Below are 222,317 nucleotides of genomic sequence, written 5' to 3'. Positions count from 1 at the left end.
CACTCTCTCTGTCTCTCTCTCTCTCTCTCTCTCTCTCTCTCTCTCTCTCACACACACACACACACACACACACACATATTCCTGGACTAGTGAAAGTACAAACTTTCCCAGCCTCCCAAGACAGGAGCCTCACCCAGGCACAACAAATGCCTTGAGCCACTGTGCTCAGGACTCTGGGAGACCCTGCTCAGGACCCTTCCACTGGCCCTTACTAAAGCTAAGGTTGTGAGGCATTTTCTATTAAAGCCCCTTGGCCAGCCGCTCTAGGCCCCTTCCAGGAAGGTCTCAATGCACAAGTCCTTCTCCCTGGCTCCCTTGTTCTTGTAGGCACTCTCCACTAATCCAGAGACTCAGTTTCACCTTTAAGCCTGGGCTTGGCTCAGAGTTCAGCTCACTACCTTCCCAACAGGTCTGACCAAGCACATTGGCCTCCTCAGCCTCTGCCTACACCCACAGATGGACTTCAACACACGCGCGCACACACACACACACACACACACACACACACACACACACACACAGGTGTGCTCACCCTGCAAGTTCCCCAAGTCTCTTAAGCCCCTGAGGCTCTGCTACTTCATAGTTTTCCAAACAAAAAGGCAAATTCCCTAGCCAGTCTTCCCTCTGCTTTCCTGCTCTCTCCCTATGTTCCAGCTGCTGGCCCCAACAATAGGGCTCCTGCAGGATACTAGCGTGGCTCCTGCCCCAGGGCCTTTGCACTCTATCTTCTTCCCTAGAAAGTAGTAGCTACACTCATCATCATGTTTCTCCAGGTCTGAGCTTGGTCAGTCAGCCTGTGTCCTGTCGTTGGGTCACTTTAAGGTTCTTCACAGCACTTACATTTTTATGAATTTTCATATCGCTCCCCCTTGTGTGTTCATTTTCAGAAGAGAAGCATGCACACGAGGTGCATGAATCAACCTTTCGTTGCTGTGACAAAGTGCCAGAGATGACTTTTTAAAAGAGTTTACTCTGGCTCATGGCTGCAGGTTTTATGGTCCTGGTCAACTTGTCCTGTTGCTTGAGCCTACGGAGAGGCAGAGCATCACAGTGGTGGCAGGGAACAGGGGAGGCTGCGGTTCTCACAGCAGAGGAAGAAAGGCAGGGAGACACACCTGGCTGGGGACAAGACACACTTTGAAAAGCATGCTGAGGTCTACTCCCAACCAGGTTCTGCTTCCTTCAGCTGTGAACCCATCGATGAAACAGCTAAGTCACTAATGAAGTTACCACACACATAATGCAATCTTTTCTCAATAGTGCCACCAGCTGGAGACTATACCTTCAACACACGAGCCTTTTGGGATGACACTTCATATCCAAATCATAAAAAAAAAAAATGTGCAGAAATTTTGTGTACAGGTCAGCGAACTCTTGTATCCATGTACATGTGTGTAATCTCTGCCCCCATCAGCCAAAACCACGCTCGGCATGCCAGCATGGCTCCTCTCAAGCCCACACCCACCGATGGGCATCTTTGCTTCTGGTGCTGGGACATATACTGCCCTAAGAGTGTGTCTCAGAGCATCCGTAGTAATCAGGATGTTTCCAGACTGGGGTTCTTACAAATATAGCTTCCATGTTCTTGCACATCCTCCCTTGTGGATGCCAGTGTCTCTTGGCTATGTGTCTGGAAATGAACCTTCTGGGTCCAAGTGCAGGCAAGTGTTCAGGTTCGCACTGTCTGAAAACAGTTTGAGGTTCATGGCGCTTCATGTCCTCACAGACACTTACTTTAGTAGACTTTAAAAATTCTTTTTGAATGTATATGTGATGAACATCTATCTATCTATCTATCTATCTATCTATCTATCTATCTATCTATCTACAAATCTATCTATCTATCTATCTATCTATCTATCTATCTATCTATCTATCTATCTATCTATCATCTATCTATCGATCTATCTGTCCAGACATACATGTTCACATGTATGTGGGCACACGTGCCCTTGTATACATGCCTATGGAAGGCAGAGACTTCAGCTGGTATCTTCCTCAATCACTCGCCACATTATTTACTGAGGCAGGATCTCTCTGAACCCCAAGCTTGCTGACCAAACTATTTCAGTCAGCTTGCTTCGGGGGATGTTTTCTGTCTCCCGAGGTCTGGGATTACAACCAGGCCACCCTGCTCACCTTGTCTTTCATGTGGGTGCTAAACATCCAACTTTGGTCCTCACACTGGGGTGGCAAGCACTTTATCCACCATGCGGCCTCACAGCCTTGCCTTTCATCAGTGCCCGCCCAGGTCGTTAGAGTATCTGCCTTCCCGAGACAAAGGCGGGTCTGCTTAGATTTGGTTGGGTTTTTTTTTTTTTCTTATTTATCCAAGTACTCTAATACTTTACAAATCATTTTTAGGATATTGTTGTATCTTCCAGATAAAAATCCTTTGTTGTATGCACATATAGAACAGTTCTTTTAGATGAAGTGAATGCTGGCTCCCCTATGACTATAAATCGCCAAACAGCAGGGGCTTGTTTTTGATAAAAGGAGTTTCCCTTCCTTGTTATTAGACGCGTTCTCACGACCGGCCAGGAAGAACACAACAACCAGAATCTTCTACGGCAAAGCTTTATTGCTTACATCTTATGGGGCCAGAGTGTAAGAAGCAAGAGAGAGAAGCAAGAGAGAGAGAAAACGAAACCCCTTCTATTTTAAAGAGAACAACCATTGCCTAGGGCGCATCACTCCCTGATTGGCTGCAGCCCATGGCCGAGCTGACGTTCACGGGCAAAACAGAGTACAAGTAGTCGTAAATACCCTTGGCTCATGCGCAGATTATTTGTTTACCAACTTAGAACACAGGATGTCAGCGCCATCTTGTGACGGCGAATGTGGGGGCGGCTTCCCACAGTTCCCCCTTTTTCTTTTAATAAGAGCAAATAGGCCACCCATATTAATGAGAGTGGAGATAGAGGTCAAATCCCCAGTGTGTAGGTAAAGGAGCCATGTACAGGATTAGCTCTTAGGCTTACAGGCTTTTACCCAGAGCAACCCTGACCTGCTCCCGTGTCGTTTTGCCTGGGGGAAGGGAACTAGGACACTGAACCTTCATGAAAGATGACATGTCTCCCTAGAATAGGCTCATATATGCCGCAGAGCCTTTCCATTGCAGTGCTTAGCCTTGCAACTCTCTCGGGCTGCTGAAGCACACTCACTCTATCTCGTGCAATGAGACTAGCCTCGTGAGATATAAGAGCTGAGTGGCCAGCGACCTATTGCCTAAGCATAGATATATCAGGGGAAGCTCCATGTTCTAGTCCTGCAAGCGCCTGGGCAATAACCACCTTGTCTCTCTTAGTTTGGGCCTTAAGCTTACAGACCAATCAAAGAAGCAACACTAATCCACAGCAAAGTGTATCTCCAAATAATATTAATCCCACCCAATTTTTTAAAGAAAGAAAATGCTGAGGAGATCCAATTGGGTAATCCTTTGGTCAGGGACAGGTCCAAGCGCGTGGAGTTGACCTGAAGTCTCAATTCTCGAAGGATCTGTTCAAATTCAGCCATCCAATTCTGTAACATATACTGAAAAAGACTTTTTGACAAATTAGCTGCCCTAGTAAATTTAACATACTGAATGGAAATAACACACAATCCCGGAAACTTTTGTTCACATCCCTGCTGAGTTATTTGTCATAATACATCTAGTTGTTTCTGGACAAGATCTATGAGTTGATTAACCAGCATGAGACCTCTCTGTATCTTGACATTAGCTGAGGCCTGTTCATCTATGACTGTAGTCACTGAGGCTGACAAAGTGTTAATGGTGTCAGTCATCTGGACCTGTCCAGACAGAGCCAAGGCTGTCTGAATTAAGGCCAAACCCAGTTCCCAGTTAGTGGTAAAAAAGCAAGAGAATACTTGAGCATTATACATCACCGTCATTGGGAGTGGAAATGTCGACATTATCCCCCAACGCTGCTCTCTCTTTATTATTGACGCCCTGGACATCACCAAGACGAGGGACATTAGTATTCCCTTGGTCAGTCTGGATTTTTCGGGTGAGTCTTTCTGGTACCCAAAATGGGTTGTCTTCATTCTGTGGGAAAACACAGATAGCTCCCCTGGATCTTATCAAGATAGGATCCGGGCCATACCATTTATTATCAAGGACATTTTTCCATTTAACCATCTCATTGGGCCTATCTGGCTCTGAACAATGACGTTCAGCCGCAGTATGGCCATGAGCATCAATATTTAAAAAATTGAGTGTAAAGAGTGCCAAAGACACCGACACTCTTGGTGCTCGGGGTACAGTCTCCTCAAAAGTTCCCCTCTTCTGTTTTATAAGATAGGCTTTGAGGGTGCGATGCGCACGCTCAACAATACCCTGTCCTTGAGGGTTGTACGGAAGTCCAGTCAGGTGGGTTACGTCCATCTGACGGCAGAACTGCTGAAATTTTTGGGACGTATAAGCTGGTCCATTATCAGTCTTAAGGAGTCTGGGTTTCCCCCAAGCACTCCATGCCTCAAGACAATGTTGAATCACATGTGAGGCTTTTTCTCCGGTTAACGGAGAGGCAAACATGATGCCAGAACATGTGTCAATGGACACATGGAGATATTGAAGTTTTCCAAAGGAAGAAACATGTGTAACATCCATTTGCCAGACCTGTAGAGGTCGAATACCGCGTGGGTTAATTCCCACATGAGGAACTGGCAAGAACTCACAGCAGCTTTGACATTGAGTAACAATGTCACGGGCTTCTTTTCTTGTCAAGGAGAAACGACTGCGTAATGTTTCAGCCGTCACATGAAAATTATTATGAAAATTTCTTGCAGCCTCTACCGGGGATGATAGGGCAGCAGCCACCACTTTAGTGGCCTTATCTGCCAAATCATTTCCCAGAGCCATGGGGCCAGGTAGGCCTGAATGGGCTCTAACATGAGTAATATAAACAGGAGATCTTCTAGATAACAAAACTAATTGTATCTGCTGAAAAATATTGGCAACTCTACTGGAAGGCTTAATCACTCCAGCCACTTCTAAAAGATTTACTGCATTTACCACATAACAGGAATCTGACACAATATTAAGGGGTTCTAAAAAGGTTTTTAAAACTTCTAAGACCACTAAACATTCTACCACTTGAGGTGAATTTTCATTATATTGTTTGGATACCACTTTACCATTAGCCACATAGGCACCTATGCCAGTTTTTGATCCATCAGTATATACCACAATCCCATTTTTAAGTGGGTTTCTTACTGTTATTTGTGGAAACACAACAGATTGATTTTGGGCAAACTGTAAGATTGGATGTTTTGGATAATGGTTATCTATTTTTCCTGAAAAGGAGGTAACTAAAACTGCCCAATCATTAGATGCGGCTGCCAAGGTTTGAACCTGTGCAGCGGTATAAGGTACAATTAAAAGATATGGACTTTGCCCAAAGTGGGTGATTGCTGCTTTTAGGCCTTTAAGGGCAAGCTGTGCAATTGCATCAGGATACCAATCTATTATTTTAGCTGGGGATACGTTTGGATGGATCCACAACAATGGCCCATTCTGCCACAAAACTGCAGTTGGCAATTGTGCTGTCTTAAAGACACACAAACTGAAAGGCTGCGAATCCTCAATACGTTGTAATTGTGCATTCTGTAAGGCCTTTTCTACCTTTTGTAAGGCCTGGTTAGCAGCTAGAGTAAGAGTCCTAGGGGAGGAGATATGAGGATCTCCTTCTAAAATACTAAACAAAGGCCTTAACTCAGCGGAAGGAATCTTTAAAAAAGGTCTGAGCCAATTAATATCTCCCAACAGCTTTTGAAAATCATTTAAGGTATGGAGGTGATCTCTTCTTATCTCTACCTTTTGGGGCACAATCTTATCTGGGGACACCACAGAGCCCAAGAATTGTCCTGTATCAGAAATTTGGACCTTTTCTGTGGCTATCTGTAGACCCCACTGACTTAAAGTTTTAAGTAGAAAAGGATATGCCTTTTGTAGCATGGTAAGGTCTTTATGGCACAGGAGGATGTCATCCATGTAAAGGAGCAAAATTAAAGAGGGGAATTGTTTCCTCACTGGCAAAAGAGCTTCTTGTACATAAAGTTGACACATAGTAGGACTATTGGACATTCCCTGTGGTAAGACCTTCCATTGATACCTCTTATCAGGTTCCATGTGATTAATAGAGGGGATGGTAAAGGCAAATCTGGGCCTATCCCTTGGACACAAAGGTATAGAAAAGAAACAATCTTTAATATCTATAATGATTAAATTCCAGCCACGTGGTAAGGCGGAAAGTACAGGGAGACCCCTCTGTACTGGGCCAAATAAGTTCATTTGCTCATTAATGGCTCTGAGGTCATGGAGCAGTCTCCACTTTCCTGACTTTTTCTTAATTACAAAAATTGGAGTATTCCAAGGTGAGGTAGAGGGTTCAATATGGCCTAATTTTAATTGTTCCTCTACCAGTTGAATCACAGCTTCTAGTTTTTCAGAGGATAGGTGCCATTGAGGAACCCACACTGGGTCCCCTGTTTTCCATGGTATGGGTCGTGCTGCCCCAATGGCCGCTAAGGAAAACCCAGACCCTGTCTGTCTTGGTTTCCATTAGGTGAGATGGGCTCTATCCTTCCCTGTTCTTGATGTCCTAACCCTTTTCCTTCTTTATAACCCATCTTTGCCATGATATTTTTTGCTTTAGCTGAATACCCTCCTGATGGGGTGTTTTCATTGGACAAAATAAGGCCCAAATGCTGCATAATATCCCTTCCCCAGAGGTTAACCGGGAGTGGGAGCACATAAGGTATGAATTTCCCTTGCTGCCCTTCAGAGGATTCCCACGTCAAGGCAACGGAGCTTATAGTGGGACATGATTGATATCCTAGGCCCTGTAATGAATGAGATGACTCTGTGGTGGGCCATGCTTTGGGCCACCAATGTGTAGAAATTATACTTTTATCTGCTCCGGTATCAAGGATGCCTTCAAACTCTTTTCCATTAATCTTAAGGCGGAGCTTAGGTCTATCATTTAAAGATACAACCAAATAGGCAGAATCATTTCCTGAGGAGCCCATTTTCTTTATCTCAGGTCCTGCAGATTTCTCCCTGGTATTATCAGGGAGGAGCAGCAGCTGAGCTATCCTATCTCCTTTACTAATAGAAAAAACGCCTTTAGGGCTTGAGCACAGGACCTGTATTTCAGGGGAATGTTGACAATCCATAATTCCAGGGTGGACTACTAAGCCCTGCAAGGTGAGTGAACCTCGGCCGAGAATAAGGCCCATGGTTCCCGGGGGCAAGGATGGTATAGGCTCCACCGGCACCGGCTGAATACTCATTTGAGGCATTAATAGGAAGTCGGAGGCGGCACGCAGGTCCACCCTTGTGGGTCTTCCTGGGTCGCCTCTCTGACTGCTTCCTGGGTCCTGACAAACCGGTTCCCATATCTTTGAGGGCCCTGGGACCGAGGGCCCGATGACCCGTTTTTTGGCACATCAGTTGATTGACTATCAGGTGGGGGAAGAATTCTGCCCTTTATATCCCTCACAGAGCGACACTGGTCAGCTCTATGATAACCCTTGCCACACTTAGAGCAAAGAGTGAGAGTCCCTCCCTGTTTATCTGGAGCTCTGCAATCTTTCTTAAAATGCCCAGGCTTTCCGCAATTAAAACATGTCCTCTGATTATTTCTGCCCATGGAGCGGTTCTGAGATTGAAGGATGGCAGCCGCTAAACCTGCATTGCTGAGAGGTCCCCCAAGCTCTCGACAGACCCTGAGCCAGTCTTGTAAGCCTTTGTTCTTTCTTGGGGCTATGGCCGCTCGGCACTCCTTTGTGGCTTGCTCGTAGATTAGCTGTTCTATGAGAGGCGCAGCTTGCTCTGACTCTCCAAAAATACGCTCTGCTGCCTCTGTCATTCTGGCCACAAAATCTGAGAAGGATTCCTGAGGTCCCTGGATTATTTTTGTTAACTGACCAGTGGTTTCACCTGCTCGAGAGAGCGCCTTCCAGGCCCTAATAGCCGTGGAAGAAATCTGGGCATAAGCTCCCCAATGGTAGTTTGTCTGATCAGCAGAATAAGCTCCCTGACCCGTTAACAAGTCAAAAGTCCAATCTCTCTGCTCTGGAGTCAAAGCAGCTGCGTTTGCTCGGGCCTGCGCCTGTGCAGCTTCGTGCCAAAGCGCTTTCCATTCCATATATTTGCCCATACTAGGGAGAGCGGCTTTTACAACCGTCTGCCAATCAGCAGGCGTTAGTGCCATACCAGCGAGCCTGTCTAACTGCGCCAAGGTAAAATTAGCATTGGTTCCGTATTTACGAACCGACTCGGCAATTTCCTTAATCTGTACGTATTCTACCGGAGCGTGGACACGCCCACCCTCGGCTCCTTCAAAGACCGGAAATGCCTGTTGTATTTTCTTTTGTTCCTCTCGGGGAATGAATGAGTCTGCGCACTGCCTCTCTGCGCACTGCCTCTCTGCGCACCTCTCTGCGCACTGCCTCTCTGCGCACCTCTCTGCGCATTGCCCCTCTGCGCATTGCTGACGCACTACGCAGGGCGGGGGCTCCGCATAGGGCGGACCTTGAAACCGACTGCCGGGAGGTTGAACAGTACGCTGACTTTCGCCAGCCGCTTTTGGCTTTTTTCTTGACCAATTAGCTGGCTGGTAATGGGCTGCTTCTTCCTCCCAGTCTGTTTCCTCAGAGGAGGATTCTTCACTTGCTTCAGAGCTACTAAGAGCTGGCTTCCTGAGCTCATCTAGTGACGAGTATCTCCTAGAGACCTCCGCTAATCGATCTTTTTTCTTCTCCCTTTTTCCTCTTTTTCTTCTAATCTCTCTCCAGGTATTCCTACCTAACCTTAACTTTTCCTCGGGTTCAAGACCCTTGGAAAGGCCTGTATACTTATTTTGTGTACCATACTTCCTCTTTGTTCCTACTCTCTCTCCCCGCTTTACTTCTGATAGATTGTCCTGAATTTCCTCTAGAATTTTCAGCCCTATCTTAATCACTTGATAGCATGTGAAAAAGAACAAAAGGGCTCCTAACACCAGAAAAAATTCAAGGCCAAACATACTCACTGGTACTCTCGTTCCCCAGCTGAAAAGTTCTGAATTCATACAGTTGAATCCTTCTTAACAGTCTGCTTTACGGGAACCTTTATCACCGTCGTTCCCCAGCTGATGAGTTCTGAATTCGGCAGTTGAATCCTTCTCAACAGTCTGTGTTACGGGAACCTTTATAAACGTGATCCGCAGTTCTGGTTCCGGAATGAGGGATCTTCCCTGCGCCAGTCCCGAGTTTTTTTTCTCGTCCCGGAATTCGGCACCAATTGTTATTCGACGCGTTCTCACGACCGGCCAGGAAGAACACAACAACCAGAATCTTCTACGGCAAAGCTTTATTGCTTACATCTTATGGGGCCAGAGTGTAAGAAGCAAGAGAGAGAAGCAAGAGAGAGAGAAAACGAAACCCCTTCTATTTTAAAGAGAACAACCATTGCCTAGGGCGCATCACTCCCTGATTGGCTGCAGCCCATGGCCGAGCTGACGTTCACGGGCAAAACAGAGTACAAGTAGTCGTAAATACCCTTGGCTCATGCGCAGATTATTTGTTTACCAACTTAGAACACAGGATGTCAGCGCCATCTTGTGACGGCGAATGTGGGGGCGGCTTCCCACACTTCCTGTGCCCTGCAGTGTGAGCTTCCTGTTGAGTTTCCCAGTGGGGAAGCAGCACCAGAGGGGATGGGGGAGCAACAGTTCTGCTTCAGATTTCTGAGAGCATCTTGTGTGGCACCAGTGACAGACTCGTTTGAGCAGCCCCAGGAGGCTGGATGTCAGGCTTCTGGATCTGCTTGGGGGAACTGGAACACCAGGGGCTGTGGTATGTTAGTTATTCTTCTCATTGCTGTGGTAAAACACCTAAAAGCAGCAACTTCAGGGAGGGGAGGTTTTATTTTAGCTCACAGTTTGGGGGTGGGTGGGGACAGTCCATCATGGGGGAAACACATGGTGACAGACACAGCTCATGTTGGCAGAAGCTGCTAGCTAGCATACAGATCAGAAAGAAGAGACAAGACAGGAAGCTGAGCTACAAACCCGAAGTCCCCTCCCTCTCTCCTGAGATGGACCTTAAACGTTAAAGCAAACTTCCAGCTGAATCATTTCTGCTTGGGATACCCAGAGTAGTCTGTTTCCTAGTCAAAGTCTGACCAAGACAGATATATCTGGTAGGGTTCCAGGAAAAAGGCCCCTAGAGGTCTATTTCTGACTTGCCCTATTGATTTGCTTGCCCTTTGACTTCAAGTGGTATGAAGACCTTATTGCCAGTGGAAGTGAGAAACCGATGACATAACATGCCATACCAGGGCTGGTGAGATGGCTCAGCGGTTAAGAGCGCCGACTGCTCTTCCAAAGGTCCTGAGTTCAAATCCCAGCAACCACATGGTGGCTCACAACCATCCGTAATGAAATCTGATGCCCTCTTCTGGAGTGTCTGAAGACAACTACAGTGTACTTACATATAATAAATAAATAAATAAATATTAAAAAACATGCCATACCATATGAAGACTTATGGTCTATTATAAAGAGCTATCAAGTATAAGGATTATGGAGTGTGTGTGTATGTATGTCTGTGTGTGTGTGTGTGAGAGAGAGAGACAGACAGACAGACAGAGAGGAGAGAGAGAGAGAGAGAGAGAAACAGAGACAAAGAGACAGAGAGGTGATCACACTACATAGCCCAGGCCTGGCCTCAAACTCATGGCAATCCTCCTGCCTCATCCAAGTGCTGGGATTAGAGACATGAGCCAGTAGAATCATAGAAGATTATTTAAAAGCCATACAGACTTTTATGGTGGTATGATCAGGACGAGGCCATAAACTGGTTACTCTTGTGGGCTTATAGTCTTCAATGCTCACTGAAAGAGATAAGCTCAGGGCTTAGATTCTAAGCACACCAATCAGAGAACTAGAGATTTGGTACAAGCACTTCTTATTTCTTATAGCTTCCTTGGCTGCAAATCAGGCCCCAAATTTAACTGCACAGACTGCAGATTGCAATGTTGAGCTAGGTTACAGCGTTGTCAGGTTCTCATATGTGACCTTCAACTCATCGAGACCTTGAGATTTGAGTGAGGACCCCTGGGCAGAACAGACAAACCTAAGAGTGTCCCACCAAGTGTGCAGACCTCCCTGGCCTATTCTTGTTTATGTAACAGTCTCATCTGCTACGTTCCCCCCTCACAAGGATGCCTGTTTTCAAGTCCACCGTGGTAACTCTTCCTTTTCCTGTCCACATGAGCCAGACGCCAGCATTCCCGTAGCACAGAGCCTGACCTAGGAAGACTCCAGTACAGCCACTCTGCTTATGTGCACTTAGCAGTGAATGAGCAAGTACTCTTCAGGAAGATTTTGCTGACTTCTCTAAGCCTGGAGAAGGGGCAAGAGTTCTCGGATGGCAGACTAAGTGGACAGGCTGTGACTAAGACAAGACCCAGCTACAACGCATTGACAGGGTGCTTAGCAACATTCAGATCCCAGGGCATCAACAGTTGCTCCAGTGGTCTGGTGGGTTGAATGGCTGAAGGCCAAACTCCAAACTCATTACTAGGCCAGATGCATTGAAACTGAGAAAACTAAATAGACGCCACAGACTTGCCAAAAGAAAAAAAAAGCCTGAGGGCATGTTTGTGAGGGATCCAGATTAGGTTAATTGATGGCGAAGATCCACCCTGCCAACAAATAAAAAGAAGAAGGGGGAGATGTGTTATCATTCATCTCCCCTGCTTCCTGACTGTGGCGGTTTGAATAGGTTTGGTCCCCATAGATTCATATGTTTGAATGCTTGGCCCATAAGGAGTGGCACTATTAGAAGGTATGGCCTTGTTGGAGGAAAGATGTCACTGTGGAGGTGGGCTTCGAGGCTGCCTATGCTCAAGCTCCGCCCAGTGTGGAATTCCAGTCTCCTCCTGGCTACCTTTGGATCAAGATGTAGAACTCTTGGCTCCTCCAGCACCACGCCTGCCTGGGTGCTGCCATGCTTCCCATCATGGCGATAATGGACTGAACCTCTGAAATTGCTATGTTGTCCTTGCATAAGAATTGCCTTGGTCATGGTGTCTCTTCCCAGCGATGAAACTCTAAGACAGTGACTATGCAGGCAGCGTGGCAACGTGAGGCATGATCTGTTTCAAGATCATGATGCTACTATGACTTACTTCCTGGCCATGGTGAGCTTGAATTGTGAGCAAAATAAAACCTTTATTCCCTTAAATTAGTTTTGTCAGAGTATTTCATCACAGCAGAAGTAAATTGGTTCTGAAACATGGGGCTATGGGTCTTCAGCCTTTGGAACTGGCTTGCAGAAGGAATATGAATGTTTAGGGCTTTGGGTTTGAAAAGCCCTCAATGCTGTAAACAGGGTTTAATGGCCCATTGTATAGGCTTACTAATTTGTGTGAGTGCTGGAGGGAAAGCCAACTGAGCTCTGCAGAGTCTATTCTGATCTTGCTCCGTTTGGTAAGGAGCAAGAACCGATGTAGCTTGCTGTTCAAGCTGAATTTGGACACTTGGGGCCTTCTGTTTTCTTCTGATTTTTGGTTCCTTTTGGGGGAGGCAAATGGGCCAAGTGTCTTTCTCCCTCTCACCGTGACTAAGTTGACTAAGTGTCACAGTGTGACTGCTGCCATTACTTTTCAAATCCACTTGCCTCTGCCCTGAGAATCATCCAGAGGACATCACCATGCTATAGTCCTATAGCAGTGCATATCCATGCTGTGCCTGATAGTCCCACTCTGCTGAGAAAGGCATATATGGACACTTTTAATCTCTAATGATCTCACTATGGGCACATGTCCATACTGGCCTCCCCCAATATGTTTTAAGATAACCCCCTGGAGATGTCCAGGCCCCTGTCTCAGAATCCTGGATCAGTAATGCTCTGGTTAACTGAGTATCGTGAGATACTGACTCTTCTTCCATGGCAACATCCTCAACAAAGAGCCAAACAGATGTTTGGGCTCTTGAAATCTTAACAGGTGCCCATTGCTGTTTCTGAGTTTCAGATGGTCCCATAAAGGAAGATGTAGCTGACCAGGTTAAAGTGGAGGCTGAGCAGCCACTGGGACCAGGAAACCACCTCTTGTTGCTACTCCAGCAGCTGCGATGCTTTAGCTGTGGGTCCAGGCCCACATTCATCCTCCATGCTGAAGGCTAATACCCACCCATCTCCTCATCCTACCCTCACAACAGAGCTGCCACATCTCACTGGCCTGCAGAAAGGAACCCTCTGCTAACCAGGGCATAACTGATCTATCCTGAGATAGGGTCCACACCTCATCTGGTTAAATTCACTTACCCATTCTCCCATTTTCCAAAACCACTCCCGCCCTCCCCGCCACTTACCACTGCTACTCACTTCAGAGTTATTTCTGTAAGTACAGCAATTCATCACTCAACAATAGCATACCATTAGAAATACTCACTAGGCAATTTCACCGTTGTACAAAATACGAGAGAATGCAACATAAGATGGCTGCCATATCACTAGGCTGAGTGACCTAACGGGACCACAGTCCTTTAATGATCAAAGCACTGCTAGGCAGCATGAATCTATTGAGTTCTAGCTGCAAAGCTGTCTCTCACAATGACGTGGATTAGCAATTACAAGACTATTTGGTGTGTTGTAGAGCTGAGCAATTGAGAATTGACTCTTCAACAATACTGAAGTTAGCACTACCCATCCTTTTGTTTCCCCCAAACATTACTACTAGTGGCCTGCTATTAATCTGAAGGCAAACTGTAACAAACAGTCTGGTGACATTTTTTTTTTGTGTGTGTGTGTGTTACAGTCAGTAGAGAATACAAGAGAATGGTGAGAGATTATTTTATTGGTATCTGCAACTACTAGAGAGTGAACTGCTCTATGGGGACGATTAGTGTCACACCGTGCTTTTAATGGATGCTCCCAGCACTTGAGCATGTTGCAAGCCATGTGAGGTGGCTACAAAATTGGCACCAAGGTACTGTGGTTATGATTTAATATCGCATCTTTACATTTGTTTGCATTTTTCTTGATTACAAAACACCATGTACAGTCTGTGAAAGTTGATACATTTTTATAATAGGCTGGGCATCATTTGTAGAAGAATTTAAAAAGTTTATTCTCGATTCATTATCTCCTTTTTCTTCTTTTCTGAAATTTTAGGCTATATGGTTTACAAGGTTTTGTTTTCAAATCCTCAGAAATCTACCCTCCATCCATACATGCTCAAAGGGGGACAACGGAGTTCTGTCCCATGCTGTTCATCCATACATGCTCAAAGGGGGACAACGGAGTTCTGTCCCATGCTGTTCAAGAATGAACCATAAAATGAAGATGATGGAAGCCAGATTTCTCATGGTGAAGAAAATTGTAGATATAGAGGGAGAAAGAATAGGGTGATTCTATGGTGGCACACTGGAGTGAGTGATGCCAAGAACACTAAATATAGAGGGAACATGTAGATATGTGAAAACAGCTAATTCCACAGAAAGAAGCCACCTGCAAATGGAAAATTCCTGAATCAAAACCAATACCAGATTGCAGTCTGTTTAGGATGTGTGCAATGTGTCAAAAGTTCAGGGTACAGTGCTAACTCTAAGTGTTAAAGTACTGTCAGCAACATAATTATTATTTGAGCAGGGGGTATAGTGGTACTAAAACCAGTAGACAGATGTTTGATGAGGAACTAGGCTTTGATTGGCTACCAAAAAGATGGCAAGCAGCTCAGAGTGGAGACTCAGCACAGAACTAACACAGAGACCAACAGCTAGACGATGCATAGCCTACCCCACAGAGACCAACAGCTAGACGATGCACAGCCTATCCCACAGAGACCAACAGCTAGACGATGCACAGCCTACCCCACAGAGACCAACAGCTAGACGATGCACAGCCTACCTCCAAACAGTCTGACAGTGAGACAAGGCAGGAAGAACAGTTAACAATGAAGCTAAGCACTAACATGGAGCCTCTGGAAGCCATAATATACTGCCTTGGAGATAAGACTTTACTGATCCAACTGGAAGACATTTAAGACAGCGGTTATCTCCCACTTGAGATGAAGTACTTTACCTACTTCCTATGTACTGTCACTTGTAAACATGGTTCCCCATACAGATGCTGGGATTCTACTCTTTAACTAGACTTTAAGTCACTGGTCATAACTCGGATCTTCTGAGGACACAGACATGGGAACAAATACAAACAGTTGCCATAGCTACCACTCTAGCAGGTGATAGGACCAACATCCAAATCACAGGCTCCTAACACAGGATATCCAAACAAACTCGACTGTATGCAGAACTGGGTACTCAGTTGAGTCACTTGGAAACTACCTGGGTCACAACCAACCCTGTACAAGAACAGAAAGCAGAAATTCAGATTCGGAATCTTCTCATTGGAAGGGCCTTGTTCCTTCCACTGGCCAACCTGATGAAGCACTCTGCAGGTCTCTTAAGGTCAATTTGCACAAATGTAAGCACTTCACACAGCTATCTTGCTTCCAGAGGAAGAGATAACTGTGTGGAAGAGACAACTGTGGGAGCTACCAATGTTAACACCCATGCTTCCTATTTCTTAGTGCCAGAATCCCAATGGCATTTGGGACTGCAAATACTCAGATAAAATTCCAAATTTTATTCCCAGTCTTTCTTACAACTAGCTATCTGGCATGCATGTGTACTTGGTAAGGTGTGAAACACTGAACAGGGCTCCCAAGCAAGTTCCTTTAAACTTTTGCCTAAACTTTTGCCTTATCCACACTTTCTTCCTGCTTCATATACAGGAATGTAGGCTGGGACTCCAACAATCATCTTAGACCAGAAATGACCTTAAGGATGAAAGCCATAGTCATGTTGATAAAGTGGAAAGAATCCAGGTCCTGGAGTCTCCATGAGCCTTAGACTGATGACCTCCAATTCCACTTGAGAAATAAACCACCATTAGAAAATGTTGTTTGACCTTTCCTGTTACATGCAACTAAACCCACTATCGACCCACTGACCACTTTAAGGACCATTTATTTCTAATAGTAACAAAGGAATCAAATCTAGAAAAATCAGTGGGGAGGAGCACTAATTCCTATATTGGGGGGAAGAGTAAATAATCCTTAGAGTCTTGTCTGTTTTCTAAGGTCAACAAGGGAACCCTGTGCCCAGATCATCATATGAAGCCCATCTCCAGAATGCCAGCCCTGCAGCAAGAAGAGCTTTTAGGTAGCAGGAGGGCAGCTGTGGGGAAGGAACCATCCCATGTCCTCAGAGTCAACATGCTGTTTGTCTCATTGGGAAAACTCTAGTTTCACTGACAAACTTATAGCTGAAATCTCCACCTAGTGGATCTTAGCCTCTCTCAGGAACTAGCATTACCAAAAGTTGTATATGATCACCAATCCTAGGGAATCAAATATCTGAAAATGAGCATTACACATCTGATTGTGTCAATGCTCTCTGATGATAATCCAGGAACCCCAGTGAGTACTGCAGTCCCAGAGACAAGACAGGAAGAAATGGTTACTAGAAGACGTAAAAATGGAGCCGGAGATTGCCTTGGAGATTGCTACATTTCCCTACATCAATTTAAAGCCATCAAAACAGTGGCTGTCCCCAGCTTGTGATGCTGTGCCTTAACTATATACTCAAGCCTACCACTTGTAAAGTGGCCTGTAGGTCACACTAGAGTTTTGTTGACTCAATACAAGCCTGAGTCATTTGGGAAGACAAAACATGATTGAGAGGATGCCTGCCTCTATCATATTGACCCATAGGCAAGTCTATATATCTATGGGCCACTTTCTCAATTAGAGATTGATGAGCTCACTGTGGGCAGTGCCAGCCCCGGACTTGGGGTCCTGGATGGTGTAAGAAAGGTAGCTGAGCAAGCCATGGCAAACAAGGCAGCTTGCTTGTCCTCTATGTCCTCTGCTCCATCACCCACCTCCAGGTTCCTTCCCTGACTTTCCTTAATGAACTGTACCTGGGACTAAGATGAATAACCACCTCTTTCCTCAAGTTGGTTTTGGTTTTTATCATAGCAACAGAGAAGCAAACTAGGAAACCAAGAACTAACTGGACAAGTCCCACCAGAGACACTGTTAGTTAGGCTTTCACTGGGGTCCTGTGAGGGATGTACATGGCTGTCTGTCTGCACGGTACGGCAGCTGCTCTTTTGATGAAGCTCTACTTCACAAACCTTACAAGGATATTCATCTCAAAGCATCACTTGCCTCGTCAGATTCACACATGGGCTTTTTACCTTGAATAACACTCATCAAGTTTATCACTACCATGTCCATTTAAAACAGGGTAATATTATGTATACATACATAAATAAAATGGCTGCACTAAAAATTTTGGGGGTGGCAAGATATCTTAGCTGAGGTGTCTGTTGCCAAGGCCTGAGGACCAAAGTATCAGACCTCTACAAATATATCAGTTTTAAGAATTAAAAAAAAGTAAGTATCATTATCCTGAGATTTAAAGCACAACTCTTCCTCTCAACAGGAAAGCAGTCCTTGACGGAGACAGGAACTCACTTTCTGCTGGTCCTTCCCTGAACACTCTTTGGCAACATGTCATTGCCACTCTTTCCAGGAAGGTTAGCAGGACAGTAGTCATACTCCTACCATGGAATCAAATCCAGTATCACAGCAAGGAACCTAAGGGAAGGGGACCCACCATCACCTGCCAAGCCCATTCTCCCCCCCAACTCCCCGCCCCCAGTGAAGCCAACCTTAACAGCTCCTGCAAACATCAGCTGAGTTCTAGCCTACCACCACGAGATGTCCCTTACTTGAGAGGCAGTCCTGAAAAATCCATCTCACTAAACTTTCAGAAGGCAAGCAGTTCCACTTGACAGTTGACTCATAAGACTACAGGATAATCCCTTCCTTAACTCACAACCAAAAAAAAAATTACCAATATAACAAAGTCCCTGCAACAATTTGTTGAAATTTTTCTATAGAGCAACAGTGACCAGAACAGAAGCTATTTTGGAAACAGTCTCTATCAAGCTGGTTTGCTTTAAAACAAACAAACAAAACTCTAAAACCCAGTACACAAAACACAAACTGTTGGTTCTCAGCACCCAAAGGTTCTACAATGCCAAGTTAAACCTAGGATGCAAAATATCCTGGGGAAATCACAGCAGTACTGAACATAGTTTTCAAGTCATTATTTTCTTACATAACATTTACACAAACTGGGGCATTTCAAATAATCTACAGGTGATTTTAAAGTATACTGGAAGATGTAGATTATATGCAAAAAAGTACACCTCTTTGAATTAGACAGTTAAGATTTTGTTATGTGCAAGGGTTCTGACCCAATCCTCTAGAATACCCAGTAGCAGAATGTAAGCTTAGCATGTGCCATGCCCAGAGTACTATCCCCAGCAACTCCTTGACAGCCCCTCCACAAAAGAACCCCTGCAGGAAATAATGAAGGAAACAACTGAAAAGGAGTATGAAAATGCGTAATCAAGAGATGAGAAATGTTCCCAGAAAAAAAAAGTTCACTAACTGGGAAGTAAGTGGGGAAAAAAGAAAAAGGCTCTTGGTTAAACAAAGGGCACACTCCATGACTAAGATGGCTCTGTTCTCCTAATATGTCCACTCTACCCCAGCTTGTTTTTACATTTATTTTTATCTTGCTGGAACAGAGAGAGTTTGAGAGAAGAGCTGGGCAAGTTCAGGGAAGGACATTCTGAGGATCTGTGGTTCAAAGGCAGTCTCCAGTCTCCAGCTCAGCACACTGGCCGTAGCCGTGCAGGAAGGCTTCCCAACCTTCAGCCGGACTCCACCTTCCCAAACACAGGCCTAGTCACCGCTCCTCCCAGAGTGGCCCAAACTGCTTCTCATCTCCAAAGCCTGTGGTGCCACGGCTGCTCCATGCCATCAAGAGGGAGAGTTTCATGCCAAGCTCAGCCTCAAGAGAGGCGAGTACAAGACACTCAGAGAGACCACAACACATTTTATTTAATTTTTTTTTATTTTCCTCCACACTGGCAAAAGTTCCGAGGGAGCTTAAAGTTTTGTAAACATTTTAACTATCCCTCTTCCCCACCCCCCCTTTTGAATTTACAAAGCAAAGGAGAGGAGTCTCACATTTTAATGGTTCCTATCTCCTTATGCTATTTGATCCAAAAACTATTTACAAGTTTGTAGCAGTCTCTGTATAGTTATTGTACACATTTAGGAGGGAGAGAGGCAAGAAAGGATAGGGAGAATGGTGATGCAAAATAATAAAAATAGAAACCAAATATAATCTTCCAATACCAAACTGCTCTGAGAGCAACTCCAGCCTTGTCCAGGCACAGATGCCGAGCTGCCCACCACAGCACCTCTTGCACAGGCCCAGCTGACCCACAGCTGCCGCCGAGGTGTTCGACTATCCCAGGTGATGTTCACTAGGCGAGGAGCAGAAGCAGTCAGAGTCTGTCTGTACAGAGCTTGAGTACACTTGGCCTTGCTATGGAGCAGGCCTCCCACTCCTGTGCCTGCCATCCCCATACCCCATTGCATCCTCCTGCATAGTGGTTTCCACGGATGAAGGTCTTAAAGATGGTCAGGCTTTGTATGTTCTCTTTTCAGAAAAGGCAAACAACTTGCCATCCCAGAATCTTTTCACAAGACCTTTTCAGGGCCATGGCAAAACATGCACACGGTGCTCTGAGGAACAGATGAAATTCCCAGCTTTTATCAGAAGCAAAAGTTTATCCCTATCCGAGTTGAAATTACACAAATTCATACATATGGTAAAGATGCCTCTTAAACGAGACAAATTTTCACATAAGGGCCCAAAACAAACTGGTCCTAGTCCTTGAAGTAAAAATATTTATGGGAGGAGGGGAGATCAGTTTTTATATGAAAGGAAAATTAAGTCCCTGTCCCAGGCCATAGGGTTTCTTTTGTCCAGTAGTAACGTTGGAATATGTTAGGGAGAACACAGCTTGCTTAGAAAGTTACTATCTAATGAAGAACACACGCATCCTTTCTTCAGAAAGAACAGCGAGGGTGTGCAACATCAAACAAGCCAATCTACACCCCTCTCAGGCCTCTGATGCAATCCCCACGTTAACAATGGTCATGCAACCTACAGACAGAGTTATGCCTGCCTGTGGCAATAGAGAAGTTACTGTCCAGGGGGTGATTTGTTGCTGGCCAATGTCTATTAACCATTAACTCTCTTCATGACTGCACCAGTTAAGGCCCTTTGCCGGTATGGGGTGGAATAGAGGGGTGGGGAGAAAGAACAAAACAGAACAAGAAAAGTGATAAGAGAAAGTGATCTGCTATTGGCAGATTCCAACACACTTCCAGGAGACAGTAGATGAAATCAACGCACAGTGAATGTGTGCTGGCAACATTAGCTCTGCTGGGGAGCAGCCCCAACTGCCACCCTGAGACAAGGGCTGGTCCACTAGGTACAGTCTGAGATGCTCACCAACAGTGATCTAAAGTAATCTTGGACACAAAGGGCTAGGAAAAAAAAAAGCCTGAGATGATTGGTTCTGTGATTTGTTGCAGAGTGACAGAGAAAATGGTGAACGTATGTTGTGTCCAATGAGGAGAAACCATGGTCACTAGGCGGGAGTGGGAAGGCTGGCACAGCGGCAGGAACTCAGTAGTCATCCAGAGTCTCAATCTCACCCATGTTCAGTCGCTCTGACGAGGCGTTGACTGAAAACCCTACAAGAGACAAAATAAGTTTATGAGCGACTGTTCTGACTGCCAAGTGGTTCAATTTCAAGCAGCTGGCTGGAATTTAAGTCTCTTATGCTTAAGATTTACACTAAACTGGGTACAGAAGAAAGACAAGAAGAAAGATGCAAGCATACCTATGCAGAAAAGGATCTCTGGTCAGTCAGACTGGAATGGAATCAGCTTAGGAGAGGCATAACCGACAGTAATCACAAGCACTGTGACATTAGAATACCTAACGCTACTGGTCACATGAAGGGACTTTTACAATAAAATCCATAACCACAAGTTGATTAGAATTTTAGTGATGGGCCTCTTGAGAGGGAGCAGCTCCAAGAAAGCTCCCCAGTTCCTCAGCCCTGGATGAATCCTCAACTGTTTCAGCTGTTATTTGGACGCCAAAAGCAAACAGTCAACGCCCTCCACTCTGCTGCGGTTGCTGGTACTGGGTGGGTTTTTCACACCTTCATTTTGTACCTCAATGTTTAAATTTTCAAATAAATACGCATTTGAAATGTTCTAATAACAAATAAAGTCTTGCATAATAAGATGGCTTAATTAACAGGATCAAAAATAAGATTTAAAAAAATAAAGAAGCCTGTTTACTAACTAAGAAGCTATGGAGAAAGCTGCTGTGTGACAAGGCACACACACGGAGAAGTGAGTACACCAAACTCCATACACAGGCCCAACCAGAAACTCCACCCACAACCCACCTGAGAACCCGTTTTTCCCTTGGAAATACTGAAGGCTTAGTGTTTGTATCTGTCAGGTGATGGTTTTACTTGGTAAGTCTAAAAACCTAAAGCCCAGCAGTCTATGAAATGAGCTATTGCCTTTATTATTCTGAAGCAGGTTTGATTTCAGTTCAAAAACAAATTAAGTGAGATAGAAACAACAAGTTGCATAGCACAGAAGAAATGTAATTTAAAAATCAACTAATATTAATCAAGATAGGAAAAGAGAAAGCTATTGAGAAATAAAGATTATTTGATGTTTTAATGTGCTGATTACAAGGTGAGGCTTTTTAGCAGACATGCTCTGACTTAACTGATTTAGGAGCTCAGTCAGGCATAAACTTAGCCTTCCAACTTCAAAAAGCAACAGCCTGTGAGTGCCATGAAAGGCAGGGCATCACAAAAGGGGATTTCCTCACTCTGCTGCTCCACAGACCACTTTCTACTAGGTCTACAACACTCACCTTCATGCTTCCTTTTAGGATTATGACAATGTCTTTGTGTTTCTACAAAGGGGAGTCTGACTGAGAGGAAGCTATATATTTTATCACCCCCAAATGGTTTACACGGGCCCCCTGGGAACCCTTACAATCAGTATGACCAGAGAAGAGTGAAGGGCGCCTAGAAGTGAAGTGAGGCTGGGGCGCCCTCTGCTGGTTCCTTTGCAGTCTGCTCTCTGTGGTCACTTTAGATCAAATTGGAACCTATTTTTCCAGTATGTGCATGGAAAAAAATTCTCAACCTATAAATTTGCAGGGAATACACCCATTGGAAAGTAATATATGAAAATGAATAAGCAGAAAAACTGAAAGAAAATTAAAAACTTTCAGAGGCATTTCCAGAAAGAGGGGTAAGTAGGCAGTGACTTGGCTTCAGTGGGAAGCTCTGCTCCTGCGCTGACTGCCCTTCCAAGCCTGAGAGAACTGACCCACCTCCCATGTCCTGAGAGATGCTGACATCCCTGCTGGGGTCTCTGGCAGAAGACCAAGACCACACTGCAAGGACAAACATCCGTGGAGCAGCCTCTCACACCTGTAAGCTACATCACAAGGGCTTCTCAGCTGCAAGTAGTTAGAAATCTGCTCAGCTCTGTCTGAATTTTATAGTTTCTGACCCATGTTTAATATTAACACTCCAGAGAAGAAGAAAATCGACTATGACAGCCAAGTTTCCATTAACTTCATGTTCAAAAGCAGTGAAGGATTTCATTTATCACTATTTATTTATTTATTTATTTATTTATTTATTTATTTATTTATTTATTTATTTATTTATGGGTTTGTTGGGCCAATTTAAGATACAAAGCAACTTACATTCATTACTTATGAAATACTGTTCCCTACCATCCCTGGAGTCATTTAAAGCCCTAATTTAGGCATCTGCTTTTTTTAGGAAGCTGCTGCATATGAGGACAACAGCTCTCAGTACTAGATATGGAGGCATCTACCACAGAAGAGTGGAGAAGGCCTGCAGCTCACTGGCCAAGACAAGTGGGTGTCCTGGCAGTGCAGTTGCCCAGGACCTACAGAAAGTGGACGTAACAAGCACTGCTTAGTTGAACATCTGCTTCCAGCAGAAATAAGCACCTGAACTTCTCAACTAGCTCTACTGTTGTTGTCCACTTTCGTTATTTTTGCATGAAATTCTAAGTAAGGCTTTAAAGTTTGAAGGACCAGAATCATACTGCTAGTTTGTCTATACTAGCACATGGGCAAATCTCCTACACTTACACACCCAGGAAATATTGCCTATTCTTAAAACCAGATAGTAAAATGAATCTTTACATGAAGACTGCAGCGATGTATCTGGTTACTGTCAGCACCCAAAACCTTCCTCTCACCCCACCTGAGAGTCCAGGCCTAGTCTTACCTAATAAACTGGGATCTGCTCGAACCATCTTCTGCTTTTTCTTCTTCTTGCCACTTTGCACAGCCTCAAAATTTGATTGTTGGTTGTTGCTTTGATTGGTCTGAAATACCGAATGGAGTGTACTATGGTTCATCCCCCAGACAGAGTCCTATGAAACAAGACACAACACAACTACAATTATGCAGTGCACGTGGATATGGACTGCTCTAAGAAAATGGCTGGCTTGCCTTTGCCTTGTCAAGTTTGAGTCTGTTAACAAAAATCCTCTGGCTGAGGAGATGGCTCAGTGGTTAAGGGTGCATACTATTCTTGCAGAGGACCGGAGTCTGCTTCCCTGTTAGGCAGTTTATAACTGCCTGTAACTGCAGCTTCAGGGGTATCGCATGTTTGATCATGTGGGTACTCATGTGTATATACTCACTGACCCACAACATACAATTTAAAACAATTTTAAACTATTTTAAAAATAAATCTAAAAAAAAAACAAAACAAAAAACCCTACCCCAGTCCCAGCAGTAAGTGTGGGCCACTGAGCTACCAGCCCTCACTCTCAACACTCTACTTGATGCCTGCTATCTCTACAAAGTCTCTCCTAGACCTTCAGGCTTTCACTTCAGCTCTATCAGAGAAGCCCTAAGTTTTCCATCGGATACAGTTATCTATGTCATCAATTAAGAAATGCAATATAGTCGGGCAGTAGTGGCTCACACCTTTAATCCCAGCACTCAGGAGGCAGACGCAGGTAAATCTCTGTGAGTTCAAGGCCAGCCTGGTCTACAGAGCAAGTTCCAGGACAGCCAGGGTTACACAGAGAAACCCTGTTGTGGAAAAAACAAAACAACCAAACAACAACAAAAAAAACCCCAAAAACCAAACAAACAAAAACAAGGGAACAAACAAAAGAAATGCAATTCACAGCATATAGTTATCAACACTATGGTAATACACACATCTGACTCACAGCAAAAAATGGTTGTTCTCTAGTACACAAGTCAAAGAACCAGTTGGCCATACACTAAAGGCCAAAGCCATGTTACTTATACAGGCAATCCCAGAATGTATTTGTTACCTGAATACTGCCCACACACTGGCTAACTGGTTAAACTATAAGACAGCTCACTAATCCTTTGTTCTTGCTGTTCTTAGATTCCAGTTCAAAGATCAGGGGCAGTGCCACGGAAGGAGCAGAGAAAGCACTGTAGACTAAATAGGCACACAGGAGAGCATCCCACAGGTGCAGTGTTTTCTGCACTACTTCATACCTCATGCTCCCGCAATGTCCCAAGACATCTGTTCTACTGTGTTCTGGTATTGGAGACCTGACACTGCCTCTTAATTTAGCCCTAAGTCTGCTTCACACAGATCTAAAATGCCTTGTGCTACAGTGTATTTTCCCACATCTTGGATCTACAACACTGTTATCATGTCTAATAGAATAATGAGGTTCAAGGATATGAGTATTTTTAGCCTTGCCAATCATGAACCTTGCCAATTTGTCTTTCAGAAAACATATATTACCAGCCCTTAAAGATCCCACATTTGTAAAGTCACTAAAGTTTATTTTTTATTGCCATTATGAGCATACTTGCTCAGAGAGGCAAAACAATATTTAACCCCCAAGGCACGTGTTCTCAGCTGACAAAGGGCAAGGGAGTATCCACCTTCCTACTTCAGTCACACCCTATAAGCATGTGTCTCTTTCTGTCAGTCATCTAGTACAATGCTTTCACATCTCTGTTTTGGCTTCCAAGTCTAAGGCTTAGATGCTATGGAGTACTTCTGAGCCCAGAAAGACTGTGCTGCATCCAAGGGAGAAGATGTGCAGTGGAGTCTGTACAAGTGAGAATGACAGCCGCACTGTGGGGGTGGGGAATCAGTATTAAGGAATCAACAATGTCAACAATGCCTCAAACGAAATCTTGAGACACATTATGCACCAATTAGACACTGTGTTAATGAGACTTGAAGAACTTAACCCTGTGTAATTCGTAAAGACAATGCCAGTACTCCAATTTCCTAGTCACTCAGACTTTATAGAGCAGTGGTTCTAAACCAGAGAAGGGTCATGACACCCTTTTTTTTTGGGGGGGGGGCCGCGGGAATGTCAAACAACCGTTTTACAGGGGCTGTATATCCGATATCCTGTATTTCAGATATTTACAACATGATTCAAAACAGCAACAAAATTATAGTTATGAAGTAGCAATGAAAATAACTATATGGCTGGAGGTCACCACAACCATATTAAAAGGCTGCAACATTAGGAAGGCTGAGAAGCACTGGTTTAGAACAAAGCTACAAGGAACAAAGATCAATTGTGTCTTCACATCTCCTTTTAACAGTACAGGAAATACCTGTCATAGCCCATATACAGTGACACTGCTGTCAGGATTGAATATAGCAATACATGAGTTATGATCTGCAGCCCAACTAAAACATATATGAATAAAAAAAAAACCCACTCAGGTACTTTTTTGCTATCTGGAACATTTACACAGACATGTACTGTGAAGGACACACAGATTTTGAAAAGTTTTAGATGCATAAAAATAATTTTTTTAAAACTTCTCTGTCTTCTCAACATTTATAGACATTCCTATTCACAGGTACTGTACACACTGTTAACTTTATACCTGCTGCTGCTGCTGCTGCTGCTGCTGCTGACGCTGCTGGTTGACTTTCTGTTTGGCACGGCGTTCAAGGAACTGCTTGGCAAACTCCTTGGCCTCGGAAGTATCTCCTAAATAGGCCCTGGTATAGTCATGGACTTCATAAGGAGACTCCACTTCTTTCAAGAAAGAAACAAACGTGGGAACTGCAGTAAAAGAGGGAAGAAGACGTGAGACGGGACAATAAAACAAACCCATGTACAGAGACACAACCTCTGTGTTAATATGTCACCATACTACCACAGGCAGGAGCGTGAAGGCTCTGCAGCTGCTGTGGGAGAGACTCTCATCTGTCTAATACAAATCAAAGAGACCCATCAGTGTTGAGCACTCCACAACAGCAGCATCAAACACATACCACACACAACGGACTTCACTAAACATGATGTTGGTTGAACTACATGTTACAATGACTGACAGGCATTTGTCTAAAACTAAAGTAATTTGAGGATTCTTCCCGTTTTTCCTTTAATTCAACTTATTAAATGTGATGATGGACGCCAGCTACCATGAGTTACTTAAGATCCAGATATACATCTTCTGAAACTTGTAATTAATTGGGGCATTATGTGTTTTAAGTGGAAAATGGAAAATGTGTGGTTTCAGAAAAAAACACAAACACCAGAGTTAGACAGACATGGGTTTAAAACTTGATTCTGAAGTCTGCTGGCTGTGTGACCTTGATGAGTTACTTAACCATTCTGAGCCTCTGTTTCCTAATTTATAAAATGGGGATAATATCACCTACCTTGTAAAGGTATCTTCACAATTTACTGCAAAAAAAAAAAAAAAAAAAAAAAGTGTCTGGGATAACAATGGGTTAGCCCAGCTAGTGCCCAGCACATGGTAGGTGCTTAATGGATGGCAGGCATCACTACTATGCAAATCTGTTTTCTCTCAAGACCTTCAGAGTCTTAGCTAATGTGGCAATGAGGCAAAGGAGCCGGCCAATTCTTCACTGTTCAGTGTTAAAGATTGCTGGCTTTAGGGCAGCTATCACGTTGGTCTGTCAGCTAAGACAATCCCTTCTACGATACAACCAACAGTCACTGTTGATCATCTAGGGGTGGGAATGGGACTTACTTCCATCTAAAGAGCTAGCTCTCTTTTTACAAATATGCTTTTCTTGAAATTGTACCTTTATTTCTGCAGTTTCTGCCCATACAAAGCAAATCTACTGACTCTTCCACAATTTCCATCACCTCCCAAAGCAAAGAGGAAATGATGTCACACTGCTTTGGTCCTCTATTGGGCAGGCTGACTTTGGTTCCCAACTATGACATGTAACTTTCTCTTACACATGACAGTGTAGCTGCAAATATTTCCCAGGAAATGGGTGATGGGGAACAATGGCTTCCTTTGTCCTGCACTTCATCAAGGCAGCCTCAGCTGGCAGGTAATCCTTGGTAACTGCTCACAATTTATTTGAGCATCATTTTATCGGACTTTTTTTTTTTCCATAGCAATTCAAGTAATGCTACAAGAGTCAAGTTTTTAGTGGACAGTGCAGATTGGCCCCCACAGAATTCATCGTCTACATTCTGGCTTACTGCTCCAACCTGCTGACCTCATTGTAGGCCCTGCTCTCTGAATCCACATGCTGGGATTCCCTCCCCAATTCTTACCATCCAAGTTATTTGCCGTATTAAGGGCATGAAGCATCTGTTCACACCACTGGGTAAATCCATCTTGGGCTTTATTTACTCCCTGAAAGAGCTTCAGCAACTTTTCTTCTTCTTCTACTTTCTTATTCTGCCGGTTAGACACACCTACAGATTTACTAAAGCAAAACAATAGGGCGATATTATATTCCCAGAAACTGTTACTACGTGATGATACTATAATACCATAAAAACTGTATAGGCAACATGGACAGCTGCCCAGTAAGCCAATTCTTAGTTCTATACAAGAAAAAAAAATTCAATTATTTTGATTGGATACCTCCTTAAAAACTAACCTCTGCTAATATCCTAGTCTACAGGGCTTCTATTTTGAGAAGATAATGAAGTTCTTCCTCCATGTCCTTAGGTAAGCTGTTAAATTTACTAAGCCTCAGTTTCCTCATATGCAAAATGGCACCAATACTTCCTTGGGTTATAATAAGGAATGAAGACACTCGAGCAAAGGCCTGGAACATAACAGTGCCTGGCAAAGAAGCTCAATAAACGAATGTGTTTACCTTAAGTCTTCAATCAAAACGGATCCGACACCACCACCATTTATTAAGTACTTACTATATGCCAGGCACTTTATTACTTCATGTGTGTTTGTTGACTCCTTACAACTACACTCATAAAGTTATTATCTTCATTTTACCCATGAGGGAACTGAGGCCCAAAAGAGGTTCTCTCTTGCCCAAGGTCACACAGCTACTAAGTGTCAGTGCTGGGATCTGAGTTCATGAATGTAACAGACCCATGCTCATTCAATAGCACTGGCTACCAAGGAAAGAAAGATGAAGATGAAATACTATTAATTTGCCATATAGTAAGTTTAGGGCCATTACAGAAGTATTTGGAATGTTCATTCTAGTACAGCTTAAACATACAAATTAGAAAAAAAAAACAAAAAACAAAAAAACCCACCAAGGTTACCTAGAGAAAACATTGTTAACAACAAAAAGTGTTTCCTTATTATTATTATCAGACAGTTACCATGTAGTAGGCAAAGAATTAAGTGTTGAGCAGTAGGAAAAGCCCAGGGAACAATCAAGTGTGTCTCACTGGGTAGAAAACAATCACCAAAATTATGAGTTCCATGCTTGGGCATAGATGAAACGTAAGCAGAAACTGTATCTAATATCCCTTCTACCACCCTCCCTCTTCTCCCACCCATCAAGGTACATGGGTGTACCATTATGAGCCCTACCTGAGACTGGCGTTGTTTTTATTTTTATTTGTTGAATTTCTAGGTCCCACCTCTTTCACTGCATCATCCCAAAACCCCATGTTGGAGTTTTTGGTGTCTGCATTACTCCAGATACTACTGACTAGCTCAGACGCCCACTGGTTAGAAGGACCTGTGTTTATAGAGCCCCATACAGAATTCCCAAGGCTGGTATGCAGGTTGGAATGCTGTTAAAAAGAAAAAAAGACTTTGGTTAACAATATCAAAAAGACAGTTTGAAAAGATAACCAAGAAGCAGTCGATGAGCATGTGCTCAGGAAAAGAAACCCACTGTGCTGTTCCGGGCTCTGTTTGATTGCTGGTGTTGCTGTTGTTGTTGTTGTTGCTGCTGCTGCTGCTTCTGCATCTGCCTGGCCTCTTCCTGCTGGATCTCTAGTAGAGACTTGGTGGTACCTGCAGGTTTGCTGACATTCCCCCAACCTGAGAGTTTTTGTTGTTGCTGCTGCTGCTGCTGCTGCTGGAGAGCTTTCATCAATTCCCTCTGCTGACGTCTTTGCTGTTGGAAAAGGGCAGCCACCTCAGGACTTGTTTTTACACAAGTTAAAAGCATCTGGACACAACAGGTGTTTAAAACCCAAATGGGGTTAATTCTTTTGGCTAAACTAAGACCGAAATGCCAAGTGGTACTGAGGGGAAAAACCAAAAGACTGAATATAGAATCCTTACAAATAAAGAAGGCTTTTCTGGTTAAGTGCAGAAATAAAATAAATGTTCTCAAAGTTCCACCAAAATGAAAGTAGATATATACTTTTTGTTCATTTGTTTGTGTGGCTGTGAGATGGGATTTCACTATACAGAGCCCACCTAAGTCTGGAATTGAAACTCTTCCTGCCAGTTTCCCAAGCACTGAGAGTTCTGGTGTTTACCAGATGCCCAGCTACATAGACTTCATCAAAGCATAAACCAGTGAAGGACAACAGACACAGACAAGATGTTTTAATCAGAAAGTAGGGCTAGGGAAGACAGCTAAGTGAGTGAAGTACTTGCTCTGCAAGCTTGGGGACCTGAGGCTAGGTCCCTGAAGCCCATATAACAAAGTAAGTGTGGATGACTGGGCGTGGTGGCGCACGCCTTTAATCCCAGCACTCGGGAGGCAGAGGCAGGTGGATTTCTGAGTTCAAGGCCAGCCTGGTCTACAGAGTGAGTTCCAGAACAGCCTGGGCTACACAGAGAAACCCTGTCTCAAAAAACAAAAAACAAAACAAAGAAAAGGAAAGGAGAGAAGGGAAGAGGAGTGAAGGGAAGGGGGAAGGGGGAAGGGGGAAGGGGGAAGGGGGGAGGGGGGAGGGGGGAGGGGGAGGGGGGAGGGGGGAGGGGGAAGGGGGAGGGGAAGGGAAGGGAAGGGAAGAAAACTGGTATATGCTCTGCTCACCAATTTAGCACCGCAGAGGTAGAGACAGACAGATGCCTGGGTTTCATGGACTAACCAGCATAGCCTACTTAGTGAAAGTTGCAGGGGAGTGAGATATTGTCTCCAAAACAAAATAAAAACCAAAGAAAGCAAACAAAGCACCTGATGTCTTTCATTTGTATGTGCAGATACACAAATAAATATCTAGGTAGAAATGTATAAAGATGGAAAGCACATTATCAATAACCAGTGTAGCACATCAAATAAGCTGAAGCACAAATGAAAGAGGGTGCTCCCAACAAACAGCCCACAGAAAACCTAACAGTACCAACATGACATGTATAGCAGAACGTCTGATAAGCTCTGAGACCCTTAACAAATAGCTCAGAACCACTGAACATTTAGCATATGCTTTTGAGCTAAAAGGAAGGGACCAAAATAAATGCATAAATTCAATAAAATAGGAATTGCCTTTAACAAATTCATGTGTATGAGAAGAGTATTTTGCCCGCAGGCATGCATGCGCACCATGTTCATACGCACCAGGACTGAGGAGCACTGAAGTTACAGATCGAGGCGAACCTCCATGTGGGTGCCAGGAATCAAACTTCAAGAGCAGCCAAGCACTCTTAATTGCTGAGCCATCTCTGTACCTCTGAATTGGCTTTTTAAAAGCTATCAGCAAATAATATCCCTAGAGCAGCAGGTCTCAACCTATAGGTCTCCACACCTTTGAAGGGGTTAAATGACCCTTTCACAGGGATTACATATCAAGATATCCTGAATACCAGATACTATTCATAACAGTAGCAAAATTACAGTTAAGAAGTTGCAACAAAATAATTTTATGGCTGGGGGTCACCACAACATGAAGAACTTTAATAACAGGTAGCAGCATCAGGAAGGCAGAAAAATACTGCCCTAAGTGGATGGTGCATTCACTAAAATAATAAAAAGCTAAGCACTGTAATTCAGAAATTTAAAACAAGATAGTATAAGCTAAAAGCACAACAGAAAACCTAAAAGATTAAACTAAGGAAATGTGCCCACCAATAATGGTACAAAGATAGGCAGAAAAAAGTAGAAACCAAAATCTATCTAGGGCGATCATGCAACTGACTGCAACTGCAGGGGGGGGGGGGGGAGCAAATAAAATCAAGCGATGTATAGCACTGAGCATTTCCAAACTGGACAGGTTAGAGAGCCACAGACAGGGTGCTCCAAAGAAGAGAAAGCAAGCAATACTATCTTGTGTTTCTCCATGTGACAAATAAGCATGGAAAAGCATTTCATGCTTGTAAGATACAGGACAATAAAAGGTTCCAAGAAGGGGCTGGTGAGATGGCTCAGTAGGTTAGAGCACCCGACTGCTCTTCCGAAGGTCCAGAGTTCAAATCCTAGCAACCACATGGTGGCTCACAACCATCCGTAACGAGATCTGACTCCCTCTTCTGGAGTGTCTGAAGACAGCTACAATGTACTTACATATAATAATAAATAAATCTTTAAAAAAAAAAAGATTTTGCCAAATTAAAAAAAAAAAAAAAGGTTCCAAGAATATACTCAAATAAACAGTGAGATGCTAACTTTTGAGAAGTGGGGCTGAGGGCAAAACACTAGCTGGAACATTGCTCAGCAACAGAATGCCTACTGAGCATGAGTGGGGAGCCTGGATGGACTCTGATTCTTGTTCACATTAACTTTTCAATGAACAGAGACTAAAATCATTACAACAATTTCTAGCCTTGAAAACAGAAATACTCTGCTCTGAAACACCCTTTTTGAGAAGGTTATTCCAAAAGTAAAGTTTAATCCTTTGTTTTTACATTAAAGTGAGAAGGCAATTTTAAGGTAGAGAAATGCTTTGACCTACTGGGTGACACACACACACTCTCTCTCTCTCTCTCTCTCTCTCTCTCTCTCTCTCTATATATATATATATATATATATATATACACACACACACACACACACACACACATATATATATATATATGTATATATATATATATATATATATACACACACACACACATGTATATCCTGAATATACACATATACACACACACATATATATATTATAGTATTTATTATTCATATATATGGATTTTGGAAATGTCTGCCTCCCACCCTAACTCCAACTCCCCTCTCAAATCTCATATCTGCTTCTTTTTATTTATTTTAAAAAACAACCCACTGAGTTCATTATTGCTCTCTGAATGGACATAGGTGTAAGGCTATCTACTTTTATTTATGAAGTAAATAAAAGCTGAAAAGCTACATTAGAAAGTTCTAGGACTGTTTGGAACTTTCAGTGGTTAAGAGCACTTGTTGTTGTTGCAAAGGACCTGGGTTCGAGTCCCAGATCCACATGGAAGCAAGCAACCTCCTCAAGTAGCATCACATGTGATGCACAGACACACACATGGGCATAGCACTCAGACACATAAAATAAACTTCCAGAAAACGGTTAGATTACCCAATCTTTTGTTATTCCTACTAAAATCTTCATATATGCCAAAGGGCCCAAACCACACTGAGCTAAATTCTGGCATACAGCAATTCTGACAGTAACCATCAAAAGCTGTTAGTCCACAGTGCACACTAAGCTGCCTGGAACCAGGATGCTGTTACTGCTTACCTCTTCACGAAGCTGGCGTTCTCGTTCTTCTTCCAGCTTCTGGATCTCAGCCAATGACAGCGTGGCCTGGGACTGACATGTTGCTGTGTTAGACTGCTGACCCCACGTTGACGAAGAGGGAAGCTAAAAACAACAAGCACATGACAAAGCAGGTGAGGGTCAGGAGATAAGGGTGACAACACTATGCTCAGATCTTCTACTTTCCTCAACTTAACAATATTCATTTCAAAACTCCTTTTCCACATTATTCTAAGTTGGCTTGCTTCTTGTGCTCCCAACCTATGTTTATTTTAAAATAACTAAAAACACACATATGTGTTAATGCCTGCATGTTCCTCCCATTTGGGTGGAAGTCTGTTACATCTAGCAACAGAGTCAAAATCAAAAGGAATGACAAAGTGTGACTAAATTAGTTCAAGATTTTTTTAATACATAAAACACCATTATCTAAGGATCTAATGAGAGGGTTGAAACCCAGGATTTCCAAACAGAATGCTGTGGCAGAAAGCGAATTAAAGGCCGGGCAGTTTCTAGCCTATCTCTCACAAAGGGAGTTGCTGCTAACACAACCAGGCTACTATATAGCTCTAGTCATGAAAACTAACCTTGTTTTAAACATCAAATGTCCTACTTTATCCTTTACATTAAATAGCAAAACAAAATATAAACACGTGGTCCTAAAAACCTAAATTTTCAAAGTCTGGTTTTCTTAAGAGAATTCTGTGTTCTTCTTTGGCCAATAAAATGGTAAACTTGAATTTAGAAACACCTTACAATGCTTAAACAAAAGCAACAGCAAAGACCCCAGTGCTAGCCTGGTTTTTCTGATTTTTATATGTATGAAATGTATGCACGGATAAAAACACTAAGCAGCACCCCAGGAAAATGGGTCTATAAATAGCAGAGACAGCTGAGGACAGAAGTGACAGTGCCAGGTATAGGTATGAATGTTAGCAATATGAATGTCCTCAACAGATCAACAAGCTCAGCCATTCTGGTCCAATATAGTAACCGTATGGCAGTTTTCTCAAAGCAGTCCTTTGATGAGGCAAAGAAGGGTCAGAGAAGCTAACAGACGAAAGGAGGATGGGGACTATCTTTGTCTTCACTTAGAATGCTTATATGTAAACTGTCTCAAATCATAAAGAAAGGAAACAGGCATACATGTAAGAACTACTCAGAACTTTGTCTCCCCTTACCTCAGTTACTACAGCCTGCGATACAGAATCTTAAAAAGGTCTTTTGCAGCCGTCAAGATGGCTCCCACCAAAGCCTCAGGACTTGAGCTCAGTCCTCAAGAAACACATGGGAAAGTGAAGACCAGCTCCAGGAGCAATTGTTCCCTTCACGCCATAGGCACATGTCTGGGAGCTTTGTAATGTGGTCAATGGGAATAGAACTTAGATCCTTAGGGAAAGTAGCTAGCAAGAATTTTTAATCACTGAGCCATCTCTCCAGCTCTAGTAATTTGCTTTCAAGATCTCTCCTAGAGTGTTTCTAACTTTCAAGACTTAATACCGCTCTCATAAACCTCACCCCCAAAATAAACGACTCAACTTGAAAGTTCTTTCTATTCCTAAAATGACTGTTCCAAAGCTGCCTTAGGTCAGGAAGGAGTCTGAATAATGGTGACTCTCATATTTTACCAATATCACAGCCCTTGAAAGAGTTTATATTTAAACACAAGTTTGCTGAGTTCTCATAATTTCCTTGTCTTACAAGATCCAGGGGATAGATCTGAGAAGCACTGCCTTATTAATGTTCTCCTCTTCTCTGCTCACTACACTGGATTCCAAATCCCTCTTTATGTCTTTATCCTGTGAGTTCCTTTTAAGACAGGGGGGACTAAAGCTAATTTCAAGTTCAACATGAAGTTAGCAGAGCATACCTGCTAAGATCCTCTTAACTTTCCCCTCCACTCAACTCTGAGCAGTCCTCACTCCATGCTCTGCCGTACTCCAACCGACACCCTTCAGATCTAGGTAGTTAACAATGGGCTTGCCAACTGGGTCAGGGCAGCTCTTTCCCGCTGGCTCTTCCTACTCAGCCTCACCACCACACCCTTTCTAGCAGACTTGTAGTATTCATTTTCAACATCAATAGTACTTACTTTCAGACTTTACTCCCTGACACTTAAAAAAAAGAAAAAGAAAAAGAAAAAGAGAGAGAGGAAGAGAGAGGAAGAGAGAGGAAGAGAGAGAGAGAGAGAGAGAGAGAGAGAGAGAGAGAGAGAGAGAAAGAAAGAAAGAGAGAGAGGGAGGGAGGGAGGGAGGGAAGAGAAAGAAAGAAAAGAAAGAAAGAAAGAAAGAAAGAAAGAAAGAAAGAAAGAAAGAAAGAAAGAAAGAAAAAGAAAGAAAGAAAGAAAGAAGGAAAGGGAAAGGGAAAGGGAAAGGGAAAGGGAAAGGGAAAGGGAAAGGGAAAGGGAAAGGGAAAGGGAAAGGGAAAGGGAAAGGGAAAGGAAGCAGGAGCAAGGAGGCAGTATTGTGTAGATAAGGCTGGCCAAGAATTTGCTATGTAAACCACACTCACCTCTAACTCAAGACATCTATCTGTCTGCCTCTGTGACCTGAGTTCTGAGATTAAAGATCTGTGCTACCACATCCTTGGCCTGATTTTTACCCAGTTTTTAACAAGTCCCCAAAGGTACCTGTTTTGAGCCTGTCATGGTTCCCACTAGAAGAGTAGGGTGGTATTGTTCCTGCTGCTCTCCCAGCATCTAATGTTCTTTTCAATTTGGTTTTTCTGTCAGTGGTGTTGAAATGGTAAAGAGGAGTGACTTCAACTGCCACAGAACCCTACTGAGAAGAACCAAGCCAACTTGTTTGTACCAGACCGCTGCTTGTCCCATCCTCATATATGTATGGTTTTCATTTAAACACTTAACAATATGTATGCATCACATTCTGTTTTGTTGATAACCAAATAGCCAACAAAATATTTAACCCAAGTGGTTCCTCTTGTATCTAGAATTATACCTTCATTTGTGCAAGCTGTTGCTGCTGCTGTTGCTGCTGCAGCCTTCGGAGAGCCTCTTGCTGCTGCTGTCTCTGACGCATCAGATCCTTCTGCCTCTGCAGCTCCAATTCCTTCCGTTTTCTTTCTTCTTCTTCATGCCGAAGTCTGGCAGCCTCCTCCTCCATGCGCAGCCGGTTCTCTTCCAGTCGGCGCTGGGCTTCTTCCTCTTCCCGGGCCCATTTGGCAGCCTCCTCTTCCTTTGCAGAAGGAAAAATCAAAGAGGAAAAATATGTTTTATTAATTGTAGAGGGATAAACCATACTGCTTTTAAAGGTGTCAATCATGATGGGATACACAAATGATAAAGCAAAATCGTGCTTAGTATGACTCTAGGAAGAAGCAAGTTTTACAGGGGTCACAAAGGTCTGTGTGTTCCAGGATAGGACTTTAACAGGTTATAGAACTGCCACTTAGAAGGCCTGTGGTGGAAGTTCTGATCTCAAATGTAGCTCACCACATGCTGGGACAAAGTCTCCTGGAAATGTCATTTCAGTACTATGGGCTGAGCAAGCTTTCTAGGGTGCTCTGCAAGAAGCCACTAAGACCTCAGTTGGGCCTAGAGACAGTGACTCCTCAAAAATCCACTGTTGACTCTCAGTCTTTATGACGCACAGGCCCTAGAGTCCTCACAACATCTCTCCTTAACTGATTCTTTAACATCTACTGCTTTCCCCTCACCTGCACTCATTTTCTTTCAGCTTGCCTCCCTCAAAACAAGCTCACTATGTTGCCTGGTTCATTTGCCTCAGTGCTGAGTGTCCTCCCCTGGCAGAAAGGCTTTGCTATACCTGGAATGCCCTTTGTCCAGACAACTCATTCTCCTAAGTGGCGATTAGCTATGAGCCTTTGGTAAGTAGATTTATTTCCTTTCAAATACACCTGGCCTAGACTATCGTTGCCACTGCTCTCCCCCCCCCCCCCCCGGCCCCAAGAAGGACATCTCCATTACAAACAAAACCATTTTTAACCTATAGCCTAACTCTGCCACCTCAGAGACTTAAAATGCTAAATTTTGTTTCAAAGGTTCCAAATGTAACTAGGAAAAGTAAAGATTTAGGTCAAGGTGACATCTGCTTGGAGAATTCTATTAAAGACACCTTTAATGAACAACAAAAGAACATAGAGAAAACTAATTCCCTTTTGGGGCAGAGGTTAAACAAGAGGGTCCCATGCAAAAGTCCCAACCTGAGGTAAAGAACACAAAAGTGTCAGCCCATCAAGATCTGGAATAGAGATGTCCAAGTGACCTGAGCCCTGACAATGTCGCTGAGTTAGAGCAGAATGTTCAGTGGACTTACAGCCACATCTCCTTGGCACGTGGGGTGATTTTAGTGTTTGTACTTTAAAGTCTACTAACTCTAGCATTTATTCCTCTGTCCACAAATTCTGTTGAAGACGGACTGCTTCCTAAAACCTTCTAATAAAACTTGGTGGTTATGGTGACATAGACCTATCTATAATCCCAGCACTTGGGAGGCTGAGTCAGACATTTCAAATTCCTGGCCAAAGTAGACTACACAGTAATACACACCCTGCCTCAAAACCTTACCCCACAACCCTGAAAAAAAAGGGGGGAGAGCAAGGAGGGTAACACTGCATCAGAAAATGAGCATGATAACCAGTACCAGGCACTGACTAACACACACGTTGTTTTTCTAATATAATTTTGGCTTTTAAAGGAATTTTTGTTTAGAACCAGCTAAGTGATTAAGGTTAGCAGTTATAGGCATGTTAATATATTACATGTATCCTTCATAAAATGTATTGCAAACACCCCATTGAATTTGGGGTTATAGCTCAGGGGTTGATGGTTTGCTTAGCATTCTCAAGGTCCTGCGTTCAGTCTCTGGCACTGAAGAAACAACACAACACAACACTTTGCCTCTGTGATCTTTCTGCCCAACACCTAAAACCCGATTCTGTTCATAAGAAAACTTCAAGTGAATTCAGTAAAGGGATAGCCTAATAGACTGAAACGTATTTCTTAAAATTACCAAGTTCATCAAAAATCAAAGAAGCACACATACTAAGCAAGACTGAGCTAGGTTCAATACTCAGAAGTACATTGTGTAACAGTTACCAGTATTGGCAAGGTATGCAAAAAGGCAAAATGAATAGCACTCATATGGCAGTGGCAACCAACAGCTGTCTAAATGGATGTAATATCCACTCAATAGAGGGGAAATCATGCCTAAAAATGGAAACCCAGCCTAATTCTAGGGGCTTGCAAGGTCATGGACCTTAAAAAAGAATCTACTACCACTAGGTTGCTAGACCCAAATAATTCCTTACTACAAATTTTAAATTTTACCCTAATACCCATAAGTAAAGCTACCATTCCTCATTATAGAAGCCTCTCTTCACAGCAAATGGAGACTACCACAAAAACAAAACACAACAAAAAATCCATACATGGACACAACAATGCAGAGATCAGTAGACCATGGGAAGCCCAGGTCTGATGGATACATCTGCATCACAGCTCTTGCATCCATAGGTTAGAGAATATCACAAAAGATGCGACTGTAAGAGCCAGAACACCAGGAAGATATTAACAACAGAGGAAACCATATGCAGGATACATATGAGTGCTTTCTTTTTCTCTCAAGTTAGTTGAAAATCTAAAACTATTCTACAGATAAAATTTATCTTAAATATTAGAATGCAATGCTTTGGGGGTCTGGCTTCCCTCCATGTCAGAATACCATGAATGGACTGAAATCCCATATGTAACTTAAAAGCATTTAACAAATTTAAAGAATCAAAAACAAACAGAAAACCCAATCTAACCAAATTAACAGTAACAACAAACACAACACCAGTGTGAAACAAGAGTCTTATCTGTGGTTGGAGACTTAGCTCAGTGGAAGAGCACTTGCCTAGTACATACAGGGGTCCAGATTTAATCCCTAGCACTGCAAAACAAATACCCAAAAATGTAATATTTGCAAATTTCCAGCTTTTTTCCTGAAGGTACTATCTAGTTTCACAGAGTCTAAGTACCATGAGGTGCCAAAAGTGTGAGTTCTGGGACAAAGGAGTGGCTGCAGTTGAAAAGCAGACCTACAAGGAGGGATGGTGGAAGGAATCACGTAAGAAACGGGTGAGCTCTCAATGCTGTTGAAACTAGCGGCTGACCTAAGCTACATAGGGACTCAACCAAAATGGAGCAGCTGAAAGAACTGAGAAGTGTTCAGTTGTCTACTACAGGCTAATAGTAGGGAAGACAGTTCCACAGACTGCCATCATCCAATACAGAGAGATACTATTCCTACTGCCCAGGAGCCACAGACAACCTAACAAAAATCCAAGTGCCAGGCAAGGAACACTTCCCTTCCAGTTGTTGGTCAGGGGACGAAGAGACCCCAAAAGCAACAGAGGTTATTATCATCATTTTTGGTTGCCTCCTAGAACTTGAAGGTGAGAGCCTGTTGCTAGAGACAAGACTCACTCTGATCATAGCCATGGAGAGATCAAGCCGGTGCTAACCTAGAAGCCTCCTCCCTAACTTTCACAGTGTCAAAGGTGCTCTGCGGCTGCCAGATGAGAAAAGTAATCAATAGCCCTACCCAGCTATAAAACCTATAAATTACAACAATGGCAACTGGCAGAGATATTTCCAATACTGCTATAGTGGCACTTACATCTTGGCAGTAACCAAGAGATGTCTAAATGGACTTAAGGCTGCTAAACAGGAGAGAATTCATGCCTGACACTATAAGCTTAGCAAAGAACCTGTGGCTAGAATGGTCTGTCACAGGTCCTGGTGGAGAACATACTACTGCCAGGTTCCTAAATGTAGTAGCTTCTAATTGTATGCTTATACACAGATTAAGTACAGCTCTCACCCCTTATCAAAGCAATTTCTTTTACAGTAGATGTAGTCTACTACAGATCCACAACTGCTCAAAATCTAGAGAATTAATGACTGTAATATGACCAGTTCTGAGAGGGACAATATGACGCCTGCACCTAAGGCTCAAGGAACATTATGTAAGATCAGAAGAACCAAAGGATCAGGACAACTGCTACAAGACAGTGCCTTAGAGACGTGGCACAGATGCTATACCAACTTTCAATAATAGTATGGCTGACTGCATGAGTCTTGTAAAGACCACATCAACATATCAACATAAATCCAGAAAACTTTTACAGAGAAAAGTTTCCTCCTATATAAAGAGCTACAAGGAGTCAAAGGCTCTCAAAAGAAGGAAAATCCGTTTTCTCCAGAGGCAAGCTCCCCTGATAGGTTTCCCAATCCCAAGTGGTCAGGTCTAAACAACAGGTGGACAAAAATAGGTTGGTTGTATAGGTATAAGATATAAGTAGGTGGATTCAATAGGTATTTTGTGTAGGAATACAGATATAAATAGCTATAGAACAAGAAGGCATGCGTACAAAAGGGTTAGAGAATGACAAAGAAAGAGTCGGAGAGGAAGAGGCAGGGTAGTAATAATGTAAAAATATGATATACTTGTGTAGGAATTCTCAAAAAACTACAAAATTCTGTAATTGTAAAAAGATGCTACTAAGGACTAAGGAAACAGACAAATCACAGTCTAAGAAGAACAAAGATGTAAACCATCTACTTAACAAAGGATGTTTTTTCAGAATATAAAGATTCTATACCTAAGAAAGCTAAAACTAAATTAGTGGGGAAGTCTAAACATTACTAAAAATAAAAAAACTTAAGTGTTTTAAAACATGCCACAAAAAAAAAATCATATAAAGAATACAAAGCCTAGAAATCCATGCTATTATGGATTTTTATTTTAATGGTGGTGCATACCTTTAATTCAGCACTTGGAAAACAGAGATGGGCAGATCTCTGTGACACTGGGGCTAGTCTAATCTACATAATGAGTTCCAAGTCACACAAGGCTACATAGAGCAACACCATCTCAAAATGAAAAGATACATTTTAAAAATCCCACACCATAGTGTGCTTTTACCATAGAGATGAAGAAAATCAGAGAGATATATTTCTTTTTCCCTCAGAAAACATGTTTCATTTGAAGAGATAAAGAACACAGACAGAAGTAACAAGTCTGAGTCAATCAGTTCTTTTGGTGACTGTGAGCACCTTGAGAAGGTGTCAGTAGCTGCCCCTGCCCCAGCTTTAAGAAACAGAGCACAGTGTCTGGCCACCTGCTTGCGCAGCAGTTCTTCCTGCTTCCGCCTTTCCTCCTCTTCTCTCCTCCGCTCCTCCAATCGTCTAAGAGCTTCTTCCTGCTGCTGTCTTTCCTCCTCTTCTCGCTGCCGCCTTAGCGCAATCTCTTGCTCCCGTTGGCGCCGCAGAGCCTCCTCCTAAGGGAAAGGAGAGTGAAGTGTGTGTGAAACTCACTTACCAGTAATTGAAGAGGAGTAGGTGATGAACTACTAAGTTTCCTAAGTACAGAACGGATCCGGAGTGAAAAGTACCTTGTTAAGTTGAAAAGGCATGTATATTAAGATTAAAAACAATAAACAAAAAACAAAAAAACAACAAGCCAGGTATGGTGGCACACTTTAATCCCAGCTCTCAGGTCACAGGGCAGAGGGTGGATCTCTGAGTTCCAGGCCAGCCTGTGCTACAGGGCAAGTTGGACAGCCAACACTACACAGACAAACTCTTATCTTAGGGAAAATGAATAAACAAACGAACGAAGCTAGGCGCAGATATGGAACTCTCATATGAAGGTGGGAGGCTCATTTTAGTTCCATGGCCAGCCTGATCTACACGATCTCGAGACCCTGTCTCCACAAGAAATAAGATGAATAAAACCTAACTATTTAAAATACTAGTACACCGTAATATAGTAAGAAGTTTATCCTCTATTTCTTTTTTCCTATTTCTTTTTTTAGTAGTCACAGTCTACTAGTGACCCTAAAGAGGATACTAGAACACAGGCTTTGCTTTCTCTGTTGGTATCTTCAGCTCTTTTTTAAAAAAATTACCTAAAAATGTACATCCTAAGGATGTCAAGTACATCAAAACCTAGTGAAGTGAGAAAAGCCATGCACCCCAAAACATCTTCAAGTCCCACCACTAAGTACCACACAGTATCACTCAGGGAACTCTTCATACTATAGAATTAAATGTGTATTATTTAATCTCCCCCACCTCCCAGGGATTGTCTATGTAGACCAGGCTGCTTCTGTGCACCATATCTGTGTCTGGTGGCCTCAGAGGGCACTGTATCCCCCAGAGCAGTCGTTCTGACCTGTGGGTCATGCCGGGGGTGGGGGTGGGGGTGTATCAGATATCCTACATATCAGATATTTACATTTTGATTATAATAGAAGCAAAATAATTTGATGGTTGGGGGTGAGGAACTCTATTAAAGGATCAGAGCATTAGGAAACTTGAGAACCACTGCCATAGAACTTGAGTTATAAGTAGTTATGAACCACAGCAGTGCTTGGAATTGCTCTTAACTGCTGTGCCATGTCTCCAGTCTTTTGCCATTATCCTACACTGATGCATAGTGTAACTCTAAGAAATTTGTTTTGGTCTTATCCTGCATCCTTTTCTTTTTCACAGAACATCTTACAGCCAACAAGCACAAACGTGCTAACTAAAGCTTCGGACCACCAGTGGAAAACTCCACTCGAGTCTATAAAACTCAAGCAGAAAAGCAGACTAAGCAAGTTAAGAACAGATTCCACAAAATGAAACAGTAAAAATAAAACATAAAAAAACTAGTTAGCCTCACTGATTAAGAACAAAAGCACTGCAAAGACTTTCAGACATCCTAGGAAACAGTAGTACATTGGGACTAAGTCTTGAATCTCACAATAGTGGGCTGGCTAAACTATAAATTTTGTACAGTCACTGTGATGATGTAGATCTGTGCATATAAGTAATATTTGGCATGAATGATGACATAATTCATTAACGTCAAAATGACCTATTTCTTAAGTAATCACCCAATTGCCTTTTTTTTTTTTTTTTTTTTTAAATCTACTAGCAGTTCAATCAAAGATTGAAAATATTTGCCGGGCAGTAGTGGTACAGGCCTTGCAATCCCAGCACTTAGAAGGCAGAGGCAGGCAGATTTCTGAGTTTGAGGCCAGCCTGGTCTACAGAGTGAGTTCCAGGACAGCCAGAGTACACAGAGAAACCCTGTCTAAAAAGCCAAGATTGAAAATATTTGAGAAGGAAAAACTGCATTGATACTGGGTCACTGTTCTCTAATAGGACAGCACAACAATTCCCACAGAAGTTACACCGCTGGTTAGTAATCTAGGTTACTCACGGGGTGTCATGGCTGTACACACAGTCTTTATCAGAGACTGAAGTATCTGTGTACTTCATGTCTGTAACAGGTCCTGACGCCAAACCCTGTATCTAGGGATAACTACACAGTTCTGTGTAGAGAGGGTTTTTCCTCTCAGTTTTTGTTGTTGTTGTTTTTGGGGTTTTTTGTTTTTTCGAGACAGGATTTTTCTGTATAGCCCTGGTTGTCCTGGAACTCACTTTGTAGACCAGGCTGGCCTCGAACTCAGAAATCCGCCTGCCTCTGCCTCCCAAGAGCTGGGATTAAAGTCGTGCGCCACCACTGCCTGGCTTCTTCTCAATTTTTGAAATACTAATCACCAGCAGAGAGCTGAAAGGTTTATTCAAATTGACTAACGGGGCAAGGACTTAGTCAAAGATAAATATATTTTTTTCAAAGTATAGCTGAATGACTTGAGCATGTGAAAAGATGCTCAATCCCACTATCACTTGGGAAATGTAAACCGAAACCCTAGGAAGACTATACCACCTGGAAAAAGTAAACAAGCAGAAATAACACGTGTTGGGAAAGACAAAAAGACACTCAAACCCTCATGTTCGGAAAATGAGCACATAAAAAGTTTTTAATAGAATTCATCTTTCATGTGGTAAATATACTTCTGGTACATATATACGTAGAGCTGAAAGTGATGGCTCAATTATCTATATGCTCATGTTTATAGCAACATTATTTATATACTCAAAATATGCATATGAAATCCTCCAAATGTCCACATGCAGGTAAATCAAAATGTGCTATCTAAATATAACAAATTTATTTAGCCTTAAGAAAAAAATTCTGATCATATGCTATGACAATGACACAAATTTAAGTCAGTCATCAAGTGACAAATGCTATTTGATTAAATGAGGTACCCAGAGTAGTCAAAATTATAGAGACAGCAAGAAAAATGTGGACACCAGGGACCAAGAAGAAGACACAGAATCGATGTTTCGTGGGTTAAGAATGTTCAGTTTGGGAAGACAAGGCAATCCTGCACCTGGACAAGAGCGCGGCCTCAGTAACGGTGAAAACATAGGACGCCACTGAGTGCACTCAAAAACTGTATGTCATCACATAGTTTTTTGAAAGCATATTTGACTTTATAAAACAGCAATGCTGTGTACCAAAATTACTTCATGTTTTATCAGTGAGGCTAGAATGTCTAAAACCTGATTAGGTTATGAGTAAACTATGAAAAATTAAAAGACTCATGATTAGCGCTTCAGTGGGTGCTGTTTCTGATGGTGAGTAAAGTAAGTCTTCTAACCCTGCTATTACTGCCTTTTCTCCCCATTCATCTGCATATGGAAGGGAGCACATAACCCAAGGACCTCCCTCACCAAGGAGCAGAGCTTCTCCTATGTGTGTTACAATGCCCAGTAATATACCTGCTTCCTTCGAGCAAGTTCCTCTTCTTCCCGTCTTTTCCTTTCTTCCTCCTGCTGCCTCCGAAGGATTTCCTCCTGTTGTCTTCGGAGTTCTTCTTGCCTCTTTCGCTCCTCCTCTTCCCTTTTTGCCCTCATTTCTGCCTCTCTTCTCTCCTGTTCTAACTGGATGGTGAAAGAGAATTTTCGTCAGCTTGAGAGCAGGCATGGGGTGCCCAGAAGCACTGAGTAACTGCAGAGGTGAGAGGTCCATCTCCCATTCACTCAGCAGCACCCTTCTATGCTGCAATTTGGGGAGAAAACCCCTGACTGACTCTAAGCTCCAACAGGGCATTTTAATCACTTTTCTGCTCTTCTAAGTTACATGCATGTTCCTCCCACTTTGACCACCTCTTCATTTGACATGACAGTACGCCACATCTCTTAAGATATGGGACACAAAGTGGTCAACATAAGAGTAACATCAGGAGTGTCCTAGAGTGTGTGTCTGGTATTTCTTTACTGGTCCCTACAAAACACTCCTTACTGGGATCTAACTGTGTCTCTAAGATTTCCACAGCTACCAGCAGGGATACTAGGAATGAACACAAGGTTTACTAATCTCACCACTGTCAATTACACTTTAGGTCTTCTCTTTTCTCACATATATTCTAAGAGTCTTACCCAGCCTTCCTACCCCTAATTCTCTATCTACATCCTCAGCTTAAAACCTTAAGGGGGGGAGGTATGGGGAAGACAGGGTGATCTGGCAGCATTCCTTGCCATGAAAATAAATTCTATCACAGAATGTGCAAGGTACTCAAGACAGCTCTGCTCATCTTCTTCCTCAGATTGTACCCTGGCACCCAGTCAGATGAAATTACTTAGCTGCTCCCTAAATCCTCAATGTTCTTGAATCTAGCCAGAACTATTTTCTTTAACTGCAACTTAATATTCCTATCTTAAAACCTATGCTGGGACATAGTGGATACATGTATAACCCCAGTACTTGAGAAGCAGAGGCAGTAGGTCCACCTCAAGTTTGAGGCCAATTTGGTCTACGGAACAACTCCCAAGACAGAGTTGCAATAATGTGATCATGTCACAAATAAAACCAAACCCCTACTAATCCTGAAGTACAAATTAATTTAGGAATTGCTGACTATCCAAAGTGTTACCACCTCTCTAAGATGGGCAGTAGTTCGTATACTCTTGAACACCCTGTAAGTGAACCTGCTCCTTATCTACATCTGCCTACCCACCACAGGACTACCTGAAAGACCTTATTCCTACTCACATGTCCTCAGCTCATAGCACTGAGTGAGTCTAAAGTCAAAAATTGTAAAGAACTACAGTCTCCCATTCGTTTATGGAAACAGATCTCACTGTGGTCCTTTCCACACTCCAGGTTCTATGAAGAGAACAGTACCCTCTCGGAATATAACATGCATCATATGTGACTCTACTGGGGTGTGAGAATCAAGAAATCATTAGACTCACACCATGTACTACGGGTAGAGCACCCTCTTCTGCCAAGTTCTAAATTAAACTTGCCTGTTAGCATCTCCAGGATCTAATGATCATGCTGAACATTTGAATTTCATACCTGAAGATACTAAAAAAATGACTATCAAGATTCAATGTTGGAATGAAGAATCTAATAAACATAGTGGATATTTTCTAACAGTATTTGTGACAGATAATCATCCCATGAATAATGTAAGTAAAATACACACATGACCATCATCATTAAGTACCTCAATAACTAACCAATTTTAATTGAGGTCTTTAGGTTATTTTAGAAGAGGACACAAAAAGATAGAATACAAATGTACTTATCCCAGCTACGCAGAAGTAAACTAAAAAGATAGAACAGGTAGCTAGAGGAAAGGAAAGAAATGAAATAAACAAAGCCGTGCATTCTGTAGCTAGAAGGCAGGTACACAGCGGTTAAGAGTAACTTTCAGACCTTTGCAGCTTTGGCCTTCTCTAGCTGCTGAAGCTGTTCCAGGGAAGGACCTGGTGCTGTGGTGTCCAGGGGAAGATCCCATACACTACCACCTTCCCAAACTGTAAGACAAAGACAAAAACCAAGAAAGGTCCAAGAGTGTAGCACAGCCACACAGCCACAGGCATAAGGAAGAGCTGCTCCCAGAACCTGAACATGCTCCATCATACACAACTGCTTATCTCTGGGAGGAGTACACGGGGTTGTCTTGCTACATAGTCCAAAACAGCCTAGAATGTGAGTTCTTCCTGCCTCAGCCTTCCAAATGCTGAGATTAATAGTATGTGCCACCATGTACCCAGCTGTTTGCTTTAAAAGAAACTAAGCCAGAAGGTTTTCACCAAAACTCATTAATACACCATAAAGAAAATATAGTATGAGACATTTACTAAGGAACCAATTTCATCCGTGTGCCATTCCATACAGGTACCTGGTATGTCTCCGTCTTTAAAGATGAACTAGTTTTAAAACTTCAAAAGGAACATGATAAAAATGTGACACTACAACAATTCAAATGCCAGAGGGTTTCTAATAGCCATACAAGTGGAGAACCAGGTGTTTGCACACTATAAATTATTAAATGTTACTCAAGTCTTCACCATCTGGTTTTAAGTTACAACTCTTGGGAAAGAGACTGTGCAGGTCTTACAAATTACCTTTGATCTGTCAAACCTAAAAGACAGTACAGGACCATATGTAGATGTAAACATTAAGGGTTCCAAGTCAAGTGTAGTAATAAATTTCTGTAATCCCAGCACTCTGAAAGTAGAACTCAAAGGAGGATCTTGAGTTCAAAGCCAGCCTTAGCTACACATTAGATCAAGGCTACATGAAACCTTCTCTCAAAACAAAAAACAAAACACAACAATAAAAGTTTCTGAGTCTATTTTCTTATTGTTAGTTAAATTTGTTGACACTAATTCTCTTTCCTTTTTTGTTGTACTAGAGAAATTTAACAGTCTTGCAAATGTTAGACAAGTATTTTACCACTAAATTTATAGCCCCAGACATTACTCTATTTCTCTGCATGCCTATTACTATCTATCTACGCAAATTAAATACTGTATACATAAAACCAATGCAGTATTTAAAATGATTACTATAAACTGTTTTAAATACTTAAAAGCTTCAAAACACTGAAGAATATTTTAGCATTCTAATATAAATAATATTAAGAAAAGAATAACATGGGCTGGCACACGAGTGTGACCCCCTAGGACTCACAGGGTAGTTGTCTTAACCTCCATTGATGAATGTACTGTGTCACCTATGCCCACACACACATCCAAAAATTCTACATTATTTAGAGCAACAAAACAAAAACTTAACTCACATAATTCAAACATTCAAAAATTTTTTTTTTTTTTTTTTTTTTTGGTCTTTTGAGGCAGGGTTTCTCTGCGTAGCTCTGGCTGTCCTGGAACTCACTTTGTAGACCAGGCTGGCCTCAAACTCAGAAATCGACCTGCCTCTGCCTCCCAAGTGCTGAGATTAAAGGCGTGCGCCACCACACCCGGCTTTTCAAAAATTCTTAAAATTCAATAATAATAATGGTTCAATACTTCTAGGACAGTTTTTTTAAAATGAACTACAAATGATCATTACATTCTAAATCCATTCAACTGTAACATAAGCAAAGTTAAGTTTTTACCTGCAGGCTGTGAGGCTGCTGGCTGAAGCTCCCAGATAGAGCCAGTATCTGGCACTGACACAGACCTAGTTACTGAGGGAATGATGTTCTGATCAGACATTCTGCAAAAGGGAAATAAAAAGTCAATGTGTTCCTGTCACTTGGAAAATAAGATACAGAGGGACTCCTAGACTATGGGTAGGTTTCTGGGTTATGCCAACACTTTGCTGCTGTTGCCTTGGGTTTTTGTTTGTTTTTTTGTTTTTTAGATAGGGTTCCACTATATAGCCCTGGTGACCTGGAACTCATGATATAGATCAAGCTGGCCTCAAATTCATAGAGATCTACCTGCTTCTATTTCGCTAGTATTAGACTCTGTTTTGAAATTGATGAAAGCTAGGTGTGGTGGTGCAATCAAGGTTAGGTTTAATCGCTTCTCGGCCTTTTGGCTAAGATCAAGTGTAAGGTTAGGTTTAGTGTGTACATAGTGAGACTATGTCTTAAAACAACAATGACACCCAAGAATTGCATTTCATCTCTGTGTCTGAGGTCTTCCATATATCAGGTTAATCAAGGGTCCAGTTTACTTATCTTTATAATAGAGACCAAGCTGGGCATGATGGCACCTGCTTTTAAGCCCAGCACTTGGGAAGCAGAGGCAGGCAGATCTCTTGAGTTTGAGGCTAACCTGATCTACAGAAAGAGTTCCAGAGCTATATAAATAGAGAAACCCTGACCTTGAAAAAAAAAATGAAGAAGGGAGAAGGAGAGGGAGAGGGAGAGGGAGAGGGAGAGGGAGAGGGAGAGGGGAGAGGGGAGAGGGGAGAGGGGAAGGGAGAGGGAGAGGGAGAGGGAGAGGGAGAGGGAGAGGGGGAAGGGATTCAACCATTAATCTGCTTGCCTCGTAGCATAGGCTAAAACCCACATGAGAAATGTGAAGCACTTTGATCAAGACACAGCTTTGGAACAGTAACTGCTGATATAACTTCAGGAGCTGAGACAAATGCCCTGAATGAAAATCTGAAGTAGGAGGAATTAAAAGAATGTCTCCATAATTGCTTGGCCCACGAACTTACATTAATGGTTAGGGAATCTCAGTGAACCACGACCCTGTGTGCCTTATCAATCTTTTTATCAGGTATCACGGGTAAAAGTAAAATTACCCCCACACATGCACACGTGTGTACACAGAAATGTGAAATAATGGAATGACCACCAACCTCATCTTCAGAGCCTGGAACTGCTGCAGAAGAAGAGCCAATTGTTGTTGCTGCTGAGATGACAAAGCTGCTTTCTGCTGTTGAGCCAAAACCTGTGCATACTGTTGTCTTCAAAAGTTTAAAAAAAAAAAAAGTATAACCTATCTACTCACATACAGTTCACATGATTGAAAGAAAAAACAAAACCCAACTTCTTCCCTCCTCCAACCACCAAACTCAGAAATATCAAATATATTTTATAATTCTATAAAGTCACAAAAATTTTTGATTCACATCATATATGATGTTCCTGAAGGACAGATATAAAATTGTGTGTGTGCACATATACATATGAAATAAATGACATGTGTGATATATACATCCTGCATATTGCAGAATGTCAAAAAATGTCAAATACCCATAAAATTTTCTAGATTATAAATGACAATAAGCAAATTTGAACACCTATTTCTTAATGAAGAACTCTGCAAAACTAAAATCACTTCTACAAAATTTTCTCAGATTTTTTGTTTCAGCGTGGAAATTTCTGGGCAACATTTTCTGGTGGCTGTGAAAGTTGCAAACAGAAAATGTCTTTAGGTTTACAGATGCAACTGCTCAGTTCTTCCCCTGTAATTTAACAGCAGTCACAGACAGCTAAGTCATATGATCCAATAATGTTTTGCTTAAAACAGGCAGCAGGCTACCAACACTTGACAGTGTCAATCCATCTACCTGCACAAATAATACTTCTTTTTCATGAGCCTAGTGCTCAGGAGACTAAGGCTGCAGAACATGAATTTTACGGCAGTCGGGGCTATACGGTTAAATATCTCAACACACACACACACACACACACACACACACGTAAGATAACAACCTTAGTGAGCTGGTCGTTGTTCTACACCATTCCTAACAACAAACTCTTTAACTTCTTCCTACCTTCTCCTCTGTTTTTTCTCTGTGCCCCTCAAAAAGTACTTAGTCAATAAAATGATTGTCTGGCTCTTTCTTCAGCAACTAAAGACCCTGAAAACCTAATTAGATGCCATTCTCTGGAATCTAGAATTAAAAGGCAAGCTACAATGAGATGGACAGTGGCACACACGTCACTAGTAGGCTACTCAAGAATCACAGAAGCCTTGAGTTCTCACTCTAACAGGTGAGACTTGAAGCAGATTCTATGTCAGGTTCTTTTGATGCTGCAGTGCATCCTACTGCATCACTCTCTTACTGGATTAAGAACTGCTGGTACTGGAGGTGCTGCATCTGGTATAAGGCAGTGAGTTCCTGCTGTCTGGTCAGGCGTTCCTGGTCCAATTCTCCCTGAGGGAAAAGAGGTACAAGAAGAAGCACCATGAGATAGACAGCAATGAGCATACATAGCATCGAGTATACACACCTACACACATGCACACGCACACACATAGCACACCACACGCAAGACCTTTGCTTCCTACTCCAAACTTGTGCCCTTCAAACCCTTAACTAAAAACCCCATTACCTTAAAAAACCAAGCAATGCCACCTAGTGGTATGAGGTGGCATTACCAACATAAGTCACAAGCAGTCCTTACTCAGCACTGTCATCCACTACTTCAAACTGAAAGCTGAACTGTGATCTACCAATCTGTTACTGTAATTGAGAAATTACCCAGCACTCTAAATCTTGGTGGCTTGTTTTAAAGATCACATAAAAATCACAGAAACAGGACAACATGAAAAAGAGTAAAGTGACCTAACAGCTGATAGGATGAGAACTCCTCCCTCAAATTAGGGATTTCTAACGCTAGTTATACACTGGAAGGTGGAAACACAGGCTAATAGTATTTTCATTGTATTTCAAAATAATTCAAAGAAGATGGCTGAAATTTTAGTTTTGTAAAGTTAAAATAGAGGCAAAGAAAATATAAGGTTTATAGTAATAAAAATAAAAACCTAAGATAACAGACTAACCCCTAGGCAAACCATATATGAACTTGTATTTTTCTGGCTTACTGATTATAGCTTGGAATAAAGCATCTGACATACAATGGGTTAGGGCAGGAAGAATCCTAAATTCAGAGATATCAGGAGTAAGGTCTAGTCAACACTTCACACGAGTAGCTGGGTTTTAAGAGTTCTGCTTGTGAAAGTCAGCTCTCTTATCAGTGCTTTGAGGAAGGAGGTAGCAGGTAACAAGCAACCTGAGCTTCCCAAAAGTTTCCCCTTGAAGGGTACAGACCGAGGCTTAGGTACAGCTTCAACTAAAGAGATGCAGACTGTGACTGGAGAAAACAAGGGGTGAGAACATGCCAAAAACCAAGCGAGCAGCTTTTAGCTCCTGACACATCAAAGTCACATTTCAACTTTAAGACAGGAAATAAGGCTCAAACTTGTCAGGTAAATTCAAGTAATGATTCACTATAATTGTTCTTGTGATTGAAAAGAAACAATTCTCAAAAATAATGTATGAATCATGGAAGAGAAAGTATGATGGCCAGCAAGCCAGTGAGTCTCATCCTTTAATAACAGAGGATACAGCACATTCACTGCCACCTATCAAACAATTACCGTGAAAATAACACTGGTAGCCTCAGTATAGCTGTGTAAGTCAACATCAGGTTACTGCAGAAATCCAGTATTCATGGTAAATTAAATAGTATCACTTTTATCAATGGACAACCACTACTTGCTTCAATTTAATAAAAACATAGACAGACACACACATAGCAACCTCTACTAGCAACTCAACTGAGAAAGGCCAGCCTCAAGAGAAAATTTTCCCAGCCAAAGGATTAGGCCTTCAAAATATCCTAACACAGTAAGTGGCACTTATATTTGGATAAGCCTCAAGTTCAAGAAATTTTATGAGCCAGAAAATAAGAAGGAGATAGAGGTGAGAGGAAAAGTGTACATTCTAAGTAAAAGTAATAAGAACTTTTCAGAGGCCAGCCATTTTGAAACACAGAAGATAAAAGCTTTGACATGAGCTATGAAAGGGAGAGAGTCAGACCATAAAGGACCTACAGGTTAGGTCAGGATAAGATATTGGTCTCATTCTTTATTGGTTAGAAAACCACCGACAGATTTTATACAGTATATATAGATGAATGCACAGTAAGTTCTGAAAAGGTCATTAGTGTTCAGTATACAATTCTCCCATTCAAAAATGCCCATTATCATTTCAATTTACTTCTATGAAACTACCAGGTTGGGTATGGTAGTTCATGCCTATGATCCCAGCAACTTAGGTAGGAGCAAGAGAACCACCACAAGTTTGAGGTCAACCTGGTCTGCAGAGCAAGTTCCAGGCCAAAACCCTGTATCAAAGAAAAAGAAAGAGAAACTACCATTCTTTCTTCCTTCACTGCAACCCTGGTTGTCATTCAAAGAGAAACAAGTACTCCTGTGTCTACTGTGAATCTCAGGCAAGTGGGAAGATACTCACCATATGAGGAGGGGGAGCTGGGCCTGGAGAGAAAGGAACCCTTCCCCACATTTTCATGATATCACCAAGGGGCTGGAAGCTTTCATCACATGCTCTCTTCACCAGCAAAGACATAGTAAAATAGCCCGCCTGAAACCACTCGGCCATCTCCTGATTGTTAAAGGGACCTAAACACAAGGGGAGTGAGAATGCTGTCAGGCTCAAAAATAAGTATATTCCCTGAGTCTCATGTTCATTCAAAATTTTATAGAATACCAGCTTACCTCAAAAAGTAACAAATAAGATTTTTTAAAATTAGATACAAAGGGAATTAAATTTTGAAATGCACAATGTTGTGTCCCCAAGCTGGGAGTTTAAGCCAGGACATTACTCATTTTCAGCAAGTACCCTGCTGCTGAGTCTCACCCCCGAGCAAGCTCCAGCCTGACGCGTCTCAAATTTGTCACCAATGCTTTAATGACTATACGCAGAATAACCGTCTCGCCCTCTGCAACAACTCACATCAGGAGCGTAAAATACACTGACGAGCTGATAGCATGTGCTGGATATGATCACTAAATTCTCAGGGCTACATTTGTTATGTTCTGTTGGAGATTAGTGATTTGTAAAAAGCAATCATCAACTGAACTAAGGCAAACTGCAATGAATGTACCCAACTAGACCAAATCTGGCCTTGAGAAAAAAATAGCATTCTTTAGTTGAGCACTTTAAACATAAAAACTTACAGAACAGAGACAAATTTTCAGTATTTTTTTAGCATTAAAAATTTTTTTTAGGTATGAATGGGTGTTTTGCCTATAGGAATGTCTCTGTACCACATATGTGGCTGGTCACAGAGGCCAGAGTGGGTGTGGGATCCCCAGAACCTGAGTTACAGATGGGTCTGACTATATAACTATGTAGATCCTGGGAGTAAGCCTGGGTCCTCTGGAAGAGCAGCACTTTTTTAACTGTTAAGTCATTTATCCAGTAATCCCATTTTTGTTTCTTCTTTCTTTTTTTTTTTTTTTTTTTGTTTTTTTTTTGTTTTTTCTGGACAGGTTTGGTCTGTGTAATAGCCCTGGCTGTACTGAATTTGTTTTACAGACCAGGCTTGTCTCAAACTCACAGAGATCTACCAGTTTCTGGCCTCTGCCTCCAGAGTGCTGGGATTAAAGGCATGCACAACCACAACTGATCCCCTCCAAATTTTTAATTAAAATAAAACACCGCATCACCACAGAATATGTGTGTATATATGCGCTGATACACGCACACACTGTCTGTCTGTCTGTCTGTCTGTCTGTCTGTCTGTCTGTCTGTCTTTCTCTCTCTCTCACACACACACACACACACACACACTCACACACCAGAATACTAACAGGAAAATCCCTAGCTTAGAAGCTAAAACCACTTCCAAATAATTTATGGCTAAAAGAATGTGTATGTCTCTATGTGTACTTGTACACTCCACATACACTAAATAAACAATGATAAAGTTAAACTTACTCTTGGAATAAGATGCTTCATTCAACTTATAAAAATGTATGAGTAAGCTGACTATAATGGTGGGGAAGGAAGGGTTACCAATATTTTATATGGTACATTACATATGGTGCAGAAATATTTACACCACCTTTTTTATCCTAAGGATGAGAGCTTACTTTGGTAGCACATATACTAAAAAAACTGGAATAGCATGGTCCCTATGCAAGGATGACACCCAAATCTGTGAAGCATTTTATATATTATATATGCAAAAGAGTTGAACTAAAAAACATTAGGAAATAAAAAAGATGAAAGATGAGAAGTCGGTTAAAATGGTTACCACTAAGCCTGACAACTAACTTGAGAAAGATCTCTGGGAACCACACAGTGAAGAGAATCAACACTTGCAAGTTGTCCTCTGACTTCCACACCATGTGTGCACCTGCCCACCACCATCGCACACACAGATGGTTCCCAGTTAAAACACCCATTGCTCTGGCAAAAGATGCAGGTTTGGGTTCCAGCATCATATGTCAGCTTACAAACACCTGATACACATGTACATATAACCCCCCACACACACACACACACACAAAATTTAAAATGGAAAAAAAAAAGTAAACACCTGTAAGAAGACAAAGATCTGGGCCAGCAAGATGGCTCAGTAAGTATGAGCACTTAAACCCAGTGACCCCAGTTCCACCCTTGAAACTCAAGGAAAGGTGAAAATGCAGAACCAATTCCATAGAATTGTCCTCTGGCTTCACACAACATGCAAATACATAAATAGTGATAATAAATAATAATCTTTAGAAACAAAAAAAGGACCTACCACCAGGTACACACAAACATGCCTAGTAGAATAATTGTGTCTGTTGGCTTTATTATTTCTAGCTACTACGGAGGGCTGGGGCAGGGGCCTTCAGCCCAGAAGTGTGAAATCAGTGTAAGTAATACAAGATATCATCTCAAAAAGGGAGATAGAGGCTGAGAAAGGGAAAAACTCCTTTAGACATAAACACAGGTAAAGATGCTCAACACAGCAATCAGAGCCAGACACCACAGCACTCTAGGTTTGGGAGAAGGCATCCGTAATCCCAGCGCCCTTGAGGCCAAGTCAGGAGAATTAGAGCTGGAGCTCACCAGGGGCTAAACTCCCTCCGCTCAAACAAACGGTACATACAATGGGATATCCCAACAACTACAAAATAAACCAAAAGTGAGCACGGATGTAGACAAATGAGAATCCTGTGTACCTTTGGCAAGAACATAAAACAGCACAGCAGCTATAGAGACAGTTACAAATATGATAGAGAAGCAGGTAGGTCTGAGCATGTCTGTTGCAGGATATGTGGTCACACTGTGAACCCCAAGATTGTGTTATTTACTGAAAAAACTGTTTCTAGTTGTGGTATGGCTTAGCCCTTAGATTACACCTTTAATCCCTCTGGCTGGAATGTAAACACACCCTTAGTACACACACCTTTAATCCCAAACAATGAATGTAAAGTTAGTTTGCAGAAAGAAACACCCATGTTTGAAAGTGGTGTCGAACTGAGTGGCAGACAAGCTGATTTGACAAAATAGGATATGCCAAACTCTCATGAGAAGAAAAAGGAGGGCTGGAGAGATGGCTCAGTGGGTAAGAGCACTGACTGCTCTTCCGAAGGTCCTTAGTTCAAATCCCAGCAACCACATGGTGGCTCACAACCACACCTGACACCCTCTTCTGGCGTGTCTGAAAACAGCTACAGTGTACTTATGTATAATTTATTATTATAATTATTATTATTATAATAATTATTATTATGTATAATAATAAATAAAATCTTAAAAAGAGAGAGAGAGAGAGAGAGAGAGAGAGAGAGAGAAGAGAAAGGCTACTCAAGAGCAGTGCAGAGAGAAAAAAAAAGAGGAAGGAGAAAGAGGCACTTTTACTGTGAGAGTTTTACAGAGGGGGGTTAAAGAGAGAGCAAGCTAGACAAGCATAAAGATAGAACAAGCCAGAGAAAGAAAAGGAGCCAGAAGATTAGAACAGAATGTCAATGTTTGAGGCCAAGCAGAGTAATTCAGTAAGAAACTGAGAAGATAGATTGAATCAATTAGAATGGAGAGGAGATTTAGCCAGATCAGCTGAGTTGAGTGAGCCAACTAGAGAGGGGTGAGCTTATTCAATAGTAAGTCTCAGAGGCTGAAAACACTCTGGGCCTAGATTAGATTGTACAGAGGTTAGCAGATGGAAGTAAGCCTCAGAGATGACAAATCAGGAGACTAAAAGATACACATATTTATAGTGCTAGCATTCAGGAGGCTGAGAGACAAGACACTGCTCAAAGTTCAAAATGGATGGAGATCCTGAGCCACAGTAAAGTATCATTACACACTTCCTAGAATGATTTTAAAAAACAAAAACAATGAAACACAAAACCTATCATCATCAACTTCTGGTAAAGAGAAGTAGTAATGTGCATATTGTCAGAGGGCATATAGGATGGTTCAAACACTCTGGAAAGCAGTTCTAAAAACGAAAGATTCGACTGCCACTTGACCTAGTACTTGCACTCCTGGGCTTTATTCTGAAAGAATGACATACTTTCACATACCGCTCATAAATGTTTACAGCAGTTTCATTTCTAGCAGTCAAAAAATTTGAAGCACTCAAATGTCCTTCATCAGAAGAATGGTTAAACATGCTATAACACACCAGCATGGTCGAGTATGACTCAGCAGTACAAGGAAAGAAAGTAATTACATATGAAGCCACCTGGATGAATCTCGGGGATTATACCAAGTGGACAGAACCACCCCAACCAAACATTGTAAACTGTGTGAGTCTATTTACATAACATTCCTAAAATGGTAAAATATAAAACTGTTAACAGATTGATGTTTACCACAGATTAACAAAGAAGTGTGAAAGGAAATGCATGTTGCTATAAAAGGACAACAGTGCTGCTAAAACCGCAAAAAAATCTAGTTAACCTTCTACTTGGATGTCAATAATGAACAAGACCAGGCAGTGGTGCAGTAGGTAACTCCTGCAAAGTAGAGCAAGGCAGGGTAGGCTAAGAGAACTGGAAGTGGAAGACACTAACATTCTGGTGCCCTCACAAGATATATTCCCTAAGTATTGTGCTAAAACTGACACTAATATACCAATAAGCAACTCAGGAGTTAAACATTTTTTAAAGCAGAAATGAATCTACACATGCTTTACAATTTCTCTCCTCTAATCTAGTTTATTCAAATCTTTTAAGGGATGCATTCGTAATACTATAGTCTTTTCTTAGTCATTTCAGTAATTCTTTGTTCTTTATAGCAAGCCTACCTCAGCAAATCATGTCAGGCTCTCCAACACTTGCTGCTAGCACCTTCTGTTGGTGTGGATGCTGAAGCAGAGATGTGAGTGATGTAGCATCTCTTACCTAGCTGGGATGTATGGAGCTCAGGGAGTGCACAGAGCATTCTGCTGACCCCGCTGCCAGTTTAGCCATCACTCTACCTGTGTTTGTTTCCTAGGTTTCTTCTTTGTACTTATAGAGCAAGTCTGTTGACTTTGTTTTCCATTATGCACACTGACATTAAACAAACAGGAGGCTCTGAAAGGAGCACCAATACTTCAATATTTAAAGTACAAATGGACCACTGACCTTGAATCTCCCCCTGAGGGTCTTTGTAATACCACTTCTGCATTGCTTCATGCATCAGTGGGATTGACACTCCTTTAGCTCGGTGCTCTTGCAGTTTTGATGTCAATCTTTCGTCGTCTAGTGCACTGTCTTGGAGATAAGCCACCATCTTCTCAGCTTGCTAATAACAGAAGACAAAAGTATAATAGGAAACAAATACTCCTGAATTAATATTATAAGGCTAATAACAATCACTATTTTTTGACTACTTGATTTATGAAAGGAACACAAACTGTTAACAACCTGATCCCATTTTATGGGAGAAAAATTATGAATCAAAGACTCAAAGTAAACCAACTAGATTGGACTACAAACTGGTACAGATCAAAGCCCAGGCTTGAAATAAGGTTTTAAAATATGATGTTGGCCCATTCTAGATTGTTTTCACAAACCTGCATGTTTGAGGAGAGATGTTAATAGAACAGAAGACTCAATTAATACAATTGTAAATAAGTTATTTTACAAGTTCCACTAAGATATAACTAACCTTTCCTTCTATGTTTCCTGTCTCTAACCATGCCACCCCAAGGAGAGAGGAATTATTCTGTGGAAAATCAACTCATCATTTACATGTGACATTACACACAATTTTAGGGAAACACAGACATGAATAAGAATGTTAACATCCTGAAGTTTTTAACCATCGTCCCCACTGTACTTAAGAAGCACAGAAGACACAGGGATCGTCCACAGCTGCTTGTGTTCACCATTTTTAGCATTCCATTAAGATCCAAAAAGAAAAGAAAGGAAAACAGCTGAGGGCAATCTCAAAAAAGCAAAACATAACCTGACATAATGACTACTACATAGCAGAAACTTAAAAGCATGAAATGATCTGAAAGACAATTACTCACACAAACATTAATAACCAAACAATTTTTCCAGTACTTAAAATCTAGTGCATAAAACTTCCTTACTGGGTTGTTCATGTAAGGGCTTGATAGAAGATATAAGAGAAACATGATTCTACCTGTTCCAAGTGTTTGAGGCCCTCTTCATCATCTGGCTCTGTGGAAACACTGCTCATACCAGGAGCTTCGACGGCTGCTGTCTCAACTGGCCGAGAGGCAGAACTAGGAGTAGGAACAGGAGGCGACAGGATGAGGAGAGGAGAGGCTGTGTCTGGAGGAAGCGGTGTGGAGGGTTGCTGGGAGGCAGGCACCGTTTCTAAAGGGAAAGAATGTAGCGTAATGAAAGTTCTTAGAAATCTGGAGACTTCTCAAGGTTAACTCTACATTATTAAATTGAACAGTCATAAACACCAATCCTGAAGCTCCTTTCTATGGAGAAATGTAGTCTTTTTCCCTAGAATGACAAAAAAGTCCCTAAAGAGTCTTTCCACCTATGTCACTACAGTATCTATCCAATCAGTAGCAGCATTGGCCAGTAGTATAGAGTTTATTTAGGGCATGGGAAGGGGAGCTGAGGGAGAGAAGTGGAGATTGGTCATGAACACATGGAGGGCTGAGGGGAAGAAGAGAAGGAGAAGAGAGCAAGGGCAACAGGAGACGAGAGGAAGGGCTAATTTATTCTTTACAATGCCTCTAAATACTAAAAACATTAAGATACTGAAAATTTCTCAAACACACGTCATCTCATCCAAACACTTATGGGAAACACCTGATAATCTCAGTACCTATTTCAAATGCTACTTTAGTACATGTTTTAATTTGAAGAGTCTCAACAGTCCAGGGTATTTATAAGACTAGAAACTGTAAAAATAGTTTCTGCCTTGATTCCTTTTTTGGTTTGTTTGTTTGGTTTGGTTTTTTTGTAATTCACTCTGTAGACCAGGTAGGCCCCAAACTCAGAGATTTACCTGTCTCTGCCTTCCAGTGCTGGGCTTAAAAGTGTAAGCCACCATGACCTGGCTTAAACATATTTTTAATTAATTTTTCTTTTTAAAATTTTATGTGCATTGGTGTTTTGTCTGCATTCATGTCTGTGTGAGAGTGTTAAATCCCCTCGAACTGGAGTTGTGGACAGCTGTGAGAGGCCATGAGGATGCTGGGAATTAAGCCCAGGTCCTCTGGAAGAGCAGCCAGCCTGTGCTTAAACTAATGAGCTATTGCTCCACCCTCACCTTGGCTCCTAGTTCTAACCTCTCCGTATGTAGGCTCCTAAAGTAAGTGTGGAAAACCATGTAACTAAATCAAATTGAAGTTTCTCCTTTAAAGCCTCTATTGTTCAATCCTAACAAGCCACTTCAAATGTTTGCTCCTCTTCAAGTGCTCCCTAACTGTTCTAAAGTTCAGTCTCTACACGCTTCTGTGTCGTCACCCCCTGCCTGTCCACTCTATGGACAGGACCTCTCAAAGATACCCAGTGACAGCCACCTGCCAGGTGCAACACCTTCCCCTTGCAGAGCTCCACGGCAGCTGATGTTCTCAAGCCAGAATTGCTCTCCTCCCTGCACTCTACTCTTCTAGGCTCTACTTTGGGCTCTCTCTGGTTTCTCCCCTAAACTAAAAATCACCCAAGGTTCTCTTTCTTTTCCTCATCCCTACCAATTGTATCGTTTTGTTATTATGCTCTTTATTTTGTTTTTGAGGCAGCCTTACTCCTTGGCCCATGTTGGCCTCTAACTCTCCATCCTCCTGCCTCCACTTCCCAATTGCTAGGGTTACAGGCCTGTGCTATCACAAAAGACAAAGCTCGTTGGATTTATTATCTCCATGGTCCTAAACTACACCCATTCAACTAGAGTCCCCTCACTTACGAGTTTTTTTTCTAGTCAACTCTCATTCTTCTTCATGGTTCACAGCCAATGTTCAAAACTGAATTTAATCATTCCTTCTCAAACGGACTCAACTGCCACTCGTTCTCAAGTACCTAATCTTCTGAACTACTTTGACTATCTCTACCTCTGTTCCACCCTGATGTACCTAAAGTCTGTCAATTTCTAACTAAAATCTCATCTGCCACTACCTCATTTTACATGGGCTTTGCCTGCCTCATTGTGTCTACTCAGAAGTTCAGCAGGTCACGTGTGTCATAAGATACCATACACAGCTATCAAATCTAAGTTCCAACATTTTCTACCAATCTGCTTAGCACACGTAGTACCTATGTTTTATAAGGGTTGAAGGTGGCCCGAGGGAACCCCAAGATGGCTTAGTGTTTTGTGGGTGCTAACTAAATAAACTTAACAGTCTAAGCTCAATTTCTGGAACCTACATGGTTGAATGAGAAAAGTGATCCTTGGAAGCTAGCTTCTAATTTCTACCTGTAGGTACATTACAACCTTTTCTCAATGGACCCAGCTGTATCTATACCTCTAAATTCTACTTCCTATTTCAAGGTTTTCCTGAAACATCCCAAGGGCCTACTAATAGTAAGTCTTATTTACAGCTGAACTAGGAGGGATTGTAGAGAAGCATAACACAAAAAACAGGGCACAAATCAAGGCCTACAACATTTTCAGGATGGTGAGTCCATCGTGGGGGAATAAAAGTGGCTCATGCTGAAACTGCAAAGGGGCCACTTGTGAGATCCCACCAAGAAGGCAGGCTGTGTTACCAAGGGCAGACTATTATGGTGACTGAGTCCAACAGTCCTTCAACATTGTATTATAATGCAATTTTAACTCTTTTCAAAAATAATCACATAAATATACAACAATGGTGCTCTTAAGGTGTATGAGCCATTCAAACAAATATAGTTAATACTAGAGAAGATCTGTAAAGCCTTGCTATCTAGCAAAGGTGATAAAGGGCTTCCAGACTGTCCCAAGTGCTCCTTCTATTCCCCTGGGACAGTGGCATTTTGGTGTGAGCTTAAATATATGATACTAGAAGAAGGAAGGCAACTTCTGCTATGGGCTTCCAAACAATGATCCTAAACAAACGTGTAAGTGCAGTCGAGACAGCTCTAGTGCCTTAGGAAGTAAAGCTCTTATTCTCACTCCTGCAGATTTTAACCCTTCTCTCATGAATTTTGATCTGGAGACATGGGGAAAACATTTGCTTGCATTTTCTGGTACTGGTACTTATTCTAATAATTCATTTCCTGGAAACAGTTCCATGGTGTTAAGTAAAAGCAGTCACATTAGTGACTACTGGTCTCAGAAAATCCCACGTTAGTGTCCACTCTCACAAACACATACCATCCCCTCTGCTGGGGACCTTGGCTGAGAGACTATTTTCTGACCGATTCTCTTCTTCAGCCTTTTCCACTTGTTCAGCTTTGGGTTCATCTTTCCTCTCAAACTGTGTGGCTTCTTGAGGCTGATGATCTGAAGGGGTACCTGGTCTAGCAGATGACAATGACGTCTGAGGTACTTCCTCACTAGCTTCTGGAACACAAAGTAATCATAAATGAATTCAGGAAGGTTTTTGTTTAAGGTTGTGCGGGAAGACAAAAATGGCTCTCACCAGCCCCTGCTCTGTCTGTTTTCTCCCCCTCTCTTCGGTTTGTCTTATCCGGTTCTTTGGCCTCTTCGTTATGGCTGCTGTCAGAGTCAGAGCGCTCCTCTCCCTCCTCCACAGGCCTAAAGTCCATTTCCTGCTCTTCAGGAATAGGTTCTTTCTGCACTTTCTGTAGCAAGGAAATAAAACCAAAGTTTATCAGCATATTTGGTTTTGGTGTGAGGTCAGGGCTATCACGGTATTTAAAACAGTCTTCTTACTTTTAGAGAGAGGAATGCCCCAGAAGAGTCAAACGTGCCCATTTCTTCCTCAGCATCCTCTAAGCACCACTCCGGCAAGCTATCCCTGTCGTCATCTATGCTCCCACTGCCAGAGCGCACCCTTCGGTAACCACGCTCATCATCTCGGTCTCGAAAATCAAACTCAAACCTCCGACGGCGTTCCATGTGTTCCCGCCAGCCTGTAGAACGAGGGCCATCTGAGTTGAGGAGGAAGACAGAAACCTTAGGAAAGGGTTATGACAGTATTGGGAAAAGAAAATTATAGGGGGAAAAAAAAAAAGATGGCTATGAGCTGTAATGGTCAATCTCCTGAAGAGAAACAGGGTGAACTGAGCTCAGAGCTCAGAGCACTCACAGTATTTACCTTCACAGTATCGTGGCATGTTACTAAGTTGAGCTTTACAAGATAAATTTGGAACAAAGCACACTGAAAGGATACTTGGAATAATTAGGCAATCAATGAGCATTGATTAATTGTGTGGTCTACTCGTACCCAAAGTGCACTCCCTGGCTGTTACTTATGCTTTCTCTTTGGTATTAAAGCAGTTCCTTTCTTACCACAAAAGCATCATTCTATAAAGTATATCAGTTCCCTGTGTTAACTAACATCAAACTTACTGTGCCTAATTACTAGTGCTGAGTTTTCACTTATAATTCTGATTATAAACAACAACAAAAAATTCATGAAATTACATGACAGATAGAGTATGATGTAAGAGGTTTGATGTGGCAAAGCAGAGTGTTCAGTCCTGCATCCTGTGCTGCTTGCCCACAGGAGTAAGTTTCCTCCCCTTCCACCTTCTTCCTCAGCTCTTACTTCTTCCTAACATCCCCAGGGGCATTCCTAAATCCACCCCAGCATACTATTTACCAAATCTACTTTCCCAACAGAAAAGGACTGCCCTGCTCATTTTTCAGAAGTACTCTTCTGAAAGGAAAAGGGAAGTTCTTGCTACATCTGCCCAACCCACATCTAAAAGAGTCATAAAAAGAAAAATGGTTTTTAACCTATGAGTTTTCTAGTTTTGACTCTTACTCTGTTAAAGGATACAAGAAAGAAATGAGGCCAAAGTGAAATGCTCTCATTCCTGAGGTCAAATTTGCTAAAACTATCAATCTTAAAAAAAAAAAAAATACTGTGGAAAACATTAAGGTGCCAAATACAGACAAAAACATAGGATGTTCAAAAAGACAACGCCTGATATGTAAAACATTTACTACCTGAGAACTCAGAATTTTACATACACATTGTTTAAATGTAAGCCTAGAGCCATCAAAAGAAGTCTTGATGATCAAATGTTGGATCCCACTGCTATCGTTTCTAAGCAGTCTAAGTATGCACACAGATAGGAATCTATCCTTCTAGGCACTCAGCTCCTGTTTCCCTCTTACTGAGTTTCCTAAGTTCATCTCCCAGAGTGGAGGCTTCCCTGTTCTCTGAGCCCTATCTCTAGCTATATCCAGCTGTGAGCCCTGCTTTAGTAAAACTACATCTCGGAAGCCGTTTTACCAAGAGTTAGCAAAATCTTGCTCAGGAAACTAAATGTAGCAAGTGAGGCAGACGACTCATCACGGGTAACCTCAGCTTTATGGGCTTTTTGATCTAGAATAAAGTGAGGGTATCTCATTGGATAAATCAGTCTAAAATATTGTATTTAAAATTTTTATTCCAATTCGAATAAAAGATTTACTATAACCTAAAAGGTAGATGTTAGCCTATCACACCTAAGTGATTAGACAAAACACGCCAGACTTAAAAGCAAAATGTATTCTTTAAAACAAACAAAAAACAGCACAAATCTTTGGTTTTTTGTTTGTTTGTTTGTTTCCTCTAGATCGATTTTATCTTTATCCCCTAAAGCATCTTTTAAAAATACATGGACGGGGGAGCAGGAATGGATTGTGAAGCTGACAGCAAAACTAATATGAAAGACAAAACTGAAGGAGAAAGATTTAGGAAAGATGAGGAAAACACTATGTGAAATTCTAAGCTGTTGGGAGTACAACAGCAGAAAATGGCACTAAAAGCTGACCTAACTCCCTTCAACAGAATCAACATCACACACATGGGCCCAGAAGCACCAGTCACCTTCCAAAACATTCACCTTGTTTGTTTTTGACTAGCTGGAATTTCTCTTCTCCTTCAGCCCAGATTCTGTCCATTCTTCACTGAATGCTTGTTGGGAACATAAGTCTACAACACTTCTCCCTACAGACAAACTCAGCACAAGATGCTGCAATGCCTTGAAGAGAATTATGACGTGTAGTTGCCTAGATACAGACTAAGGATAACTGCCTAGATCCTATGATATAAACAATGCCCACTCATGACAAAAAAATCTGCCTCCTAAGATGCATCTCTGAAGAACTGGTATAATCATCAGGTTTTTGGTTAATTGCATAATGCCTCTATCTACATACCTCTTGATAACAAACTAAAAGCTTGCTACTGTATGTTGACTAGGTTAGAGGTTTGACTAACAACTTGACTCTTAAAAGAGGAAAATACTTACATTGATTTATAGTACTCACTACCACCTACTACCAAGGTAAGCTTCTCTGGCATATAGCTAATATTATGCTTCATAGGGCAGACACACTTTTCTGTCTGTGTGACCCCACAACTCAAGCTGCAGACATCTGAGCATCATGAGGATGGAAGCAGCAGGTCAGCAGAAAAGGAGCTTCACAAAGCATCAGTGTCTTCAATGATTGGCATAGCTAATGCCCAAGAATGGTTTGAAACATTGAGTCCAAAACAACTTAGAAATTTACTAATCATTACTATTCTTGTTCTCTTTTCTAAGGTCAAAAAGACAAAAGAATAAACTTGTGATTATTTCTGACCTGAGTTTAAAGTTTATTTTTCAAATAACCCCCCCCCCCCCCAAACCCTCACATGTTTAAGTTGGGAAAATGAAAGAATAATCCTTTCTTGTTGAAGAAAAATACCTATGAGGACAACACACATATAATTATACATTTATACGTTTATTTTTAAATGTCCTATTAAGTTTTAAAGAATGCTACAGATAGATTAAAAGATTAAGAGGTAGACAAACTGAATGAAATCTTCCCTCGTGTTTGCAGATGCAGGCAGGTGCTTCCTATTAAACCGTACTATTTGCCCCAGGAAAATAGAAAAGTGATTTCAATCAACTGGATAGATGTGTTGGAGAACTGTTCTGTTGAAATGTTTTTGTAGTAATAAGACTGGGCTGTGACAGGACAAATGATTTCTTTTTTAAAACTAGTTTCCTTTTCCATTAAATCCCATGCATTTTAGCAAGCTCTCATATCAGCCTCTTTGTGCTTTATACAACACAACTCTTACCAGGACTGTGAGGCCGCCATCTCTCTCCATCCCTTCTTGATCCAGCTAACCGCCAACCTCCATCTTCATCTTCTCCATTCTGTTCCTCTCTAAAGATTCGCCAGTTTTCACTTTCTGACCGTATAAATTCATGCTTTCTCCCCACAGACGTTGGTCCACTTTCCTCAAAATTTGGTCTCCCTATAAACAAGATAAGAAAATATGGTAAGAAGCACTTATAAGTGAAGATTTTGAAAAAACAATTAATACTTCAAGTCAAACTCCCACTCTATCTGTTCCTTTCAATATTCAAAAAGTAGTATTAATTGACTATATATATACAAATATTACACATTTCTTATAACTGAATGGTCAAAGATTGGGAAATTTATTTTTTAAACAAAAATAGTTATGAGCAATTTTAAAAGGCATACAATGAAGAGCTAGAGACGTGGCTTACAGGTTAGAGCACTTTCTGCTCTTGCAGAGAATCCTAGTTCTGCTGCCAAACCCATACAGCAGCTCAAAACCCTCTTCTGATCAATGAGGGCACCAGGTATACATGTGATGCACATACATACACATAAAATAAAAAAATAAATCCTTTACCCAAAAAGTCATATAAATATTCAACCAGTCTTCATTCTACATAAGAACTCTAAGAGACTCCCAGAACTAAGAAGAACCATCATTAGTTTCTTATAAAATCTTCCAAAAACTGCCCATGCGTACACTTGAATATGTACATATAACTACTACACACATATACCCTGAAGATGTTATACTGTTTTGAACTATTACTATTTTCAGACAATGGCACATCTTGCCAATCTTTCCCTATCAGTATATACCTTTTTAAAATGACATTTTTTATTATATGACTACCTTATTTAACCAACTAGCATGTATGACTTCCCAAATTGTGTAATGTATATTATGTGACTACCTTAATTTATTTAACCAATTAACATGAATTACTCTCCCAAATCGTGGAATTATACATTTCAATCAACCATTTATTTAAAAAAAAAAATGGAAATTCAAAAGTGAAAGCTGTGCATTGTAAAGTTGAATTTACCAAGCAATATAGGAATATGACAAATTGAATTTTGGACAGAAATCAAAGCTATCTTGTCTAAAAATGTCTTAAGAGCTATATAACTGGTTTGAAAAACTGTAGGCAAAGAAAAATAAACTGGCACTTTATGTGTTAACATATAACTCCTAACATCGTAGCAAATCTCACTATTAGATAAAAATGAAGAACACTGATACTCTCAGTCTACAACAGTTACAGTTACATGTTCTCGTGGTGACAAATCATTTCAATTAAACCATAATAATAGTTTTAAAGGAAAAGAAAAGATTCTCATGAGGAAAACCTTGTTTATAGTTATATTACATATTATACATACTAAGATTTAACATACTGTTTGTCCACCCAGTTTTTAGAATGTTAGAAGGTATCATCCTAACTAAATAATAAAATACCTTAGGATCAGTGTGGCTAGATGGCTCAGTGGATAAAGGCATTTCTTATCAAACCTGACAACCTGAGTTTGACTCCGCAGACCCAAATGGTAGAAAAGCAGAGAAAGGACTTCCACAAGTTGTCATTTGACTTCCACACACATGCACCCTACTAAAGACACACATACACACACAGAGACAAACACACACACACACACACACACACACACACACACACACACACAGGGGTGGGGGTTGGAGGCTGAAAGACAAAAACAGACAGACAGACCTGAAATGTAATTTCAAAAAACTTAGAAAAGACATCATCTACTAGGAAAATCACTCCTCTCTTTTTGCTGTGGTCAACAACTTCCAGGAGCCCCCCACACCCAGTAATCCCTAGCTGCTGCTATCCATGAAATACTTTTCTGTTAAAGGTGATCTGAACTTACTGATAAAAAATAGGATATACCTGAAATAATAAGCCATTACATTCTGAATCTAAAGTTGGTTTTAGCTGTTTTATTTTATTTTATTTTGTGTTTTTGGAGATAGGATCTCACTATGTAAACCCTGGGTGGTCTGGAAGTCACTATGTAGACCAGGCTAGCCAGCCTCTGCTTTTTTGAGTATAGAGATTAAAGCTATGTATCACCGTGCCTAGATAGGAATCTAAAATTTAAAAGGCCTCTGTCATCAAGCATCTTGGAATCATTCTCTGAAGGAAGCCAGCTACCACATGGTACAGTGAGGATCAAATGACAAAGCCTTGAGGCTCTTCATTTCCACACTTAAGATTGAAAGTGGTTCCAATCCCAAAAGAACTTTAAAATGACCAAAATGTAGGCAGACAATTTTACTGAGGTTCCATGAGACACTAGAGCCCAAGCCATGTAGCCAATAAATGAAGTTACTTCTTGCCTCCAGAAGCAGAGAAGTAAACATCTGTCATTCATTCAGGGCATGGTGGCACAAACCAGTCTATCATCCCAGCTTTCAGGAGGTAGTGGAAGGTGGACCAGGAGCTCACATGAGAGTCTGAAACCAGCCTGGGGTTAAGACCTTCATTCACAAGTCATTCAGCTAAGTTCTGGGGTACACAGACTCAAAATATAACTGATTTAATCTTCCAATCTCAGAAACTGAGGCTTAATACATAACCTATGGGAACTGTCTAGAATCACATAACATTATTAAATAGCATAGCAGAACTCAAATGTTAATCTCCTGATCACTCAACACTGAGTCAAAGTTATAGATTCAAGTGTGGACACACTTTTTCCTTGTATTATAAGAGATCCCAGGCTCTCCTGCTTAGAGGTCAATACTCTACAAAGCACTCTGTTTGCTTCATGAAAAGTCTAGCTACTCTTACAAAAGAAAACCTTTACTGTATTCAAATATGAAAACAATGAGGGATGAACATACCATGTCACAAATGCTATAGGGCTGTGAGAACAGTGCTAATCACAATTGGTAAACTAACAGAGCCACATTCACAGCACTGCTTTCTACAGGGAGCCTGAGCAGTGAATACGTCAAAGTAAGTAATAGAACACTGACAGCAAAATGCAGAACTCATTGAACACCAATTAGAACTTTTCCTAATAGAATAAAATATTGGATCGACTTTATTAAATAAAAATTAAATTTATTAAAATACTAATAATTCACAGTTGGCCTCAAGTAACCCTCCTGCTTTTGCTTTACAAATGGCTGGGTTCAGACCATCACCACACAGCATGGATGTGATGAAACACACAACACTGTCACTGAAATCTATATTTCAACTACTTTAAAGCACCAGTTTTTACTTCTGTGATTATGCATCTCTTAGTAATGTCAACATGTCAGTTCTATCTTGAAATTTCTCATTTGGGGGAAGTGGGTTCAACATGAAGCTGCCTGAATGTACATGAACAGAAGCAAATCAGTAACAGAGTTCAAATAAATTTTAGATACTAGGTGGTTATTACTACGAAACTATTTCTAAGAACTACCATGTACTTTTCACATATCAAATATTCATATGAACAGCAGCAGTAGAAATTTTCAATTATGAATTATTGGTAAACCAAGAAAACCCAGAATGACAAACATTTTCAGGGGTAAAAAGACTAAAGGACGTGTAAATCGACTTCACTTTCTTCTGATCTCCTCTTCAAAAACAAAACAAAACAAAACTTTGTAATTAAAGTCCAACATCCTTAGGAGGACACATAACAAACATAACAAGTGTGTAATTCAGTAAGTTTTTATCAGCAATTGTATAAAATCAACACCTTAGTTAAAAACAACAACAAAAATAGCTCTCAAAAATCTTCACATATGCCCTCCCATCACCTCTTTCAAATCTATATAATTCTCCTGCTTTCTTAATTCTGCCATTTTGAATTTTCTTTGAAACTTTTGAGTAACGGGGTACATATACATCAAAACCCACATGTGGAGGTCCAAGGACAACTTGGTGAAGTCACTACTCTCCTTCTATCTTCACTGGGTTCTGGGGATTCCACTTGAGTCATCAGGCTTGCACAGCAAGAACCATTATCCACTGAGCTCTATTGCTAGCCCTGACCTTCATACACATGGAGTATTTACCTCTGAAAAATAGCTTTTTATTTTACACTGATGAACAAGATCTCACTCTATGAACAGTTGTGGTGTATTGCTCTTAAACTGTTGACATTTAGGTTGTTTTTTTGCTTTTTGCTATTATGAACTGTACATTTATGAGCTTTTTTTTTTTAAAGATTTATTTACTGTTTAAGTACACTGTAGCTGTCTTCAGACACACCAGAAGAGGGCGTCAGATCTCATTATGGGTGGTTGTGAGCCAATATGTGGTTGCTGGGATTTGAACTCGGGACCTTTGGAAGAGCAGTCAGTGCTCTTACCTGCCAAGCCATCTCACCAGCCCATGAGCACTCTTACACACAAAATTTGCTGAGCAAATAAATGCTTCTTTAGGAACGCATAATATTCAGCTTTTGTGATTACTAGCAAACATTTTCCCAAAGAAATCATACTTGTCATCTGACTGTCTTATTCAAACCTGGGGTACAAGTTAACATGACACTTCTTCCATAAACAAACATAATTAGGCACACAGGATTATAAAGGCAGGCTTGAACATAGCACCTGCCCTCTAGGCCACAGACCAGAGATACACATGGAAATAAAGGACCTGATACAGTATAGTTGATACAATGCACTGATATCCTTCACCTGATCGTCTTAATAACCACAGGAGATTAAGTTAAACCTCACCATCTCTATTGTTCCTGTGTGGAAAGGGATACCTGTGGGGTGGCTTCACAAGATCACATAGCTGAGTCATGAATCAGAAATAGAACCTAGGCCTGCAGCCTCCTAACCCATCTCTACTACATTACTCTCAGTGGTTTACTCACAACTAAGCCCTCTAGAAGCTGCCAGAAATTCTAGTAAAACTGAAGTGGGAAGAGGAAGATCTAGGATTTAAGCCTGCCAAGCTCCAGAAAGACTAAAGATGGTACAATTTAGGGGCAGCTTGTCAGCAGCTATAGGCAAAATTAAGCTTATTTCAATATTTCCTGCAAAATAATTTTAAAATGGTTATTAAAAAAGAAATTGGTTAGAACTTTTTTAATAGAAAAGCTTTGTTCTAGAAATTAATTTAAAAAGAAAATATGGCTTCAAATAAATATCAAAATTATATTTACAATTGCTACTAAAACTAAAATAAAACTGACACTAAATGAAGAACTGCACTAACAGTTTGGACTCCTTTCTAATCTAATTACAGTAGGCATCTTGTATCAATTCAGGTAAGTGGTGGAAATATCAAAGAGGTTCACTTGTATAACCTTATTTTAAAATAGTTATAGACTTGTGTTCTAGTTTTCATTTGTTTTTAGTTTTCAGGACAGGGTTTTTCTGTGTATCCCAGGCTGTCCTGGAACTCAAGAGATTCACCTGCCTGTGCCTCTCTGCCTCTGCCTTTAGAATGCTGGGATTGAAGGCATGAGCCACCATGCCTGGTAGATTTGTGTATTCCTGATGAACTTTTGATGACAAACATCAAAGTTATTCACAAGCAATTTAAAAGATGCTATCTCATGTTCTTTTCGTGCCTAATAACTGTAGTGTTCTCTGATGACCAGGGCCACAATGAGGGCCACCCACATGGGCCCTTCTCAGCACTCAAACTCAAGACTCCTCTCTGTAATGTATCAGCACGATGACAGCTGAGTAAAGAAGCACTGTGCTTAACTTCTTTTTAAAACATAATTTATAGAAAAGATGACTTAAAATAAAAGTGAGTCTAAATCTAATGGAAACAGTGCAGTTCCTGGCCAGAGAGAGACTGGGAAGACTTGTCAGAATTGTCTTTGGAAAGCTATCTCAAGCAATAGGAATATGCCCCCAACCCCTAAGCCCTCATGCTTGCTGTCTGCTGGTACACACCTAGAATATCTGGGGAAGGCAGTCCCTGAGGAGGCTTAAACACACCAACCTGGAAAGAGAGACTAGATAAGGCAGCTATTCCCAAGTTACAGTCAAGGGTGAGCTCAGGGCTGAGAGTCCTAAAGCATGCTGTGACCAAGGATGCTCTGTTTTTTAGGGCAAACAGTCTAAGGCTTACAGAATCTTAATGGCGTCTATAATCTTCAAAAAGTAAAAAAGATAAAGAAACCAATTAAAAAATTTTCTGCTCAATATAGCAAATAAGACATTTTATCAAGAAACTATATTACCTATAGAATATTTTACATTTTTACATCATAGTCACTTAAGTCATGTAAAGTTGTTAAAATGCATTTGTAGCATACTATGTACAAGTAGTATCCCCCAATGACAGTATATACTTGTTTCTCGCTTAATGTATTAAGATAGAATTTGTTTTCTACAAATGAAATGAAAACTGAGTGCTGGCTTCTGCCTAGTCTGACTGGGTGGACTTCCTAAGGAGAAGGAGCGGTAAAAGGGCACCTGTGTGCATGTTTGACTCGCAGCCAAAAATAGTGTTTATGGAAAACTTCAGATGGAGCTCAGAGGCACTCAGCCAACAAAATCTACAGCTGTGAAACTTGGAGCTTGCAAGGACCCAATCTCCAAAAGCAAAAGCGGAATTATGGGATAGACTTTGAAGCTTGTTTATGTGCAAATTTTTGTAGCAAGTAACTTTATATTTCTCTATTAAATAGTGAAAGGAAACCCCATCCAAGTGTGGCCGATTAGTTCCCCTTGCTCTCAATAGTTACTTGTAAATACAATTCCAGAGTGGTGGAAATAGCAGTTGAAAGCCTACCCTTAGGAGTCTCTAAACTTCTGCAGCCTAACCTCTGCTCAGCTGGTGAGCAGCCGTGAAAACACAGCCGCTTCTGGCTGGACAACAACTAGGGAAGCTGCAGCATGTAAGAATGTCTCTGAAAAAGTACCTCAAGCAATGGGTACATGTCCTTGACCCCACAGCCCTTGTCTTCACAGTGTACTGACAGCACACCAAGAAGCTGCCTGTCATCTCACAACACAAACTAGAAAGGGTCTAGGTATCTTTAACACAACTAAGAATACTGGCAGCCAGTCAGGCAGACTTAATTGGAGAGTAGGCAAGACACCAACAAATCCTTTGTCATTTTAAAGGAAACTATAGTATTTCTAGATTGTGTACTGGATTACTTAAGCTAAAATAGTAATCAATAACTTTAGGTACAGAGGATCTAATAAAGACTAATTTACTTGTATATGGCACCTAGCATGACCATTAAATTTTTAATAAAAAGCAAATCACCAATGGAACAGTAGCATTTATGTTCATACACAGAAGAGATGCTTTAGATCCAACTCCAACTACCTTACTATGACATACCTACTGTGTATTTCAGGATGATGGTGGTGTATCTTCTATGCCATTATCAATGTCACCTCAGCCAAGCTGATAGAACCAACTTACAATAATTTACATACTCAAATGGCTGTCATAGGATGCTGAGCTCCAGAGTCAAAGTATAACATCCACAGACAACCATCAGTGATCATCACTGCCCATGACAGGCCTTCAAGTTGGAAGCATCCCAGAATTAGAAATACCACACATAAGCCATTGTGTGGGTGCATGTTTGGGTCCATGTAGGTAAACTTAACAGTATCATTAACTTACTCTATCATTTTTGTGTAGAAACAGTCTGAAATAAGAGTACGTTATTGAAAAAGTCTGGTCTATAAGCTGAGTACTAGGAAGGCTGATGCAGGGGGATTTATGTACAAGGCCACAGTCAAAATGCCTTTTTATAAGGGGGGTGGGGAGGGGAGATGTCCTAAGTTGAATGACAAGCTTTTGTTTTACCTACTATCCATGACAGTGGAAGATACACTAACGTGCTGGGTTTTTTTGGGAAGAATATCCCACTACTTGCTCTAGTGTCTTAGCTATTTTCAGTTAGATGTTTTCCTCAATCAGCTAGCTAGAAAATGATAAAAATTCCTACTTGCACATGGCAGGGAATAAGTCTTAAATGTGAATTCACCTTGATTACCCTCCCTGGTTCTGACGGGCAAAGTTACTAGCGCTCTGTCTAAACTTGTATTGAAATGTCTGGCATTAATAAAACAAAGAAGGAATTAATGTATTTTTTAACTTGTGAAGGAAAGGAGAGGAATCCACAAAGTCGGATTTCCCTTCCTAAGTAGCATTAGATTGGTCTACATTCATAACTTTCCCAGCAGGCCTTTCCAAGCTCTTACTTCAAACAAACAGTGTCTTTGTTTTTCAGATCCTCTTATGTGTAACATTTGATCAAAGTTTTTAAATTGGCAGCTAACAGAGGAGAAGAAAATACTGTTCACTAGGTATCACACAAGGCCATACTTTTCAGCTCAAGTGGAAGCTGCTACAAGCTGGACTGCTGACATCTTCCAGGTAAATACAATTTCAGTACTGAGTTACAGATCATGTACTCTGAATATTGTTTTATTCCACTTCATCACACATACAAGACCCCTACAGATCACTAAAGCAAGCCTTAAGAAAATTCTTTCCTTCTTTCACCTTAAAGAGACGTACAAGGCATCAAGCAATCATATTCCTAGTCAAGCCTACTACACAGCTTTAAAACCAAACAAAGACCAAAGTTCTTCCTCTGCAATAAAGAAGGGCAGAGGTATTGTTTCAGGTAAATAAATGACCTATACCTACTATCATAGCCATACTGATGAGGTGGGATCTGATAAGAAAACCAGAAAAAAATCAACTCATCAATTATGCCTAAACATCCTTATCCAACTAAATCCCCCCTCAAGAAATGGTGGAAAAAAGATTAGTGAAAGAGATATCTCACACTTTAACACGCAATATAAGGAGAGAGGGCTGAAAGGAAATCTTGCAGGGAATTTTATCCCTTTGAACTTTCAAATAAACTCTTAAATAAGATTATGCAAACTTACTAAAAACCGGTCCTGATTAGAGGGAAAAAATGCACCCCTTCTCCACGTCAGTTCTAGAGGCTTTCTCCAGAGTTGTTAAGGTTTGTGTTGGGTAAAGAAAGACCTCCTAACAAACCAGCATTCTTTTCCACATGATCAGAGCTAATTGGCCCCCCTGCAGACTAAGTGACCAATCACATCAGCTTCAGCTGAAACCAGCCCTCACGGACATTATAAACACAGGAATGTAAGCTGCAAAGCCAGTCCAAGAGGAGAACCTACAAACGACACTACAGGTTAAAACCACCGGGTCAAAAAGACAAGAGGCTGCTAGCTTCCTTAAGACCTTCTTTGGTAGGCTGGCCCCACAAAGGAACCGGTGAGTACTTAAATAACCTTCACCATTATTCTTTCCTTCAGGGGAACAAGTAAGGAAGCTGACAGCAGATAGGGGCAGAACTAGATTGCTTACAGTAGAGCTTTAAACAGACATTACCTAGATAGTCAGAACTAAGGTTTGTTCTTTTCCTTAAATTTTAGAATTGGCAAAGAGCCATGCTGAAAGCATTAGTAAAAGGTTAGCTCTTAGTTGTTTTAGTAAATCCATACTAATGTTATACTGTGTAAATGGGTAGGAAAAGATCCTAGATAAAAATTCAGTGGTTTTATAAAAGAATGTGTGGGGTTTTGTTGTTGTTGTTTGGATGGAATTAGGAACACCTGAAAATAAGCATATGGAAATAAATGCCAAAAAATGAACTATTATGATTTTAATTTTCTTAATCTTCAAAAAGCTGCATATCCTAATTTAAAATTTCTTTTTAAGCAGGAGATTATTAATAACATAGATTCTATATATAAGAAAATAAAATATGAACTACTCTCTAAGCTTACATAATAGGGTTAATACATTGTTTGCCCTAATTATAGAGGCCAGGAAAGGTGCTTATGAGACTTTCAACACAGCCTTTAAAATGTTTGCATAAGGCATGAACAAACACTGTATTCATTTAGCGTTTCTAAGTGCAGCCTCTATCTTAACTGTAGGAACAGGAATTACAGCACTCCTCTAGAAGCACAGCAACAGAAAACTAAGTTTAAGAGCTACCACCTAATGAACAGAGCAACATTGTCATTTTGATGATTAATGAAGCTATCAAACTACCATTTTTAAAATAAGTACTTTTCCCATCAAACAATTTATAAATTTATACATATTTTACAGCCCCCACATTGATACACACATATATTTTCCAGTTGTCTATTCTACTTCCTGCTATGACTAGTTCATGAAAATCACAGAAAAATCTAAGTCTAGATAAATACCTTCCACATGCACTCCTAGTTAAGTATACAGCACAAACCCATAACCCTAGGACTTGGGAGATAACAAGTAGCAACATCAGTTCAAAGACATCTGGTTATAAAAGCCGAGTTTGAGACCAGCTTGGACTGTAATAATACCAATCTCAAAAAGAGAGGGGGTGGAAGAAAGGGAGGAGGAAAAGAGGTAGTTACGCATTTGTGTGCTTGTGATGATGTAAAAATTATTTGAAAATATGTCTACCCATTAGACACTTACATTTGAAGAGGAAGGGGGGGAAATCCTATAAACATCCAGCAGCAGCAATAAAAAAACTTAAGGCCAGGTAAGCAGATATAAAATCATACAGAAACCATCCTATAGAAAACAGTTGAGAAACTAGATATAAACTTACAAACTGGCAGGTAGACTTTAAGAAATCATATTATTTAATCTCCCTTTTAACCACATTCTTTGTCTTAATCTAATGATATCTGGCCAAGGGGACATGGTGGCTTGCCCAAAAAAACGAGAGAGCTATGTACATAAGAGTCAGCGCCTTCAGGCCATGCTCCCTACCCTGAATTTACTACACGGCAGTGACTGACTATATGAATGCACAGGGTAATTCACTAAGGATCAAAATTTTACTTCTCTCAACTTCTTGCCAAAATGATCCCATCAAAAGTCAACATTGTTTCGTGGGGGAAAAACAAAACCAAAAATGTTTCACTGTTTTGATACTAGCCTTTTGACTTCCCTGCCAATGGTTTTTTCCATGTTATTCAGTTGCTGGAGGGGGGGAAAGAATGAAATTGTAGAGAGCCTAATGTCGCTACAAAAACCATAGATAACCAACAGCAATCATAAAAAGACCCAAGTGAAATAACTACTGTTGAAGGCACAGTGTGTGTACAGAAAGACTCCTCTCCCACTGTGCTTTCCACAGCAGTGAGACTTAAGAGTGAGCTGGTTCTGCTTTGCTTCTGTGAGTAGGGAACCCTTAGTATATTCCAATAGAACAATGGCTCCTGGTTCTGATTGTTTTGCTTTTGCTTTTTGAGACCTGGTCTCACCCGTAGCCTTGCCTGGCCTACAGTTTAAAGTGCGGTGCAGATGAGGCTGGGAGATCCTCCTGTCTCAGCCTCCGGAGTTCAGGAATTAAAGTCACGTGCTGCCACCCCTAGTCTCTGTTCTCTGTTCTTGAACACAGACTCTGGCTAACCAGAGTCAAATACTTTGGGTTTTAGCACTAATTCTAGACTTAGTATGCTTGGGAATAATACTTGGAAACTGCTAATTTTATGATCTCAGAAAATTTATTGTCTCACTTTCTTTATGAAATGGGAATGGCATAAGTAGGTATTTACTATAAAAGTAAAGCATTATCAGCAACGAACGACAAAGCAAAACTATTTACCCTACTCAAGGTACTGCCTTTTAGCCTCCCTTGAATTTGGAATGATACTTTGCACAGGAAAAACATATATCAGCTATTATTACAAATCATTTCCACCATAACAACCATGTATATAAAGCTGGGATGGTTTAAGTTAGTTACCTGAGTTACAGGAGTAAAAAGAACACCTACAGCCAGGTAGTGGTGGCGCACGCCTTTAATCCCAGCACTTGGGAGGCAGAGGCAGGCAGATCTCTGAGTTCGAGGTCAGCCTGATCTACAAGAGTGAGTTCCAGGACAGCCAGGACTATACAGAGAAACCGTCTCAAAAACAAAACAAAACAAAACAAAACAAAACAAAACAAAACAAAACAAAACAAGCAAAGCAAAGCAAAGCAAAGCAAAGCAAAGCAAAGCAAAGCAAGCAAAGCAAAGCAAGCACCTAATTAAAGTGCTAGAAACTGTCAAAGACCAGCTTTGGAGTAGAGGACAGTGTAAAGGCTGAATATACAGCTTCTTCTAAAAAAATAAATAAATAAATAAAAGTATATTAACTGATTTTGTCGTGGTTAGCCAGACAATAATAATCCAAAAAATTCCAAGCCCTCATGTGGTATGTAGAACGTCTTGCCTTTCTACACACTTCAGTGGTTCCATATGAAAAATGGAGGTAGTCATGTCTATCTTCTGAGCACAAGGAAAGATGGGTGAAGAGTATCAAAGTATCTTCACAGTGTCTACAAAGGCTCTGTGGTTGTTTCTAAGAGGAAAGAGGTCTTTTAAAATATTTTAAGAATCTAACAAAATAAGGAGCATTAAATATGGGCTGAGGAGTGGCTCACTTGTCAGCACTTGCCAAACAACAAAAAATACACCCGATGACTATGACAACTCAGTAGGGCAGTAAGTGATACAACATGAAATTTTTGTTTTTTAAAATCTATCACATGAAACTGAAATGCTCATCTGATCTAAATTGAAGAACTATCCAGTATTCAATTGGCTCTAGCTCAAATCTGAGAAAAATATGAAAGAAGAATGCCCCGGGTACCATCAAAAAAGATTGCAACAGCCTCAGAACAAAAGAGAAAGTCATACATACCTAGCTATCCAATGTCCAAATCCAGTAACGCTGAAAAACAGTCTACAAAACCCCAGAGTCCCAGAAAAACTAACTCTTCAAACCCAAGCAACCTCACACCACCTTTGTAAGTATCATACAAAAGGAAGGAAGCAGCAAGGCATGATAGCACTTAATTGTATTCCAGTCTTCTAGAGAGGATTGAGGCAGAAAATCCAGAGTTCAACAGCCTGAACTACCTAAGAAAACAAAACAGGGGAGTGGGGATGAGAGAGAGAAGCACAAGTGGGTATGCAGCACTATCACAGTATCTACTTTGGAAGAAGCACCCTTAATGAAAGCAAGGTCATCGAGTTATGATACAAAAGTCTTTATATGTATAAATATATATTTATCATGTCCAAGGTTGGTCATACAGTAGATGTCTATTAATAACAAAAAGAAATGCCTAGCCCTTTATGAAAACTAGTCACAAGATCTGATTACACTAATATCTTTTCAAATTCGTCATCTGATCTCTTAATGTTTATTTTTGCTTATTAAGTTCTTAAAATTACGTCTTTTGGTTTACTTATTCTTAAAGCTACTGTCTTTCAAAGCTGGAAGGAGGGCTCAGTGAGAGAGTACTCACCTAGCACGCACAAAGTCCCAGGGTCCATTCCTAGCACCGGGGTAAGAGGTATTATCTAGATATATCTAGTTGGAATGTCTTTCTTTGGTGTGCAGGAGTTATAGTAGGGTTATACAAAGGATACACACACACACACACACACACATATAATGTTAGGGAGGTACTTTACAAGGAATTTCTTACTTTGTCAAGATTTAATATGAACTAAGAATGTGTGTGCCCCACAGCTATCCATTCAGCAGCCAGGACAGAAATAATATATTAATATATCCATGATAGCAAATTTATAAACATTTTTGCAAGGTTTTAAATAGGCTAATTCTAAGACATACATTAAAATTGTGTATCTTGGGTCAGTGAGATATGGCCTAGTGGGTATGGGTGATTGGTATTAACCTGATGACTGGAGTTCAAAACACGAGGCGGAAGAATGCTGATTCCCAGGTTGCCCTCTATCCTTCAAAAGCATGCTGTGGGACACATGTAATGCCCCTACACACACACAGAATGAATGAATGAAACAATGAATGAATCAATGAATGAGGAAAATAAAAACTTATGAATCTCTAAAAGCTTAGTATAATATAAGTCTTAACCTACTACAAAGTTTAACTTCAAAATATGCAGAGATGGGGACCTAGATCAATGCAGAGTGCTTGCCTAGCATGCTTAAGGCCCAGAGTTCTGGGTTCAAACACCAACAACTGCAGGAAAACAAAGTATTTGTAGACAGTTAATGCTAACTTTCCAAATGACTTTTACTTATTTATAGAGTAAAACACTTATGTTTTTAAAACTAGTCTCTTTAATTATCATATTTAATTTACTCATAATTATCAGCAAATTTTAAAAATTTGTTATTTAGAAATAATATACTTAGTTAACTCAATAAATACTTAAGGCCTAAATTTTTACAAAGACAACAAGTAGGTTGTTTTAGAAAGCACAAATTATAAGCCTCACCCTCTGGTATTCTAAAATATATTTAGAAAACAAAGTATCAAATGGTACAGTCAATCAAGGAAAGTATAAAAAATATCCTAAACTAATATATAATTGGTTAACAAATGACTTGAGCAGTAACTGCTCTCATGTAGACACTGAGAAAGTGTCATAACTCATGAATGTAACTCTAAATCAGCTACGGGCTAACACTTCCCTCTTGTTTCAGAGAAACACAGCCTGCGATGGACAGCAGTAATTGTAAAGTGAATGCTCCTCTCCTGAGTCAAAGACACCGGAGGATGGTCACAAAAGACGGCCACAGCACACTTCAGATGGATGGTGCTCAAAGGGGCCTTGTGTATCTCCGAGATGCATGGGGAATCCTAATGGACATGCGCTGGCGCTGGATGATGCTGGTCTTTTCTGCTTCTTTTGTTGTCCACTGGCTTGTCTTTGCAGTCCTCTGGTATGCTGTAGCTGAGATGAATGGTGATCTGGAAATAGACCACGACGTCCCACCTGAAAACCACACTATCTGTGTGAAGCACATCACCAGCTTCACAGCTGCATTCTCCTTCTCTCTGGAGACACAACTTACAATTGGTTATGGTACCATGTTTCCCAGTGGTGACTGTCCAAGTGCAATCGCCTTACTTGCCATACAAATGCTCCTAGGCCTCATGCTAGAGGCTTTTATCACAGGTAATTATTTTTGTTTTTGTTTTTTTTAATACTACAAGCCTTTTATAAAGTATATAGTTGGTTAAGACAAGTCTGTTATATTGTTATAAGTAATTTATTTGCATCACTATAAGCAGGTGATGTCAAAGAAGAATGAAACAATCTAGGGATAAACAATAGTAATATATATAAAGAATTTTGGAACTACATTAGAAAAAAGATCATATACCATTAACTTGCAGAAATATAATATGCAAAAATAAATATCAAAATGCGTAAAAGTAAATTCACACAGAAGTTATTCTGAGTAAGGAAATTAAATGTAAATTTTAAGTCATGTTACCTGACATACACCTGGCTTTTTTGTTTATAATTTATCTTATGTGAATTGATGTTTTGCCTACATATATGACTGTGTGAGAATGTCAGATCTGGAGTTACAGACAGTTGTGAGCTGACAAGTAGGTACTGGGAATGAACTCAGGTCCTCTGGAAAATCAGTCAATGCTCCCAACGCTGAGCCATTTCACTAGCCCCATAGCTTACTTTTTATCTTTCTTATGATACATCCTTCTCCTCCAAGATCACCTATTCTACATGGACTCAATAAAAGGAAGCTGACAACACCACATTCAACGCCATCCTTTAAAGTTACAGATACACAAAAAAGGCAGTGTGACTGTGGCCATAAATAGTCACTTATGTGTCTGGTAACATAAGACTACACCATAGGATTGCTTCTTTCTATGTAACACACAATTTAAAAAATACACACTAATACTCTAATAAAAGATAAGCACTGAGCATCATGGAAGATGACCCAGTGTGCTACCAACTGGCTCTGCATCCTGTAACAAATCACTTAACTTCTTTAAGAATATCTGCATTGGCTCAGCTCTTAGATAAATTTAAGATAACCTATGTATTTAGATGGGAAGATGCTTAAATTTTTGTGCTAACCCCTAACTAAATTTGTCATTTCCTTCAATTATGAAGTTATATACAAATATGCATATGATATGCATGATATGCATATTAAATTATATAGATTAAATAGATGGATTTACTGATGGACAGATGATGAATAAAGTGATGGGAGGATAGACTGCTATCCTCACAGTCCCTGTAACATAAGCACTTACAATTGGGTCTGTGAAAATGATTCAGTGGGTAAGAATACTTGTTGCTCTTTTATAGAGGACCTAGGTTCAGTTCCCAAAACACATGTGGCAGCTTACAACAACGCCTTCTTCTGGCCTCCTCAGGCACTGGAAACACATTTGGTGAATATATATACATTCAAGCAAAACATCATACACTTAAAATAATAATTTAAAAAGAGCTACAATTGTTATAATGATTACCATATGCCTCACCAGCCAGCCAACAGGCTCTGTGCCACAAGAATGCTTAGGAACTCCTCACCTATAGCTGGGGTGGGACACAACAGATACTTAAAAGATAGACTGAATCACTTTATGGCCAGTTTCCCCCAAAACCTTCTAGAAGGTTTTCTACAAGTTTCAAGGTTAAAAATTCTTTAGTGCATCTCTCCTCCCTTCAGCCTTTCCTCCTAATACCACCCTCCTCTCATACACTCTTCATTTCCACCTGAGTTACACAGCAGGAACCACGCTCAGTTCTTGAACTTTTGTAACTTACAAGATAAAGTTTTTCATTTCTTCATGACAAATCAAATTTTTCTTACCCATTTTGAAATCATGGAGTTTTTGTTGTTGTTGGCTCTTAATTCTTTTAAAGTATGATTACCCTAAATTATAATGGGATGAATTTCTTTCTCAGTGGATGTGAGAAATATGTAACTACTTGACATACTCAGAAAATGTATTGAGATTTAAAGTTTTCTGTTCCAAAAAATAGAACAAAAACATTTCAATGGTTTTTAATTTAGGTGCCTTTGTGGCGAAGATTGCACGGCCAAAAAATAGAGCTTTCTCAATTCGATTCACTGACTTAGCAGTTGTAGCTCACAAAGATGGCAAACCTAATCTTATCTTCCAAGTGGCCAACACCCGGCCCAGCCCTCTGACCAACGTTCGTGTCTCTGCTGTACTCTATCAGGAAAGAGAAAATGGTGAACTTTACCAGACCAGTGTGGACTTCCACCTTGATGGCATCAGTTCTGAGGAATGTCCATTCTTCATCTTCCCGCTAACCTATTACCATACTATCTCACCATCAAGTCCTCTAGCTACCCTGCTCCAACATGAGACTCCTCCACACTTTGAATTAGTTGTGTTCCTCTCAGCAATGCAAGAAGGCACTGGGGAAATCTGCCAAAGGAGGACATCCTACCTGCCCTCTGAGATCATGTTACATCACCGATTTGCAGCTCTAATGACTCGAGGTTCCAAAGGTGAGTATCAAGTCAAGATGGAGAATTTTGACAAGACTGTTCCTGAACATCCAACACCTGTGGTCTCTAAGAGTCCACACAGGACTGACCTAGATATTCATATCAATGGACAAAGCATTGACAATTTCCAGATTGCTGAAACAGGGCTGACAGAATAAGACTCATCTACACCGTCCTACTTCTTAATGTATTAAATATATGCAGCCAGCTATGCAGCTATTTTCCTTCACTGTATCTCATGTTTCCTTGTTCTCAGTGCTGATTATATCATAGTAATGATGTCTATGCCCACAAAAAAAAAAAGAAAAAAGAAAAAAAGGCTAACTATACACATCCCTCAAAACAAAACCGCCTAGTTACCTATTCATATCAGTGGTAATCTGCTCTTATCAAGGCAACTCAATCTGATAGGTATCCATGCTAGCAAATCTGCAAAGATGTAGGCATGGTATCAGAAACAATGATAAAATGGACAGTTATGGCGCACACAGTTGAACTCTTAAGAAAATCACCTCTCATTTACATCTGTAAACTGAAACAACAAACTAGTTTCAAACCTAGCTCCCTGGGTAGAAAGCTGATTTCACAGTATTTGGTGAACATCCTTGTACAACTTTTATTTTTCAACATAGCAAACATCATTCCTTTAATTCTTTAAACTACAAAACTGGGATAAGCATCTCAATTTCTAACAGCTAGAAACAAAAGTACAAAAGAAAAGTAACAATATGGATTTATAGAGAATCCCAAAAGCATTTGAATACAACACCCAAATACATGTATGTATATTCATGTATTTGTGGTAGAAAATTCAGAACAAATAAGAAAAGCTCTGCCCAGACAGAGCTTACAGGGTGGCATTTCTGGCAAAGAGATGCAAAACTTTGTTCTAACTATTTTTAAATCTTACTTGCATAACATTAAGTAGTAATCTAAAAGTTAATCACCTCAGGACTTGAGCTGCTTCTAACGCAAGTAAAAGATTATCTTCGTACTTATGACCCATTCAATGACATAAAAGAGTCCTACAAACTTTCTAAATACAAATATGTATTTAAGTTTTTATAAAACAAGGCCTTAGTTAAATATATAACTCAACCAGGAAAAAAATCTCCAATCGATAAAGCAAAAAATTAGGTAACAAAGTATTTTCAAACCCAAATTCCTGTTTCCAACATCAAATAGTTTTTTCTATAAACAGAAAATGAGTGTTTATTCACCAGTAGGAGGCTGGACTAGATGATCCCTATTATTTCATTCCAAGTCTAATATTCCATGAAAATTATGCTTTCTCTGCCTGTTTTTATTTCATATATACTAAGATGAACCCCTTTTTATATATCCAGCTTAAAATATTTCTTTAAACAATTTTCATTTCAATTAAAAACTGAGCTGAGCTGTTCTTTACCAAACAAAAACAAAAACAAAGTTATACTATCAAGTTTCAAAGAGATCTGCATGGCTTCTCTTCCTTCCCTTATTCGGAATTAAATGGGAAAAGTAACAGATTAAGTTTCACTGCAGTGGACGAGCCAGCACAATCATCTTGAAATATAGACTATGTAACAGTAAATGTTACAGACAGCAGCAGGTCACATTTTTCTACTCTTTGACAGAAAGATAAGAAAAACAACAACAACAACAAATTGGAGTGCCCTAAGAATGGTAATAGCAGAAGACTATTAAGAACAGAGAACTTATTTATTATAAAGTTTGACTATAAAAATGGAGGCATATACGCTTCCATGGCTTGCAGACCAACCTAAGGCTGCTGATAAAGAGCAGAAATTCCTATTAACAAGATTATCCTGACCTGTGAAAATAAACTGTATGTAAGACTCCTCTGAATGTTCCTTCCTAAAGAACACTTACACAGATTTCAAATTTATCAAGCTGTCTAAGGAGACTGTAAATACTGTGAATACATTAAGAGACTTGAAACCCAAATCTCTCTAGAGGCTTCATGTTGTCCAATTAAATCGGATAAATATGTTTCTATAGTTACTAGTCAGACAAAATGTAACATCTGAAAATTAAGTGCAAATTCCGCACCATACGCCGAAAACAACTGTTTGGTTGGTAGGGGCTGGAGAGAGAGCACTGTGGTTAAGAGCTGCTCTTTCAAAGTGCCCTAGTTTGATTCCCAGTATCCACGTGGCAGTTCATAACCAGCTCTTTAATTTCAGTTTCAGGAGAGCTTCAGGAGATCTGATGCCCTCTCTAGCCTCCGCAGGCACTAGGCACATATATGGTGAACAGACATTCATGCAGGCAAAACATTCATATACATGAAATAAAAACTTTTACAAAAAATATAATCCAAATCACTGTTCAAAAACCAGAAAGAATCTGGGAGCATTGTCTATAATTCTTTCATCCTTTTCAAAGAATCATAGTTTCTAGGATTAAGTTTTCTGCAGAGAGACCATTTATTAACTCCTCAGGAATATGGAATAGAAATGGAAGAAAGGAGATCATTAAGAACTAATACACTCAACAATGAAAACCACTCAACAACCAAAGTTACTATTGAAAGCCATTAACAAAACATTTTAACAAACTGAAAACAAGCAGTTACCAAAAATCTTCAACTTAGATTTATGCTTGAAAATTATATACTACTAGATTCGAGGGAAAAAAACTGTAACAACAACATCATCAATGTCTATTTCCAAGTACTTATTGTATATGCATATTGCATATTGTACCTTGCAATTCAACCTGACAGGTATCCATGTTGGTGGATTTACAAGGAGGACTGTGCTATTTCCAGATATTTCACATAAAGATTCGCAATGTATCATGCTTGGTTAGCTGAGCCTACTGATGTCAGGAGGATTGTTTTTAACGATGAAGTTCATTGCACTCTCACAAAAGCATACTACAAGATGATCACAGGAACTAATCTCTCCTCTGCAGCAATCAATTCCTTTTGAATAGGACTTATAAATCTAAGGATACAGGCCTTTTCCCACCTATTTATTCTCTCACCAATGTTCACAGGGTAAGCCATGACTCTTACTCAGAAGTTGGTATTCTACCCATCTATCTTCACAAAGAAAGCCAACACATGTGCTAGGTAACAGAGCACTTTCCTAGTCTTCGAAAGATCCTGAGGTCTGAACTCATCCCACCCCCCACCCAACCACCATCACAACTAGATAGATAGATAGATAGATAGATAGATAGATAGACAGACAGACAGACAGATAAAATAGCATAGCCTTTCTCTAATTTTAAAAGGAGCAGGTTGAGGCTGGGAAGATGACTCTGTGGGTAAGAGCACCTGCTATCAAGGACCTACGTTCAAATCCTACAATCTATGTAAAAAAGCAAGAGATATACCTGTACCTGTAACCCCAGAACCAGGCATGACAGGAAACAGGACAAGAAGACTCTAGGAACTTGCTGGCTAGCCAGCCTGACCACAACAACTGCAGGCTCAGTGACAAAGTCTGTCTCAGAGTTCTTATGAATTCACCTTTTATCTTTTGTTGTTTTATTGGTGGGGGAAGACCAGGCTAGCGCTGGACTTAAAGGTGATCTGTCAGCCTCTTTCTCCTCAACTGCTATGATTAAACACATCAACATCATACCTAATTGGGACTCACCTTATCAAAGACATGCATAGTACTACAAAATATCTTTACTGTTTAAAATAGAGGTTAGTTAGAAAAAGTAATTAGATTTATATGATAATGCCCAAGAAAATAGTGAGACTCTGCACAAACAGCAACAACAAAGCTAATCTCACCAAGAGAACACATTACTTCCCCAAAGCTTCCCAACAATTTCAGAAACTGTTACATCATTTTAAGAATGTGTTTAGCCAGCCAGTGGTGGCACACACCTTTAATTCCAATGCTTGGGAGGCAGAAGCAGGCAGATCTCCGTGAGTTCAAGGCTAGCCTCGTCTACAAAGTGAGTGCCAAGACAGTCAGGGCTACAAAAAGAAACCCTGTCTTGAAAAAACAATAACTAATTAATTAGTTAGTTAGTTAATTTAAAAAGAATGTGTTTAACACATCCTTGAGCCCATTATTCAGACTCTGAAACTCAAGCAGGTCAAGCCTTCTTTCTTGGTCATATCTGTAAGCCAGTATTTGTAGTGATCTTGCAAACCTCCAAACTGCCCAGCCCACAGTTTAGTCTTTCCTATCTGAACACCCATCTCTTTTAATGCAATCACCACCAGCACAAAGGCTTCAAGTGCCTTGGCCTTCAATGGTAAACCATGACCCTTTACTTTCATTCAAGATGTGACCCCAGGCTGGAGAGATGGCTCAGTGGTTAAGAGCACTGACTGCTCTTCCAGAGGTACTGAGTTCAATTCCCAGCAACTACATAATGGCTCACAACCATCTATAATAAGATCTGATGCCCTCTTCTGGTGTGTCTGAAGACAGCTACAGTGTAACTTATATATAATAAATAAATCTTTTTTTTTTAAGATGTGACCTCAAAAAGGCTATGTAGGCTGTGGGGAGCTAGGTTGTTTGCTGGAGAGATGACTCACTTGCTACTCTTGCAGCAGACCACTTTTCCAGCACCCACATCACACTGCTTAGAGTTGCCTGCAACTACAGCTCTATGGGATCTGACCACCTCTTCTGGCTGCTACAGTATGCACAAATGCATACTACACTCACACTTACATACACATAAATAAATTTTTTAAAATCTTAAACAAATAAAAGGCAATGAGCTTACCCTCTTTTGGCTCACTGGGGTAATTTAGATCTAGTAATTCCTGCCCTGAGGTGTAAGGTAATTGCTGACTAACATGAAGCCGAGGTCATCTGAAAGAAGCCTGAGTCGTTCCCCATACTTTCAACTCTTTAATATATTTATATAAAGCTGCATTTTCTACTGTTAAGTTTTCATTTCATTAGACTTGGCTTTTTGTTACACCTTAAATCTGATCTTAAGTTAAAATTTCCCTACTCTACAGACTACTTCCCTCTGAGCAATGAGTGATCAGCAGCTAACAATATCCTCCAAAGAAAACATTAGCACCTGCACAAGGCCTATGACATAATTAGGGCCTCGATATTTGTTGAAGGAATAAATGAGTTCAAAGACTTTAAGATATTATCTTCTCATTATATTTGGGGAACTATGGAATATGAAAGATTAGAATAAACATGACCTTCTGATTTTGAATTCTGTACTAACTACCCTTATTACCTCTCCACAATCAAAGGCAAAAGTGCTGAGTCACTGCCTTGAAGAGATACTCAGCAGTAAGTACCGCTTGCTGCTCTTCCAAGGATCCTAAGTCCAGTTCCCAGCACCCACACAGAGTAACTCAACAACCACCTGTAATGCAAGGTCCAAGGGATCCAACCACCCCTTCTGGCCACAGTGGGGGGCACGTGTGCATGCATGCACACACACATTATACACACAAAGAGAACCAAATACACATAAAAATGTTTTTAAAGTACTGAATCAGATCGGGATGGGAACAAAGGTCCTAACAAATTCTCTCCATGAAGCCCTCACAAAAATGGGTAAAGTATGTTAATAAATTACCTAACCAAATCCACATTTCTTCATGCAACACTCATTTAATGTCATTTCAATGAGAACCAAGATTTTCCAATGGTATGTTAATAGACTTTAAATAACAAATATGTTTCAGTGAGGTTTACATGTTTCATGAGGAAACAATGAAATCAAGCTGATTATTCTAACTTCCTTGTTTTCAAAACCATGTACATTCAATTTAGTCTGTGATCAGTGTTTGTAGAGTCAGCATGTTTATGAGACACGTTAATCACTATCAGATATTACCATACTCTGTAGGACATTTTTGTTTTTTGAAGAAATTTAGAAACTGAAAATTTTCAAACTTATACCAATACTGTTAACTGGTACTTTTTATTTTTTTCACCAAATATCAATGTAGACTGCCAATTTATCAGTCAGAAAGCCCATCATAACATTACAAATTGACTAAATTATCATAAATACTCACAAGGAAAATATATCTACAGAAAGAAGACAGCTAGGCTGGTGAGATGGCTTGCAAGTAAAGGTGCTGCTGAGTTTGAACCCCAGAACCCACATGAAGGTTTGACAGAACCAACTCCACAGCCTTCCCAGGCATTGCGAGGTGTGTGTCCCTACCTCCATATACATAGCCTGCACACATACACAATAAAAGAAATAGTCCAATCATTGATTAAGGAAAGAATATTCAGTCTCAGCCTTTGCCTCCTCAGACAAAAGCCACATCTTCCCTATTCTAACCTACATACTCTCCATGATAATAAACAAGTGATCAAATTACTTCCTAATTTAGAATTTCAATCCCACAAAGAGCCTTACTGAAAAAGGCATGCCTTAAAGAAACACAACCCTAAAACATTGAGTATGTCTTAATGGTTGTATCCATCACTCCAGGTCTCACCACAGGACTCTGAATCAGTGTTACAGCTCCATCTACTGGATCCATGCATGTAACAGTTAATCTGTACTGCTAATGATCCTTCCCAATGGGCCTTGTTAGCACCAATACCAGGAGAGTGCAGGAGGTATTTCAAAACAGTAAGATCCTTACCTACATCTTTTCTTCCTGGTTTTTCAAAGCGCCTGTCACCCCTAAAAAGACAAAATAAATTTCAAAAACACCTTAAAAACAACATAGATTTCCTATCATGATACTCCTTTCCTGCAGTCCCTTTAGCAGCAGATCTGCCAGTTAGTATTTAGAAAATATAGGAAAGCAATGATGAGAACAAAAATTCCACCTGGCCACCTACCAAACCTTAGCTCCCAATGACTAGAATATTATTATTTTACCTGGAAACATTACAGACCATGTTATATATACTACCTTGGCAATATTTTCCCACATTTGTGGTTCTGAGTACTAAACCTCAGGGTGCTGAGCAAGACAGCCACCACTGTTACAACCTTAACCCTTCTACCCTTATTTTGAGATCAAGGCTCATCCTTAACTGTAAGAATTATATATTATGTTTTATTGTACAGAAATTTCAGGAAAAGCAGAAAAGGGATAAGTTCTGTGTTTTCAAAATGTTCTTTCTTGAGGGAAGGCCAGGGGCTAGAGAGGAGACAACACTCCCACCCAACTTCTGTGATTCTCTAGGTCACACCATGCAGCCCATTTTGGTCTGGAACTCATGATTCTTCTGTCTTGGCCTCCCAAGTGTTAGGATCACAGGAACACGCAACCCTGTACCACTCATGAAAGGAACGCGGTGTGCTTTGTTTTGTTTGGAGTACTGAGGGCTGAACCTCCCTAGAGAGCTACCAATGGGTTAGAATCCTAGCCATTTTTTTCCATTTTTATTTTGAGTTCAGAAGTTTGCTAAATTGTGCAGGATAGCCAGTACTCCAGAATCTCCTTCCTCAGCCTGTCAAATAACTGGCACACAGGCAAGTCCTATAGAATACCACTAGGGTGAGTTTTATAGACCAGCAAATGCTTAATTACATTACAATCTCAACACTTTAGTTACCTTTCTTCCCAGCTCTGTGATCTATGCATTTCCCTGCCACCTCCTCGCCCAAACACACCCTCTACTTCATCAAAACTTCTTTGGTAGAAACCACATTCACCTCTACCTCTGCCTGAAAATAAGAAAACAGGGGGAGGGGAAATAGTTAGAAACCAACATCCAACAAGTATGTTCAACACTGAAGGTTAATCTCTATGAAGTTCTATCTCTCTGTACACTTCAAGACGGCCACATTTAAGTATTTAGCAAGACATAATGGCTCTGATAGAACTGAACTGGGGTATGAAAAAAATAAACCAACCACTCGTGAAGGAATCCCAGTCCTGAACAATACACAGCACCAACAGGAAACTCATCAGTGACGAGGTCCACAGTGGCGTCTACCAAGGCTAGTACACCATTATAAATTGAATGTTTTCATGGATTGTTTTCAATAACTACTGGGGAAATCTTACTATGGGGAACTTCTAGAGAGAAACTCTAGTAGGAAGTGTCAATCACGATAAAATTCCTTTATCCAATTCCAGAAAAAAGATAGCAGAAGTGAACTGAACAACTGTAGGACTGCGAACTATATTCTTACAGGATAAAAAGAATCCTTCACTGAGGTAAGGAAAATTAGCAACACTAAAGTCATTCCGCAGAGTAGTTGGAGTATAGGGACTTAAAAGCTTTGCAAATCAAATGTTAGCAGGCTTCTAATGAAGGCCATCTGGTTAACTATCAACCTGTGACTCTGCTCAGAATCTATCCCAGTAGAAACATTTTTACAGAGTCAAGTGGGGTGGAACATGCCTATAATCTCAGCATTTGGGGCTGAAACAGAGAACTGACAGCTCAAAGCCAGCTTGTGTTACATCAAGAATGACTCAAAAAGCCTAAGAAAGATGAAAAGGACCGAAAGGGAAAGAAGAAAAAAAGAACAAAAGGGAAGGAGAGGGAGGCACTCACAAGTATGTAAACCATCATGCAATGCATACAGTTTCAACCAGTGATAAGACTTACTATAACCACTCACTGTTCAACCACATTATAATGGAGTTGAAAACTCTGAAGTAACTAGAGACTTATTTGTGATGGTGCTGGTCTAAAGAAATCTACTGAACTGCCAGTCACTTAAAAACATGGCATATTTGCCAGCATGTAGTACACAGTATGTGATTGTGACAATGAAAAGTTATTTATTTGAGGATATATTATATTTTCAAGTGTACTTATTTTAAATTTACTATAAAACAATATCCCATTTATACCACAAGCAACAGCATATATCTTGTAATCATTGTCTTTTAACTGTATCTGGAGGCCAAACCAAGTAAATAACCTAAACCATATAAGCCTGTGTAAATTATAATGTTCATATATCAATGAAAATAAAATAACCTAATGAGGCTCGCGTCTTGTTAAATAAGGCATGACACATATTTGTATGAAAACGAACACTTGAATTTCAAAACACTAGAAACAACCTAATAATAGTTGGCTAAATAAATTCTGATGAAACATCCCAGAACAATACAAATCCACATAACTAAGGCACTAATGTTAACTCAGACCTGTGCTACTGAATGACAAAAGCATACTCAAGTGGGGGGGGGGGGTGATATTGTGATGTTGTCCATACTGCTGCACAGCTAAGAGTGACTGAGACACATGCAGATATGTATGTAGCACGCACTTTCAGCTTTGGACATTCTGTAGTTTACTCAATGAACATGTGAACAGTACTGACACAAATGAAGAAACTAGAGGAGGCATGGGAGTTTGGGGTGCATTTATAACAAAAAATACCTTAGCAGCTATCCCAAACTTAACTTCTCCCATAGATCAAAATGATCAGAAGAAAATGATAAAGCTTTATTTTGTGTATGGTGCTAGGTACCAAACAGAGCACAATGCAAATGCTAGGCAAAAGCTCTACCACAAAAAATACACCTCTAACCCGAAAATAATATATTCTGAATGAAACATCCAATGAAGCAAGTGAATTCAAGTACCCATGCACTTCATCATAACCTATCAGGAACTGACTCAGATTACAGGAATACTTCCATGACTCTTACAAAATACTGAAAAAAATTATATAATATATATTAGGATATTCTCTTGACTAGACTAGTATCCACTTTGTCTATAAAATAAAAGTGAAAACTACAGTTTAACTCTAACAATCACAAAGTTATCTTCCAGGTTCATTACTTTTAAGTCAACCTAAAGTCAACTTACAGTTTAAGTAGCTTTCTCCCTCTGCCCTACATTCAGAATATGTATACATTTTATTTAAAATCCTAAAATAATTTAATAGTAACTACTCTAACGCGAAAATATTCCTCCACAACAGTGACTTTAGGATAAGGAACAAATCCTCTCCTTTTTCAAGATTAATTTTGTCCAGACTAGATAGATGGTCCAGCAGTTAACTGAATGGACTGAGTTTGGCACCCAGTATCCACACCACGTGGCTACAACTGTTTAATTCCAACTACAGAGGATCCAGTACCTTCTTCTGGTCTCTTACACCACCTGAACACAAATACACATTCCCACACATAAATGTAATTTTTAAAAATAGTATTTATTCCAGCACTTGGGAAGCAGAGGCAAGTGAACTTCTTGAGGTTCAGTCAGCCCAGTCTACAGAGTAAGTTCCAGGACAGCCACAGAGGCTACACAGAGAAACCCTTGGGGGGGGGGGGGGTAAACTCCAGAAAACCTATTCTGTAGAACCACTTTGAGAAAAACATTTTAGTCTTGACCAAAACCATTAAGTCTTGGAAGACTGGGGGGTGGGGGGTGGGGGGAGAGATCAAGAAAAATACATATAATGGATTTTGGGTTTTGCAATTCTGACTACCTCCAGCCCTGCTTGTGTGGTGGAAGCTTTACTGCTAAGTCAGCATTAGAGAAACCAGATTCTAGATTTTTCCACATTTAAGTCATCTATAAATGTGGTTCACATGCACAAGAACAAGCAGAAAAACATGTAATCAGCCTATTCAACTTGAAGAATTGTACTATTACCTGAAAGCTTACCCTATTCTTTAAGGAGAAAATATGCTTCCTAACAATGCCACTGGTACAATTGACAGTATATGTATTCTTTCTAACATCCAGACGACATAAAAAAGAAAGATAATGCAATAGTACATAGCCCCTTGTTCTCTTAAACATTACGAGGTCAGGATATCTTTAAGTCTAGAAACCAATAGATTTGCATATGAGTTTTTCCTTGAGTTGGAAAGAGATTCTACAATCCAAAGAAAAGTCACAGTAATCAATATTTAACCTGAGAGGTAAAATTAAGTAAAAACCCAAAGACACAAGTATTACAGGCCATTGTGACTATGGCATTCCAAGTATTTTCACAAAGGTAAGAGCATCCATTTGACAAGTTCTGTACCCTTCAACATTAGCACACTAATTTACTTGTATGTCACAACATATGGGCTTTATGCAAGCTCTGGTTACAAAAACTCTAACTTCAAAGAAACAAACAAACAAAAAGACAACTCATCGACCCCTCACTTGTTCCTTCTACCTGTTGTTGCTCTGGGGTACTGTATTTGTTAGGCGGGGGCCACAGGTTAGTTGTTGTTGCTCTAGAGGGTGCCTAATGTAGCTCAGGCTAGCCTTAAACTGTCAATATAACTAAAATTTGGGCCTGAACTACTGAGCCTCCTGACAGCAATCACCAAATGCTGGGATTGCAGGCGTACATTACCACACCCAGATCTGCTCCCTTCTAAATACGTAAGGTTTTTTTAAGGCCTACAGAGAACAGGTGGAGGATGTGTGTGGTCTGCACTCTTAATTAAGGAAACTTTTCTCTGGCTTGACCTGAAGAGCACAGGAAACAAAGCTTTCAGAATTAAATTTCTTCTCACCGCCTCCCACAAGAGGAAGCAAGGGAAATGTCCACAGGGAGACCAGACCCATGACCAGTCAGTCCCATTTCCAAAACACTGCCATATACCAATATGCACATCTCCCAGACAATGAGCATGTTGGCATGGCTTGTGATGAAGACATGCCTAGCTCTCACCAACTCAATGTCTGTGGCAATGTGGTTTCTTTGACGTCTACAACAATATTCAGGTTAAACAATATTCAGGTTAAAAACTACTGCTCTAGAAGCTGGAGAGATGGCTCAGCAGTTAAGAGCACTAACTGCTCTTCCAGAGGTCTTGAGTTCAATTCCCAGCAACCGTATGGTAGCCCACAACCATCTGTAATGGGATAAGGTGCCCTCTTCTGGTGTGTCTGAAGACAGCAACAGTGTACTCACATACGTAAAATAAATAATTATTTTAAAAAATATTTATGTTATGATTCAACCCACATACAGTTTAATGCTGAAGGAAGAATATCTATTACAAACATCAAGAATTATTTTTAACAGAAAGACAATGAATGCAAACTAGGGAATGATAAAAAACAAGCAAATCAGAAACTCTTTCTAAGAAAAGGCATAAATTCATAAAACCACACATTACACCAGTGGATGCTCCCTGCTTATATTTTGCTCTGTCTGCTAAGAGGCCTAGCCCCCGAGGTATTTCTCAATATATTCCTCCAGCTATGGTGATATGTAATGTGGCTCTTGGGAAGAAATGCTATACTGCTGAGAGCCCCACAGGGACACTTGTGCCTCAAGCAACCATAACCTTCAGGATGTTCAAGCCTCAACGTGCAAAACTTCAGGGATAAAGAATAGGAAAAATAATTACTCTTTAGAAGTTAACTGGGACTATCTCACTCCTTCTTGCTTCAGTCTATACAGCTAGAAACAAATTCCTCTCCAAAGCAGGGGCAGTAGAGAGGCGTCTCAGAAATATTGCAGAAAATAAACGTTCAGGCATTTGCAGTCAACATCAAAGAGCAGTTGGTTTCATGTTTCAATTAGGCACTGAAGTATTTACTGATTCCCTAGCCTCCTGCTCCTATTCCAGGGTTATTTTTGCACATAGCTCACCTCGCCCTCTTGAAGAACTTCGACCTCTAGGAGCCCCCACCACTGTTCCTCCTCCTCCTCCTCGTCCTGTCAATCGCAGGACAGCGGCACTATTTACAGACATGGAAAAGTTTCTCTGCCAAAAAATAAAAATAAAAATAAAAATAAAGGAAACAAAAGAAAATGGATAAAACACACAAAACTACATATTGTTTCTCCCCACCTCCCACTGCACCTATAAATGTAATGGTATCTAATTTCTATAAGCAATGGGAAACTGTAACTTTACAACACATAAAGATCATTCAAATCTAGTTATCTGACAATTTCTTTCTTTCTATCTTTGACAGAGTCTCACAATGTAGTACTGCCTGCCTTAGAACTTGTCATGTAGACCAAGCTGGCCTTAAGACGATTTCAAATTGACCTTTCAGACCAGCCAAGTTGACACCCACGTGTTACACAAAGCTAGGCTTGTTGAGGAGATACTATACAAAAAAACAAACTAAATGTACTCTACATATCTAGATGCAGACAAAATAAACAGAGCAGAGAAAGTTCTGTAAAGGGGACTAGGTTAAATTGGCACTTTTTAAGAGTATCCATTCTAACTGTATAGAGATCTGTGGAGTTTGAGACTGGACAAGTTTGGGTGACTATCATAATCTAGCTGTGGGAGGATTTTGTGAGTTCATTATAATAAAGTGCTTACATTTCATTTTTGAATGGCACTTAAGTCGCTTTAACTTACAAGGAGAAAAGACTGTCATTAAAAGGTAATATAAAAAGGAAAGATGTCCTTTCTGCCTGACTGTACTCAGCAATGTGGATTAATAACCCCAAGAAGTATTTACTAGAATGGGAAAATGTCAAGTAGAAATCTCTATGAGGTCAATCATCTGAAATTTGTGCATGTGTGCGTGTACGTGTGTGCGTATGTGTGTGAATGATGTGCTTAATGAGTGCTTAGGTGTGTGCACATGTGTACATGGTCACAATCATTTGGTACAAACCTGCAATGCACCCAGAGCCAATCTGGAATATAATCAAGTACAATTAGAGTAGGAAGTGGGTAGCCACTTGGGAAAGGGGATGGACAGGGGTTTTAAAGTATGTCTGTTAATACACCTGAATAAATTAAGAGGCTTAGGAAAAAGTAACAACAAGTATTGAACATCTCCAGATGAACTATTAAATATAAAATTCTGGATATGTAATAGAGAATTCTGCAAGAAGATTTAAACAAATTATTGTTAACAGATTAACTTAGCCTTGTACACCTAGAACCTAGTTCCCATTTGCACAGATGTGCACAGGTATAATACAATGAAGAAAGGAACCTTGGATACAGCGGCAGTCACTAGCCCTCCAGGCAAGGGAGTACATGCAAGTGATCCCAGACCTCAGGAGGATTCCGAGGTTGAGGCCTGCACAGGCAGCCTTAAATTCCAGGTCAGTTTGATCAACTTGGTAAATTCCTATCTCAAGCTTAAAAAAAAAAAAAAAAAGGCTGGGATGTGCATCAGCGGTGGTACAGTGTGTGGCCACCATGCATAAGCCCCCTGGGTTCAATTCCCAATACTATCCAAGGTTATAAAACTCAATTCTACTATAGTCCTAGGTATTCTTAAATTCCAATCAATGAAAACCATACCTATATTATCCTCTTTTAAAGAACATGCAACTGATTAAAACTGTCTTCATTACTGAGTTTTTAATATGTGGATCATTTTCTCCTTATCATTTATCTTTCTCTCAATTTTGTTAACTGTAATTTGTTCAAGTAACTTTTAGAAACTATTGATGTAACATTGTTTTATCATATAGTCAGGTAACTTCAAAAAACACACAATAAAATAGAAAACTAAAAGTTAAGAGAAAATACCTATCTCAAAAATCATCAATTTCAAGCTGTATTTTAGTAAAATTTAATAAAAAGTGAAACATACACACATTAACTTAACCAAATATGCCTCTTGGCATTACAAAAATTAAGACTGTAAAGTCCCCAAATCTCAATCAATATATTGTAATACTTAAAGAAGTGAGGGGGTCGAGGCTAAGAGGTGGTTCAGTGGTCAAGAGTACATGCTGCTCTTTGCAGAGGATCTAGATTCCCAGAAACCAAATGGCAGCACACCAGTTTCAGGGGAATCAGGTACCCTCTTCTGGCGGCTATGGATACTAGGCGTACATATGATATACAGACATATATGCAATCCAAAACACACACACACATAAAAATAATATTTTTAAAAAAGATCAATACTAACAGCATTTTGTATACCAGAATTCCATGCAACATATGTATAAAATCCAACTGCATCATGTATAAAAATAGAGAAACATGTATTTTCATCTTTTGTTGCTAAGATACAAACAAGGTTTAATCTCTTTAAAAGGCAAATAAAACATGCTCATGTATTTTTTTAAATGCTCATCCATTTTTAACACAAAATTGCTACTACATATATACATAAGATAAGTAAATAGACTGCTAAAGGCAAAACATGGAAGCTACCTAAATATTAACCAATAATAGCTACCTTAAATAGCATAGGCTTGGAAGTCTTCTCTACTAGTTCCTTAAGAGATGATGAGATATTAATTTAAAAAAGTGAAGTCAGGATTCAATCACTTCCAGTTACTGGTTCACTACTACTAACCAACAGTTTTCAAGCATATTTAAACAATCTTTTAAAATTTCCCAAAGATTCATCTAGCCAATTACAAAACTCTGATTTCTTAAGAAATATTACGGAGCCAGGAATGGTGGCACACCCCTTTAATCCTAGCACTCAGGAGGCAGAGGCGGAGGCAGAGGAGGCAGAGGAAGGCAGATTTCTGTGAGTTAAAGCCACCCTGCTCTAACAAGGCAAGTTGCAGTACAGCCAGGCTATACAGAGAAACTCTTGTCTTGGAAAAAAATGTTATGGGAGATTTCCCAACTCATTCTTTTGATTCAAAGTCCAGCAGGATTTTCAACAAGGAGTAAAACATCCCTCCAATCTGACTTTTCCTGCTTCTGTTATCTCAAAAAACCTAAAAATACTTTTAAGGAGAAAAATTGTAATTTCAATAAGTATAAACACCCCCCCCAACATGGGAAGTTCACAAAATAATACCAGTAAACTCTATCAGGAATATAAAATTAGTGCAACAGGCTAGAACACAAGTTAGTGGTCAAGGGCTTGGCTAGCACACAGACGGCCATAGGCTCACTGCCTAAACTATATATTTTTTTCTTTATGGCTTATTTACTTTTTTATTTCATGGGTTCTTCCTGCTTCTATGTGTGTGAGAGGCTGTCAGATCCACTGGAACTGGAGTTACAAGTGTGAGCTTGCCATGTGAGTGCTTGGAACTGAACCCGGGTCTTTTGGAAGCGCAGCCACTGCTCTTACCACTGAGCCATCTCTCCAGCCCCCTTTAGCTACATTTAAAAATCACAAATGTAGTAAGAATTTTCAAAAATTTCTCCAACAGACTTGAAAATATAAGGAATTCATATAAATAATAAAAGCCAGTAAAGACTACCTCTATGAAAGAAAAATTCTGAGACAAGAACAGTAAAAGAAATATGAGTGGTAAGGACCTGCAATTTCAAACTGGACAGAAAGCAAACTCAAACCAACAGAAACCTTTTTTCTCCTAATGATCAAAGAAGCTGGCGGTGGTGGCGCACTCCCAGCACTCGGGAGGCAGAGGCAGGCGGATTTCTGAGTTCGAGGCCAGCCTGGTCTACAGAGTGAGTTCTAGGACAGCCAGGAACATACAGGAAACCCTGACTCAAGGAAAAAAAAAAAAAAAAGAATTCTTTCAATAAAACCAGCTTTTGTCAGAAAGGCAAAATAATAATCGATATATATAGTAGTACCATTTGCATAAAAAGAAAAATACATATTTACTTGGAAAAATATACAATAACTAGGTACAGTGATGCCCACAAGTAATCCTTGCACAGAAAAAAACTCACTTGAGTGCACAAGGTGGAAACTAACTTAAGCAATATGGAGACCTAGTCTCAATACACACACACACACACACACACACACACACACACACATATATATATCTAGAGAGAGACAGAGACAGAGAGAGCTAACACTGCTTCCTGTGAAGAAAAAGGGTACAAGGGGGACAAGACTGAAGACTTTTCTTCTATTATTATTATTATTATTATATTATATACTGTTTTCTATGTTTTTATTCTATTTTTAAGCATCTCTTACAGATTTATATTTTTATTATTTATCTACTTATTTGATGGGGCAGGGAAAGCATGTGTTATAGTGCATGTATAGAGTCAAAGGCCAACTTTAGGAAGTCAATTCTTACATTCTACTTCGTTAAGAATTATTTTGATAATACGTCTTATTATATATTTTTAGTTTCATGTGTGTGTTCATGCGCACATGCATATGCAAGGTACACCTGCGTACACACACACACACATATATGTATGTGCACACATATACATGCATGGGTGAAGTATGTGTGCCCAGACAAAAACTAAGTCAACATGAGGCAAATTTTTTTATTTCCTTTTCTCTTCTCATTACTGTGGGGGATGGGTGGGGAGGAGAGAGAAACAGAGAGGGGGAGAGAGAGACAGAGAAGGACTGAGTGCACACATGTAAGTAAACAAGTGCTATGTGTGTGTGGTATATGCACACATGTATGTTCAGGTACACACTTGTATATAGGAGGCAGTCAACGACATTGTGCTCCATCATCTCCACTTACTCCTTAAGATGGGTCTCTTGCTAAAACTAGAACTGTCAGTCAGCAAGCTTGAGACAACCTCCTGGCTCTATCTTCAAAATTCACTGAAATTATAGGCATGCATAGCTAACTTCTGTATGGCTACTAGGATCCAAATTCAGACCCCAAGTGCTTGCTGTGCACTCATGGTTAAACCATGGAGCCAGCTCCCCTTCCTCAATCACTGAACACAGATATTTTCACCTAGGCTGACCTGGCTGGCCAGCAGGTCCCCACAAGGTTCTTGTGTATGCATCCAAAAGCTGAGCTTGCAGCATGTGCAATTTTACACAGCTTCCATGTGGGTGCTGGGAAATCATTTTCCCTACTGAGCTATCTCTCCACAGCCCTATACATTTTTTCTATTAAAGACATTTGATTTCTTGCTCATTAATGAAATATGTATTTCTTTAAATGATGAAGAGTTCTCATCAAAATATCTGAAACTTAACCAGAAACATATTAAGAAGACCATTCTTCGTGATCAAGTGGGCTTCATCCCAAAGATGCAAGGTTGGTTCAACATTCTCAAAATAGTAAGTGTAATATACTATATAAATAAACTTAAGAATAGCAATCATATCATCTCAACTGATGCAGAAAGGATAATTAACAAAGTCCAACATACCTTCACAATAAAAATCCTAGAGACCTTAACGACAGATGGAACATATCTCAAAATACAAGGCTACGTATAACAAACCTACAGCCAACCTTAAACTACATGGAAAGAAACAACTGTCAAACACACACAAACACACACAGAGAGAGAGAGAGAGAGAGAGAGAGAGAGAGAGAGAGAGAGAAAATGTGAACGAACACCATTGAAACTACTTACTCTAGACAAAACTTAAAAAACAAGAACTAGAAAATCTATACCCAATCATACCGTCATAGATCCTATAGATAATATCCAAAAGAGCTTTAAAAACCTGCCAAGAACTAAATCCCAATAGTTCCACTATTCTAGGACACCCCACTTACTACAAGAATGACACAGCAGGAGCAGCATGATAAGTGTTTGCCCAGCATACCACAAGGCCCTAGGTTAACTCCAGCAACATCACCATAGAACACAAAAGTATTATTGGAGCACAACCTACAATGAAAAAACAATCACAATACCTAAACATCCTACAGCACACACTGGGAGAACTATGAGGAGAGATAGAAGGACAGAAGCAAGAGCGAGGGAGATAGAAAGGGCAGGTTCATGAGAATGCTCTTCAATTAGACACCATTATTAGTTATAGGACTCTAGTGAATATACTAAATGCCAATGATGCATTGTGATGGCTATTAGCTGTCAACTTGACTATATCTGGAATGAACTACAATCCAGAATTGGAGGGCTCACCTGTGATCCAAATCTTAAGGCTGGAAGACACAAATTTATGACCTGGATCTTGGCATGGAGATCTTAAAGCATAGTAGCCATGAAAAGCTTGGGCCTAAACAAGGTAGTACGTGCCTTTAATCCCAGGACACTACGGCAAGGAGATCTCTGAGTTCAAGGTCAGCCTGGGACAAAGCAAGTCCCAGTTCAAGGCATGGTGGTACACACCTTTAATCTGGGCCACATCTTCTGCTGGAGACCTACACAGGACACTGGAAGAAGGAAGATTCGCTCTTCTTTGCCTGCTTGCATTTACTTGCCAGCAGATCTGTTGGAATTTACTGCTACTGAAGACCAGGTGAAACAACTAACATCATGGAACTAAGCAACTACTAGATCCTTGGACTTCCATTCACAGCTGACCATTGTTAGAGAGTTGGACTACAGACTGTAAGTCATCACAACAAATTCCCTTAATATATAGAGACTATCCATAAATTCTATGACTCAAGAGAACCCTGACTAATACAAGTACATACTCATTAAAATAGTAAATTTGGGGCTAGAAGTAATAGCTCAGTTGGTAAAGTGCTTGCCCAAGCCCTAGAAACTGAGTTCAGTTGCCAAAAAACTACATAAAAATTGTCAAACTGGGGTTGGAAAGGTGGCTCAGTGGTTGAGAGTATGTATTGATGTAGAGAAATTCAGTTTGGTTCCCAGCACCCATGTTTGCAATTCACAACTCCTACTCCCAGAGATCTGACCTTTGGCTTCTAGGGGTACACAAGCACCCTAGAGGTCAGTTCCAATTTAGAGGGACCTTGTCTCAAACAGACAAACAAACAAACAGGTAGTGGGAGTTTGCCCAAAACTCAGAAATTAAGTCACAAATATGGGCTAGCGCTAATCAAGCCATTAATATCAGCCTCTCTAAGTCTCACCTAGAAGAGGGGTTATCCAGTACAAAAGAGTATGAAGGGCCAACCATTGCCATTCCCTAGACTAGTAAAACTACTGTAATCATTACCTCAAGTAAAGGGGAGTGACTCACAGGGCCCTATTCTTTATCTCTCAACTATTATCTTTAATAACATCTGGGAGAGGGGTTTGAAACTACTGTCTTCAGTTGTGTCTCTAACCCATACAGCGTCAATGGATAGCTCAAAACCCATGATGACACAGGTGTCCCTGGTTGGTCACCAACATGATGAGTCAAGAGTGATGTGTGAGATGGGGCAGGGTGGAGGAGATGGGGAGACGGGAGGTCAGAATGGTCAATTTGCAAAGCATTTATTAATATGATTAATTGGAAAAACACAATAAAAGTATAAATAAAAAAGTATAAATAAACAAAAAGAAAATGCATAGCACATGAAGAATGATAACTTTGTCCTCTAGTCTCCACATGTCCCTGAACATGTGTGTATATTTGTACACTCAAAATGGTGGGTTTTACATATCTATAATTCCAACACTTGAGAGATGAAGGCAGGATCGGAAGAAGTCCAAGGTTATTATGCAGTGAGTTCAAGGCAGTCTCAAGATCTAAAAAGGTCAATTTTATGATGGGGATTTTTGTATCAAAGCTATTTCTTTTTAAAAAGGGGTCAAATGCCTACAGCACTTCCTTATCATACACAAAGCCCAGGGTATGATCCTCAGTAATGCATAAAATAAAACATACTGCTCAATATATATAATCTCAGCACTTGGTGGTACAGATGGAAGGATAGAGTTCAAGGTCATCCTTGGATAGATTTCAAATTCAAGGCCAGTCTGTGCTACCTCAAGAAAATAGCAAAGCTGAGGGGATTCTTCATTTAACATGGAATACAAAATTCCAACAAAATCTCACTTTCTCCATTGTAATGTAGCATCTACAAGCTCCTTTAAATAAATCTTTCATCAAAAAACAAAGTCACTACATAAAACTGCTTTTTTTAGACCAAAATCTTACTTTCTTATATTGCCACAACACCTATAAAAAAAGAACCACCAAGCACAGTGCTGACAGAGAGTTTCAGGTACGTTCTAAGCTGAAGATTTAATTAATTAATATGTGCAATTGAAAAATAATAATAAAATAGTTAAATGAATTGTTGAGAATTCAGGTAGGGAGTGAGAGGGGAACATTTCCCCTCAACTTGAATATTTAATAAGGTATAAATGTTTGTTTTTTTTTTTTTTTTTTTTTTTTTTGACAGGGTTTCTCTGTATCACCCTGGCTGTCCTGGAACTCACTTTGTAGACCAGGCTGACCTCGAACTCAGAAATCCGCCTGCCTCTGCCTCCCCAGTGCTGGGATTAAAGGCATGCGCCACCGCGCCCAGCTGGGATAATTCTTATAATGCCCTTAAAAGATCTAGAAACAAAGCTTCAGAGACAGGTTAGCAGTAAAGAGCACTAACTGCTCTTCCAGAGGAAAAGGGTCCAATTCCCAGCACCTACATGGTGGCTCACAAGTATCTGTAACTCTGATGCACTCTTCTGGCCTCCTTGGGGTCCAGGCACACATGTGGTAAAGATATATAGAAAAGGCAAAACACCCATATACATGTATATGTTAAAAAGTGTAGAAAGATTTCCTGATCGTTGCATTACACTCAACAGCTTCAGAATAAAAAACAAAACCTTGACAAGTCAGAGCCTTTCACAAGCCAAGCATCAGTAAAGATGCCAACCTGTGCCAACTTGTGTTTCTTATAGTTTCCTCTAAGTATCCTGTAGTATCTGGCTCAGAGCGAAGTACAAACCTGCTCTTCTTCTGTAAAGGGTACTAGAGCCAATGGTGGCAAGGGCTCCTCCTGTAGGATAGGCAGGAATTCTTTCTCCAGAAGATCAAAGGGTATCTGTGTGATAAACATAAGGCCAGAGATTGCTATTTCTCCAATTGCAAGAAGATAAACTCAAGAAAAGGCACTGTTTTCTAACCATGAACTTATTTGATTACAATTAATTTCTGTTAATTATGCAGTACTTACATTAAAAACTCCAGTCATAGCCAGGCATAGTGCCATGCGTCTTTACGCTCAGCAGAGGGAGGCAGAGGCAAAGCAGATCTCTTTTAGGTCAGCCTGACCTACAGGGACTTTTTGGCCAGCAGGATCTTTTTAAGACCCGATCTCAAAAATAAAATACTCCAGCCGCCTACCCTCTCCTCCCATAAAGCTACTTCCTTTGGATTTGACATTGAATCTGGTATTCCAAAGTACAGATCGAAGGAATAATATCTCCACATTTAACTTAAAGCAGATACTAAGGAAATTTCAAAGCAATTTTGTCTGTCCTAAATATGAGATTCTCTACCCATTAATAAATTAAAAACAAGTATATTGAAAAAAACAGAAGCTATTATCTGCCGTAGTCAAATAAGAAAGTCTCACATTGTTTCAGTTTGTTCTTTTGTTTTGTTTTGTTATTTTTAAGTGAAGCAGGTGTTAAGATTTCAAGATGTCTCCCCACTAAACCTTTAATTTTACTTAAAAATTGCAGAAGAGGAAAGCTGCTCCTTCCCCATCCCTAGATCCTGACTGGGAAGGAAGGTAAGAGACACACCAGGGTGAACGGGAGGAAGAGGAGATTATCCACAGCGCTGACTGTACTGCTGCCACAAGTCACCTGTTCCATACCGACATCACGCGTCTTCTCTGAGGCCAGCATCCCTCAGTCACTATTACCCATAGTGTACTCCAATGTAGAAAAGGAGTGAGATGGAAAAAGAGGAAGCCATCAAACGCTGACTAGGTACACCGTTCATCCCTAGCCCAGTGGCAATTCAACTCGTTTTGTATTTTCTTACCTTGTAGTCTTTAAGGAAAAGTGCTAACATTTCTTCTCGGCCATATCGATAATCTGCTAATTTATACTTTGGCAGGGCCGGAGAAAGAGGAGGGGACGTGATACTCCCACCACTGGACAGAGCACGGAGCCTAAAATAGGAAAAACAGAGAATATAAAATGAAGCGATAGATATTCTGACACTATCAGCTTTTTGCAGTTCTTTTAAAAAAGCAAAAACTGTTATCTTAAGCAGCAAAGATTTTTACCATTCACACAAATCTCTGCCACAGCACACTGAGAAGTTCACTAAGTGCTAAACACTAAGTGCTAACTAGATAGGGATAACTGAGCAGTTCCAGTACCTACAGGCTGCTACCATTGTCTCTAAGAAGCTTCAAGTTTAGAAATAAGACACTTTTTTTTTTAAACCAAAATATAAAACCAGGGAGAGCATTGGACTTCGAGTCAGTAAGTATTGGTGAGGATATGAAACAACAGAAATTCAGCAAGTAAGGGCACTTGCTCAAAAGCCTACAAGCAAGAATGCAGCCCCTGGAAGGCAACAAAAAGGTGAGAAAAGAACCAACTCTGAAGCTGTTCTCTGACCTCCATATGGGCTAAAGCACACATGTGCATATATATATATATATATATATATATATATATATATATATATATACACACACACACACACATATATATATATATACATATATATACACACACACCCCATACATACATACACACTCATGTGCTCACAAACAGTAATTTTTAATTCTTTAAAAGATCAGGACTAGAGAGATGGCTTAGCAATTAAGAGTACAAACTGCTGTTGCATAGTACCTGAGTTTGGTTCCCGGCACCAACATCAGGCATCTCACAAGGGCCTATAACTAGCTCCAGAAGATCTAAAGCCTGTACTCACATGCATATGCACAAAATTAAAAATACTGGAAAGGATTATAAGGCATATGATATGAATTCATGAAACTGTCCTTGGACTTTCTGACTGACAGCCAAGACTAAAAAGAAATACAGAAGGTGATCAGGATTATAAATTATAATAGCCACTTCCAAGAAAGATTTTGTGAGAGTTAAGCATTTAAAAGTTCTTTGGCTACTTGATAATAACTAAAATATTTAATAAAGTATGGAACATATAAAAGAGAAAGCTAAATACAAAAACCCACAATAAAAAGTAATTTTAAAAGTCTCTTGAATGATCAGCAGCTCCTAGGTTTGAATCACAATACTACCAAAATAAATAACAACAATAACAACTTGGGATTTGGTTTTGGGGGTTGGTTGTTTTTGAGACAAGGTCTCACACAGGTTAGGGTGACTTGCACTCACCACTATGGAGCCAAGGTTGACCATAAACTGCCAAGCCTCCCGCCTCTACCTCCTATATAAAGGCCTAAATGCAGGCCCAGTTTTAGGCAGTGCCTGGGATTCACACTAGCAGCTAGGTAGTTTCTTTAACTAAGCTGTGAAGGAACCTACTCAGTAGTAGTAGTAACCTACACAACCCAAAGTCGTATCATAAAGATAGATCAACCTGGGGCAGGAAAGGGACTAGCAAAACTAGCAAAAAAAAAAAAAAGCTATTACTACCTAGCCATGGTGGCACATTTAATCCCAGCTCTTGGGAGGCCAAGATTTTAAGGCCAGCAGGGTCTACTACCAAGACAGTCAGGATTACACAGAGAGACTTTGTCTCAAAAAAAAAGGAAAGGAAAGGGAAAGGGAAAGGGAAAGGGAAAGGCTAGGATGAGATGAATAGATGAATGGTTTGCACTACACTACAAACAGCTGACTGTTTGGAGCTACCCAAAGTTCTGTTCAGTAACAGATAACAGATACCCAAAATAGACTAAGTTACTTTAATTCAGCAGGTATACCCTAAAGGAAAATTCAACAGATATTCTAAAATATATCCTCTAAAGTGCTAAATAGTAAAAATTAACATGAAGACTAGTTAAAGTGGAGTAAATATTTGCTTATTATTCAAAAATGGTATATCCATTGCAAACATGTTTACACAGATGAATAATACTGAAAAGGAATAGACTCTAGTACAGTGAGAATGGTTCTATCTTCTTATCCTGTTTAAAAACAGACAATTCTGAACACATAAGAATTACAAAGCATATAACAAACTTAAATGTACCAATCACTCTCATCCAAAATCAGCAATCCATGGCCAACTTGGCTCTGTATCACTCCACTAAGCCTTTGAAGTAATTCTGAAGGAAAAACTTGTCCTATCATTTTATATGTAGATTATCTCAGAATTTATGGTCTTATCTATGATGTGGTTTTTAAAGCTTCTCTCTTCTCCATTTAAATTGGCAATTGAGTGTAAAGATGAGTAAGATGTGTTCTTATTTTTGGAAATCCCTCCCGTGTGGTAGTATATTATCCATCATGAGGCACACGATGCCTTGTTAGTGTTCTGTACAGCTAACATGTATTGATAATCAATGCCTGGATCCCTAACTTCACTACAGTTGCTACCAAGTGGTTCTATTCTATACTGTACCTTCTCTTCTCTTGTACCACTTTTCTGCAAAGAGAAACTTGTCTCTTGTACCATTCGGCACAGTGACTCAATGTTATAGTTTACAAAATAAAAAAACCCTGTCTCATTAAAAAAAAAAAAATCAAACATTAACATATTACTTCTCAATATATTTAAATTCACTGAAACTACTCTTAAAAATGCTCCCACTATCTCATGACTAACTAGTAAACTCTTCCAATAGCTCCTGCTGGGCCCTTTGGACATGACCCTATTAAGTCTTTTAACAGTTTATTTTCTATCTAGTACCAAGAGTTCCAGGGTCATCTTATATCATTTCTTGCTATGAATCCCCCATTTCCCCAAAGGAAGTACTAGGACCACTCACTACTACTAAAAATACTTTCAAGTTAATATTGACAGCGATGTGGTTGAGTGTCCAAAGAACATACTAAAGACAGAAAAACACTCCACAAAAGAGTAAGCCAACCAAAAAACAAAGATCTTCAAGAAATTGCTTCCCATCAGAATCTTAAGAGTTGGGCTCTGACTGGGCGTGGTGACGCACGCCTTTAATCCCAGCACTTGGAAGGCAGAAGCAGGCGGATTTCTGAGTTTGAGGCCAGCCTGGTCTACAGATTGAGTTCCAAGACAGCCAGGGCTACACAGAGAAACCCTGTCTCAGAAAAAACAAACAAACAAACAAACAAAGAGTTGGGCTCTGTCTGCTGGGGATAGCTCAGTGGGCAAAGCACTTACTAGGTCATGCGTTCAGATTCCCACACACCCAATTTTTAAAAAGACAGGTGTGATGGCAGATGTTTACATTCACAGCTCAGAGAGGTGGACACAGAAGGGTGGAGAAAGTAGAAGCTGTCTTACTGGGCAGCCAATCTATTCGGTCAAATTTCAAGTTCAATGAGAGAATCAGAAAGAAAAGAGAGGAGAGGGGAGGGGAGGGGAGGGGAGGGGAGGGGAGGGGAGGGGAGGGGAGGGGAGGGGAAGGGAGGGGGAGGGTGGGAGGGGAGGGGGAGGGTGGGAGGGGAGGGGGAGGGTGGGAGGGAGGGAAGGAGAAAGAAGAGAAGAGAAGAGAAGAGAAGAGAAGAGAAGAGAAGAGAAGAGAAGAGAAGAGAAGAGAAGAGAAGAGAAGAGAAGAGAAGAGAAAAAGAGTAAGTAAATAAGCAAGCAAGCAAGCTAGCTAAAGTGCAAAGAACAACTTCAATGTTGACCTCTGGTCTCTGTGTGCACTCCTCAATCTCCATAAACGTGCACTTGGACTGCCCTGAAAAAGTTAGGCAGGTTGCCTCTCTAAGAACAAAAGCTGGGAAATGTATATATGTTGGGATATTTGCTCTAACTTAAGCTTTGTAAGAACCTCAATACAAAAGAGAAGTATGAAATGTAATGACAGGGCTTTGGCTAAGCATACAGAGATTCTGTCCCCAGTACTGGGGAAAAAAAAAAAAAAAAAAAAAAAAGGCCAGAGAGGGAGGGGGGTTTAGGGAGGGAGGGAGGGAGAGAGAGGGACTGAGACTATTACATCTGAGCAGTCACACAGAACTAAGATTCAAGCCCAGGATTTCTGATTTAAATGACTATGTTATACTAATGAGATTCCAATTTTTCTTTTGAATAGCCAATTTATTTGCCAGACACTAACTTTAAAATATTAGAAATTAATTTTATTATCTTCCACATCATACTAAGACAATATTCTTCCCAGTAGTTTCTAACACCAGAGGGCACACCAAAGCTAATTCATGTGAAAATCCTGGAGACTCCCTCATAACCTAAGATCCCTAATTCTAAAAAAGCTCCTCATATCAAGTTTCCCAATTCATTTAACTACCCTGTCCCTTCCTATGAACCCCAATGACTTCCCAAAAAGGACCAAGAACTTCTTACAGGCACCATATTCACTAAAAGTAACACTATCAGAGCTCCCTCTACAGTATCTGTGAAGAGATTAAAGCAATTTTAAAAAGAAAAGGGGAGAAAAAAAGGTGGTTTATCGAGCTGGAATAAGCAGTGTGATCTGACTCAAAGTCAATTCCCAGGGCTCCCGACTCAGATACATGGAAAAGCTAAGCGCATGAGAATACCCCTCCCCAACGCGCACCATGACTTCTAACCACTGCCATTCGATCCTCTTTTCTAGAATCTCATCTCCTACGTTCTTCCTTAGTCTTTAAATATACATATAGCAGTGACTTTTTAGTATAGCACCTTACTTGTAGCTCTGAACTATTCATCTTTCATTCTACAAATATGAATCCCCGCTTCATTATTTCCTTATAATTTCAAAACCCAATACAACCTGGCTTATCTTACCACTGTATTATTCTACAAAGTGCTTTAACACTGCAAAAACAAAAAACAAAAACCAAGACAATGGTTCTAAATCCTATGGACTTTACCTCCCACCTTTCAAGAGTCCAGTCCTACCATATGTAATAAGAGATAGGGACCAAAGAGATGGGTCTTTGTTGGAGCACAATGGCCATATAAAATGCCAAGTCACAGAGAAGTGTGCCTCCAGGCTCACCTCTCCCACACTTCACATTACAGTAAAGACAAATGTCTTTAAGTTTATGTCTTAAATCTGCAATCTTTTGCATTCTTGTCTTTTAGCATGCCCCTTCTTCAGTCAGAATTACTTAAATATTGTTCTGAACCTTTATCAGGAAAAGAGAAAAGGAAAGACACTAAGGACAGCAAAGGTTAACTTGCAAATATATTAAAGAGAAGCTGAATGTAACTCCAAGCTAGAAAGGCTGGGGAGGGAGGTTGGGGCCTACCATAACAGGCACTTGTCAATTGGGTTTTGTTTGTTTTTTTTTAACAAATCTTAATATTCTCTTCTAAAACACAGCTCCTTTGGCTAGCAGCTCACTCATCATCCCTTTAGCCCTTTTTTAGAGGGCCACCTGACAGAACTTCTCTTTTTTTCACTGAGTATGGACAGTAATCTAGCAGCCTCGTGATTATATTCTCTTGCCCCTACCTACCTTTGCCAATCAAGCCTGAAAACCTTCTTTCAAGGAAAGTTTGAGGACTGCCTAACTAATAACTCTGGTGGACTGACCAAAACTGAGAAATAACAGTCTTTAATAGAGAAATTGGTTCTTTCTTAAGACAATCGAATTGAAAAAAAGAGATATTAACTATTTTAACAAAGATATAAATGAAAGTGCTGGGTGAGTGGGAGGGAAGGGGTTGCTCCCTTTTGTAAGCAAAGACCTGAGACTTTTTTGAGGGAGGTGGGGTGAGAGAAACCCCAGGGGAGTTTCCTGTGTCTTCCTCAGAAAACAAGGTGTCTATAATTATTCTCCTTATAATAAAGTCATCTGAATAGGAAAAAAAAAAAAAAAAAGGTCATCTGGAATTATCTAAGTAGCTATCTGATCCTTAAATTTTTCTCAAGTAAAATTTGATTTTGAGGTGTCTTGAAATACACATTAGCAAAGAAAGTATTGTAGGATATAAACTCACATGTCAGCAAAGACTCTGGGAGGTAGGACTACAGGTAATTTAGACCTTTTCTATTTTTTCCCCCCTCTGTACTACCATTTCCTCCAGATTTTCTGGTTACTACAATAAAAAACCAAAAAAACCCAAAAACCTAGAAGACCTAAATCAGAAGTATTTAAAAACAAAACCTTTTCAATATAGTATTTTAAGTACTCAGGAGGCAGGTGGAACTCTCTGAGTTCAAGGCCAGCTTGGTCTACAGAGTTCCAGGACAGCCAGAGCAACACAGAGAAATCCTGTCTCAAATAAACAACAAAAAGGTTTGTCAAAGACAACATAAACACAGAGGAAGTGCATTAAGTTCACACTATCCTTCTGGTGGTTAATCTGTAAAGTATTATCTAAACCTTAAATTAAAAATCCAACTTTTGATTTAATAGTTCTACTTCAAGGAAATTAATCCGAGGAAATGATCAGAATATAAACAAAATCATTCATAAGTGTACATGTATCGTTTACAATAACAAACACTGAAAACATCTTTACTTTCCAGCAATTCACTCATTCATTTAATAAACATTTATTGAGTGCCTATGAGACAGGCACTGGAACTACAGCAGTAACAAGCTATACAACAATCCAGATCAAATGCCTGCTCACAATGGAGCTCACAGTCTAGTGAGAGCTAGAGGTTATGTTATGAGCAAGAAAGTACTTAGCAAATCACATTCTGATATAGAGCACTAAAGGACTTAGGGAGTTAAGTGAGGGGGAAAGTTATACAGTCAGGAATTCTAAAGTGGTAATATTTGGAGAAAGGCATTTAAAAATTGAATATTGTTTTAATACCTAGAAATTATTTTCTTCATTAAATTTGTCATATCCTTTTACACTATTTTGGTGAATCTGTAATGTGTTTCCTTATCCTAAATAAACAATCTACAACCCAGTGATTCTGTTGGCTTTAGTAAGGCTACACAGGTGTGGTCCTTCCCTACAATTTTTAAGGTTCTTCTATCAACACAACTGCCCCAGACAGGACTAGAGGGAGAAATGGGAAGATAAAATTTTCAATTACAAGTAAATTTTTAAAATTTCATTTTAGGGCTGGAGAGATGGCTCAGTGGTTAAGAGCACCAAGTGCTCTTCCGAAGATCCTGAATTCAAATCCCAGCAACCACATGGTGGCTCACAACCATCAGTAACAAAAATCTGATACCCTCTTCTGGTGCATCTGAAGACAGCTACAATGTACTTAGATATAATAATAAAGAAATCTTAAAAAAAAAAAAAAAAAAGATTGTGAACCAGAATTCTCTAGCATCCTTTTAAAAATAAAATTTCATTTTATGCACTGCTTATTAAGCATTGATAACTTCAATATAAAAATTTCATTAAGTGTTTCAATATGGTTCAGAGTTACAAAATGACTCAACATAAACACTCTATTTGTTGATTCTCAACTATACTGAATACAATTCCTCACATCAATATTTGAAATGAACATGTTACAATAAGAAAATGTGCCAGCAGTCTCGAATCACATGGCAGCTTTCTAGCTCAGAAGTACTTCAGTTGTTTAAGGACCTCATAAACTATCTTGTCTTGGCTAGAAGGAATTCATGGACGGTACAATTAAGGCTGTGCCTACTCAGCTCTCCAAGCCTCAGATTATCTGCACTTCAGGCGACTCAGTAAAGGCTCCTGGCTACCATTGCTTACAGGCTTAGCCTAAGTAACAACTCTGTTTAGGAATGGAATTGATGACTATCCTCAGCTAAAGTTATCTCAGTTAAAATTAAACACTATACAATACTTCAGGGTAACAATAAGGAGGACATGTAAGGCACTACAGACAGATTGAACCAATGGCAAAGAGACACCTGGAAATGATTTAATGTTTGGTAACACATGTTGTAGGACAGCAAACTTTCTGCAAAGGACCAAAAAGGAAATGTACAAGCTCTGAGAACTAGGCAACCCCTGATAGAACCAGAGTAGCACAAAGGCATCAAGGTAACATGGAAACAAAAAAGAACATGCTGTCTTACAATAAAACTTTATTTACAAAAACTTTACTTACACTCCAACAGGATTCCACATGCCAACCAGTGATGGAAGATGTTAAACAAATTCAAGAATATCACCAGTTTGGTTGTTTTTGTTTTGTTTTGAATTCTTTCGTTTTGGCTAAATTTTCTGGTGCTTTTCCACTACATATTATTATCAAGTGCTTTAAGAAGAAAACTCTTTAAAATTACTTAACAATTTTAATCATGGTTTTACAAAGAAAAATGTATAGGATATATAAATACAAAAGAAAATGATGGCAGAACAGCTGTACAAACCATGGTTTACAAAGTGAACTATGTGCATTTAAATCCACCTGGTTAAAGGAGTTACTAAGATATGAATAAAGACTGAGCTATACGAATGTTAAAATGTTTCTATAATACTAATAGCTGAGAACAGCCTCCACATGCTCCATCTGGAGAATTGGTTAAATGATAGTACATTCATACAATGAAACTATTAAATAGAACCAAAAACCATTTATTAAGTTTTTTCTTTACTTAGTTTTTTTAAAGGTTACAAGATTTAATGCACAGTATGATCAGATTTTGTGAAAATAAAATATACATATATACAAACAAGATACATAAAACCACTTGGAAAGATATACCAAGATATGTACAGTGTGTACTAGGGATCAAATTACCTAATAGTATCTTTTCCTTGCTTACTTATAACTTCTGATTTTTCTAGAAACAAAGTGATTTAATAATAAGAAAAGTATTTTTTAAATATAAAATAACTAAAACAGGTGCAGCATTGTTTAGATCAACATTTCAAAATAAACTCCAACTATAGGCAGTGTGTTGGTTCTCAGAATTTCAAATGCTTTCTCATAGTTTCTGAATGCTAACTATGAAGGCTAAGAATATCTAGGAATTACATATCAAAAGAAGTATGTATGAGCAAATAAGTTTGTAAGACTCCTCACACAAGGACCTCTTACAGAAATCTTACAAACTACTACCTAAACATAAAGAATGTTGAGACTATTCCAATTCCTGGTTTAGGTACTGCCTTTGACATTACCAAAGGGGTTTGTTCCAAGTATGAATGGAAAGTTAACTATCATTATTCACGCCACTGAAGAGAGGATCTTCAATCACCAACATTGGGGGGGTAAAGAAGAAGAGGGGGGAAAAGCCACACTATAATGTGATGGATCTCAAAATTCCATGAGAATTCCATATTCGGGGTCCAAACATATCTGTAAGAGACTCAAAGGTCAATTAATTGTTATTATGGCAAACGCTAACTCAGCTCTAGATGGGCTACTGCTAATAGCCAGTATTAATTCTGGACCACCTGCCTAGCCCATCAATAAAAAAATTTCAAATGCTTTATTAAAACTTTTTAATAGGTATATTTATAGCAGAAAACATTGTAGCAGAAAATATAGATAATATTACTATTATAGTTTATAAATATTTAGGTATATACAAAAGCTCAAAAATAATGTTCTAGGGTAGTAAATTACAGTTTTAGTTTTGTTATCAACACCTAACCAAACCATGAAAAATTTCAATTAAAGAATGCAGTCCTTTACCAAATTTAAGTTACTAGAAGCCAGTCACATTTTTTAGCTATATACATGAAACCAAGTCTCAGAAATATGCGTATTTATATGCCACCCAGCACCTGTATGTGTCATACTAGTAAACATGTCATCCAATACCAAATAGGACGAGACTGAAAACTCACCATTCAGGCCCAAAGTTTAGTGTCTGTGTTTCTGCTGCCATTCTTCTCCGTATTTTTGAAAAGATTTTTATGTGTAGAGAAACCTGTTAAACAGAAGCATATCTTTGTCAAACAATGTCAAGAAAAAGAATACCAGGACAGAACATATAGCCAGACAACGTGTGATCTGCTTATAATCTCCTAAGAATAAGATTGTTTGGCGACTGTTTATAGCAATGCAGCTGGCCAAGGGGAATGAGTCCATCCATCCTTCTCTTTCAACTCCGTGCTGCATGTATCTGGGAAAGGAGGCATGGAGTACAATGAAATGTGTGACACGGTGAAAAACAGATGCAGGGACCTGGAGCCACATTATAGGTATTCTACTTTAGCCTTAGCAGGGAAGAGTAAATAAATGGTAGCAAAACTTACATCTCAGCTTCTGTCATTCTCTTGCAATAGGTCCACCATCAATCACCATGTGGTGTTAGGGGTTGAACCCAGCCCCCACGAATACTACATAAGCACTCTACCACTCAACAACCCCAGCCTTCTTTTCCATTTTTAATTTCTTTAAAATTAAAATAGATTTTAAAATAAATAAAATACATTATAATTAAAATATATCTGAGATGTAACTGTATCTACTATCCCAACATGACCCAATTTTGGTCCTAACTACCACTAAAAATGTCTTCAAACTGATTTTAATATAATACAAAGGAAACAAAACAATGGAACAATAGTGAAGTAACTATCATTGGGGAAACAAGAACTTGTGCTTTATAGGAAACAGAACGGACAGAAAAGTAAAATGAAAAAAGGGAAGAAGTTGAAGAAGGGATAAAGATAAAGGGAAGGAGGTCAGGGATAAAGGGAGGAGGCAGAAAGCAGAGACGAGAAAAAGCAAACCCAAGCCAAACAAGGCTGTTATAGTTTGCTGCTCACATAGAAAACGGCATTATCCAAATGCTCACACACAGCAGCCTTTACATAGTTAATAGGGGTACCTGAGCCTCATACCCAGATACTTATGATACTGTGGCAAGGATAGCAACTGAGTTCAGTGACAAAATAATTGCCTTGCATGCACAAGGACCTGAGTTCAATTCCCATTTAAAAACAAAAAACAAAACAAAACAAAAAAAAAGGACTGGAGAGATGGCTCAGTGGTTAAGGGCACTGACTGTTCTTCTAGAGGACCTGAGTTTAAATCCCAACAACCACATGGTGGCTCACAACCATCTGTAATGAGATCTGACACCCTCTTCTGGTGTGTCTGAAGATAGCTACAGTGTACTCATATATAATAAATAAATCTTTAAAAAAAAAAAAAAACAAGTTTAAAATAAAAAAATTGCTGGGGATAGGGGTGGCACACACCTTTAAACCCAGCACTTGGGAGGCAGAGAAAAGGGCTGATCTCAGAGTTCTAGACCAGCCTGGTCACATAATGAGTTCCAGAACAATCAGGGCTATGTAAAGAAAACCTGTCCAAAAAAAAAAAAAAGGTGGAGGAGGAGAAGAAAGGAAGGACAGATGGATGGACAAAAGACAATACAACAATAATAAGTTTAAGGGGAATAACAGATGGGAGTGGAGGGCCAGAGAGATGCCTCAGTGGTTAAAACCAATTCCCAGCAACTACATGGTGGCTCACAACTACTTGTAATGGGATCTGTTGCCTTCTTCTGGCACGCAGGAGTGCATGCAAATAGGGCATATACATTAAATAAATAAGTAAATAAATCTTGAAGAAAAAGAAAAAGATTGGAGTGGAGGGTGATGACGAAAACAAAGGATATGTGGGAAATGCTTATAGAAACCCACTACTTGGAAAGTTAAAACACAATTTTTTTGTTTCTTTCTTCCTTCCTTCCCCTGCCTCCCTCCCTCTCCCCCACCCCTCTCTCTTTTAAGATTTATTTTATTTATATGAGCACACTGTAGCTGTCTTCAGACACACCAGAAAGGGCCATAGGATCCCATTACAGATGGTTGTGAGCCACCATGTGGTTGCTGGGAATTGAACTCAGGACCTCTTGAAGAGCAGTCAGTGCTCTTAACCGCTGAGCCATCTCTCCAGCCCTTTCTTTTTTTAAAGGCAGGGGCTTTAAACCCAGATACTCTGAGTGAGTAGACAATGTTTCCCTCAGAAGACATGAGTTATTAAATGAAACCATCAGTGGTCAGGGATGCCCCCAAATCCCAAAATAACAGAAGCAATTGTCATTGCTCTTGGTGATCTACTAGAACAGCATGGTAAGACCCTATTAGTGATGTTACAACACTTTGGTTGTAGGACATAAAAAAATCAAGGTGGAACCAACCTGAAATTTGCCTTCCTGGTGGCTAGTTTTCATAGTGCCAGAAAATGCTATGCAGGAGAAGAAAAGCCATCAAAAGTATTACCATTGATAGCAAATGTGTTCACTCATACAGTAGTGGAGTGAAAGTGATGGAGGTAAACTGGACACTCTGACTAGAGGCCTGCTCCAAAGGGAATCTATGCCTAGGACTATGAGCATGGTCAGAAGCCCATGGCTCTCAGAATGCCATAAGCCCTAGAGAGGAACCTACTACTATTGTTTTGCTAAATGGATGTTATAAAAGTGCAGAGACAGGAAGATCCCTAGGACTTGCTGGACAGGCAGTCAATCCAAACCAGTGCACTCCAGGGTCAGTGAGATCTGTCTCTGATGATGATGAAACTATGATGACAATGATGACGATAAGTTGATGATGTGGAAATCAACTAAGGAAAACACCAAATATCCTCCTCTGGCCTTCATACTCATATGCACACACATGCACATAAAACACACAAATATACACAGTACTCACATAGTATACATCAAATATGTCAAAAAAAAAAAAAAACCTAAGACTAAACTGCTTATATTGTCTTTAAAGTTGTCACATATACTAAATCACTGAATTTTACACTGATAATACTGGAGCCAGGTGTGCACATACCTATGATTCCAGGCCATTTGTAAACCTAGCACACATGTAATCCCAACACTTGGGGACTAAGGCAGAAGGCTCTGAGTTCAAGGTCAACCTGAATTACAAGAGTGAGCCTAAATAAAACTGCTTCATCATCACTCTGACATACTACTACTGCACAGCTGGGAAAGGAGAGAAAGTGGGAAACTATGTTCTTACATGTTGTATGTGAAGACCAGAGGTGGCTCTCAGGTACACTCTTCAATCACTATCTACTTTTTGAGGTGGGGTTTCTTACTGAAGCTGGCCAATTTGCTTAAATTAGCCAACCAGCAAGACTCAGGGACCCTCCTGTTTCTGCCTCCCCGGAGTGCTCAAATCATAGGCACGTACCACTGTACCCAGGTTTTGGATGATGGTTCTAAGGAATCAAGCCAGGGCACAATGCTTGCATGGCAAGTACTTTACCAACTTTTCCTTATAACAGGTACACAAAAATAATACACTGTATAATTAAAATCTACTAAAACTCCCTTAATTAAAAGGGGTTTTTTCCCTTTTCCAACTTTCCTATAGTGTATGCCTTAAGCCTGCATGTTTGTATGTGCCAGAGGCATGGGTGCCTATGCAAGTAGAGGCCCAAAGTTAGTTTTAGGAATCATTCTTGATGGTATCCTTGAGGCAGTCTCTCTCAATCAAACCCAGAGCTCACCAGCATCAATCACTAAGTCTCATCTGGTGAGTCCTTATCTCGGACTTCTGAGGCTAGAATTACTGGCAAGCGGCCATTCCCACCTGGCATTTATCTGGGTTCAGAGGAGCCAAACTCCAGTTGTTGTTGTTTTCTATGTAGATCTACCATGCAGCCCTGGCTGTCCTAGAACTTGCTCTGTAGACCAGGCTGGCCTCAAACTCAGAGATCCACCTGCCTCTGCTTCCTAAGCACTTGCATTAAAGGCATGCTTTTTTTTTTTTTAAATCTTAAGGTTTTTTTGAACCACTATTTCAAGTAAATTTTTTCAAATGAACTTTGAGGGTATGTCTAGCTATTGCAAAGAGGATCTAAATTTCTAAACCAAGTTAGGGTTTGACCTAGACTGGATTTAAAGATCAAGCAGATTCTGACCAAAATAAAACTACTTAGCATTTATGAAAATACTTTAAAAAAATCACTTAACTATTTATTTATTTTCCTGTTTAACTTACTACAAGGCATGTATTGATCACACAGGCTTTCAAAGCACCAAACCCCACCACCAGTGCTAATAACAAAGAAGATACAAACAGAACCTCTGAGACTGGGTATGGAATCAACTCCTGACAGAAGTCTTAAACTGTAAGAGACACCCCTAGACACAGGAGCATCTAGGGAACAAATGAATGAACAAGGAAATCCTGTTCTAGCACACTTGACCATCCTGACTGCAGCAAAACCTCACAAACATCAAATGCTCCAAAACTTGAATTCAGCTATCAATTATAACATGGTTCCCTAGAATTATTTCCTGATGTAAACACTTCTGGAGAACTCTAAGAACGATGAAAGCAATTAATTCTCAAGAGAGCAAACGGAAGTGTTCCACTACTTTCCCTTTATGAATTTTAAAGGAGGGATTAAGGACTGTACTCAATTCTGAGTTCCATACCCTAGGATTCTTCATCCCAATCAATTTAATACAGCGAGTTTATAGATTTCTATGTTCTGAAGGGACTGTCTTACATAGTTCCTCTGAATTATAAATTAAATGAAATAAAACTTACACCTTATCTCTAAAAAGAATTTTCTAAAGCTATAGCTAAGTGCTGAAGTGAGAATAGTCTTCCTTTTTTATCTTTTATTTTTGGACAGGGTCTCACTGTGTACTCTTGGCTGCCCTGAGGAATTTATTCTGCAGATTAGGGTACCCTCGAATCTGTAAGCACCACTACACCCAAGGGGATCACTTCAAACCCCACCTAATCAAAGGTGTTCAACTCAAACCTCTACAAGCCTCCTGACCACTGGGAAATAGCTCTGAATTTGTAAAACTTGGGATGTGAAGCTGACTCTGGACTCTGCTTTGCCATGGTCCTATGTCTCTCTAGATAGCCTTCTCTTAAAACCAGTTCTTCAAGCCAGGTGTAATGGCACACACCTTTAATATCCCCCAACACTCAGGAGGCAGAGGCAGTCGGATCTCTGTTAGGGCCAACCTGTTCCAGGATAGCCAGGGCAGTTAATACAGAGAAACGCTGTCTCCAAAAAAAAAAGGTTCATTTTTTTTTTTACCTATGACTAGTACTGTCTGGCTATTTTTGGCTCAAACTTTTCTATTCCTCCTTTTCTAATTTCCCCCCAGAATATCCATAGCTTATTTATTTAACTGTGAGCTCAAGTGCTGTCTTCTACTAAGTCCCTGTGGATAGAACTCTGCTCACTTAAAGTGCAAAAGGGCACACAGCAAATGAGGACAAGTCTCAAAATGGCCTGGATTAAGGAAATGTGAGAAGAAGGACCGGCCCACCATTCCCCAAATTACAAACTTGGGTTTTTTTCCCCTGTATTACTACTTTTATTTATTTTATTTTTTATTCTTTGTGTATCATTCTAAAGCAATTGAACTAGCCTACCTCAAAGCAAGCAGCAACTGATATGGTACCATGGCTTTTGGAAATTTTACTGGACAATCACACTGAAAAAGCCAATCATGTGAAACTCCTCCCATTTCTCAATCCTTCACCTAGTCATTTTCTCTCAACTACTGCTAAATCTTAGAGCCTTCTAACTTCATTTTGATAGTCTACATTCTTTTAACTCATATCTAATTACAACAAAATTCCTATGCTAGATAATGCATAAACACTACAAAGGCAAAGGAAGAAATGTGTTCAAGGATAGTTAGTCTGTGCTATAGCCAGATCCTATCTCCAAAATAATTAAATTTTTTAGAAATCCAATTTGCAAAGCTAGAGGAATGGTACAGCAATTAGGAGACATACTGCTCTTGCAGAGGACCAAAGTTTAATTCCCAGCACCCACAGAGAGCAGCACACCACTTCCTGTAACTCCAGTTCCAGGAACTTAGACACTCTTTTGTTCCCCCAGGGAAATGGAGGTGGAAGGTTCTAGGTCAGGCAGCCTCGGCTAACAGTGAATTAGAGGCCAGCTTAAGCTACACAAGCTCTATCTTAAGGAAGGGGGGGGTGGGGGGACCAACCTGGGTGAGCACAGGAGACATGCAGCCTCTGTGCTAGACGTTACAGGTAGAGAAAGGCCACACGGTTAGACATCTGCAGCAATTTCATCCCAAGCCTTCTCTGTCACCGTGCTTTTCCATATTCGTGACATAATAATTTTAATAAGTCAATGATTACTCTTGCCTTCCCTTAAGTTCTAACTTTGAAAGTGAACATGATAAAAACTTACGAAGTGTCTCTACATACCTCTTTATACGTTCACCTATACAAAGTAGAAAGAGAGATTAGCTATTAATTTCCACAAACTAAAATTACACTATAAATCAAGGATACCTAACATGGAAAATGCCCTGGGTTCTATCCTTAAGATTCATAACAGGGCATAATGGAATATGCCTGTTATCCCTAAAACTGGAGAGATGGAGGAAGATCAGAAGTTCAAGGTAATTCTCAGCTACATATCAAGATGGAGGATACCCCAGGATACATGAGACCTTGTACCCAAAGAAAATCCCATTATATCCTCTATTCTGAAACATGCATTCTCAGTATAGCTGAGCAGACAAATTTCTAACATGTATACAATTAAGTCATAATTTTGTATTTAATCCTTTAAAAACTGAGATGTAATTAATGTATGTAGGTCCTGGGAACCGAATCTGGGTCTTGTGCAAAAGCAACAAGTGTTCTTAGCCACTGAGCCATCTCTAAAGCCCCAAATCACAGTTTTTAAAAATTATATGATGTTTATAGAAACGGGTACTTCATGTTTTTTGCCATTGTGAATGAACACTACTTTACACAACCAATAGTTATGTTATTAATACTGAACAAATTCCCAAAATCAGTTGTTTCTTAAAATGATACACACAATGATTTCCCCGTTTTGAGACTAGATTTTACCAAGTAAACTAGACTGGTCCAGAACTCATTATCCTCTATTCTCTGTCAAGTACTAGAATTACAGGGGTGTGTACCATCAAGATCAGCAAGTACAGTGACTTTAGAGAAATGCATTTCAAGTTCATTATAGGAGTTTAACATTGCATATACACTGTACACTCTATATAATTGTCTATAAAGATTCCAAACTGTCATTTTTGTGTCTTTCGGAGGATGGGACAGTGTTCAGCAAAGCCCAAAGGGCATGGTCCATGCTAAGCTGGTGCTTACTACCAGTCTTACCCTGTTACCTTTAACTTTTCACTTATACCTTTAAATCAGATAAAGTCTGTAAGAGATAAGAGTAAAGGAGATGGCTCAGTCAGTAAAATGCCTTATAAGCAGTAGAACCTCATTTCAAACCTTAGAATCCACATTTTAAAACCCAGGCATAGTGGTGTACATTGGTGATCCCAGTGCTAGGGAGGCAGAGGCAAATGGATCTCTTAGGTTCAATGGCCAGACAATTTAGCCTAGTCAGTGAGTTCTGGCATATGAGAGGACTTGTCTTTAAAAAAAGGAAAACAAAAAACAAAAAAACAAAAAAAAACAGTGGGACTAACAAAATGGCTCAGCTTGTAAAGATAATTGCCATTAAGCCCAGGGGCCTGATTTTTGATCCCCGGAACCCACAGTAAAAAATTCCTGTAAAGCCAGGCGTGGTGGCGCACGCCTTTAATCCCAGCACTCGGGGAGCAGAGGCAGGCAGATTTCTGAGTTCGAGGCCAGCCTGGTCTACAAAGTGAGTTCCAGGACAGCCAGGGCTACACAGAGAAACCCTGTCTCAAAAAAACAAAACAACAACAACAACAACAAAAAGATTCCTCTAAGGTGTCCTCTAACTTCCATATGTATGCTATAACACATATACACACATGGATACATGCACACACAGAGGAACAAATAAATAAATAAATAAATGTTATTCTTTTAATTAAAAAAAAAAGTGACTGATTCCTAAGGAGCAACAGCTAATGTTGTCTTCTGGGAACTACATTTAAGCACAAACATGTACAAACACACCTGGCCCACAAATATGCACATGCACACAATAGACACAAAGACAGGGACTCCATACTATATTTAGACTCATAACAGCAATTACACATAGGCAAGCGTTAAAACATATTAGGGTATAGAAAGATATCTTTGGGTAAAGTGCTTGCTAAGCAACAAACATGAGAATCAGACTGGCAGCATCCACATAAAAGCTGGTCATAGCAGCATCTAGCTGTAACAGCATTCCTAGGGGAAATAAAGGCTGAGAAAGAAGAATTTGGGGGTACCTAATAGCCACTTAACTGAAATTTAGCTTTAAGCTCAATGAGGACTTGTCTCACCAAATAAGGTGGAAACCAGTACAGTGAAACACTAGATATTAATCTCTAGTAGGTGTGCTCACTCTCACTGTTCTTTCATACCCACACAAAAACATAGTAAGCCCAAACATAGATTATATGGATATATTAAATATAGCAAATATATTAAGATTGTAAAGTTGGTGGAAGTGTGCCTATCTAGCATGTGTTAGGTGTAAGTTAATTCCCAGCAAAAAAACAAAAACAAAAACAAAAAAAACAAGGTGAGGACCATTACTGATCAAAATTACTATGACATCCTAAAAACTAGCTAAACAAATACTAAGTCAACATGAACAAATCCGTTTCCAAAAAGTAAGACTGCCAGTGCTGCTCATCTGCAAGAGTGTCCAAAGTCTTAAGTGGGCTAATACAGCTTAAAGATGGAAACTTTGTCAAGTCTAAAGCAAAGGCACTTATATTACAATATAACAACAGTGTTCTTCCAAAACTATTTGTCAGATGCCAACCAACACTGGTTAGGTGTTAGGTTAACTGTTAAGTTCTGGGCTATGGAGGAGCACTGCATTCAAGAAACTAAAGGGGCTGGAGAGATGGCTCAAGAGTAAAGAGTACTGATTGCTCTTCTAGAAAACCTGGGTTGGCTTTCCAACACTCACATGCTGGCTCACAACCATCTACAATTCTTAGTTCCAAGAGATCCAATGCCTCCATGTGCACCAGATACATACATACATAGTACACAGACACACATGAAGGCAAAACACTAATCCACATCAAACAAAAATAGATTTTTTTTAAAGAGCATCCAAGCTCTCAAGAAGAAAACAAGATTTTAAAAGAACACAAAACTGAGTGGATGTTTAAGGAAGTCCAGGGAAGACTTAAACAGGTTAAGTGACAAAAGAAACAGGAAAGTCCCAGCAGCAAGAGAACCCTGTGTGTGGGTTCATCTGCAGCTGCTACATAAAGGACAAGCTACAGAGGGCTGTAATGTGACAGCTAAGCCTTGAACTGTTCTTGACAATTTATATTGAGATGTTTGTTACCAAATGTCCTACTTTGTATTAAAGAGATTTAAACCTTAATATACATGAGGCACTGTAAGTCTTGTTAATCAGAATCAATCAATTATCTTACAACTAAGAACTTTTAAAAGACTAGGAGGACCTCAGTGGTTAAGAGCACCGGCTGCTCTTCCAGAGGACCAGGCTTCAACTCCCAACACCCATATGGCAGCTCACAATTGTCTGTTACTCCACTTCCAGGGGATCTGACACACAGACATACAATCAGACAAAACACCAACACACATAAAATAAAAATAAATCATTAAATAAAAGACTAATCTCACAGATCAATTTTAACTTTAAAAAAATTAAGTTTTTCTGAACAGCACTATTCATGTTCTTTTTCCTTTCTTTTCTTTTCTTTTCTTTTTTTGAGACAGAGTTTCTCTGTGTAGTCCTGCCTCCCAAGTGCTGGGAGTAAAGGCTTGTACCACCACTGCCCGGCTCATGTTCTTACATATACAAAACAAGTAAAGCAAATGCATGCACACGACAAAGCGACAGACCTCACAAGAAACACAGACCCTAGTTCTCAGAGAGTGACTGGCTGGCTGCAGGAAATGCCCAACACTATTTTTCCTACTCCAGCTCAGAAGGCCAATACAGGAGGAACATGAGTTTTGGGCCAGCCTGGGATAACAACAAAACCTTTCTTTGTTCCAAAAAATTAAACATTGCATTTGCTATTAGTCTCTTGTACTATCTTGTCAAATATTTTCAAATGATTTTTAACCTCATGAAACCCCATCTAATCACTAATAAAAGCAAATGCAAATATTCCAGGTGTTTTCCTACTGGAAAAGTTTATGAAATTTAAATGTTCCTGATGAGCAACGTTTATGGGACTACTATGTTTTTCTTTTACCTTGCACTCCTAATTTCCAATAAAAAGGTGTCTATTTTGGGAGAAAAGAATATCTTGACTGATTATTTTTTTAAAACTCCAAACTGCAAAATGGCAAAAGCCATTCCTCCTACTAGAAGAAACTTTATTACTAACTGACAAGGCAGAACACCCCTCTCCCAAGCTCTTCTACTCTCTCTCTCTCTTTTTTTAATATTTATTTATTTTTGTAGCTGTACAGATGGTTGTGAGCCTTCATGTGGCTGTTGGGAATTGTATTTAGGATCTCTGCTCGCTCTGGTCCACACCGCTCGCTCCAGCCTAAAGATTTATTTATTATAAGTACATTATAGTACACTGTAGCTGTCTTCAGACACACCAGAAGAGGGCGTCAGATCTCATTATGGGTGGTTGTGAGCCACCATGTGGTTGCTGAGATTTGAACCCAGGACCTTCAGAAGAGCTGTCAGTGCTCTTACCCGCTGAGCCATCTCGCCATCCCGCTCTTCTACTTGCCATCCCGCTCTTCTACTCTCTTAACCACTTTCCCAGTAAGCCCAACTTCTAGAGAGTAATATTCAAGTACAGAAGTATTTAAGGGTAAGTTTTCGAAAAGAAATGTACAATATTTCCTTTGGCCCAATATAAAAATCTAACAGATTCAGATACTATTTTGTAACACATAACCAGATTACCTGACTGTATTAAAATGAGGAATACAATGACAATCTAGTAAAGACACCAGCCTAGTAAAAGTAACTGAGTAAAAGCAGGCATAAGGACTCTATAGAAAGTTACAGAGACTACACCCAACACAAATGAAAAGACCACACATGTGTGTATCCAAAACAATTAATGTTTACTTTCATTCTGAAATTACATCTGTTTACCTGTTGGGGGAAGAGGGACAGCTTGCCAGTCCCAGGAACTGAATTCAGGTTATCAGGCTTGGTAGTAATCACCCTTACCTGTTAAGACCTCTGGCCAGCTCATGGGTTTTAGATGTGTTTTGTTTTTAAACACAAATAAATGGGAAGGGTTGGAGGAAGGAGGGAGAAGAGGGAAAACAAAGTAACTATAGCTTAATTTATAATAGAAGAATTTATCAAGATGACTATCAAGAGTAATATGATAAACCACACTATCAGAGTGTTCCCCCCACCCCTTTTCTTGAGACAGGGCCTCACTTTGCCTCAACTAGCCTGGAATTCACTAGACCAGGCTAGCCTTGAATTCAAGAGATCCATCTGCCTCTTCTACCTCCTTAGTGTTCTCTTGGTATGATATACATGGCACTCTCTACCACAGTCTTCTAAAAACCTACAAACCCCATCAAATCATAAAGAAAAAACCAGACCGACTCTAATGAAGTTCTACAGAAACACCTGACCAGTATTAAACTCATCAAGGATGTTAAAACAAAGGAAGCAGTCAGAGCCAAAGGGTAAGGATAAAAACTAAATGTCATATGGTGTCCTGCACATATCTGCCAACAAAAAGTACCAGGTAAAACTAAACAAACAGGGAAAGAACAAGTGACACATTTTAACAACAAGGTGCCACTTTTGGCTTACTAACTATAATAATGTGTCACAGAAACAATGTCATCAACAGTGGGAAAAATTTCTATAGTATCCTCTCAATTTTCTATGGCTCTACAACTGTTCTTAAAACTAAAGCCTATGAGGGTAGGGGGGCTGGCGAGATGGCTCACTGGGTAAGAGCACTTGACTGCTCTTCTAAAGGTCCTAAGTTCAAATCCCAGCAACCACATGGTGGCTCACAACCATCCTTAATGAGATCTGACGCCCTCTTCTGGTGTGTCTGAAGACAGCTATAGTGTACTTACATATAATAATAAATAAATCTTAAAAAAAAAAAACCTAAAGCCTATCATAAAAAAAGAAACTAAGACTATAACTACAAATTTTAACTTTTTTGCATTTAACTTTTTTTTTTAATTTGGTGGTATTTTTTCGGTAGTGCTTGGGATGGAATCCAATTTTGTGCATGCCAGATTCTACTACTGAACTACATATTTTGTAACATTTAAAAATAAAGTGTGATTAACACATTCCCTCCAAAAGTCTTCGCACTCAAGACAGACACAAGAAGATTGCTCTAAATTTCAGGTCAGCCCAGACGACACAATGTTCCAGACCAGCCTGAACTACTAATTTCTATTAAGTGAATAAATAAAAGTTCCTCAATCACACTGGCCCGAGTGCATTAAACATATTTATGCATAGCTACTGCACAGGTCAACAGTGCCTGACAGAACAGCCCATCACAGCATAAATCCTGTTTAACAATGCTGGAGATTACTATCTCTACAAATCTGTATCTACTCAGCCCTAAAAACCTTCAATGAAGGCTCTAGGTTGAAAATTGTGGAAACAACATGTTTTGCTTACACAAAGCCCTGGATTCAATCCCTAGCAACAACAAAATTTAACCCTCAATGATATGTGATTATACAATTCAAACAAATTTTAAACTGATTTTAAGAACTCAATGTACAAACCAGAGATGTAGTTTAGATAGTAGAGTGTTTACCTTTCATGTATGAAGCCCTGGGTTCAATCCCAAGCACTACACAGAACTAATCTATACGTGTAAAGCTGGCACTCAGAAGGTAGAAACACGTGCTTGCTTCAGCAGCACATATTCCAAAATTGGAATGATACAGAGAAGATTAGCATGGCCCCCGTGCAAGGATGACACACAAATTCATGAAGCGTTCCATATTTTTGGGGAACCAATTAAAGAAAAATGTAAGATCAGTGTGCCATTGTGAATGCAACATTTATTAATCTTCTGATAAAATGTCTCTTATAATCATCAAGGAATATAGTATAATAAAAATCATTCTCAGGGGAAAAAAAGGGTAGAAACACAGGTTCAGAAGTTCAAGACCAGCTGGGCATGGTGGCGCACACCTTTGATCCCAGCACTTGGGAGGCAGAGGCAGGCGGATTTCGGAGTTTGAGGCCAGCCTGGTCTACAAAGTGAGTTCCAGGACAGCCGGGGCTACACAGAGAAACCCTGTCTCGAAAAACAAAAACAAAAAGCAAAAACAAAGACAAAAAAATTTAAAAAAAGAAGTAGTAGTAGTTCAAGACCAACCTGAAATACCTGTGGCCCTGTCTCAAAATGAGGGTGTCAACAAAATCAAAATTCAGTGTAAATAACATGGTACTGTTAAAATATTTTTTTTTACTCTGAGTCAGCACTGTACTAACCATACAATGAGGGGGTACTATTACTGACACTATAATAACATTCAAGTTATTAAGAACAAACTACACTAGAAGCCAGTCTATTTTTTTATTGCTAGCAGCATACACCACAAAAGAGGAAAATAGTACCTTTTTTAAAGAATGCCTTGCTGGGGGGGGGGGGGGGGGAATGCCTCTTTGACAAGTAAGAAAAAAGCTACTGTTATGTGATTTGATAATCTGTTTGATGAAACAGGAAATAAACTAAAACACTTTTTCCCCCTAAGGGGGATTGTTCTGGAAGAAACAAAACAAACAAACAAAAACAGGTGAAACAGGTGACAGATAAATGGTTATCAGAGTTAGGTCTTTTTTTTTTCCAAAAGAAAGAGACTATTACCACAAAAATTAAAATTTTTTTGTTGGTTGGGTCTTCAGTAACTTTTTAGAAGTAAACAGATCCTACTACAGTTTGACTACATCCCCCAAAGTTCATGTGCTGGAAATTTCCCCAACATAACAGTCACAAGAGATGATTTAGTAAAGAAGGCTCTGCTCTCATTGATGGATTAATGCTATTAACCAGAGATGGGATGTGGTTAGTCATCACTAATATGAGTCATTATAAAAGCAAGTTCAAACCCCTCCTCATTCCCCTTGCTCGCTCGCGCGCTCTCTCGCTCTCTCTTGCTCTCTCTCTCTCTCTCTCTCTCTCTCTCACTTCTTGCCTTCTTGTCATGGGATGATATAACCGAAATATAAGTCTATGCAGATGCTGCTACCATGCTTCCATTGTGGTTCACATCTGTGTAGCAGAAATCAGACTAATGCAGGTCCTAATATCAAAATGGAATGGAGGTAATGATAAAGTGTTTGCCAGCACATTCAATCCCCAGCAACTGCAAATCAGCATATATCTCAAGAGAAAGAAGAAAACATAATAAAAGAAACACAATAATTTTAAAACAAACAGCCAAGTATGATGACACACATTTGTAATCTCAGTACTCAAGGAGGCAGGAGGAACTCAGCAGGTTCAAGGACAGTCTGGTCCACACAGTGAGTTCCAGGCCTGCTGGGGTTACACAGCATGAACCTGCCATAAAATATCAAATTATAATGCACAAATTCATGCATACACCCTGGAAAGCTTATCAAGGGGCATAAAAGATCACCTGGCCATCACCAAGATCTAAAATGTGACAATGCAGTTTTTTTTCCTCAGGCTGGAAAGTTGCCTTAGCAGTTAAGAGTACTGGCTGTTCTTCCAAAAGTTTTAATTCCCAGAACCCACATGGCTGATCAAAAACCATCCAATTCCAGAGGATTTCCAACAGCCTCTTCTGGCCACTTTGGGCACACTGCATGAAGAAATACATGCAGTGGGATATAGTGAGACCTAGTTTTCAAAAACAAGAACAGAAAAGATACTTTAAATGGTAGTACCTTAAGAAATGGCTCAATGATTTAAAAGTACTTTTTAACTCTTGTAGAGGACCCGGGCTCTATTCCCAACACCTACACAGCAGCTTACAACAATCTCTACGTCTTGTTCCAAGGGCTCCAATGCCCTCTTCTGGCTTCCTCATTCACTAGGCAAGGTAATCCTCTGATACATAGACAGCGGACTAATCTTAACTGTATCTGTAATCAACTAAAACCAATGATGCTGGGCGTACCTGTGAGGGATTTTTCTTGATCAGATTATTTGAAGCAGGAAGGCCCACTCTGAATGTGTGTGGCACCTTCTGGTGACCATCCACATAAGCACAGGGAAGAAGGAAAGGCTGTCCTTTGCCTGCCTGCTTTCACTCTCACAGGTGAGTTCTTCTACCCTGCTGCTGCAGCATCCCTTCACTGATACTAGACTCACTCCTTCAGGATTCCAGCGCAGCCTGAAGATCAGCAGCTCTCCAGGGATCCTTCCAACCTTCAGGGCCAGATTGAGACTGAGACATCCAGCCTCGTGGAGTGAACTACTGGGTTCTCAGCCTCTCCAGTGTGAGAAAGTCATTGTTGGACTTCCTGGATTTAATCCTGTAGGCCAATCTAATAAATTCCCTTTTATCTCCCTGAAACTTTTTCAATAATTTGCTTCTTTCTGTCCTCAATCTTCCTCATTCTGTTCCATTACTAACTCCCACCTCTTTCGATCATCATTGTAAGTCCCCTTTTAAAAAAAGAGCATGTTCTTATACCCAGAAACAGGTATGGAATGAGCTTGGACATCTTCCAAAAAGTTGTCAAGTTTCCAAAGCACAAATTAAGGCTCTCTGGCCACTGCTGTTACAGCAAAGCTTTGCATCCAGTTACACAAGAGCCATGGTTTGCACAGTGTTCCATCAACTCCCAAGCAGATGATCCTGAGAGCCCTTGCATATGGCTACCTCCTTCACAGCTATGCCATGATGTACATATTATCAAGACAGTACTGCCATCAGTTAACCTAAAAACTAAGTCCTGAAGAGACTGAAACTAAAACTCCAAAGACTTCCTCCAAGCCCAGAACAACTTGAACACAAAATTTTGTCTCAAAAGAACATGCTAACTATTAAAGATGACTTTAATAAAATGTAATATTGTTATCAACATTTTCTCTACTTCTTTAAATATGCAAGTATTTCTTTTAGTCCTCCTTTTAATGAAAAAATAAAAATGTATCAGTCTAGGGCTGGAGAGATGGCTCAGTGGTTAAGAGCACCAACTGCTCTTCCGAAGGTCCTGAGTTCAATTCCCAGCAACCACATGGTGGCTCACAACCATCCGTAATGAGATCTGACGCCCTCTTCTGGTGCATCTGAAGACAGCTACAGTGTACTTAGACATAATAATAAATAAATCTTTAAAAAAATGTATCAGTCTAGAGCTGGTTGTGAAGGCACATACCTATAATCCCAGCTGAGGGAGGCAGAGGCCAACCTGGTATGCATAGCAAGTTCTAAGCTAGCTAAAGCTATATAGCCAGACCTTGTCTCAAAATAAATTAATTAATTAACAGAACCCCATCCCACCCCCCCCAAAAAAGAAAAAAACCTACCTCATCCAAGGAAAAACTACAGTGCCATCAACATGGCTATGTTGCATGATAATCTCACTCTTGAGCCCATGTTTTCAAAAAAGGAATGACTACACAGGGCCGATCAAAAATTGTACACAGAACACATGGAAATCTTTGTAAAACTCACCAAATCTGAATATGTCTTACCTCAATGTCCAGAGTTAAGAGAACAGATCATTTGAGACAACTCTTCCACTACCATCTGCTAACTGAAAGAGACTCTGGCCAGGGGAGATGGCTATGTCAGTAACACATTTGCTATGCAGCATTAAGACCTGACTCTGGATCTTCAGCATCCACATAAAGTCAGGTACAAGGAGACACTTGTAATCTAGCCAATCTGGACAAATGGTGAGTTTTAGGTTTACTAAGATCCTGTCTCAAACCTGTCTCAAACAATTCTGGAAGCTATCTAATCTCAACCTCTGACCTTCACATGCACATAAACACATGTAAAAATGAATCTATACCTATGTACATGGCACATACCAAAACATCTCCAGCCAGTAAAAGAAGTATAATAAGTAAAACCTGTGGCTATTGTTACATAAATGTACTACTTTAGTCGGGCGTGGTTGCGCACGCCTTTAATCCCAGCACTCGGGAGGCAGAGGCAGGCGAATTTCTGAGTTCAAGGCCAGCCTGGTCTACAAAGTGAGTTCTACAAAGTGAGTTCCAGGACAGCCAGGGCTATACAGAGAAACCCTGTCTCAAAAAAGAAAAAAAAAAAATGTACTACTTTTATTAGTAATTCCTAGGCTTTACATTTTAAAAAACCTAGGTATGTGAACTGGAGAGATGGCTCAGCAGATAAAAGCACCTGTTACCATGCTCACAAACTTGACTTCAAACATAGTGGGAAAAGTATTTCCTTCCTCTGACCTACACACACTCATTTTAGTACACACACATACACACAGACTAAATGTTAAAAGGGTTTAATATATCTATCTATGGAAGGGAGCTATAATGATTTGTTTGTTTTTGCGATAGTGTCTCATTGTGCAGCTCTAGCTGTCCTAGAACTCACTTTGTAGACCAGGTTGGCCTCAATCTCTGAGATCTGACAGCTTCTGCCTCCCAAGTGCTGGGATTTAAGGCAAAGTATCACTACACCTAGCTATAAAATATTTTAATTGAAAACTGTAAGTCAACAAACATATAACGTTAGAAAAAATTGTTCCACTAAGAAAAATTGCCATAAACTGGGCACATGCTTCTTAACTCCAGCAGTTATGGAGCAAAGGCAAGAATCTCACTCATGAGCACCAGGCCACTGGGCAATTCTACATAGTAGTTCAAGGCCATGCGAGCTTATCTTAAAAAAAAAAAAAAAAAAAAAAACACAGGAAGGGATCAGTAACTATGAAGTCTCTAATGGCACATATCTGTAACCACAGCATTTGGAACAGAGTCAGGAGGACTAGAAGTTCAAAGCCAGTCTCAGCTGCATAACAAATTTGAAGCCAGCCTACATGAGACCTGTCTCCCAAAATAAGTTTAAAGCCAAGTATGGTAGTACACACCTATAATTCCAATACTCAGGTCAAGAAGCAGAGAAAGGATTGTAAATTCAAAGGTTATACAGTTAAGACCCTGTTTCACACATATACATAAACAGACATATACACACAATTTACTTAAGGAGCAAAGGATGTAGTTCAATAATAAATCATGGGGCTGGAGAGATGGTTCAGCAGTTAAGAGCACTGACTGCTCTTCCGAAGGTGCTGAGTTCAAATCTCAGCAAACACATGGTGGCTCACAACCATCCATAATGAGATCTGACACCCTTTTCTGGTGTGTCTGAAGACAGCTACAGTGTACTTACATATAATAATAAATAAATCTATGGGTTGGAGCAAACGGGGGTTCTAGGTTCAACTCCCAGCAACTACATGATGGCTCACAACCATCTGTACAGCTACAGTGTACTAATATACATTAAATAAATAAATAAATCTTTAAAAAATATATAATAATAAATCATGTGCTTAGACATACCCAATGCCCTGGGTTAGACCCCTAACACCATACTAAAAACACTAAGTTCACTTCTAAATTTCCTAATAATTTAGATATATGTAATTTCTAAAATCTATACGATGTCACTCATCTTCCCCAACAGCTAAGTACTATTACTCTTTATTCTTGCTTCTTTTGTTTTTTGGAGGGGTAAGGGGTGGGAGGGGAGTGGGGGGGGGGGGGGCGGGCGGCAATAAGGGGTATCTCACTACAATGTCTTGGTTGGCTCTGCAATAATGTGAATATCATCTATAAATTCTGAATACAGCTTCATGAGCTTAATACTGTTAGAAGTATCAACAATTAAAATGTATAAAAGCAATAACAATTTTTCCACAAACCAAAGTCACCTGTTTATGTAACTTTGCTAAATTTCTAGCCTGGGCTTTTCCACCCCCAAATCTAGAACTTTTGTTAAAAGACTCAACTGGGGCTAACAAAAACGGCTCATCCAGAAAAGGTGCTTGTTGCCTAGCCTGACAACCTATGTTCAATAATCCCTGGACATAGTATGGTTGACGAAGAGAACCAATCCCCGAAAGTCATCCTCTGACCTCTACACAAGCGGCATGGCATTTACTCACACTCACACACACTCTCTCTCTCTCTCACATACATATACAACGTAATAAATGTAATTTTAAAAAAAAGGAAAGAAAGAATGTGAACTGGGAGGTTCCAACACTGACGCAAGGTAAGAATTACTAGGCCTCAATCTCCAAAATAAAATGCATAAGGTACATCTTCAGGACATTTAAGTTTAGCAAGACATATAAAAATTATACTGGAATGCTAGAACAGAAAAATATCTAGAAGTTTCTACTGGATCTACCTTAGAAGAACTACCACTATACACTCTGAGATCTGCCAGTCTTGGAGGCAAACACAGAATGTCAGCTCACTGTACTTGTGCTTCTAGAGCCCAACCTTTGCCACAACTGGATGAAACAAAGATGGAAACCAAAGGAAATGCAATCCATCCTACCTCCTTCATAGAAGCTGGGACGCTGAGCTAGTCATCAGTGTGCTCAAGTTTATCTGCAACCCCAGGGGTGAAGCAGCCATTTTCTTCTACATGTTTATTAAAGCACGAAAGTCCTGACTACAGAAACACTACTACAGAAAAAGAAAAGGAGGATGCTTACAACCAGTTGGGGTAAAGTACATGCTAGACATCATGACTCCTGGTCCAAGTCCCTGATGAAGCAACATCTCTTGAAAATACCTTGGCCTCTCAGAACATGTGCCCTCAAAATATTGTTCATCCTGCTCTTTGTCACCAAAAACACTACAGCAGTTTATAACACAAAGTCACACTTCAACCATTCCAGAAAGGGTATGTTATTCTGATTCATAAAGGATTTGAAAGGTACCAGAAATTTCCTTTCACTATCTGTAACCTCAGAAAAAATAATGGAACAAATAAAAAATTGAACCCTAAAAGCGAAAGTGAACTGTACTATTTGGGACTAGATAAAATTCACTTACCTAGCACCCACAAGGCACTGGCCTGGATCCTTAGGGCACAGGGGACTACTGTCATAGACATACATTCTGTGCTTCAACCTTACCTGCTCAAAAGTTCTGCTATCTCACAGCAAGAGGTTTCAGCAAATGTGTTCAGGTCTTTTTAACACTGTGAATAATAAAAAATATCAATGTAAATCATCTAGCAGTCTCAGTAAACTTTACAAGAAAAAATTTTTCTCATGAATGTATTTTATAGGAAATAGTTTCCAAGCCTGATTAAAATACTAGAAACATCCGGTATGTTTGTGGATCAGATCCTCTGCCCACAATGTGCCTGTAGTACTTACGAGACTAAGAAAGAGAGGATTCCTAGACAGTATAGCAAGACTGTCTCAGAAAACAACTAAAGTCAACAACAAACTAGTCTCTGTCACATCTAGAGGATCTCACTAATTCTACAAAAAGATGGAAAAAGTACAGAACTTAAACTAAAGTCCTAAGTGGTTTCGGTGACTATGACGAACACAACTTCCAAACTCAAAAAAGTGATGACTTGAGGTTTCCCTTCAAAAACTGCTTTATAGGGTTCTGGTACTAACCTTTAAAGCATATCTGATGGCAGGAAGGGAAAAACAACATCACAACAATGTGAGTTCTATGCAAATAATATCCAAGCCCCCAGAATCTTTCTGGTGTAAAATGTCTAACAAAAAAAGCCTTCAGATGTGGCTTCAGGGGCTAAATCACAACCTGCTTCTTGTTTTTGAGACAGGGTCTCAACTACATAGTCCTGGCAACTCATAGAAATCCACCTACCTCTGCCTCCTAAATAACTGATATTAAATGCACCTATCACTTCGGCCTGGACTATAGCTGCTTAGAACCTCAATGACCCACAAGTGAATCTGTGGTTACACAAAGTGTTCTGCAGCACAACATCAAGTAGTTTCTTGGCTAAAATGATGACAAGAACACTGTCTAAGAAAGAGCAAGCATGGTGGCACATACCTGTAATCCCAGCACGGAAGAGGCAGAGAGGCAGGAGGGCCATGCACTGAGGCTTGCCTGGACTACACAGCAAAAGCTTGTCTCAAAGGGTTAGAAAAAGGGGCTCAGTGGTTAAGAGCACTGGCTGCTTTTCCAGACAGAGGACCCAGATTCAATTCCCAGCACCCACATGTCTCCAGGGCCCGTTTCTAGCCTCTACAGGCACCAGGCATACACATGATATACAGAAATACATGCAAACAGGGCACCAATACACACATAAAATAAACAGTAAATTTTTAGTCAGAAAAATAAGTTCACAATTTTATGAACTGTAAGGAAACAACTTGAGAAACCCCACTTCACTTTAATTCTGCAAAAAAAACATATTACAATGTCATAAAATTCACCAGATAGCCTTAGAAAGCTACATTTAAGACTTTATTAAAATGTAGGTGGGGCAGGGTGGTGGTGGTGTGCATGCACCTTCAGAAGTGGGGAATGCCTAAGGAGACCAGAAGAACATCTGCTAGAGCTGACAGTTGTGAACCAATGGGTGTGGGAACTGACTGAACCCAGGACCTCCTGAAAAAGAGTAAGTGCTCTTAGCTGCCAAGCCATTATTCCAGCTCCATAAACTCTACCTTTTTTAAAAAGAGGGAGAATAGGGGGTAGAATTAGACAATACAACGCTCCCACAGAATTTAAGTTCCAAGGTATCTTCTAATCTCAAGTTAATAAAACCTTTCCAAAAAAGGTGTTTCCTAGTATAGAGAGCTAACCTTGAAAACTTGCTTTCTTGTCTTTTGAAACAGTTTCTCTTGTAGCCCAGGCCGGCCTCCAACTCACTACTTAGAAGGTGACCTTGAACTCCTGATCCTCTAGCCTCCACCTCCCAAGTACTGAGTTACTAGGTTGTACACAATGGCTGTTGAGAAAACATTTTTATAAAATTAAGTTTGGTAACTTACAGGAATATTCTTTTCAGCCAGGCGTGGTGGCGCACGCCTTTAATCCCAGCACTCGGGAGGCAGAGGCAGGTGGATCTCTGAGTTCGAGGCCAGCCTGGTCTACAAAGTGAGTTCCAGGACAGCCAGGGCTATACAGAGAAACCCTGTCTCGAAAAAACAAAAACCAAAAACAAAAAAAAAGGAATATTCTTTTCTTTTCAGATTTCTTCCCTGTTTTCCTGACCTCACACAATGAGGTCAGAGAAAACTTATGGTATATATATATATATATACACATATACATACATACACACACACACACACACACACACACACACACACACATATATATATATATATATATATAGTCAAAAATACTCAGATCTAGGCTGGAGATGTATATAATTCCATGAAGAATATTTGCTTGGCAAAAATGAAGCTCTCAGTTTGATTCCCCAGCATAAGGGAGCCAGGAAGCATAGGCTGGTATCCCTGGGAAGCAAGAGGATCATCAGGTTCAAGGTCATCCTCCGCTACATAGTTCAAGGCTGGCTAAGACTACAGGACCTCCTGTTCTCAGGGCGGAGGGTAGGGGAGGAAACAACTGAGAGACAGTTTAGTGGTAAAGGTACTCGCCCTTAAGCCTGATGCCTGTGTTCCAACTCCGGGAGCCTGTATGTCAGAAGGGAAGAGCCAGTTTCACAAAGTTGTCCTCTAACCTCCACAGACAAAACACACAAGCTCTTTTTAAACAAAGGAGGAGGAGGAAGAGGAAGAAGAGGAGGAGGAAGAGGAGGAGGAGGAAGAGGAGGAGGAGGAGGTGATAATAATAAACTTGTAAGATAAAAAATCTATTTTAGAGATACAATTCTCTAGGGCATCAAAATCCAATGGCAACTCTACATCTACCAGAAAACACTAACAAGGAAGCCACCACGAAGGCTCAGGGAGTAAAAGCATTTGCTGCCAAGCCTGATAACCTGAGTTCAGTCCTTGGAAATCACATAATGAAAGGAGAAAACCAACTTCCACCAAGTTTCCACTAACCTCCACAGGCACACAATGGCATAGATACATTCATATACCCACATACATACACATATACACACAGGTACACACCCTAAATAATGTAATTTTAAAATAATACTAATAAGGGTTAAGGGGAAATTGGGATTTTTACAAGAATTAACAAACAATCTTACGAAAAACTCAGCCAGTTTTGGTAGCACACAGTGGTAGGATTTGCTAAAGAAGGTGAAGGCAAGAGGATCATGAATTCCAGGCCAGCCTTGGCTACATATTTTTCAAGGCTGGCGGGTGATGGCATTCTTTTAATCCCAGCTCTTGGAAGACAGAGGCAGGTGGATCTCTGAGTTCAAGGTTAGTCTGGTCTACAGAATGATTTCAGGACTACACAGAGAAACCCTGTCTCAAATAAAAAATGCCAAAAGAGAGAGACATATCAAACTGTTGAAGAAAATGGGACATTTAACTTGCCTAAAATACGTAGATTAATTAACACCAACATAAATTGTAGACTCAACCTATGAGACTGGCCCAACTATAGAATAAAACAGAAAGTATAGAAAATTTAATAAACTAAAGGAGAACTGAAAAAAAATCTTTTTTTTTAAATGACACAAATCATAGATCTTTGAGGGGGGCTAGGGATAAAACATTTTACTTTTCTACCTACAGACGTCTTCCTAGACAGCAATTACCACCAATACATCTTCCACTGTGAAGGTCAACATAAAGATACATGTACAGAGTATTAAAATGCAGAGTCATGAGAACAAATAAATGGTATGACATCAGAGTATAATTTAAAAATGTCATTTCAAAAATGGAGCAAGGGAACAGGCTGTAGATATAATGAGTTAGAACACTACCTCAGCACCACCATAACTATGTCCTCTAGCTGCAAAGCTCCAATCACACTCTGCCTTGGAATTCCTATCTTCACATGACTTTGAAGCAAGTCTACTATTATTTTTCATACAGTCAATCTATCAGCAAAATAAAGCTCCGAAAGTCAAAATACTAAAATTTATCAGGTAAGTTAAAATAAAAAGTTATTAAATTGTCCATTTATGAATATGAAAATACGCTGGAAGGCCCTCAGAAAAAAGTCCCCAGCCTACTAAGCAACAAATTAATTTGAAATCTAGCTTATAAGGTAAAAAAAGAAAAATAGAAAACATTCTACACAAGCAAAATGATAAAAGGGATCTCCACAGAAATTAGGAGAGCCCATTAGAACTAGGCTGGACTGTATAGAAGTAAAAGAAACTCTTCACTAACCAACTGTGGATAACCTGGGTTAATATACTGATTCATTTGATTATACTCCTTAATCACCAGTGCCTGAGAACAGTTCCTCACTTCCAAATATTCTGAAATTTCTATTCTTTTTTTTGTTTAGGCAGTACTGGGGATTCAACCTGGTCATCAGGCATGCTAGGCAAGTGATCTAAGCCTAAGCTATATTCCTAGCTCTTCTGAATCTTAGTTACCACGTTACCAGGTAGTCCCTGAGTTTGCAAAATGTCCTAGTCAATCATGAAGCTGGGATATCCTTCTTTAAAAGCCATTTCTTGCCAGGCAGTGTTGGTAAACATCTTTAATCACAGTGCTCAGGAGGAAGAGGCTAGCCTGGTCTAGAACAAGTTCCAGGACAGCCAAGGCTACATCAAGAAGCCCTGTCTGGAAAAATCAAAAACAAAAAAACAAAACCAACAAAACAAAAAGCCATTCCTTTTAAAAAGCATTTCCAGGCAGTCTAACACCAATCACATCTAAAAACTTACTTTTAAGAAATCCATTATAATTCCTGAAATAGATGAACATCCCGAGTTTTCCAAATGAACGGGAAAGGAGGGATCTTGGCTCAAGTCTATAAAACCTGATTTTCTTAAGACTTTTCCATAGATCTCAGAAACTGGGGAGACTGAGGTAAGAGAAGGGCAATTTCAGGTCAGCCTGGATTGCTCGCACACACACTCCAGCTGGGCATGGTAGTGCACGCCTTTGATCCCAGCACTTGGGAGGCAGAGGCAGGCAGATTTCTGAGTTCAAGGCCAGCCTGGTCTACAGAGTGAGTTCCAGGACAGCCAGGACTACACAGAGAAACCCTGTCTTGGAAACACCCCACCCCATCCCACCCAAAAAAAAAAAAAGACTCCAGAGCAGTGAATGGTCCACCTCATCTTCCTGCCAAAGAGGTGGGTAAATACATCTGATCAGTTTCTTTCAGTCTCCCCAGACTAGTTAGCCTCAGTCCTCTTCCTAGCAAGCCTTAGATAGGTCCCACCTAAGTTTTATCTTCTCATCTCAGGATCTTTGCCCTCTTTTCCTCTTGGTGAAGGACCCTGCCCTCTACCTATCAGGTGTTTCCTCAAATTTTAGCTTACCTGTAAAGTCTCCTCACAGGACTAAATTTAAAAATTAACCCTTCCCACAATTGTTATCCAGTCCCCCTATCTCTCTTCTTTTTCTTTTTCCCGTTACTCCTACATAAACAGATGGTCCCTACACAGAAATGTTCAACTTAACAAGAGTTTGCACTCTACTATGAGGTAAAAACAATATGGACTCAGTAGAAATCATTCTTCATATTTCTAATTATGATTTCTTCCTGAGTTAACAATATGTATGTAGTACAATACTCCCTGGCATTGCTGGCTAGGACCAGAGAGTCACAAAATCACATAAAATCTAACCATACAAGCGGGAGATGATCAAGATTCTATAGGAGGCTTTGCTGTTATTAATGGGCAGCAGACTGATAGCTTTAAATGCAATTTCAGCTTACATACTTCAACTTTCAATCAATTTAAGGGACACAGCCCAATCATCACATCAAGAAGTATTTGTATATTTTTACTTAAGTATTTAGATGTCCAGAAGTGAGCGCAACACAAACAGAAATGTTTGTCCCTCAGCATTCACACTACATACTGTAGTACTTGTAGTCAAACAGAAAAGAAAGGAAAAGACAAGAATGGCAGCATACAGTACATAATCTCTTCTTCCCCAGCCACAAAACTCTAAATCCTTTGTCAAGTACCAAAAAAGGTATGGTCTTTTTCTTTCTAGCAAATCACCAACATCTTCAACGTTGGTATTTTTCCAGACATATGTCACTTCTAAATGTTTTCCTAGTGTCTTCTTATGTGACAGTGAAGTACATATCCCAGTCTAGGCAATCTAAAAGCTGCTACATTAGGGAAATATCATTAAATGAAGACAAAGTATATGTTCTAACCAAAAGGAAAAATTCTGCCAGTCAGAGCCACAAAAAAGGATGAAAACTCATGTACAAAAAGTAGGATAATAGTTTTTGTAATTTAGGAAGTCATTTGTTACTAAAGAGGAGTAACTACATAAGGAAGACTACAATCCCTGTATACAACACTCTGAAACATAATTACCTATAATTCAAGGTAGATGGGACTAGGTGGGAAGCCATCACTGATTGAGTCCCTTCATTTCTTAAGTTATGTTGGAATACTTACCTTCCTAATAGAACCACTAGGTGTGTTTAAGTGCTTTGACTTTCGAGAAAACTGGAGGTGAGGGGAGACCGTACTAGATAAATGCAAAGCAACGTTACTGCTTCCCAAACGCGGTCACACAATCAGCTCCTTTCACACCCTTCCTTACTTGCTGGCTTGATTTATATTTCAGCTACAAAACCAAAGTGTTCAAGAGTGCTTCGTGGGAAACTGCTTGCCCATTTCAAGCCGGTATGAACATTCGGGTCCCCGGGGCTGCCCGGGGCTCTACTTTCCCAAGCCTCTCAGTCCCAGGATCAGATCATGACTCCACCTTGCCTGGGGCCTGCTCAAGACCAGTCCTCCAGCCCTAGAAGCAGTCTTCCCCAGTCCAGATGCTCGGTGGAGAAGGCAAGGGCGCACCTCCCTGGGGCAGGTGCGGGCAGGAGCGCCGGCAGGAGCAGCTGTCGGCTCGCAGCAGCTGTTAGCCGGGGTACCCCGAGGCTGTGCGGGCGACCAGCCCCGAGGAGCGGGCAGCGGAAGGCGAACCCTCCGGCCTGACACTGCCCACCCCGCCTCCCGCCTCCTCTCCTCGGCTTCCCCCGCGATGCCACGGGGGCGAAAGCAGGGGGCTGCCCTCGGCCGGGACGCTCCCTGGACTGCCGGGACCCTCGCACGGGAGGAGGCTCCTGCTGACCTCGCACCTGCCCTGTCCCCAGGTCTGACGCCCCCAGCCGGCAGCGGCCGTGGCCGCTGCCGGGCAGCCTGAGTGTGTCCATGCGGCCGGCTCGGGCCGGAGCGGCGGGGACGCGACGGTGGGCGCCGGGCCACGGCAGCTCGGGGCGCTATGGCGGGGACTGGGCGCGGGATGGCCGCGGGCAGGGGAGACACACACCGAGCCACTGGTTACCTGCGGTCCGGGACAGGAGTCTCTCAGAACCCAAGTCAATCCTCAGCCTCAACAACACAAGATGGCCGACACGTCGCCACGCACGTCACGTGACCCCGCGCGCCGCGCCGCCCCCCGCCCCGCCTACATCCCCGCCTCACTCCCTCCCTGCTCTCCAGCTTCCCACGACATCGTTCCCTTCCTCGACGGCCTGCCCCTCCCCTCGGACACGCCCCTCCCTGAGACCCGGATGCAGGGCCGGGCGAGGACGGAGCCTGAGTAGCGCAGGCGCACAGTGGGGCCTTTGGCTGCATCTCCTATGGCCCTAGAGTTGAACTGGTGTCCCTAATTGGAGCCTGGCCAGAGGCCCTATGACTCACCGTCCGATGCACCCAATCCAGTGCCCGGTTGCAGTACAAAAATCTCCACATCATTTATGAGCTGGTTTTCCAAGCTAGAACTTTTCCACAGCATTTGGTCTAGCATTTTCCTGCCAGTTGGTCCATCATGGGGCAAATGGTAAAGCTGAAATTCAAAGCAGTTTCCTTTCTTATAGAACTGGAAATTCATCCTGGAGTACTGGAATGTGACAGCTGGGAAGGTTTTAAAAGTTCCTACACCTAGCCAGGCAGTGGTGGCTCACACCTTTAATCCCAGCACTTGGGAGGCAGAGGCAGATCGATTTCTGAGTTCAAGGTCAGCCTGATCTACAGAGTTCCAGGACAGCCAGGGCTATACAGAGAAACCGTGTCTCGAAAAACTAAAAAAAAGTTACTACACCCTTCCACTACATGTGGACCTACAACCCCCTTATATATACTGCCTTCCCATTTTAGGGTTGCGAGATAACGAATAGTAAACCCGGCAATACAGAATACAGGAAATTAATCTGCTGTCTTTCTGAAACTCATGTTTAGCTGGACATACTATATACTTTGATTTGCTAAACCTGGTACATCTACCATTTCAAGTCACCCGGGTCTTTCTGGGACCATTAGTCTTTTCCTGCCTTTCTACTACCTTTGGTGTTTGGGATCCACTCAGTTTCACACAATCACTGCAAAATATCCTCCAGCATTTATCATAGGTCTTCCCATCAACATAAACTTAAGTTTCAGAACACAGTGGCAGACTCCCAACCTAGTCGTTTGGGAGCCCTGGATTCAACACTTGGAAAAAAAATACACACACACACACACACATACATACATACATATATATATATATATATATATATATATACCAACTTCCTCCTCTGCCTCCCTTCCTGAGTCTTGATTCCCTTTCAAAGAGAGACTGTATAAAAGAGCATTAAATTCAGAGAATGATCATTAATCTTGACTGTGATCATTAATCTTGACTGTCAACATGATGGGATTTGGATTCATCATGGAAACAAATATCTGAGCAAATTTATGAGAGATTATCTAGATTATGTTATTTGATGTGGGGAAACCCGAGAGTAGGTAAAGTGGAAAATACCATTCCATTCCATAAGCTAGAATTCTATAGTGTATAAGACCTAAGTGAAAAAGCTACACAGAAACATTCAAAGGTTCCATCAGTCTCAACTTCCTGACCTTGGAAGCAATGTGACTACTCCCAAGGTGGACCATACTCTTGAATTGTGAACCAAAATAAGGCCTTTGCCTCTTAAGCAAATTCTTTTGGGGTATTTTATTACAGCAACAGGAAAGGTAGCTAATACATGGGGAGAGAACAAAGGAAAAGGAAAATATGGATGACACCAGATAAGTTCAGCAGCATGAAAGTCTGAAGGGCCCATTGAAGAGCTGTATTACTGCCAGCTTCCGGTGTTGCTGACCCTGATGAGCAAGGATATGCTCTCAAGAAAAGGTGTCTTTAATTTGGTTTGGTTTGGTTGGTTGGTTGATTTTTCAAAACAGGGTTTCTCCACAAAGCTCTGGCTGTCCTGAACTCATTCTGTAGACTAGGCTGCCCTTGAACTCACATTGCTCTGTCTGCCTCTATCTCCTATGTACTGGGGCTGAGACATGTACCGCCATTACCTGGCTCACAATGAAAATTTAAGCAGGAACTCAAAGCAGAAAACATGGAAAGGGTTGCTTACAAACTTGTTCCTAGGCCCACTTCTTACAAGTATTCTTAGACAACCCAGGACTGCCTGCCCAGGGATTTTGCTGCCTGCAGTGGGCCAGGCCCTTCTACATTAGTTAACAACCTGGGCAATCCCCTATCAACAAGCCCACAGGCCAATCTAATTTAGGCAGTTCCTCAATGGGAAACCCATTCCTCTCAGATGACTCTGGGCTGTGTCAAATTGACAATTAGGGTTAATTAGAATACTGCCTTGAGTTTAAACCACAAGAAGAGGCCCATGTGTGTGGCTTTTTCATCAACAGTCCCAACTGAAGCCTCAGCCAACAGCTAGCATCAACAGCCAGAAGAGTGAGTGGAAAAAACCACTAGAGGAATCTGGCCCTGCCAGTCCGGTCATCCCAGGGCACCAAAGCCCAAGACATCATGAAGGAGAGACAAGTACCTTCATGGCACTTTGTCTGAATTCCTGATCTATTGACTCCTTCAGCATAATAAAATGGACATTTGAAGCCATTATGTCTTGCAGTAATTTGTTTACAGCAACAGAGTCTGGAACATCATGATTATGGATTAAATTGTGTCTCCCAAAAAGGTAAGCTAAGACATCCTAACCCCCAAGTACCTCAGAAAGTGACCTTATCTGAAGACCGGTCTTCATAGGCTACTCAAGATAAAATAAGATGAGTTAGGGTAGGCACTAATTTAACATGCCTGGTGCCCTGAAGAAAATAGGGAAATAAAGCCAGGCCTATAATCTCTGTGCTCAGGAAGATGAAGCAGGAGGATCACTATGAGTTCAAGGTCACTCTGAACTATATAGTAAGACTGTCTTTCAAAACTCGTGGTGGTAGGGGAGCATTGGACAAAAATACACACAAGGAGATTATCATTTGAAGATGAGGGCAGAAGTAAGGGTGATGTTTCTACAAGCTAGTAACACCAAAAATTGCTGGCAACCAGTGAGAGAGGCATGGGACAGAGTTTCTTTCACCGCCACCGAAGTCAACCTACAAACAATTTGACATCCAACTTCCAAAACAGACTTGTCTTAGTTGCTTTTCTATTGCTGTGAAAAAAAAAAAACACACACACACACACACCATGAACAAGGCAACTTACTAAAAGAAAGCTTTTAACTGGACTTACAGTTTCAGAAGGTTATAGTCGATGATGGCAGAGCAAAGGCATGGCACTACGAAATGTTAGAGCTCACATCCCAATCCACAAACAAGAAGTTGAGAGAGGATGATAGAGAATATTTGAACCTGTTCCTAGTTGTGTTGTGGCTCAGTCCTTAGCATACTCCTTTAATCCCTCTGGCTGGAATACAGACACACCCTTAGTACTCACCTTTAATTCCAAACAATGAAGTTAAAGTGAGTTTGTAGAAAAAAACATGGGAAGCACCCATGTTTGAAAGTCATGTCTAATTGAGTAGCAGAAAAAGTGATGAATTGGAGAAAGAGTAGACAGAATAGGATCTGCCCAAGGAAAGAGAAGCTACTTAAGGGAGAGACAGACAGGACAGGAAAAAGAGTATAGTCCAGGAAACAGTAGAGTTCTTGGAGAGCAATGCAGTAGAGTTGAGAGGGAAAGTAGAGTAGCACAGAGAGGGAGAGGGAGGCAGTGTTACCAGGAGAGTTTTGGGTTGTTGGTTTTTTGTTTTTTTGTTTTGTTTTGTTTTGTTTTGTTTTGTTTTTGAGACAGGGTTTTTCTGTGTAGCCCTGGCTGTCCTGGAACTCACTCTGTAGACCAGGCTGGCCTCAAACTCAGGAATTTGCCTGCCTCTGCCTCCCAAGTGCTGGGATCAAAGGCGTGCACCACCAGGCCCAGCTACCAGGAGAGTTTTACAGAGACAGATTGAAGAGAGAACATGCTAGACACAGGTAAAGACAGAGAATGAGGAAGATTAGAAAAGATTGATAGTTAGTCTGAAACCAAGTCGAACAATTCAGAGGCAGAGAGAAAAGCCGATTGACTAAATCGACTGGGAGAGGAGGTTGAGTCAGAACAGCTGAGTTGAAAAAGCCAGCTAGAATTCAGAAAGAACAAGAAAAGGTGAGTGCTTTCAGTTGTAAGTTTCAGAGGCTGCAAACATTCTAGGCATAGAATAGATTGTACTTGAACAGAGGCTAGGAGTTTCCAGAACTATGCCTAGGTTAGCAGACAAAGGCAGTAAGCCTTGGAGATGACAATCATTCAGACAAATAAAAACCACTTTTACACAAGGACACACTGGGAATGGCCAAGTCTTTTGAAACCTCAAAGCCTGCTCTCAGTGACACACCTCCTCCAACAAGACCATATCCTTAATCCTTCCTGTGATGGCTAGTCTTGGTTGTCAACTTGGCTACTTCTGGAATTGACTAGAAACCCTACTCACCGGGCACTGTGAGAGATTTTTAGTTAATTGGCTTATTTAACATGATGTCTCAGTTACTTTTATATGGCCTATTTGAAGTAGGAAGACACACCCTAAATCTGTGCCACACCTCCTTGTGGAAAAGGAAGAAAGGTTTTTTGCTCTTTGCCTGCTTGCCCTAAATCTCACTTCACTGGCATTGGGGCCTATTTCTTTGGGATTTCCACATATACTGAAGACCAACTGAGACATCCAGCCTTATGGACTAAGCAGCTACTGAATTCTCAGACTTGGTGTTGGGAGACAGGCGTTGTTGGACTATTACAGGGACACAGCCTGTAAGCCATTGCAATAAACCCTTTTTAACTATATGAACTTATACATGTATATATTATATTTATATAATATATTATATATTTAAGTATATTTATATATAATATTTAAATTAAATATGTGTTTGCATTTTATTTCTTCTGTTTGTTTAGGTAACTCTGACTAATACACTCCCTAAACCATCCCACCAACTAGATACCATGTATTAAAATATATGAGCCTTTAGGGGCCATCCTCATTCAAACTCCACACATGATTAATTTAAAATATCTGTTTTAGGGCTGGAGAGATGGCTCAGCAGTTGACTCACTGACTGCTCTGCTGAAGGTCTTGAGTTCAAATCCACGCAACCACATGGTGGCTCACAACCATCTGTAATGAGATCTGCCACCCTCTTCTGGGGTGCCTGAAAACAGCTACAGTGTACTTGTATATAATAAATAAATAAACCTAAAAAAATATATTTGTTTAAGCCACTTTGGTTATAACAGCCCTAGTAAGCTAATGCAATCATTATAAGGGTGAAAAAGACAGGGTCAGAGGTAATGTGAGCTGAGGCTCTGAGTGTTTGGAACCCCAGGTAACTGTCTGTACTCAGCAGGGAAGTAAGAAGCTCATACCTTTGGGAGGAAAGGATATTGTTGATAGAGAGAGATGTCTGGTACATTAGACTAGAAGTAGCTCATCAGAATCAGGAAAGGACCAGTTAGTAGTGCCAACTAGAGGTGGGTCAAGAGGTATGGAGCTGATGAAATTGTCTTGGATTTAGTACCTAGAAATGTCCAGACAAGAGGAACAGAAAGTTAGAAAAGAGATGATAAGATGAGGTCTGGAAAGTTTAAAAGTGGAAGCAAAGGGAAGCGAACTGTTGGTGCAGAGGCCAGTAGCCACTCAGATTGGGACCTGCTAGGATTACAGTTTGCATGAAGTTTGTCCCCTTGCATTTGATTTGAAAGAAAATGGCCCCCACAGACTCAGAGAGTGGCATTGTTAGAGGTATGGCCTTATTGGAGTAGGTGTGGCTTTGTTGGAGGAAGTGTATCACAGGGGGTGGGCTTTGAGGTTTCAGAAACTCCAACACGACCTAGAAAGCCTCACTATCTCTTCCTGCTGCCTGCTGACAGTTGTAGAACTGTCAGCTCCTCCTCCAGCACCATGTCTGCCTGCATGCTGCCATGTTCCCCTCCATGATGATAATGGACTGAACCTCTAAACTGTGAGCCAGCCCCAATTAAATGTTTCCTTTATAAGTGTTGCTGTAATCATGATGTCTCTTTTCAGTAAAAGTAATACCACTAATGACTCATATGTTGAAAGGTTGACCTTCACTGGGTAAGGTTAAGAAGTAGCGGTAAACCAGGCATGGTGGCGCATGCCTTTAATCCCAGCACTCGGGAGGCAGAGGCAGGCAGATTTCTGAGTTCGAGGCCAGCCTGGTCTACAGAGTGAGTTCCAGAACAGCCAGGGCTATACAGAGAAACCCTGTCTCGAAAAACCAAAAAAAAAAAAAAAAAAAAAAAAAAAAAAAAGTAGCGGTATCATCAATAATTGAGCCCTCATGAGAATTCATTGAGGTGTTAAGGTATTTTCCTGGAACACATTCAGGTGGTTATTATGGGATTCTGATTGTTCCCGTGAGAGGGTGTTGTGAAAGAGCTTCTCCTCACATTCTGACTTCCTATCTCATTAGAGGTACTCTCCTTTTCACACATACTCCCATCGTGATGCCATTGCCATTATGTGGCTCACCATGAAGACCTTACTAGAGCTTGTGCTATGCTTGCTGGATTACTAACCTCTAAAACTATGAAGCCTCTTTACTTAAAAAGTTACCAAGCTTCAGTATTTTATTATAGTAATTGGAAATGGGCCAACACAGAACTCTAAGAGGGTTGGCCTAGAAAACAAAGGGAAAATACAAGGAAGATTGAAGATACCAAACCAGAGAGCTGAGGAAACATGCTCAGGAAAGGCCATAGAGATGATAGCTGTGGAGATAAGTCCATTTTTACACTTTACCAAAACAGACTTTTACTATAAAACTTCTTGGACATTTTCAATTCTTTTCAAACCTTTGGATGACTAAGAAAATTAAGCCATAAAAAAAAATCTTAAAAACATATGCATTCTTTCACCTAGTGATCCATGGCATGTCCGAAAACATTATCTGTTTTCTCAATCTTTTTCATATTCAGGTTCATATTTCTGCTGCCCTAGAGAGTTATCTGGGGCACTATTGAACTGTTTCTCTCATTTTATTTCTGGTTCTCCATTCCAATATGTGATAATTTAGTGTTAGCTGTCAAATGGAGTTACAGAGAAGACAGGGCCTTATAGGAGATACCCATAGGGGATTATTAGAATAACATTGGTTGAGATGGAAAGACCTGCTCACTTTGGGCAGCAACCTGCCCACTGTGGGCAGCACCATCCAGTGACCAGAATCCTGGACATATAATGGACAGAGGGAACTAAGGAGCAGTGTGCCTTCATCCCGGTCTCCTCACTGTGGATGAGACATGACCAGCTGCTTTAAACTGCTGCTGCCTTGACTTCCTAGCCATGACAGTCTATTTTGAACATGGGAGTAAACCAAGTCCCCTGGAAGTTGTTTTCCTTGAGATATTTGATCACAGCAAGAGAAAAAGAAACTGAGACACCATCTCTTTCTTATCTGTGTATTTGTTAGGAGGGAGGTTGAGAAAGGGTCTTCCTATGTGACCTACACTGGCTTAAAACTCTTGTCACTCAGTGTGGCCTCTGACTCAAGATCTTTCTACCTCAGCTGAAATGCTAGAATTACAAGTATATATTACCACTTCCAGACTCTGTTTATTTCTTTTTATTTCTTAAAAAAAAAATAGTACAGCCGGGCTGTGGTGGCACACACCTTTAATCCCAGCACTTGGGAGGAAGAGGAAGGTGGATTTCTGAGTTCGAGGCCAGCCTGGTTTACAGAGTGAGTTCAAGGACAGCCAGGGCTACACAGTCTTGAAAAACCAAAAAAATTAAAAAATAAAAATAGTACAATGACTTTGTGTGTGTGTGCTTATATGTGCATGCCACAACACAAGTGTGGAGATCATAGGACAACTTTCAGGAGTTGGTTCTCTCCTTCTATCATGTAGAACTCAGGTCATCAGGCTTGGTGGCAATTCATCTACAGAATCATCTCACGGGTCCATTTCCCCCTGTTGTGGGGAGGCAAAAGGTTGAAATATGGTTTCATATAGTCTAGGTATTCTGCTGCAGTTTCCTCCAATGTTGAAACATTCTGTCTCCCAGAGAAGTAAACAGTGCAAACTAATTTCAGGAAGTCCCTGAAACTTACTAGATTCACTAGGTCCTTCCCTTCCAAGAGTAAACACTGAGGCCGACTAAGAATCACTCTCAGACCAGACCAGACTAGTCTTCTGGAAGAAGCAGATACTAACAAAGCTGCCTGGAAGAGGTTTAGATCAATTGAGCACCTGGAAAGGACACTCTCCAATCCTGATGAGGTGCCTGCAGGCTCCCAGCTTTCATGAGCTGTCACCCATGCTGGGGCATGCTTAAAAATGCATGTTTAAGTCATTTCTGCTCCTATAAGTAATCTCCACCCATACTTCTGTAAGTAACACCAATAAAACTCATTGGTTCACCAAATTGCACTATAGTAATATCTGTATTTTGTAGTGGGGCCCCTATCTGAAGTGAGTAGGCATGTATATGTTATGTCTCCTCAGTAAAAGTCGGTTATGCATTAGATAGGCTGATAGGCTAGCCAGTTTGATGTCAACATGATAAAAGGTAAAGTTATCTGGAAAGAAGGAATTTTTTTTTATTACATATTTTCCTCAATTACATTTCGAAGGAATCATTTTTATTTTTGTATTACAACATATATGTAGTTACTGAGAATGCTGGGGGAGGGAGTCCATCTCACGATGCACATAGAGGTCAGAGGATACATTCTGGGAACTGGTTCTCTCCAGACAAAGGAATCTTAGTGGCTCCTTAAGATTGCCTCCATAATTGGACCCCCAGTACCTCATAAACAAAGCTTGAGAGCACAAGTCTGTAAGTCTAGCATTTGAGATGTGGAGGCAGGAGAATCACAAGTTGAAAATCATCCTTGGCTATCTGTCAAACTCATGACCAGACTGAAATACAAAAAAAGCCTTCTACCTTGAAAAATAAAAATAGTGGTGATGGTGGTGGCAGTTATTATAGTTTGAGAGCAATATCTTACAGTTACATATATTTTTTAAGATTTATTTATTTATTTATTTAATGTAAGTACACTGTAGCTGTCTTCAGATACTCCAGAAGAGGGCATCAGATTTCATTACGGGTGGTTGTGAGCCACCATGTGGTTGCTGGGATTTGAACTCGGGACCTTCAGAAGAGCAGTCGGCGCTCTTAACCACTGAGCCATCTCACCACATATTTTTTTTAAGAATTAAAAACATAAAGGGCGCCAGACGGTGGTGGTGCACGCCTTTAATCCCAGCACTTGGGAGGCAGAGGCAGGTGGATTTCTAAGTTCGAGGCCAGCCTGGTCTACAAAGCGAGTCCCAGGACGGCCAGGGCTATACAGAGAAACCCTGTCTCGAAAAAACAAAAAACAAACAAACAAACAAACAAAACCACCATAAAGGGGAAAACCTGTATATCCTCATTCTGGCCAATGGGACTATGGGGTCTCCTTCCCTCAGTTTCATGTGCACAAAATTTTGCATATAACATCACTGTGCCTATTGCTGTAACCCTGGCTTTTCCCCCAACAAACAATCTCTTTTGTTTTCAATGCCCATTTGTGGGGATGCATGATCCACCTGTAGACAGACTGCCTCTTTGCTGTCAAGGGTTTTATCATTAGAAAGAACACTGACTGGGGAGAAGTCAGGGGTGGGCAGAAGGGCAGTGGATATGATCAAAATACATCGTATACATGTATGACCTCAAAGAATAAATAAAAATAACATACTTTTTAAAAAGAAACAAAGAATACTGTATATGCGCCCTTAAATATACTTTCTTTTCTACTTTGACCTTTTTAACTACAGGAAATATTCCAGGGTCCAAAGTCATGAAGAAAGGCGGGAGCAGCCATGCACACTCTTATCTTAGCACTCAGAAGGCTGGGGCAGGAAGACCGTGAGTTCCAGGATAGCCTTGGCTACACAGAGACGCTGTCTAAAAACAAACAAAAAACCCATAGGTGCCTCTGCAGTAGGCACCTACCATTTTCTAGTGACTTCTGCGCTTGGAAGACTTTCCCATGTTTGGGCAAAGTAAGATTGTTAATGGGAAGCAGGACCTGGCAGCACCTGCTTTCCTTTACAGAAGACAGAAAAAAAAAAAAAAATTTCAAATGCTACCCCTCAACCCCAGCTCCTGGGCACGTGACTGAGCTTAGCTTTGGAGTCTGGAGCTGAAGTAAATGACCCGAAGAAGCTCAGCACCTCAGAGTTCTGAGCAGCTAGGGCAGCAGCACTCTCCCTGGCTGGTTCCCAGGCTGTACTCTTGGCCCGTGTCCCAGTTGTTTGGCCTCATGCCCATTTTTTTAGTTTGATACCCACCCCCTACCTCTGCTAGTCTTTCTGGGAGCTCATCAATGTCTTCTCAGTTGATTCTTTTCCTATTTCCATCAGTCTGGCTTAGATCCTGTTACTGGTGATTAAGAACTCTGATTCTGTAATGGTTAGCTCTAAGATGGCTCCTGCCATTTCTTCTCAATAAAGCCAACCTCTGAAATCAGTGGGCTACCTGGGAAATGACAGTATGCATTCTTGAAGCTAAAGTCCATAACGACTTACACTTTACTCTCTTGAAGTACTTGTGCTAGGTTGAAATCCACCCCACTTGGAGTTCTTTCTAACAATAAAATCCTTAGCTGGGCATGGTGGCACATGCCTTTAATCCCAGCACTTAGGAGGCAGAGGCAGTCGGATTTCTGAGTTCGAGGCCAGCCTGGTCTACAGAGTGAGTTCCAGGACAGCCAGGGCTACACAGAGAAACCCTGTCTCAAAAAACAAAAAAAATCAAAAATAAAAATAAAAAAATAACAATAAAATCCTTGACCACAATCAGGTAGTCTGTTCACAGGTGGATTACACATCCACACAAATGAGCACTGAAAACAAAAGACATCTTGCTTTTTGGGAAAGGGCCAGGGGTGCAGCAAGTGCTTCTCCAGGTTGGGAAGACACTGAAAAAACTCAGAGACGTTTCCATGGCTGACAACTGAGGCCTTCTGCCAACAGCTAGCACCAACCTTTAAACCACAGGAGTGAGTCACATTATAAACAGCTTCCCCAGCCCAAGTACAGCCTTAGATGACAGTACTCTACCTGCCATTTTAACTGCAGCCACACGAGAGACCCTGAGTCAGACTCACCCCATTAAACTGCTTCTGAATCCCTAGCCCTCAGATGCTTGGTGAGCTGATAAATGTTAGCTATTATTTTAAGTCATGAAGTCATCAGACGGTTTGTTAGTGCAGAAATAAGTAGCTAACACAGACAGAAATTTCAATGTTAAAAAAAAAGAATCGCTAAATTATCTGTCAAAAAGATGATGAGGCATCAGCTAAGAGGAGATGCTGCTCTTCCAGAGGACCTGAGTTTAGTTCCCATCATCCATATTGAATGGCTCAAACCACCTGCATCACATCCCCAGCTCCAAGGGATCTGATGCCCTCTTCTGGATTCTGTGGGTACCTAAACTCACTAATGCTCATACACAAACGTACATGCATACACATAATTTAAGAATAATAAAAATAGAGGCAGAGGCAGGCAGATCTCTGGGAGTTTGGACCAGCCTGGTCCATATGCTTAGTTACAGGAGAACCAAGACTACATAGACAGACTCTGTCTCAAAATAATAAAAGGAATAATATGAAAAATAAAAATAAATCTTTAAAAAAGACAATAGCTGACCAAGTACTCTGGTTTCTAAGTGTTAACCCCAATTATCTTTGGGAGACTGACAAGGAAAGATGAATTCCAGGCTGGCCTAGGCTATATAAGGAGACCCTATCTCAAACAGATGAGCAAAGGAGACAAGAGTAATGTACTCTCTGTGCAATCCCCTCATAATGCTGTGCTCTCAGTGACCTAAGGATCTCTCTCTCTCTCTCTCTCTCTCTCTCTCTCTCTCTGAGAGAGGATCTTTGATAATTCAGGTTGGCCTTTAACTTTCTATGTAGCTAAAGATGACATTGAACTTCTGTTCTTCCCGACTCTTATTTTATAAGTGCTTAGATTACAGGCATGTGCTACTACATCTGGTTTATGCAATGATCGTGATCAAATCCAGGTCCACGAGTATTCAAGGCAAGCACTCTACCCACTGACCCATATCTTCACCATATGCTCTGCAATTATATCTATAATGTATGAATGTTTTCCCTGTATGTATGTTGTTGTGGTAAACTTTATTTGGGGGTTTCTATCTCATCTTAGATCTTTTAGTTCCTAAATAAAGGACGCAAAAACCTTTATATTTATAATAAGCCTTAAAGCACTAGAGCTGGGCAGATATTAACCCTCTATACTAGTTTGTCTATTTCTCTGTCAATAACCCTGAGATATCATTTGCCTTGTTCCACCTGGGCTGCTCCTACTCCAACAGGCCAGCCCCTCATGGCCTTGGGCTCACAATTGACCTACCTCACGATGCCTTCTTCCTCCTTCCTCCTCTCTCTCTCCTCTTGGTCTCTGCATCAGACTCCAGGCCTAGAAGCCAAAGCACCACCTGCCTGCCTGTAATCCAAGAATTTATGAAATAAGAATCTGGAAGAGAGCCAGGCGGTGGTGGCGCATGCCTTTAATCCCAGCACTTGGGAGGCAGAGGCAGGTGGATTTCTGAGTTCGAGGCCAGCCTGGTCTACAAAATGAGTTCCAGAGTCGGGAAGAACAGAAGTTCAATGTCATCCATCCTTAGTTACATAGAAAGTTTGAGGCCAGCCTGAACTACCAGAGACCCTGTCTCAGAGAGCAGGGGAGGGTCCTTAGGTCACCGAGAGAACAGCCTTCTAAGGGGATTCACATTTTCCTCCAGAGGCCCACAAATTGGTTCTGAGAGAACTATTGTAAAAACGATAAGCATATCTTTCTCCTCACTCTGAAAGTCCTATCTGACCCATGATAGGACTAACCCACACCGGATCCTGCTATGCTGATGGTCTCCTGTGAGTGCCCTCAACTGGATGAACTGATGCCAGCACCATTCTCTTGGCTTTGGGTATTTCATTATTATAACAATAGGTGCTTGGATGTTCTCTGACAAAGAGCATCCTGCCTTGTCTATCCATCTATTCAACAAACTTGGCCTAGCTTCATGGTATTTGCATACACATTTGCATATGCAATTTACATACAAAGCTGCTGGTTGGTTACTGGTTAGGCCTAGAGCAGCAGAGGACAGGGGAGACTTCCTTCAAAGTCCTGTGCCTTCAAGCCCGACAACCTGAGTTCAATCCCAGGGACCCACATGGTGGGAAAAGAGAACAGAGATTGTGTGTGACTTCTGACATCTATACATGCAGACAGACAGACAGACAGACACACACACACACACACACACACATACACGGTTTTTTTTGTTTGTTGGATGGTTGGTTGGTTGGTTGGTTTTATTTTTGTTTTTTAGAAATTAGTAGCCCTAACAGGAGGGCGGAGAGAGGAATCCTTCGGAATGTAGGATTACAACAGAGAAAGCCTGAAGGTAAAACGGGATCCCTGGAGTGTTCCTTGCCCTCCTAGGTGCATTGAAAATGTTTCTTGAAGCTGCTCTGGCCTGAGTCAAGGAAAAGTAGATGACTAGTGAGATGTGGGAGGGAGAGCAAGCCATCAGAGGAAAGAGCTTGTGCAAGAGTGGAGGTGTGGCACTTTCAAGAACCATTCGCCATTTCAGTCCCAGGCCTTGAGGTTCCAAAGGAAAGGCTGGAGGATAGTATGCTGGCCTGATGAGCAGGGGTCAAGGCTCAAAGGAAGATGCTAGGAACAGATTTGCATTTCAGAGACTGTTCCCAGCTAAACAGTGGGCAAAAGGAGAGTAGAAAAACCAGTCAGGTCACTGCAGAGCCCCAGGGAAGAGCCAGAAAAGGGTTGGGGTTTGGCCTTGGCCCTGGAGATGGAGGCTGGGAAGAAAGATGGAGGTGACAGTATAAAAGGGAACGGCTTCTGCAGGACATGGAGTGTGGACTGAGAGGACACAAAGACATGGTACCTCTGCTCTTTGTAGTCACCTGGACCAAGACAGGGGGTTTCTATCTCATCCTAGACCTTTTAGTTCCTAAATATAGGACGCAAAAACCTTTATATTTATAATAAGCCTTAAAGCACTAGAGCTGGGCAGATATCAACCTTCTATGCTAGTCTGTCTATTTCTCTGTCAATAACCCTGAGATATCACTTGCCATGTTCCACCTTGGCTGCTCCTACTCCAACAGGCCAGCCCTCATGGCTGCGTGCTCACAATACACCTACCCCACAATGCCTTCTTCCTCCCTCCTCCTCTCTCTCTCCTCATGGTCTCTGTGACAGACTCCATTTTTTGTCTTAAGAACTCTTGTGGGACATTTTGTATCACTTGAGAGTTTTAGCTCTTACTTTAGCTGTTTGTACAGAAAGACTTTTTTTTTTCTCCTGTTTGGCTTTTGTTCTTATCTTTTGTTGTTGTTGGTGGCTTGTTTTTGTTTTTGTCCCCTCTTCTACCCCCCCAACGCCCCCCCCCAAAAAAAAAACAAAAAACAAAACCAGTGTCTCCTGTAGCCCAGGAGACCTCAAACTGGCAGTCTCAGGGTTTCTTTCTTCCTTTCTTTCTTTTTTTTTTCCCTTGGTTTTTCGAGACAGGGTTTCTCTGTGTAGCCTTGGCTGTCCTGGAACTTACTCACTTTGTAGACCAGGCTGGCCTCGAACTCAGAAATCCACCTGCCTCTGCCTCCCAAGTGCTGGGATCTAAGGCATGCGCCACCACGCCTGCCCGGCTTAGTCTTAACGTTTCTATTGTTGCGATAAAATACCATGGTCAAAAACAATTTTGTTTTAGCTTACAAGTCCAAACACTGCCATGAAGGGAAGTCATGGCAGGAATTTAAGCAGAAGCCATGGAGGAGTGCTGTTTACTGACTTCTTAAACACCCGATTTCTTAAAACACCTCAAGACCACCTGCCCATTGGTGGGTGGCAGCAGGACCTGGGCCCTCCCACATTAAACACAAATAAAGAAAATGCTTGCCTAGATAAATCTTATGGAAGTATTTGTTCCAAGACTTTTTTCCTCAGCCAGGCGTGGTGGGCACACCTTTAATCCCAGCACTCTGGAGGCAGAGGCAGGCGGATTTCTGAGTTCGAGGCCAGCCTGGTCTACAAAGTGAGTTCCAGGACAGCCAGGGCTATACAGAGAAACCCTGTCTCAGAAAAAAAAATTTTTTTTTCCTCTCAGTTATGTCTAGAAAAACTTTTGGGAGTTGTTTCTCACCTTACACCGTGTGGGACCCAGGGATCAAACTCAGCTCATCAGGTTTGGCAGATTTTGGCACCTTTAACAGCCGAGTGCCACCAGTCCTGCTTTTTTTTTTTTTTTTTTTTTTTTTTTTTAATGTGGGGTGAGGCTTGGACATACATTTGCTAAGGAAAATATAGGGAGTCCAGAGGACAACCTATGGGAGTTGGTTCTCTCCCTCTCATGGTGACGCCTGGGAATCAAACTCAAGTGGTCAGACTTGGTAGCCAGCATCTGTACCTGCTGGGCCATCTTGCTGGTCATTATTAGTAGAGGGTTTTAAAGAGATCAGGTTTACAAAGAAACTGAACAACAACAGACATTTAGGATCTTACATACCTCTTCACCTCTGGTCCTGAATACAAATAATTTTCTTTCATTAGTGTGAGATATTTGTTATAGTTAATACACCAAGGTCAATAAATTATTAAGCCATGCTCTAGTAAGTGTCAATAGATTGAGCCAGGCGTGGTGGTGCACGCCTTTAATCCCAGCACCCGGGAGGCAGAGGCAGGTGGATTTCTGAGTTCGAGGACAGCCTGGTCTACAAAGTGAGTTCCAGGACAGCCAGGGCTATACAGAGAAACCCTGTCTCGAAAAAAAAAAAAAAACAAACAAAAAGAAGAAAACAAAACAAAACAAAACAAAACAAACCAAGGCTCATGTAACCTAGCCTGGCCTCAAACTCATTCTACAGCCAAGGACAACCATGAACTTGGCTTCTGCATTTATCTCCTAAAATGCTGAGAATGCAGGAATCCACTGCCCATAATTGGTTGTACGGTGCTTGAACTCAAGCAAGCCAGGCAAGTAATCTACCCTCTGAGCTACATCTCCAGCGCTACCCACTGAGCTATATGTCTGGCACTACCCGTCCTGTTCCTATGTCTACCCATTCTTCAGGAACTCAGTGTTATCAGAAGCCCAATCCTGAACTGGCCCCGTAGAAAACACATTCTTACATCCCCAAGTCAAAGAAGACCAAAAAGGCACACTGGTATGAAGGCAAAGATCATTTGCATGTTTTATTTAAAAGTAAACAGCTGTTAAGATAGAAGGGCAGATGTTTTCTTTATTGTAAAGACAGCAGTTACAAAAGAGTTACAAGTTACAAGTCAAATAAATATGACATTAAGAATTTTTGGTTTTGGTTTTGTTAAAAAATACATAACCCCCCTCCCCAGGTATTTGTGAGAAGTCCCAAGAAACTCAAGATACAAAAATCTGTCTCATGGGCGAGAATACATTTCTTTCAGTTCTCTGGAACTGTTGTCAGACACGGGAATTTGGTCATGATTTCAAAAGACCTTGGATGTCACTTGAGAGTTTCACAGGTCCACTCTGATTTGAATGGGGTCGGGTGACAGCTATCCTTCTACTCACTAATATTACTTCTGACGATTCTCTCATTCTTAACAGTAAAGAACTTAGGAGTGGGAAAATGGCTGGACTGGGAAATGAACGAGGGGGAACAAGAGGGTAGGCATTGTTAAGAGCCAAGAGACAGGCAAAGATAGCATCAAACTAGTCCCTGGTTGGTGAGGGGATATTGGTATTGATCCACAAGTGCTCCTTCAAATCCCATCATCACACTAGCGTGGAAGACGGTGAAAAAGAAGTCAATGGAATCTGGGTAATAACAAGAAGGCAGACAGACGCTGACCAGGAAACAATACAAGGAACACAAAGGAAAAACTACCCGGGGCCGACAGGCAACATGTCCTCTGAGAACCGTAGATGAACAGGAGTTGACATAGGACTCCGCAGGGATAAATAAGGTTTCCAAGAAGAAACGAATCTACAGATAACAGCAGAGGGGTGAAGGCTGGAAAGGCTGGCTGGCAAACCGTTTGGAAGGGACCAGGACCCTGGGAAGGACGAAAGCAAGTTACTGGTTATCCAGAAGCACTAAGAAACAGGCCTGGGCCGTGAAGGGGAGGTCATCTGAGCAGAGGGCTGCAGGGATAAAAATGTGAAAAATCCTGGTCATCACCTCCAGGGTGTTAGTAAGGCACAGCCGCGGTCAAAGGTCAGGTCAGCAGGACTACGCGCTGAAAGCTGCCTTGAGCTCCCGGAAGGCTGCCTGGCGGAGCCTCCGGGCCTCCTCCTCCCGTTTCCGCTCTTCTTGCTCAGCTTTTAACTCAGCTTCGAACTTACTGGAACATGACAAGGCCTGGGCCTGCGAAGAAATAGCAAACAGACGACACCGGTAAGGGCAGGGAAGGATATGGGGGTACTGGCACCCAAACCCTTGCAGCAGCCATGCAAAGCTTGGACCAAGAGTGTTGGCACTGCTAAGGACACCTCTTCCTTTGGTCCATAATCTGCCGTTGAGTCGTTTACCTGTGGCTGGCTTCTACCTGCTTCTATTTCAGGGTTGTTCTTTCTCGATTCTTTTTTCAGGGTGCTAAATGCACACCCACTAGCTCTTGGTGGTAGGCAAGCTCTACGGTGAAGCCACTTCCCCAGGTTCCCACATTTACGTTTCTTTGGTTTCACAGCGGTATCACTACATTCTTGTGGACCAGTCCTTGAACTGGGCCGAGTGGTATCCTCAGACCTCAAGAGAGAAGGTTCTCTGTTCATCAGTTGACTCAGAAACTCATGACTGATCAAGATACAGAGATAATCCACTCACTATGGAATGCTCAGACACACATGGGACACACACCCTTCCCAAGGCTCCTGGAAGGGTGGGTGGAAACCCTACAAGAGCCAAAGGTCAGGGAGTACTGGAGTTGAAGGAGTGGAGCCAGCTGTACTCAGGAACGCCCAGCAGGTGAGGTTGCCCACTCTAGACCTGCACACCATCAAGCCAGTCAGCATTCTAGCATGGGGTGGGAAGTGGCTCATGAGCCCCCACCCTTGAGAGTTTATGGGAAGTTGATGGCTTCTGGGAGAGAGTTTTCTTTAATTGTGTGACTCCTGATAGGTCATGCTCCAGTCTCACATCCAGAAATATATGGGCCACACAAAGCAGAGTCAATAGGTTTTTTTGTTTTGTTTTGTTGTGGGATGGAGGGGAAAAGGTGGATTTGGGAAGAGTTAGGGGGAGGAGTTGGGAGCAAATAGGATCAAAATTCATTGTGTAAAATTCTCAAAGAATAAAAAATATTTTTTAAAAAAAAACATTGCTATATTCTAGGTGGAAGAACAAAAGCAAATGCCTTGGGAGTCTTTGGCTGGGGTGGTATCCTAATATGGACTTCAAAGGGAAATCTTTTCTAAGATTTCATTTACTTATTTAATAATGTATATGAGCACACTGTCGCTCTCTTCAGACACACCAGAAGAGGACATCGGATTACATTACAGATGGCTGTGAGTCACCATGTAGTTGCTGGGATTTGAACTGACCTCCAGAAGATCATTCAGTGCTCTTAACCGCTGAGCCATTTCCACAGCCCACAAGGAAAACCTTTACAATAGCTTTCTGAATGATGTGGATGCTGGGGGTGGGGGTGGGGGATAAACTTAGGTCCTTTGGGAGAACAATACATGTGCATAACCACGGAAGCATCTCTCCAGCTCCAATGCATCAGCTCCCACCCCCCACCCCCACCCCCGTGTGGACTTTACCTTTCCATCAACATTGTAGTTCTTGGCTGAAATAGAATTCAGTGGCCGATGAACATGTTTATGTTGTGAGTGGGATTTCATGTTTGTTTTTTTTAACTTAATGATTTATCGTCAATGATACCATTTCAGGTGCAGGAGGATATAGCTCTGTTGGTAGAGTGTAGACTAGCATGTAAGAAACCGAGTGTATTTGTCCCCAGTACTGCATAAAGCTGTACTTATACCTGTAATCCCAGAACTCAGGAGGTAGATACAGAGAATCACAAGTGTGTTTGTGGATTGCCCTGGTGTTGTTTGTATTTTGATGCTAATTTTGCCTCCTCAAGAGGGATTGCTCCAAAGGAGGAGTGGAGTTCGTGTGAACCTTCTTCCCATTTTAACTAGTCAAAGGCTAGAGCCTGGATTGGGAAGGGAAAGATTGGCTGGAGGGTTTAGAGAGGAAGAGAGAGGAAGGAGGGAGACGGAGGAGACAGAGGAAGACGGAGGAAGAAGAGGTGGAAGAAGGACAGAACAAAGCCATGTGGCCTGAAGAAGGTAAGTGAAGAGGTTCTCTCTCTGACCAATCTAGGCATGCGGCTTATAAATACAATAACTGAGTTATGTGTTCTTATTGGGGTTGGAAGTTTACTGCAACTCAAGTGTGTGATCATCTTTGGCTGCATAGCCAGCTTGAAGAGAACCTGGGACACCCGAGACATGTCTCAATAATAATCATACCTTATCAGATAAAACTATTTCAAAATCCTCCCTCCTAGAAATGACTTTCTTTTTTCATGGTTTACCCATTTGTACCACCTCTCAGTGGCACGCTGAGTGTATAGGTGATGTTAACGCAGGCTATGAGATGGCCCTTGACCACAGCTGTTCTGACTTATACCTGCACCATCCCGAAGCAGATACACACTGACACATACCCTTGGCCGAAGCTTATCATGATTAGCCTCACTTTTTTGCCAATCTGTAGACAAAAACACATTGTCATCTTCTCTCATTTCCCTCTTGGTGAGTTACCCACTTGGATCCTTTGCCCACTTTCATGTCCAGCTGCTTTTCCCTTCCAATAGGCAGCTCTCTACGGAATATCAGTCCCTTGCTGCTAATCTTCCCTCTGTCTCTTCCTATCTGTGGGTCTCCAAAGTACTTAAAATCTTGATGTAATGTATCAACCATTAGCTCTTGTCTTTTATAGCACATTGAAAAAAGCCTCCAATGCTCTAAATCCATTTTTCTGTATTTCCTTCTAATACTCTTATTGCATCTTCTGTATTTTGCTCATGTAGTCCAGGCTAGCCTCAAACTTACTCTATATTCCAAATTGGCTTCAACTTTTGGCCCTTCTGCCACTACCTCACAAACATTGGTTTGACAGGTATGTGACATACCTGATTTATTTGGTTCACACACACACACACACACACACACACACAGAGCCTATTTTGGAACTGAGCCTTTTAGAAAAGACCTCCCAAAGACTGGGCATCTCCCCTTGTCTGTCTCAGATCTCACTTCAACTTTTTGAGACAGGGTTGGGCTGGCAACATGTGATCCTGCTGCCTCAGCTTCCCAAGTGGCTAAGCTTAAAAGCTGTTCTCAGAATCTTCTGTTGACAGTTCACTATTGTTCCTCTATTTCCTGTCACTCAACTCCTTCGTGGAAGACATCCATTCCTCGTTTGACATGCTACCTCCATAGCTGCTGAGCTTGCCCTCACACCCCCGCACAGGATTTAATACACTTCATACTCTGTTTAAGCATCGTTTTGGGAAGAAGAGGTAGGATCCAGTGGTCGCTTGTGTGCTTAGCATGCAGGAGGCCATGAATTCAAACCTGAGAATCAGAAAAATGGGCATAAATTTCTTTTTAACTAAAATTTGTTTGGAGACAAAGGCAGGAAGATTACAGACTTGAGGCCAACCTGGGCTACATATGAGACTCTATTTCAAAAACTACTAAAATGAAATTAAACATAAAAAGTCTCTAAATTCCTCAACACTTAACTGTATTAAAATATATGAGGGGGATGCACATAGGTTTGTGCAAACATAAGCCACTCCATCTGTGTGCATAGATGAGCATGCACATGTGTACACACACATGCAGAGGCCAGAAGGCCCTTGTCTGTAGTTCCTCGGGTGCTCACCTCATTTTAGCCTGGAGCAGCTTGCTAAGTAAGCAGGCTGGCTGGCTGGCTAGGGAACCCCAAGGATCAGGATATACCATCATGTCTGGCTTCTTTTTCGGGAAGGTTCAGGGGCTTGAACTTGGGTCCTCATGCGTGTAAGGGAAGTGCTTTGCCAAGTACACACTCTCTCTCCAACCCTACACACCCCTTTATATTGGGGGGAGGGTGCCTGAGCATATAAAAGTGTTTACATCTCAGGTTTCTACAACCAATCCCTTCATGTACACAAAGGGCCGACTATACCTTCACTCCCCAGCTGCACTTTTGCCTGGCACACCATCATGTCTGCCCAACTCCCTCACCAACGTCCACCCTCACTGCCACGATCTAGAATTGCATGCTTCCAAGCTGAGGTCACACTTAAAAAACAATCTCTTCAGTATGGAGAGGGAGCTTAGCGATTAAGAAAGAGCACTTACAGAGGACCAAGGTTTAGTTCCCAGCACCTACGTGACAGTCCAAAGCCTTGGAACCTCCAGTTCCAAGGACTCTGGACATATTATTCTGGCCTCTGTAGACATGTGGTGCACATACATGTATGCAGGCAAAACACTCTTATACATAAAAACAAAAACCTCTTATTAGGATAGTGGCTAGAACCACTGGGACTTGGGATTTCCAGCCAGGGCTGGGTCTTCACTGGATTTCTCTCTCCTCACAGTGGTCCTTCCATCTCTGCCTCCTTCAGCTGGAAGAAAGCAGATGTAGTCTTTCCACTACCTCAAGGAATGCTAGGCCTACAGGCAACTGGTTTGTAACTGCTCAAAAACCAACGTCCTCATCCCTAGAATGTCTGTGAGCCCCATTTATAAAATTAGTCATTACAACATTTTAAATCAAACGAATCTGTAATCAATTGCACCAATAGGAAAAGGGTTGAGTACTGAAGGGCCATCATATTACATGTTACTCTTATCTGCTGGGGCTGTGTCTCCACAGTGGGAAAGCTGGGTGGTGATTTTAAGACTGTGGCTTCACCTGCATCCACATTCCACCAAGAGCTCGAACTCAACCTCAGTGTGGAATATTTACACCACGGGAAACAGCCAACACCACACAGTTGGCCTTCATTGTCTGTCTACCCAATCCGGTCATAATGGGCTGGGGAAATGTTAAAAATGCAGGTGAAACCTTACATTGTCTGTGGCCTTTGCGTCATGAAATGTCTCGAGACTGAGAGGATGACCTCTTGGAACTTGAAATAATCAACAAGAAATTGCTTAGTACATCAAGTTGAAGTTTTTTTCTCCCCCTCCCCCCCATGGTATGTGTGTGTGTGTGTACTTGTGTGTGTGCATGCGCTTTTCTGGGGGCAGTGAGGTATGTGGGGGGGGGTACAGGGGGCATGTGTGTACATGTGTAGGTGTCAGCAGACCACCTCAAGTGTTGTTTCTTCACCCTCACCTTTTTTGAGACAAGGTAGCTTTTTTTTTCCCCCAGGCTAGCTGGTTTGCTAGTTTCTGGGGACTGCTTCTCTCTACCTCCCTTTTTGCCACAAGAGAACTGAGATTATAGACATGTTAACATGCCCTGCTTCACAAGGGGTCTGGCAGTAAGCCTGTGTCTTGCTCAGTTCCCTGTTGCTTCTCCCCTGAAACACTCTCTTTGTCTCCCAGTAAATCTCTCGTGGACTATTTCTTGTATGGTGTGACTTAGTGGTGTTCCTTGGCTCCTTGACTGCCTTGGTACCTTTCTCCTCAGAGCTGTAACACTCAGCCCCCTAGAGAATCAGACACCAAGGAGCTCTGACAGTCCTGGTGCTTGCTATGCAGCCCAGGCTAGCCTCAAACGTGCTGCAAACCTTCTGCCTTGGCTCCCTAAGGATTGGGATTACAGGAATGCACCATCACACCCAGCCCGAGGCTCCAGAAGCCTGTCTGCCTTTCTTTCTATCTTGCTTTGCTTTGCTTTGCTTTGCTTTGCTTTGCTTTGCTTTGCTTTGCTTTGCTTTGCTTTGCTTTGCTTTGCTTTGCTTTCTTCCTTCCTTCCTTTCTTTCTTTCTTTCTTTCTTTCTTTCTTTCTTTTTCTTTCTAAATTACCTCAAACTATGAACTAACCTTCATACTGGAACTGATTTTTTTAAATTCTATTTTAACGTGTTTAGATATTTTTGCCTTCATGTAAGTCTGTACTCCACGTGCATGTGTGGTACCCACAAAGGCCAGAAGAGGACTTTGGAAGTCCTGGGACTGGAGTTACAAACAATTATAAACAGTCATGCGGGTGCTGGGAATCAAACCCAGGTCCTCTGGAAGAGTGGCCAATGCTCTTAACCATTGAGCCATCTCTCCAGTCCTAGAAACTTTGTGTGTGTGTGTCCATTGCAATCACAATTTGACAACAAATACAAGATCTGGGGGGTGGGGGGTAAGCACCTTCTCTGTGGATCGATCTCTGTGAATCAATAGCTACTTGGAGTATGACAAAGGCTATAAAGTATGTTATCTATAGAATTTAAAACAAACTTGGTGTTTAGAACACAGGGCCTGGCAAGATGGCTCAGTGGGTGAGACTGTTCTTCCAAAGGTCCTGAGTTCAAATCCCAGCAACCACGTGGTGGCTCTCAACCACCCATAATGAGATCTGATGCCCTCTTCTGGTGTGTCTGAAGACAGCTACAGTGTACTTAAAATAATAAATAAATCTTTGGACCTGAGCGAGTGGGGTTGGCCAGAGCAAGAGAGGTCCTAAAAATTAAATTCCCGGGGCTGGCGAGATGGCTCAGTGGTTAAGAGCGCCGACTGCTCTTCCAAAGGTCCCGAGTTCAAATCCCAGCAACCACATGGTGGCTCACAACCATCCATAACAAAATCTGATGCCCTCTTATGGAGTATCTAAGGACAGCTACAGTGTACTTACATATAATAAATAAATAAATCTTTAAAAAAAAAATTAAATTCCCAACAACCACATGAAAAGCTCACAACCATCTGTACAGCTGCAGTATACTCATATACATAAAATAAAATAAAATAAAATAAAATAAATGTTATAACGCAGGACCTCCTGTAGTTCAGACAGCTGTGAACTTGTTATGTAGAACTCTGTATGTAGTGGACCTGGTCCTTGAACTCTTAAACTTACTATCTCTGCCTCCTGAATGCTAGGATTACAGGATGATAGTTTGTTGCTAAATGTTTACCCAGGAAACACTGTCTAAGCTTCAACATCCTTATCTTGAACATGGTACAATTGTTGGGTCTGTTGATAAATGCCTGGTTTTTCCAGCACTGGGGTGGTGATAGCAGGAAGATTGCAAGCTCAAGGTCAGCCTACACTATGGAGACTTTTTCTCAAGTCTCTCTCTCTCTCTCTCTCTCTCTCACACACACACACACACACACACACACACACACACACACACTCACGACAATAACACCTACCTCCAGGGAGTTGGTGTATGAATTTGAAGTATTCAAAGAGGTCTGACCCAGCACCAACTCTCCCTGCCCCTCACCATTCCTAGCTAGGACAACAGGAGAGAGATTTGCCATCTATTCACCCAGGAATCTTTTGTCTCCTGCAACACAAAAGTCCATCTCGCCTCTGGGTTCTATAGCCTACCCCTGACCATCTAGCTTCTGGGTTCTATAGACCACCCCTGACCCTAACCCCCTATCCCATGTCCTATCTTCTCGACCATCTCACTTTTTATTTCTTCCTTTCCTAGACAATTTCCCCCTGATAGGAACACATGCTGACCTCTCTCAGAGGCTGCAAAGTAAACATTTTTTTTTTTTTTTTTTTTTTTACCTAACCCCAAGCTACTGTCTCACCTGCCCAGGCATCTGCAATAGAGACTTGGCTCTCAGGGCTCCTCCTACCAGGTCCATTCTAGTCCTATTCCAACACAATCAGTCCAACAGGATGAGTCTGATCCCTTAAGCATCTCTACTGAGGGCTGGCCAGATGGCTTGCTGCCAAATCTGACAACCTGAGTTCCATCTGTAGGACTCACATATTGGAAGGAAGGAATTGCTAGGGATGGAGAGATGGCTCAGAGGTTAGGAGCACACACTGCTCTTCCCGACGGACCTAAGTTCAATTCCCAGCACCCACACCAAGAGCCTCAAAGCCACCTCTCAATCCAGAGACATCTGACAACTCTTACTTCTTTGGGCACCTGCAGTCATAGTCCCATACCCCTGACACAGACATAGCCGTACACTAACTAACAAAAAATAAAAATGAAAATTTAAAAACCCAAACCACTCTTGTCCTGCAAAGTAGCATTTTTCTCTGGCATTCCCTTGGGCCCCTGATGACCTGTCTTCCCTGAAAACTTAAATACAAGTCTTCCCCACAGTCCAGTTGCCACTAAGATCTACTCTCCTGCGGGTTCAGCATGTGCCTGGGATGATGGCTCTCATCCTCTGTGTTCCTGGGTGCCTGTAAATCAGATTTCCTCCTCCATCTTTCCGATAGGAAGCTCACCTGGTATGTGGAGTCTGGGCCCACCCCTGGCCCCAGGAGTGGGCTATGAGGACAGCTATGTTCCAGCCACTGCTAAAGGTGGGTACAGAAAATGTTAGAACTGCTTCATGATCCATCCTTACAGCAAGACACACAGACGTCCAAGACAAACAGAGAGACATTTTTATAGCCTCCATGTGGCCATGATTGGAGGACCACCTGCAGCCATCACCATATCCACCAAATCCGTGCATACCTTGGACTTCCCACCAAAGCCCAGTTTATCACTTCCTCTCCTCAAACCACTCCCGCTTGGGGGAGGGGCTTTCTTGATAGAAAACAAAACAAAACAAAACAAAACAAAACAAAAACAAAACAAAAAAAACCCTCAGCTCTCCTCCTCAGGGCACACCTCCTATTTGGTCTTCCTAAATTTCCCAGTAAGGTAGTCACGAGCACTGAGTTCCAAACTTGTCCCTTTTTGTCCCTGGTCCCCTGTCACAATGCTTGGCAACCGGTATCCCTCCCCATGCACCTGTTAGAAACCTCTCCTTGCGCAACTGTCCTAGGTCAGCCCTGCACAAATGCCTCTGAGGGCTCTCCAGCCCCTGCAGCTGTGTGTGCTATCCCAGCCTGGCTGCACATGAAGCCACCTGCAGCACTGGATCAGCCACAGCTTTCCTGACAACTCACCCTCCCCACACACACCCAAAAAGTTTTACAGAGACTTGGGTTGGGCCTGAGAGGCCAGTCTATAGGTGTCCTCTCAGCCTGGGGGTTCCATCCAGGGATCATCTGCTCTCCAGAGTCACCTACCTCGTGACAAAGGGGGAGAAGTGTGGCCCCATCCCTAGGTCTGCATACTTGCACCTTGGCTTGCTTTCCCAGCTATGGCGCCAGCCCTGCCTGCTCACACGCTCCCGTGTCCTCCCCAGCCTCCAGGACTCCTGGCCCTCTGTGCCTTGGAGCCTGCACTTGCAGTTCCCATGACCAGAATGCCTCCCTTCCTTGATTACAAGGTGAATCCCCATTCATCTTGGACCATCTGTCACCAGTGTCATCTCCTTTATGGCCTCTCCCAGGTCCAAGCAGTGCTTCCCTCCATTCGTCATTCATGCAAAACGTTTATTGAGAGCCATTACACACCGGGCACTGTAATTACAAAGATAACACGCCTACTCTGCCTTTGAGTCTCGCTGTGGAGGCAGACATATAAACACGGATAGTAGGAAAGTTTATTGTTTTTTTTTCTCGTTTCATCTTTTCTCCTTATAAAAACAAAGCACACTAATTCTATGACACTCTGAAAATATAAAATGAGTCCCTTGACGTAACTATTACTAATACTTTCATACATAATTACCTGGGCTGCATTCCATATTTAAAACCAAGTGTCACATGCATTGCTTTGCTTGCTTTATTTTGGACGTCTGTCTACACATACTGTGCAGCCTCATCTCAATCTTTGATGGCTAAACGCACGGTCACACCACGACAGCTTTGTCTCTGAAAACGGAAGTTTAGGTTGTGTCCAGTTTCTTTCTACCTCAGCAGGGTTATAGGAAAATCCCTGCTAGGAGCCCAAGCACATCGGAAGGGAGACAGTCCAGAGGCAGAATAGTAACTGCTCTACAGACAGATCAACGGATACCCTTCCCACAAGTGTCCGAGAGCACTCTGAACAGATATAAAACAGTGGCACTTACACAAGGAATACAGGTACTTGGGAGAGATGGGCCTTTCCAGGCCTGGTTAGCCAGCAGTAGGCTGCCCTAGAAGGTGGTCCCAAAGGAAGCAGAGTTTTCCAAACAGAGGCCTTGGGGTAGCGCTCTGGGCAAAAGGAGCTACAGGTTCTGAGAATTGCTTGTGAACATTTCCAGTAACATCTCAAGGATTGGATGAGGCTGGAGTGGGAATCACAGGCAAGTCATGACTGGTCCTGCACGCCTAGATGACACAGTCACAGGGAGTCATGCACTTTACCTGCAGCACTTGGCCCAGTGTGCACCACAGCAGTGATGTGTTCTGCTGCTCAACCCTAGGCCCCTTCCCAAGAAGTCTCAAGAGATCGAAAACGTGATGGATCTGATTGATGGCCAGAGAGGCTCCGTCACAGTAGTAGGAACTCCTTCCTTATCTCTACACCCTGTGTCAATGAGTCATGGGCTTTCCTCCCTGTACTGCATAGGCCCCCTGAGGAAGGCAAATGTTCTGTCCCCTCTTTCTGGGTTTCAGAAGCTTCATTGAAAGATCACTGACTGATCTTTGCCAAGAGAGTCCATCCCTGCTCAGCATCATAGACAAGTGAGAATTGAGTCCTGTTTTGAGCTCTAAGCAGGCCAGGATGTCACCAAGGTCACTCTGGCCTTGGATAAGCTCCTGGAAGAAACTCAAAGTCCCCCAGAGGCTGGAAACTGAAGAAGCATGCAGTCCCAAAAGCTAGGACGACATGCTGGCTGCTCCCCCACGAGCCAGGCAATTGCTTAACACTATATGTGTAAGCTCATTTAATCCTGTTGCTGCCTGTGTGGTACAAATGGAAACAGCTCTAGAGTGACAATGTGAGCCCAGGAGGCAGATCTGCTCTTGGGCGACTAACCCGGTGTGGAGCATGTAACCGTCCACTGTACCCTGCCCTGCTTGGCAGCAAGTGTGGAGGGCTCTCCCAGGTATGCTCTGCAGAGACAAGGATGCAGCAGCTAACTTTGGGGAGGTGCCTCGGTGTTCAGTGACTGTGAACTCCCAGGGCTGTGGGGCCTTCCCACCTCTGGACCACTTTCAATGAAGCAAACATTGATGTGGGGCAGGCCACTTTGGCATCTTTCTCTGAACCGTCTCCTGCTTGTCTCCAAGCCATATATTACTTTTTTAAAGATTTATTTATTTATTTTTATTTTTTGGTTTTTTGAGGCAGGGTTTCTCTGTGTAGCCCTGGCTGTCCTGGAACTCACTCTTAGACCAGGCTGGCCTTGAACTCAGAAATCCACCTGCTTCTGCCTCCCAAGTGCTGGGATTAAAGGCCACCACACCTTTAAGATTTATTTTTAATGATAGCTATTTTAAAGTAAGTGTGTATGTGTGTGTGTGTGTGTGTGTGTGTCTCCATGGAGGCCAGAAGAGGGTGTCAGATTCCCTGGATCTGGAGTTAGAGGAGTTGGGAGCTGCTTAGTATAGGTCTTGGGAACCAACATCCAGTCCACTGCAAGAGCAGTGTCTTCCAGCCCTCCACCGAAGATGTTTAAGATGTAAAAACTAGGCTGGAGGGATGGCTCAGTGGGTAAGAGCACTGACCCTTCTTCTGAAGGTCCCGGGTTCAAGTCCCAGCAACCACATGGTGGCTCACAAGTTCACTGACAGCTACAGTGTACTTAGGTATAATAATAAATAAATCTTTGGGCCTGAACGAGCTGGGCCAACAGGAGTGAGTGGGATTGAGCAAGCAGAGCTCAATTGTAGAGCAAGCTACAATTACAATTCCCAACAACCACACGAAGGCTCACAACCATCTGTACAGCTACAGTGTACTCATATACATAGAATTAAACAAATAAATAAATATTTTTTAAAAGAATAAAAGCAGGGGACAGGGTGGGAAGGAGCTGTTAAAGCAACTCAAGTGATTGTGGAGATAGAGAGGAGCCCTTAGGCACAGCCCAGATGGAGGGTATGTCTTGGAGCCTGGAACCTACAAACCCTCTGGAGCCAGTGAGCAGGTGTCTTCTCTACTGTGTCTGTTTTCCAGATGGTGTGAGGATACACTCTCTCACTCCCAAGTACCCGCACAGGTTATACAGCTTTCCTTGTCCTGAGGGAGCTAATGGGTCCCTGGATAGGAAGTGGCTGTCACAAGGGCAGGGTCAAGGAAGAGTGGTGGCTGCATAGGAAAGGGAACAGATGCTCACCTTGGCTTCGAAGAAGTTCTTGGCACCTCTGACACCTTCCAGGGCGACATCAATCTCGGAAAACTTGGCCAGTGCCAGCAACCCACTGTCCTCCTGCAGCTCACCAGCAGCAGCCTTGTGGAAAATGAGCAGGAACTGTGGGAGGGAGAGGGACAAAAGGGTTCTGACTGCTCTGCTATTCTGGTCCGAAACATCCATAACAATCCCTCTAGCCTGAGCAAGAGACATTCTGCCCAAGCATTTGAAAAGGGTGGGTTTCTGCAGGGCGGCGGCTGCGGTGGTGGTGGTGCACGCCTTTAATCCCAGCACTAGGGAGGCAGAGGCAGGAGGATCTCTGCAAGTTCTTAGGCCATCCTGGTCTACAGAGCGAGTTCCAGGACAGCCAGGGCTGTCTCAGAGAAACCCCATCTCAAAAAAAACAAAAAAACAAAAAAAACAAAGCAAACAAATAAAAACAAAAACAAACAAAAGAAGGAAGAAAAGAAAAAAAAGATGAGTTTTTAAAAATTTTTAATTTTTAACTAAGTGTGTATGGGGGATGTGTATGTGGGGGGGGGGTGTGCAGGTGTCCACGGACTTCAGAAGAGGGCGTTGGAACCCCTTAAGCGGAGTTACTGGCAGTTAAAGGCTGCCTGATATGGGTACCAGGAACCAACTTGGATCCCCTGCTAGAGCATCAAGCACTCTTAGTCATCTCTCCAGCCTGGAAAAGATGCCATGTCTGTGCCTATGTAGAGAATTGTTTTGTCTGATACCAGGTCATCACAACCAAAAACATGGAGTTAAGGTGGGACGGCACATGCTTACTATGTGTAAGGGCCTGAGTCCAATCCCCAACACCAAATAAATTCATTGAATTAAATATAAATCCTCTCCTCCATCCATTAATGCCACTGTTGGAAATCTAGCCCTCAAAAAATCCACACAGTAGGGTTGCAGAGTAGCCTGGTTGGTAGAAAGTCCTGGGTTCAATCCCAAGAAAGTACTGCATATGCTAGATATAATGGGGTAGGCTTATAATCTAACATGTACTTATTTGCTTGTATTTATTTCTTTGAGACAAGGTCTCACTGTGTAGCCTTGGCTGGGCTAGATAGACCTGGCTATATAGACCAGAAAGGCCTTGAAGTTAAAAAATCCACCTGCCTGTCTCTGTCTCCTGTCTCTGTCTCCAAAATGCTGGGATTGAAGGCATATGTCTACCTCACATTAGTTAATTAATTAATTAATTAGTGCAATTATTTATTTATTGGGTCTGTGAGTATAGGCGTGCACATTCCACAGCACGTGTGGAGGGCAGAGGGCAACTCTTTCTTTCTTTTCTGGCCTCAGCTCTTGCCCTTCCACCTCACTGAGGCAGGGTCTGTCTTATTTCTGTTGCTACTGTCTGCTCAAGGCTACCTGGCCCTCCACCTCCCCACGTGCTTTCCTGGCTCTGACTCCCAGCTCCCCGTAGGCATGTGCTAACACACCCAGCTTTCTACGTGTGTTCTGGGGATTAAACAGCTAGGACAGCTAGAGCCTCAATCCCAGCCACTCTCAACTTTCCTAACGCTGCGACCCGTTGATATAGGTCCTCATGCGGTGGTGACCCCCAACCATAAAATTATCCTCCTTGCTACTTCATAACTGTAATTTTGCTACTGTTGTGGACTGTAATGTAAACACCTGATATACAAGATACTGATATGTGACCCCGCAAGGTGTTGCGACCCCCCAGGTTGAGAACCACTGTTATATTCAACTATTTCCCCAACCCTGATACACTATTTTTTAAGTAAATAATTTAATTATATTTTAATTATATTTGTTTATAAGTACATTTATGGTCTTTTAGGGGTGTGTAAATTGGTCTTGAGTCTTGAGCTCACAAAGATCCACCTGCTTCTGCCTCCCAAGTGCTGGGATTATAGACTTTTACCAGCCCCAACCTAAGTTTTTACATGAAAAATTTATTTATTTACTTTGTGCGTGTGTGTGTTTGTGTGTGTATGTGTATATATGTATATGTGTACGATAGCAGTATGTGTGTGTGTGTGTGTGTGTGTGTGTGTGTGTGTGTATGTGTACCATGGCACACATGTGGTGGTCAGAGGACAACTGTAAAGTTGATTTTTTTTTTTTTTTTTTTTGGTTTTTCGAGACAGTGTTTCTCTGTGTAGCCCTGGCTGTCCTGGAACTCACTTTGTAGACCAGGCTGGCCTCGAACTCAGAAATCCGCCCGCCTCTGCCTCCAGAGTGCTGGGATTAAAGGCGTGTGCCACCACACCCGGCTGTAAAGTTGATTCTTTTCTTCATGTGAGTCCCTGAGATTAGACTCAGGCTGTCAGGTTTGTCCTTTACACACTGAGCCATCTCACTGCCCCCCACCCCTGGCCCCCCTTTTTCATATCTCTTAGCCATTTCTATTTTTTTCTCATGTGTTCTGTATCCACATAAGACTGCTTACCTTTCTTGTGGTTTACTAAGAGATCTTTGTAGGCCTTAGTAAGTTTCAAACAGGTTAGCTCTGCTGCGTGTCATTTGAGTGTGCTGGGGCTGTGGCTGTTTTGTTGGTTTGCACACATGCCAGAACACACATGTGGAGGTCAGAGGGCAGCTTGCAGACTCAGTTCTCTCCTTCTGCCCTGTGGGCCCCTGGGATCAAACTCACCCGGGCAGGCTTTACATCAACTGTCTTTATACACTGAGCTGCCTCATCGACCCTGTTTATTATTTTTGTTTCTTGTTCCTCAGTGTTCTGGCTGTCCTGGAACCCACTCTGTAAACTAGGCTGGCCTCAAACTCACAGAGATCTACCTATCTCGGACTCCTGAGTGCTAGCATTAAAGATGTTTGACACCCCACTGGCTCTGTTTATTAACTTTTGAGACGGGAGGGTCTTGCTATGTCGCTGGTCTCAGTTGATGCTCCTGTGTTGGTCTCTGGAACGAGTTGAGACTACCACTGTGTGCCACGAATTCTTGGCTTCTGTATGGTATCTTTTGACTCCAGACATTTTTACATAAAGTCTGTCAAATCTTTCTTTCCTCTTACCAGAGAGACGGCCTTAGAAAAATGTCCCCCAACATCAAGGTTACATAAACAGTCAGGTTTGTTTCTGTCTAGCATTTTTATAGCTTTACAAGAAATACCACGTAAATATTTAATCTCTGAAATGTATTCTGTTCTATTGGTAGGGTAATCATTAACCTTATTTCTCTTCCAAATAGTTACTCAGTAAGCCCCACATTTATTGTGTAACACACTTCTTCTTCCACATTCAAAATGTGTAACCTAAACGAAGTAGTCTTTGAGGGCAGCTGTGTTAGGGCCTCTGCAGAATAAATTCTTAAATTGCAGTCCCCCCTCTCCTAGCCTCCTCTCCCAGGGTTACTTTCCAGTTACTTGGTTCCCTTCTCTGTAATTTTTATAAAGCTAGCATGGTGGCTCACAGGTAACATCAGCATCAGAAGGCTGAGGTAGGAAGATTGCCAACAGCTTCAGGCCAGTGTTGGCTATGGTGTGAAACAAAACAAAACACCCTATGAATTAATTATTCACCTTGTATACGTGCATGCCATGGTGTGTGTATGGAGGTCAGAGGACAACTCTGTTGGTTCTCTTCTACCATGTGGGTCCCAGAGAATTGACAGATTGTCAGGGTTTGCCCCACAAAAGCCTACAAGCTGGGGGGACGGGGCAATGGAGGGATGGATCTGTGGTTAAGGGCACTTGCAGGGGACTCGGATTCCTCCCCAGCATCCACACCGTGGCTCACAACCATCCCTACCTCTACTTCTAGGGGATCCATCACAGTCTTCTGGCCTCTGTGAGCACCGGGCATGCATGTGGTATGCAGACATAAATGGAGGCAAGACTTTTATACACACAAAATGGACACATTTTTTTAAATTACAAATTTGGGCCGGAGAGATGGCTCAGCATTGAAGATTGCTCTTCCAGAGGTCCTGACTTCAATTACCAGCAACCACATGGGGGCTCACAACCATCTGTAATAAGGACCCGATGCCCTCTTCTGACGTGTCTGAAGATAGTACAGTGTATTCACATACATGAAATGAATGAATAAATCTTTTTTTAAAAAAAAGTTTTTAAAAAAAAATTACAAATTTATTGGCCTAAAGAGCATTGTGCAGTTTCTATAAACACCACCATTCCCCACTTATAAACAGATGGACCAAACCACCAGAAGAGGTTTCTCCAGGTTTTCAGGTGGCACCAAAAGCACATACATAGGAAGAATGTGCCGGACAGTGGTGGTGCACTCCTTTGATCCCAGCACTTGGGAGGAAGAGGCAGGCGGATTTCTGAGTTCGAGGCCAGCCTGGTCTACAGAGTGAGTTCCAGGACAGCCAGGACTACACAGAGAAATCCTGTCTCGAAAAACCAAAATAAGAAAGAAAAAAAAAAAAAAAAAAAAAAAGAAGAGTGTTAGACAGACAGGCACCACTTTAACAGGCTTCCCAAATCCCAACTGCAGGGTCTTAGCTCCCAAGGCTGGAATGCCCTGCTTTCTGCTTCTTACTCAGACCTCGCTCTGCCTTGGACAGTGGGGAGTTTGGGGGTGGGAGGGACTAATCAAAGAGATGGAGTGATGTGTGCAGGGTCTTGTGGCTTCTCTGAGGTCCCTGGAGCTGTCTGGATTAAAAGGAATACTCCGGTCTCCCACCTGCAGCTTCCAACTCTCTCACTAGAGGCCGGCAAAGACTCAGTTTGCAGCAGTTCTTAGAGAGCTAGCACATTGGTTGAAAGCAAGTAGGTCAAAAGAAACCAGGCCCCCAGCAACAGGACAGAGGCCAGGAGGGTAGGGACACTGGTGGCTGCTGCATTTCTCTTGGTTCTCTCTTCTCTTGTGAAAGATGTGGGGTGCGGTAGAGACTTCAGCATTGCAGATGGGGGCTGTGGGATGCAGGGAATGCCTGCCGCTCGGTACCTGGCTCCTATGATGCTTGGTCCTTAGTAAAAACGTGGTGGTTGGCTGCTTTAAGAAGGCAAATAGGCCACTGAGGGGGAGGATGTTTTTTCAAGGGTTGCGTGTTATGAAGGGAGTTTCGTTGTCTCCTGTTCTTCTCTCATCGTGAGGCTCTCACGTCCGCCCTTACCCTGTGCTTTCCACCCTGAGCTCAACAAGCACGTAGCCTGCAGAGCTTTGCAGAGGCCTTGCCCTTGAACTCCCAGGCCAAGACAAACTTCTTTCCTTTCTAAACTATCCAGGCTGGGACTGGGACATTCTGTTATCGCAAAAGAAACCAGGCTGAACATGTAGCCACCCTTAAAGCACGTCATCTACCAGAAGTCCCCACGAGGAGCTGCCTTCCACAGTAACACTTCTGAGGGGCCCCAGGAGCCCACTCAGAAAAGAGGGAGTGTTGCTCCAGCTGAGCATCCAGGGGCTCTCCATTCCTCAAGACCTCTTCCTGACCTCTAAAGAGGAGGGCTGGCTAACGGGATGGTTCAGAGTGTTTGTCATCAAGCCTGACAGCCTGAGTTTGATCCCCCAGGGTCCATGTGATGGGAGTTAACCTCTGACCTTCATAGGTGTACCCCTTCCCTCCATGCAAAATAAATAAGTACAACATAATTTTAAATAGGTGTAGGTGGAGATGACAGTGTTCACAGTCATAGAAGGTCCTGGTGTGCCTGAACCATTAGCGAATCCCCTCTGCTCTCTCCTGGCAATGTTTGTTCTGAGGTCCAAGGCTATACAAGCTTGCTCTGTCAGTTCAACAGATGACCAACGGCATCCCCATCATAACTCAGGGGTCTCCCAACCCCAGCCAGCCAGCTAAAGAAGGAGGAGGAAGAGGAGGAAAAGGGAAGGAAGGAAGGAAACAAGGAAGGGAGGGAGGGAGGGAGGGAGGAAGAAAGAAAGAAAGGAAAGAAAGAAAGAAAGGAAAGAAAGAAAGAAAGACAGAAAGACAGACAGAAAGACAGAAAGAAAGACAGAAAGACAGAAAGAAAGACAGACAGACCAGTTCAACCCAAGTACATCCAGTATACCAGGCACTCCCGGTTCACCCATTATAGTCCCTTACTGCCCGACAACCTTATTTGTTTTCCTATTTATAGTCCACAAAGACTGGCATGGTGTCGAGTTGGAAAAGGTCCGAGCTGTGACTCTGGGGACTGGGAGGGAAGGAGAGGTAGAGAACAAAGACAGAGGGTGGGGGGGAGCTCAGAAGCTTATTCCCCCACAGGCCCCGAGATGCTCGCTCGTCCCGAGGGAAGGGATTCTTAACTTCACAACTGTGGCTAGAGGTGTCCACACACCACTGTGTTAGAGCTCTTCATTTGTAAATGGCAGAAATAAAATTTCTCAGTAGGACAAAGGAGGCAAAGGATGTGTCAAGAACCCCTGGCTGACAAGATGGCTCAAAAGGTAGAGATGCCTGCTGCCAAGATGGACAGCCAGAGTTCAAGCCCTGGACTGACACAGGAGGACATCTAAGTCACCCTCTGACCTCCACACATGCATGGATGTATATATGTCCTATACAATAAATAAGGTAAAAAAAAAAAAAAGTAAAAAAAGAATGCCCAGGGGCTAAAGCTAGGTGTGATGGTGCGTATCTGCAATCCCAGCCCTTAGGAGGGAGGGGCACGGGCATGAGGAGTTCAAGGTCATCCTCAGATACATAGGGAGTTAGAAGCCAAGCCAGCCTGCACTCTGTAAAACCGTCAGCTTCCACAGTTAACAGCATTTGCTGCTCTTAGAGAGGGCCCAGGTTTGATTCTCAGCTCCCATATGGCAGCTCACTACCATTTATAACTCCAGTTCCAGATCTGATGCTCTCTTCTGGCCTCCAAGGTACCAGGAACCCAGGTCACAGACGTACACACAGACAAAACATTCATACACATAAAATAAATTTTAACGATGGTCTTGGTAAGATCCATCTTAACTCTCCCCACCCCAAACACACACACACACACACACACACACACACACACACACACACACAGAGAGAGAGAGAGAGAGAGAGAGAGAGAGAGAGAGAGAGAACAACAGACTATGTAGTACATGCCTATAATTTCCAGCTAAGACAGGAAGATCTCTGTGTTCAAAGCCAGACTGGGCTACATAGTGAGGTCAAGGCTATTATATATAAAAGAATGATACTCTGTCTCAAAAGAACAGAAAGAACTCCAGGGTGGCTAGGCATGCTGGTACAAGCCTACAGTTCCAGCACTTTGGAAAGCTAAAGCAGAGAGCCTATAGCTGAAGCCAGCCTGAGAGAGACTCTTCTGTCTCCAGAAAGGAAGAACTTGCTCAAGTGGGCACAGCACTGCTCTGTCAGCTTGAGATCTGACTGCAAGCCCAGGTGGCCATGGGTGGATGCAGCAACATAAAGGTGTGGCCTGTGAGGTCTAGATGGCCACATGTCTTTATACATCCAAGCCCACATACCTGGGATAACCTAGAAACGGGACCAAGACAAGGCTTGGAGCTCACAAAGGACTGATGTCAATGTCACTGGAACCTCTTAAAGGGGCCAAGAACTGACAAAACTGCTTTGGAGGTCTCCAAGCCTTGGATGTCCACTTGTGTGAGAAAAGGTCACAGTGGAAGCTAACCAAAAGATAACCAAGTAGCTTAGATTCAGTTGGGTCACCTATGGGTGGCCCTTGAATAAAACAAGAGAAAGCATGCTGAAGAGATGGCTCAGTGGTTAGTAGTACTGCTCTTGATCCCAAGGGCTCAGCTGAGTCAGAACATACAACAGGACAACAGAAGATGGTCCAGTGCTACCATCCAAGTTATATGACACCATGACTGAAACATCCTGAAGCCTTCCAATAAAACCCCTGTACACACACACACAAAAAGTAAGAATTTAGGCACAGTGGCCCATAGCAATCCACCTGCCCCAGCCTTAATATACTTGGATTACAGACATAAACTATCATGAAAGGTCTCATGTAATTCACAATGTAATGAATGCCAACCTTGAACTCATGTTCCTCGTATAGCTCTCAAGAGTTGGGATTATAGGAATATGCCACCCACACAGTTTACAAAAGATATGTCTAAAAGCTAAGTTGAACATTAAATATCCAACCAGGGAGCATTCTCAATCGGCAGATCCATTTGCACTTGGGAGCTGTGGGCAAGGGATCTTCTCAGGCTCAGTGAGCCATAGGTACCTCCCGGAAGCTGAGCTTCCCGTCGAAGTCCTCATCCACCTCCTTGATCATGCTCTTCAGGCCCAGGTGGGTCTGAGGGGCCCCCAGTTTCTCCATCATGAGTTTCAGCTCCATCAGGTCAATAAAGCCGTCCCTTCCAGCATCATACCTGCATGGTCCAAGGAGGTAAGGTCAGAACAAAATGGTGCACGTTACTTTCCCAGATGTATAACACTTTTGGTTTCACCTACTTAAGAGTAAAACTCTATTGCCTCCTGCTTTGCAAGCCTCCGCAGGCCACTTCACAGTAAGGCACCTCCGGAGGCTACCTCATCAAAAGAGACTCTTCTTTTAGTTTAAATTAAAAAAAAAAAAGTTTGTGCTGTGTACACTCAAAGTCCCAAAATGGACCTCGCTCAACATGTTGATTTTCACGTCTTTTATTGCCTTCATTTTCAGTCAACTAACCCGGACCCAACACCTCCAAATGTTGTTGGACTTTGGGCATACATCGTGTTCTGAAACCCAACAAAAGCTATACTCAATGATGAACCTTTCCAGAGGTCACCGTCCTGGTGTCTCTGCCACACACAGTCCTGTTGACCCCCGTACCCTCCTGCTTGTCCTGTGTCTATCTTTGAAAGCTGCTTTCTACCCAAGGTGTGGCTGTGAAGTGGGCGTGGTCTCGCCTCAAGCTTCTACATCCAGGTCACCCATTTTAAATCCAGGTCTGAGTAGTCACAGCTGTGTGGGTGGTTGTCCTCCCACAGTGGTTGGCCCCTCAGCTGACTGTCACTCTAGCCCTACACCCCTGCCTGGAAAGAAGGCCAGCTTCGTGAAGTGAGAGGACCACTGTTAGCCTTTTGCCTTGGGCCAGCCATCTTCAGGTGCCTGCTCTGGACCTCCTCCCAGCCACTTCCAACCCAGGTCTCTTTTCTACACATGTGACCTCACGGGACACCTTTTCTCCCTTCCCAAGTCCTTTTTATACTTCCTGCTGCCCAGAGACCCCTTATTGCTTAGGTCTAAATATCCTGTTTTAAAGAAGAAATTAAGAGGTCCTGCAATTCCAGAAGCAGAGGCAGACAGATCTCTGTGAATTCCAGAACAGCCAGGCCCATATAGAGAAAGACCCTGACTCAAAAAAATAAATAACAAGAACAAATAAGAGACTTCGGGTGAAGCTCAGTAAAAAAACCTCTTGCTTGGCATTAGGCAGGAGGCCCCGGCTCCAGCACCACATACACAGAAAAAAGAATGAACCATTCAGGTCTCCACAGCCAAGAAATGGGAACCAAGAGCCCAGGGCAGAAGGGCTGGTAAGCACATGAACTCACCCACACCGTGTAGTGTAGCATCGTCACAGAATGGAATAGTTTCCAGAAATAAAGGCCAAAGAGAACTTTGATATGGGCTGCAATGCAGGTGACCCTCAGGGATGCCACAATAATGGAATTAAATCAGTCACAAAAGGACAGTAGTCAAACTGATATAGACAGACAGCTGAAGGTTTTTTCCTGGGGTTGGAGGGATGGCTTAATAGGTAAAGATTCAGTCTGGGATCAGGAAATGGTTGAGGCGCCAGTGCAATGCTGTCTATACATTTAATGCCCCTTAACTGTGTTCGCTTAAATGCTTGAAATGGTCATTTTTCTTTCCTGCGGTTTTTAAAATTTTTTTTTATTATTTTTAACTATGTGCATGTGTGTGAATCTGCATGTAGGGATGTGCATACGAGTGCTGGTGGCCACAGGAGCCAGAGGCACCAGGAGCTGGAGTTACAGGAGGTGGTGAACTACCTGATGTGGGTGTTGGGAATCAGATGTGGGTCCTCTACACGTCGAGTGCTCACTCTCAATCACTGTACAATACATGGCTCCAGCCCCTCTGTGTGTCTCCCTCATTCCTGTGTGTGTATGTGTGTGTGTGTGTGCTTAGACAGGGTTTCACTCTGTAGCTCAGACCAGCCTCAAATTCACTCTGAAACCTCCTAAGAGCTGGATTACACTTGCATGCAACTATACCAGCCCAAAGTGGTCATTTCTGTTATGCACATTTTACCATATTTTTAAAAAAAGATATATTCTGTCTTTTTCACTATCCACCGCCCCCAACACCATAAAGAAAAAAGCACCTCTGTTGAGAGCCATCACTAGTCACAAGAAATGTAGCCTGTGGGCAACTGGAAATCTAAGCTGTGGGCAGTGGTATTTAAGGTCTACATTATCATGTGGGGCCCAGGACTCTCTGACACCCTGACACACTCCATCCCAGCCACAGTGGCTGATTCACACTGCTCCACCCATCGTACACCCCTCCCTCCCTCCTCTCCTCTGTGGGATTCCTATTCTCCAATAGCATCCATTGTATGTCCTTGTCTGGTGCCAGAATTCACCACCCTCTTCTGTTGGCTATTCATTTTTTCCCCTCAAGCCCTCTGAGCTCCCACTGGGCACAGCCAGTGCTGGAAGAATTTCTCTACAAAGGAGACAAGCAAGATCTCTGTGTGACCGGTGACAGACCTCTGAGAATCCCTTAGTAAGAGTGTACCAGGTCTGGAAATTAACAGGGTGCCTCCAGGTTTCCAGAGAGGCCAGCCCGGGATCTTGAGGAATCCAAGGATGACATGTGGGTGCTTATTAATGTGAGTACCCAGGTGACCCATGACTGCAACCCCAAACATTCAAGAAACTGAGGCAGGAATATCTCAGCGAGTTTAAGGCAAAACTGGGCTACATCACTTGAGACCCTATCTCAGAAATAAATAAATAAGCAATGGTTTCCATTGGATTTGACAAACCTGACTTGGTGTAGACTTCTTTTGCCTACATCCAACTGTCATTCTAGTTCCGGGGGACCCAATACCTTCTTCTGACCACTGTGGATATGAGCATGCACATGGCATGTGGCAGACATGCACGTACAAAAGAAAAAAAAACCCAAACTATAAAAACATAAATCTTTAAATGGAAACTCCTCAGAAGTCTAACTATTTTAAAACACCCCCCCCCCAAAAAAAAACAAAAACGATGCCACACTGAAGACACGGCACACTTGAGACTTGAGTCGGAGAACATGGAGAAACCAGGCTGGTACTAACCTGGAAGAAGTTTCATCCCTACTGGCTATCTTTACAGTGCTGGAAGGTGCTATGGGCACTACATAGGATGAAAGGAGTCATCAGTCTTCCCCAACTGTGATCACTCTGAGCTAAGGCACACCCACTGGTGTAGTGGTGGCACAGATATGGGAGTAACCAACCACTTTCTCATTGAATTCCAGGCCCATCCCACGAGTACCATTCCACCCATACCTGGAACCATTACTGGAGCCAAGAGCCTGTGACTTGATTGGCCATGGGGCACTAGGAAAGAATTTGCTATCACTCTGCTAAATGCACATAATATTAAACTGACTCCTAATGGCTTTTGCTCTACCCATAGATTAGCATCAGCATCTCTCATCGGAGAAGCCTCTTTTTGCAGCGGACGGTGGTTAACACAGAGACCCACAACTGACCAGGGAGAAGTGAATAGGAGACTACAGAATGCTGGGTCCTAAATGGGACATCTGTATCACCCCCCCCCTTCCCAAGGCTCGAGGATCATGGTAGAAGAAGGGACAGGAAGATTGTAAGAGTCATAGGTAATGGCTGACTATAAGGAAACTTGTTTCCTGGATGCAGCAGGGAAGCCGCACGTATGAACTAAGAGCATTTTAAACATCATGAGCCAGATCTGTGCAGACTCAGGTCAGATGGAATCCCAACATGGAGAGGAAAGGAGAGGTGGGCATGAAGGCCCACCCCTAGCTAAGGAGGTATTGGCCATTGATAGTTGAGAGTTTTCTTTAAGGGTGTGACCCCTGGAGGGTAGACCTGCCTCCAATGTAAGCCATATATCCAAGGGTATATGCACAGCACAAACTGTATGTGTACTTGATAGGTTTTAAAAAAAATAGATGGAAAGTTGGTGGGTAGAGAAGTGGGGGTGGATCTAGAAGGAGTTCGGAGAGGGAGTAAATATTATCAAAATGCATTGTACTAATACAAATGATCCCACTTTGAATACCGGGATACAAGTGTTCCTGTGCTTCCGTTTGCTTGGGTCTATGTCCAAGACTGCTGGGATGGTGTATATTCATTTCCTTTTGAAACACAAGTGTCAAACTGGTCCAATAGAAAACCACGGCCATGCTGAGGCCACTGCTCAAGTAAACAAGGCTCTCTACCATGCCCTGGCTGGAGACTCAGAGGTGCTTATACCCAGACAGTCATGGCAACTGTCTGTTCCTGCACCATCCAAGGAAGGTGGTCTCAGATCTTGCTTGGGGCACATCTGTCAGGGAAGAATCTCATTGCGTTGGGGTGGGGGAGATGACTCAAGGGGGGAAAGACCTTGTCACACAAGCCTGACATCCCAGAAATGACATAAAGGTTAAGAAGGAATCAACTCTTCCAAGTTATCGTCTGACCTCCACATGAGTGCCATGGTATGTGTACACATGCATGTGAACACACACACACATGTGCATGCATACACACACACAGCGCCTGAGAAACCACACCGAGGTTGACCTGTGGCTTTCACCGACATCCACATATTGATCTCTCTCACCTCTCTCTCTTACACACACACACACACCAACCATTAGGAAGCTAGCCAGATGCCTGGGAATAACACACCACAAGAAGTCTAAGGTGCGAAACAGAGACTCACCATACAACCCATTCCAAAAGAATCCCAATTCAAACTTTCTCAGTATTGTAGATTGAACCTAGGGCCTTGCACACATCATGCCACCAGAGCTCCTCCACTAAGATACATACTCACCCCCCCCCCCAACACTTTACTTTCTATGCACATAGAAGCAGTATCTTAAATAGATACTTGTATGTGAAGGCTCATCACAACACTATCTACAATAGTTATGGTGGAAGAAACCCAAGTGTCCACCAGACCTGGAACAGATATGCAGAACGGGGTGGATCCGTGCCACCGAATGAAAGGGAAGTTCATGCTACAGCATGGATTCCTAGTTATGTGAATTAACTCACGCTAAGTGAAATGGTGTGGGGCAAGATTATGCCTTCATGAGGCACCCAGGGTAGCAAAATTCATAATGACAGAAGTACAGTGTGTGTGTGTGTGTGTGGGGGGTAGATGGAGATGGGGGAGGGGCAAGAGAACCGTCAGCATTCCAAGACAAAAAAGCTCCAGGGCCATGTGGTGGGGGTGACTGCACAGCAGTGTAAATTCGCTTAACACCGCTGAACTGAATGTTTAAAACGAGGACCTCCCTCCACTCCCAGACCAACGCCTTAAGCCTAGGCTTTAGAAGGGGCAGGTTCAGCAGCATGGCTTTGGATATCTGTTCAACAGCAGAGAGTCCAACAATACAACAGACTCTGACAATACTCAGTAATGGCAAGGCAAGCCACAAAATCCCAAAGCCCCATAAAGACAGCCATCCTCTTGCCAGCCTCGTGATGCCTGTCCCATCCTGTGCAGATCCTGCACTCCAGTGAGGCTGGGGTCAGTCAGTGAGAACTCTAGGAAGGTGAAGAGGCTAAACTCCTACTCAGAGACAGGGGGTATCTGACAGGGAAGCAAAGAGCTGCCTGCAGATGCTGCCCAGAAGCCTAAAGGTTTAGGCACTGCCTTCAGCCACAGGAAAAGCTTGTCTGAGAGCTGCTGAGAACTGACCTCGCAAAGCTAATTTTTTACAAACAGGCTAGAATGGGTTGTCTCTGTTACAAGAGTCTTGGTCAAAGCCAACAGGCTTCTACAGTGTGGAACTTTCCAGAAGCTGCCCGGTCCATAAGGTTCTGTGTCCAAAACTTACAAGCGGGAACCAGATCACGCAAGCTTATCCCAAGCTCACAATCCTCCAACTCTGGGGATTTTCCATGGGAGGAGGTGGCAGTGCTGTATGAGGAGGGTTGGCCTTAAGGCTGGGGTTGTGGATCAATGGTAGGGCACCTTCTTTGCTATGTACCAAACCTGAGATTCCATCGCCCAACACGTCACAAAAGAGCAGGGGAAGTGGCCTAGTTAGGGGCCCACTAACGTAACTTTGATGCCGAGGTTTAGATAAATGTCTGCTGTCCTCTGTTCACACGGAGCATTCCAACATTTACAAAGAAGACTGGGGCCACTAACGATGGTGCCATCCAATCATGATCAGTCCAGGCCTTAACAGAGGGTTCCAGTGCTGGTTGAACAGAGCAGCGGGAGGAGCAGCTGAGAGGATTAGGTGTAAGGAGAGGGGTGTGCTGGAGGATGGCGGTGATAAATAAAGGTCAACAAACAAGGCAGAGACTTGTCTATAGCCTTTCAGGAGGAGAGAGAGGGAGCTTTCCCCATGCTCACCCAAAGAGAGCTGCCAATGAGGCCAGTGTGAGCAGGGGCTCCCCACTAGACACAGAGACTGGCTCAGCAAGGCAGTCCTTGACTCCTCTGGGATGCTGACCTGGAAAACCCGAACAGACCCGAAGTCTGAAGCTCCTTACAGGTCTAACAGAAAGCTCACATAGTTCAGAACGGACCCCAGTAAGCACTAGGCTCAGTTAACACACTTCCAATTATGCAGTTTACAATTGCATGTGTGTGTGCATGCGTGTGCGTGCAAGTGTGATGTGTGTGTTAGAAGACAGTATCAGGAGATAGTCCTTGCCTTCTACCCTGTTTCAGGGAGAGTTACTGACAGTCATCACTGTATATGTCCAGCTAGTTGGCTCAGAGTTTCCTTAGGGACTCCCCTGTGTCTCTGCCCCCCACCTCATTAGGAGTGCTGGGACGACAGATGAGCTATTGCTTCCAGCTTCTTGAGGGTTCTGGGGATCCGAATTCAGGCCCTAGCACTTGTGAGGCATAGGCTTTATCCACTAACCTCCAAATTATTGTTTTTTTTTTTTTAATTAAAAAATCTGTATTGGTATTTTTGCCTGCCTGTATATATACTGTGTGTAGTGACAGTAGAGGCCAGAGGGGGCGCTAGATTGCCCCGGGTCATGAGTTACAGTTGCTAATCTCCTTGTGGGTACTGGGAACCAAACCTGGGCACTCTTGAATATCAGCTACTGCACTTAACCACTGAGCCATGTTTCTGGGCCTCCTTCCCTTAGCCTGCTTTTTAAATAGAGAAGGAAACAGGTCATAGGGATACAAGCCGGGATACAAGCCTGTAATCCCGACGGCTGGGAGGTAGACGCAGAGAGACTAGGAGTTCAAGGCTGAGGCTGTATCAGAGAGTTTGGGGCCAGACTGATCTTAAAAGGACCCTGTCTCAAAACCACAATAATGACTGGAAACTAAAGAAGAAGGGAGAGAGGGGGCTGAGATCAGGGGCCAGCCTCTTTGAAAAGTAAGTGCTGGAAAGCGGAAGGCCACTACCTCTTTTTCCCCAGGCAGGAAAAAGAGTCAGGGCAAGGCAAGAGCGAGCCGCTGGAGGCCGCTTGACAGGCAGGAATAAAGCATGCATAGATGTGAAGGGGCATCTCGGAGCCCCCACAGCGGCAAAGAACAGAGGCACCAGCCAGCCCTGCTTCTCCGCCCAGTCGCTCAGTCAAGGCTGCTGACTTTTCCTTCCTGCAAAAAGCACGGGCCTAGTGGCATCTACTGAAGTCCTGGCGCAACAATAAAGTGACCACTTCAGGGCCGTCTTCCTCCCCTATGGAGCTGGGGTTTAAAACCAGACCTGTAGCCCTGTCTTCAAAGTGACCCTTTAGAGGAGCCTGCTTGCGGTCACTTCCTTCCAAGGCCTGGGTTCTCAGGGCAGGAGAGAATAAAGCTTCAGACGCGGCTGCTTTCATCTTCCCATTTTTATCCCCTCCTTCAAAACGGGAAGTGACTTAACACAGCCTTGGCTTCGTGGTACAAAAAAAAAAAAAAAAAAAAAAAAAAAGGGACCCGGGGCTCTATTTTGTATGTATCGCCTTGACTCAGTGTAAGCCTTTTGGTCTTTGGGACGATCCTGTAAAAAAATAATAATAGCTGACTGCCCTCGCTGTAAATTAAGAGCTCACTAAGGGGGCCTTACCTCACTGGGGGAGGGCAATTAGCCTCACACAAAGGATGGCGAAAACAGCCATGCAGACCTGATTTAAGCTAGTGTATTCTTTCTCTCCCACCTTCCTCCTTCTCTTTCTCTCTTTCATATAGTCTAACTAGCCCAGGCTAGCCTCAGATTGGTGGATGATCCTTGTGTATTAGCCTCTCAAGTGTCTATAGAACTAAACCACCATGAAAATTCTACTTATTTATTTTTATAACATTTATTCGGGGCAGGGGGATATGCCATGGTATTGGGTAGAGGTCATAGGACAACTTGCTGGAGTTGCCAATCTCCTTTCTCTGGGATAGAATTCAGATCACCAGGCTGGGTGGCAAGTGCCTTCTACCAGATGAGTCCTTTCACCAGCCCCATGCCAAGTTTTGGACATGGGATTCTCAAGTAGGGTTTCTGTCTGCATGTGTAGTATTTATGTGCCAACCGCACACAGTGCCTGAGGAGGCCAGAAAACAGCATTGGAACCCTTGGAACTGAAGTTACAGCTAGTTGTAAGAGACATCATGTGGCCAGAGGACTCAATAGAATCTGGGTCCTCTAGAGGAGCAGCCAGCACTTTTAACCACTGAACCATCTCTCCTGCCCCGGGCAAGCAAGGGTTTTTAGGTTTTCTCCAGTAGCAGGGAAGACAAGAACTACCAGTGATTGCATTTAAACTATGAAGCCCTCAGCTTGCTTGATGTTAGGGCAGGCACAGGGTGTACTCACCGTCCCAAGGAAGATTCTAGCTGTTTTAGCTGAATTACATCTTCTGCCATTCACATATGAAGGACAGCAGAAATGACAGGAGCTCTATCTATATGGCCTATGTATGCATGGATTCTGAGTCTGACCCCACAGCATGGTACCCAAGATTCCTGGGCATATACAATGGAATTCCTTTCTGGTCCGGAGAGTGCTAACCATTACAGCCTTATAAACATTGAGACAAAGTGTCTCACCAGCTGAGCCCCTCAGAAAAATCTTCAGCGGTTTAATCTTTTGGCACCACCCTCTTAGTTATGCCACTGTCCAGCTGCTGAAGAAACAGAAGCCCATCATGACTCTCCGAGTCTGAGGTCACTAACCACAGCAAGGTAAACTGGAAGGACCCACCCTTCACCACAAGTATTGGGCGGGAGAGGCAGTTTCCATCTTTCAGATGATTTTAGGCTTAGAAAAGTCCCCTGGTCCCATTTCTCCTCCACTAACATCTTAGTTTCTCTTCCCTTATGTTTTGTTTTAGAAAATAATTTTATGGTTTCGGGTCACCCCTACATGAGGAACTACATTAAAGGGTTACAGCATGAGGAAGGTGAGAACCTCTGCTCTAATTAGAAGAAGGGAGGAGGTATTAGGGCCAAACCCAGGACCAAGCATAAGCTCTACTATGCTACAGCCCAAGCCTTCCCGTGACTTAAACTGTTTTCATAGAGAGGGTCTGCGGTAGTCTGAATTCTGAATGAAAATGCCCCATAGGGCTGGTGAGATGGCTCAGTGGGTAAGAGCACTGACTGCTCTTCCAAAAGTCTTGAGTTCAAATCCCAGCCACCACATGGTGGCTCACAACCATTCGTAATGAGACTGACGCTCTCTTCTGGTGTGTTTGAAGACAGCTACAGCATACTTGTTTATAATAATAAATCTTTGAGCTGGAGCAAGCAGGGACTGAGTGAGCAGGGGTTGAGGGGTGGCGACCGGAGCAAGCAGAGGTCCTGAATTCAATTCCCAACAACCCCATGAAGGCTCACAACCATCTGCACAGCTACAGTGTACTCATATACATAAAATAAATAAATCTTTTTTTAAAAGAAAGAAAAGATAATGGCCCCATAGGCTCAGAGACTGGTGCTAATGGGAGGTGTGGCCTTGCTGGAGTAGGTGTGGCCTTATTGGAGGAAGGATGTCACTGGGGCAGATTTTGAGATCTCATATGCTCAAGCCAGGCCCAGTGTATCTCAGTCTCCTCCTGCTGCCTGTGGATCCAGATGCAGAGCTCTCAGCTTCCTCTCCAGCACCATGTCTGTCTCCGGGCCACCTTGCTTCCCACCATGATGATAACAGACTAAACCTCTCAAGTGTAAGCTGGCCCCAATTAAATGTTTCCTTCTATAAGAGTTGCCATGATCATGGTGTCTCTTCACTGCGATAGCACTCTAATTAAGACAGGGTCTCACCATATAACTGTGGTTGTCTTGGAACTCACTATGTAGACCAGTCTAGCTCACCAAAAGATCTGCCTACCTCTGCATCCCCTCTGCTGAAATTAAAGGTGTGTTCCAACCATACCTGGGCTTCTGGTCTAAATTTTAACCCAAACATTTCTTTTTAAAGCCATGTCACCCAGCAAAGAAAAAACACAGGGCTGCGGGAGATGAGACAGCTCAGTGGTTAAGAGTATGGGCTGCTCTTCAAATTCCCGGCACCCACATGGTAGCTCAGAACCATCTGCAATTCCAGTTACAGGGGATCCATGCCCTCTCCTGATACCCATAGGTTCCTTAGGCATGTGGTGCACAAACATATGTGCCTGCAGGTGAAACCCTCATACATGTAAAAGAAAATAAATCTTAACAAGATTAAAAAGGAGGAGGAGGGGAGGAAACGGGAAACGAGGGAGAGGAGGAGGAGGAAGAGGAAGGAAGCCCTTCTGCTACTGTTTCCTGAGGCTTCGATCTAGATGTGTAACATTTTTCATTTTCTCTGTCCCTTCCCTCTTCATAGGCTCTGGCACCTGTTGCCAGATGACACAAGTCTAGTCCCACTGTCTCTGAAGACCTGGGCACAAGCCCCGGCCTACTGTGCACCTGGGAGAGATCTGACCTGCTCCATGGAGTTGCCCAGGGGCACAAAGGAGATAAACCTCAGCAGGCACTATGACTGATGCCTGAAGGCTCTTTTTTTTTTTTAGGAAGGAGTTGTGGTTCACAGACAAGACAAAGAAGTAAAGGGCTTCCAGGCTTCTACCCCAAAAAGATGCCTATATTCAACATTGGTGCCTGTCTTCACTGTCTTTGGCATTTGAGGAAAATGCAACCCACCACCCTGTCCCCTGTTCTGGGTCTGAAGAAACTCTCTACGCCAGCCCAGTCCTACTGGGGACAAGGCCAGGGTCCCAGCTCCCCTGGGACAGGTTCTCTACTGTTTGTTGATTGGGCATCGATGAAGGCTAGGTGAGGGAGGCAAGAGTTGATTTCTGATGTCTGCCCAATTCTGGACACCCCACCCCCCTAGCCCATGAATTGCTTATTCTTCTGGTTTGTACTGCATAGAGCCCCTGGGCTTTCTAGATTTTCATCTCAACCGGAATAATCCTGCCATTAATGAAGAAAGAAAGAAGCCAGGTAACATTTGTTCAGAAACTCTGTCATCAAAAACTCCCTGGGGACCCCTCGGATAGGGCTTTCTCGGGAAGGTGGCAGTGCCCAAAAAGTGCCTGGGGGATGGGTGGGTGCAGGGGCCCTGTGTCTCAGCAAGGACAACCTTTGACACCACAAAATGATGTCATCTACAAAGTCATGGTTGAGAAGCTCATAATCGAGCTACAAAAGTAATCACCACCCCCAAAATCTGTTTTAAGTAATTTTATGATTTTCTGTTGGGACACATTCATAGCTCTCTTTGGGTGCATGCAGCTTACAGGCTTCCACACTCGCACACACACACAGCAAGGCCTTGCTGGAAACACGTCTTTTCAAATGACCAGATCTGGGAGCACAGGAGAACAGGGGTATTATGGAATTGTCGGGGTCACTGACTGTCTGCCCCAGTGCAGCTGGAACGTGTCAAAGGCTCTTGTGTGACCCCCAAAGTCAGGGAAGGCGCTGCAGGTTCCACCATCAAGCCCCGCAGGTGGTCATTAGGAGACCAATCTGATGGCCCCAACTGTACCTGTCTAGATTAGCCTCAGGGACTTCCTGAGGCCACAGGCTATAGTCCCTCTAACCAATTCTCTGGGTCCTCCCAACCTATTACATTGCCTGTTCTTCTAACTTTCCCAATTGCAGCATCCTGGGAAGCCAACTCTTTAGTGTGTTATCATTGTTTTCAAGGTCAGAGTGATCAGGCTTTGGGCAGCCCTTGGTTCTCAGCAGGTAAGTGCAACAACAGGGTTAATACAAATCCTCTGATGTCCAGGCTGCTCACAGCCACTTCTGTCCCACAGCTCTTGGTTTTCTTGCACTCATAATACTCAGTTACTTACTCCCTCGCCATTAGGTTCACATGTGCTGGGGCCTCTCCAGGGCACAAGGGAAACTACAAAGACAGCCCCAGAAGGGATGTAGACACAATGGCAGCATTGCACTGAGAGGCAAATGTGCAAAGCCCAGTAAGGGGACTTCTGTGACCATGTGGTCATGGGGTGCCAGAATATTCTGAAAAGGGAGAGGCAGGCCAGCTGACACAAGGCATTCTGGGAGGGCTGAGGTTTCCTCAGGATAACAGGAGCATGGTCATAGTGTATTTGAATCAAGAGGGCAACATCACATGTCTGTCTGAGGAAGACACTAACCTCTGGGTGCCAACATGGGATAGATCTTTAGAGGGCATGACCCAGCTGGTGAATATATAGCATCCCTAACCAAGACTGGAGAAGCTGGGGAGGGTGGCCCCCGATATGGGGTAGCACAAAGCAAGTTTGAACTCCAGCCTCACCTGCTCTTACAGTGCCAGTGCCTCGAGGATCCCTCCTGGCAAATTCTCTTCTTTTTCCAGGAAAAGATCAACTTTTTTTTTTTTTGAAGGCTACAGAAGACCAGTAGAGGTCTAGAAACATTACCGTTTAGTTAGCCATAGCACCCTGTACTTCTGTATACTGTGCCTAGAAGTCTCCAAGGGAAGGTAGGAGGTAAAGGGAGCAGAGGGGCCATTCACACTGTCCTAAGGAACTCACTGTGTGCCCAACACCCTGCAAGACCAGTATCACTAACTGGGCCTTCAACATTAACAGCTTCCAAATCAGCTTTATCCAAATGTACACGGTGGCAGAGCACGGGCCCTTCTAGGAACGGTCCCAGGGATTTAATAGGAAAGGGATCCACTAAGGAGATCACACAGGATAGTCACTCAGTACACCTACGTGCCCCGGCTTCCTTTCCCCAAACTGACCTCTGTGTGCTAGACCCTGATCCCAGGGTCCTTTTCAAAGGGGGTCTGAGTTGGCCCAGCCAGATTGGTCTGTGGTTTGGGACAGGGAACAGAATGAGAAAAACAAACAAACAAACAAACAAACAAACAAATCCCTGGTGGTTTAGAGTTCCAGGTGGTTCATTCAGAAAGGAGAAGAAGAGCAGATGGAGAAGGCAGAGGCTCCAGGGGCCTGTGGGATGCCAGCTTGGAGCAGCCCCAGACAGTACGGTGGGAGGGTACAGAGGGAAAGTCAGGGGACGTTTTTTTTCCTGTCATTGAGCTCAGGATCTCTTATGCATGTTAGACAAGCACTCTATCACAGGGCTCCAGCTCTAGCTGGTCTTGAACTCAATCTAAATATAGCTCAAGCAGGCTTTGAACCTGAGAGCTTTGTTTGTTTGTTTTACTCCTGGGTTTCTCTGTATAGCCCAGGCTGTCCTGAAACTTGCTCTGTAGACCAGGCTAGCCTCAAAACCGAGAGACCTGCCTGCCTCTACCTCCTGAGAGCTGAGGAGTGTGCCACCACCACCCAGCTACTTGAGAGCGTCTTTGCCTTCAGAGGAGCTGGGCTTACAGGCCTGCTCCATCACACTTGGCTCACAGGCTTCTTCCAACCAGAGTTGGCCAAAGGAGTCTGCAGTGCTGCAGCCTCAAAGAGCCCTGAGGAGCTGGGTCCCAGGATGGTGGTGCTCCTGGCACTAGTCCTGTTGGGGACTAGGAGAGCAAGGCCTCCAAACACTAGAGGCTTTCCACAGTGCCCACCCTTTCTTATTCCCAGGTCAAGAAACTGAGGAAGCCTGGGAGGTACTGGGTAAAGGGTAGCTCTGCAGCCAGCTGGGGTTGGTGGGGATTGGAGACAAACAGTGGTCACAGCCCAGCTTAAGTGTAAGGTGAGGACTGACTTACGGCTGGCTCCAGAATGAGTACCCCCAGGCTGCCACCCTCCTAGCCTCAGCCTCAGCCGTCCACCTCTGCTCCATACTTTGATGCCAACAAGACCTCTTCTTGTTTACTCTTCTAGGCTGGCACCACCTTAAACCTAGCAGCCTTCGGTGTCTAGAGCACCCGGCTAGAACAACCGGTGACCTAATTAAGGCCTAAACTGTACACACTGTGGTCACGCGATCTTGGGTACAACCTGAGAAGTGGTCATTTACCTTTTTCCACATCTCACTTACAGGCTTGTGCCTGAGTGGGTCAGTGGCTCTGCTGAACGGAGCACCGGGATCCCTCCACGGGTTCGAGTTACTTCCTTCCAAGCAGCACACGGGGCCTTGCAAACTGTAGCCGCCTGAGCCCAGAACCTCTTTGTAGGAGGGCAAGTCACCCGGCTGCATCTATGCCCCTGAGGGAGCTGGGAAGACCACAGAGAAGCGGTGGCCACACTTAACTATAAAGAATTAACTATAAAAAATTATGTTAGTACAGTCCTCACCTAGCATGCACGAAACTCGAGAGTTCAGTCCCTAGCACCATATAAACATGGCGTGGTGGCTTCTACCTACCTATAATCCGAGGTAGACAGGAGGATCAGAAATTCAAAGTCATCCTTGGCTACACAGCAAGTCTGAGGCTAGCCCGAAATGCAATAGACCCTGTCTTTAAAAAAAATTGTTGTTGTTGTTGGTGGTGGTGGTGGTTTGTTTGATTTTTTTTTTTCTCCTTTTAAAATATCTGACTCAATGAGGCCAAGGTACCACACACCTTTAATGCCAGCATTGGGGAGGTAGAGGCAGGAATATCTGAGTTTGAGGCCAGTCTGGTCTACAGAGTGAGTTGCAGGCCAGCCAGGGCTACATAGGGAGACCTTGTCTCAAAATACACATGCACGTATGCATGAACTCACGCACATAGTACATACGTATGTATGTATGTATGTATGTATGTATGTATGTATGTATGTGGCTGATTTTCCAGAAGGAGGAGGGGACCACACTAGAGACAGTAACTGAAATACCTAAGTATCATTTGCTGGAAACTAGCGGACAGTGCAGAAGCTATGGAGATTAGCCCAGTGAGGCAGGGACAAGCTGGAAGAATTTGTAAAAGAAAGTCGGGGTGGGCTTTAAGGATCAGCAATGATGAGTCTGGGCTTTGCTTCAGAAATGTGCTCTGCTGGCTCTGATCCACAAGGACCTCTGAAAAAGGGATCGAGTCATGAGATCTGGGTTCAGGAAGGGTCCCTGTAGCTATAGCATGGGGGATGGTCAGATACTGCTGAGTCTGACATGAAGTGGGTGGGTTCAGGCAGGTCTGCAGAGGCTAGAGGCTCAGTGATCTGTGTCAAGGGTAGCTGTGGGGCCTGAAATAGACACGGCCTTCAAGAAGGAGGCTCTTGATGCCGAGGAACAGAGGGCTGGGCACACTTTAGGTCCGCTGCTTACAGGCCAGCCCTCTGGCTTCTCTGTGATTCCATTTCCTCGATGTCCCCGTACCAGCTGGCTGCTGGCACTCAGTGGGAGCACTGAAGGGAGGAATGAGTTCCCAGGAGTGCATGACCACAAACGGAGCCTGTATATAGTAAGCACTCCGTTTGACTCTATGGACGGGGCATGGCTGGGGGGCCCCAGCACTCAGGAAAGCCTGAAGCACTCAGGGAAGGGCAGAGAAAGTCACTGCCAAGACCAAGCTGGGCAGGATCCAGGGCCAGCTTCCCCAAGGCCATGACTGAACTCAGCAGGCCCCCAAGGCCAAAGAGCTAGGGCTGTCAGCAATGAGATATTTTTGGCAAGAGCTGTCCGAAGGCACAATGGGTATTCAGTAAGCAGTGTGGCAGGGAGGAGGGAAGAGAGAAACTGAGGGGGGGGTTGAGGGTTCTCTTGGTGTTTCACCCTCAGGAAGGGCTGGAAGGGCCAGCAGACAACAGCCTGTAAGTCCTGAACACTATTCTCCTGCTTCCTGCAATCCTAGTCCAAGTTGGCAGTAGGCTGAGGGTGGATCTGTGGCCTACCACTAGCCTTGGAAAGACAAATCAGGCCACCACACCCACCAGAGATGAGGGTCACTACATTGGAATCAGACTCTAGCATTGCCACAGGGAGCCCCCTGCTACTCTACCGGGTCTCCACCCAGTCCCCACCCGGTCCCCAAGGCCCTGGACTAGCCTAGGACTAGAAGGAGGTCAGTTGCTATCACCAGCAACCCAGGTCTAGCTCTAACTCAAAGAACTGACCTTCATTCAGAAGCAAGAGATTCCAGGCTGAAGCAAACAAAACAAGCAAACAAACAAACAATCAAACAAGGGCAGTGAGCAGTCTGAACAGGTAAAGTTCTTGTGATGCAAGGCTGAAGACCAGAGTTCAATCCCCTGGACCCACATAAAAGTGAAAGACGAGAGCTGACTTCACGGGCTTGTCTTTTGACGTCTACACAGGTGTAGTGCACATACAACAAAGACACTGGGCTTACTAAGTAAGTGAACTAGCCCAAGGTTGAGGGTAGCTTGGTAGTAAAACACTTGCCTAGCACACACAAGGTCCTGGGCTCTATCTCCAGCATGTGGAAACAAGACACAGGCAGACAGATTGACTGACACACCACACACACACACACACACACACATACACACACACAAAGAAAAAACCCCACCAACACAGAGGCCTCTAAGCCAAGGGTTGGGGCTTAGCAACAAAAACACAGGCCACTACTGAAGGAACAGGGCCTATCTGTGCAGGTTGACTCCACCCACTTTCAGAGGCTTGGGAGAAAGTCAGAGGCTTGACCCCCCCAAGATGGTCTTGGTGAACACCAAGAACAAAGGAGGCTAAGGAGTGAAGGGAGTCGGGGCAAGGCAGGAAGCATCAGTGAGCAGTTCTCAAGGACAGAAGGCAGGCAGGAGTGGCTGCGGTCAGTCAGCTGGGCCCTTCAAACGCAGAGGGGTGAAGTGGAGGATTACTAAGACAGCTGATGTAATATCCACACAGCTCCACCCAGTAGCCAGTACTATAGCCTGCCCAGAGACCTATACCCATAAGCAAGAAGAAAACATAGAGGTAGATGCAGACTGCAGAGACAGACAGATTACAGGATATCCAGGAGAAATAATTCTAAGAGCCACCCCTCCCCTTCATGAGAGGATTCTCCGTGCCCCTTGCTAACCTCTTCCAGGTCCGTCAGCCAAAACCCCTCAGGTAGACAGCACAGGCAGGTATACAAGAATCATGGTGCATTATCTCACAAAACGAATCCAGAGGGACACACACTCCCTCCTCACTAACAGAACCCCATCACAGGCCATAGGGAAGGGAAGCTACCTCCAGCTTGGCGAAACTCATTATACTATCACCTTTGCCTGGGTGGTCACTGGCTTGGATGGACCCAGGATGCAGTGCTAGCCTTTGGGAGATAACCAGGAGGTTGTGTAGGGGACACAGCAGCTACCATACTCAGCTAGGATTTCCCTATCACAGAAATCTTTCCCGTTTTAAAAACTCCTTTGATCACTCCATTTCAAAGGACAGTCACTCAAATTCCCATAAGATATGATGCAGAGGAGACTCTGAGAGGACTCAGGGGGAGGAGATGAACATTTGTGCATCTTCCTGCTAGGGGCCAGGGCCTTCAGAGTAGGCCTGGAGTTACTTCCCAGGTACTCGGATCAGCCTGGGTCCTCTCCTTTCCCAGTAAAGATGGTTAAATGTACAAACCCCAGTGCACAAGAGAACACATTAAATCCAAGGTGAGTCACTACTAGCAAGGGTTGCAATCCAGGGGTCAGAAAGGTCTTAGCTTCCAGGGACTTTTCTCTACTGTCCCTGTCCTCTGTGTGTATGTGTGTGTGTGTGTGTGTGTGTGTGTGTGTGTGTCTGTCTGTCTGTCTGTCTGTCTGTGTCCTTGCACTAGGAATAGAATCCAGGGCCTCAAGTGTGCTGACTACAGCCATTCTACCCCCATCTGCTTCCCACTAAAGATAAAGACACCCAGATGAGGCGTCTCCCATAAGAGGACACACTTCATTTGTATGAGAAATTCTCAGCCAATCTAGAAGAGTTGAGGGTGTAGCTCCATGGTAGAGGATATGCTTGAAACATGCAGCCAGCCCCCCACGCCCCTCCCCCCCCCCCGCAGTTCTCACCCCAGAACCAAAACTAAGAAAGAAAAGACAATCATCTATGCCACACCCCTTTCTTCCTCCTGCCCTTTCTCCTCCTGGGCAGACTAAGGGGGGGGGGGGGCACTGGGAAAGGGGGCGGGGGATGAGGAAGTCCACGCTTCCAGTGGCCAGTGGCGGTCCAGATGGGGAATGTGGCCTTGGCGGGGCATCATGACATCAGCATTGGTAATAAAACAGTAACTTTCCTGTGGGCTAACATTCCCCTTCCCACCCTCTCTTTGGGGAGTTGAAACACAAGCTCTCGCTGCAGGGCTGAGGAGATACCACAGCTGCACGCTAAGCTCCTGTGCTTGGGCCCTGCCTGCGAGTGGCTGTCCCCATTACCTTCCTTTGCCAGGGCCCTCTGGAGCAGCCAGGGTAATTAAAGTTTCCTGTCTAACCTTGCCCACACAGCCAGCTCTGATCGCATTTCAGCCGTGTACACACACTGTAGGGTCGGTTTCTTCTGGGCCCTTCTCAGTCTCCCTTTAAAATCAGGCCACTATTATTCTGGCTCCGGCTATCCAGTGACACACTTCCACGCTTGGAAACAGAGCGGCAGCTAGCTCTGGCCAGGCTGCCGAGGCCTCTGGCTTCCCACACTCATTAGAAAGTTGTCTCTCTTCTGCAGCACACCATTTAGGACTCGGGACACTTGACACCTACTCTAAGAACCCAGCAAACTCCCAGGCGGGCGGGCGGGAAAGCACTCCCTCCCTCCCTCCCTCTCGCGGTTCTTCGCTTTGAAAGTCTAAAACTCCTATGCTAAGGAAAATCAAACATAAAAAGACCAAAGAATATATTTGAGGGGTCTGGGTGAATCTATCTAGCCTTGCTTCCTGACAAAGAGTGGGCATGCTTTGTGTATGATGGTCTAATCAGGTTACACACTTGAGGGGCCTAGGGAGCAAAGGGGACATCAGAATGCGCATCTAGAAACTGCTGAAAAGTGAAAATCTGGCAGGCCCTGCTGAAGCCAGAGCACTCTTGGCACAGATGGAGCTATGCTCCATTGGATCAGGTTTTGGGAAGGCTAGTCCACGGGGAGGGGGTTGGGGTGGCAGGGGCATAGCTTACTATGTATGCTGTAAGTATAAAATTCCCACCATCCTAAAACTCAGGTCCTCCTTGGAGCTCCCCCCCCCCCCACGAATCTTTGAGGACACACTTGTCTTGCTCACTTTCCTGAGTTAAGTAGAATCCCCCTTCCCCCCTTCCTCCTTATCATGTTTGCTCAGAACCTCACAAAGTGACCGGATTGGAAATAGAGTCTTTGCAGAGGTAAATAAATCAGGATGAGGCCATACTGGATTTGGGTAGCCCTGAATCCAGTGTCTAGAAGCCTCTGAGAAAGCCATGTGAAGACAGACAGATGGGCAAGCAGACACACAGAGAAAGAGAGACATGGAGACAGACAGAACGACAGAGACAGAGAGGGAGGAGAAGGGAAAGGGAGAGAAACAGGGAGGGAGGGAGGGAGGGAGGGAAGGAGAGAGAGAGAGAGAGAGAGAGAGAGAGAGAGAACATGAACAGGAAGATTCTCCCCTGGAGCCCACAGAGCAGGCAGGGTACAGTCAATACTGAAGGCTTTCAACTTTCAGAGCTATGAAGAAAGAAGCACGGTTGTTTTCAGCTACCCAGGGAATGGGACTGAGTTCTGGAGGCTTCAGAGAAACAGGACACTGAGCCAAGCATCCACCCACAGACCCCAGAAGGACCAGACTACCACAATACAGTCTAAAGAGCAGGCTCTCCATGGGCCTGTGATGTGGTGGGCCTGTAACCCATTCACAGTGACATCCTGCCTCCAATGACCAGAAGAGGAGAAACAGCACAAGCAACCAAAAGCCCCTTGGGCAAAGTGAATCATTAAACAAAAACGGCAGCAGAAATTGTTATGGGGACTAAATGACAGCCATGTGATTATCTAAAAAAATCTGTGAGTAAAGGTGTAGTGGTGGCTCATTTCTATATCCCCAGCTTAGGCTGAGACAGGAGGATTGCTTTGAGTTCAAGGCTAGCCTGGGATCCAGTGTGAGAGGCTACTTGCAAAAACCAAAATAATTATAATAAGCAATAAATAAATATTTAAAACTCAGTGACTGAAACCAACCCAGGAAGTCTTCCCAGCAAGCATCAGCAAGCTGCTTCCTGCACCACACACACACACACACACACACACACACACACACACACACACACACACACACACATCACAGGACAGCCCCACCTGACAGAAGGGGGACTCAAACACAAAGGGCATTTAAGCTGGCTGCCCAGAGGAACTCTCTTTCCTGAGAGTGGAGGTGAGGTTGGTTCCTAATCATGCCCCTTACCGCCACCCAGAGTGATTGGTTACCATTCAGAATGGACTGTTGGCCAGAAGGGAAAGGTAGAAATCCATCTAACCGGTGACAAGCTGGTACACTCTGTGTTTGGGTTTCTGTTGTTTGTTTTTAGCATGTTGCTTTGGGGGCAGAAGGGTGGGAAGGGGACCTGAACTTGTCCTAGCAGACCAGGCTTTCAGGGTCAGGAGAGCAGAGTTGATTTGAATGCACTGGCTTCCAGGGAAGTCTGGGTCACAGGAGCCCCAGGTGTTGTGCTGGGTCTTCCTTGTCTGGCCCAGAGCTAACAGTTGATGCTGCATGCACTCTTCAGGCAAAGCATGAGGTTTAGAGGGCGAGTGGGTGCTCAGGAGGACCTGTACAGCTTTATGTTTTCTTTTTTAAGTCATGCAGGAGGATCGTGTGTGTGTGTGTGTGTGTGTGTGTGTGTGTGTGTGTGTATGTGTGTAGCTTGGTTAGTAAACTACTCTTCTAGCATACACAAAGCTGTGGGTTTGATCCCCAGTACTACAAAGATGGATATGGTGGTCCTGGCACTTAGGAACTAGAGGCAGGAGGTTCAGAAGTTCAAAGTCAACTTTGAACTTGGCTACATGGTGAGCTCAAGGCTAGCTAGCCTAAGATAGATGAAAACCTGTCTCAAAGAAAAGAAAACAGTAACACAGAGCCAACGGTGGCTCACACCTGTAATATCAACAGGTGGGAGGCTGAGGCAGGAGCAATACCACGAGTTCTAGGCCAGCCTGGTTATACAGTAAAAAAAAAAGGTCTCAGTAAATAAGATAAAGTAAAATCAAATCACGCAGTATTTTAGGCAGAGGAAAAAGAACTCTAGCCAGCTACAGGACATGTGACATGGCCAGGCAGGACAGTGTAGATCTGCAAATCACCAAGCCCCAGTGGCTTCAACAGAAGGGTGGAAGGGGGCTCAGGGTCTGCTTGCCCTTGCCTGGATAAAAGCAGCGGAGTACGGGCACAGAACTGTATGTGCACACAGACACCAGTTGATGAAACAGAGAGAAGGACTCAGCCAGCTGGCTGCCCTAAGGTGGAAGGTGGCAGGTGGCAAGGAGGCAGAGCATCTGGGTGGGTATGAGCGCAGGCACCTCTGGACACTTCAAAAAACGAGGTTGTATTCACTCACTGCTGGTCAGGGCTCCACATCTCCCTGGACTGGGCTGGATGGGAGTTAAAACCAGAGTGTACTAGGAGAGTCTAGACAGTGAGTATTCCTAGACGTGGAGGGCCTGGTCATGGGGGAGACACAGGACGAAGTTCCTGGTGCTTTAGGTATGGAAAATCCAGCAGAAGTACCCGGTGAGAAAACAAACCCAGCTGGGGGCCAGTCTCATGGACCCTTAGGAAGGTCTGAGCTGAGCAACCCCTGTTTCTATTAAGAACAAGGAGCCTGAGGTAGGTAGGGAGTTTAGCGTGCAGATGTGGGGAAAGGCATGCATCCTTTACTTTAGAAAGTGGAATGACATGAGGCTCAGTCCTGGCCAAAGAGAACAATTAATTTACCCTGAGCAACAGGTTAAGAGCCAATTAGAAATAGTAACCCCCCCCCCCCATACCTAAAAAAAGACCACATGAAGGCTGCGGCTGTGACTACTCTTTCTCACTGGGCTTTTCTGAAGCAACTGTGGTCACACTTATGCCACTGGAAGGAGCCACCTGAGAGTAAGGACCAGAGAAGAAAGTGAAGCGGAGAAGAGGGGAGAGGAGGGGAGAGGGGAGAGGGGAGGGGAGAGGGGAGGGGAGAGAGGGGAGGGGAGAAGGGAGAGAGGGGAGAGGGAGAGAGGGGAGGGGAGAGAGGGGAGGGGAGAGGGGAGAGGGGAGAGAGGGGAGGAGAGAGGAGGGGAGGGGAGAGAGGGGAGGGAAGAGAGGGGAGGGGAGAAGGGAGAGAGGGGAGGAGAGGAGAGGGGAGGGGAGGAGAGGAGAGGGGAGGGGAGAGAGGGGAGGGAAGAGAGGGGAGGGGAGAAGGGAGAGAGGGGAGGGGAGAGAGGGGAGGGGAGGGGAGGAGAGGAGAGGAGAGAAGAGAATCTGGCTTTAGGAAACAAGAAATGAGCTGGGTTTGTTGGTGGATACAAATCACCTAAACAGCTGGAAGCCCAGCGTGGTCTACAGAGGGAGACTCAGTAGGGGAGTGGGTATTGTAGACCAGGACCTAGGCAGCCTCAGCTACATAGTAACATTGTGGCTGGCTTGTCCTATATAAGCTACCTCAAGAAACCAGAAAGGGAGGGAGTGGAGGGGAGAGAGACAAGATAGGAAACTGTGACTGTGTATAGTCACCTGTGGCCGGATCCAGCCACACCTGAAGCAGGCTCTGGGCTTTGTTTTAGAAGTCGGTCACTTCCCTTTGTTCCTGTGGTTTTATTGCAGGTGACAAAGGCTCTAACCTAGACTTCAGATGGGCAGCTTAGCTTTGTAGAAACACCCGCACAGTTTGGGCTGTCAGCTCTCCCAGAACCACAGGTTGCACTCTGCCCTCCTCCTTAGCTTGATGCCGCCAGTGCCAACACTACTTGGCTCCAAAGACCTCTCGAAGGGATAAATCGTACTCCTCTTACACAGCAGACTAACAAACTTAACCTTCCAAATGGGAGCTTCCCAGTAAAACCTGAAAGAAGCTAAAGAGGCAACAGAGCAAGGTGGAGGGAGTGATACACAGGTGAACATCCGGGCCAGAGCAGCCATTCCTACAGAATATAAAACCCAAAGAAAACCACGGGGGCGGGGGGGGGGCAGGATATGTCAAACCACGGTGCCTTCCCTGGCTTTTCCACCATCACCCCAGTCTCATTCTCTACTCCCAACCCTACCTTCCTTAGCTGCCCAAACTGCACCCAGAGAAAACAGTGGCTGGGAGCAGGGTACTGAGAAAACAAACTGCCAGAGAGGCAGCAAGTATTGAGGTGCTCTGCAGACCTCGGGAGTAGTGGAAGCAGTGATCGCCATAGTGCCTTTAAATAGAACCTCCTTGGTGAGGGCAAACACATTCCAAGCACTTTAAAGACGCCCAAGCATGACCTGGCCACTTTTCCGGTCCCGGCCGAATTCTGGAAATAATATTAATAGCTTAGTGAGGCGTTTTCGGTGTACAGACTACTTCGTGGCCTTAAAAGGCAAAGGAGGGGTCAGTGAGACAGCTTAGCTGGTAAAAGCACTTGCTACCAGGTCTTATCACCTGAGTTTGATCCCAACCCCTGCGTGGTGGAGGGAGAGAACTGATTCTCACAACGTGTCCTCTGACCTCCACGAATGTGCCATGACACTTCCTCATGCATACACACTCACCGTAAATAAATACATGCGGTTTTTCGTTCTGTTTTGTTTTGAGACAATGTCACTATGCAGCCATGGCTGGCCTCGGATTCAGAGATTACCTCTGCTTCCCAAAACCAAATGTTGGGATTAGACGAGAATGTCACCACATCTCGCTTAGAAAGAAAAGTAACGGGGGAGGGAGGGGAAAAAGCAGCAAGAGTCATTACTGCTTTCCCTCTTCAAGTGGGGAAATGAGGCCAAAGAGACCTCTCACGTGACAGGCCACCTACTGGGTCTTTGCATGACCTCCTCTTCTGAGGGGTGATGAGGCTCCAGCAGCACCCTAGTGACTAGTGGCAGGCACCAGTTCCCAGCCAGAGGCATCTGCCATTCACCGGTTAGAAGAGTAACTGACTAGGCGACGCTCCCAGGAGGCTCCTGCGCCAGCCACTCCCCCCACCCCTCACCCCCCGCCCGCCCGCACTGGTCTAGGGACGCCTATGTGTCTTTCGAGTTTAAAGCAACCTTGTTCTCAGCCTTCCTTCATTTCTCGCATCCCTTACTGAAGACGTGTGTCAACTGTTTCCTTTGTTTTATAAGATAAAAGACAATCCAGCTAATTTCTCCCTTGAGGGATAAAATTAAGGCTGGCAGGTGAGGTGCGCCCCGGGCTCGCTTCCTAGAAGTTGCTCCGGGAGCAAATCTCTGGATCTGTGGGTGGAGGAGGGTGCGGGACCCGCCCTGGGGAGTAGGAGACTCAGGGAGGGGGCTTTTGAGTAGGACCCTCTGAGCTCCGCCGGGGTCAGATCCCCAGCCTGACGAGGTTCCCCATGGCGCGCAATGAACTTGATGCGCACGATCTGGCTGCACTTGGCCAGATGCTCAGTGCACTCCTGAACGCCTGCACCTCCTTCCTCACTGTCCCACTCGCTGCGCGGCCACCCCGTGCCCTGTCTCGGATCCCCCGTTCTTCGGGGGCGCAGGACGAGCGCTCACGTTTTGAACATCTTCTCCAGATCCTTCAGGAGGCGGCGGCTGAACTCCGGGAACTCGGTGTAGGGATTGAAGACCTTAGAGCGGCCCGGCCGCGCTGTACCCTGGTGGATGTCCAGCCTGCGGCTCAGCTTGAGGTTCAGTTCGGAGTCCGCGCTGGCTGTGGGCGCCCGGGCAGGCGGTTCAGGCTCCGGGTGCCCGGCTGGGGCATCGCAGGGTGCAGGCTGGGGGTCGCCCTGGTCGGTCTCTGCCCGCACCTCAAGTCTCAACCGGCGCTGCAGCTTGCAGGCCAGCTCCTCGCTGGACATGATGGCGGGTTGTGGTGATGGAACTGAGGTTCGCGATCCGGTACGGGGACAGAGAGTTGTGCGCTCTTTGCGGGCTCGTGGCTTTCTGACGCTCGGTGGAATCGCTCGGGGCCCGGCGGTTGAAAAGAACCGTGGGTAGGCGGGGCGGGCGGGGCGGAGCTGCGGCTTTAAGGAGGCGCGGGTGCAGTAGGACTATCTACTGGACAGGGGACAAGGGAGTGTCTGCGCGTCCTAGGGGTCGCGTTTGCCTAAACCTCTCATAAGCTGAGACTTGATGCTAATCCGTCCCCCAGTCCAGACATGGACCCTGAAATCAACTCTTGCTCTTGCCGCCAGAATCCGCCCTTTGGGAACTGGTGATCCCCAGGGAATTGGTTGCAAACACTGGGGAGTTAAGTCTGGCAACCGTTCAGGCAGTTCCATTCTCTTCCAAAGCGCTCCAACCAGGGAGCTCGCGGCCTAGGACCCTCTGAGATGGGAGAATTAAGCGTGCCTGGTAACACACCCACGTGTGTAGCGAGCAGTCGTCGCCCTAAGGCCCTGGAGTAGGAGATGCTCCTGGCAGTACGAAGGTGCCTTTCATATACCATTGAAATGTTTCCACAACAATCTAAAAATACTAGACATAAATAAAGTGAGAAAAATCTCCTGATTCCCGGGAAAAAAAAAGGGGGGGGGTTGTCTTGTTAAGGGACCAAATGTGGCAAGTATCTTGGCTGTATGGCTTTTTTTTTGTTTGTTTTGTTTTTTTAATGTGAGAGCCACCACTGCGGAGAGTGGGGTTAGAAAAGGCTTGAAAATAAGGCAACTTTTGAAACAGGAGATTGAAGTAAAAACAAGTAGAGCCGCCGTCATTCTCCCTAAGGAAGGATGTGGTGCAAATGAGGGTTCCCTCAGCCAAACATGGAGAAGCAGCTGTAAACACAATAGTGGCTGCACTGGGGACCAGCTTTGCTCCACTTGTTTTGGGCCACAGACTGGGGAGTGTGTGTGATGAGCCCGGTGGTGTGCACCGCTGAAAGGCATGAGTTGGTTGCCTGCACATCTTAGGGGGCCACAGGGAAAAATCAGAGCCATTGCGTGCTCTCATGAAAACGTAATTCGATTAGAATTCGAATAGCTGGGTGTTGGGGTACACGCCTATAACTCCAGCACTCAGAAGGCTTAGACAAGAGAATTCCAGGGTAGGAAGCCAGCCTGGGGTTCACAGCAAGACCCGCTGCTTCGCTGCTTCGGAACAAAGCAAACAAGAAATTAACACAAGAAATTAACGGGGGAAGGGTTAGGGGGAAGGGGGAGCTGGGGGGGGGAGCTCAGAGGGCTTAGCATAAAAGAGGCATAAAAGAGTTCAATCCCTAGCATCCACAAAGTAAAACACACCTTTTAAAAAGTGGTTCAAGAAAATAAGTCATTAAAAATAAAGGTACTTTTGGTGTGCATGGTGGCTCATATAAGCCTGTGATTCTACTTGGAAGGTTGGGGCAGGACTCCGACTCTAGCAGCTTGGACTGTATGTCTATATTTACACAGTAAGACCCTCTGCCTCAAAGATCAAACATCAAATAAAACAGTTATAAGGGGAGGGGGTAACCATGAGGGGTGAAGCTCAGTAGCAGCCCTTCAAAAACATGGGTTCAAGTTTTAAGGTGGTGTGTACGTGTGTGTGTGTGTGTGTGTGTGTGTGTGTGTGTGTGTGTGTGTGTTTCTAAAGCCATAGGGAAAAGTATGTTGTGTGACAAAACTTTTCCTGAGGAGACAAAACACACTCATCTACTCTTCCTAGATGGGGAGCCCTCAACAGACCAGGTATCACCAAAGTCCAACTTGGCAAACCAACCAGTTTTACTGGGGTCACTTACAGGAACAGAAATGACTCGAAGACAGCTGCATCACCAAAGCCCACCCCAGTGTGAGTGACAGCTCACAAAGCTGGGGACCTGGAGCACACTGCACAGCCGGTAGGGGCTCAACAGATTGGGTAGAGTTCATTCCAAGCTGGTTTCTGTTTCTTCCAGGCAGCCGGGTCTGGTCTGAGTCCTCTCTGCAGCTTTTCTCCTCTGAGAGTCGTCTTTGCAGCTCAGCATGTCTGAGTCTTGGTGCCTAGGCTCATCTGAAAGACTTCTTTGCCACTGAGTTGTTCACTCTGGCAGGAAGGTGCCAAGTGAATCTAGTCAGTTTCAGGGACTTCTTCAAGCTCTTTTGTTGTTTTTACCTCCCTCAGGATGAAATGTTTTGATCTCCAAGGAGACAGTTACAAGGAGTTTGCTGACAGCCTGAGTTCTGTCTCTAGGACCCACCCTGAAGGAGAGATATAACTGCAGAGAGGTGTCCTCTGACCCTCACACATGTCCACCATGGCAAGCACACACCCGCTCACATGCATATACAAAATAAATAACTATTTTTTTGTAGTTCTGTAACTCACTATGTAGACCAGGCTGGCCTTAAACTCACAGAGGGCTGTCTGCCTGGCTCTGCCTCCTGAGTGTTGGGATCAAAGTGGTAAACAGTATGATTTAAAAGCTATTAGGCCAAGAATCAATAAAAAGTTGGGCTTTTTTTTTTTTAAGCTATTAGGCAAAGCTGGAAAGATGGCTCAGTAATTAAAAGCACTAGCTGCTCTTCCTAGGGGCCTGGGTTCAGTTCCCAGCGCCCACACTGAGTGGCTCATACCCACCTATAACTCCAGTTCCAGGGGATCCAACATCATCTTCTGACATGTGTGGGCACCACACACACATTCACATATACATATCTGTGTGCACATGTGCACACACACACACATAGATGGATAAAATTAATCTAAGGAAGAGAAATAGAAATGCCATGTTGGCCATGAAGGAGTATGGGAAAGTGGAAGTTTTTGCCTAGAACAGTTGTAAGTGTCCTGGTTATATCACCCATGACCATGTCTACTCTTCTGAAGTGGGTGAGGAATGTCCATAGGGGAAAGGGGAAATCAGATAATTATATTTCGTTCTCTCTCTCTCTCTCTCTCTCTCTCTCTCTCTCTCTCTTTCTCTCATTTTTAGACAAGGTCTTAAGTAGCTTGGGCTACTCTCCACCTTCTGTGTAGCCAAGGATAGCCTTGAAGTCCTCATCCTCCTGCCTCTACCTCATGAGCACTGTGATTATAGATAGGCTGGCACCACTAAACCCAGTGTAAATCTTGCTTTAAGTCCGAGGTTTCTGGTCCAGTTCCATTTCTGTGTGACAAGCCATCCCCAAACTCAGTGGCTTCAGACAACATTTATTTTGCTCACACGTCTGCACTTTGGACAGAGCTCTGTGGAGAAACCTCAAATCTAAAATCTATTTCATGACCATTAGTATAGGCTAAGAGAAATGATGGAGCTGGAGGGATGGCTCTGTGGTCACGAGCACTGGCTGTTCTTGCAGAGGATCTCTGTTGGGTTCCCTGCACCCTCAGGGTAGCTCACAACTGCCTGTGACCCCAGTTCTGGGTTATCTGACACCTTCTGGCTTCCTCGGGTACCTCTCCCCCATCCAACATACACTCACACAGTTAATCACGTTCTATAATAATAATAATAAGTTTATATAAAAATAAATAAAATATAAATAAAGAAGGAGAAGAATCCTGTGGCACCTTGGAAGTGACAATTTAAGTAATGAGCAGCAGGAAGTGAGGGGGCCTAACAGCTGTGAGCTCACACCACCAGTCCTTCCGTGGTGAGCATTAAACCCTCCCCGTCTCGGCCAGCACACTGTTCCCCCCCCACTCCCCCCCCCCACACTTGCATCCTGTCACTACTGGCTAGCCAGACTTGCACCTGTGATGCTCTGGCCCAGCTCCTGACTTACAGGGTAAGTATGTTTTTGTGCACTGTGTAAAGTTCTCCCTTGTGTTACTCAAATGCTGCTTTCTTTGCTTTCACATCTTGTCTCAATCCAGACATGGCACTGTAATGTTCATCCCAGGAATCTCCTGTCTCAAGTTTGTGTAAACAGTTCTTAGCATTTATTCTCTGCCTTGTCAATAAATGCTGATCTCCCGATGGTTGGGCAGAAGAGAAAATAGGGCAGAAGCTTCCAATGGCCAGGGGAGGAGTGGGAGAGGGAGAAGGAGGGGGGAGGGGAAATGGAGGGGGGGGAAGAATGAGAGAGAGAGAGAGAGAGAGAGAGAGAGAGAGAGAATGTTTCAGGTCTCCCATGAGGAGGGGAAGATAAGCCATGAGGAGAGGGTCCAAGAAGACACCATGAGAAAAACATCTGAAGTCAAAAGAGCCAGATCAATGGTTATATGCAAGTATTTGGGATCATGGCTAAGAGGTAGCCAAATAGCTTAGGGGTTAATATAATCATTTAACTACCCAGCTATTGAGGTGAAGCTTTAAATAAACCTTGTTTTCTCTGTGTGGTTATTGGGGACTAGCAAGAGTTAAGGAAATACAGGTGCCAGATTAATATACTACTTATATTTATATTAAAAAAAAAATAAATGCTGATCTCCCGATGGTTGGGCAGAAGAAAAAATAGGGCAGAAGCTTCCAATGGCCAGGGGAGGAGTGGGATTCATTTTACAGTCCAGAACTGTACAGCTACTGCAGAACCCCCTGAAAACCCCATATCCAAATGTGGAAGCAAAAGTTTGGCAGTTCTATGCCTCAGACCTCCCAGGCCAGGTTAGCAGGTCCCAACCCCCAGAGATGGACATCCTCTGGTGACCTCTAAGCTCCAGTCACCCACAGCTGTGATTTGGAGGACAGGCCGGAATCTAGGGACTATAGGACATACCAAGAACGCTGCCTATTGCATAGTACAGACCTAGGTCACCTGGGTGACAACTGCTGTCTGTGAGTTAGAAAACTAAGAGACTCTGGGTGATGTTAAAGAAAAACATGAGCCAGAGAGTGAGTCACCTCTAAGCTCAGCACTCAGGAGGAGGCAGAGGCAGATAGGCTGATGGATCTCTTCTGATCTACAGAGAGAGTGAGCTCTAGGACATCCAGGGATACACAGAGAAACTTTGTCTTGAAAGGGGGGGGGGAATCTTTTAGGGCATGGTCTTGCTGCATAGCATAGACTCTTGCCTCCTCTCCCAGGTGTGAGATTATGGGCATGCACTACCACAGCTGGTGTCTAGGTTTCTATTCCTGTGGTAAAGACACCGCTACTGAAAGCAATTTGGGGAGGAAAGGGCTTATTTGGCTTATCTGTCCGACCACAGTTCATCATTGAGGCAAACCAAGGTGGGAACTGAATTGGGGCAGGAACCCGAGGCAGGAACCGAATCAGAGGCCACAAAGGAGCGCTGCTACCGTCTTGCTCCCCGGTGGCTTTCTAAGAAGTAGTTGGGGGCTGGAGAGGTGGCTCAGCGGTTAAGAGCACTGGTTGCTCTTCCAGAGGTCCTGAGTTCAAATCCCAGCAACCACATGGTGGCTCCTAACCATCTGTAATGGGATCTAATACTCTCTTCTGCTGTGTCTGAAGACAGCGACAGTGTACTCACAGACATGAAATAAATCTTTATTAAAAAAAAAAGAAGAAGTAGTTCGGTGGTAGAGGTGGAGTCTCTGGGTTTGTGTCCCAGCAACAAGTTGGCGGTGGGGAATTAGAGCATGTTTTACAATGAGGACTAGTTCAGTTGGCACTAGCCAATTCCCAGGGCTCCACAGCTATGCGGGACGTGGTGGCAGGCTTGGGAATTCAGCTCTACATCATGGAATATTCTAGTCCAGGGATCCAGAGTGGTTGCTGCTCTAACTGCTCCCTCTGCTGCTCCTCACGGGGAACGTGTTGGCGCTGCCCGGCTTGCTGCTCTATGTCCTCTGACCCTGTCACCCCAGCGGGGTGCCAACCCGCCCACATCCTACCCAGCGTTCTGTGGCTGCCATACGCGCGCCGCTGACCCAGGCATTCTGTGCCATTGAAGTCTGGGGCCCTGGCTGCAGGAAGCTCGTAAGAGAGGGTGAGGCTGCTTCTCCCTTCAGAGTGGACTAGTCCAGTGTTGAAAGGTTTCTGTGGTTCTAGGGACATGCCCGAGCGTTTCTAACAGAAGTTTGGGGATACCACACTTCGTTTAACCCCCTCCCCAAATTCTCTGCCAGTTTTATAGAAAGCACAAGTCAAGTTCCTCTTTGAGTTCTAAAAATAAGAAAGCCTTAGTGGGGCATGGTCATTTATGCCTTTAGTTCCAAAATTTAGGAGGATGAAGGAAGAGGAGCTCTATAAATCCAAGGCTAGCTTAGCGCGTTCCAGCCTGGGCTATATAAGTAAGACTTTGCCTCAAAACTCAGTAACAAGGGCTGAGGATATTGTTCAATGGTAAAGTATGCGTCTAGCATGTGCCAAGCTCTGAGTTCAGATCTCAGTCCTGCAATCAACTACAGCGATAACAAAACCAACTAGTATGGAACTCATGCAATCTCTCTCCCCTCTCCTGTCCCCACCCAGCCCCTATCCTAGCCTTTCCCTTTCCACAAAGAACAAGGAATTCTCCACCAAGGCAACAATGAGATTGAGAGGTACGCAATAAATTTAACTCTTGTCACTATTGGCTACGTGCCCTTGAATTAGTACGCAAATTCTTTGTACTTGTTCCCTCATTTGCCCAACCGAGATAATGCCAAGGCCTTTGAGGGTGGAGTGCAATGGAACACAAGGGAATTAGTGCTTCGCAGACGTCTGCTATAAGGACCCCTTCTGCGGACAAGCGCGGGGGTGGGGGAAGGGGGGACTGGGGCGGGGCGGTGAATAGGGGCTTAGCCCCAGCCCAGGGCTCAATGTGCTCTCCTGTAGGCGCTAAACCCAGCTGGAGGTGAGGAGTCTCAGGGCCCTCACTCACATTGCTGCCATGCTCAAGAGCAGCCAGCCCTTGGCTTTTTAAAGTCCTCACCAGGGAGGGTGGTTTGGAGAAACCAGGGAACCAGGGAATCTCACCTTGCCTGTTGGGTTTGGAAACCTTTGTCTTTGCAGCTTCTATGCTTGCTCCAAAGTTGCAGTGAAGCTCAGCTTTTGCTCTCATGCCCCATTAAAAGGACCCTCGGGACTTTATTGAGTTTTTTTTTTTGTTGTTGTTGTATTTTGTTTTTTTGTTTTTTGTTTTTTTTTCGTTTATTTGGTTTTTGTTGTTGTTGTTTTTTGTTTTTCAAGACAGGGTTTCTCTGTATAGTCTCTGAACTCTCTCTGTAGACCAGGCTGGCTTCAAACTCAGAGATCGGCCTGCCTCTGACTCCCAAATGCTGGGATTAAAGGCGTGGGGCGCCACCACACAGGCTTCGGGACTTTTATACAGATCAAACCTGCCGCCTCCCCGGAATCCTGCTTCTCTTATATTTGTTTTAATGTTCTTTATTCCTATTGTGTTGTGTGGGGTTTGAGGTGCAGAATTGAACCTAGAGCCTTTGTTAGCCAGGTGCTCTACTACCCAGGTATCTCCCAATCCCAATCCTGGTTTTTTGTTTTTTGTTTTTTATTTTTTGAGGCAGGGTATGGAAACGATTTGGTTTGTTCTTTCAGAATTTCTTGTACTGAATCCACTTATTACAGTTTTGATTTAGAAGCTGCCCATTCCAAAAGAACATATATATCTGATGTTCTAATATGCAGCTTTACAGAAGAACCAGGCCTGCTGGGCGTGGTGGCACACACCTTTAAACCCAGCACTCGGGAGGCAGAGGCAGGCGGATTTTTGAGTTCGAGGCCAGCCTGGTCTACAAAGTGAGTTCCAGGACAGCCAGGGCTATACAGAGAAACCCTGTCTTGAAAAAAAAGAAAACAAAAAACAAAAAACAAAAAAACCCAAACAAACAGAAGGACCAGGCCCTCCAGGTGGGGGATGGTCCTACAGGAGAAGCAGATTAATGGGATAGGCAGAAACACTACTGGAGGTTTTCCAAAGCTAGTTTGAAATCTTGAATTTTTTTTTAAACATTTATTTTTGTATGTATGTATATCAATGTGGGGGTATTCACAAGTGTGTAGGGTCCCTGTGGAGCCCAGAAAAGGGCATGGCATTCCCTGGAGGTACAGGTGGTTGTGAGATGCCCAGCGTGGGTACTGGGAAATAAACTTGGGATCCTAGAAGTGAACTCTTAATTGCTGAGCCATTTTGCCAACCCCAATCCACAATAATTCTTTTTTCTCTTTTATTGACCCAGTATTTTACTTACTTATTTTTTTTTTTTACATTTTATTTGTTTATTGATATTTTTTGAGGGAGGGTCTCATTAGGTAGAGGCTGTCACTGGCTGTCTTGGAACTCATTAATGTAGAGCAGGGTGGCCTTGAACTCACAGAGATCCTCCTGCCTTTGCCTCCCGAGTGTTGGAATTAAAGACGTGCACCACCACCATCCAGCAATCCAGTAATTCTTAAATTCTTTTTGGTGGATGAGTACAGTGTTGAAAGAGGTTTGGAGTGTGTGCTGACACCCTCCCCAGATAGTCTCCTTACCATGTGGGCAGGAAGCTAGCCTCAGGACTAATGAGGGTAAATGAACAGGCTTTGTTCTGTCCTGTTGTTTTGGGTTTTTTGGTTTTGTTTGTTTGTTTGTTTGTTTTTGTTTTGAGTCAGGGTCTTATCTGGCCTCAGACTGAAAACCTTCCCACTTGGATCCCAAGCACTTGGGTCAAGGTCTGAGTCACCATGCCTGGTGGCTTTCTTGACTGATCATGAACAGCACCAAACAGCTAGAAGGTCTGGGTGGTGGAGCTCAGTTGATAGAGTGCTTGCCCAGCAAGTACATAGCTCTGGGGTTCATTGTATAAACCGGGGGTGGGGGGAATTGGGGGGGTCAGAAGTTTGTCAAGATCATCCTAGGCCATGCAGCAAGTTTAAGACTGAATAGGAACCTCTCAAAAACAAACAGACAAAATCCCTAGACCCTCTTAAATCCGTGGCTTGAAAGAGTACATAAAAGACCAAGTCACCAGGGGCCAGTGTGATGGAATGGAGGTGACACCTAGTAGAGCTTACGTCAGAGAGGCTGCATACCCTTAAAGGGAGCGTGGTTAGGATCCACACTCCTATTCGCTCTCAGCTTCCTGGCTGCTATAAGCAAGCATTCCTGCTTTGAATTGCCACAGACTAAAACAATGGGGCCAACTGAGCATGGCTGCCACCCCAGAAGATTGTTTCACTGATGGAAAGATGACTAACACACCACATGCACTCAGGAGTCACCTTGCTTTCTTTGTGAGTCAGGCTGGGGTTTCAGGAACACTAGGCAAGTAATTTACCAGTGTGCTGACCCCAGCCCTCCCGCCCTCCCTCCTCACCTTTCTCTCTCTCTCTCTCTCTCCCTCTCTCTCTCTCTCTCTCTCTCTCCTTCTCTTTTTCTTTTTTAAAAACAGTGTCTCATGTAGCCCAGGATGGCCACAAACTTACATATGTAGTTGAGGATGACCCTCTTGCCTCTATCCCCGAAGTCCAGGGATTACAGGTGTGTGCCACTTCGATTGGCCTTTTTCTTTCCTCCCTCCCTTCCTTCCTTTCTTTTAAGTAATGTATGGTTCCGTGGCATCTGGTACATCCAGACCACTGTGAAACCACCACTTCTTTGTGGTTTTAAAACTTAGTCGTTATCCATAAAAATACTTGCAAGTCTTAGGAAGCTGTTCCCCATCCCAACCCACTAACTCCTGCACAACAGTCATTCTGTTCCCTAGCTCCACAGCTGTGGTTGCTCTAAATATTTCATTCAAAAAGATTTATGCCACATATGAACCTGTGTTTCCAAGGCTCACTATCAGAAAACACCAACAGGACATGAGTCTTGTGACCTCTGTTTCTTCAAACCTTGGGATTGTTCTTGGAATGTGTTTTCATGCTCGTCCCAGGTGTAGTGGATAGGAGTGAGCTCACTTCCGATTACTCATTATTGCTTGCTGCTGTTAATCAAGTGTTTACATGCCTCTATGGAAAAACATAAGTTTTGCCACGTGCAGCTTGTCCTTGCGAATGTACACTTTACTTGTGATTCATCTTAACCCCCCAGAGTATACATTGCCTGGTGTTCTGAAGAAGGCTGGCTATTGCTGGAGACTTTAGTCTACTTCATCTATTGGCTCCATTCTCCCAGGCTGCACTGCGCATAGGATGGATACAGCTCACCTAGGTAGTGGTGTACATCAGTACTTCCTCTGTTTCTTTTTTTGTGGCAGAACACTATTCCACTGGATGAATGTGCCACCGTTTACTACTTGGTAGGCACTGTGTTTACTTCCACCTTCTCAAAACAAAGAGATGTGCTTCTGAGCTTCTGAGGGAATTCATGTTCCATCTCCATGTGGACTTTTGATTTTCTTTCTCCTGGATCCATATGGGTTGCTAGGAGATACCCATTTCTTATGCTCAGCCTTCTTAGGCATGGTCTAGCTGTTTCTCACAGCAGCTTCATGTGGTATTGTGGTGGACTTTGCAAGCTGAAGTCCCTGAGAAATCCCTGAGTGGGATTCAGCTCAAGGTGAGGAGCAGGAGAGCTGAGGATGTAAACCCCAGTCTAAAAGGGATGAGAGAAGACGGCCCAGCTCATTGAGGCAGGAGGAATTCATGCTGCCCCACCTTCAAAGGACTAGACAGTGTTGGGGAGGGCAGTCCTGTTACAGTTAGGCATACATGTTTGAAGAACTTCACATACATTCACAAAGAGAGGAGAAGAGATGTTTTAAAATATTTAGAGCTGGGGCTAGAGAGAAGTTTTGGTAGTTAGGAGCACTGCTTGCCCCTGTTAAGCATGCACACGCATGGCAGGCATGTGACTCTCACCATAGCTTTATTCACAAAAGACCAAACTGGAAATAATCCAAGTGCCCGTTAATGGTGACACTCACGGTGTAATTCTATAGAGCATTGGAGAAACGAACACAGGAACATATGAATAATTCTTACAAGCTTCACATCAAGATAACTAAGGCCTATAGAAAAGAGCCAACCCAGAAAGGCAGACAGAAGAAAGGGGTGTATGAGAGTCTAGTAATGCTCTCTCTCTCTCTCTCTCTCTCTCTCTCTCTCTCTCTCTCTCTTCCTCCTCTCCTCCTTTTTCTTCTTCCTCTTCTTCTCTTCTTCTTCCTTCCCTTTTAACTAGAGTCTTATTATGAAGCCCAGGATGGTCTTAAACTTGTGATCCTCCTGCCTCAGCTGTCTGAGGGCTGAGATGACAGGTATAAACTTCTTCTTCTTCTTTTACTTGGGATAAAGTTGCCATCTAAACCACCTGACACCCCAGTCTTTGTGGCTCATGCCTGTAAGCCCAGCACTCGGGAGTTTATGATGATGTATAGGATGTTTGAAGCCAGCCTAGGCTCCATGACACTTTTTTATTAACCACAATAGCATCTTTGAAACCAGCAACTCTTTGGCCTCCTCCCCAGCCTCTGGCGACTGATTTTCCTTGTGGTTTCTAGGAATTTGGCTCATCTAGGTTCCTCACCCAGGTAGACTGGAACACCACCTGTCTGAGTGTCTGGCTGGTTTCTCTGAGCTGAGATCATCATGTTTCTCTCTGTTGTCGCCTGTGTTGGGACTCTTTTCTTTCCAAGGCTGGTGATAATGCCACTGTGTAAGCAGCCTGTGTTTTGTTGATTCAGGCACCAATCTGTCCACAGAGCATCATCTTGCTGTTGGCTGCCTAGACGGTGGTTCACCACACAGTTCTGAGTGCATGTGTGCCTGTGTACATGTGTGTACATGTGTGCTTGTGCATGTGTGTGGTTTTTGTGTTTGTATGTATTTGTGTGTGTGTGTATGTGTGTGTTTGTATGTGTCCATATGTGTGTTTGTGTGTAAGTGTGTTTGTGTGTTCGTAAAGCCACAGCAAATGTCTGGAACAATGCTGCTGTGCCTCAATAAAAGTTTATTAAAAGAAAATGACTATGCTACTAAAAGAAACTGTGTCATTCCTCAAAGCATGGCTTCAAAGGCTAGGGGCATACAGACTACCAGAGAATTCAGCCCCACAACCTCTTCTCAGGGAAAAAAATCCGCTGTATGCCTGACAGCACACACCACCCAGGGCCAAATCTAGACAAACAGGTCTGGGCATGGACCCACAGGCACAGGCAAGCTGCAGCGGGAGCCTCAATCTATTTAAATACAAAACCTGTAGTGGCTCATGGCTGTGTCTCTGTGAGATTATCTCAAACACACACAAGCCACCAAACACCCACAAAGGCTAGAGCAGAAGATGTCCTGTGGAGAATACATGTGATACTCGCCTTGGCCTGGATGTGCATCTGTTAGAAGCTGCACATGGTGTTGGGCCTGATGCATGTATGATAATACCACAGCATATGCTTCTAGCTCTGCCTATGGGTGAAGACTGGGCTACTGGGATAGACCTAAGTGCTTCCTGTAGATTGCAGGAAAGCTCTCTGCATACACGGTGGGCCACGACAGGCTTTGTATTTAGGGAATCACACAGAGTTAATTGTCTATTTTGAATAATTGAGACAACAGGGGACTGAATAGAGATGGCTTAGTGGTTAAGGGTGCTTGCTGCTCTTGCAGAGGTCACGAGTTTGCTTCTTGTCATCCATATTAAGCAGCACACAACTGCCTATAATTCTGGTTCCGGGAATCCAATGTCTCTGGCCTCTGTCCACTCTCTCTCTCTCTCTCTCTCTCTCTCTCTCTCTCTCTCTCTCACACACACACACACACTCACACACACACAAGGTAAGGGGGAGGGAGGGAGGGAGGATCAATCACTCCTTCTGCTGGGTCACAAGAACAGGGGTTCTACAAAGGAGGGGCCCAGGACAGGCTCAGAGGTCATAGAGACCCTTGAGCTGACAGCTTCACAAGAACGAGCCTCCCACCCTTCCGTATAAGTCGAGTCCAAGATGAGTTCCGACTTGGTTCCTTCTCATCCCTGAGTAGCACACTGGACTATCGCAGCGCCTTTATTGTGTCCATGGTGAACACAGGAGCCATGTTTACTCCAGCTTGTTACTAGTAAGCTGCTGGGAGGATTGGTGTTTGTGACTTTTTGTGTAAGTTCGGATAGTTACTGGAGTAGTACCGCAAACATTCTCAATATTATGCCTCAATTTTGAAAACGGTCCCAATTCCCCATATATGAAACTTCCAGAGGTTTGTAGCTATTCAAAAGTGGTTCATGACATAGGGGTTCATGGTCTCACTGTGTTTGTTTAGTAGGTGTTGGGGAGCAAACCTAGGGCTTTAATACAAGGCATGTGCATTTAGCCCTAACCCCAGCTTCTTTTTTTTTCCTTTTAAAAATATGGACTTCTTTGTAAAATTTCCCAGCATCCTTGCACATGGACCATGCTAATCTCTGTGTTGTTCCAATTTTAGTATACTGAAGACAGCACTGCTTTTTTTAGTAGCATCTTGCTATATAACCCAAGCTGGCCTCAAATTTTCCATTTTCTTTTTATGTCTCCAGACACGGGGATTTCTTCTTAGAGATCTATCTACTCCATCCATCCATCCATCCATCCATCCACTCATCCATCCATATCTGATAAGGTCTCTGGTAACCCAGGCAGGCCTTGAATTCACCATATGGCTGAAGATGCCCTTGGATTTCGGATCCTCTTGAGAGCTAGGATTATAGGTGTGTCATCCACGGCCAGTTTATGTGGTGCTGGGGAGTCAAAGCCAGGGCTTTGTTCGTTCTAGGCAAGCATGTTACCAACTGAGCCACACCCCCAGCCTCACTGTGCTTTTAAATAGCATTTCTCCAGTGACCAATGATGCTGGTTAATGCTTCACTTTTCTGTTAGCTTTCCATCTATCTTCTATGGTACCATGTTTGTTCTCGTCTTTGAGTCCACTTCTGGTTAGATGGTTTCTACTAAGATGCAAAAGTTCCTTGTGTATTCTGGGCACAAATCCTCTGGCAGACATGTATTGTGTTCATTTGCTTCTAGCCTGCAGCCTCCCTTTGAATTTATTCTTAGCAACTTCTGAGGCTCATGCTTGTTTTCATGTCAATAAAGAGGGAGAAGCCAGGGACATGGGTGCCCCAGGCCCAGCTGACAGTGTGTTTCTCAGAAGCCTCAGTAGAACAAAGCTGAGATTATACAGACTATGTTGGCACTACCAGCTGGTGTCACTGTGCCCACATTGCAGGTAGAGAGATGAGAAGAGTTACCAGCAGGCTGGCATCAGATAGACCCACTGGCTCTCTTCTGTAAGGGATGCTGGATTGGGGAACCAATACTAGCCTGGGAGGAATACAGTACCCAGGAGGTCTCAGACAGCTTGTCCATGCTGGCTGCTGTGGGGATCAACCTGACAGAAGGATCCCAGCCCATGTAAGGCTCTCACCTGCCCCAGCCCCAGCTCTTTTGTTTTGTTTTGTTTTGTTTTGTTTTGTTTTGTTTTTTTGAGACAGGGTTTCTCTGTGTAGCCCTGGCTGTCCTGGCACTCACTCTGTAGACCAGGCTGGCCTCGAACTCAGAAATCCACCTGCCTCTGCCTCCCGAGTGCTGGGAATAAAGGCGTGCACCACCACGCCCGGCCTGCCCCAGCTCTTGAATGTCAGCAATGGCTTCCTGTTGGCAGGGCAGTGTGCACCGAAGGGGATGTCAGCTTTAGCCCTGAGGCTGGGAGGAAATGCTCTGCTGCAGGTCGGGATGCTGAGAAGGCTGTGCCCACAGGTGAGAAGTTCACCCTTCCCCAAGTTCTCTGCCTGCCTTTGGGCCACACCTGCCTTTGGGCCACACCTGCCTTTGGGCCCACACCTGGCGCTGGGCTTGAATGGGGATTCCTCATTCTCCAGGTGGCATGGTAAGGCGTGGGGTGCACAGCCCCTCTCAAGATCCAAAGGGAGTAAAGCGCCAAGCTGTGGTCTTCCTCAGGCTCAGAAAAGATCCTTGAGGGCTATCTTCTCAGGATGTCCCCCTTGGAAATTTCTCTTTGCTGTCTCTTTCCCCTTCTCCTCCTTGTCTTCTTTTAGGTTTATCTTTAATTGATATGTTTGAGAGTTTTACCTGCACATATGTCTGTGTATGTGTCTAGTGCCCGAGGAGGCCAGAAGAGGGTGTCAGATCTCCTGGAATTAGAGTTACAGATGTGTGTGAGCTGCCCTGTGGATGCTGGAAACCAAATCTAGATCCTGTGTAAGAGCAGCAAACCCCATCTTTCCAGCCTCCATACTGTTCTTCCCTGAGGCCCCAGGACACCCAGCAGGCAGGAACAGGTTGTTGGATGGTACCATTCAGGCTCTCTCAATTTCCTCTGCCTGCTGAGCACCCAGAGCCTCTCTGTGAGCTGGGGCTGAATGGGGCTTAACAGCAGGACCCTGCAAAGCTGGTGACTTCTCAGGAACCTGTTCCCTGGCCCTTGGTGGTCTCTGGTGGCACCTACAGACTTTTTATAATGAGTCTATATGGGAAAAAATTAATTGGAAAACAAAAACCACACAGGAGTATATATAAAAAGACAATTATATTTAGACACAAAAACCACTGCATAGTGGTGCAACCTTGTCTGTAACTCTTTAAACTTCCAGTCCTGGAAGGAAGGGAAGAAGAAAAAGACATGTATCCCTGGCTGTCCTGGAACTCACTCACTATGTAGACCAGGCTGGTCTCGAACTCAGAGATCTGCCTGCCTCTGCCTCCCAAGTGCTGGGATTAAAGGCATGGGCCACCACGGCCTGGCCCTTGTTATTTTTTGATGTCCCACATTTGAGATTCAGAACTAAACCCTTAGCACTCCGACCTCTCCCCTCGGGGAGTGGATGGCTCTCTGCTCAGCCCCACTTCATCCATCTCTGGAGTTCTCACTCTGTGTGAGGGTTAAGAGAGGCACTCAGTGTTCTGGGCCCTAGTATCTCATCAACCGACAGTTGAGTGGATGACGTGCGTGCCATTGCAATGACCACGCTGTATCAGTCATGTGCCCTCAGTTCTGCATGAAGTCTTTCTTTTGAGAGGCAGACCCATGACCCACCTGCAGGGGCATCTATAGGTGTTGCTGGGCCCACCGAGTTGTGTTTCTGCTGAAGAACTGCAGGAAGACACCTGATGGTGAACATTTGCTTTCTGCTATGTCCAGCCCTCGCAGGAAATGACTGCTAGCCTTGGGCCCATGCCCACAGGTGCGAGCGCTTCCGTCTTGGGAATGACAACACACATCAACGGAGATGCATGGCCCAGCAGTGAGGGAAGGTCAGTAGTGGAAAGTGGAAGGAGAAAGAAGCCCAAGACTTGCTCCCTCTCCCTCCCTGAGGGTCACATTAGTCCCTCCTCCTGGGGAAAACTCACAGAGGACCTTAGTTAATTCACCTTGGATCCCTGATCGCTATCACACACAATGCCTGGCACACTCAGGCACTGAAAAGAAATCCAACAAAGGAGAAAAGTCAAAAAGGTTGAAGTCAAAATTTATGCTGGGTGGGCCTATAATCCCAGCACTAGGGGGACAGAGGCAAGGGTTCTGGGGTTGAGGCCAGCCAGCATCACCCTGTCCCAAAATGTGTATTTTACTTACTCTCCGCTCCGTTTATCATGTGTGCTTACAGAGGCTGATGGTTTAGCTTAGTGGTAGAACAGATTTTTAGCCTTGGGTTCAATGTCAAATAACTTGTTGCCTAAACGGACTCTTGAGACTTAAAAATAAATTGGGGGTGGGGGCTGGAGAGACGGCCGGTGGGTTAGGTGTATTCTTCCAGCACCCACATCGGGCTGCTCACAACCATAACCTCAGCTCTGGGGAATTCGACGCTCTCTTCGGGCTTTCTCAGGGACCTGGACACATAGAACATATATGCACAGGGACACACAAGCAAAATTAAATCTTTAAAAAATAAATCATCTCTAACTGGGTGGTGGTGGTACACGCCTTTAATCTTAGCATTTGGGAGGCAAAGGCAGGCTGATATCTCTGAGTTCAAGGCCAGCCTCGTCTACAGATCTAGTTCCAGGGCAGCGAGGTTTCCACAGGGAAACTATGTCTTGAAAAACCTTCATGGTCGTTGTTGTGGTCATCATCATCTCTAATATTTAATGGCACAGATTCAGTCATATCCATGTCCTAAGGGTCCGACCAATGTTCAGTCC

At 42.7% G+C, this 222,317-nt stretch overlaps 3 protein-coding genes, 1 long non-coding RNA gene, 1 other non-coding gene and 1 pseudogene across 19 annotated transcripts; 3 read left to right on the top strand and 3 right to left on the bottom strand.

Moving 5' to 3' along the window:
- Positions 1-18,959: 18,959 nt before the first annotated feature.
- Gigyf2 (GRB10 interacting GYF protein 2) lies at positions 18,960-142,839 on the bottom strand. 11 transcript variants are annotated; one of them, NM_146112.4, is made up of 29 exons: positions 142,678-142,772; positions 135,436-135,500; positions 115,284-115,366; positions 105,537-105,666; positions 104,491-104,586; positions 95,659-95,773; positions 90,687-90,798; positions 89,762-89,802; positions 65,924-66,103; positions 62,569-62,786; positions 62,315-62,477; positions 62,047-62,235; positions 58,912-59,108; positions 57,903-58,062; positions 52,786-52,952; positions 50,591-50,682; positions 49,378-49,485; positions 48,179-48,279; positions 46,489-46,589; positions 44,544-44,705; positions 41,042-41,200; positions 35,854-36,090; positions 32,879-33,001; positions 29,158-29,382; positions 28,848-29,053; positions 27,605-27,759; positions 25,944-26,125; positions 23,311-23,458; positions 18,960-20,692 (listed from the first exon to the last, which is right to left on the bottom strand). In NM_146112.4, the coding sequence occupies exons 3-29, from the start codon at positions 115,322-115,324 to the stop codon at positions 20,625-20,627; spliced, it is 3,876 nt and encodes a 1,291-aa protein (NP_666224.3). In that variant the 5' UTR covers positions 115,325-115,366; positions 135,436-135,500; positions 142,678-142,772; the 3' UTR covers positions 18,960-20,624. The 11 variants fall into 11 exon arrangements, 10 of the variants coding, with proteins under 10 accessions (NP_666224.3, NP_001103682.1, XP_017175836.1 ...); NM_001110212.2 differs by having other exon boundaries at positions 62,569-62,768; XM_017320347.2 differs by having other exon boundaries at positions 18,974-20,692; positions 23,311-23,460; positions 25,949-26,125; positions 142,678-142,839.
- On the top strand, positions 75,041-85,193 carry Kcnj13 (potassium inwardly-rectifying channel, subfamily J, member 13). Its single transcript, NM_001110227.2, has 3 exons — positions 75,041-75,158; positions 80,365-80,840; positions 82,732-85,193. The coding sequence occupies exons 2-3, from the start codon at positions 80,381-80,383 to the stop codon at positions 83,352-83,354; spliced, it is 1,083 nt and encodes a 360-aa protein (NP_001103697.1). The 5' UTR covers positions 75,041-75,158; positions 80,365-80,380; the 3' UTR covers positions 83,355-85,193.
- Gm22549 lies at positions 128,209-128,315 on the top strand. Its single transcript, XR_003949168.1, has one exon. It is a non-coding gene; the product is annotated as a U6 spliceosomal RNA (small nuclear RNA).
- Positions 142,840-158,928: 16,089 nt separating the features above from the next.
- Positions 158,929-205,417, bottom strand: Efhd1 (EF hand domain containing 1). 2 transcript variants are annotated; one of them, NR_151447.1, is made up of 5 exons: positions 205,016-205,417; positions 180,155-180,302; positions 172,007-172,141; positions 159,924-160,109; positions 158,929-159,798 (listed from the first exon to the last, which is right to left on the bottom strand). NR_151447.1 is itself a non-coding variant. In NM_028889.3 (4 exons), exons 1-4 carry the CDS (start codon positions 205,318-205,320, stop codon positions 159,975-159,977), a joined length of 723 nt encoding a protein of 240 aa, NP_083165.1. In that variant the 5' UTR covers positions 205,321-205,417; the 3' UTR covers positions 158,929-159,974. The 2 variants fall into 2 exon arrangements, 1 of the variants encoding a protein (NP_083165.1); NM_028889.3 differs by having other exon boundaries at positions 158,929-160,109.
- On the top strand, positions 159,956-175,938 carry Gm41911. Of its 4 annotated transcripts, XR_878348.2 has the most exons (4): positions 159,956-160,139; positions 160,432-160,709; positions 168,117-168,203; positions 175,791-175,938. It is a non-coding gene; the product is annotated as a predicted gene, 41911 (long non-coding RNA). The 4 variants fall into 4 exon arrangements; XR_003947914.1 differs by lacking the exon at positions 160,432-160,709; XR_003947913.1 differs by lacking the exons at positions 168,117-168,203; positions 175,791-175,938 and adding an exon at positions 161,212-161,251.
- Positions 205,418-218,521: 13,104 nt separating the features above from the next.
- Positions 218,522-218,622, bottom strand: Gm26187 (annotated as a pseudogene).
- Positions 218,623-222,317: the final 3,695 nt, after the last annotated feature.

The sequence above is a fragment of the Mus musculus genome, chromosome 1 (genome assembly GCF_000001635.26).
Source record: "Mus musculus strain C57BL/6J chromosome 1, GRCm38.p6 C57BL/6J".
NCBI classification, from domain to species: domain Eukaryota; kingdom Metazoa; phylum Chordata; class Mammalia; order Rodentia; family Muridae; genus Mus; species Mus musculus.
Note: the sequence above shows the minus strand (reverse complement) of the source record. Positions and strands in the feature narration are given on the sequence as shown.

What these genes read in the sequence shown, in the direction of transcription:
- Kcnj13 (NM_001110227.2), top strand. Translation starts at nt 80,381, where the DNA reads ATGGACAGCAGTAATTGTAAAGTGAATGCTCCTCTCCTGAGTCAAAGA. An exon ending in GCTAGAGGCTTTTATCACAG is followed by an intron (nt 80,841 to 82,731) that starts GTAATTATTTTT and finishes TTTTTAATTTAG; the next exon opens with GTGCCTTTGTGGCGAAGATT.
- Gigyf2 (NM_146112.4), bottom strand. Translation starts at nt 115,324, where the DNA reads ATGGCAGCAGAAACACAGACACTAAACTTTGGGCCTGAATG. An exon ending in AAGTTCTTCAAGAGGGCGAG is followed by an intron (nt 90,799 to 95,658) that starts GTGAGCTATGTG and finishes TCTTATTTTCAG; the next exon opens with GCAGAGGTAGAGGTGAATGT. An exon ending in TACCAGCAGTTCTTAATCCA is followed by an intron (nt 49,486 to 50,590) that starts GTAAGAGAGTGA and finishes AAACTTTTGAAG; the next exon opens with ACAACAGTATGCACAGGTTT.
- Efhd1 (NM_028889.3), bottom strand. Translation starts at nt 205,320, where the DNA reads ATGTCCAGCGAGGAGCTGGCCTGCAAGCTGCAGCGCCGGTTGAGACTT. An exon ending in CTGGAGAAGATGTTCAAAAC is followed by an intron (nt 180,303 to 205,015) that starts GTGAGCGCTCGT and finishes TGGACCATGCAG; the next exon opens with GTATGATGCTGGAAGGGACG. An exon ending in GGAAGCTCAGCTTCCGGGAG is followed by an intron (nt 172,142 to 180,154) that starts GTACCTATGGCT and finishes TCCCTCCCACAG; the next exon opens with TTCCTGCTCATTTTCCACAA.